Source organism: Mustela putorius, unplaced genomic scaffold (genome assembly GCF_011764305.1).
Source record: "Mustela putorius furo isolate JIRA1106 unplaced genomic scaffold, ASM1176430v1.1 tig00000580_pilon_pilon_pilon, whole genome shotgun sequence".
Classification (NCBI taxonomy): domain Eukaryota; kingdom Metazoa; phylum Chordata; class Mammalia; order Carnivora; family Mustelidae; genus Mustela; species Mustela putorius.
Window position 1 is genome coordinate 2,189,938 of NW_025421423.1, and position 276,600 is coordinate 2,466,537.

General features: G+C 43.0%; 5 protein-coding genes and 1 pseudogene across 25 annotated transcripts; 3 read left to right on the forward strand and 3 right to left on the reverse strand.

Annotated features, from left to right (window-relative positions):
* The first annotated feature begins 48,789 nt into the window (after window positions 1-48,789).
* Window positions 48,790-141,039, forward strand: FRMPD1 (FERM and PDZ domain containing 1). The gene is made up of 16 exons (XM_013053786.2): window positions 48,790-48,933; window positions 92,149-92,253; window positions 104,362-104,519; window positions 105,368-105,470; window positions 108,280-108,325; window positions 117,095-117,202; window positions 121,136-121,231; window positions 125,450-125,575; window positions 126,420-126,539; window positions 127,364-127,500; window positions 128,815-128,941; window positions 129,083-129,178; window positions 131,158-131,340; window positions 132,198-132,345; window positions 134,236-135,039; window positions 138,535-141,039. Exons 2-16 carry the CDS (start codon window positions 92,153-92,155, stop codon window positions 140,913-140,915), a joined length of 4,734 nt encoding a protein of 1,577 aa, XP_012909240.1. The 5' UTR covers window positions 48,790-48,933; window positions 92,149-92,152; the 3' UTR covers window positions 140,916-141,039.
* Window positions 141,040-145,092: 4,053 nt separating this feature from the next.
* Window positions 145,093-161,426, forward strand: TRMT10B (tRNA methyltransferase 10B). Of its 8 annotated transcripts, XM_045081594.1 has the most exons (11): window positions 145,142-145,168; window positions 145,403-145,512; window positions 151,106-151,299; window positions 151,560-151,762; window positions 152,172-152,280; window positions 153,096-153,220; window positions 155,057-155,209; window positions 156,355-156,433; window positions 157,055-157,122; window positions 160,282-160,405; window positions 160,978-161,426. In XM_045081594.1, exons 4-11 carry the CDS (start codon window positions 151,577-151,579, stop codon window positions 161,130-161,132), a joined length of 999 nt encoding a protein of 332 aa, XP_044937529.1. In that variant the 5' UTR covers window positions 145,142-145,168; window positions 145,403-145,512; window positions 151,106-151,299; window positions 151,560-151,576; the 3' UTR covers window positions 161,133-161,426. The 8 variants fall into 8 exon arrangements, with proteins under 8 accessions (XP_004747691.1, XP_004747692.1, XP_044937529.1 ...); XM_013053788.2 differs by lacking the exon at window positions 151,106-151,299; XM_045081593.1 differs by lacking the exon at window positions 145,142-145,168 and having other exon boundaries at window positions 145,175-145,512.
* Window positions 161,427-162,761: 1,335 nt separating this feature from the next.
* On the reverse strand, window positions 162,762-189,515 carry EXOSC3 (exosome component 3). The gene is made up of 5 exons (XM_004747640.3): window positions 189,445-189,515; window positions 168,629-169,277; window positions 167,523-167,672; window positions 164,323-164,474; window positions 162,762-163,203 (listed from the first exon to the last, which is right to left on the reverse strand). Exons 2-5 carry the CDS (start codon window positions 168,953-168,955, stop codon window positions 163,002-163,004), a joined length of 831 nt encoding a protein of 276 aa, XP_004747697.1. The 5' UTR covers window positions 168,956-169,277; window positions 189,445-189,515; the 3' UTR covers window positions 162,762-163,001.
* Window positions 188,885-236,485, forward strand: DCAF10 (DDB1 and CUL4 associated factor 10). Of its 2 annotated transcripts, XR_006607182.1 has the most exons (8): window positions 188,885-189,533; window positions 201,436-201,549; window positions 214,079-214,276; window positions 223,774-223,976; window positions 227,130-227,243; window positions 230,169-230,314; window positions 231,283-234,009; window positions 235,766-236,485. XR_006607182.1 is itself a non-coding variant. In XM_004747639.3 (7 exons), the coding sequence occupies exons 1-7, from the start codon at window positions 188,983-188,985 to the stop codon at window positions 231,649-231,651; spliced, it is 1,695 nt and encodes a 564-aa protein (XP_004747696.2). In that variant the 5' UTR covers window positions 188,885-188,982; the 3' UTR covers window positions 231,652-236,485. The 2 variants fall into 2 exon arrangements, 1 of the variants encoding a protein (XP_004747696.2); XM_004747639.3 differs by having other exon boundaries at window positions 231,283-236,485.
* LOC123392512 lies at window positions 195,220-195,291 on the reverse strand (annotated as a pseudogene).
* A 7,640-nt stretch (window positions 236,486-244,125) lies between the features above and the next one.
* On the reverse strand, window positions 244,126-263,331 carry SLC25A51 (solute carrier family 25 member 51). Of its 13 annotated transcripts, none has more exons than XM_013053796.2 (5): window positions 263,060-263,330; window positions 259,396-259,479; window positions 257,947-258,097; window positions 248,617-248,730; window positions 244,126-248,404 (listed from the first exon to the last, which is right to left on the reverse strand). In XM_013053796.2, the coding sequence occupies exon 5, from the start codon at window positions 248,361-248,363 to the stop codon at window positions 247,470-247,472; it is 894 nt and encodes a 297-aa protein (XP_012909250.1). In that variant the 5' UTR covers window positions 248,364-248,404; window positions 248,617-248,730; window positions 257,947-258,097; window positions 259,396-259,479; window positions 263,060-263,330; the 3' UTR covers window positions 244,126-247,469. The 13 variants fall into 13 exon arrangements, with proteins under 13 accessions (XP_012909250.1, XP_004747699.1, XP_012909245.1 ...); XM_004747642.3 differs by lacking the exon at window positions 248,617-248,730 and adding an exon at window positions 262,103-262,211 and having other exon boundaries at window positions 263,060-263,329; XM_013053791.2 differs by lacking the exon at window positions 248,617-248,730 and adding an exon at window positions 262,103-262,214 and having other exon boundaries at window positions 263,060-263,329.
* Window positions 263,332-276,600: the final 13,269 nt, after the last annotated feature.

Consider the following 276,600-nt stretch of genomic DNA (forward strand, 5'->3'; position numbering starts at 1 on the left):
TCATGCTTTCCTGTTTGTTTATTCCTGATAGCAAAATGCCTCGCAAATGGGAAATATTCACTAAGTATCTCCCGAACAAATTTTTGTTGTTAAATAAATTGTTTTGGTGGGGGGGGGGCAATACCAAGCTTTTGTTGGAGGGTGATCTGAAATTATAGGCCTAGAAAAAAGGACTTAAAAGCATCAGACATTGACCTGTAGGTTCTGCTTGTTTCTCAGCTTGACAAACTTGGCAGACATTGTTGGATACACCTGAACATCACACGTGTCCCTGCACACTGCATATGTTTCCAAGGGAGTCACATGACATTCGCTCCTCTGCAGGTAGAGAGCCTGGGGCCAGTTGGGCTGGGTTAGTTCACTCTGGGTGAGCCTCACAGGCTCCTGGCACATCCCAGGAGGGTGTGGACGTGGGGCAAATGCATGAAATCCAACTAGGGCAGAGAGCACAAGAACCAGTGGGAAGAAGAATGATACTGCAGGGAGACGGATCTCCAGTTTGGCAATTCGAGTCCCAGCTCTTTCGTTAATGAGCTGTGTGACCTCAGCCAAGTGTCTTCCTCTTTGTAGGCTCTAGTGTTTGTGTTTGTAAAATGAAGGCTTGGATTAGCTGGTCTCCAAAGTCCCTTCCAGGATTGGTGCTCTGGGGTTCTGTGATCAGCGTGTGGAGTGGACACGAGTGGAAGGAAGCAGGTGAGTGTGTACCAGGAGCATAAGGGCAACTGAACCTTTGCTTCCTGGCCAGCCGCATTCTTCAGCAAAAGGAAGGCAAGCTAGTACAAAGATTTGTTTAAATTCTCCCTTAAGTAGAGACCTCTGGGGCACAACAGCACACCATTGTGTTCTTGAGGATCTAACTCAAATCTGTCCAAAGGAAGAAATTCCAAGGATTTCTTGGAATTCACCCGGGTGAAGGTGGGTGGCAGAGCAGTGGCGATTTTCGCTTAATAATCAAATGACCACATTTGGGGAACTTTTTAAATGTTTATTGGCGAATAGTTTTGATTATTTCCTTTGCATTGAAATTACCCAAAATGTTGGGGCGCCTGAGTGGCTCAGATGGTTGAGCCTCTGCCTTCAGCTCAGGTTATGATCCCAGGATCCTGGGATTGAGCCCCACATGGGGCTCCTTGCTCAGCAGGGAGCTGGCTTCTCTCTCTGTGCCTGCTGCTCCCTCTGCGCTCTCACTCACTCTCTCTCTCTGTGTCAAATAATAAATGAAATCATTAAAAAATTTTTAAAAAAATTATCCAAAATGTAAATGTTAGAGGTGATGCAAGGAATACCACCAGGAACATGGCTGGGGCAGGCCGACATGACAGCAACATGTCTTTTTGAATGAAAACGTTAGGTGGGTGAATTGAGATTATTTGGAGTGTGAGGCTATCAAGTCAGAAATTCAGAATTGCTTTAACCAAAAAAAAAAAAAAAAAAAAATCCAGTTTATTTTGAAGTTTATTTGTCTTCAATGGATAGTAGTGGCTTCAATAACTAAAGATTTCTTGGGAAATACAAGAAAAATTATAGTATGTATCTGCCTAATTGAACAAATACTTTATAACCAACAATTAGTAGTTAAGAAGATTTAGTATTCAGTGGAAAGCTTAGGGTGAGTAGAGAAGAAAATGACATTATGATTCAGAAAAATTCCTGGGAAGATTCTTTTTTGCTGACCGTTCACTGGTATCTACATTTCTGAGGGGTGTGTGGAAACTCCTGCCTTTGGCTCTGAGAGAACTGGAAATACGTGGGTACAAGGTATGCTCAGATTCCTGGTTCAGATGACTCCTTTCAAATCTGGTTGTTCCTCTGTGTTGACCTTTCCTTCTTGGAGAAATACTTACATAATGATTCAGTTGGGTTCAGAGAAGCTAGATGGTCCCTTAACCTCTTAAAGGTTTTGGATTTGAACCCTAGTGGATAAGGCACCAGCCAAGGGTTAGTGGGGAGATGAGTCATTCTTGGCCCTCAGGATTGGGATGGGCCCAGAGCAAAGAAAAGCCCCTCCTGAGAGATGAGAAAACCTGTCAGATGCAGGCAGAATTAAGGGAAAAGGGCCAAGCTTTAGGCTTTTGGGGAAGAGGAGCCAAAAGTCACAAATAGTAATAGTTAAATTTATTAAGTATTTGTTCTGTACCAAGCATGGTTCTAAATCATAATGATCATCATCAGAATTGTAGTTATAATTCTCACACCAACCCTTTGAGGCAGGCTTATATTTCCATTTTCTAAATGAAAAACTCAGGTGCAGAGAGAGAATTCACCCAAGTATTCACCCAAGGATAATCAGGTGGTGAGTCGTAGAGTCAGAACCCAAACCCAGACAGCTCCACTGCAGCCTTTGCCTTTAACTGCTCATCCCCTGGTGCATATACAGCATTTCAATGTCATGTGTGACTCACATTCTCTGTCTCCAGCATCCATCCTGGGATGAGAAGGTAATGGGTTCTGTTGAGTGTTCCTGACCTGAAGGGAACCCAAGAGACTCAGCCTGAGCCCACACTTGGTACCTGGAGTCTGTGGGGAGACCCTGCTTGGCTCAACACAGTACTGAGAAATGCAGGATGCTAGCTGGTACCTGAGGGCCAGTGGCAGAAGCCCAGTCCAGCCAGCAGATGAAGGATTATGGGCAAGATTCTCCCTTACTGCACAGGAAGGAAAAAGAAAACCAAGGACACTCCAGAGCTTGTGGTGAAGGGATCTGAGGAAGCAGCTGGGTCATTCCGTAACATGTCTGAGAACTCGCTCTACACCAGGCCCTGCGCTGGGCAATGGCACACTCTGTGCTCTGGAGGGGCCCCATGAGAAGGGCTGCCTCTATCTGATAGGACCCCCCAAATTGCCCCCCAGATTGCCTTAAGATCCCTATCCTGTTTTGGAGGGCCAGACAAAACTAGTTCAAAATCCCACTCTTTTTTTTTTTTTTTTAAAGATTTTTATTCATTTATTTGACAGACAGAGATCACAAGTTGGCAGAGAGGCAGGCAGAGAAACAAGAGGAAGCAGGCTCCCAGCTAGGCAGAGAATCTGATGCGGGGCTCGATCCCAGGACCCTGAGACCATGACCTGAGCCGAAGGCAGAGGCTTTAATCCACTGAGCCACCCAGGTGCCCCCAAAATCCCACTCTTGGTGGGATTGTATATATTCAGCCCAGGGTCCACTAACAGAATTCAAGAGACGTATAATTTTCAGATGAACTTTCTGGATTAAGGATGTCACGGCTGGGGGCCTGCTTTCCTGTCTCTCTCTGCCTGCCTCTCTGCCTACTTGTGATCTCTGTCTGTCAAATAAATAAAAAATATTTAAGGACGTCGGGGCTAAGGTGGCAGCAAGCCTGGGTAGTCAGAACTTGTGAAAGGACTGTGCACTGAAAATGGCTGGAGAGATTGTTGAGTAAGAGGGAAGCTGGAAAGAAGAAAGAAGCCTGCTCCCAGAGTCATAAAACTCAAGGACCTACTTATCCTTGTAGGGACACAAAGGAATTGAATCTTAGTGTTAACCATGGAGACTTCTTTTGGTATCAAGACTTCTCTTGACTACAGGAGAGATATTGGTAGGCTGGGGACTCATCTGGTGATCAAAGTGATGTCTGGTTGCCTGAGCAGTCCCAGCTTATGCTTGTTATGCTGGTGTAATCATTTATGTTGCCTTGTTGTTTCATTTGGAAAAGTATCCTTGTTTGGATGATTAATTTTATGGTCAGGCCATCCATGCACAGCCGCCCCCTCCCACCCCCGTATTATTCTAGTGAGCCTGGGTTCTGAATTTTAAGCCCAATGGCTATTGGAGCATAAACACCTCTCCCTAGAAAGCTTTTTCCTCTATCACCACCATGTCTGAATATGGACAAAACGCTTTCCTTTTCCTCCTCAGCTTGGCTGGAAAAATATAAACCCAAAATTTATTTTTAAAAAATGAATTGGGAACAAAAAATATTTCCCTTAAAATAGAAAAAACACACAGGGCACAAAATTCATTATGTTCTTGTCACAGATTGACTTGACTGGCTCTGGTTAGAGTCACCAGTTCTTGGATCTTTCAACTCTCCGGCACCTAGAGCTCTGGGGCACACAGCCAGAGAGAGGCTGGGGTGGGGTTCCTGTAGGGAATGCCCACGTCCCGCTGGGCTCTGGGACCCTCAGGTATTAGTCCCTGAGGTGTCCTCTCCTGACTCCTGGGGGAAAGGAGAGAAAAGAGTTATTTTCTCCTGCCCAGCCACCCCCCCCCCCCCGAGGTCTGCTTGAAGCCTGGTCACAATGAATGTAGCAATTATTAGAAACTTGCAAAAGGATCAGGGAGAAGGAATGAAATTGGTGTTTCATGGAGTTTAATTGAGCATTACCCTGCTCATTAGCGGCAATCAACTCAGTTTATGTGGCCTCGTTTACAGATGGAAGAAAACAAGGATTCAGGGAAAGAGCCTTTCTTTTGTGTCCTTTCCTCTCTCCCCTCTCAACAGGGCATCCACCCGTCTGTGGTGGTGTGCTGCTGTTGCTAAATCCATCAAAGATCCGTGATTGTACGTGACCTTAGTCATCTATTTGTTATAGACTCATTTTTGCACTGTTTGAACCGTTTCATCACCTCTTTCCTTTGGATACAGACGGAGATTAGGCGAATTATTAATAGACAGTTATGGAGCACTAGTTCTGTCATCGATGTAGAAGAGAATTACAGGGTCAAGGATTTTACAGTTACAATTCAAAGAGATATAAAAGGAATGAGAAACCTCAGACATTGTTTAGGTTTTGACGCCAGAAGCTCATTGCTTCAAAGATCGGGAACTGTGTAATAAAAACCACACTAACTCTGTTTCCACTTTCTCAACATAAAACAGCTAAAAGATCACTGAATAAATTAACACGAGATAGCAAGGGTGTGCTTTTCTCCAAGAAGGTTCCTCTAAGAAGTTTGCTATTTCAGGAAGACAGGAGTCGTGGCCTTTGTGAATCAGTTTTAAAAGGAGCCAGATGAACTTGTGGCCAATGATTCCATCTATAGCTCCTGAAGTCAAGACATAATAGGTGGTCATTTATTATGTGTCCTTCCACTTGAACCTCCTTTGTCACAAGGGCCACATGAGTGGCCTGGGAATGTCTTCCCTCCAGGGTCCTTCTGGGTGTTCAATTTCTTCTGATAAACTGCTTCCTTCTCCACATAAGACCCTCTCTGAAACCTGAAAAATTTCTCGGTCAATGGAGTAACATACTGATTATTTAAGAAATGTGACATTAAGCTAACTAGGAAGACTGTTGAATGCAGGCAAAAGCCTTCCAGATTTTAAAATCTGAGGGCTACAGACCAATTCCAATGGCACTACCATTGCTCTAGACTCTTCTTCTATAAATCACCCAAGAACTGACACCAGAGACAGTGATCAATCTTACAAGCAACCACTTTATAATAATGATAGAAACACTGACTGAGAGAGTTTAAGTTTCTGCTAAAATAATGGCTAATATGTCTTTAGGACATATTGAGAACTTTACATGCATTGTCTTGTTTCATCTTCCCTGTAGGAACCATTATGGAGGCATTATTATATTATCATTCCAATTTCACATGGAAATATTATTACAACCCAACCTCCAGAATTCTAGACCGGATATCTCTATCTACTCAGCTTCTCTGTTTGGATGTGTAATAGGCATCTTAAGTTGAAAATAATCCAAAAGTTGGCTCCTGATATTCTGCCTCTTATTGCCCTACTTCCAACAAACTCACACCCCTTCGGTATTCCTCATCCCAGGCAATGGCAACTTTCGCCTTTGGGTTGCACAGGCTAAAATCCTTGGAGTCAGTTTTGACTCACCTCTTCTGCTCCCACATGACATCCAATCTGGTCAACAAATCCTGTAGCTTCAGCTTCACACTGTATCAGAATCTGGCCACTTCTCCCCCCTCCACTGCAACTTCCTAGGTTCGAACTACCATATTCTGGCACCTGGATGATTGCAATGACCTCCTTCTGCCTTTGACCACTTTGTGTCTCTTCTCCTTACTGTCGCCAGAGAGTTCCTGTTAAAATGAAAGTTCAAAACCCTCCAGCAGCTTCCCATCTGACTCAGAGTAGAAATCAAAGACCTTGCAATGGCCACAAAGTCTCATCAGGGGCCAACTTCTTTTTTGATCTTTACCTTGAATTTACAGACTCTGAATTTTATGAAATCTTTTGTTCATATGTGAATCTGTGTGTTCTTCTGGGGGAAGCCCATGTGGCTTGTTACCAGATTCCTGAAGGAGTCAAAATCTCCCCAAAGCTTAAGAATCACTGCTTAGAGGAAGCCTCACTCTTGAAAATCCAATTTAAAGAAGGGATTTATTAAAATTGTAACATGATTTGGAAAAGACTCTCTGTTGGATGAAAGGAGTCGCTGGAAATGTCTCGTGTGTTTGCAATATGATAAAATTGACAAAATTAAATATATGCACTTATTTTAGGAGAATCTTGGTGACCCAAGTGTATCATTTCTAAGAGGATTCAGAATAAATCCCTCTTGATAAAATCTATGTGTAACAAAAAGATGTTTGAGCCTCCAGCTAACAGATCTCTAATTTCAAATAGTCTCAAACCTACATGAAGAGCTTTGGGCCAGTTATGTGTAAGGTGATGTATTGGGAAATATTTTTTATATATTTCAGTACCCAGAAGCTAATGCAGAACATGGCACACAGTAAGCCCTTGATTTCTCTCTTCTGTATCCTCTTCTGCCTTTATGTCTCATCCTAGAATTTGTAACATTTCACAGATCTGGTTTTAATGAAGTTGAACAAAGTGATTCTGTCAGCCAAGGAGAGAGACCAGTGATGATTCGAGGTGGATCAGCCTGGATATTGGTTCTTGAGCCACTAAGACCCTAGCAATGCAATTCCCTCCTCCACGGACACCAGTATGTGTGCAAAAATATGATGAGGCCCTTGTCTTTTGCCTGATTCCTTTGACTATTTATAGGCATAGAAACCCTGACCTATATCCCAAGGGTGTCATGTAGATTAACCAGTGAGCCATATTAATTGCAAAGTAAACATTAATTGTTGTTATCACTGTCAGTTCCGGTCCGGGTTCCTGACCTTGAGGGAGAACTTGCTCATACAGTGGCTGTCTGTGGGACTGCAGAACACCTCACAGACTTATGAGGGATGAGACCTTCTTTGAAGTATGTTGGGAGTACTCCAAACTATTTTAAAGTACTTGAGTTCATGCTGGAGAAATGCCCTGTTTGTAAGTGACTGCAGGGAACCAGGTCACTGTCCCTAACATCAGAAGGGCTGCCATGGGGCAGAGGATGTGGATTTACCCTTCATGGGCCCCAAGGGTGGAGTTAGGACCAGTGGGGAGACAAAAGTTAGCCCAAGAGTGGGAGAAACTTTAATATCTAGAGAAGTTCAACTGCAGAACCAGCTGCCGGAAAAAGCAGGGAGTTCAATCCAGTCAGTCATGGAAAAAATCAAGCAAAGTTTAAGAAAATCAGTTACCTGCCATGTGCCTCGCATTGTTTTAAGTGCTGGAGGAACCCAACTGTGAACTAGGCAAGTACCATGCTCTTAGAGAGCTTCTGGTGTAAGAAGGAAGATAAATCCATCCATCCATCTGTCTGCCTGCCTGTCTATCCAACCGTCCAACCATCTTTCCATCCATCCATCCATCCATCCATCCAGTCAATGAATATATATTGAGCATCTACTATGTGGCAGACATCTTAGCACTAGGGATACAGCAGTGAACAAAACAAAGATTTTTGTTTCTTCTCATGGTAGGTGATATTGACAATAAGAACCCCTAAAGCATGAAGTTAATGTTGCCCTTTGAGAATGACTTTTGGAAAAGTTAACATGAAACAAAATCACTTGGTGAATGGGGATATAATTATAACTAAAAAAGGTTAAATACAACATATAAGATTATATTTTTGTATGGCATAAAGGGGGTGATCTGCCTGGAGCTAGAATACAGGGGTCAGAGGAAAAATATCTGTGAATTTGTTCCTAGTGTTATCTGAAGACAGATAGTTGACCAGAGACTGAAGACACTAGTCTGTCACAGGCCAGTGACATTGGCCATGGAGATTATTCAATTTATACTCTTTCAAGCATCCCCCTCCCCATCTCTTCTGGCCAAGTCCCAGCTCAGGTTTTGACTTAAATTTAACTTTCCCAGAAAGACCTCATCTGCACTCTCACAGCACTGTGTACTTCTCCTTCTCCTTCTTTTTTTTAAAAAAAGATTTTATTTATTTATTTGAGAGAGAGAGCACAAGCAGCAGGGGGAGCAGCAAAGGGAGAGGGAGAAGCAGACTCCTCCAGAGCCAGGAGCCTGACATGCAGCTTGATCCCAGAACCGTGAGATCATGACCTGAGCCAAATGCAGACACTTAACCAACGAGCCACCCAGGTGCCCTTGTACTTCTCCTTCATGGCACTTATCACAGATTTGATTTATTGTTTCTTAGTGTCCATCTTCCCCACTGGATTGGAAGCTGCAGGAGAGTAGAAGCCCTATCAGTCTTATTCACTACAATATCCCACTGCCTAACACATAGATGCACTTAGTAAACATTTGTTATGTGACTGAATAAATAAATGAAAGACTGAATGAATCTGATTTCCCAGCAAGATTTTCCTAAAAGGGAAGGATGCTTTGAGCCAAGAGAATGACATTTCTTTCTGGAATTCCTAGAGCCCTCACTCTTATGGCAGAATTCTCACATAAGACAGAAAATGCAAGTGAAGAGGAAATGAGCTATGGGACTTCAGAGATGTGATAGCAATGATGGAAATGGTTGTGGAAGAGCGGGCACCTGACCTGAGTCTTGAATCAAAGATGGGATTTGGGGGCGCCTGGGTGGCTCAGTGGGTTAAGCCGCTGCCTTCGGCTCAGGTCATGATCTCAGGGTCCTGGGATCGAGTCCCGCATCGGGCTCTCTGCTCAGCAGGGAGCCTGCTTCCTTCTCTCTCTCTCTCTGCCTGTCTCTCAGTGTACTTGTAATTTCTCTCTGTCAAATAAATAAATAAAATCTTTAAAAAAAAAAAAAAGATGGGATTTGGTCTGTGGAGCGGAGGGATGAAAGGAAAGAAGTAATTCCAGCCAGAGATAGACAGCATGAGCAAAGATATCAGGTTTGGAATTCAGAGCCTTGCACTGCATGGCAGTGGTGGTGGTGTCCGTTCCTTTTGCAGTGTTCCAGAAAGAAATGGTGTCAAGCAATGACCAGGATGGGAAGACTCCAGAAGAAGTTTACCTGGCTGTCTCCCTAATGGTCTTCAAAGTATGGTGTTACCTCAGTGAACTAGTAGGTTCCAGGTTCTGGTCCTCTGCCTCTGTTAGGCTCAGAAATCTCATTTCTCAGCATTCAAAGGTAGATCTAAGCTCACAATGCTGCTGTATATAACCTAGGATGCCAATTTAGTAATTTATAAGGAAAACTACAATTGCTGAAGGTATGGAATGTTCAAGTCCTATGACAAGACCATTCTAGCCCTGTAAGCAGGCTATATAAGAAGTCATATTATATTTACATCAGTTTATTAACTCACAATAAGAAAGAAAATTGCCAAAAGCTGCCCAAGTTCAATGGCTAGTGTATTCATTTCCTATAGGTGGATGTACATGGGAAAGCAAACTCAAATCAGATTGCTCAATAAACTTACCATTAGGACAAGGGGAAATCATTAAAAGGATCTTTAGAGACATCTGACCTAAACCTCTACAATTGGAAGATACTTCTCACCAAAATTACCTGGGTCACCTTCTTTTTTTTTTTTTTTAATAGTTTGCATTTTAAAGATTTTATGTATTTATTTGACAGAGAGAAATCACAAGTAGATGGAGAGGCAGGCAGAGAGAGAGAGGGAAGCAGGCTCCCTGCTGAGCAGAGAGCCTGATGTGGGACTTGATCCCAGGACCCTAAGATCATGACCTGAGCCGAAGGCAGTGGCTTAACCCACTGAGCCACCCAGGCGCCCCCCTGGGTCACCTTCTTAACCAGAGCCTCTAATACCTGGATGGTATTAGATTGGTAATGCCAAAGTTTGCTTTTCTGACCTCCTTTCCTTATGTTTTCAGGACTAGTCAATATCTCTTTTGACTTATGCCTTCCTTCTTCAGCAGTATTAATACTTTCAGTCAGGGACACCTGGGTGGCTCACTTGTTGAGTGTCTGCTTTCGGCTTGAATCATGATCCCAGGGTCATGGGATCAAGTCCCGCACGGAGCTCCCTGCTCAGTGGGGAGTCTACTTCTCCCTCTCCCTCTGTTTCTCCCTCTGCTTGTGCTATCTCTCTCTCTGACAAATAAATTAATAAAATCTTAAAAAAAAAATCTTTTAAATTATGTATAGCAAGAGTCGGCTGTGGCTGGAAAAAAAATACTTTAAATCAGATTTTGTCAAGTTGTCCCGGTCTTGAGAACCATTCTGTTTCTTTAAGGGGACTTAGCAGATCTCTGCTATAGTCAGTTATGTGTTGGTGTCCTCATTAAACTCTCAGAGGACAATCTCATTTCTGATTCTTTCAGGATCACTCAGGGTTGCCCCTGGTACTGACAACACTTGCCAGGGTTGAGATTCTAGGGCACCCAAGCCCCAGATAGCTTAGAAAACCTTATTTAACAATGTCAGAATCTCAACAACTAGATATAACCTCAGCGATAATAGCCCCTGCCATTCCATTCATGTGTTTCTTTGCAATCAAAACACATGTTCATATCTGTTATTTTATTCAATCATTCCAAGAATTCTTGAGGTAACTAGGGCAGGGGTTGGAGTTGTTCGTGATCACCTAGTTAATAAGAGGCAGAGACAGAGCTTAGACCCCAGATTACTTCTGTGTATATCCTGCTGCTTCACCAAGAAAGAGAAGAGAGTTTTCTTTTAAATTCCACCTGCATTGAAAAGAACAATCAAATAACACTATTGTTTAGTTTTTCCACTGGAAGGTCAGGCACAGAAGTCAGGTGTTGAGGCTTAGCGTGAAAACCGTGATTGAGGTTTTAGTATCAGAACTAGGACTTGATTAGCAGTAGACATGCCCAATCCCACCCTTACCTCAGGGAAGCAGAACAGTGGGGTTAGATGGACCCCTGCGGGCAGAGCTGGCCGGAGCAGTAGGAACAAAGACCAAGTCACAGACTGGAAGGGCAATCAGTGAGTGCAGAGCTGGAAAAGAGAAGGCCAGTGTCCCTGAAGGATATTGCTACCAAGCTGCAGGGAAGATAGAGTAAATGGCCCCTCTTAGCCTTTCTAGAATCAAAATCTTCTTTCCCCAAGCACAGCTGGGTGTACAAGGATACATTCTCACTCTTTGCTTTCTCGTCCCAGATTTCACAGAGCCCACCTTTTTTGGATAGTTACTCTTTTTTTTTTTAAAAGATTTTATTTATTTATTTGACAGAGATCACAAGCAGGCAGAGAGGCAGGCAGAGAGAGAGGAGGAAGCAGGCTCCCTGCTGAGCAGAGAGCCCGATGCGGGGCTCGATCCCAGGACCCTGGGATCATGACCTGAGCTGAAGGCAGCGGCTTAACCCACTGAGCCACCCAGGCTCCCCGATAGTTACTCTTAATGAGTACCCACACTGGGCCAGGCTGGGGACTAGGTACATTATTTTGCTCATAACAAGCTTGAAGATTCTATTGTCTCTATCCTACACCCAAGCAACTGTAAGCCTTAGAGGTTGAGTAAATTGCCTTAGGTCATTCATGAACATGTGATGGAAACGGGGTTCCAAGGTAGGTCTGTCTGGATGCAAAACTTGAACTTTTCTCATTGTGTTGTGCTGACCCTTACTTAGTACACTCGTGTCTCAGAAGGAAGTGTCACAGTTCAGGCCTCTTATGTCCTCCATTCCTGCTGGTCAGAGTAATGAGAACAAGAGACAAGAGAAAAGCAGAAAGTGTTGCAGTCAGTATGTGCTAGAGCTGGACGGATGGCCTGGGTTCAAATCCAGACTCTACCACCTGCTGGCTGCATGACCTGGGGCAAGTCTTACCCTCTCTGTGTCTGTTCCTTCACTTGTAAAATGTGGATAATAGTCCTTACTTTAGAGAGCCATTGTGAGCATTAAATATGGCATTATAACAATAGTGCTTAGAAAAGCGTTTGGCACATAGTAAATGCTCAATAAAATTAACCACTGTCTTTTGATTAAATTGAGGTCTTGGTCTCAGTCCAATCTGACCCCTTCATTGGATTTGCAAGACACCCCCCCCATTAATTCTATAATTCTAAGCCTTCTCTTGAGGTGGTTTGCTTTCTAGGTGGGTCCTCTTAACCATTTTTTTTTTTTTAAGATTTTATTTATTTATTTGTCAGAGAGAGAGAGAGAGCGAGAGCGAGCACAGGCAGACAGAGTGGAAGGCAGAGTCAGAGGGAGAAGCAGGCTCCCCGCAGAGCAAGGAGCCCGATGTGGGACTCGATCCCAGGACGCTGGGATCATGACCTGAGCCGAAGGCAGCTGCTTAACCAACTGAGCCACCCAGGCGTCCCCATTTTTTTTTTTTTTTAAGATTTTATTTATTTGACAGAGAGAGAGAAATCACAAGTAGGCAGAGAGGCAGGAAGAGAGAGAGAGGGGAGAAAGCAGGTTCCCTGTGGAGCAGAGAGCCCAATGCGAGGCTTGATCCCAGAACCCTAGGATCATGACCTGAGCAGAAGGCAGAGGCTTTAACCCACTGAGCCACCCAGGCGTCCCCTCTTAACCATTTTAATAGATCTCTACAATGTAAATATCAGACCTCATCTAGAATTCAAAGGTCACACTGTGGGTGGTCCCTACAGTTTGCCATCGCTATACCCTCCTCCTCCCTTTCCTAGAAATGCCTGACTAATGTGACTGTGGGTTTACTGGAGAGTTACTCTAGCGAGGGTCCCAGCCGCCTCTGGTCTTTTGCATTCTCCATTCTTTGGATGCATTGGAGCTCAGCAGGCTCCCTGAGTCTTCTTAGCCAGTGATGTTCCAGATGCCAGAGCTGGCAGGAAAGGGTGGGGCAGCCCCAGCTGACTCCAGGGAGGAAACCAGGCCTGTCCACCCAGACAACTGCAGACCAATTAAAATGGTGCATGAGCTAATTAAGGACCGAGAAGCAGGCATCAGGGCTCTGAGGTGCTCCCAGATTGCCAGCTTAGCAGAGCCTTGGGCAGAAGCCGTCTATGACTTGGAATTGGATGACTTAGGTGACAAGATTAAAACAAAAAGAATGAAACACCTGCAAAACATAGATTCATATATTAAAATGGAATCTTTAATACAGTTAAATTTTAGACATATTTGCAAAGCCTTATTAGGGCAGGGAACAGTGCTGGACATTGTGGGGACACAAATGGGTGACTCTTGGTCCCTGACTTGAGGGTATCAGCTCTCCATCCCCACTGCCACTTCTTGCCAGTACCTATGGGCCCGCTTGGACTATTGCATTCATCCTCTTACTGGTCCCCCATCTCTTATCTTTTCTCAACCACAATTGTACCAGATGACTTTAGTCACGTACTCCCCACTCAGAGTGGCTTCCCACTGTCTATACTTTAAGTTCAAATACCTCACCAGTAGTTAAAGCCCCACAGATTGGTCCAATTTAGTCTTCCAGGTTTTCCTCTGCTTATACGGTTCTCTTCCACCATGGATTCCCTACATGTCAGCCTTACTGGTCTACTACAACTCCCTCAAACATACTGCCTTCATTTTTTTTTTCCATTTTCCTGCTGCCGCTGAACACGTTCCAAAGCAGAGTGTGCCTTTTTTTTCGTCTGACTAGACAGAGCTTGCTAATTTTTCAAAGCTCAACTCAATGCCACTTTTTTCCATAATGTTGGCCTTCTGTACTGGGATGTTGTCCCAAGGAAGTCGGTCTGGGATGGGCTTTGTCATTTTCTTCCCCCACAGTGTAGCTAGGACAGTACTCATGTGGGGTGAGTTATACTGAATGGAATGGAGGAAATAAACCCAACCTGGAGTGACTGATGGAAGCCAAAATGCCACAGGGTTCTCTGACAGCTCTAAGGTGGGACAGAATTCAGGCTGGAAAGGAGATGAAATATATCCGAACAGGAAAGACTGGAAAACGGTTTGTTGTTTTATGTAAACCTTCCCTGATTCTCCTCCTCTGAGGCTTGCCAATCCCTCCTGTTCTGCCCCCAACTGTGGTATTCACAACCCAGTACAGTAATTGTATGCTAATTCGTCTGATTTATTTTCTAGACTATAAGATCCTTGAGGGCAGAGACCAAGCCTTGATTTTTGTGATAGCTTTGTATCAACTTCCAGGCTTGGCACTTAGTAGGTGATCAACAAAAATTTGTGAGGGGGTGGGGAGGAGGGTGGGAGGAGGGAAGGGAAGATTTATTTCTGTAGAGATGGGACAGGATGAATGCTATGGAGAATTGAAGCCAGAGGCATAATCCTAGGTGAGGATCCTGCCATGTTGTCTTTGGAGATAAGCGCAATACAAGGAAGGTGCTCACACGTTGCTTTCTGTAGGTGCTGATCCTGAGTGATAAGAGAAAAACCCTTGTATTCCCAGGTCCTTCCCCCACCCCCACCTCCACCCCCACCCCCAATCCTGGAATTGGTGCTGGTACGTTTCTCAATAGAAGAAAATGAGGAGGCTGTTGGCAGCTGCCCTCCATCCCTATTTTGTAACAGAGGGTCCTTGTGATTGCTGGAGATTTCACCAGCTCGAAGACCCATCAAATGGCCACCTAAGATAGTTCTTTAAAGAAAAAAAAAATCAAAGGCTTCTAGATGAAGATAAATTCTTTTCTCTTGCTTCTACAGAGATAGGCAGAATTAGGAGTGGAACACCCACTTTTCTCTGCCACCCCCCCACCCCGCGTCAGAACACCATAGATAGCACAAGGGAAAGAGCCAGGCGTCTGACATGCCCGAGAGCCAAGCATAACTAGCATTTTCACGCTTAAGGCACACAACTCAAGACGAGTCCCTTAATCGCTTAGGTTCGTCTTCCTCATCTATGAAATGGGAATCAATAGCATCTTTTTCACAGGGCTGTTGTGGGAATATCACATGCCATAAATAACTTAGTCCAGTGCCCAGCATAGAAAAAGCCCTAAGTAAATGATAGCTATCGATCATCACGATTATTTAAAAAAACTATTTAGGGTGAGGATTCAAGGGCTTAGTGAAGTAGACAGCTGTTACATGATATTCCAGAAATCCTGTGAGATGTTCCAGTTGTCTGATAGAGCAGTTTCCGAGTCCTTTCAATTCCTCTTTTTATTTTATCCTGTCCATATGCCTGTGTTTATATGCTAGAGGAAGTACATTTTTGTTTTTTGCTTTTTGTTTTGTTTTTAGCAATAAGTCAATTCCTTGCTGGCCCCTGTTTATCCTCCACTTGTTTCCTACTACTCCTGGCCCTTATGTTTCGGGAACACATGACAAAGCACCCCCTGTTCTAAAACATCTAAAAGACTTGTGTTGGCAATAGCTTTGCAAGAACTTTGCAAACTGAACTTCAAGGAACCCAAAGCCAAACAGACAGCATTCTATGCTTTGGGTTAAAAAAGTTACTATGCTACCGAGAGAATTTGACTCTAATATTTTCATTATTTACTATAGCTTTTTATTTTATGTTTAGTCAGTTTGCTTGTTCTTCCTTTTGGTACAGAGAAAGTAAAAACCTGGGTTTCCTGGGTGGCTCAGTTCTGTGAAGCATCTACCTTTGGCTCAGGTCATAACCAACCCACACTGGGCTACCTGCTCAGCGGGGAGTCTGCTTCTCCCTTTGCCTGCTGCTCCTCTCTGCTCTGCTACTCATCTTTGGTCTCTCTCTCTCTCTCTCTCTCAAATAAATAAATTAAAAAAGAAAAGAAAAGAAAGTGAAAACTTTTTTTTATCTCACCTGGCTCTGAGGACCACTCAGAGCTTGGGCTCTTTCCTGCAGTTGGAGGCCCAGGGGTCTAGGTCTGAATCCCACCTTGGAAATGGACAGAAAAAAGAACAGGTCTGGCTCTTGTTTTAGCAGCGAAGCAAAGGAGGTTGCTGCGGCTTGCGGACTGGCCAATACTCCCAGAATCTGTTAGATCCAAGATGGGCCCCTGCAGGGGAGGGCCTGGGTGTGATGCACCTGAGGGCTGTTTATTACCCATTCAGTTGATAGGCCTTGAGGAGAAGCCAGGGGAGGACTGCCTGATTTCTAGGGCCTGGGGCATGAGCTCCTGCTTGAAAGGATTGCTTTTGTTTTATTAAAGAATCCTCAGTGAGAGACCACCTGGGGCGGGGTGGGGCTTGGAGGAACTCCCAGTAATACCAACAAGACAAAATCCTTTCTAGAAAACTGCTACCCGGAGAGAGTGTGATACCTTTTTACTAGGCTCCCAATCAGACAAGTGCTTTCTGCCACCTTCCCTCTCCTCCTCTCTTTCTCTAGGAGGGGGTCAGCATCGCAGTTAGCAAGATGGGAGTGTAAAGAAGGGAAGAGAAGATTCCAAGCTTGGTTTCCCATCTGTCGAAGGTCCCTTGAATGAGATTAGAAGTTTCTGTTACTATGTGGATGTGTGCATTTTAATTTACTGAATCGAAACTGTGTTTATCATTGAAACGTCAAGGGAAGGAGAGACTTTGGGGCTCCTCAGGACAGATGGCCTAAGCCCAGGGGGCTGCTGGAGTTCCTGTCTATGGCAGAGGAAGCTCTCTCGCCATTCCACCCCTGATATGTTGAAAAATAGTGTTTTTGTTGTATTTCATGAGATCGGGTTGTTCAAATTACTGGCTGCAGAATGGGTATATTAGTGTTGTTTATATTGGGATGAACTGTGATTTGAAATTTAGGCCCTTAAAAAACCGAATTATTTGGGGGCCTGCATAGCATAGTCTGCCTTCCCTGGGGTCATGATCCCAGGGTCCTGTGATCAAGGCCCTCATCAGGCTCCCTGCTCAGCGGGAAGCCTGCTTCTCCCTCTCCCACTCCCCCTGCTTGTGCTCCCTCTCACTGTGTCTCTCTGTCAAATAAATAATTAAAAATCTTTGAAAAATGACCAAAAAACCACACACAAAACACAGAATTCTTGTCACATTTTATTACCTTTGGAAGGGACACAGTTGTGAGTGGCAGCTTATCCTGTAGCTCTTAGCTATGGTAAGATCCTACGTTGAAATACACCACTCTCCCTGGTTCCTGTTACCTCCAAAGCTGGAGCGAGGGGAGTGTCAGCAAAGTCTATTCGTTAGGCCCCTAAGATTTTACCCTTAGTGCTTCCATGACCTGCTTAAAACCTCGGCCAGCTGTTGGGCCGAGAAGGTGCTGAGAAAGCATTCATACTCAGGTTTGTAACTGAGTTACAGAACTGGCTGTCTGCTTATTTCCAGGGACAGTCTTGCTTTAACAGTAAAAGTGCCTGAGTTCAAAGAAGGATTTCCTTCATGGTGAAATTTGGGCATCTGCAGCAGGCCAGTGTCCTCAGAGATTTCCTTGCGAAGGGGCATCCCAGCTCCTTGGGGACCATACACGACATGTCCCTGAGCTCTGGGCACCTGGGCAGCTACCCAGGTCTGTACCGTACTCCAGCTTCCCTTGCCTGAGAGACTGAATGTAAATTTCTTTGTATCCCAAAGGGCTAGAAGCAACTGTCACACATCAGGCAGACACAGTCTAAAAATCAAAGGTCTAGCCCCTCACAGGGCATCTCTTCTTTCTTCTTGTCTACTTCCACCTGCCGAGAAGCATGTCTGCTTCAGATCCTATCGGTCCCATCTTGCAACCGAAGCAAAAACTCTCGCCTGGCCTGAGCTTTTTCTGTGGGTTCGAAATGATAAGAAACAGCTGTCCTCGGATTAATGCCATCATCCCTGTTATGATTCAGCCATTCAGCTTGTGGCAGCAATTGTGTGTTAGATGAATGTCTTTCTAAATTCAATCACCCCAAAATAAATACATTGCAGTAGCCTCATTAAACAAAATTGGATGCAAGGAAAGGATGGGGCTGACTGATAGGAAATGAAAAAGAAGTAGAATATTTCAAAGCTGCACGCATCCAAATGCCCTTCAGATACCTCTTCTAGGACCTTGTTCAGCTTTGGCATCTCTTGTTTGTTTTTCATCATTGGTGGTGGTGGTAGTGGTTTTTTTTTTTGTTGTTGTTGCTGTTTTGCTTTGTTTTTAAAACGCTTATGTACGTGGTACCACTTTCTCCAAAGAGATATTTTTTTAAAAGAGACCTATTAGGGGCGCCTGGGTGGCTCAGTGGGTTAAAGCCTTTGCCTTCGGCTCAGGTCATGATCCCAGGGTACTGGGCTTGAGCCCCGCATCGGGCTCTCTGCTCAGCAGGGAGCCTGCTTCCCTTCTCTCTCTCTGCCTGCCTCTCTGCCTACTTGTGATCTCTGTCTGTCAAATAAATAAATAAAATCTTTTTAAAAAATAAAAGAGATCTTTTAAAAAATGATATGGTATATATTCATATTAAGAAAAGGTTATACAAAATAGGCAAATATGCTGATAAGTTTATATGCAGCATCTCGTATGTGACGTTCAGCATTCGTTATCCAGCTTGTTCACCTTATTCCAATGATTTTAAGGTCTCACCACTATAGACACTGTGTTAGGTGCTGAGGGGATATTGAATCCATTCATCCAAAAGGTATTTACGGAGACCTCCTCTGTGCTATGCCCTGTGCTCATCATTTGGCGTACCACCATGAACCAAACTGCCGCTGGTTGAGAAAGGGGTGTGGGATGCTTGGAAAGGGGTGTGGGATAGGACTGACGCAGATAAGTATACTGAAAGGTCCAACTTCCTAAATGCCATAAGGAAGAGATGCAAAAAGACCCAGGAGAATTTAAGAAAAAGTGGTTCTTTATCTCTGTAAGGAAACAGAAAATCTTTAGGCAGGAGGCAACATTTGGTCTGGACCTGGAAGCCTATGGACAGTTTCAGAGTTAAGGCCTTGCTAGGCTAAGGGAATGGTGTAAATAAAATTAACTATCATATATTTTGGTGAGGGGCTGGAGAACAGAGAGCACAGATGCATGGGGGTGTTGTAGATAAGTCTGGACACACAGGTGGGAGCCCTGCGTGCTGGCTAAGGAGCATGAACTTTATGCTGTAGTCACTTGGGAGCCTTAGCAGAATGACAGGATCAAAACTGTGCACCAGGAAATTTAATCCAGTGGATGGCCGTGGATAGAATTGATTGGAGGTGGGGAGGCGTTAGGGATGGAAATTCACTCAGGAGACCATCGCGAAAGTTCAGGCCAGGGATAAACAAGGGCCCAAGGTAAGATTGTGGCAAATAAGCCCTGGAGAAACATACATTAATTATTAAAAGGGAAAAATCAATGAGTTCGTGACTGTGGATGTCTTAGGCTCACTGTGTTCCTCTGGGTATTAGATTTATTTTTACAGGTTAGCGCTATGGGGGAGAGAGATGTGCATGATTCAGGGTCCGAGTAGGGAAACAGAATCTAAGTGAGGTGGTTCAAGAGATTTTAAGGAAGGCACCATTTGCAGGGGTATGGGTGGGATTAAGGAAACACCAAAAATGGGAGGTGGGGCACCTGGACATTAACAAGAGGAGAAAATTTAGCCCCCCTGAGGGGCAAGGGGAGAAAATGGTATTACCAGCTTCCGATGAGAATAGGAGTCATGGGGGTGCCATGGTCTAGAAAGGACAGTCAGGAGGACAGGAAAGAAATACCCTTACCTCTCTCTCTGTTGTAGCCCTTCGGGGTCCTGGTTCCTCTCACTGTCCAAACTCTACTGAAAAGGAGACTAGTTTCAGGGATCGGCCTTTCAGGGTGCGGAGCGGGGGGGGGGGGAAACATGGGCAGAAATATGTACAGGGCAGAGGGGAAGGGGGAACAGTTGGAGAATAACCAAGATACAGTGTTAAGTGGTGCCATATGTTAGGTATCTTTAATGCCTTGGGGCTTCTTAAATCATAGGAATTTCAAACCAAGGGGTTTCATTATGAGATCTGATTCTAATTGATAGTTATCACACACTTGATCATAAAAACGAGTAATAAAAATATAAATAATGAAAGGTGGGGGCCAGGCTTGGGCACATAATTTCACTGCTGAATCTCAGTTTGCCTGTAAAACGATGCTATTAATTCCTGCTCTATCCGCCCTGTAAGGTACTTATGAAAAGAAAGTGATTTAAGGATTATAACAGTGTTTTTCAGATTAATTTTTGGTGTAAATCACTAGCAAGATGTGTAGGATCGTTATTGTCACCTGGGATCATTTCTTTCTATTTGTGGCGCCTCCCCCAACCACCCCAGCACAGTGTCTGGTCCAGAGGGCTGCTCAGTCCCTGTCTGTGGCATTGAATTAACTTCACTTCTGACCACATACCCTTTCTCCCATGATTCACACATGACCTCTTTCATTCAGCTTCGATCCTGTGAGGGCTTTCTACCTCTTCAATGTATCCCACCGCCCCAATAACCTGGCAGGAAAAAAACTAAGACCCCTCAGGATTAAAATCACTGGAAAATATTGAACTTCTCTTCATCGAGGGAAGGTTCCATCCCATGTTCTTGGAGGGAGGCCTTGTTATGAGTTTTGACCATGTACTCTGAATTCGAGCGTGGGCTTCATTCCCCGAATTTACCAGTTGCCTTCTCCAGCTTAAGACTGCTACGTGCACAGATTTGGAGGAGGGGGCGGTTTGAAAGATGAAAAGTCCTTGGAAGCTGTATGAAATCTTGAAATCCCATGGGTAAGAAGACTGGGTTCTTGTGCTGTAATTGCTTTTCTTAATCTGGCCTTCGGGGACAAGCCCTAAATGAAATCTCCGGCTGGTTCCATCTCCAGTACTTATGATTATGCTTTCAGATCTCTGATGCTGCTGAAGTATGTTGGAAGAAATGCAGGCAGAGACCTAGCTCCCTGCTGGGAAGTCATTTGAGGGAGTCCTGTGCTGTGCTCACTGCAGCAAGCCCAGGGAGACTCCTGTGTGGTCAAGAGGGCTCCTCATTTGGTCCCATGGCAGCATGGACACATGGGGCTCTCCAAGGGCCTCTCTCTTCTGAACTTTGACTGGTTCTTCAATGTTTTAGGAGATCTACTGGCCACAGACCTGTGTCTGTGTAATATGGAAACAGCCAATGGAACTGCAGGTGTAGGGCAGGGAGAGGCCACAACGAGGGTGGGGAGTGTGGTATGGGTTTCACCCTGCAGCCATCTTGGGGAGTGAGGGGCTGTCTCCTCCAAAGAAGGCAGCTCCTTGTTTCCATGGCTTTGCCCCTCCGTGCCCAGCATGCTCCCCCTTACTGGGTTGGCCGTGTGAGCGGTGCTACCCAAAGTGTGGTCTGCTGACTGGCAGCTTCAGCAACGCCTGGGAGCCTGCTAAAAAGGTAGATGATAAACCTCACTGCAGATCTACTGAATCAGAACCTCTGGGGGTGACAGTCTGGAAATCTGGGTTTCAGCAAGGCCCCTAGAGGATTTGTGCACACTTTGAAGTTGGAGAAGTACTGCTTTTAGGTACAGATATTGCCCTGATTTAGAGGGTGCAGATCTTGAGAGGAAAATCATATGCAGAGAGGTGACTATAAGTTTGTATTCATTCCCCTTAGAGTACTACAGATTCACACGGAATGGGCTTCTAGAACAATTGCCAATTCCCCTGTCTTCCAGGAGACCTTTGCTAATCCAGTTTTTCTTACATCTGCCCAGAGCTGTTTCTGTCAGCGCTGATGGTCTCAAACTCCAGCTTGAAACAGCAGTCTTCCCATTCCCCTGAATTCAAGCCCAGTCCCTTTACCTCAGTTCCCCGAGTTATAGAACTTCCCTTGTCTTTCTCTTTCCTGGATCAAGGGCCTTGTAAAATCCCAAAAGACCGCTTTGGTTTTTTTGTTTTGTTTTGTTTTGTTTTGTTTCCTCCCCATCTTTTCTGTTTTTCTGTTTTGTTGTCTACGTTCTTTAATTTCTGAAATAATAACTCTCCTGACAAAATTTTATTTCTTCTTCTATCCCTGGCATTTTCCCACATCACTGTCCTCTGTGGGTCCTCCCCTTTCCTCCCTGGTCATTGCTGGGTTTCCATTTTAAACAACTCAGTTTTATTTCATGATGCCTTCCTCCGAAGTGGGTTACTCGTACATAATATCTTTAGTTTGGGATGCTGGGTAGCATAGGGTACATTCCCAGGCGCTATGATAAAGTGTCCAGATTTGGGCTGGGAAAATCTATAGCCTATTCTGGCTCTAAGGTAATGGGAAGAATGGGAGATTCCTAAGAGTTCTCAGCAGGATCCAACCAGGCTTCTGTTCAGCTCAGTTCCGCTAACATTCATTGAGAAGCTACACACGGAGGAGGACGTGTATGGGGTGTTCAGGAACAGGACCTCAGGCAGGATGAGGCTCTAACAAAAAAGAAAACCTAATCCTGGAGGACCCCAGTTACAAATAAGGCATGCTCCTTTTCACATGTAGACACTTAACATCTTTGTTTAGTGAAGAAAATAATTTCTGGACTAACAGGCCTTTGATTTTGTGTATTTTTTCAGCTAATCGCTGTGCATTTGGGTTTCCACAGAAAGTTCTTTTTGGGAGTGTTTTCTGTTGTAGGGGTCTGTGCACCAGCACGTCCAGTCCTACTCGTCTTCCTTGTGCTTCTGTGATAATGGATGGGGCCGCGGCAGGATGCAGGATGGAGTCTTCCTGGAAAATGTGAAGGAGACACTTGGACTCAAGACAAAAAAGAACTTGTAAACATATTAGTCTTTGGGGAAATCTTACTGCAAATTGCTCTGAAGAATGTAGACTGAGAGAAAAAGGACAGAGACAAAGGAAGAGTGAGGAAGGAGAAATCCGGTTTTAAAAGCAAACAGAAATAATGGCTTAGATTGGGTGGATTTGTGGCACCAAGAAACCTAATGACCCAAAGAGTCTCATTTGATCGTTAGCAACTATATTTAAAATTTAAACATAAAACTTAAATTTTTAGGTGTAAAGTGCTTATTGGACCATTCACCCTTCCTCTCTGGGTTGGCAGCTCCTCTAGCTAGCCAAGAGGAGGCCACATGGTGTAGCGTCATCAGGAGAAGGGACTTAGGTCTCCTGGGTCAGCCTCACCATAATCTTAGTGTGTAATCTTTGGCAAGCTTCTTCCCTTCTCAGGGTTCTAGTTTCTTCTCCGTAAAATGAGTAGTTTAGACTAGGTCAGTGGTTCTAAATGCATGGTCCCTGAACCAGCAACAACAGCATCATGTGGGAACTTGCCAGAAGTGCAAAATTCCTACCACCTCAGAAACGCCCTCCAGGTGATTCTGGTGCATGCTCAAGCTGGCCACTCCTTGGACTAGTCATTCTGGGTTTCTATCAATGAAGTTACAGAAGCCCATGCAGAGCAGATGTGGTCAATGGAGACAGGTGTCCATGTGCTAGGCCACTGAGACACTGCTGCTTGGCCGTGGAGAGTAGTGGACCTGCTCTGCATGGAGTGGGCTGAGCCACAGTTCCCAACCTTCCCTTGTTCCATGCCATATGGCCCATAGTAGGCACACTAAGTGCGTGTCCAGGACACTAGCAAAGCAGAGCGACCCACCAATGGTATTTTTGTTTGGAAAAAGTGTGATACTTGATGTTTTCCAACAGACATTCAAGTATTCCACATGGGAAACATCAGACTGCTGTTAGACCCCTTTATGTTTCGTTTATAGCTTAGTGCTTTTAAAGTTTTTTTTTTAATTTTTACTTATTTGGCAGAGATCAGAGAGATCACAAGTAGGCAGAGAGGCAGGCAGAGAGAGAGAAGGGAAGCAGGCTCCCTGCTGAGCACAGAGCCCAATGCGGGGCTCGATCCCAGGATTATGACCCAAGCTGAAGGTAGAGGCTTAACCCACTGAGCCACCCAGGAGCTCCAGCTTAGTGCTTTTATTTATTTATTTTTAAAAAGATTTTATTTATTTATTTGAGAGAGAGACAGTGAGAGAGAGCATGAGCGAGGAGAAGGTCAGAGGGAGAAGCAGACTCCCCGTGGAGCTGGGAGCCCAATGTGGGACTCAATCCCGGAATTCCGGGATCATGACCCGAGCTGAAGGCAGTTGTCCAACCGAGCCACCCAGGTGTCCCCAGCTTAGTGCTTTTAAAATGTATTTTGAAATTCTCAGGACAGGGATAGGGACATGATGGGCATTATATAGCCTTTGCAAAGTTAGGGTATTGAACATTCTCTGTCCTGCTCTGCCTTTCTCCTTGCTCTTCCCTGAGGCATACAGTAAGTAATTCACCATATTTCATAGACTCTTAAGAAGCTCCTCTTTTTTTTTTTTTTAGCTTTATTTATTTATTTTAGCTTTATTTATTTATTTTATTTTAAAGAGAGAGTGCATGAGAGCTAGGGGAGGGGCAGAGGGAGAGGAAGAGTATCCCAAGCAGAGTCCCTGTTGAGCTCATGGTGGGACTTAATCTCAGGACCCTGAGATCACAGCCCAGGCCAAAACCAAGAGTCAGACAGATGCTCAACCCACCAAGCCACCCAGACTCCCCTAAGAAGCTCCTCTTTTTACCTCTGAGACTAGGAGGTATTTTACAATTGGTGGTGCCTTAGGTCCAATGAAATATGGTATATTGTTGACAATGTTGATGTTCCTTAGAAACCATTCTGTGTCAGGCTGTCACCCTTATCCTTTCCTGAGGTCTAAAACTCTTGTTTAATCTTTGCATCTGGAATGAAAGTTCATGGCCAAGGCAGACCATGGTTTAGGCATTGTGGCACACTCCAGCAGACTTGGTTCTTAGTAGAGCTCCCACCACTGTGGTGTCTCTTAGGTTATTCAGTGCTGGGGATCAACAATTTCCCTGAGGCAGCTTGACTCCTTTTGGGCAATGATTAACGTTGTGGAAGACAGTGTAGTGGTGGAAAACGTCTTAGATGCACACCTGTCATCAAGGAGCTCCCATTGTAGTGGGCAGGACATAAAAGTCAACAAGGAATAATAACGTAATATGCTAAATGCCATAATAGAGGTAAATAAAAACTTCTACAGGAGGGAAAAAATGGAGTCGGTGTGGGTTAGTTGGGTGTGACATCATGGAAGGGTGACAGAGCCTCACACATGGGTAGATGGCTAAGTGGAAAAGGAAGATAAGAATAGCATGCCTGAATGTACTCAGGATACACTTACAATGGGTGAATTTTGGGGTATGTAAATTAGACCTCAGTGAAGTTGTTTTTAATACCTTTTTAAAAATAATTTTATTTTATTTATTTATTTGACAGACAGGTCACAAGTAGGCAGAGAGGCCGGCAGAGAGAGGGGAAAGGAAGCAGGCTCCCTGCCGAGCAGAAAGTCCAATGTGGGGCTCGATCCCAGTACCCTGGGATCATGACCCGAGCCGAAGGCAGAGGCTTTAAACCACTGAGCCACCCAGGCGCCTCTTTAATACCTTTTTTTTTTTTTTTAAGATTTTATTTATTTATTTGACAGAGAGATATTACAAGTAGGCAGAGAGAGAGAGGAGGAAGCAGGACCCTGAGATCATGACCCGAGCCGAAGGCAGCGGCCCAACCCACTGAGCCACCCAGGCGCCCTCTTTAATACCTTTTTAAAGGAGAGAGCTTCAAGCCTCGAGTGCGAGGTCCATTTGGGAAGTCATGAGCCAAGAGGGTGCTGTGAGTGGTGAGGGATGAGGCAGGAGGGTTTGGTTGTCATCAGATGGCTCAGTTTCATCTGTCATACAAGGCGTTGAAAAAATTTAAGAGAGGGTGTTGAGTAAAAAACAGAGATTTGGAAATCAGCACGATAGACTGTGAGGCTGTGAGACTTGGCACTATCAGCCAGAAAAATTTGCTGTCGTTTAGCAATAAATGTAATTCTGATTTCCTTGGCAGCCCAGGCAAAAAGAAATGTGTGGTGAGTTAGATAGCTTTCATTAAGTGATAAAGGGAAGCTAGTCAGTTTGTCCAAAGAGACAAATTATTTTCCTAGTGCTGAATTTTAAGGAATTTCTAATGTGCACTTTCATACTGGGATCTTTGAACAGCACAGCTTCAAATAATAATTTCACATTTCTTTCTACTAACTCCGGACTCTTTCTACTAACTATTGGACTCATCTGTGTAACTCTAGAAGGCAGAGATCAGTAAGTCCAGTGGAATGACCTAGTGACTCTCAGAGGCAGTGGGAGGCTCCGTGCTCAGGACCCTCTGCTTCCTGGAGAGGAGCCTGACCCAAATTCTAGCAGCTGGTGCTGTGCTTAGTCATTAAGGACCCACACGGCAGGCAGCATGGTAGTGATAGTGTGGAAAGAGAACACCCCGCAATTAACCCATCATGGGACTTTGGATTAAGGTCAGCCACATGCAACAGAAAATCTAAAATAAGTGTGGCATTAGCACAACATGGATTAATTTTCTCTCGTGTATTTTCACAAAGTGAGCCCACGCACGTGACCAGCAACCAGAAAGAACAGAACATCAGTTAGAAGCCCTCTTGTGCCTCCTTCTGGACCCTAGCCCTTCCTAAGGGTAACTACTGTCTTAACCTCTAACACACACGGATTAGTTTTGTCTGATTTTGAACTTTGTTAAATGAAATCATTAGTATGTACGATTTTCGTTTGACTTCTGTTTTAACTTCTTTTATTGTAAAATCATATATAGGGGCACCTGGGTGACTCAGCTGGTTAAGTGTCCGACTCTTGGTTTCAGCTCAGGTCGAGATCTCATGGGTGGTGAGATCGAGCCCTGGGTTGGACTCCACACTCAGCACGGACTCTGCGTAAAATATTTTCTCTCTCCGTCTGCCCCTCCCTTGCTCATGCATTCTCTCTCAAATAAATAAATCAATCCTTTAAAAAGATAAATAAGCAAAGTCACATATAGATTTGGAAAACAACAAATAAATATGTCATGTAATGAGTTCTTACAACCTAGATCAGGTAACAGAACCCCGCAGCCAACCCAGGGCCCTCCAGGTGCCTGCTGCAAGTCTCAAGTCCATTCCAGGAAAAAGTGATCACTCTTCTGCGTTTAGAATGACACAAACTTTAGAATGAGTTTGTTTATAGTTCTATCACCTAACTCTGCCTTCCTAGACACTATATTTTAATTCTGCCACAAAAGATCTTGCCCACGGAAGTTGATTATGTCCCTTAAATCTCTTTAATTCACCGCAAGTTGCAAGATGGTGATATTCTATCATTTCTCTCTTCCTTATAAGTTGGAATACTTTTGATTAAGAGATATTTCCCTTTGCTGACTGTTTTGTTACTCTGAGATATTGTTAGCACCGTACGAGCTCCCGAGAGTCAGGTGTGCGCATCTCTTTCCAGCTCTGTGTTCATCGATGTCGCATTGGTAACTTGAAATTGACCACGGTAGGGGAATTTACACCATAGGAGTTGGCAGATGATATGAATAAGGGCTTTCCCACCCCATTCTCCCTTCAGAGAGTCAGTTGTTAGACACCCACCAGCACACAGCTGGGTATAGTTTATGTGGGAAAGACACGTTAAACACTCCATTCTTCCCCTTTATTTACCAGCTTTCAAGGCAATGAATTGTTTCCCTAACATTTTCCAAAGATGACCCAAAAGGATTTTTATATCATTATGAATTCATGGATTTAATATATTAGGCGAGTTTCAATCCAGTGCTCTTATATCCTTATTGAGGCTCAGAATGCTCCCCACTTTGGCCAGTGTGTGGCTATGATAGCTGGGGCTCCCACAGCTAGTTAGGCCTGTGATTTATTTGAGCTGATAGCCACCATCTTACTATTTCTTTTCCATTTGCCTCACATGTTCTGTATTCTTTTCCCTAGTTTCCCTCACCTTACTTTGGCTTAATCAATTATTTTTTATTATTTCTTTTTCCTCCTCTCTGAACTTCTTAATTATACATTCTTTTATTATTATTTTAGTGGTTACCCTAGAGAGTACAACGTATATCCAGGCTCCTTTTACCCTTTGCTCCCCGGTCTCTAGCACAGGTTTCCATCTTCAAGGTCACCTCATGGTCCCAGTGGCTGCTCCAGCTCCAGCTATCATAGTCACATCCCAGACAGCTGGAAGGAAGAAATGGGAAAGGGCAAAAGGGGGCACTTCATTAAAGAGCTTTCCTGGAAATCTCTTCCCATGACTTCTTAAATCCTAACAGGCCTCTTTATCTACAGTGCAGGCTAGGAAATGTCAGGTTCCAGTTGGGCACAACACCCAAAGCTATGTTACTAAGGAGGAAGTGCAGGGTGGATACGAGGTAGTCAATGCGCAGTTGCTACCTTGCTCTTTTTCTTTAGAACTCATCTAAAAAAGTAGGCAGCTAGACTGGAAAACAGAGAAGGCAATTTAAGAATCCCAAGCATAGTCAAAAATACATTTACGCCTCTGCCTCCTTAGTAATTTAACGACAAATCAGCAAACTTTTTTCCTTAGTGAAAATTCTGTGTTACCTTTCTAACCTTTCTAAACACATTTTTATGTTGTGAAGAAAATTCAGTGTCAAAATCTAATAGAGAAGTACGCAGTTGAACAAAGCTCTCCATCTGGTTTCAGGAAAACAGAGTGTCCTCTGCCCTCTCTCCCTGATTTGTACAATGATCTGTATTTTGTCATCAAACATTTTTGAGGCAAGAGACTCTTTGAATACTCTGGACAAAAGATTGACACTCCTCTAAAGATTGTTAGAGGAGTGTTGTTCAAGCATTTCAGAAATGCAGCTGAATGCGAGCAACGCAGTGATGTGTGTGTAGACGGGGATGGATGGTGTAGAGGCAAGTTTGCAGAATTATAAACTGAGAACTGTAGGGCCCAAAGGGACCTCACATGTCACCAGTTTTCCTTGTAAGGGAAGGAAAGAGAGAAGTTAGGGCTTTTTGGAGAGTCAGGTTTGAGTAGAGCTGGCTACAGATCAAGTTGTTCCTGTCTGAGGGTAATACTGAGTCACATCCCCCAACAACACCACATTTGATGGGTCCTAAGTTCGCTCTTGTTAGTTGTAAAGTCAGGCATCATCACCTTTGCCAGTGCAGGAGGGGAAGAACCCTAGCCTAACATGGACGTGTGACTTCACTCCTGAAGTCTTGTTCTGTTGCCTCCAGCTCTTTTCCCCAGCCGTCTCCAGGCCCTTTGGTTGTGGCTCTGCCCCATGAGGCCCACAGAATAAGCCCAATTTTTCTTGTACCACACGGACCTCCAGAGAATTGAAAAAAAGCCATCATCTTCCCTCATATTTCTGACTTTTCCCCCCTCTAAGAACTCCAGATCCCCATGGGGGACTTGTAACTATCAATAACATCTTTCTGTAACAGAGCGTATCTGTGGATGTTCGCCTCAGAGTGACCAGGCATCTGCAGTGTTGACTGATAGGAAGCTGTCCTGTTACACACCTGATAGGAGCTTGTGCCCAGATATGGCTGCCTTGTGTGTGTCCTAGAGCACATTCCCATGAGCTGAGGGTGCCGGTGCTGTGGCAGCTCTGCAGAGGCTGGAGGCCCAGGGATGGAGAGGCCCCATACTTTTCTGGGTTTCCTGAACAGACTGCCTTTGCTGACTTGGATCCAGATTTTAAAGTTGTGGGACAGTTTGTGAACAAACTAAGAATGCTTACCATATACTACGAAGATGGCCACCATGAGACAAGCAGAAACTTCCGTTTGTTTCCCTGGTAATGGCGAGCAGCCTGGTCCAGCCATCCAGAGGCTCGTTCCTCCAGAAACCATAACCTGTGAAGTGTCTTATCCAGACTGGGACTGGGTGTGTGTCCTAGATACAAGATAACCTTGGGGCGCCTGGATGGCTCATGACCTGAGCCAAAGGCAGAGTCCTGGGATCAAGCCCCGCATCAGGCTCTCTGCTCAGTGGGGAGCCTGCTTCCCCCGTCTCTCTGCCTGCTTGTGATCTGTCAATTCAATAAATAAAAACTTTAAAAAAAAAATAGATACAAGATAACCTCCCCATCAGTGACTCACAGAGTAACAGAGCTGGGAAGAAACCTGGGGAATTACTTAGTGGGCCCCTCTAGGGATGAGCAGATGATGCATACTTATATCCACTGTTCCCGTCCAGCATCTATTCTAACGGGTCATGCAGATCAACAGTCCATTCTTCCCCCTTTACAAAAGACCTGTTTCCATGGAAAAGAAATCCATAACCTTGGTTAAGAAACCCCCCCACCGAACTTTGTTTTTTCATCTGTAAATTGAGGGGGGGGGTGTCCTCAAACTATCCAAGACCTGTTTCAAGTTCCATGGCAGGTGAGAATAGAGTCAGAGATTTGAGCTAGGGACAGGATCCAGGTGTTCCAGGCCCCAGCCCAGGGCCAAGCCTATACCCCTTGCCTCCTAGTCTCTTCTCACCACGCACCCCCTCCCCGACACACACAATGAAACAGAAAGAATCTTTCCTTGTCTTTTCAGAACTGTGTAATACAATTATTCTGATTACTACAGAGAGCACTTACCACTAAACACAAAGATTCATTTTCTGTAATGCTGATATTTCATATCAGGATCCTTTTAGGCTCAATTAGCCTCATGGAAGATAATGGAGGGCAGTTGCAATCCGCATTTTTAAATATACATGTGGTTGTTTAGACATCTTTTGTTTGTTTCTCAGTGCTGTTCCATGGGAGAGGCACGTATAAAGGTGCTTATAAAAAACTCAGTAATGAAAATGTTGTCTGATTAGCTGAAGTACTGATTGCAAGACTATCGGGAAGGTGCTTTATATAGGACACCCCTGAAATCTGAGCAACATTCAAAGAGGACCCACGACCACAAACTTAAACTGATACATTTATCAATAAATATCGATAAACACCAGAAGGCCTATCTTGGCTTCACTTGTAATCAGACAAATGCAAATACATTTTTTAAGTAATGAGATATCATTTTGTTACCTTTAAAATTAGTAAAGAAGTTTTTTTTTTTTTTTTTCATGATGCTTAGTTTGGCAAAGGTGAGGCAGAATGGCAGCCTGTACTTGCACAGAGAATCTGAGCATCCCTCCTGGAATGCAATTGAACAGTACGTATGAAGGGCCCTTTGACTCAAGAATTCTACATCCATCTATCCATCTGTCTATCTATCTATCTATCTATCTTTTTAAAGATTTATTTATTTATTTGAGAGAGAAAGAGCGAGCTCACAGAAGTGGGGAAAGGGGCAGAGAGAGACAGGGAGAGAAGCAGACTCCATGCTGAGCAGGAAGCCGGACGCAGGGCTTGTCGTGGGGCTCGATATCATGACCCCGAGTTCAGGACCTGAGCTGAAATCAAGAGTTTGTCACTTAACTGACTGTGTCAACCAGGCACCCCAAGAATTCTACTTTTAGAAATTTACTCCAAAACCAAATCAAGGAAGCAGATGTCGATTTATGTACAAAGGTGTCAATCATAGTATTCTTTAGGGGGAAATTGGAAACAAAATGTCTAAAAATAGGTGAATGATTACATAAATTACAGTATGTCTTCATGAAAGACCATTTTGAAGCATTACCGATCATGGTTTTGGAAACAGTTAACATGGAAAATGTTAGGCTATCATGTCCAGTTAGAGGAGTAGAATACAAAATTGTATGCCAAGTAGTCAACTTTGTAAGAAACAAACTAAAGAGGGGCTCCTGGGTGGCTCAGTGGGTTAAGCCTCTGCCTTCGGCTCGGGTCATGATCTCAGGGTCCTGGGATCGAGCCCCGCATCGGGCTCTCTGCTCAGCAGGGAGCCTGCTTCCTCCTCTCTCTCTGCCTGCCTCTCTGCCTACTTGTGATCTCTCTCTGTCAAATAAATAAATAAAATCTTTGTGTATTTTCTAAATTCTCCTACGGATGTGTATTATTTTTTATAATCAGGAAAAACAAGCATTATATAAAAGAAAAGAAAGGCCCAGGGCTAAGGTAAATTCATGATGGTGTCTAGAGTAGAAGTGCTTGCTGAGGCCAGAGAGGTCCACCTTGCCCTTCGCAGAGCAGCTCAGAGACGTCATTATTCTGACAAGGAGCCTTGTCCTTGACATGGACAAGGAATTCTAGTACGCGTGAGCACAACTTCAGCTAGTTGTGGCTTCTGCCCTCTCTTCCCCAACACCACGTGGGGCTGCTTTCATGAACTCAGTCCCTCACCGCCAAACCACTTAAGCACTTCTCATTCTTCAATGTTTCACAAATGTTTCAGGAGCACTGTGTTCTAAACTGCCCCTTCCTTCAGCCCCTCTGAATCCAGACTCTGCCTCTGGGAAGAGGTAACAAAATACAGGACGACCCCTGCTCCCTCCCAGAAGAAAGAAAATGCATCAGGTTTGCCTCACCTCCATGGTCTGGAGGCAGGGGCACCTCAGGGGCTAATGTGTGCCTGCCATTCCCCACTGGCTTGACTACCCCCATCCAAGGAAGAAACCCCAGTAGGGAGCAGGTTGTAACAGCAATAGAGAGGTGAGAGCAGCTTGCTACACTGCCTGGAAAGCCACTTGCTGAGCTTTGGGTAGTGCTCTCCCCAAGAAATCCTGGGGACCAGGGAGGGTCCAAAGACAGGGACTAGGATGAGGAAGGACCTTTTCTCGAACAATCTGGTACTCTGATGGAACTTGGCCAGAGAAGTGAGGACTCCGAGTATTCAAATATCTCAAGAGCATCTAGAATGGGAGGGGTGAAACCTACTTTACCTGTGACCCTAATGATAGAAGCTGAATCAACAGGCAGAACCCACAGGGAGGCAACTTTTGGCTCAGTACACACATTTGGCACACATTTGGACATAATATGCTGAAAACATTTTTGTTGATTATATAATAATACTTGCACATGGTAAAACATTCAAAAGCCACAAAGGGATATGCAGTCAAAAGGAAGTTGTCTTCCCCTCTCTGTCTCTCAGCCACATGTCAGTCCCAAGGTCCACCCCTGCCCCCAGCCAAACTACCCACTGTCCCCTCCACTGGGCAACCAGCATTGGCAGTTTCTTATATATTTTTCCAGAAATAGTCTATGGTGTTCTTTGGTCTATATACAAGCATGCTCTAAGCACACACTACAGATTATTCTTTATATATCTTTTTAATTCAAAACTGTTTAAGATTAGTCTCTATTAACCCATAGAGTACTATCAACTTCTTTTCTTCTTCTTTTTAACAACTATATGCAACTCTTGGTGTGACTAAATTGTCATTTACTAAGCTCTCTTCTTAGTATCTAGGGTGCTTCCAATTGCTAGCCATTATAGGAAACACTGCCGTGAGTTTCTCTGTATGCATGGAACACATGTGCAAATACATTTGTAGAATTAATTCCTAGAATTGGAATTGCTGGGTTAAAAGATCTCTTCAATATGAAAATTTAAAGGCATTTAATACCATTATGCAGTTCAAAATTCAGAAGACACAAAGGGTGTATGTGAGAAGCTAACTTTCATTCCCGTCATTCGGCCTTCTGGTTCTTTTCCTCCTAGTCAACCAGTGTTATGAGTTCTGTGTATATTCTTGAATAATGATTTCCTTCCCTTTCTGAAAGTACAAATGGTAGCACATTGCAATCATGATTTTGTGCCTTGCTTTGAAAAAATTAACAACATATCATGAAAATGTTCTTAGAAGTAGTAGCCAAGAGCTGTTTTTTTCTCTTTTTTATAGGTATATGGCATTTCATCAAATGCCTGTGTCATAATTATGATGGGCATTTTGGTTGTTTGAAAATGTTTTGCTATTGGTACATGTTTAAATTTTTTTCTTTTTTTTTTAAATATTTTATTTATTTATTTGACAGATCACAAGTAGGCAGAGAGGCAGGCAGAGAGAGAGGAAGGGAAGCAGGCTCCCTGCTGAGCAGAAAGCTGGATGTGGGGCTCAATCCCAGGACCCAGGGACTATGACCTGAGCCCAAGGCAGAGGCTTTAACGCACTGAGCCACCCAGGCCCCCCTTTAAAAATTTTTCATAGCTCTTGCCAAATTGTCAGAAAATGTACCAATACCAATTTACCCTCCTGTCAACAAAATATGGATTTGTTTTCCAACATCTTCAACAACACATGTATGATGAAACTTCTAGTCTTTGCAATTGTGGTAGGTAACACATGATATCTCAGTGTTGTCTCTATTTCCATATCTCTTATGAGTGAGGTTGAGCACTTCTGTAGCTGAACGATTTATAATTGCTTTACCATAAGTTAGCTATTCCTATCTTTTGCCCATTTTACTACTGGGTTGTTGGTCTGTTAATTATTGATTTTTAGAAACTTCATATATATATATGTATACATGTATGCACACAATGATACTATTCCTTATTTGTCATCTATATCATAAATATTTTTCTTAACTTTTCATTTATCTTTTGACTATGTCTCTGTTTGTTTCCCTCATGCAGGATTTTTAAAATTTTATGTAATAATGTCTATTCATCTTCTATTTAATATTTATGACCTTCCTTGCTCCAAGATTAAATTAGTCTGTATTTTCTTGTAGCACTTTAATGGTTTCACCATGAAAATATTGGATTCATTTGGATTTTATTTTAAAATGAAAACTAAGATATAGGAATAAGATAGGGATTCAACTGCTTTATTTCTTTCAGATTGTCATATAATTTATTTAAACTTCAAGAGTGCCTGGGGGGGGGTTCAGTTGGTTGGGCATCTGCCTGGACTCAGTTAGTGGTCTCAGGGTCCTGGGATCAAGCCCCACATTGGGCTCCGCACCTGGTGGGGAGTCTGCTTCCCCTCTCCCTCTGTGATCGCTCTCATTTTCTCTCAAACAAATAAATAAAATCTTTAAAAAATACACTTCAGAGCTGTTTGAGGGTCAGGAGTATGTGTGATTCACCTGTGTTCGTCATAGCACCTCTTACTAATAATAAGTAGCAACTGATGAGAGCTTACTAGGACCAGGATGTCCATATATCTGTGTGCTGAATGACTCCAAAGTTCTTGAACCTTCCAGGGCACTACTCCCATTATAGCACAATGCCTTACCCATATTTTGCCAATGAATAAATGTAGATATATTTAATTTGGGCCACATCAGGCTAGCAAAGCACAGCAATTCATGGAACCCAGTCAGTCCAAGTAGATTCCTCTAGGCGTCCAGCATGGGGTTGGCCCATTGCTTTGGACTAAGCATAGCTCTGCCACTTAACCTCTGACCTTGAAGCCATAGTTTAAATATTGTGCACCTCTGTTTTCCTCATCTATGAAATGAGATAACAAAACCTAGCTCAGAGGAGTGTTGTGAAGGTCAAATAAGATACTGACTGCATAAAGTTTTTTTTTTTTTTTAAGATTTATTTATTTGATACAGAGAGAGAGCATGCAATTTGGGGAAAGGGCAGAGAGAGAATATCTTCAAGCAGTCTCCCCACTGAGCACGGAGCCTGACATGCGGCTTGAACTCACGACCTATGAGATCATGACCTGAGTGGTAGTCAAGAGTCAGAGACTTGACCGGCTGCACCACCAGGCACTCCCTGACTGCATAAGGTTTTGAAGGACATCAAGGTGCTGTGCCTTAAGGGATTATGGTTCAAGTGTGGATAATGCAAATACCATTAGTGGCACGTGCCTAGTTATATGTCTCTCTGGTAGGACTAAAAGAAGAGGAGGCTGGACAGAGGACAGAGTTGTTGAGAGGTGGGGGCTGTAAGTAGCTATTTCTGTTCCTCAAGTGACCATTCTCTAGGCATAGACTGAAATTCCCTCTGGAGTCCCACTAATGGACACATTAGTATCAGTTGACAAAGTACCATATGCTCTAAAATGTTCTCTCATTAAGCTTCATGGAATGAGGCAGGAATTCGTGGACCATTATAGGAAATCTTCTATGACTTTAGCCTCTAGTAAAACCATAAGCTCTGGAAGATCAGGCTGGGCCCCCAACTATATGATGATGCACAAAACAGCTCTTATTTTAAGACAGAAGTTCTATAAAATCAGATTATTCGTGTCTTGTCAATACTAGAATCAAAAAAAGCATCTTTTATTTTTGAAAAAATGTATGTTTTGGGGCATCTGCATGGCTCAGTCGTTAAGCGTCTGCCTTCAGCTCGGGTCATAATCCTGGGGTCCTGGGATCGAGCCCTGCTTCAGGATCCCTGCTCAGTGGGGGTCTGCTTCTCCCTCTCTTACCCCCTCCCGCTTGTGTTCTCTCTCTCGCTCTGTCTCTGTCAAATAAATAAAAAATCTTAAAAAAAAAAAGAAAAAAAATGTATGTTTTAATAATGGATTATTTTGTGAACACTTGCTATTTGGTTTCAAGCTAATCAGCAGGTGTAAACAGTCACTAATCAGGGTCTAGATTATAAGAATGCATCGTTTCTCCAGTGTCATTGTGGTTTTTCATAATCCATACCTTAAATTTCAGTACTTTCAGCATTCCTTCACAAAAGGTATTATCTCTTTTTATATTAATCAGTCTACATTTTTTTAAAAAGGGAAAAAAGGAAAAAAAAGAGAAGACTGAAGTTCCACAAATTGTGAAAGAAAAGGCAGATTTGAAGTCTTTTTTTTTTTTTTAAACATCTTATTTATTTATTTGACACAGACAGAGATCACAAGTAGGCAGAGAGGCAGGGGGAGAGAGGGGGAAGCAGGTTCCCCACCGAGTAGAGAGCCTAATGTGGGGCTCGGTCCCAGATCCCCGAGACCATGACCCAAGCTGAAGGCAGAGGCCTAACCCTCTGAGCCACCCAGGTGCCCTATAGATTTGAAGTCTTAAGACTTGGAAGTTTCTTTTCTCTTTCTTTCTTTCATTTTTTTTTCCCCCAGAAAGAGAGCGGGATTTGGGGATGGGCAGAAGGAGAGAGAGAATCCCAAGCAGGCTCCACACCCAGTGCAGGGCCCGTGTGGGGCTTGATCTCAGGACCCTGAGATTGTGACCTAAGCCGAAATCAAGAGTCAGATGTTTTGTTGACAGAGCCACCCAGGCACCTCAAGATCTGGGAGTTTCAAAGTGTGTAATAATAGTTGCTTTTTATCAAATGTCTACAATACCCTGATTCTCTGTTAGGTGCTTTATTTACCCTTATTTAATTTAATCCTCACAACACTTCCCAAGGTCAGTATTATCTGTTTATTATGATGTGAAAACTGAAAGATTACATTAGTTGTCCAAAGTCACAAAGCTAATAAGGGCAAGAGCTGGTATTCAAGCCACATCTGACTCGAACGCCCAGATCCCTCCCAGAACATCCCTGAACCAAAAAAAAAAAAAGACTAAGACACAATGTCTCCGTACGCAGTCCACCATAACAAAACATGAATAAAGCCTTGTTTTTAACAAAATCTAGGTCATCCCTCTCTCTCCCTATCCACTGAGGATGGGAGAGAAGCCTCCAACATGCTCCCCTGTGGCCAGGGCCTCTCCAGGTCCTATTTTCAGAATTCATGAAAAGAATTCTGAATTCTGAGTGTTTTAACTGAAGGCTAGCAGTACCCCTAGATCTCCCTTCAGTCAGTCTTTCTCTGCTTATCCCTGTCTTCTACACTGGGCTTCTGTTTAATAGGATCTGAACTGAGTAAAGGATTCCATGAGTCTGCCCTTCACCAAAGTTAGAAAAACACTAGGGGCACCTGTCAGGCTCAGCGGGTAGATTGCGCAACTCTTGATCTTGGGGGTGTAGGTTTGAACCCCATGTTGAGTAGAGACATTACTTAAAAATAAAATCTTTAAAAAAAATTCCTTCAGCTTCAGATACTTAGTAAGTCAAGGTGCCATAGGGGCATCTGGCTGGCTCAGTCATGAGACTATTGATCTCAGAGATGTGAGTTCAAGCCCCACGTTGGGCGTAGAGGTTACTTAAAATAAAATAAAATAAAATACATTTAAAAAAAGAGAAAAACTGGTGTAGCCCAATGCTTTCCTTTATAGATACTACTCAGGCCCTGTGGGCTTGAATAAAATCACCAAGAAAGGTAGAACAGATCCTTTTCTCTTTAAGGTTTTAATGGCTGGGTCACTATAGCGAAACTGTAGAATGATAAAGACAATCATGAGAAATGTGTTCCAAGAGCCCTTCTGGTTTGTTGACCCAGTAGTGGATGGTGGCTAAACTAGATTCAAATTCTGGCTATATGACCCAGTACTGGATTATTTTGAGCAAGTTACTTAACTTTGCTGAATCTCTTCATCAAAAGTGACACCCTAGGGCGCCTGGGTGGCTCAGTGGGTTGAGCCGCTGCCTTCGGCTCGGGTCATGATCTCAGAGTTCTGGGATCGAGTCCCGCATCGGGCTTTCTGCTCAGCAGGGAGCCTGCTTCCTCCTCTCTCTCTCTCTCTCTGCCTGCCTCTCTGCCTGCTTGTGATCTCTCTCTGTCAAATAAATAAATAAAATCTTAAAAAAAAAAAAAGTAACACCCTAACGCCTGCTCATTGGGGTTTTGTGGTAATTAATAGTGTATTTAAAATACTCAGCATGTCGGGTGCCTGGGTGGCTCAGTGGTTAAGCATCTGCTTTCAGCTCAGGTCCTGATCTCTGGCTCCTGGGATCAAGCCCCGCATGGAGCCCTGCATTGGGTTCCCTGCTCAGCGGGAAGCCTGCTTCTCCCTCTCCTACTCCCCCTGCTTGTATTCCCTCTCTTGCTGTGTCTCTCTCTGTCAAATAAAATAAAATAAAATCTTTAAAAACAAACAAACAAACAAAACTCAGCATGTAATAGTTTTCTTCCCCATCCTAATAACTCAGCATGTCATTCTCTGAGTTCTCTTTTCATTCTCCTATTCAGGGAGCTAACTTGTACTCACTCTAGTTTCCTTCATTTCTTTTCCTGGGTTTGAATCTAAAGTCTTAAATTCTTATTAATTAAGTGACCTCAGAAAAGTCTTCTCATGTGTAAAATGAGGATCCTAATAACATATACCCTGTAGAATTATAAAAAGTAAGATGACATGAACTGCTTAGAACAGTGACTAATAAATATTAGATCTCAATAAATTTTAACAAGGGCAGTTTGTGGGGTCCACAAAATAATTCTGGAAGACTCTCTTGCCTTCATAAGTAAGCTAGTCACATTACCTGGACGCTTAGGATCTTTATGCTTTATTCTTAGAGTTCAGGAATTTCACCAGGGCATATTTTTAAAAGCCTATCCTACCAATCTCTCACTCTCTCTCCTTTAAAAAAGATTTTAGGGGCACCTGGGTGGCTCGGTTGGTTGGGCCACTGCCTTCAGCTCAGGTCATGATCCCGGCCTGGATCGAGTCCCTCGTCGGGCTCCCAGCTCCATGGGGAGTCTGCTTCTCCCTCTGACTTCTCCCCTCTCATGCTCTCTTATTCTCTCTCTCCCTCAAATAAGTAAAATTCACTGATTTTTATCCTTTGTTACCACCATTCTACTATTGAGTTTTTCCAGCGAGTTTTTAAACTCCTTTTCTTGTAATTTCCAGTTACATAATATCCATGTGGTTATTTTTCATAACATCTATTTCTTTGTAGATATTTCCTATGTTTTCATCTGAGAACTCATGATTGCTTTTTTTTTTTTTTAAAGATTTTATTTATTTATTTGACAGACAGAGATCACAAGTAAGCAGAGAGGCAGGCAGAGAGAGAGAGGAGGAAGCAGGCTCCCTGCTGAGCAGAGAACCCGATGCGGGGCTCGATCCCAAGACCCTGAGATCATGACCTGAGCCGAAGGCAGGGGCTTAACCCACTGAGCCACCCAGGCGCCCCTCATGATTGCTTCTTGAAGCATTTTTAGGATGGCCACTTTAAAAACATTGTCAGATAATTCCAACATCTGCAACTTCTCCATTTCGGTGTCTGTTGACTGTCTTCCTCTCATCCAAGGTGACATTTTTCTGGTTCTTGGTATGATAAGTGATTTTTTTAAATTGCATCCTGAACCTTTTGGGTATGATGTTATGAGATTCTGGATCTCATTTGAATTCTGTTTTAGCAGGCCTCAACCGACACTGTACTAGTAGGGAAAGAGAACCCTGCATTGTGACCCCTGGATGGGGATGAAGTCCAAGTCCCCACTCCATCTCTGATAACACCACCTGGTATACAGCGGGAGATGTGTGTTGTGAGCTCAGGACAGGGGTGAACATCCAAGTTCTCTACTCAGCCTCCACTAAGCAGTGGTGGGAGAGTGGGAGTAGGAACGTTGTGTGAAATCTTCTACTCTGGGGTTTGGCTGGAATTGGGTACCTGTTGTCACAAAGGCTCCTGTCTTGTTAGGCTGCCCTTTCCCATTCCTTTGGCTACAGGAATCAGACTTTTCTTGAGGACTTTTTTTTTTTTTTTTTTTTAATAATCTGTGTCTGTTGGCATTTCCTAGTCGTGGGTTTCTCTAGTGCCTGGTCTGGGATATATAGCATGCAAAAAGAAAACCTAGGGAATTGTTGCCACGTTGTTCTTTGAGTCCTGAGGTGCCTAGCTGGTCTGTTTTATCTCCCCATCGTTCAGAATTTTCTTATGTTTGTTTTATACATAATGTCTAGAGGCTTTAGCTATATTTAGTAGGAAGAATAGGGAGAAATGTGTTCCTCTATCTTGTCCAGAACTGGAAGTCCTAGGTATGTGATTTTATTTTATTTTATATTATTATTAAATTTTTTTTAAATTTATTTATTTGACAGAGAAAGAGATCACAAGTAGGCAGAGAGACAGGCAGAGGAGAGGGAGAAGCAGGCTTTCCGCCGAGCAGAGAGCCCGATGTGGGGCTCGATCTCAGGACTCTGCGATCATGACCTGAGCCGAAGGCAGAGGCTTAACCCACTGAGCCACCCAGGCACCCCTATTTTATATTATTTTATTGTATTTTTAAAAATTAATCTCCACACCCAATGTGAGGCTTGAACTTACAACCCTGAGATCAAGAGTTGCATGCTCCATTGACTTAGCCAGTCAGGTGCCCCCCTCCCCATGGTATGTGTTTTTAAATTAAGACTGGGTAGCATTCAGTGAGTCTCTTCTATTTAAAATTTCCAGCTTCTTAAAGTCCCTAAAATGTTCTTCTATCACTTCTTTGGTGATTGCTTCACCCTCTTACTACTTTTGCTCCATTTGCTACTCTATCATGTGTCTATCTGAGTAATTATGTTTAATACTATGTGTAGATTATATGTATATTTCATCCACTTTTTTAACCTTTTCACTCATAATTTCCATTTATTTGTATTTTTGGTTTGGTACTGTGGGATTGTTCTCCTTTTTCATCTTTCAGGTCATTAAATCTATTTTCAGTGTTGTTCATTCTATTTTTCACTTCCACAATGAAAATGTTTAAATTAAGAAATTGACTTTTAAACTTCTCAAAACCATATGTCTTCGTTCTGATTCTGTCTCTCTAATCTCTACTTGAATATCCTTAAGATTCTTATTTTAAAAACGTACCTTTTCTTCTTTTAAATCTGTCTCAATACGAGTCCTCTTTTCTAGCTCTTTAGCTTGGTCTTCTTCCTTCAAGCTATGGAGTCTCCTTAAATAGCCTCTGATCTGCTCTGGCCACTCATGTTGGCCCCTGGGCAAATCAGGATACTGTGGCCTTTTGGGTAGCAACAGGGCAGCAGTCATGAAAGCAAAGGAAGCCGATACTTCTCTAGTGGCCTCACGTTGAATGAGGCTGGTCAACTGGGCCCACCATGCTGAGGTAAGGTGGGAGAGATCTTCAGATACCCCATATGAATAGGGAAGATTGGGCTGCTGTGTGCCATTGTATAGGTTGTCTACAATACAAGGGTACCAGTTGAGAGGATCAGCAGGACCTCAAATCCATTTGCTGAGCTGTGTACCATGGTATGGCACTCTCTCTGCCTGAAGGAAGGGAACATTCTTTTCTTATTTTCACAAAGGCATTTGAGGAGGGGATGCTTTTTTGCTAATCCACTGTATGTACTAATAGTGGCCCTGGGAGGGGTAGTTTGGCCCAACTGTGACATTCCCCTCTAGGAAGACAGACCTCAGCGGAATCAGGGATCTTCCCTCAGGGCCGTGTGCAGGAAGTGGGCAGGGGAGTTTCTACTCACCTGAGAAAGGACCCACTCCACTGGGGCCAGCTGGACCTCTCAAGTGGCCCCAGAATCCAAAGGCTTCAGTGTAGGCCCAGGCTCCTGAGAGCTCGTCCCCCCACAGTTTTAAATAGTGTGGCAGAGATGGCAGCCTTCACCAGCCCTGCACTGGTTTGGTCTCCATGGGTATGTGTGACCTTTTCTTTACGTTCCAGATCTAGGCCCTCACATCCTACCCTCTCCATTCCCCGTACGTCTCACAGCATGACTTCCCTCTGTAGGGAGCCAGCTGAGAGGAGGAGTCAGTTAGAGGATACAGACCCCCGTCTTTACAAGATTCCCCCTGGATAGTCATCCTAAAATGATCTATGAAATTTCTCCATATTATGATTCTGTTGCAGTCATCTTCCTCCCCACAGGGGGAGAGCTCTCTTACCCGGGTAAACTTGGATTTGAATCCACTTTCCAGCTATGACTTCTCTGAGCTCAGCTCAGTTTCTTCTTCTGTAAAATGGGGATAATAATGTTTGTGTTGCCTAACTCAGGAGCTATTGAGAGAATACAATGAGATGATTACTTTGTCTGGTGTTTTATAAACAGTAAAATGCTATGAAAAGTAAAGGAACTGAAGAAAATGATGATGGTGGGATTGTGGCATCTGCCTGTTGGGCTGTGGGGGAGCTGAGCGACAGATTCAGAGCAGAATGGAGCGTGTGTTAATCAGAACAGATGTAGTGGCAAGACCGAGGAGGGCCATGCTAGACCCTGCCGCAACCTCAAGGGCATGCCATTGGAACTGATCTTCCAATAGCTGAACCAACAGAGAAATAGAGAATTTTTAAAAGAATTAAAAGGAAAAAGCTGCTGAAGCCACTCCTCTATTTTCAAAGCCGAACACTGAAAGATTTATCATCTGAGGAATGAGATTAAAAGCTTGTCTGACGGGAGACATAAAGAACTCAAATATTTTTAAAAAATTGTGATAATCCTTCCCAGCTCTATCCGATCCTTTCCCTCTGTTGCCAACCCTATCATGAAGTCCATTGCCATGAACAAGAGATTAGAATATCAATTCTATCAAGAAGCAGAGACGGTGATTAGGTAGAGGGAAAGAAATGCAAGCAGACAAGGCTGACCAGGAGAGCTGAGGAAGCAGTCCAGAAAGGAGACGTGCTTGCCACATCCCCATCCCCCACCCCTCCTATAAAAAAGTAAAAATGGGTCATCTTTAGGGACATGACTGGGGTAAGTGATCAGACACAGTTTGGAGGGTACTGGGAGATGGGGCTCTCTTCACTAATACACAGAAAATGGACTGTCTCCTCTAACTCCCTATTTGCTGTATTTTACAGTGAGCTGGACAGTTTGTTTTTAAGAAGCGAGCAGTGAATGTCTGCTTCTGTGTCCTAGAATCTTGGGAGTAAGAACATGTTGTTTTTATGTCATTGTTTCTCTCTGTAGAGCAACAGTTAACTTGTTCTCAAGAGGTAATATAATCCTCGTGATAAGCGCCCAGTTTCTTTTGCAGAGAACAGCCAGACCGCTCTCTCTGACTAGGTCACGAGTTAGCTTCCTTAATCTCAAACCATCTTTTGGTTTGGAGCTCAGGGAGCTCGGTCTATAAGGTATCATTCTCTCCTTTTTCAGAAGAAGAGGCAGTAGCTCAGAGAGGTGATGTGACTGACATTCCCCAAGCCACACAGCAGGATAGGGACAGAACTGGGTTCTAGAACTCTAAAGCTCTGCTTTTCTACAAGCACCTTGCCACAAGTGTAGCCTTGGATCTCATACAGGGCTACTTCTAATGCTCTACCTGCAGTACTCCAACGTCCATGAGTCCTGGCTCACCTTGGTCTCAAAGAAACTGTCTTTGTTATAGTTCAGGATTCAGTAGGTCTTGAATAGTAAAGATATGTACTTGGTTTTTGTGGTATAATAACACTTATAACCAAACCATGCCATTCCCCATCCAGTTGAATTTGTGTTAATGCTGCGGTACATCAAAAGGCATGAGTCCACTTAATCTCACAAAACAAACTGAGGGTTGCTGGGGAGAGGGGGGTTGGGAGAAGGGGGGTGGGGTTATGGACATTGGGGAGGGTATGTGCTTTGGTGAGTGCTGTGAAGTGTGTAAACCTGGCGATTCACAGACCTGTACCCCTGGGGATAAAAATATATGTTTATAAAAAAAAAAAAGGCATGAGTCCATAGTAGGTGGTCAATGATGTTGGATGAATGGCCTTTTGGAGGCCCTTAAGGAATCGTGTCATTTTAGGTCTAAAAGAACCTTGAAGATCATTCGGTGTCATTTCTCTTCTCATCTGGAGCCTGAAGAGTGAGGGGACTTGGGGGCAAGTACCAAAATGGTATTAGACTCCTTTTTTTTTCTTTCCTGTTTCCCAGACCACTGTTCATTTTTTCACCTGCACTGCTTCTCATTAATTTGATATGAAGGCCTTAAAATGGCCAACGAACTTATGTTCTGGTATACAAAATAGAAGTTTCTAACGTCTCCTTTCAAAATGTTACTCCCTACCAAATAACAGAGACAGGTTTAAAAATTTTTTTTTTTAATTTTTATTTATTTATTTATTTTTTAGCCGTATGGAATTTGATCATTCCACAGAAGAGCAAAAACTTGTCCTAAATCACTACAGACAGTAAAGCTGAAATTTGAAGCAGTAAACGATTCTATTTTGGGAACAATAGATATAAAGTCAGGAAGAGTTAGGTATTCCAAGAAGGAAATTGTATAGAAAAGCTAACTATTAAGTCAGCTCTCAGAAGTATTTGAATGCAAAGGAGATTAATACAGATAAGGGGAAGGTATGGGCACTTAGCAGATAACAAATGGCACACTCATACCATAGAGAAAGCAAAACTTTTAGCTGAAATGGTACTTATGGGAAATAAATCCAAACCTCAGATGTTTTAGTCAGGAAGTCTCATTAGGATGCAGCACAGCTTCTCATTATGGGCTATTACATAGTGTCACTAAAAAAAGGAGAGACATCCGAGAGGGACAAGGCGTGATCAAATAGCCATATGAGAAATTGCAGTCTTGCTGTATCTTGTTCTGTGTTAATATTGGATCATTTGATGGTATCCTGTCACCAAAAATGACTTCAGAGTGACAGAAACAGAGATTAAAAGTGATCTAGATTGAAATGACAGCTTTTAGGGTAAAGTTCTTTTGAGAAACTTCTGTATATTTTATTCATCGATTTATTTTTTCATTCAACAAATATCTATAGAGTCCTAGGAAGACAAAAATAAATAAGGTAGTCGTCTTTCTCAAGAAGGCTTCGGGAAGGCAGACATGTAAATAAATTATTGTAATGCGGTGTGCTTGGTGCTTTATTTGAAAAGTAGCCCAGCCACAAAGGAGGGGCTGGGGAAGACCTCGGAGAGGATTTAGAGGAGGAAGAATTTGACAAGTTGTAGGAAAAGCCTGGAAAGGAGGAAGCCACCCTGGGTCAGGCATTAACTTCTGCAAAGCACTTAGCTGGGGGTGGGGGGGATCTAGAATCCTGGGTGCGGCCCAGCACTACTATTGTTGGGCTTCAGAATCTTAAGGTCAACGGCGTCACCCTCTGGAGCCTCAGTTTCCCTCTGTGAAAAAAACTGAGGGACTCTCTAGAACTTGCTGGAGTTGACACAGGTTAACAAGTGGCTGGCTATGCTAGGGTTTAAGGAAGGGCGGTTTGGCTGAGACCGTATTTTTTAGCACTATGCTTCATGTCTTTCATTGTGTAAACTATTATGTGTAAAGCACTTAAAACAGTGCCTGGCACATAGTATTAAGTTAATAAATTATAGTTATTTTAGGGCGCCTAGGTGGCTCAGTTGTTAAGCATCTGCCTTTGGCTCAGGTCATGATTCCGGGTCCTGGGATGGAGCCCCGCATCAGGCTCCCTGCTCAGCGGGGAGCCTTCTTCTCCCTCTCCCACTCCCCCTGCTTGTATTCCCTCTCTCGCTGTGCCTCTCTCTGTCAAGTAAATAAATAAAATCTTAAAAAAAAGTTATAACTAGTTTTACTCTTGTGAAATATGTTGTGCCCTGGGATTTGGCATGAGGTAATAGGGTGACATCTAGATGGGGCTGTGACATCTAGATGGGGTCAGATTACTGAGGGCTTCATGCCATGCCAAGCATTTAGGATTTTATCACAGGGCCAGGAAGAAACAATGCAGGTATCTTGAGCCGGAGAGTGATTTGTCAGGTTCATGTTTTGAAAAGATCCTTGGCAGCATGAGGAAGATGAATCGCAAATCAGCTAGACTAGAGGCATTTACTACGGCTTCACTGAGAAATGGTGAGGCTCCAACTATATATAAGTAAGGCCCAGGCAGCTAGCAAGATGAAGAGGAGACGTGGATAAGCGGTGTTATGGAGACAGAGTTGACTCAACTCAGTGCCCAGGAGGGTTTGAGTACCGGGAAGCAGGAAGAGTCTAGAACATTCCCTTTGGTTTTGGTTTCAGGGCCACTACCATTTGAGATACAGAAGCCATGCAGAAGCAGTAATTTAGGCAAAAGTTGTGAGATTGGTTTTGGCTCTTTGGGGACTGGGGCATCTGAAGAGGATTCACGAGATGTCCGACAGGCAATTAGGTCTCTGGGTCTGAAGCACAGAAGAAGGTCTAGGCTGAAGCCATACATCTGCTCTGCTCAGTGAGAGAGAAGAGACAAAAGAGACCAAGAAGGGACATGAGCAACGTTTGCATTTAACCAGCCAGCAGACAAGAAAGGCTGAGGGAGAAAAGTAACCAGAATGGGAACCTGGGCAGAGAGCGGCAGGAGCCAAAAGGTGAAATTGCTTATACATTAAAGCTCCTGAAGAGGCAGATGCTTCTGGTAGGGGCAGCTACGAAATGGAGAGGGACAGGGCACAATTCCGTGTGAGAAATTTGTACTCAGGACAAGAGGGGTGAGTTTTTGTTTTCCTTTCTGACAAGTGCCCTCTTCAGTCTTTGATAATCTGCATTAGGGAAAGTAATTTGGTTCTTTTTTTTTTTTAAGATATTATTTATTTATTTGACAGACAGAGATCACAAGTAGGCAGAGAGTCAGGCAGAGAGAGAGAGGGAGAAGCAGGCTCCCCGCCGAGCTCGATCCTATGATTCTGAGATCACAACCCGAGCCGAAGGCAGAGGCTTAACCCGCTGAGCCACCCAGGCACCCCTGGTTCTTAATCTTTATCTACAACACATAATCTTAAAAAATTAAACTCTATTTAGAGATAATTATAGATTTACATGGAGTTGTAAGAAATAATGTGGATAGGTACTACACTGAATTTTTTAGAAGCTTACTTTATTTCCACCATGGCTTCAGAATTTTCCATATTTTGTCGACTTTCCTGAATGATGCTTATTCTGAGGCAGAGTTTAGGACACTGTATCTACAGTGGAGGCAGGAAGCGGGAGATGGGAAGCTGACCCTCAGGAGTGAAGGGCTAACTCAGCCCATGGATCTGGGTGACAAAGGAGCTGGGGCACTGAGAGAAGACAGATCTTTGAGGCACTGAGGGAAAATAGATCTTGTAGGTAGCTAGGAGGCCTTTCAAAGACAAAGAGCCTCTGAGGAGAGAAGTTTTGAATAGAAACCTGGATTTGGAAGTAAAAGGTAGAGAGGAGGTAGGGGCCAAGTGCCTTTCTTCAGGTGGGCCAGGCATGTTACAACTCCTACAATGCTATTTTTGTTTTTTGGTTTTTTTTTTTTCGTTTTTTTGATGGACACCCTTATTACTATACATTTGTGCTCCATTCCATCACCAGAATGACCTAACATTCCAACCTGATGGGGCCCTTCCCTACTCAAAACTTCCCGCCCTGCTTCAGCTCTCAGCTCCCATCCTTCCCTCAAGGGGATCCCTCTCATCCTTGGGTCTTTGCTCCTGTGGCCTCTGCCTAGAAAGCTCTCTCCAGACTCCTCCCTTTGACCGCCAACCTCCTTGGCCTTTCCAGTTTCTGCAGAGCCGGCATGCTCTCCAAGAGGCCTTCTTCTGTCTCTCAGCCAATGCAGGTGCCCCTCCCTGGCAGCCTGGGATCACATTCTTGTTAGAAGTGTGTTGATTAATAGCCGTTTAGACAGTACATTCGAGAAGGCATTATAGTGCTTTATTTGAAGTTGTATCTCCAGTGTCGAACGTCGTGTGGAGAAGATTCTTCAGCAAGGAGAAGAGTTCTCAGGCAGAGGCATGGGTTTGGGTCCGATGTATAGAGAGGTGATAGAACAGGAGCCAGAAGAGTGGTTAAATGGCCCAGGAAGTCAGAAGGGGGCTGAGTGCACAGTTCCAGGGTACCCCAGCATTTTAGGGCTTTGGGATTTGAGGGTCCCGCAAGGGGACCAAGAAGGAGTGGTTCGAGAGGTTTAGGAAAGCTGAGGGACCTCAGCGATCAGGGATGAGGGCCGTAGTGCCCAAGTGGGTCCACCTCTTCATCCTCCCACAGCCCTTGGCTCCTTCTGCTGAGAGGAGGGCAAGTTGGGGTCATCTGCATCCCCCCCCCCACCCCCAGTCCCTCCTAGTTGGGAGTTCTTCGAGAGGCCTTGCGGTATGACAGCCAGAGGAGGGGTGGGGTGAGAAGGAGGTCTTTCGTTGGGACTCTTCTGGATTCCAGCTCCGGCCCCACCGCCTCCGGGCTGGGTGACCTTGGGGGAGCCCCTTTCCTCTCCCAGCCTCAGTCTCCCCGTGGGTACTCGGCGGACGCTGCGCGCCCAGGTGGGGAGCCGCGGGAGGCCGGCGGAGGCAGGGCCCGGGTGGGAGCGGGACCGCCCACTGCGGCGGGCCGGGACCTCGGGGCCCGCGGAGGCGGCGCGCGGGGCTCCTCCCCCGGGCCGAGGGTCGCGGCGCCGGCAGCTGGCGGCCCCGCAGCTGCAGCCTCAGCACCTGCCGCGACCAGACGGCGCGGGCGCGGCCGGGCCCTGCGCTCCCCCCTCCGGCTGCAGCCGCGGCGCGGGAGGCGGAGCCCGAGCCGAGCCCGAGCCGAGCCGCTTGCCCGAGCCTTGCCCGCGTCCGTGCCCGCCGCCGGGCGGGGCCGCCCCTCGCTGAAAGCGTCAGCTCTCCCGGTCCGCGTCCGCGCGGGCGGCGCCTCCTCTGCAGGTAAGGGTGAGGTCCCGGCGCCGCAAAGTTTTGGGGGGGACTGACGGTCTACGCCCCGGGCCTGCGCCTCCGGGAGCGGCAGGCTGCCTGTCCCTCGGCTTCCTCCGCGCCGCCCTCCGCCGTGCGCTCCGTTTGCACCGCCGGCCCCGGGTGACCCGCGCCCGCCTCCAGTCCTCGTGTTCCCATCGCTGTGGGAGGCGCGTCCGCGGGCTCGCTCAGGGCCTGCAACGGTTAAATCTCTCACAGTATCACTGTGTTGCTTAAGTTTTTGAGATCTGCATGGTGGAGTGCAAAGAGCGGCAAACCGGGAGGCGGGAGACCTGGGTTCAGGTGCGGCCAGGGCCAGCGCCAACTTTCTGAGTGACCTCGGACCAGCCAGCCCTGCCCCGTCTCGATGGCCACACCTGGACTAGGATGGGTTCCCCGGCGATGGTCATCTGAAGTGCACGCCTGTGTTGCCATTTTGTGAGTCAGGGGCAACCCTGAGTGTCTCAGCTCCAGGGTTCCTTGGGGCGGGGGAGGAACCCACAGAGATCAATCTGGGCCTGGGGCGGTGGTGCTGGGTGGAGGGGGAGGTGGATCCCGTCGCTAACCAGCTGCAGTTTTGGCTGAGTTGTAGGGGGGTTGTTGAGCCAATCTCTGGGAATAGAGGATGCTCCCAGAGCTAGGAGTCTGGGCCCTGGCTTCTGGTGACCCCTCTGCCATCCATTGATTGTGTGACCTTCGGCAAGTCCCCTGTTCTGGTTTTGCCGCCCCCACCCCCACCCCCACGAAGTGGGGAGGGAGGAATGTGCACTAGATGATGGTTGTGGCCCTTTCGCCGTAAAGTCTGGAGAAGTAGAATCTTCCAGGTCTCTCCATTTACGATTAGTTTGGGTAGAGGAACTCTTTGACTAAACATCCACCCAGCGCTTGCAAATCGGAGTTTAGAAAATAAAGGAGGCATTTGCGGTGTGCTTTGGGAGTCCCGAAATAGACATGGCAAGGATTGGTGAATGTTGGCCTTTCCTCCTTCAGTGCTTTGGACCATCATAAAATATTCAACAGCATAATGATTTGTTTTCAGAGTGGCTTATAGATCAGGAAGCATTTCTGTTTGTGAGTCGGTTATTTTTGTGAAAACCTCAAAATAGTTGTTTGGGGAAAAAAATAAATAAGGCACTGTTGTAGGGGTCCTGGCAGAGAGGCCAACATCTACTTATTTCTAAAGTGATGCTTTCCAATCAAGATGACATAGAAAATCACTCTAAATCAGGCGTTCTTTAGCGGGTGTTCAACAGGGCATAGTTGGAGAGGCCTACAGTTTGGCCAAGTCCATATTTTCCATGATGGGTACATTCTGGTGCAGCTGTGGCAGAACAAGCAGGGGGTAGTTAGCTGACCTCCTAGAAGGTGAGCTTTGTTCTTTTTGCCCAATTTGTCCCCCTTGGGCTGCAATTAGCGTTTCCTCAGTGTGTGGGTGAAATCCATTACTATGAAAGGGTTCTTATGGAAGTGATTTTATTATTTTATTTCCTTCCTTGACTTCCTGGTTTTGAGTTTCAAGCTTTATGAAATCAGAGAACTAGTAAGAGCGTGCTTTGTGACTAGGGCAGGAACACGCCAGAGTTGTGGTACATAGGTTCGCCTTTCCCCAGCCGTACTGTGTAGCTGAAGTTAATTTGTCCAGAGCCTTTGATGGGTCAGGGGCAGTAGAATATCCCTTGTCCTTTCCCTCTCCCTTCTTCAGGGGTTCAACAAGCACTGTCTCACCACTCATTCAGGAGGAAACAAATAGGAAAAATACCGGTAGGCCCTTCCCTCCAGGAGCTCAGGGTCTAGTGAGGAAGAAGGAGGAAGATACTGCAGGCATTCTGGGAGTTATTACTGGGCATCTCTGGGGACACTGAGGAGGGCACATTCAAACTGGGGACAATGGGGAAGCCTGCACCACAGAAGGTGGAAGGAAGAAGAGGATTTCAACAGGTGGTGGAAAGTGGAAAGCCCACTTTAGGTCGAGGAACTGGTGTGAGCGGAGCTACAGGATCCGGAAAGCTCAGGAGCCAGATGGAGAACACCGGGTCAGGTGGGAGCAAGGAGGAGGCAGAGCACTTCAGAGCAGAGGACAGTGGGGAGAGGCTCAGGAGGCTCCCAACTTGGGCTCGAGTCGACACTGGTTTGGGGATATTGGGCTTCTGAACTTCCTTTTTGCAATTTGTAAAGGGGGAATAATAATTCCAAATGCACACGTTTAAATGAGATCATGTGTAAAGTGCCTAACAGTGTTTGCACAACGATAGATATTTAATAATAGTTTCTTTTATTAGAGTGTTCACAGGCAAGCTCCGTAAGTGTTGCTAGTCTCCACTGAAGTAAATGAATGGTGCCTTTTGTTTTAGCATAGGTATTGACTTGGAACCTCACCATCGGACTGGATGGAGGTCCTGTGCCAGGGCAATTTGTATTCGAGGTACATCCTGATTCAGGAGCAGGGGGTTTTTGTTCTTCAGGGGTGCTCACATCAGACACTGACATCAACCACAGACAATGCCCTGTAAATACTGTTAGGTGGTAGGAGGCCACAGGGAGGTTTAATCAGAACACGCAATCCCTGCCTCCCACAGGCTTATCACTGTGTGCTCAAGGACCCAGGTGGGGGGATTTGACAGTCAGACACAGTTATAAATACATCGGCATTGTCCATGTATGCTGGGAACCATCTGCCTTAGTGTGGGTTGCTGGGGATTTATAGTACCAAGGAGGAGACTAGGATAGGAGGGTGAAGAAGGACATTGCAGTACTTTATGACCCTGTGTACACCATGAGGCCGCCGTAATACTGTCCTGCATTTGTTCATGCAACACTTACTCATAGAACACCTTCTCTGTGCCAGGCAACCATTCTAGGTGCTGCAGAAACACACTGGACCCAAAGAGAAGATGCCTGCCTGCCTGGAGTTTATATTCTAGTGGGAGAAACATGAACGAGTCAACCCATGAATAAATTGCAGGCTGGCTAAGAGCTGAGAAGGAAATGAGCAGGGTAAAGGGAGAGAAGGTGCAGGGGGTGGTCGAGGAGGGCCTGCCTGAGTCAGTGGGAGCTGAAGGAGAGAAAGAGCCAGTTGGGACGAGAGCTGGGGGGCAGGGGTGGGGCGCAGTCCAGGTCAGTAAGAAGCTGTGCGGCTTTGGCGTGAGGATGCAGACTCTGGGCCGCCGCGTCTGGATTTGAATATCGGCCCCACTGACAATTAAGTTTATTCCACTGTCAGGTTATTTAATCTCCGGGATTTCAGTTTCTTCCCCATAAACTGGGCATAATAACCCTACTTGATAGAGTTGTTTGGGAGTTAAATGAATTGATATATGTAATGTACTTGAAATAGTACCAGGTATGTAGCAAGCACCATTAAGAGGGTGGGGTGATGGTGAAGGAGGGAACAGCAAATGCAAAGGCTCAGAGGCCTGAAAGGCTTTGTGTGTTCTGTGACCAGACAGGCTGTGTGTGTGGATATTACCCCCATAGTTACTGGGAGACACCAGAGCGGGTTCTCTGCTCCTTCAGTACAAAACTAGGTTTTAGGAGTCCTGAAAAGAGGAACATGCAGCCAGCCACAGTACCCTTCCCTGCCAGGTCAGGCCCAGAGTGGCGTGGTGAGCTGCTGCCCACTTTTGGGAACATCCCACTGTAGATCCACTTCTTTAAGATCTCTTTTCCTTTCTCCCTTCATCTCTCCTTTTCTGGTCCTCCCGCTCCTTCCCCTACCTCCTTTCTTGTCTGTCCCTCTCTCCCTCACCTCTTCTCCCTTCCCCCCATCTCTTCTCACTGCAAGCCCTGAAGAGTAGTGCCCCCTGGAATGCTCACTCATGTGCAAAGTGGAAATATGCCTAGTGTCACCAAAGCCAGCCTTGCCCACCCGCTGTGTGATACCCTCTGGCGAGCATCCTCCCACTCCCACCCTGGAAATTCCATGGCACTGCGGGTGGGGTGGGGCGGTGGGTACCACATAGTGACCTACAACCTTACTCTCTCCCTTGATCCCTCTTGGCTGAAATCCAGTCACTCACCAAGTCCTGTCCTTTTTACTTGCAAAACCTCTCTCAAACATGTCCCCACATTTCCATTCTCTCTCTGAACATCAGCCCTCTGTTTTGTGTAATGTATGGCCCAGAGAACTGCAGTGGGGTCTCCTGTGGATGGATAACGAAGTCCTGAGTCCTCAGGCTTGCAGACATGACGGGCTGTCTCCATCAGTTCTCTCCACCCCCCCTCCCCTACTGTGTCCTCCACACTTAATCCCTCCAGCGTTTGCCTCTCCATCTGGCCCCTCTGCTGCATGTACCTCAGCCCTGGTGGTCATGCCCATGCCAGAGGGCCCAGCTCAAACCCTGTTTGCCCTAGCAGCTGTCTTCCGGACCCCCTCATCCCAGGATTCTCATCTTCCCCTAAGCTCCCGCTGCATTCAGTACTGCTCATAGGGAAGCCATCACCATCAACTGTGGAGGATTTTGTATGCGGTCACTTTCGCTTGTGGCCATGGCCTTGAGAAGTCCCTGGGAGGCCAGACACAATGTCCCTCTGACGTCTGCCCCACAGCCCTTCTCACAGAGCCTAGCCCCAGTGCAAGCTTGATACGTGTTTGCTGTAATGGATTGACAAAAGCCTGCGATTTCCCTGAGATCTGAAATGGTTTGAGTCATGCCAGGAACACGATGCTGATGCTCAGGGCTTGGGGTCCCCAGCTGAACTCACTTGAGACATTCTGATGCCTTGAAATGTAGGTCTTTCTTTCGATGAAGAGGTGATGTCACTTCAAACGTGAGTCTGAATTTTGAATTTAGCTTTCCGATACGGCCTATTTTTAATTGATATACTATGTAAAAAATGAACCTCCAAGCTAGATAAACTTATCAATAATTATTTATATCATAAAAGGATGTTTTACCTTACCGAAAGATCTGGAATGGCTTTCAAATACCAAACATGACCATGAACTTAACACCATTCAGTATATAAAATTTTGATTTATGCACAGCTGTTTTAGCCGTACTTCTACTATAGTGTAAGATATGTACCAAACTTAATATGCATTCATAGAAGAATAATGCTGTCTTTGGGTAACTACAAATTACATTATGCAGCCCTGCAAATATGAGGTTTTTTTTTTTTTTTTTTTTTTTTTAATAATGAACTATCTGCCTGAAGGACAATGGAAAGCCCTATTTGGTGCTTGGCCAGGTGGTGTGAGGGCAGTAACCATTAATTTCACTGAAGTGACCCAGTATTTTCAGGGACTTGATGTTTGGAGACGCTTTTGCCAGTGGTTAGAAGTGGTATGGTTAGAAGTGTTCACAAACTGGCTGATAAATGATGTGTGTACTTAACACTGGTACTTTTTTAGAAAAAGTTGGTGGGGGGGGGTGAAGACACTAATTACAAGCTAATCTAAAAATATGAAATATGGTAAATCTAAAAATATGAAAGTCTATTGCTTTGACCTCTCTTGAGGAGTGATCTGAGAAGCGCAGCCATTTCAGTGAAAGGGTAACATGGCAAATTTTCAAAATCCTGAACGGAGAGAGCTTCAGAGGAATTCATCCGGATGTAACAGTGCTTAGTTCTCTGAGATTTTGACTTAAGAGAAGACAGATGTGCAGGCAGACGAGAAATGCTGGCTTCCTGTCCTCTGAGTATCCAGAATGTAGGGTGTACGCTAGCACTTGTTACAACCAGTGATAACCATACCCCTCCTCCCCCCACAAAAACCCCCTCCAAAACTAAGTTTTGAGTGGTAACATAGGTAAGCCTCTGTGGTACGGCTTTGTTGTTTTCTTTGTTCCAAATGTAGAATTCAGAAGAATGCAAAAGGAAAAGCAGTTATGAAAATAAACATGGAGTCTCTGTTCTTTCTGATTATCCCTGGAGAAGGACATCAAGCCCAAAGCTCCCTTGGTACGGGGGGCATAAGCTTTTGGCTTCTGGTTAGGTTAAAGGGTGATGTCCATATGGACATACATGCTTTCCCTCTTTCTTCTGCTGGGTGTCAGAGACATTTGTATACAGGATCAGGAAGAATAATTTCTTTTCTGAGCTCATTTCTGGATGGTTGCAGTTATTTAGTTTTTTGTTGCCACAAAGGCTGTGTAATAAGTTCCTTAGAGCACTCCCCATCTATATGCCAAAAGCCCAGACTCATGAGAAATACTGTACAGGATATTTTAACCAACAGTCATAGACCTCCAAACAGAGTTGCCAACTCTGGAGATGATCAGCTATAGCCCTTTCTGGTGCAGGAATTATTCCCTAGCACACCCAGTCTCTTTCTGCTTGGACCTGCCAATCCCCGAGGCATTTCTCTTCCATTGTCAGTTGGCTCTGATTATTAGAAAGTTCTACATTATGTTGAACTAGACTCTCTCTCCAGGTTGTGGCTACTCCATTGGCCTCGATTCTGCCCTTTGAAGCCCCACACAAAAATCCATCACTTCTTCCCCATAATGGCCGTTTAAGCCATTTGGACAAAGACAGGTCCCCGAGGCTTCACTTCTTAAATCAGAACATCCCGTTTATCCTGTCCCCTGAAAAAGGCAGAGCAAAGAATTGGACACAATGGCCATGCAGGTGAGCCTGACCAGCGTGGAAGGGAGCAAGACCGTGACGACCTCACTTCAGAGTCTGGTTTTTTTGGCAATCAGCATGACCTGAGACCTGGTTAGGTTCCCCGTGGACACCCCCTAGAGTTTGCTGGAGAACCGCATGCACGCTGGTGGGATGTAGAGGAGAGTGTCCGGGACTAGTGGCTGAGGTGGAGTGGCTCTGGGTGAGGCGGTCCCCTCTCTGGGACCCAGATCCCTCATCAGTCATAACTTCTCAGGCACTGTATTAGTCTCCCGTGGCTGCAGTCACAGATGACAGCAGCCTCAGCTGAAAACAACAGATGTGTGTTCTCTCACAGTCCTGGAGTTCAGAAATCTGAAGTCAAGGGGTCATCAGGGTTGCACCCCCTTGGAAGGCTCTAAGGAAGGAATTTTTTCTCTGCCTCTTCCAGCTTCTGGTGGCTGCCCGCGTTCCTTGACTTGTGGCCACCACTGCCAGCCCTGTCTCCCTAGTCCCATGGCTTCCTTCTGTCTGTGTCAAATCTTTCCCTGCCTCACTCTTATAAGGACCCTTGTCATTGCATTTAAGGCCCACCTGGATAAACCAGGCTAAGCTCCTCACCAAGACCCTCCACTTACTTTTATCTGCAAAGATCCTTTTGCCAGTTAAGGTAACATTTATAGATTCTGGGATTGGGGTGTGGACATGGTTCTCAGGGGGCCACCATTCAGCCTTTGGCTTTCTACTTTCTCTCCTTATGTGACTGTCTTCTCTGGCCTGTATTTGAACCCAGCTGTCCAGGATCCCCAGCCTCAGGTTTTCATTCTGCAGGTTTCACATGTCTTCCTTTCTTCAGGATGGTGGCTACTGCTCTGTGGGGCTGTGTCCTGCAGATGTGGCTGGTCTTTCTGGTCCTTCGGTCCTCACTGCCAGGCCCTGGCCGGTCAGTGGAGTTTTTATCAATGGGAAGGAGAAGCTGTGGCTATTAAAATATTCATCACCAGTTCTTAGGCTTAGGGGAGATCCCATAGTGAACGTGCTCTGGATAGAGAAGGGACTCAGAGCGGAAGAGCCAATGTCCTTCCATCTTCCCTCCAATTCAGTCTGAGATTGGCTCATTGAACTTGAAGCAAATTATTTACATTCTCAGCCCCCAAGTACATCTCTCTTTCTGCGAAAGACCAGGAAATGTGTCTTCGCAGCTTTTGGAGTGTGTTGGAGCATGATCTTTTTTAGGTAGCCTGTCTCGGAAGGTCACGGCCCTTTACCTGGAGTCTTAAGTCACTGTGGGCTGATGGGGCATCCAAATGCAATGCCAGTAAAATAGACTTTTCTCCAAATAGGATCACTTTGTTTGCATTCAACATGCCAGAGGGCAAAAAAGGCCTAGGGCAGGTGGGAGTGTTGGGTCTGGAGAAGCTGGTGCTGGAGCTGAGGAGAAGCCACAGGAGGATGGCAGCCCGAGGGGGGGTCTAGCCCTGAGCACCTCCAGCCTCTGCTCGGGGTTCATACCTGCCCAGAGTGTCCTCCTTCACGCTGCTCCTCTCAGGTCTGTGTGCTTTGCTGAGAAAGGTGTGTGCAGGGATGGGGGCAGGAAGGAGTGGGGAGGAGGGAGGAGATGGATGACTCAAACAGCCCTGACCCGCCTGCAGCCAGCAGCAAGTCAGTGGAGGGCAGGGTGCTGTGTGGTGCAGAGACTCATGGGAGCCCTGGTGAGGGCTAGCCATGCCTTGGGTGAGATCCAGGAAGGTTTCCAGGAGGGACTGGCATAGAGCAGTGCATCGAAAGTACCCTCAATCATGTCCCCCCTCCCCTAGGACTCCAGATTGCCCCCCCTCCTGGGTCATCCAACCAGACCTCACCTGGAAGAATTACCAGTTTGAAAAGGTCCTTCAGGATCGTCTAGTGGGGCAGCTGTTCCAACTTCAGTGCTTGGAGCTCTAGGGCAGAGGTCGGAGAACAGTTCAGAGAACTCGGCTTCTTATTTTGCTTGCTGTGTTTAAAGAACAGTGATTTCCCATTTTGACAAGGCTGGAGCTAGCCACCTAGAAATATCCTCACATCAAAATGCCCTGCTTGGTCTTGGGAGTCTTTTCTAGGCTGGAGGGGCCCCTCCCCCGAGGTGCTGAGGAGTGGTTCCCTGTAACCTGCCTCACTTAACTGTGAGCCTCTACTAGGCAGGGATTGAGCCTGGTTCAGTCCAGAGCCCAGCAGACGGCCCGGTCCTGGGCGCAGGCTCGGTAAATGGTGCTGACCGATGAAATGAGAGACGTGGTTATGATGGCTGTCTGCCTTGCCTCTGGCTCCAGCTGCCCTCAGTGCTCTTTCGAGGCACCGGTGGTACCCTGCCTATGGCCCGGCTTCTGGGGTTCTCTGTCTCATACCTGCTTCTGCCTGTCAGCCGGGTACTAGCGAGGGCTGGTGCCTGTTTTCTGTGCTTTCAGGGGTCAGGGAGGCTGCAGACCTAAACTTCCAGCTCCAAAGGTGCTGTCTGGGGTCCTGGGTCATGGGTAAGGCCACCTGTAAACTTGGTCACTCGGTTTACCTGGCTCTTCCTTGGTACCCTATAGCCTCAGGACCAGAATCAAAGAGGCAGTGGGAGCAGAGGCAAAGTCCTGGGGCTTTTGACTCATCAGACCTGGGCTTGCTAGCTGTGTGAACTGAGGCACATAACTTACTTGCTTATTCCATTGATGATCTGTGAGTGGTTAAACTAAGAGAAGACACGAGGAAGATACAACCCCTGTCTTCTACCTATCTGTGGCAAATATTCAATAAAGGTTAATTTCCTTTTTATGTTATCTGAAGGGCTATCAAGAAGAGAGACAATTTTTGTGGGTTAGAAGCTGTCTGAAGCCAAACTTTGTTTTCCCCCATCTTTTCCAAATTCCGTCAAGCCCTCAGCAGCCTCCTAATTCCTCAAGCAGTGCTAACATCTTTGATTTCTTTCTCTCTGCTTTCTACTAATTATTATCAGCTCTCTGTGTATATTTGAAGAGGTTGCTTTCCCTGTCTGGGCCTCTGTTTTTTTTTTTTTTTTATCTGTAGACTGGGTTATATCTAAGACCTTTAATAGCCCCTGCACTGCATTTAATTCCACAACACAACTCAATTTCACATAGAGCAACCACTATGTGAAGGGTGAATGTTCTAGGCCCCAGGGCACATAGGAATGGAGAAAGTCATCAGTCTTGTTGTAGAGGTCACAGCCCAGTGTGGGGACAAACAAACGAAGCTGTGTGATAAAAACTCTGGAAGGGGATGAACCCAGAGCTGGGGGATTCCAAACCAGAACAGGGAGAGACTAGTCACTTGAGGAATGTGTGGGCTCTTTGCCCTCAGGGAAGAATTATCTAGAAATGTTTGCTGCTGGCATGAAAGCATTAATGATGGAGACGGGTGGCATTAGAATTTTCGCTTTGAATTGGAATTATCAGATGGAAAATCCCAGCACAGATAGCATGGATTAGGGGCCTTATTTCCTCTCTTCCTCTGGCTTTCCTGCAAAGGAAAAGAAACCCAAATCTCCAGAATATATTGACCTTTATGCACAGAAGCTCTTGGGATATGCAGCGTCGTTTAACAAGTACCGTTTTTGTGTGCCTGAGAAATGTCTAAGCAGATGCAGAATTACGTGCCTAAAGAGAATTAATCTATTTTTTGTCATGATTGTGTTCAGAAGCTAATTTTCAAGGACAGTTTCAATTTTCCCAGCCGTCTGGATGATGTGAGAAACACACAATCAGTGCACTCCCATCCCTTCTCCTATATTTATTCTGCCCCAATTAATCTGATTAGATTCTATAAGCTTTTATTGATTGCCTATTATAAGTTAAGCCCAGTGTTGAAAGGCTATGGGTATGACAGACTATATCACTATCCAGAAGTTTCTTTCCTAGCTGGACTGATACGACTTATGCCCAGGAGTCAGCAAACAGAACCATCTATTCATTGCGGATTGCTGAGTACATTGGTGTGAGTGCCAAGATTTGGCTCCAGGCAGAGAGGTCTGGGAGAAGGATGATGAGGATGGTTCTCAAGAAGGTTTTTGGAGGCGTCTGCATTGGAGATGGGCCAATGATTGCAAGCTGAGTCAAGGTGCAGGGGAATGAACAGGTTGGCAGGTGAATTAAGCAAGAGCCAACTTTTCATTCTCATCCTCAGCCTCTCATTCTCATGTCATAAGAATGGAAATAATACCCAGGTGGCCAACAGACATATGAAAAGATGCTCCACATCATTCATCATCAGGGAAATGCAAATCAAAACTACAGTGAGCTATCACCTCACACCTGCCAGAATGGCTAAAATTAAGAACACAAGAAACACGTGTTGTTGAGGATGAGAGAAAGAGAGAGGAACCCTCTTGCACTGTTGATGGGAATGCGAACTGGTGCAGCCACTGTGGAAAACAGCATGGAGGGTCCTCAAAAAGTTAAAAATAGAATTATCCTGTGATCCAGCAATTATGCCCCTGGGTATTTATCCCCCAGAATGCAAAAACACTAATTCAGAGGGACACATGCACCCCTATGTTTATAGTAACATTATTTACAATAACCAAGATATGGAAGCAGCCCAAGTGTCCATCTGTAGATGAATGGATAAAAGATGTATATATACACAAGGGAATATTACTCAGCCATAAAAAGAATGAAATCTTGCCATTTGCAATTACACGTTTGGAGCTAGAGAGTATAATGCTAGGCAAAATAGGTCAGTTGGAGAAAGATGAATATCATATAATTTCATTCATATGTGGAATTTAAGAAACAAAACAGGAGAGCCTGGATTGCTCAGTCAGTTAAGCAACTGCCTTTTGCTCAGGTCATGATCCCAGGGTCCTGGGACTGAGCCCTGAGTTGGACTCCCTGCTCAGCTGGGAGGCTGCTTCTCCCTCTGCCCCTTTCCCCACCCCACTCATGCTCTCTCTCAAATAAGTAAATAAAATCTAAAAACAAAACAAAACAAAACAAATGAACAAAGGAAAAAAGAGAGAGAGGGAGGAACCAAGAAACTGACACATAACTATAGAGAACAAATGAATGGTTATCAGAGGGGAGGTGGGTGGGGGGATGGGTGAAATAGGTGATGGGGACTAAGGAGTGCACTAGTGATGAGCACTGGGTGATGTATAGAAGTGTTGAGTCACTGTATCGTGCACCTGAAACTACTGTGTTATAATAGTATGTTAACTCTACCAGGATTTTTAAAAAACGCATGAAAGTATTCCTTTTTCATACATGATGCTTCAGCAGGCCTCAGGTCCTTTGCTCATGCTATTCCCTTTGCCAAGCCTGCTTTTTCCCTTCATCTACCAGGAGAACTGTGATTTATCTTCCAGTTTATGTGCACTTCTGTTCAGGCCTCATTGACTCTCCCTCTCCTGGCTTCTCATAGTGTTTTATCTATAGTTCTTTCTTAGTATGGTTCCTGGAACATTCCAGATCCCCAAGAGATATCAAGTGAATAAACTGATGACTGAATAACTGATTATTAGGTTTTGTGGCTGGCTTAACTGCTGGAAATGTGAAATGTTTGCTGAGAAAGAAGTGGAGGGCCCCAAGGTGAAAATGTGGGTGGTGAGTACTGAGCCAGAAGACCACTAAGGTGGGGTAGGGGAAACAACCTAACAGCCTTTGGAGAGGGAATAGGATATTGGGTTTCTAATGAGTACAGTACACACAGGAAAAAAAAAAAACACAAAAGAAAACAACTCTGGGGAAAAAAAACACTGTAGACACAGAACATTTGAGGAAAAAAATCTGCCTCCAGAGTGATCAAAGAGGACAACAACCCAAATAATTAGCGGCTTATATGTGATGATGTATCTCAACATTGTGATGCGGACTTCGCTAAAACAGACTAAATGCCCTACAATAAGGGGTTAGCTTTAAGGATGGCATTCCTATCAATAGGATATCTGAATTAATGTCGTACAATCATAAAGACATAGGTAAATGTTTAAGTGGTATTGTTCCAGGAAAAAAAAAATCAGGCTATAAACCGGCATATATGGAAAGTTCCTAATCATGTTGAAAATGTGTATTTTCACACACAGAGGCTAGAAAGGTAATTAACGTGTAGAAGGTAGCAGATAGTTTCTATTTCCTTCTTTCCAAAAAAGAAGAATATCAAAATTTTCTACCAGTCACATGTATTACTTTTATAATGGTGGGGGGGATGAGGAGTATTTGGGAAGAAGAGAGAAGCTACTGGAGGGTATTGTTGGAGCGTCAGGGTATTGAGAGCAAGATGGGTGCATCGTTTATCTTGCAAATACCAGACAGGTAGTGTTTTCATAAGGAAGAGTGGTCTTGGGTCCATTTGTGTGAGTGTATTTATAGACGTGAAAGCTTTGGGGGAAGGAAATTGATTGATTTTTTTTCCCCTTGAACTTTTGAAATTATTCTTTCCACTCCATTTGTAATTGAGCCTGTGGAGGTATTCTTACTTCTTCCTCTCTCGGGCACTGCGTCAGACCTAAAAATGTCAGCTGGCGTAGGATGTGGGTTTTGCCAAAGTGACCCCCCTTGAAGTCTTCATGAGACTCTCTCAAGTGCTTAAAATTGGGGTCCCGAGGAAGACCACCTTCCGAAATCTGTCTTGCTCTTTTGCCTGGTTTCGCCCCTGCGCTCTGGCAACCCCAGATGATGGGTCAGAAACTGGCCCGGCATCACTGGGATCGAGGTCCCCGGAAGCCCCCAGGTAAGGGGCTCAGGGAGAGGCACGTGCATTGGGCGCTGTCTGTTGGAAAGGTTTATGTGGAGGCCAATCTGGCATCACCTTATCCTGGGGACGTAACATTAGTCTGCAGAAAAAGAGATCAGAGCTGGGTAGAGTCTCTTTAAATATTAATAATAGTGATGCCTTTTGCCACACATCTCCAAAGAGCTCGGAGTAGTGCAGACATTACCTCATCATTAATTTTCAGTGTTCTTGGGTGAGAAGCTGATGGCAAGTATTATGGTCTCCATTCGGGGCAGAATGTAGCAAACGCTTCAGATAGTGGAGCTGAAGTCAGGAGTGGTTCTGACCAGACACTGACTGACAAAAAGATTCGAGACATTTTGGGGCATATTCTCCTACAGTTGTTGTACATTTCGCACACATGAACTTGCCTTCACGCATTTTGTTCCACGGCATTAATGAGGATCTACTGTGAGCAAGGTGCAGTGCTGAGCACTGTGATTGGAGGTGAGGTTTAATCTCCTTATTCCCATGGTTTAGGCCTTTGGTGATAGGGCTTCTACCTGCCGGTCCCACCCTAAGTCCCTCAGCCCTTGGTCTCCCACATTCCTCTTCCTGGTCTTCAGGGTCTCCTGATGCCTTCTCTACTTCCATCCCCTTATCTGGGCCCTTTTGCCCAGCCCTGCTGGTGTCCCTGTCCTATCCTTCATGGCCTGCCCCACAAAGCTTGCCCTGACACCACCCCACTGTATCCACAGCCGGACGTGAGCTCCAACACCAAACATGGCCAGCCCCTCTGCTGTGGCCCTTACTAATCTCTCCTTGGTATTTTAGTGATTTCCTGCTCATCATGGAAATTCATGACGACCAGAGATGGTCTGGTCCATCCTTGTGTCTCTCTCAGTGACTTGCCCCCATTAGATATGCAAGTATTCATTGGGCAAAGGAGTGAAATTGGTGGGGTGGGGGAGGTGCAGAGGACCAGGGGCAACGAAGGAACCCAGCTAGGCCTGCCCCCTCCTCTGGTGCTGATCCCTGAGGCTCCTGGTGGCCTACAGGCCTGGTCTGTCCTCTCAGCACCCACATCCTGTTCCAACCCATCCTTATGGTTGAAGGTCATTCTCTCCACGGCATCTGGAGAAACAGGGGGAAAGAGGAACGTTAGGTGGTCTTGAGCAGGTGACCTCTCTGCTTCCATTTTCGTGGACCTCTGTTGTGCGAATTTCCTCCTGCTGGGAGGGCTCTCTCCAGAGCAGCCTCGCCTCCGTTCCTGAGCCAGCTCCAGGCTGGGACTGCTCCACCTGCGGCAGGTTGTGCGAGGTTGGGCAGGTCATTTAATCTTCCCGTGGTGTCATTCCCCCATCTGTTGAGGGGGGATAATGTGTTTGAGGGTGACCTACCTCCGAGGGAGACTTATCGACTTAATGCCGAGCTGTTCACTTTAACCCGAGGCAGCGGGGCAGACCAGGCAGGCCAGGCCAGCCGGTGTAGACTCAGCGCTGCAGCCTCGCAGTAGCCCGTGGCCGCCTCGGGACACCTCGGGTGTCACGTTCTCTGTGGTCCGTGGCCCAGTGGCAGCCAGGTTGCTGTCAGCGACGTGTAGGCTCTCCTCCCTGGGCCGGTTCAGGTGGCCGAGGTGGGGAGATGAGAGTGGCATCTGGAGGGCTTCTGGAGCTGTGCTGCTGAAGGGGGAGAAGCCAGACCCCCGTGGGGGGCATGGTTGGGGCTGCCCAGGATCTGCGGGAGCGTAGGTGCCGGGCCACTGGGGGACCATCCGACTTGGCCTTGTGGCCCAGTGATCCGCTTTACTGGCTTATTCACAGGGGATGGGAAGGTCATTGGATACTCACCTTGTGGCTATGATCTCCCCGAAGGGGCCTTTTCTCTTTAAAAAGGGCGCCTGGGTGGCTTAGTCGCTTAGTCGCTTAGTCGTTAAGCTTCTGCCTTCAGCTCGGGTTAGGGATCCTGGGATCGAAGGGCTCCGTGCTCAGCAGGAGGTCTGCTTCTTCCTCTCCCACTCCCCTGCTTGTGTTCCCTTTCTCACCGTCTCTCTCTCTGTGTCAAATAAATAAAATATTTTTTAAAAATTAAAAATGAAAATAAAAATAGCTGTGCGTTGGGAGTCCCAGGAGCAGCGTGGGGAAGAGGGGAAGTGCCAGTGCGGGGAAGAGCGGCCGATTTCTCTCCTTGGACGACTCCCTTCAGCTCTGCTCCACTGGTGAGTTGTGTTCTCCTTCTGGAACACGTCCAGCTTTCTCTAGATGGTTTATAGAAAGGGAGCTTGTTGTTTTATTTGAATTGTATTTTTTTAACTGAATAGTTTAAAATCTATTTCTATGGTATATTCTTGAGCATTTATTATTCTTTGTGAAACCTGTTTAAGTGAAGGTTCTGTCAGTCTTCATAATTGCAATTTATTATGGGTTCTTCTCCAGTTTAACTGTTAAGTTTTTTCTCATGTTTTCAGTTTCCAAATTGCAGTGTTTTTCCAGCATTTTCTATAGAGATGGCATAATATTTGGTTTTGAAACTAAATTGTCAACAGGTTTTCAAATTTGTGAGATCATGGGATGTAAGACCTGACCGTGGACATTGTTCAGGCTGAGCCTCTCTGAGGTTCTTCTGATGGTGCAGTGAAGTTCTGAGAGGGTAGCGAGCGCTCTTTGCTACCCAGTTAACCAATGACTAAGTCAGGACTCGAATCCAGGTCTCCTAACTCCCTTGTCCCTAACTCTCCAGTCTACCTTATAGGATTTAGTGTTTGAATTACAAGTGAGAAGGAAAAAAAAAATCACTGTATGATTTTGTTTTTCCGTGCGCTTTAATCTGATTAAAAATTAATTTTCTAACTTCAGAAAAGCCTGTGTTGAGGGGCACCTGGGTGGCTCAGTTGGTTTAAGCATCTGCCTTTGGCTCCGGTCATAAATGATACCAGGGTTCTGGGATTGGAACGCCCTCCCCACCCCCAGCTTCGGACTCCCTGCTCAGTGGAGAGGCTGCTTCTCCATCTACTCCTCCTCTTTCTTTCTCTTCCCCTCACCCCCATGCACTCTCTCTCAAATAAAATCTTAAAAAAAAAAAAATGGGTTACCTGTGTCATATACCACAGTTAACCCTCCTACCTGGATTCATTGGCCTGTCTGCAGGGAGGATCGTTAAAGTGTGGTCCCGATCAGCATTACCTGGAGCTTGTTAGATATGCAAAAGCTGAGCCCCACCCCAACCTACAGACAAAGAAACTCCAGGCCTGGGGCCCATCTGTGTTGTAACAAGTCCGCAGCTACTGGGGAAAGTCAGAACCCCAGCCTGGCGGACTTAAACCCGCCCCCTCCTCTGCAAGAACGTGCTGGGCTCTTGTGGATTTCGCGATGTCCTCATTGAAGAAGGAGCTTCTCTCTTGCTGTTGCCAATTTTTGATGATCATTCCCCCTCCTCCCCTCTGCTTCCTTCCTTCTGCACAACCTACAAGCACATGCTCACCCACACACACCCCACAGGAGCGAAAGATCTGTGGGTAAATAATGATAGTAAATAGGAGATTTCAGTAGAAACGGTTTGTTGACCAAATGTCCCAAACACTGGATGGAGTTTGTACATTTCCAGACTTGCTAGCTCTCTAAGCGCCCTGATAAATTCGGCCGTGGCTGACCATATTGTACTGTTTTCTTCTATTTGTTACTTTAGTCATTCAAAAATCTTAGTGCCTTCTGCTTGCATGACATATGTTTGGTGTGAGGGGAAAATGTATTTGGGTTTAGAGTTTATCAGGAGGTAGAGAATATATTCAGAAATAGCGGTAAGACAAGCCAGCTGGGGATAAATACATGAGAATCATCTGTAGTGAAAAGTGGAAGCCTAGAGATGGTGGGCAGGTGTGGTGGAGGAGGGCATCATGGAAGACTTCATGGAGGAGGTAGCATTGGCGTGAGTCTCACAGGGAGGTGGGGGTTTGATGTGGGGAGTTTGGGGGTGGGTAAAGGGCATTCTGGGCAGAGGTGGGAAAAGATAAAGGCATGGCAGGGGCTCTCAGTACATTTTGTTGGGGCCAGGGGTTATTTGAAGGTGATTCGAAGGAAATGAGGCTATTCAAGTAGGTCAGTGCCAAAAGGAGAAGGATCTTCAAACACGCACTTAGGAGTTTGTTCTTTATCCTGAAGGCAATGGGGAGCCATTGAAGGGTTTTGAATGAGGGCAAGGCATGAGCAGACCTATGCTTTTAGTAACATTAATCTGCCATCAGAGTATGAGTTAGGAGGTGAAGGGGAAGTGGGGAGGCTTTGTTTTTATTTTGTAACTGTTTTGCGGCAGTATGTTGATACATTGAACCATCATCTTAATGTTTAATTAGGAGGTAATTGCTTTTCTTATGGTGATCATTGGATTTTGATATAAACTTCCAGGGCCTAGATTATTGTCCAGGGGAACACAGTTCTAATTCCATAATGAGGAATCTGCAAGAAAATAGAAATGGCTTAATGGAAGGGCTTTATAGAAACTTCCAGAACTAACTCCTTGTTCCTTGCTTTTCGTTTCTAACATTTCTTTCAAACAAAAAGTGTTTGTATTCATTTTACTCAGTAATGGCCTGGTAATGTCAGGTCACATAAAATCTAAATAGCAAGCACCTGCAATGTAGCTCGCTCTTGCTCCTTCCTCCTCTGCCTCCAAAGCTGTTTTCCCTCTCAGTCGTGGACTGATTTTGTCAAAGAACCTGAGCCTCGCTCATTTCCCAAGGATCTGCCTTCTTCTGGTGGCGACTCCAGTGGGAATAGCTGTAGCAGACTGGGAAGTCGTGAAGTTACAGACGTGCCATGATTTCTAGTATTTGTCGTGTAGAGAAGACTGTTGCCAGTTTCAGAAGGGCGGTATTTCTGGGGCCTGGGCTTTGGTTGGCCTGCTCGGTTGGTTTTAGTTAGTCATTGAGCCAGTATTCATGAAACATCGATTAAATACTGAAGACTCCTGGTGACTCAGACCCCCCAGGCCCTGCTTGCAAGGATGTTCCATTCCCGCAAGCGACATACATAAATAGTCGAAGATAGTATTGAGAGAGGGAAGCTATGGACAAGCAGACAAGCCGTGGAGGCAAGAGCTTCCTGGCAATGAGAGCGACATGAGCAAAGCCTCGGTGGCAAGAACAAGAGGGAAGAGGGTCCATGGGGCTGGAGCTCCCTGGAGGTGGAGCTCAGGGAACTGGAGGATAGTAAAGAGGCTGGAGAGCCGAGTGGGGCAGCCTTGAAGGTCTCTAAAAAGCACCAATCTGTGAAAATAGTTGCTACCGTTTAGAGAATCCTTCTCACCAGGCACTGTTGTAAGTGGTTTCCACGCATTAACTCAGTCCTCACAACAAGCTTGTTCCCCACTGGGAAGACTGAGGTACCAAGAGGTGGAGGAATAGGTCTAGTAAGTGAGAGATTGGCGATCTGAGCCAGCGGGACTGGCTCCAGAGTTGCACTGCAGACCCTAATCAGTTATCCTAAACGTTACAGGGTGACATCATAGGGTTTGAGGCAGCAGTGGAATTGCATCTTAGAAAAATTGTGTGGGACACCTGGGTGGCTCATTGGTTAAAGTAGCTACCTCTTGGTTTAGGCTCATGTCATAATCTCAGGATCCTGGGATCTAGCCCTGAGTCAGGCTTTCCGCTCAGAGGGGAGTCTGCCAGAGGATTCTCTCTGCCTCTGCCCCTCCCCCATTCGCGCTTGCTCAAACTCTCTCTCTCTCTATCTCTTTCTCTCTGAAATAAATAAATCTTAAAAAGAGATTGCGCTGTGGTGTGGAAATGGCTTGGCAGGAGAGCAAGACGGAAGCAGGGAGAGCAGGTGCTCCGTGACCCATGTAAGAGACACGTAAGAGACCACATAAGAGCCTGAATGCGTGTGATGGCATCCGAGGTGGCAGAAGTGGAAATGCAGGAGATGTGGGGGCAGTCGCAGCAGCAGGGCCTGGAGCGTGGTTGGGTTTGGAGGGACAGTACAAAGGCTCTCAGACCAAAAATGCTCTGGTTCCGGGCTGGAGAAATGGGGTGTTCGTGGTGCTCCTGATGTCAGAGTCACAGATGTGCCCCAAGATGGACCTGTTTGTGGAGAACTGTCTGACCTCTGAGCTCTCTGCCAGTCGGAGCAGGGAGCGGGGTCCAGACCTTCGACCCCTTCCAGGTCTGCAAGGGGGGAGGGAGGGAGTGGAGAGGGAAGGAGCAGGGCTGCTGGCAGGCACCGCCATTCCCCTGGGAGTCTGTGCTCTGTCCTTGGGGCTTTGATTCTCACACACTCTCTGATCCTAAGACAGGTGTCATTGCGCACAAACAGTAATATTGAAGATTTTTAAGAAAATGCGTCGTTACTGCCCATAGCAAGCATCCAGATCAAAGTTGCTTTGCGCCTCCTGCCTGTCTCTGCCCAGTGTCACTTTACAGTTGTGTCCAGAGCATAGATGTGGCTTTATCATCTGTGGTTCACACCTGACATTAAATCAACTGCTTTTTCTGGAATGTTCTAAGTTGCTTGGCATTTTTTAACCAGTCATCCCAGAGGATGAGCAGTGACTTACCCATTCTCTGTAGTCAGTGTTTAGTTTCTCGTCCTTCGAGATGGTGCCTCACTGAGCTCCTGTGGCCTCGGCTTTTCCTCCCTTCCTTCGGCAGAATTCTAGCCACAGCAGTTTCCCTGTCCTTTCAGAAGGGGGACCCCAACTGTGCATTTCCATGTGCAGACAGGGCCAGAAGGCAGAAGGCCTCCTGAGGGCTGCTCTCTGGCTTCTGGGCTCTGTGGTTTCAGTGACCCCCTCTGAGCCGGGGTGGCACTCACTGACCGTCGTCGGCACCGCTGCCAATGGCTGCCGTCCCCCAACAGCTGATGTGGTTTCCTCCATGGTTTGCTTTAAGGTGGGCGGTTGTACAGGAGAGAAGAGGGTTTTGGGAGAATGCTTAATTAGGGCTTAATTAAGCCCACCAGAGTGGCCTATTGAAACCTCGCACAGGGTCCCCAGGGGCAGGCGGCACCTGGTGTTCTGGGCTGTGTGACAGACATCAGCCATTCCCAGGCCCTGGGTGGTGCTGGGCAAGGCACACACTGTCCTACTGGTAGGTAAGAGCCATTCTCTAGGCTCCCGGAACATTCTAGATGTCCCTGTCTCGTGGGCTCTACCCCCTGCCTGGTCCTGGCTAGGAGTTACTTATCTGGGAGTCTCATGGGCTCTGTCACAGTGGGGACTATCTGATGAACCTGTCTCCTCAACTGCGGCCAGCATAAGCCGCAGGTGGTGCTGGATGAGTCGAAGGAAAGGTGTAGATTTGGGACCCGATCCCTTGACTGGCTGTGCAGATGCTGCAGACAGAATCTGAAGACTCAGGACTAGACTTGCAGAGCCTGGGGCCCCCGTCCACAATCAGAGTCAGCTCTGTGGGAGGATGAGGGACCTCTCCAGCCAGGACAGAGCCCCATGTCGCAGGTCGCAGAGGCTGGAGAGCTCTGTGGATCGGGTGGGGCCCAGCTCTGGAAGCAGTTCTGTTTCTGGGCTGCACTGTGTGTCAGCTGATGGATTTGGGATCCTGCCTTCCTTGGAGCAGCAGTGGGTGCCCTGGGTCTGAATTTCCCGGGCAGTGTACTCGCTATGGGTTTTGATTTGGGGACCTGCGCTCTCAAACGTGCCCAGAAGCTACTCAGCATTGGTTGGCGTATAAGGATGTTTGATGACTCGGTGGATAGTGAAAAACAAGTCTGGGCTTGGAGTTTACGCTCCACCTTTTTGTGAATTACATCCAGGTGGTTGTCAAGAGAATTTTTCTGAACCAGAAGAGGGCATTTGCAAAAACCGACAAGTCTACGGGGAGGGAAAGAACTTCATACTGAATGTCGAGGGCGCAACAAAGACTATGGGATCTGCTGGTGTCTGAGCTGGAAAGGCCCTCCCTGGGATTGAGCCTTCCCCGATCCTCTGTGGCTGTGCAGCAGCAGGGGACAGCTGTTATCACTAGAGTCCCAGTTGCCATGTGTGTGGCCCCTTTCAGGGTGGATCTTTTGGCTATCTTGGCTGTATTTGGCATGGGTTGGTCATGTATTCTTTTGGTAAAATAGATACATATAAACTTTACCTTTAAAAAACCATTTAAGGGGCGCCTGGGTGGCTCAGTGGGTTAAGCCACTGCCTTCGGCTCGGGTCATGATCCCGGGGTCCTGGGATCAAGTCCCGCATGGGGCTCTCTGCTCAGCAGGGGGCCTGCTTCCCTTCATCTCTCTCTGCCTGCCTCTCTGCCTGCTTGTGATCTCTCTCTGTCAAATAAATAAATAAAAAATCTTAAAATAAATAAATAAATAAATAACCATTTAAGAATGTGCCATTCAGGGGCATGAAGTTCGTTCACAACGTTGTGCCACCATCACTGCGATCTGGTTCCTGAACGTTCTCATCACCCCAAAGCAAACCCTGTACCTGTCAAGCAGAAACACCCTGTTCCGACCTCCCCTGAGTCCCTGGAGGCCAGTCATCTGCGTTCTGTCCCTGTGGACTTGCCTAGATGTTTCATGTGAACAGAATCATACAGCCTGTCGCCCTCTATGTGGCTTCTTCCACTTAGCCTATGTGTTTGAGGTTCATCAATGTTGTAGCATGTGTCAGTATTGTCAGTATTTCCTTACTTTTTATGACTGAACAATACTCCCTTGTATGGACCTATCACAGTTTGTTTATTCATTCATCCACTGATGAACCTTTTGGTCGTTTCTATCTTTTGGCTCTTGTGTGAATATTCATGTAGAAGTTACTGTTTGAACATCTGCTTTCAACTCTTAGGCGCAAATACCTAGCAGTGGAATTGCTGGCCCAATGACAGTTATGTGTTTAACTTATTGAAGAGCTACCAGACTTTTCTCCTTCCCCCTTTGAACCTTTCTTCTCTCCAGACTCCTCTGATTGCTCTTGAGCCTCCTTGACCATTTCTTCTCAGTTTTCCTCATGACTTCTTTGTGTCTTCAGTCCCTCAAATGACAGTTCCACACTGGGCTCCTTTAGTCCTTCCTTGGCTCCATCAGTTATCCTACCAGTGCTCAACTCTAGCTGCAGATTTCCATTCCAGGGGCTACTTTAACAAACCCTGCCCAGGCCCCTTTCCAGACCAGTTAAATCAGCATCTTTGGGCAGGTGGAGGAGCCTGGGCATTGGTGTTACTGAAAGGACCTCAGGGATTTTGATATGCAGCTCCTTTCAGGATATTTATTTATTTGCGTGGTTTCAACCTGATGTCTGTCCAACTTTTTTTTAAAAAAGGTTTTATTTATTTATTTGACGGGGTGGGGGCGGGGAGAGCAGCAGGCAGAGAGGCAGAGGGAGAAGCAGGCTTCTGGCTGAGCAGGGAGCCTGACGTGGATCTCAGTTCCAGGACCCTGAGATCATGACCTGAGCCGAAGGCAGAGACTTAACGCACTGAACCACCCAGGCGCCCCATGATTTTCCTTTTTTTTTTTTTTTTTTTTTCAGTTCCAGCTATCTACTGAACATATCTATGAACATTCCTAAGTACCTCAAATTCAGCATCTCTCAACCAAACTCATCGTTCCTCCCCAAACTGTCCTTTTCCCAGTGCTTCCCCTTTTGGTGAAAGGGACCACCTTATCCGGCCATCCAAACCAGAAACTAGAGTAATTTGTGCCTTTTTTTCCTCTCTGATAACCCAATTTTCACTCATTGATTCATTTATTTAATAATTCATTAGCTAGTAGTTAGGAATAAGGGCCATTGGAGAGAAATGCAGTATAGGATTTTATGTTAACATATAAAAGAAACAGATGATACAGTTAAATAACAATATAGATAAGACGGTAACCTGAAATTAACATTATTATAACTGCTGTTATGAAGCACTTTCTGCATGCCATGGGTTCTGGTAGTACTTCATATATATTATCTGATACGCTGGCATATAGGTGAAGTCAGCCCACTTCACAGATGTCAGTACGGGTTCAGGGAGGCTGTGGTATTTTTCCAAGGATGTGTGGTTAGCACATGGCTGGCGAGAGTTGGAATTAGCATCCAGGCCATGCCAGGGCCCATGCTCTTGGCTTGAGAGGTCACTGGGGAAGAGCCTTGAGCCCAGCAGCACTGTCAAAGCATGGAAGAAGGATCAGGATGTGACCACCAAATGAGATCATTGGCGCCCATGACAGTGTTTTGAAAACTGTAGAGGATGGTGCAAAAGCCTCGCAGCCTTTGCTCCATAAACAGCTTCTTCCATTCTGCTCTGAACTACAACTAGGTGTTTCTACTTCTGACTTCCTTGGTGAGTTGCAGATCCCATGCAGGCGAGAACTGTGCTGGCTGTTGTCCGTGTCTCCCTCTGCCCCTGTGCCCAGCTGAATGAATGCGTGGTTGTGAGAGTGGACTCAGAGGTAGAAAGGCAAGCAAGACAGACCCATGGCGCTGTCTGTCCAGGTGTGTCACAGCCAAGAGATTCAACTTAGAGAATTTGGAAAGAAAGAGAGAGGAACTCTGTGGCCCTCTGGAGATAGGAGTGGAAAAACCCATAATGAGATCTCCAAGTCAATGAACTTCAGCTTGACCCCAGACTTGTAGCCCCATGGCACGGATAATCTGATTCTTTTTTCTCCCAGCACTTACACTTTCTAACATTCTTAATCAGTTCCCTTTGTTATGTTTATTGTTTCTTACTTCCTGAAAGCCTCAACTGGAATGTAAGCTTCTTGAGTGTGTCAATATTGTCTATTTTGTTATGGGCCTTTGTTCCCCACTTCCCCCAGGCTAAGCAAACACTAATTACTGTCTGCTGCTGTAGATTTGCCGAGTCTGGACTTTCTTATGACTGGAATCCTATGAGCGGTGGCTTCTGGTGATGGGCTCCTTTCATTTTAGCACAGTGTTGTCAAGGTTCATCCATTCCTTAGGCCCTTAAGTTTACTGGTAGGAAAATCGGGACCCAGAGAAGGAAGGGACATGAATTGGGTCCTAAGTCCTGCTGGTAGTAGAGCAGGAACCCGACTGCAGAGCTTCTGTGACCCTACCCAGTGCTCTGTTCCTGTCCAGAGTGGAGACAAGGGGCTCGGCGCCACAGCTGACCCCGCACTGTTATTTGCCATCCCCCTTCCAGGCGGCTTATAGGGCTCCTTTAAGCATAGCCGTGGTGAGGAGACACCTTGCAGATAGCCTTACTGTACTCCCTGTAATGTCCTTTCCCACATCTGTTCCAGGGCCCACTGTCCATCCCATAAAGTGGATAACTTGTGTGACTAGCTTGCAGTCTTCTGCGTGGAGTGGCCCGGGAGTCCGTGCCCTCCGATCACTGCATGAGAAAGGCACAGCCTGGGTCCCTACAACTACTGGCTGTTCCTGTTGTCACTCTGCAGCTCTCAGAGGACCATGCGGAGGCCGTCTGCATTGAGCTAGAGAGGAGGCTACGCCCTCCGCCAGAGATGCCTAATCCTGTTGGGCACACGTGAAATCTGAGTGGCATGACAGTGCCCCGAAATCACGTTTCCCAAAGACTTGTCTTTGTGCCACATGGCACGCAAGATGGTTTAGGGCGACACGTGGATGAACATTTTTAAGGAGTGGCATATTTATTTTAATGCGTACCATGAAAAAAGCTATCTGGCATGATCAGACCTGTGATCTCATGAATAATATTGTTTGGGCTACAGAGGGGAGTACCACACCACAGTTTCTTCTTGACACAAATCGTGTATGCTACAGGTGTGATGGTCCGGCTATTTGCTGACATGGCCCGAGCCGTGAGGACAGCCTGAGGTCAAGTGTCATTTGGGGACTGCCACTCAGGGGTGATGGTGATCCATGGGACTTTCCCATGGGCCTCCTGCTGCATCTCCTTTATACCTGCTGCCAGGTGAGATGGCAGAGGCTCCTGGTGACCAGAGCTCCTTTATAGGGCTGATGGATTGAGAAACCTAGGAGAGCCTGCCCAGAGACACTGGTTCATTTACTTGTTTCTTTCCTTAGGTCTATGATCGTTTTTTGTTCGTTTCTTTTTTGTTTTTTGTTTGTTTGTTTGTTTAGGCATTCAGAGCCCTTTCTATTAAAAAAAAAAAAGGATTACTGCTGAAAACAGAGACTGAAAGAGGGGTAAGAAGGGAAGATGGAGGAGGAACAGGAGTGATGTGTGGTGTTATTGCAAAATAGATAAAAATTTAACTTCTGACTCTTTTCATGACCACAAATGAAATGACTTGTGAAGTCAGACTGTTGGAGGCTGTGTTGCAGTGAGCAACTTGAGTCGGATTCCTACGTAGGGAAGAGAGTTCCCGCTCCTTCCTAGAGCCCTAGTTGCAATTACACTTGAGGACTAATAACGTGGCATGATGGGTTCCCCTTCCTTTCTCACATTTTTCTTAATTCTTCTTAGAATATTAATGCAGACGTGAGACCCCAACCTATTATCTCTTCCTAAACTGGGATCACTGAACTGAACCAAAGGCAACATCAAATGATTGACATTAGAAATGTAAATAGGAGTTTCCTGAAGTATCTATAAATAACTTTTTCTTTTGCCTTAGAACATTCAAGAATTAAACTTGCCTCTTCTGGTGTTCTGATCTTGCCATAACATTTCAGACATCCATAAACTGCCATTATTCAACAAATGTTGGTGAGCTCAAGGCATTCTGCTAGATCCTTACAAAGAAACAGGATACCTTTTTCCTACTGTTAAGGAGCTTACAATCTAGGGTGCAAAAAACAAGACCTAAATCCATAGGAAGTGAGGAAACATACAACAAGAGCATAGATGAGTAGGTCACAGGTTGGACAGAGGAGTAAGACATAATTGGGGAACTAGGAAGGACATGGTAGACCAGTAGGCAGAAACCCATCCTGGATGTAGTGGAGCTTGAACTGGGTTTTGGAGTTTAGATAGGATTTTAATAAGTCTCAGAGAATGAGGAGATCATGAACAAAGGCACAAGGAGGGGCCATCTAGGGCCATTTTAAGGGACCAAGAGGCATCGGAATGGAGAATTACATGGTAGGAGGAGGATGGGGCCTTGGATCCCTTTAGCCACTTTGAAGTTCCTTAACTTTGACAAGTCCAAGTTCCTTGTCCTCAAAAGGAGTCGTTACAGTTTCCTACCATATGGGGTTGTCATGAGTAGTAAATGATTTACTATAGGTTACATACATGATAGTTTTCCAAACTGGTCAGAAGACCCAGTAGTGCGAGATTGAGTAGAAGAGTTGGGCAGCAGTTTGATTTTGGGGATGGGGAGCCTTGAAGTACCTAAGGAGGGAAATGAGGAGATAATATAGTTTTAGAATTGTCAGATACTTAGAGAAATTCACTGCTAGGATAAAAGAGATTGGCAGAGGTTTGGTAACTTGTATAACCCCAGGCTTAATTAGAGACAAAGCCAGGAAGAGAAGGCAGGTCTCCGGACTTTTAGTTCAGCACACTTCTCAACATTCCCTAGGTTTGATCTCGAGAGATATTAGAAATGCAGATTCCTGGGCCCCACTCCAGACCTACTGAATCAGAAACTCTGGGCCCCAGCAATTTGTGTTTCTAATATTTTAAAAACATTTTATTTTAGGGGCAGCTGGGTGACTGAGGTGGTTAAGCATCTGCCTTCAGCTCAGGTCATGATCTCAGGGTCCTGGAATTGAGCCCCACATTGGGCTCTCTGCTCAGGGAGAGTCTGCTTCTCCCTCTCTACCTTCCCCTGCTCCTGGTCTCTTTCTCTTACTTATTCTCTCTTTCTCAAATAAAAATAAAATCTTTAAAAATTTTTATTTATTTGAGAGAGAGAGAGCCCACATGAGCTGGGGAAGGGGCAGAGGGAGAGAGAGAAAGACAGAATCTCAAGCAGACTCCCTGCTAAGTGTAGAGCCTAATACAGGGCTTCATCCCAGGACCCTGAGATCATGACCTGAACCAAAATCAAGAGTCAGGCACCCAACTGACTGAGCCACCCAGGCACCCTGCAGTTTGCATTTTAACCAGCCCTCCAGATGCTTTAATGCTTTTAGGGAACCAGTGTTCTTGGTTTTCCTAAGAAGGAATGATGCAGGAAGGAGAATATGAGAAAAACACGTTCCTTATTGGAGTTAGGGCATCACTTAGCAGCACAGGAAAAGGTGAAACTCAATGCCAGAGGTAAATTTCTTTTTTAAAAACTGAGAAAAAGTTTCACATACCATAAAATTCACTCTTTTAAAGTGTGGAACTCTGTGGTTTTTAGTATTTCACAAGTTTGTGCAACGACCACAGTCTAATTCTAAAACATTTTCATCGTCCCCCAAAGGCACCCCTTACTCATTATTGGTCCATTCTCCTTCCCCCTTCCACATAGCCCCTTGCAACCACTGATCGGTTTTCTAGATGTATGGATTTGCCTATTCTGGAAATTTCATATAAATGAAATCATTTAATACGTGACCTTTTGTAACTGGCTTCTTTCACTTTGCATGTTCTCAGGGTTCCATGTTATAGCACATGTCAGCAATTCCCTCCTTTTTAAGGCAAAGGTAAACTTATACTTTCAACTTTTGCCTCAGACAAATTTGGTGATACAACTAAGCTCACACTACCTCAGAAAAGGAGATTTCTCTTGGTAACATTTGCCTAGAACTTTATAGCTCTCAAAGAATTGGCACAAGTAATATAATATAAGCCTTAAACCAACCCTGGAACATAGCTGGGCAGTCATCATTGTAATTGGTTTTACAGATGAGAAAACCAGCTGAGAGGGAGGTGTTCTGTGGTGGTCTGCTGTACACCCATGGCCATTCATTGATGGGTGAGTAGGAATCTGGTGGGTGACAGGCAGGGCATGTGGACGAAGCGGGAGAAGCAGCATCTGCAGGGGCATGAGGATGTGAGAAATCAGGACCTATTAGGAGAACAAAGAGTAATTCAGTTCTGCTAGAGGGTCCTGTGGGAGGAAGATGAGAGAGACAGGTGGGCAGGGGCCAGATTACAGAAGGCTTATCTGCATCCTGAGGCCAGGAGGGAAGAATTGGGCTGGAATGGTTGACTCCAGTCCCAGAAACAAGCAATATAATAGGATTTGGAATTTCAGTTCTTGCCACTTCTTTACCATGTGCTTTTGGCCAGATTACTTTAACTTCTTCATGCCTCGGTTTCCTTTTTATAATGAAGGTTGCCGGAAGCATTAAATGAGATAAGGCTATAAATTGCTTAGCCCAGTGCCTGGTTCATAGCAAATGTTAGTATTATTAACATAGTTGTGTTTTTAATATTATTGTATTTCCTGAGCTCAGAGTTTATCCTTAAGATGAAGAGGGAACCATCTAAAGAGAAAGAGGGAAAAGGAGTCACATGGTTAGAATGACATGCTATACCACTTTGGTAGCCATACGGAGGGCAGATTGATGGAGAGTAAAACTAGAAGCAAGGGCTGGCTAGAGGGTTGTTATAAGAAAGGGAAGAAAGTGAAAAATTAGGGTAACTGGAGGCAAAGTCCATAGAACTTGGGGACTGGAATGATATGGGGCATGAAACAGGGTGAGTCAAGAATGATTCTCAAATTTTGGCATAGGCAGTTAGGAAAATTCAACAGTAGTCTCCTCAACAAGATGTTCCATTTGGAGGAGGGGATTTGAGGAATGGAGCAAAGAAAGATGGTGGATTCTGTTCTAGATATAGCTGGCTCAAGTGCTTATGGGACATCTTGTAGAGATCCTAGAGAAGCTTGGTTTTCAAAGCAGCTAAACTGTGGGAGTAAATGGCATTGCTTATGCAGAGTGTTTGGAGTGAGTCTCAAACTTTGCTGTACCCTGGAATCACAGGGGTGGGGGAATTGTCATTAAAAACCACCAGTGTCTGGCTCACACCCTCAAACATTTTGATTTAATTGCTCTAGGGTATGATCTGGGATTGTTAACAGTTCCCTAGGTGATTTTAATATGTGGTAAAGTTTGGGAGCCACTGACTGAGAAATAGTAGGTACCATTTATTTAGATGATATCAGAGCTGAAAACCAAAACCAAGAATTTGATAATGGGGGAAGAGGAGTTTGCGGAGAAGGCTGAATATGATGTATGTAGTGTGAGATGCTGATGTCACAGGAGCCAAGGGAGGAAGATCAAGAAGTTTTACTACTTTTTGTATATCAGTTTAAGAGAAAATGGTAGTCTGGTCATTTATTTCTGTTCTTATTCAAAAGGTTGGATATTTGCCAGGCATCTTGGTTTCTTGTATGTGTGTGTGTGTGTGTTTCCTTGCATCAACAGTTAGTTTATATCATTGGTCTTTATGTATGTTGGGTATTAAGTATTGTAAGAAGGCTTATATTTTATTTTTTTTCTATTTATTATTGGCGTGTAGAAGTTCCACCATCCCATTTTGTGTTCCATTCATTCATTTGTCATTTATTTATCTAACAAAAATTTATTGAATTTACTGAGTATCTATTTATGTTGGGAGCTGGAGATACTAAGATGACTAAAAGAAAAACCTCTGTTTTAAAAATTTGGAGGGGAGAGGTGGAGACGCCTGGGTGGCTCTGTCTGTTAAGTGTCTGCCTTCAGCTCAGGTCCTGATCTCAGGGTTTTGGGATCGAGTCCTGAGTTAGGCTTCCTGCTCAGTGGGGATCTTGCTTTTCCCTCTCTCTGCCACTCCTGCTTGTGCTCTTTGACAAATTAATAAATAAAAACCTTAAAAAGAAATTGAGGGGGCGCCTGGGTGGCTCAGTGGGTTAAGCCACTGCCTTCGGCTCAGGTCATGATCTCAGGGTCCTGGGATCAAGTCCCGCATCGGGCTCTCTGCTCAACAGGGAGCCTGCTTCCCTTCCTCTCTCTCTGCCTTCCTCTCTGCCTACTTGTTTTCTCTCTCTCTCTCTCTCTCTGTCAAATAAATAAATAAATAAATCTTTAAAAAAATAAAATAAAATTAGGAATAATTATAAACAACTATTAGACAGTTGTGTGCATTTAAAAAATTGGGGGATATGTAATTATCTTTTTTATGTTCCAAGTTTTAGTTATTTAAATTATAGTTAGTTAACATATAGTGTAATAATAGTTTCAGGAGTTAAATTGTCTATAATCTGCCCAAGACCGATTTACAATCTGGATTATTTCACCTCCTAAATCATAGACTCCTAGAAGGCACATACAGATTTAGTCTCCACCCAATTTTGAGTGTCCCCTCTAGGATCCCTGGCCTGCTAATATCTTTTGTAGTTTTGTATACCTTGGTTATGAAAAGCTGTTTCTCCTTCAAGGCAGTGTGGTGCCCTTTTGATAGCTCTGATTATGAAAATGCTTTACAAGATGGACAAAATAAATAAAACTGAAAGCTGATTCCACAATTTCATGCAGATTGATGACACTATTTTGTGTACTGTTGTGTATGTTTTAAAAAATAGAAAGGTTCTTTTTTTAAAAAAGATTTTATTTATATATTTGACAGACAGAGAGAGACAGTGAGAGTAGGAACATAAGCAGGGGGGAGTGGGAAGGGGAAAGCAGGCTTCCTGCAGAGCAGGGAGCCCGATGTGGGTCTCGATCCCAGGACCTTGGGGTCATGACCTGAGCTGAAGGCAGATGCTTAATGACTGAGCCACCCAGGTGCTCCCCCAAATAGAAAAATTTTTTATGTTGAGTTGAAATTTGTCTTCCTTCAACTTTGATGATTTGTTACTTTAGGGCTGTTCAGAACCAGTCCGGATTCCTTCTACAGATATAGTCCATTCCAATATTTGTGATTTTTCATAAATTCTCTTAAGTCTTCACAACTGAACAATTTTGCCTAGGTTATTTTTCTCCAATATTTTGAAATTGGGTCCCATATGCAATCATGCCACCTGTTGCCACTGATGGTTTAAGTGCCTTTGCTGTATTTATCTCTCACTTGTCTTTCATGTTGCACTGGCTGGCAACTCCAGTATTGCAGTGAACATTGTAATTTCATTTTCTCTTTTAAATGGAATGCTTCTCTTTTTCTTTCTAAAATAATATTGAATGGCCTGCTTTTTTTTTAATCAAACAAGATTCGTGTCCAGTATCTGTGATCATTTTACTTTATTATTTTTTGTGAGATAAAAATATATTAATAGTTTTCCTTAATTTGAGATATTCTTTCTCAGGATAACCAGCTTTACTCTAGTATGTTATCTTTATAATGTGTATTTTGCTGGATGTAATTTCTTAAAATTAGGAAACCAAGTGGATTAAGAATTCCCTATGTAGAAGTAGAGAGAACAGTAAAATGAACTTTTACATACCCATGTCCCAGCTTCAAGAATAATTCACATTTTCTGGCTATGATCTTATTTAGGAATTTTTTGAGTATTTCATGAGTGAGATTGACCTATATCCCTTTTAAGTGAAGTTTGTCAGATTTTTAAATGCAAGGCTATAGGGGCGCCTGGGTGGCTCAGTGGGTTAAGCATCTGTCTTCAGTTCAGGTCATGATCTCAGTGTCCTGGGATCAAGCACTGTGTTAGGCTCCCTGCTCAGTGGGGAGTCTGCTTGTCCCTCTGCCTCTTCCCTGACTTGTGTGAACTCACTCTGTCTCTCAAATAAGTAAATAAAATCCTAAAAAAAAAAAAAAGAAAAGATACAGGGCTATCTTTTCATTATTAGAAGAATTTGGTAGCATGCTATCATTTTCTCTGTTAAAGAATATACACAATAACACAACATATTCTATGTAGGGCCCTTTTCCCCCACAGAGTTGTTTTTTTTTTTTTTTTTTAATTCACTTTCTAAATTTCTTCTGCAGATATAGATTTACTCAGAATCTTTATTTCACATTTTCAGTCCTGGTTCTTTGCTTTTGGAGATGAAGGTGGTGAACTGCCTCAGTTTCCTGGAGTTGGTCAGCCTTGTGGAAACCACAGAATAAATGAGCTACATATGCTGTCCACTTTGCCAGATACCTCTCAGTACCAGGCACCTCCCACCACCGGTCAGAGAAAATGAAAAGGAGCCTAAAGGAACCTTTCCTTCCATGAAGGCAGGGCCGCATTTCACTCATCTGTCATTCTTGGTCATCTGCACTGAGTGTGTTTTCAGTAAATGTGTGTTTCCTGAATTGGATTTTCTTTTTTAAAACAAATAATATCTTTGGCACATCCAGGAAAAACCAACATCAACCCCTTAGTTTCTTGGGTTCCCAGAGGCTCCCAGGGGATTTCACTACTGAGCTTCCTATTTTTATCTTCCTGTATGGGTCAGATAGTCTTCTCCTGTTAAGACTGTATATGGAAAGTATACATCTTCCACTATGCCCAAGGAACTGGTCTAGGAAAATCCCTTGATAGGTAAGAATGATAGGTAAGGTTGATGTGGAAATCTTGGAAGACACCATTCTGTGAGGCTGACCTTGTTACCCAGGAATCTGCCCCTCAGGAAAATTGAAGGACTCACCAGGAAGATTTTAGAAAGATGCATTCCTAATATATCTTCCAAAGCCACCCGTATTTACTTAACTTATTTAAATTCCCTGTGCATAACATGTATAGCACTCCCTAGTATTTTTTTCTCTTATGTTTGTCTGTCTTTGATCATTTCTCATTTTGTTAATAATAACTTGTACCCTTGGTTTATTGGCTTTGTCAGTCTTTGTAGTTTTTAACTCACATTAACTTCATCTCTATTAAGTGAGATTTTATACTAACTTTCCAGTTTATTCCTGCTTTTGCTTTAATTTTGTTCATTCACTCATTCAACAAACATTTGTTGAGTCTAGGTGACAGATTCTGGGAGAATAGAGATAAGACATTGTCTCTATGCTCAAGTTGCTGACATTGTAATAAAAGGAAAGAAGAAATCGTGAAAGAAAAAAGAAAACACTAAGTTGACAAAAGACCTTCATTAGCATGTTAAAAAAAAAATCACATAAGGGGGCACCTGGGTTGCTCAGTGGGTTAAGCCTCTGCTTTCGGCCCAGGTCAAGATCCCAGGGTGCTGGGATCTAGTCCTGCATTGTGCTCTCGGCTCAGCAGGGAGCCTGCTTCCTCCCCTCTCTATGCCTGCCTCTCTGCCTACTTGTGATCTCTGTCTGTCAAATAAATTAAAAAAAAAAAAAAAAAAGAACAGAGTTTGAAGTATCACTTGTAAAGCATTTATATTCTCCAAAGAGAAAAAGAGCAAACTTGAGTCTATAGGTAAAAAGTTTACTGCAAAACATGGGCCTAATCCTTTCTTTTCCAAGTGATCATATTCGTTTGCTCTTTTAAAACAGGTTTGAAGGATGATTCTTCAATCTTTGAAGTTTAAGAACTTCACTTGCTGTATAAAGAACCTTACTCAAGGCATATATTGGAGAGTTGCTTTTTGTGCTCTTTATATTTGAAACATATTTTTCAGCTCAAGAAATTTAAATTTGTCTCTTTGATTTCAATTTCATGCATTGCTTTTATCTTTTCTCTGCTAGCCCCTATTATTTGTAAGTTGAATATCCCCACTCTGTTCTATGTCTGATAGCTTCACTTGAATTGCAAGTTTTTTTTTTTTTTTTTTTTTTTTTTAAAGATTTTATTTATTTATTTGACAGAGAGAAATTACAAGTACACTGAGAGGCAGGCAGAGAGAGAGAGAGAGAAGGAAGCAGGCTCCCTGCTGAGCAGAGAGCCCGATGCGGGACTCGATCCCAGGACCCTGAGATCATGACCTGAGCCGAAGGCAGCGGCTTAACCCACTGAGCCACCCAGGCGCCCTGAATTGCAAGTTTTATTTTAAAATTTCAATTTAGTGTTAAGTGATTTTGGGTTCTTCAGTTTTTCTTCTATCCTTAGCACTTATTATTTTCATTTCTTAATAACCAGTATTAGTTGCTTGAAGTCCTTTACTATAACCTCTTATATCCCTTTTGAAGGATTTCTATCCTTGATTGTAAATGTGCTTTTAAGATAACGTCTCCCTGGTGTCTTCTTCTCCATTTGCAAAATGTTTTGAGCGAGTTTGCCTTTTCATATTACTTTGTTCCAGACAACCAGAAGTGTGTTCCATTTGGGGTTTCATGCCCCTTATAGGATTTTGCCAAATTGACGTGTGCCCAGAGGAAGGTGATCTAAATTGATCTTGTCATACAAAGAATGCTAGAAGGAACTCTGTTTATTCTGGGACAGAGGAGACTTGAAGACAACAGGATTGCTGTGTTCAAATCCAGAAAGGCTGATGTATGGAATAAAAAGCTGATTTCTTTTAGATGGTGGTGAGGGGTGGGGAGAAGTGGCGAGGGCAGCTCTACTGGTGAGGACTGAAGCTGCATAGATGTAGAATTTAGCTTTACGTAAAGAAACTTTTTAGCCATCAGGTGGGTCCAGCAGTGAATGACAGAACATTTAGAGGCTAGATGACTTCTTGGCAGTGGGATTGCAGAAAAGAGTCTAGTGTTTGGAGATTATCTGGGCTCTTATTTTCTTCCATTAGCCTGGCAATCCAGAGGCTAATATTAAAACCATTACCAGGTCGTTTGCTTGGCTTTAAACTCTCCTGCTCAGACCTTGCTGAGTCAGGGAGCACTTTAATGGCTTGGTTGATATAGTCATTTGTTTGTCTTCAGGGATCCCTGGATGAAGGCATGTGCCTACCCACAGTCCAGATATTAATGCAAATTAATTCTTATCATTAAAACCATATATGTTTCTATGAATCAATTAGCTAAATTGTATTTGGCAGCAGTTTTGTAACAACTCCTTGTAAGTAATCATTGAAGTTTGATGACCTTCAAAAGGAATGGAAAATGGTGCCTGGGTGGCTCAGTCCATTAAGCGTCTGCCTTCAGCTCAGGTCATGGTCCCAGGGTCCTGGGATGGCGTCCCATATGGGTCTCCCTGCTCAGCAGGGAGTTTGCTTCTCCCTCTGCCCCTCCTACCACTCATGTTTTCTCTTCTCTCTCTCAAAATAATTCTTAATTATCTTAAAATCTTAAAATAAATAAAATCTAAGAAAAGTGGGGGGGGGTGGGAAAAGCTGTTGGATATGTCTTTTTGGCTATATTTGAGATCCTTGACATCTCTACAGTCATTTGGAGACTAAAACAACAGAGGTGGGAGATTTTGTACCTTCTGGTGCTGTGGCTGCTTCAGGATTTCCAGCTGTCCAGGTGATGTGGGTCTTCAAATTTCAAGACAGAGCATAACAAATATCATCTTGGTGGGTTTCTAGATCTAGTTAGAGACCTCAGGCTGCCATGGAAGGAGCCATGGAAGTCATCTAGTCCCTGTATTACATTGCAGTGTCCCTCCTACATCCAAGCAGCTAATTAGTCTCTACTTGATTACATTCCCAGACCAGGATCTCGCTAATTCTGCAGCAAACTCTTTCCATCCTCGGATCATTAGGAAAATTAGAGATGTCTAGACTTAGCTTAAGCTAGGGTCTCCTGCTCTGGGGCATTCCCCCATTAATCTGTGGGGGAAATAGGAAAGTAACAAAAAAAGAAACGAAAGTGACCACAGCTTGTGAAAAACGTTCAAATGTACTTAGTAATCAAAAAACTTCAAATAAAAACTATAATGAGCTCTGATATGGATGTCCATGATATATTCGCATGTTAAAAAATGGGCACTACTGAGTTTAGAATGATTCTATTTTTGTGGACTGGATATTTTACTATGTGTAATACAGATGGGTATAAATTCAGAAAAAGTTGGCATGAATACTTACCAAATACTTTATGTAATTTTTAACCTGGATAGAATTATGCATACATTTACTTTTTTTCTATATTTTTCAAGAAATACATATTTCAACCAATAATTAGATGCTACTTCCCATCCTAGTAGCAAATATTTTTTAAAATGAAAATATTCAGGGCGCCTTTGTGGCTCAGTCATTAAGGGTCTCCCTTCTGCTTAGGTCATGATCCTAGGGTCCTGGGATCGAACCCCACATTGGGTTCCCTGCTCAGTGGGAAACCTTCTCCCTCTCCCACTTCCCCTGCTTATATTCCCTCCTTCACTGTCTCTCTTTCTCTGTCAAATAATAAGTAAAATCTTTTTTAAAAAATGGCAATATTCAGTGTTCACAAAGTCTGACAGGGAGTGAAAACTGCTACCTTCTTGGAAGCAGTTTGACAGTACACATCCAAATTCTTAAAAATGACACATGCTTAAATTCATTAATTTCAGTTTGAGGAATTTTTCCCAAGAAAATATCTGGAAAGTAGCCATTTACCATGAATAAGGATGTTCACTGTGAAGCTTTTATAATACTGAAAAATTGGAAATAGCACATATGTCCAAGGATAGATTTTCTAAATAAATTATGACATGGCCAAAGAAAATAACACTATATAGCAATTTCAAATGATGATGTAAATGCTTAAATATTAATGTGGAATGAAATTCATGAACTATTAAATGGGAAAATTATATCTCATTTGAATAAAAATATGTAGCATCTATGAGCATGGAAAAATGAAAAATTAACCATTGATAACTCGGGGGGGTACACTTTTAGGTGATTTTATTTTCATATTTTTCTCTGTGTTTTTACTATAAGCATATGCTAATTTTTAAAAATTTAGCTAAAATAATTAACTATAACTAAATAGTTAAAAAAGATAAAATAGTACTAAGGGCTTCTAATAGAAATTGACAGTTCCTGCCCCAGTCCCCCTTAGCATCTAACTTCTTTTCTTAGAGGCAACCTCTTTCTGCTCATTTAGCCGTATCCTCTGATTTTTCCCTCCATAATTCTGAGAAATGTGCTGTATTACTATTTCCTAGTTTATTAATTTTAGACATTATTTATTATGGTGGATGAGGTCTTAGCTCTTATACCACTACACCAGCTTCTCTCCATCATATCCTCCCCAAATCATATCAGCTCTTTTTGAGAAATCATTTTCAGTGTTTACATTTTATGACAATGTAAATATTGTTCATTTCTGAGACAAGTGATGAGCTAAAATTTGGTTTCCTTGGGCACCTGGGTGAGTTAGTTGAGTGTCCAACTCTTGATTTTGGTTCCGTTCACGATCTCTGTCTGAGTCATGAGATCGAGCACCATGTCAGGCTCCGTACGCAGTGGGGAGTTTGCTTGCGATTCTCTTTCTCCCTCTCCCTCTCCCTCTGCCCCTCCCCTGCTCATGCATGCTCTTTCTCTCTCTCAAAATACATAAATAAATCTTTAAAAAAATAAATAAAATTTGGTTTCCTTTATCGTACATTTTGTTTTTATAATTCCTTGTTTTTGATTTGCTTAGTTTTCCATGTGCTTATTGCTAATTCTTTTCATATACTGTCTGACAGCCTCTCAGTGAATTTTTCTGCAGAAACCCTTTAGATAATCTATATTCATTTTTTTCCCCTAAGACCTCGGTCTTCATGTACCAGTCTATAAAGTTGCTATCTAGGTCTCATGTACAGGTGTTACTGTAGTACATCCCTTCATAGTCATCCTGAATGTTCCCTTTGCCTCTTGTCTGTATTTCATCCCTAATTTCCTGGGTCCCATTGTTCTTTATTTATTTACTTCCTTGTTTTGCTGAGCATCCTGAGAAAGAGCTTATGAAAGGTAAATTTTTTGAGACATAAACATCTGAAAACCTCTCTAATATTTGACTGATAGCTTGGATGGGTAAAGAATTCTAAATTGAACTGATTGTTTTTATTTTAAAAGGATTTTATTAATTTGACAGAGAGAGAGAGAGAGAGACAAGCATGGGGGGCATCAGGCAGAAGGAGAAGTAGGCTCCCTGCTGAGCAGAGAGCCCAACATGGGGCTCAATCCCAGAACCCTGGCATCATGACCTGAGCTGAAGGCAGATGCTTAACTGACTGAGCCACCCAAGAGCCCCTAAATTGAAGTAATTTTTGAAGGCATGGCTTCGGTGTCTTTAAGCTTCCTTTGTTACTGAGAAGTCTAATGCTGTTTTTATTCTCAATTGTTTGTATGCAATCTATTTTTTCTTCTGGAAGTTTTTAAGATATTCACTGCTTTTAGTTTCTGAAAATTTACAGTGTTATTTCTTTTTCTTTTTTTAAATTTTTTTAAAAGATTTTTTTAAAATTTATTTATTTGACAGACAGAGATCACAAGTAGGCAGAGAGGCAGGCAGAGAGTGAGGAGGAAGCAGGCTCCCTGCTGAGCAGAGAGCCTGATGTGGACTCGATCCCAGGACCCTGAGATCATGACCTGAGCCAAAGGCAGAGGCTTTAACCCACTGAGCCACCCAGGCGCCCCTACAGTGTTCTTTCTTTTTTTTTTTTTTTATTTTAAGATTTATTTATTTATTTGACAGAGAGAGATTACAAGTAGGCAGAGGCAGGCAGAGAGAGAGAGAGGAGGAAGCAGGCTCCCTGCTGAGCAGAGAGCCCGATGCGGGATTCAATCCCAGAACCCTGAGATCATGACCTGAGCCGAAGACAGCGGCTTAACCCACTGAGCCACCCACGCGCCCCCTACAGTGTTATTTCTTGATGTGGGTCTTTTTTCACGTGTTCTGCTGGGCAGTTAGTAGGTGTTCTTAATCTGAAAACAGGTTTTTCAGGGAAATTTTATTGAATTATTTTATAATTTTCTCTCTCCATTTCCTTTGTTCTCTCCTTCTGGGATTCCTATTAGATGACTATTGGACTAACTGGATTGATGCTATACATTTCTAAGCTTCTTCCCTTTCCCTGTCTTTGGCTTTTGGTTGTTCTTTCGCCAATATTTCACTGACTTCACTCACACTCTCAACTTTTTAACTGAACTTTTATTTATTTTTTTTTTTAAAGATTTTATTTATTTATTTGACAGACAGATCACGAGTAGGCAGAGAGGCAGGCAGAGAGAGAGAGAGGAGGAAGCAGGCTCCCTGCTGAGCAGGGAGCCCGATGCGGGACTCGATCCCAGGACCCTGAGATCATGACCTGAGCCGAAGGCAGCGGCTTAACCCACTGAGCCACCCAGGCGCCCTTAACTGAACTTTTAAATTCTAGCTAATTTATTGTTAATGTTCAAGTGTTCTTATTCTCTGCTCTCTTTTTCAAAGAAAATACTCTTCTTGTTTCATGGATATCTTAATATCCATAATATCTTTTCAAGGATCTATAATTTTTCTTCTGTTTCCTGCCTTGCCTCTTTTTCTTCTGAGTTCTTCTGTTTGTTTATTTTACAGAGAGAGATCATAAGTAGACAGAGAGGCAAGCAGAGAGAGAGAGGGAAGCAGGCTTTCTGCTGAGCAGAGAGCCCGATGCGGGCCTCGATCTCAGGACCCTGAGATCATGACCTGAGCCAAAGGCAGCAGCTTAACCCACTGAGCCACCCAGTCACCCTGAGTTCTTCTGTTTGATGTGTTTTTCATAATGTCAGCTTTTCTCAACTGTCCATTCCTATGTAAGAAACTTTGTATGATATGTGGGGCTCACTGAATAACAGATTTCAATGCATGATGATCAGGCAGCAAGTTGCCATAAGTTATCCATATCTGAAGATTTTTTCTGTGGTTCTTTTCAGTTCTCCAGAAAAGGATTCTCTAGTCTTTTGCTTGGGATAAGGAGTCCTAGCTGCCAGTATTTTCAGAACTGGGCGAAGGAAGAGACTGAAGCCTTTGTCATTCAATAAAAAAGAGTTTTACTTAATCCTTTTATTTTTCAATCCTGTAGTCTCTGTTATACTTGGTCTTCCTAAGTCTGGAGATTTTCTGGTTTGATTTCTCCAGAGAATAAGCCTCTTGTCTCTAGTAGGGTAGAGAAGTGGTAGTTGTCTAGGTGGCCAAGTGGTGTCGACTGGGACCTGTGAGTAAAATTGCTGCCTGTTTATAGAAATCCATTTCCATATTTCGAGTCCTAGGCTTCGTTCCTGCTTTCTCCCATATCTGTTGCCTCTAATTCTTGAGCCATCTTGGTGAAAATCAGCTCATTTTTCATCAGAATCCCTCTCTGAAAGCACTTAGGTTTCCATTTCCTTCGTTCTGCTCTCCTCCAAATAGTTTCCATCTTTCCAACATTGTCAACCTCTCTCATCTATTGTCTTCTCTCTTGTTTCTTGTATTCTATGTGCTTAATCCCTTTTCTAGTCCCTTGCTGTGATTTATAAGGTTTGGGAAGAAGAGATTAAGACACAGTTTGAATTCACCATGTTTAACCAGAAATTTACTGTCTCTTTTATAATGTAAAAAAAGGGAGTTGCCTAAAACTGAAGGCAGCATTCAGGTCTGATGTCCTTACTGTAGAAGAATGCTAGACGGAGGATCCCTTGATCTAAATGGAATTTACTTTTGGTTACAGCCTGTGTTTGTCCATTAATTTGCATTTGGCTGCCATTTAACTGAGAAGTATAAATCTCCCACTTGCAAAGTGCTCAGGTTGGGTGTCCTGCTTTCATTTTTTTATGCCCTGACTAGTGCACTCCTGGGTAGATCTCACTATTACTCTGTTGATTGCTGATAGATTCTATTAGCTAACATTTTATTTATTTACTTTGCTATTCACAGATTGAGAGATTGTATTTTTACTTTCTGGCACTGTTTTTATCAGAATTGATATCAGTGTTACCCTGGCTGCTTAAAAAGATTTTGGGAGACTTCCTTCTTTATATTCTAGAACAACTAAAGAAGTATTTGGTGGAAATTTGTAGAAAAATACACTAAGCTGGTTAAAAGTAACATGGTATCCGGGATTGGATCCTGGAATAGTAGTGGGAAAACTGGTGATTTCTGAATACAGTTGAGAGTTTAGTTAATATTAGCATACCAGGGTTAATTTTGAAGAAGATACAATGACTAGGTAAGATGTTAACATTATGGAAAGCTGAATAGAGGCTATATGGGAACTCCCTGTATTATTTCTGAAACCGCTTTATACATCTAAAATTAATCTCAAATAAGGGTGCCTGTGGCTCAGTCGCTTAAGTGGGTACCGTCGGCTCAGGTCATGGTCCCAGGGTCCTGGGATCGAGCCCTGCATTGGTCTCCCTGCTTGACGGAGAGCCTGCTTCCCCCTCTCCCTCTGCCTGCTGTTCTGCCTCCTTGTGCTCACTATCTCTCTCAGATAAATAAAAATTTTTTTAAAAATTCCAAAATAAAAAGTTTATACTTAAAACAAAAATATGACCAGAGTGAATTATATCTTTAGATTTTTTTAAAAGGTTTTGTTTATTTATTTGACAGAGAGAGAGGGAACACAAGCAGAGGGAGTGGGAGACGGAGAAGCAGGCTTCCCCCTGGGCAGGGAGCCCAGTGTGGGGCTCAATCAAGGACCCTGGGATCATGACCTGAGCTGAAGGCAGATGCTTAAGGACTGAGCCACCCAGGTGTCCCTCATCTTAGAGATTTGTAAGAATTCACCTTTGTCCATGTCCTCTGTCCATGCCTGGAACTTTTTTGTAGGGGTGACTCTTTATCAACTTTATCTTCTATGGTAATTGCCTTTTTAGATTTTCTGTGTATTATAGGGTCATCTTATATCATTTATATTTTCCTTGAAAACCATTTGTGTCATCAAGGTTTTAAAATGTATTTGTGTAGTGTTAAGCAATATAATCTCTGATAATTCATTTTTATTTTTTCTGTATCCATAGTTATTTCCCAATGTCATATCTTATGTCGTGTGGTTATTTATTGGATTGTGAAATTAATTTGGTGAATTGAGACCAGTATTTTAAAAAGTGAAATAAACTAGAACAGAGAAAAAGAACATATACTGTTTAATGAAACTTTTTGTTTGTTTGTTTGTTTAATGAAACTTTAATCTCAAGCACATGTATTGTTTTCTTGGTAACCTGACAATATCTATCAAAGCAGAAATGCATATAACTTTTGACCTAGCAATTCGATTTGGGAACTTATCCAGATATGTAATTGCATACATGCAGAAATGATGTATGTACAACATAATTCACTGCAGCATTATTTATAACGGTGAAAGATTGGCAGTAATCCAAATGTCTACCAAGAGAGGATTACTTTTTAAATCACAGTGCATTCTTACAGTATAATACTCAGGGGTTGTCAAAAAGAATGAAGAAGCATTCTATGTATTGATGTGGAAAGATACCAAGGACATATATTTTAAGGAGAAGAAAGCACAGTGCAGAACAAGGTATATGATGTCCTATCCTTTGTGTTAAGAGGAGGACATATAAAATCTTTATTTATATTTGCTTATATAGACATAAAGAAACTCTGGAAAGAAAAGGAGAGCAGTGAATATGAGTGAGTGTGGGAACTGGCTCTATGGAGGCAGCATAGAAGGGAGTCTTTTGACTACCTTTTAAAAATTACTATTTTGGGGATGCCTGGGTGGCTCAGTTGGTTAAGCAGCTGCCTTCCGCTCAGGTCATGATCCCAGCGTCCTGGGATCGAGTCCCACATCAGGCTCCTTGCTCCGCAGGGAGCCTGCTTCTCCCTCTGACTCTGCCTGCCACTCTGTCTGCCTGTGCTCGCTCTCTCTGACAAATAAATAAATAAATAATCTTAAAAAAAATTATTTTGGCAAGAACACACTTAACACGAGATCTGCCCTCTTAATAAATTTTTAAGTGTGTATATACAGTCATATATATCTTTTTTGTATAGTCTAGTGGGTGGTTGAATTATACCAATGAATTATCTATTTAAAACTTCAAAATATTAAGCAATAGAAGCAGCAATCAGAACAGGCATAGTGTGATTAGAATGGTTCTGTGTCCATGCAACTCCCAGTGTAGGCAGAACTGAGCTCTGGGGTCCAGGGATGCACACATGGTTGGGGGTAGCAAGTAGTGTCATATGGTAAGGGGCATCTTTTAGAATGGGTCACAGTCACAATTTGAGAAACCTTCTCTACTTGATTCCCTTACCCGTATGTTTAACTCTTAAAGATTGCTAATCTGTTTCCCTCAAGACCGTGGACCCCTTAGGCAGTGAGCTGCTATCAAGTTGTTCACTCCAGGAGCACTGAAGACCTGTTTATGTTAATGTCAAAGAAAGAGAGCCCTAGCTATTTGATCAGCATGTCATTAAATGGGCAAATACAGGAAACATCACGCTGATTTGTCAGAATCCTCTTCCAAATATTTTGGTTAGCTTAAGAAAACTCTCCTTCCTTCTAGGTAAATGGAAGAGGTGGAGACCAGTTTATTCCAGACACGGAAAGCCCACAGAATAGAACAAATGGTGGCGAGATGGCTCCGGCGTTCGCGGGACAGCTCAGCCCGGTAAGGCTCCTGGGCTGGCAGAGACTTCTGCGCCTCAAGATGTGGTGTCCCTGCAGGAGGAGGGTTGGGCAGTCTCGGCGGCATCCGGGGATCCTGTCTCCAGTTTGCTCTGTTCTTGCACCATACGGCGGGGGAGGCATCGGCAGATCAGCGATTTTGCTGGAGTGCCTTGCTGTCTGTTCCCCTTCCAACTCCTCCCTCTGTGTCTCTCCACATACACCCACAACGTATGCTCCCACCAGACTCAGACACACACTTACAGAGACAAACACTCTCACACAGATGGACTTACACACACAGGCACACTCATCCATGCTCCTTTGGAGTGTGCACTCCTATACTTGTGAACACACACTTGCACATGCTCTCTGTGTCTCCCTGTGTCTCACACACATCCCTTGCCTTAGTATTTGCTGTGAGGGTCAGGTGACCTGCTGTTTATACTCTTTCCCCGTCTTTGTTTCCAGCAGCTGTTCTTCCTTGCGGTCCCTGTTTCATTCCAAACAAAATAAAATGAAATCAAATACAGATCTGATTTGACTGCTACAGGAGAACTTAAAATATGTTCTGTTTCAAAGCGTTCATTTTCCATCTCAGATTTCCCATCTGGCCCTGCCGCAGAGATGAAATACTATGGGTCAGGTGGTTTCTGAGACACACATTCTTCCAAAGGAGCTGGAAACAGCTGTTGTGCTGCTGACCAGTAAACCTTGCTCAGATCGGGCTGCCCTGCAGCCAAGGGCTGGGATCTGCACCCGCCCCTGGGGAAGCAAGGCTGGTAGTTAGCCTTGTGTTACAGTGAAAACACCTGAGGCTTACATGATGACCTATTTAAGATCATCCCTACCCCCTGTTCAGAAATTGTTGATGGGTCCCTAGTTCTTAGAGATTAAGCATTTTTGGTTTGGCATTCAAGGCTTTCCATGATTGACCTACAGTCCTTTACAGGTATTTGCCTTACTGTTGTTTCCTTTGTATCACACTCCAGCGAAAGGAACTATCATTGTTCCTCTACTCCAGGCACAGCCTCTTCTTTCACTCATCAAACCAGGGTTCCTGTCTGAGCCCAACTCCATGCATACAGAACCCACCCGAAGCTCAAGTCTGGTTGAAATACTCCGTCCTCCAGGAAGCGTTCCCCAGCCCATAGTTAGACTTAACCACCCCCATGGGACCCACAGCACTGGATTGCCATTGGCAGTGTGCTCCTCCTGGTGTGTTCAACTTATTTGAGCACATTTCTATGTTTCCTTCTGGATGGTAAGCTCTGAGCACAGGGAAAGCACTGGCCTCATCTCTATAACCCAGGGCTGACTGAGTCCCAGGAGACTGATTGCAAGTGGTCAAGAAGTACTTGCTCATAAGTGGGGAAATGGCTAGGTACATTGTTTCCTAAAGTGGATTCTGCAAGACCTAGTCCTGTGTTATGCTGCTCCACTAAAGGTTTGGAAGTGCCATAGCCCATGCCCTACTCCCGTCCATCTCTGTTTGCATTTTGCACACAGTGCATTTTAGCACATTAAAGGCTCTGTGAATTCCTGTGGAAAAGAGACTTTAAGGGTGCCAGCATATCTCAGTGGGTGAAAGCCTCTGCCTTCAGCTCAGGTCATGATCTTGGGGTCCTGGGATCGAGCCCCACATCGGGTTTTCTGCTCAGCAGGGAACCTGCTTCCCCCTCTCTCTGTCTACCTCTCTGCCTACCTCTCTGCCTACTTGTGATCTCTCTCTCTGTCAAATAAATAAATAAAAATCTTAAAAAAGAGAGAGAGACTTTAGCTTAATGGTGCCTAAATATTTGATGCTGATACTCTGTAATATCCTGCTTTTCTCTTAATGTAAATAAAAGGTGACACTGCCCTATAGGAATTTTTTTTAAAGATTTTTTTATTTGAGAGAGAGCATGAGCAGAGGGAGAGTCAAGGGGGAGGGACAGAAGGAGAAGCAGATTCCCTACTGAGCAGGGAGCCCAGATATGGGGCTCGATCCCAGGAGGCTGGGATCCTGCACTACCTGAGCCAAAGCCAGATACCCCAGGAAGTTGTTTTGTCCAAAATATTTTTTGAGATATATTTTTCATTTCATGAAATTTACCCACTAAGAGTATATAGTTCAGTGATTTTTCATATATATTTAGTAAATGTGCAAGACTGTGCAACAATCACCGCAATCCAATTTTAGAACATTTTCAATGCCATGAAAAGAAACCTCACACCCATTAGCAGTCAGTCACTCTCCGTTTGCCTCTGCCCCAGCCCCAGGCAGCCACTCATGCACTTACTGTCTCCACAGATTTGCCTATTCTGGGTACTTCACATAAATGAATCATGTACTACGTGGTCTTTTGTGCCTGGCTTCTTTCACTTAAGGCTTATATGAACAAGGTTCATCCATGGTATAGCATGTATCAGTGTTTCATTTTTATTACCAAATAATATTCCATTGTGGAATATTTTCTTTGTCCATTCATCAGCTAATGTGCACAGGGGTGGTTTCCACTTCGGGGCGATTGTGAAGAACGCTGCTATGAACATGTGTGTGCAAGTTTTCGTTTGACCGTATGTTCTCATTTCTCTTGGGTTTATCCTTGGGAGTGGGTCACATGGTAACTTGGTATTTAGCCTCTCGAGGAGCTGTTAGACTGTTTACCAAAGTGACTGTACCATTTTACATTTGCACCAGCAGTGTGCGAGTGTGCCATGTTTCCACGTGCTTGCCCATTCTTGTTATTATCTCTCTTTTCTGTTGTGGCCCTCCTAGTGTAGGTGAGGGGCAATCTCACTGCGGTTTTGATTTGCATTTTCCGGTTGGCTAATGATGTTGAGCATCTTTCCATGTGTCTCGGCAGTCTTGGTTTCCAAGTGCAAGAGAAAGAGAAGCAAAAGAGGGGAAGGTTCCTGGTAATATGCATGAAGACATCATTCCTGTGTTTCTAGGACATGTGTGACCTTGGTTCAATTGCTTCTCGTCTCTAGTCTCACAACCTTGATACAGCCTGGGTTCCTGGGGTCCTCAGATTACCTGAAAATGATCAAGAACTGAAAAGCTGAGTTTGGGGGAAATAATTGCAATTTCCCCAGAGTGGAGTAAATGGTACCACTGACCACCAGCTGCTTAAGAAACCTGAGAGTGATCCTGACTTGGTCTCTTTTGCTCACACTCTGCACACACCCCATCAGCAGCTCCTGTCCGTCTGCCTTCGGGCGTTATCTCAGATCCCCTCTCTGTCCCTGAGGGAACTGCCATGATCACTTTACTCTTTCTCTGATCCAGCCTATTCTCCCTCTTGAAGCCATAGTGGACTTTCAAAATACACACCACACCTGCCCCATGTACTCACCCCTCTGTGGCCCCGAATGGTCAGGGGTTCGCCTGCCATTGTTCCACGGCCTGTGAGCCCTTTACAATCTGGCCCCAACCAAATTCTCCAACCTCATCTTGTTCTTCCTGCTTCCTTGGCATAGCTTACCTGCCACATATGAGACCAAGGACCATGGCTGTCTTGTTTCACAAAGTGTCTTCAGCCCTGGGAGAGTGCGTGGTATGTGATAGATGTTCAGTAGATTTTTATTGATTAAGGGCTTTCATAATGAGGAATTAACTTATTTATTAAAATATATGTAGGGATTCCTGGGTGGCTCAGTTGGTTAAGCATCTGCCTTCAGCTCAGGTCATGATCCCAGGGTCCTAGGGTTAGGCTCCTTGCTCAGTTCGGAGCCTGCTTCTCCTCTCTCTGCCTGCCGCTCCCCCTGCTGTGCTCTCTTTTTCACTATCTCTCTTTCAAATAAACAAAATCTTTAGAGGCCCCTGGATGGCTCAGTCCATTAAGCGGCTTCCTTCTGCTCAGGTTATGATCCCAGCGTCCTGGGATCGAGCCCAGCATCAGGCATCAGGCTCCCGGCTCAGAGGAAGGCATGCTTCTTCTCCCTCTCTCACTCCCCCTGCTTGTGCTCCCTCTCTCACTGTGTCTCTCTCAAATAAATAAATAAATAAATAAATAAAATAAAATATTTTAAAAAGAGAGAAAGAAATAACTAACCCCACAAATGGTCACTGTGACATGTTTTGAAATTCTGTATAAGCAATACAATCTACTTAATTAGAGGTACAACACAAGAATATTACATCATAACCTAACTTTTAACCATTTTGCTTTGAACTAAATTGTCATCTTTTTAGTCACTTTGTATAGCTATAGACATGATGACATGAGAAAGACTAAGGTTTGGAAGAATGGGGGATGTATTTGAGAAGGGACATCCTAAAATAAGTAACATGAAATGTTCTCTGCTTTAAGTTAGGTAGTGTTTACACAAGTGTATGTTTTATAATTCCTATTTTAAGTGCACACATATGTTTTATATCATATATTACAGTTTACTGATACATATTTAATATTACTCTTAAGTTAGAAAGGAAGACAGACTTAGTGAGTGGGAAAGGAACACAGAAAGTATCTGGGAGGCTGTAATGTTCTTTATTTTTTTTAAGATTTTATTTATTTATTTGACAGAGATCACAAGTAGGCAGAGCAGCAGGCAGAGAGAGAGAGGGAAGCAGGCTCCCTGTTGAGCAGAGAGCCCAATGCGGGGCTCTATATCAGGACCCCGAGATCATGACCTGAGCCGAAGGCAGCTTTAACCCACTGAGCCACCCAGGTGCCCAAGTAATGTTCTATTTATTGACATATACCCATGTGCACATATATATAGTATAATATTTTTCATAATAAAAATCATCTTGTATCCAAAAGAGATAGCATACTTTTCAACTTAATTATGCCATTTTTTCCTCCTACAAAATGTTCAGCTTTTATGTAGTTAAATGTTATTCTCTTAACAATTTGATTGCTTCTAAGCTTAGATAATCCTCAGCCCATCATTAATTCAGTTAATTACCTATTTAATTTAATAGCTTAAACATCTTTAATTCTTTAATTTAGAGTTTATTTTAGGCTTTGAAATAAAGATCTAACTTGATTTTTCCCCAAACAGTAAGTAGTTATTTGCCTCACCATTGACTATGAGTGATCTTTCCTTTCTTTGATGATTTATGGCCCTTCTTTTTATCATCTGTGAAATTTCTCTTTCTGTGAGTTGGAAATTGGATCTCTTTCTAACACTAACTATTCAGTAGCATTGATCTGCTTATTTTCACACCCTTGTGTTAAATTTTCCATTTTTTTTTTACCCTTAACTACAATTCCTGCACATAAACTTTAGAACACTGTTACTGTATTATTGAAACAACCCAGCATAAGATTTACTGAATTCTCTTATGCTTCTTCTAGAAGTATTCATTTTATAGAACCAGATTAAAGAAACATGAAGGGCCTGACACAGCTTGGTGCTTGGTGCTGGGTTTTATCCTCAGGACTTAAAGATTTCTTTCAACTTACCTTGAATCTTAATACTAATGAACACACACGCCCGTGTTACACCTGCACATGCGCACACACATCCACACAGGCACACATGGACATACCTACCTGTGTGCCTGTGCACCCGCGTTGTGCTGTCTTCGTGTCAGGAGCCCTCCTTGTTGGTTTTGCGTGTTTTCCAAATGTACTTCTTCACTACAACCATGAGAGGACTATTTACCCATTATAGACATGGCCTTCCTTGGCCTTTCTAATATTCCTAATGATGTAGAAAGGCCACTTCAGGTGTCAACTTTTGCTTCTTGACCTATGGGCAAAAGGGGGAATGTCGAGAACAGGCTGGAAGGCCCTGGCACTGCACTTTCAGAGCTGCCCTCATCTTCTGAATCTCCTTTTTGAAGTAATAATAGAATAATTGCTTCTCTCAATGGTAGGCCTTGGCCCTATAGCATATACTCCCAGTCCTTCATTGGATGGTCCCTGGAAACTGTCATAAGCAAAGTCCTATGATTAGGACTCCATGCTACCTTTCTTTCTGGGGGGACTCCTCCCTCTATTTCTGCTTTCTTTGAATCAACCTTAGATTAAAAATCCAGCTTAAACCACACTTTAGCTTTTGAACTCATTCAAGCTCAACGTCTAATACAGTGTTAAACATAGATTCAAAATAGTTTCTCCACATCCTGCTGGAACTCGGAGGTGAATTCTTTGTTGTTACAGGATAGAAGTAAAATATATTTTCTGATATACCAGAGAATAGATAAAAAGCCAGAGAATATCAGAGGCATAAGCTATTTCCATGTGGTATTTTTTTCCTTTTCCAGTGTTGGTCAATTTGGTATGAATGAATGACCCATAAAATACAGAATTTGTGTCCATGAAGCTACTTTCATGATGAAAGTAACATGTTGTTGTTTTCCCCTAGTCTTGCTGTGGGCTAGATCCATTCCACAGCGGAGCCACAGGTCTTCTGCTGTCCCAATGTAAAAGCATCAGAATGACCCCAGATGTGTGGTTTGAAGCCATTACAAAGGGAACCAGAAATAGGTTTCTGGATTATCAGTGCTCAATCTGCTATTTGTAAGATGCCTCAGAGGAGGAAATTTAGCTGCAGAGAGCATTTCCTTCAGCTCCCTGTCCAATATTAAACAGTCTTTGTGAGGAGAAGCCACAGTTTGGTCATGTTCTCAAGCAATCCCTTTCCAAACAAAAGCTGAAACGTGGCCTTCGGGAAAAATGTCAAACGCAGACTTTGGACCAAAGCCACTGACACCATGCAGGGATAAGTCAACACAGTGGGGCCTTGTTTGTCTACCATTGTTGAGGAACGCACCCTTCTCAAGGGAAAAAAATCAGATAACTGAAGACTACCCATTTGAAAAGCATCCAAATGGATTCTGTTTTAACCCTGTGGTATGGTTTGCTTTTCTTTTATTGGTCATATGTTAGTAAGCCTTATTCTATGCCTAGCTTTGAGTTTGGCACATGGGACAAAAAAAGACATGGTTTTTGCCTCACAAATTGTAGTCTAGAGAGGACAAGAGACTTCACCTTGGTCATTGCAAATATTATGTATATTTCTAGAAGAGATGTGCATGTTCTGTGGGTGCATTCAACCGAAGGAGATAGTTCTGCCCAAAGCAGAAGATAGAGTAGGGGTTGAGCATGTTGGGTAAATTTCTGGAGAGTGTGTGCTGTAAGGGGTTATGGCGCTCAGGGGAGGATTCTAGGTAAAGGGAAGAGCTTGTGCAAAGGCCAGTGTATCTGAGGAACTCAAAGGAGACTAATTTGGCTAGAACAAGAATATCAGGAGAATGAATGACTTGGTTGTTGAGGTTAGAGTGGAGGGCCAGAGCTGTATTAAGCCATATCAAGGATTTTGGATGAGGCAGTCCAGTCAAGGGAGACATCCGATCAGGGTTACATTTGTAAAATCAGTCTGGGTACTGGATGGAGAGGTTTTTGGGAGAGACAAAAGTGAAAAGTGAAGAGACCAGTTTGGAGACTACTGGAGAAATCTATGGCCTGAAATGGAAGGGTGACTGAGGAGACAGAAATGGACAACCTTAGAGATCTTTTGGTGTTGTGACTGATCAGATGGTAGGGATAAGAGCAGGATTATTTCCAAGAGTCCTCGTGATACCATTTACTGAGCTCTGGGACGTGGAGAAGATGCGTCCTAGTTAGTCATAGGGCTGAGCTGTATTGCCAATTAAGCAAACAAAGGAAAATGACAAATATTGAATTCTATTACTTACATTCAAGTTGTCTGCTATTTATTAATGGTTATGTATACATTTTCATTTTTGCCAGTCATTTCAAGTACTGCTTTCTGTGTACAGTATTTTGCTCACATATTTACCTAGTAAGCACAAATGCTTCCTGTGGGCAAAAGATCTTTCCTCAGCACTCAGAGAATTTAGGTCTAGAATAATTCAAGCTCTCCCGTAGGAAGAGGATCTGAACTATAGTTTAGAGGATGCCCTGCCCTGAAAGGGTATGCTCTAAGCTGTGTTTCCATGTCTGTCTAAAGTTCTGAGGCTTGTGATACTTCACTGATGAAGAGTCTTGGAGTAATTCTTTGTTATGCTTGGTTTATCCTCTGTTGAGTTACTTTGTATTTTTCCACTATTCTAAATGTAGCTATGATAAATATATTTGAATATTTAAGAAGCACTCTATTCTGGGACTTTACTAGGCCTGGGGAACACAGAATAAATAGATACTACCCTTGTCTTTTAGGAGCTCATGTTCTAATACAAATAATAATTCTTTTTGAGGTTATTACTTTGAGGAATGGCAGTCAAAATGGTAACAGAAGGTTGAAGAAAATGACCAAATTTTACATTCATGTTACAATTTCCCTAATTATTTTCTAGAGAGGTTGAATAGCTAATTTATATGGTCAGCTTTAAATCCCAAGGCCACACATGTTGGGCTTTATTATTTTTATTTATATTTGGTGCTTTAGTTGACATGTAATAGTACTCTGTAACTCTTTCGATTGTGCTTTAATTAATAAGGTTATACATTTTCCATGTTATTTACTGACTTTATTTCTTTATGTGTAAGTTGTCATTTCACTTGCTTTGAGCATGTGAAATCTGGGTATTTTACTTTATATACTTATGCCCATTTTTCATATATTTGTATTGTAACCAGTTTCCCCCCAGAATCTTTTTTAACTTTTTAAAAAAGATTTAATTTATTTATTTGACAGAGAGAGAAAGAGAGATCACAAATAGGCAGAGAGGCAGGCAGAGGGTGGGGGAAGCAGGTTCCCTGCTGAGCAGAGAGCCCGTTGCAGGGCTGGATTCCAAGACTCTAGGATCATGACCTAAGCCCAAGGCAGAGGCTTTAACCCATGGAGCCACCCAGGTGCCCCATAGAATCTTATTTTTTTTAACTGACTTACCTTGGGGTGCCTGGGTGGCTCAGTTGGTTAAGCTTTGGACTTCTGCTCTGGTCATGATCTCGGGGTCCTAGGATCAAACTCAGTGTCTGGCTCTGCACTCAGCAGGGAGTCTGATTGTCTCTCTCTTTCCCTTTGCCCCTCCCTCCCCCACTCGTGGTCTCTTTCTTTCTCTCAAATAAATAAATAGAATATTTTTAAAAAATAAACTGATTTACCTTATTTTAAACAGCTTTATTGAGCTACAATGTTCTTACCAAACAATTCACCCACTTAAAGCATACAATTCATTGTTTTTTGGTGCATACACAGAGATGTACAACCATTACCACAATCCATTTTGGAAGATTTTTTTTCACCTTAAAAAGAAACCTCATATATTGGCAATCGCTCCCCATTCCCTCCCAGAATTCTCCTTCTCTCAGCCGGCAACCACTACTTGTCTCTATAGATTTGCCTATTCTGAACATATTCCCTAAGTGAAGTCACACAGTGTATGTTTTTCTGTGTTTCGCTTCTTTCACGTATTAGAATGTGTCCCAAGTGGATCCCAGTTATAGCATGTATTTGCATTTCATTCCTTTTTGTTGCCAAATAATATTCTGCCGTGGAATATTTTCTTGGTCATTTCATCAGTTGATGTACATTTGAGCTGTTTCCACTTTGGGGCTATTATCAATATTGTTGCTATGAACATTTGTGTGCGAGTTTGTGTGGACATATGTTTTCATTTCTCTTAGGGATATACAAAGGAGTGGCATCGCTGGGTCATATAGTGTTCAACGTTTAGTCTTTTGAGGAACTGCTAGACGATGTCAGGGTTCCATTTTCTCCACATCTTCGTCAACACTTGACCTGTCTTTCTGATTATGGGCATCCTAGTGGGTATAAAGTGGTATCGCATTGCAGTTTTGATTTGCCATTCTTCTCACAGTTGTTGGTATGTCTTCTTTGGAGAAATGTCCACATAAATCGTTTGCTCACTTTTTAATTGATTCACTCTTCTTTTGTGTTCTAAGAATTCTTTATATAGTCTAACTGCAAGGTCCCTATCAAATATATGATTTGCAAATGTTTTCTCCCATTCTGTGGATTTTTTTCACTTTCTTTATTATGTCCTTTTTTTTTTTTTAAGATTTATTTAATTTACTTGAGAGAGAGAAAGAACACATGTGAGCATGAGCCGGGAGCGGGGCAAAAGGAAAGGGAAAGAGACAATCTCAAGCAGACTTGCACTAAGCTAAGTGAAGAGATGGGTGTGGGGACTTGATCTCGTGACCCTGAGATCATGACCTGAGCCGAAACAAGAGTGAGATGCTCAAACGACTGAGCCACCCAGCCCGTCCCTTAATTGCACCCTTTGGAGCACAAAAGTTTTTAATTGTGATGAAGTCAGTTTATCTGTGTTTTCATTGTTGCTTGTGTTTTTGGTATGTATTTGTTTAGGTATGGAGCCTGGCTCCTAATACACATTCAACTAATCTATTTCAATGAGTTAGTGATGGCTTTTTGAGGCTGTTTGGTGCTTTTATCCTGTAACTGCTAATCTTTTTTACACCAGCAATCCTCTTTATTGATCATTTTCTAGTGTACTGTCATCGTCTGTTTAAAAACAAGTGGGACTTCTCCATTTCCTGTGTTTATTATGCCTCTTACTGTTTTTCCTTCTCTGATAACTATCATGTGCATTTTGCCCCCCCCATTTAAATTCTAGAAATGTCTAGAGTATCCTTCCTGTTGCTCTTTGTAAAAAGAACATAAATGTGATTTTTGGTACCCAGTATACTATATTATTATTTAGAAAGGCCCTTTCGTAGCTTTAAGGTTTTGTTTTGTGTTGTTTTTTAATCAGGGATGCCTACTGGCTTTATTCACTCTACATGTTCAGTTTTCAGTTTCTTCCCTCTCATTAGATCCCTCTGCAGATGCTTCTCTGTGTGACCCCTGTGCTTGTGTAGGAGAAATCCTCTCTTTGTCTCTAAGCCGGCTGGGTCAGGTCATCATCCGGTCAGACAGTTTAAATCAACTCTAAGCTGGGGTATGAGGCGCTCCTTGATGGATAATGGGCATGAGGTCTTGTACTTGGGTTTGTCTCATACATTTTGGCTCCCTGAAGCAGTTTTTGGGTTCCCCGATCCTTGTTAAAATTTGAGATCCATTATCACTGACATGTGATTTTCAGATAAGTGAGGTCCTGTTGCATTAAGCAGAGCTCCTGACAGTATTTGGTAAATGGATGAGAATAAATGATAGGGCTTAACTCCCCTGGGGAGCTGTTACTCCTCCACATTCTGTCGTTTATTATGGGGAGCTGTTACTCCTCCACATTCTGTCGTTTATTATGACAGTAAATGCCTCATCTCGTCCCCATTTGACCCTTCTCAGAAAGGACCACTCGCAGGGGGGAAAAGTCATTTGCCACAGACAAATGAGAAATAGCTCCCGACTTGTGGTTTTGAAAGAAAGAAAATACAAACTTTCAACTTACCTGCTCTTAGATTTATAGAGAACATATATGTTTTTAAAGATCACTCTAGGGGGAATCTTCACTCTCTAGGATTTCCTGTTGGAATCCTCACAGTTATCTAGTTGAAAGGGAAGTGGAATTCATCCGAAAGCACAAAAGAAAAAACAAAATCACCAAAGGAACTATCCATCTGTGGAATTAGTCAGCCTCAGACACCCAAACGGAACAATACCTCCTTCCTGTTCACAGTCCCTGTTTTTCCTCTTCTGTACTTCTACTGATGCACTGCCTCCTGCCTGATGCCTGGCCATGTGTACCTGCATCCCTGCTTCCTTGTGTCTCTGCATCACACCCCCACGCCCTCCCTCCACCCCATCCCCGCCCCCCTGCATCCCCGGCCCCGCCCCCCTGCAACCCCGGCCCCGCCCCCCTGCATCGCCGCATCCCTGCATCCATCCACTCTGCCGCAGCTACTGAATGTCTTCTGTGCCAGGACCTGGGATGCATAGATATACCCTCGACATCTCTCAAGGTGCAGCTCGAATGTCCCGTCTTCCAGGCAGCAAATGCTTTCCTGATTCTTTATCCCACACCCCTCAAAGTTAGAACTGCTCGCCCCCCTTCTCTGAGTGCCCAGAGCACTTCACGACTTCTGTTCTAGAGACTGGTGCTGTGTTCAACCAGATGTTCCATGCAGCGGTGTCTGTGCCTTACTTAGCTCTGTCAAGAGGAATGTTGGGGGTGTTCTCCGTGCTGCATCTCCCTCCTCCAGGATGCCTAGGGCTGTCCCAGTTTTGACCACTACCTACAGTCCTCTCTCTCTCTTTTTTTATAATACTCCTTCTCTTCCAGGGCTAAAGTTGCTGCAGCTGATGGGACCCCCGGGATCCCAATCCAGACCCTCACGCCTGTGAAACACACAGTAAAAATAGACAAAGATGCCCTCCTCCAGGACTACGGATTTCACATTTCTGAGAGCCTTCCCCTCACGGTGGTGGCTGTCACAGCAGGTAGGGGTGGACTGGGAAGCAAGAAAGGAGTTTGGTTTTTCAGGAGGGGGAGAAATAGCCCCGGATTTCTTCCCATCTCTCTGTCCTAGAACGTAATTTCAAAAATGCTACCCCAGGGAGTTAGAAAGGGCATGTCTAATTCTGACCTAATTCTGGTTAGAGCTTTGTACCTTTCTTTGGTGCTGGGGGTGGGGGAGCCCAAGTTCACCTGCTGATTGGAACCCCAGGTTCCTGCTGGCCTGGAGCAGGGCTTTACCCACCCGTGGCTCCCTAGCCAGTCTCGGGGTAGTGACAGTATTTGAATCAGCTGGCCCTCTTCCCTGAAACACTGCATGCTCCGAGCTGGGGAGAGTTGCTGGCCAGAGAGTAATAGAAATTATTGATTTGTTTTCACTTGAGTCTTTGTAAGATATAGGCTCTATCAAGGCGAAGAAGAGCAGGCTGGAAATGTCTAGCATTTGTTTCCATACATTAACTGTGTATTGATGTTAGATCTGGACTTAGTTAAAATCTACCGATTTCAGTTTATACACACACACACACCCAGAGTTCTTTAGAGATGAATGCAATAAATGGCTAGCTCTGTTGATTCTGGGGGTTTCTGCTAGTTTTCTTTTTCAAGACAGTCTCCTACTATCCCTTGAAGGTGATGGATGATAGATACATTATTCACGTTTTATAAACAGGAAAATAGATCCCTGTGAGCCCAAAGCTGGGGGGCGGGCAGGAAGGGGGGTGAGCTGGTGCCCAGGGCACTGGAGCAGCCACCCATTCAGTTATACCACAGTGACACAAAGGGCCTGGGCCCTCCTGGCGTGAACACCAATTACTTCTTCTCTGTCCAACAGGAGGCTCTGCTCATGGCAAGCTTTTCCCCGGTGATCAGATCCTCCAAATGAACAACGAGCCTGCTGAAAGCCTTTCCTGTGAACGAGCAGTCAATATACTGAGGTACTAAATTGCCTCCGTTACCCGCAGAGTCACACAGATGATCACAGCAGAAAGACGGGTGACAGGAATGACATAATTGATCTCCCCCAGGGCTTTAGTAGGGTCCTCTTCTCCTTGAAGTGGAGGCAGCAGCCTTGTTTGAGAATTTGGTCTCGGTCACTGTGTGTCATCTGTCCAGAGAAGGGATGGAGTGGGGGACAGCCCCCTGCTATGCTAGGCACTGCACGAGGCACAGCAGGCGGTGGGGTTAAGAATAATACACAGGCTCTACCCAGTGAGGATTTCCAGCGTTGTTGTAGTGTATGCCAAAGATTGGACTAAAGTGATGCTAAATCTGTCAGTTCTTCTTGAACCCTTCCGATAGCTCTTCTTAAATGCCTGGTTGGTAAATTGTAGTTTCACTGATATGGCAGAGGTCACCTTCTGTCCAGTGGCATCGTGACTTGTGTCGACGCCTCACTTTCTGTCTAGACCGTGATCTCCCTCAGAGCCAGCACACAGTGAGTGCTCAGTTGAATGAGTCAGTGATTGCTGACCCTGGTTTTAAGACAGAAGAAGGTCAGCGATAGGCGTGAAGAGGGCTGACAGACATCTCGTAGGCCCCTACAGCCTCCGCCATCTTTCAGTTGGTCACTCAACACTCTTTTGATGACTTTAAATTAAGAGACATGAGAAATGGAGTTACATGAAAGCCAACTTAAAGATACTTATTATGCCTTTTTTTGGTGAGTGGTGTTGGGTGGTTTTCATTTCTGGGAGCCTATTGTGGACAACACATACTGAACGATGAGTAAGAGGGACAAAGTCAGAGTGAGACAAAATGAAAAGGCAGGATACGGTCTCTGCCTTCTGGAGGCACACAGTCTTTCTGTGGAGAGACACAGAGACACAGCTTACAGTTTACAGAGAATCCATCAAAGTGTAGAAAATAGTGTCCTTTCAAACAAGCCTGATATTGCTTCCAGATTGCCAGAGGATAAGTTGTGTGGGTGGGACAGCCCCCTGATGGGATTTGATGATTTTGTTTCTACAAAATGAAGCATGGTGATAGAAATCATGATGTTTGGTTTCTCAATTATCGGGTGATTTCTCTCAAAGATGATCAGTGCTCGCAAATTAAGTTTAGATTTTCAGTGAAGCTAATATTTCTGCCAGGCTAAATCAAACTCTGACTAACAAGCAAAATTATTCTCAGTTTAAAGCTGTAGGCCAGAATGTCGCTGTGCAGGTAACATTGAACTGGGCCTGTTTCCTGAGCACCTGAGCAAGGAGCCCTGTGGGGCCAGGGGACGGCACTCCCCTCACGCCACAGACTGAGAGTACGGACTCGGACTCTCGGGTGCACCTGTGTGAGGCTGAGGGCAGACACTGCTTCAAGAGCAGCAGAGGAAAGGGGCTGTAATGGCTACAGATTCCTCCAGCCTTTGGGGAAACTGGGTTTGACAAAACAGAGGAGTCCAGAAGGATTTCAGCTGTACCTTTAGTGCGGGGTAGAATTTGGCCCACAAGAGTGGAGGTGAAGGGTGATCCAAGCATAGAAGTGATAAGCAGGAATTACCAGGTGGGGTCAGTTGGCCTAAGGCACCAGGTGCCTACTAGAGGAAAGTTCTGGGAAGTGAGGCTCACATGGTGAAGGGTCTGGAGTGCTGACACAGCAAGTTCAGGTGACAGTCTCTGGGTAGAATAAGGAGGCATTGAGGACTCCTCAGCAGGGCTGTGACTTGATGGGTGCCATAAATCTGTGCTCTCTGTCATACACTGCAGGAATCCCATTTTTTTTTTAAGCTTATTTCCCAGGGCCATTGCCACATATAAAGAGAAAAAATCAAGGAAAACATGGCACAACAGCACCTCTCTACTCCCTCCAGATATCTGGGAGACCTGAATGTCCTTTTGAGAGCACTTGGACCTTGGTTTGTTGTGGATTGTCTTGGGAAAGGCCTGTTTTTGTATAAAATGGAAAAGAGGCAATCCCTAGACACTTCGAAACCGCAAGTTGATTTTACCCATTTGAGGAAGCAACATACCAGCAGCAATTGTCCTAAATGTTCATATTGCAAGAAGTCAAATGAAATTATTTGCAAACAGCTTCTCTATGTAGCAGTGGCAAAGGAAAAGGAAAGATGGATTGATTTTTCAGTTCTGTTCTCTAATACAAAATGGAAGTTGGGCCAGCGTCTAGTTGACTTTTCTCACTTTGAGAATATATAAGAGATGATGACAAGACAGAAACGTCTAGTATCTTGATGTATGATTCGACTCATCGCACTGATTTTGTGTGCCCCAACACCACAAGCTGGCTGGCTTTTAGCTGATAAATGTGATCCACATTCATTTATTCAATTTAGTGAAATGTTTAGTCTAAGTTGGCTGAATAGCAAACTAAGTTTTCTGTGTTATTGCTCTGTTTTCCCATAAAAAATTTTTTTTGGACATAAATCTAGCCGAGTGGTCATACCAACTGCATGAGTTCCCCATCATAAAGACTAAATTAAATCTAAGTGACTTAACTAAGTGGCTGTAGGTATAGACTAGATGGTAGAGGCAGGTGTCTGAAGAGTCCCTCGCGGTCAGGGGTGGGCTCTCTGAGACTGCTTCAGCTCCTCTGCGGACCCTTGCTTCCCTCTCATCTTTCTCAATGTTGCTGAGCCAAAGAAGCTGAAGCAAATTAGGCTGCTTTGTAATTCTGCCAGTCTTTTTGACCCTGACATACACACACACACACATCATTATTATTATTATTATTATCATCATCATCATCTAAAGTCATGAAATGGTTTTATTTTTATTCTTTTTTTTTTTTTTTCAGGGAAGCTGAAGACTCTCTTTCAATCACAGTTGTTCGCTGCACGTCGGTAAATCTCTTTCTATGTCTGTTAGTTTTACCTTTCTCAGCCCCAGGGCCCCAAATCCCCAGTAGGATATCACTCAGAGCATAAACAGGAAAGGCAAGTGGCAGAAGGGACAGCAGCCAGGCAGCAAGTGGGTGGGCAGTCACTGTTGCCTGAAGATAGCTGATGTGTCGGTGCTATGGAGGAGAGACAGGTATGGGTCAGCCCAGGCTTTCAGAACTTTTGGTGCAGCCAAGGAGACAGATCTAGACTTATGCAGAGTGGGACAATGACAAGGGCACTGTACTGCAAGCATTAAGATAAGTTTGTGTTATGACTTTGGGCAAGTCATTAACTTTCAGTTTTCATTTCTATAAGATAGTGATGATGGCAATAATTGTCTTGTCTCTCTAATGGGTTATTTTGAGGACCAAGTGAGTTGTTGGATGTGAGTGTCTTATCAGCCCTGAGTTCATCACAAGGCAAGGTGTGGCATGGATGGTGTGCTGGGAGGAAATGGCAATCCTAAAATCCACAGGCAAAGGAGCCCTTTCTCTGTGATACAGGAAAAGTATATAATCAAGTCCTAAGAGAAAGAACTACCAAGGAGAAAGCGTTGACAGAAAATTCTCATTCTGAGAGACTTTTTAATTCATACCTCTTAGCCTTGGCCAAGTAAAGATAAAAAAAAATAAATAGGGGCATGGAGAATTTTAGTAATGCATTTAATAATCTAATGTAATTGACTACCTACCAGTCTATCAAGAAAACTCAATAAATTCCCCAAATAAGAAACTATGTAAGTCACTTTTCCAGAATATAGTGAAATAGAAATTAACAACTACCAAAAACTTAATTAAAACTGTCCAGCCTTCAAGAAGATGTGGTATATATACACAATGGAATACTATGCAGCCATCAAAAGAAATGAAATCTTGCCATTTGCGACAACATGGATGGAACTAGAGCGTATCATGCTTAGCGAAATAAGTCAAGCAGAGAAAGACAACTATCATATGATCTCCCTGATATGAGGAAGTGGTGATGCAACATGGGGGCTTAAGTGGGTAGAAGAAGAATCAATGAAACAAGATGGAATTGGGAGGGAGACAAACCATAAGTGACTCTTAATCTCACAAAACAAACTGAGGGTTGCTGGGGGGAGGGGGGTTGGGAGAAGGGGGTGGGATTATGAACATTGGGGAGGGTATGTGCTTTGGTGAGTGCTGTGAAGTGTGTAAACCTGGTGATTCACAGACCTGTACCCCTGGGGATAAAAATATATGTTTATAAAAAATTAAAAATTAAAAAAACTGTCCAGCCTTTTGGAAATAAAAATGCAATCTCCCAAGCAAAGATGGGGTCAGACAGAAAAGCAAAACTGCCATTATAGACTAGTTAGAAGAAAATTTAAAATTAGAAGTGTGCTCTTTAAAAATTATGTGCAGTCAATGCTATACTCGAGAGTAAAATGTATAGCCTTAGGTGATTTTATTATTGAATAAGGAAGTAGATCAGGTGAATATTTAGTGCAAGAAGTTGGAAGAAAAGACTATAAAACAAACATAAGGCAGAATAAGGAAAATGAGAGAAATCAAAATCTAAATGATACTTTGGAAAACAAAAATTATAAATTTGATAAATAAATCCTAATCGGTTCATTAAGGGAAAAAATAAGAAAAAAGGAAATCTGCAAGGAAAAGAAATAGGTGGACCATATGTGAAAGAAAGTAGAATATTATGAAGGATGTAAACATTTTTTAAAAATATAGAAAGAGAAACATACCATGTTCTTTGGTGGGAAGACTGTTATGAATACATTGGTTATTCTCATATTAATGTATATTCTTACTGCAAATTCAAACTCCCAATGGAACTTGTATTTGGACTTTGGCAAAGTTTATTGAAGTGAGAATTATCAAGAAAATATTTTTTTAAAAGATTTTATTTATTTATTTGACAGAGAGAGAGAGCGAGAGAGCACAAGCAGGGGGAATAGCAGGGAGAGGGAGAGGGAGAAGCAGGCTCCCTCCTGAGCAGAGAGTCTGACTCCGGGCTGGTTCCCAGGACCCCAGGATCATGACCCAAGCTGAAGGCAGATGTTTAACCAACTGAACCACCCAGACATCCCTTATCAAGGGAAAAAAAGGGGGGTAATGGGGTGCCTGGGTGGTTCAGTCAGTTAAGTGGTTGACTCTTGATTTCAGTTCAGGTCGTGATCTCAGGGTGGTAGGCTCAAGGCCCTGTGTTCAGTGGGAGAGTCTGCCTGAGGATTCTCTCTTTCCCTCTCCCCCTCCCCCCTCACTCTCTTTATCAAACGAATAAATCTTTATAAAATAAAAAGATTTAAATTTAAAAATTTTTAAAAAGAATAATGAGGATGGCCCTGGTATAACCCTTTTAAAAACTAAAATGGTTGGACATGTCAGTGTAATCAAATAGAAAGTCCTAGAATAGGTACATATATAAGAATATAGTATGTGAGGGGCATCAGGGTGGCTCCATTAGTTAAGTGGTTAAGCATCTGCCTTGGGCTCAGGTTATGATCCCTGGGTCCTGAGATCAAGCCCTGCATTGGGCTCCCTTCCCTCCGCCCCTGCTGTTCCCCCTGGTTTTACTCCCTCTTTCTCTATCAAATAAATAAATTTAAAAAAAAAGAATTTAGTTTGTGAAAAATATGGCATCCCAAATCACTGGAAGAAAAGATAATTATTCACAAAATCATTCTAGGATATTTCTTTAAATATTTGAAAAAAATAGTCTCATCACACCATTTGATGTAATAATAATTACCTATATAAAAAAAAAAACATTAAAATGGGGCCCCTGGGTGGCTAGTGGGTTAAACCTCTGCCTTCAGCTCAGGTCATGGTCTCAGGGTCTAGGAATCAAGCCCCACATTGGGCTCTCTGCTCAGCGGGGAGCCTGCTTCCCCCCTCCCTCTGCCTGCCTCTCTGCCTACTTGTAATCTCTCTCTCTTTCTGTCAAATAAATAAATCTTAAAAAAAATTTGTTGAAAAAACATTAAAACGTAAGCAATATGGATGAGTGTCTATCTGACCATTGGTTATGGAAAGAATTCCTAACTATTGAGGGAGTGGGAAGAAGCACAATGAACAGCTATTTGACTATGTGAAAAATTACATTTCTCTGGTCTAAAAAGTTCAAAACACTAAAAAAGCAAGGAAACTGCGGTCTCTTCTCATTGTTGACAAGTACCGTTTTTTGTTTTTATTTCTTGGAAATAAAATAGGGGAAAAACCCACCTAAGTAGGATTAAGATGTTTGACATAAATATGACAGACCAAATGTTTTATGGACAAATAAATGGAGATTCTTCTGAACAGCATTTGTCTATGAAATAATGTGAAACCAGTGTATAAAAAACAGTATACTGAAAGCTAATTAGTATAAATGGTGGTGCAGGTGGTAAGAGTTTTTTTATTAAAAAAACTGGTGGTAAGAGTTTTTTTTTTTTTAAATAGAGATTCTTTTTATATAGTTGATCAGTATCTCTATGGAGAACATCTTACTTAATTAGGTGGGTTTTTTCCCCTGCTGTTTTCAAGAAATGAAAGCAAAACACTTGTTAAGTAAATAAGAGGGAAACAACTTAGGGTTGCATCCTTTTAAAAATGAAAAGCGTAGAGAGAGGACAATTAACATGTTCCAGAAGGACTCTGGAGATTCCTCCGAGGTTCCCAAGCAGAGGATGGTATGAATGTTGTGCTCCAGGGGATCCTGGGAGGGAAGCTGATATTGGCCCATGGCCTGAGAAATGGCCTGAGTGTTGTCCAGCCCACTCAGGCCTCTCATCAGGAGTTACATGATCATAAAGCGAGTGATCATTTATGTCTTACGTCAACAAGGATGCCCATCTTTGCCATCACAGGTTCTTAGAGTTCTCAAATGGCTTCAAATTGATTAGGAAATCTAAAATCCAAAATTGGGGGGATGGGGCTTGGCTGACTCACTCAGTAGAGTGTGAGACTCTTGATCTCAGGGTTGTGAGTTTGAACTCCATGCTGGGAATAGAGATTACTTTAAAAAATCTTCAAAAAGTTGGGGTGCCTGGGGCACCTGGGTGGCTCAGTGGGTTAAAGCTTCTGCCTTCAGCTCAGGTCATAATCCCAGTGTCCTGGGATTGAGCCCCACATCAGGCTTTGTGCTCAGCAGGGAGCCTGCTTCCCTTCCTTTCTCTCTGCCTGCCTCTCTGCCTACTTGTCATCTCTGACTGTCAAATAAATAAATAAAATCTTTAAAAAAAAAAAGTTGGGGTTCCTGGATGCCTCAGTCTGTTAATTGTCTTTGTTAATTGCCTTTGGCTCAGGTCTTGATCCCAGGGTCCTGGGATCAAGCCCCGCATCAGTCTCCTTGCTCAGTGTGGAGCCCACTTCTCCCTCTGTCTGCCACTCCACCTGCTTGCGCACTCTTTCTTTCAAATAAATAAATAAAATCTTTAAAAAATAAAACGAAATCCAAAGTTGGAATAGTAATTACTGTTTCTGTAGGACTTAGAATTTTATGGGGAAAAATATATGTTTAATTGTAGAGAGCTGTATTTATATTCATGATTTATAATGTGTTATTTGTTATATTAATACCAATATCTAATTTCTTTTTTTTTTAAAGATTTCATTTATTTATTTGACAGACAGAGATCACAAGTAGGCAGAGAGGCAGGCAGAGAGAGAGAAAGGGAAGCAGGCTCCCCACTGAGCAGAGAGCCCGATGTGGGGCTTGATTCCAGGACCCTGGGATCATGACCCAAGCCAAAGGCAGAGGCTTTACCCCATTGAGTCACCCAGCACCCCCATATCTAATTTCTTATTAAATCTTCACTGAAAGAAAATCCTAGAAGATAGACATATTTGTTATCCCCTTCTTACAAATAAGGACTCTGTGGCCTCACATGCCCATGGTCACACTTGCTGAAATCAGTGGAACTGGGTTATTTTCCAGGTAGTTAGATTTTGGAACCTATGGTCAATAGCGTTATGCTAGTCCACCTCCTTGATTCTGTTGTCTTTATTTTTTTATTTGTTTTTTAAGGGTGGGGGGGCAGAGAGTGGGCGAGAGAGAGAATCTTAAGCAGACTCTGTACCCAGGAGCACGGAGCCCAACATGGGGCTCAGTCTCATGACCCTGAGATCACAACCTGAGCCAAAACCAAGAGTCTGAGGCTTAGCTGACTGAGCCACCCAGGCACCCCGATCCTGCTGTCTTTATGAATTGACATTGGCTAGTCTACGGCAGAGAATGGTAAAAAAGATACAGAACTTTTCAGCTTGTCCCTTTCGGTGTCCTTTTAAGCATTAACTCTTAGTTCAGCAAAAACATGCACAGAGAAAGTCTTTATCAGCTCAGGTATTCTACTCTCTGACGGATTAATTTAAAACCCAGGGAGCATCTAAATATCCTAGAATAATGAGGACCTCATATTCTTTAAAGTGTCTCTTTTTAATATTCAGTGGCCCAAGCAAGTGGTTTGCAGTGTCTTTTAGATGCCTACATACACAGCGAGCAGAGCTCCTATTTGGGTATACAAGTAGAGGACCCGCGGCGGGGCCTGTGGATTGGGCATTTCTGTGACAGAGTGTGTGTTCTTTCTCAAAGCAGCTAGTTTCTTGGTTGGGTAGTTCCAGATATGAGAGAGACCCTTCTTCCCTGTGATTCCCACCAATTAATGCTCGTCAGGGCAAGTGCACATTGTATGAAATAGATTAGCAAAGGTTTGAAAGAAAGCAGGCTGTGGCCTTCTCTCCAGACTCACTACTGTTCCATCAGCTCTCTTCATCTGTGATGCCTTCTCGGAGTTCTCACTTCTCTGATAGCTCTCTGCATAGATCCTGGCTGCATGGTGGCCTTCCCAAATGGTGGCACCCAGAAAGGAATACAGTTCCACCTAAGGTCAACTGATGAGAGTCCCCAGGGAACAGAGAGAGCACGTTTGATATGCATCGAAAATGCTAGCGAGGTCCAAGATGGGGTTAAGATTTTAAGAGGCCCAGTCATGCTGTTGGCTTGGGTGAAATTTGTGGTTGACCGAAAACTGAGGTTTTGGTTCCAAATGAATCACTTCCAAGCCCCCATCCCATGCTGTGCTATTGATTTTTTTTTTCCTCAGTGCCACACTTCACAGTAATCCCTGTCAAATCATGTTGCTTTGGCCCAGTGTTGTGGCATGCTGAGATTTGACAGTCGGGGAATTACAGAACTGAAGGGTATATTTGTACAGTCATCAGCTGTACTCATTCTCCCTTCCTGTCAGGATCCACCTCTTCCCACGCCTCCCCTACTTCCTCCATTACCCGGCCAATTGATTTTCTATAGTCTGATCCAGCTCTGGGTCTCACTCTTGCAGGATTGCTGTCCCCCCCGCCATGGATTCTTTTTCTCTCTGCATCTCTCCCTGTTCTGCCCCTGGTTTCTCATTCCTTTGAGTCTTTCTCCATCTCTCCCTGTTCTGCCCCTGGTTTCTCTTTACTTTGAATGACAGTTGTACCTGTCACTTTGACCCCTCACTTTACTCTCTTCCCTTCAGCTCTTGACAGCCCTGCTCTCTTATACCCTCTCGATGCTTGTTGTTAGTGATATTTTGGCCTCTGGCCCTTAGCAGCCCCTGGCCCTCAATTTTTCCACACACCTGTTTTAAATATCTAGTTCATTTATTTTGCCTCCCAAATTTCTGCTGCCTGAGATCTGATGATACCCTGTAGCTCTGTATCATTCACTGGTTTGGTAAATACACGTTCTCTGACCTCATCCAAGCCATTGCTAACCATCATTGTTGGACACTGAGCCAAAGGGAGCCTGAGTTCCTGAGTTAAATCAGGACAATTTTGAGCATAGTTCAACTAGTTTTGAATCCTCCTAATGGCTCTGCATCTGGCCTTCTCCACAGGGGGATTATAGGAGACCTTATCAAATACTTTGCAAGAATGAAGGAATACTACTATATCCCCAGGACCCTGCCTTACCAATCTGGAATCCCATCTTCAAAAGAAAAATGAACTCGGTTGCCTCTGACTTATTCTGGGTAACTCCATATTGGTTATTAGTGATCAATGACTAAAAGCTCTCTGACCACCTTTTATCTTGAATTCTGCCAAGTAATAATGACAAGCTTACTAATATGTGTTTTCCTTAATCTTCCATGTTCATTTTTTGGGAAACTTGATACTTAATCATCTTTAGTCTCCTGACATTTCTTCCATTTTCTTTTCTGTGGATGATACCAACTGTTGTGTGTGATAGTCTAGGGGTCCCTAGATTCACTGGCATAGATGTCTTGAACTCATTCAAAGAATTTGATAATTTTATCACCAATTTTTGGTTGTAAATTTCTTTTTCCCCTTATTGCTTCTATTTCTTCTAACTGGAAAATCATTCTGCTGGAAGAAGAAAGCAAGCTGATGTTAAGTAATTTTTGAAGTTGAGAGATTACCATACCTCTTCCCTGGGAACATTGTTATTTCCCCTTCTCTTTTTACTAAATTTTTAAAAAGCAAACTATGTATTTGAGATACTGAATCATAGTCGTGAACCCTGTTACACCAAGGCTCTAGTTACCTGTGAGATCAAATTTATCTTGCATTAAGAATTCAAGGTCACTTCTGGGGCGCCTGGGTGGCTCAGTGGGTTAAGGCCTCTGCCTTCTGCTCAGGTCATGATCCTGGGATCAAGCCCCGCGTTGGGCTCTTTGCTCAATGGGGAGCATGCTTCCTCTTCTCTCTCTCTCTGCCTGCCTCTCTGCCTACTTGTGATCTCTGTTTGTTAAATAAATAAATAAAATCTTTAAAAAAAAAAAAAGAATTCAAGGCCACTTCTTTTCTTCAGGTGCTTAATGGCATTGGTCTGTTGATATATGAGGCCATGAGCATGGTTTCCTATAGTTTCTCTGACTGTTGTTATATCTCTCTTTTATGTCAGCTACATAAAATGTGGTCCAGCGCTCCATCTTGAGACTCTTAACACATGTCCCTTTCTAGAGCCTGGCCTAAAGGACTACCCAGACCAAGAAATGGAGCATGCCAGGCTGGGAATAACATCAGGATTCATATCATAACATATCAGGATCCAGGAAGATCACATGGATGGTCTAGATCATGCAAGCTGCTGTTCACTGTGTCACAATGTAACCTCCTACGGTCTAGGCTAGGGGCTTCATCACATACTCATACCAACCTGTGATGACTCTTTCTACCTCTGGGGAAAGAGGGTACCACCGAAAAGAAGAAAAGGGCAAAGAGCAGCCAAGGATAAATCACAGGGGCCAGAGCTTCGGGGAGCCCTGGAGTTATTTGGATCCAACTCTCCCATGGTACATTGGAAAACTAAAGGCTGGAGAGGAGCAATGACTTGGCCAAAGTCACACAGAGTTATTTTGTTTTGTTTCATACACACACAAACACACACACACATACACACACACCTGGTTTACCTCTCTAAGAATTTGTGTTTGAGGTAGTTCTCACAACTGCTGAGTTGTTTGAGGTAGTTCTCACAACTGCAGAACTCGGGTCTTCTTGTCCATAAGCCAGTTTTTGTCTTTGTCGTACACAACCATGTTGCTACCGTACCGAGTCCTTGACTGTTCTCAGACACATCAGAACATTGTCTGGGTTGGGATCATCTAGGGGATGATTAGTGGGATGCTGTCCTTCTCTGTCGGTTTTAACGGAGGCCTCAAAAGCTGTCAAGGTTGGTGCTTTCGTTTTTAAGAGGTGAGAAGGTGTGTCATGGCTTTTACAGAAGTCCGGTTCTAAAATGTGTCATGGTAATGTTTTGCAGGGAGTCCCCAAGTCATCCTTCCTGACTGAGGAGAAGAGAGCCAGGCTAAAGACCAACCCCGTGAAGGTGCACTTCGCGGAAGAAGTACTTGTCAGTGGACACAGCCAGGTGCGTCTCTAGTCAGGGCCTTGAAATCACTCTCCATGAAGCTGGTGAGCCACCTCTTGGCACCAACCTCTTTGAGACTCTGGATTCTTGCAGCACAGAGGGGATACCGAGGGAGTGTGGTAGGTTTGCTAGAGGCTCTGAGCGCTCTCGGTAAGGTGCCTACAGACTGTGGACAGGGAGAGCCAGGGAGAGAAGCATGGGGTGTGGCTGTCTGTTATTCTGGGACTCCATTCTCTTGCCCATGAAATGCCAACAAGTTCTAAATGCTAATTTCTCATTTTGAACCTTCAAACCTAGTATTCCCACTGTATCAATAGTAGTGGTGGGAGTGGTGCAGACTGGCTTTTTTCTCCAGATGAACTCAGTATGTGTTGAACTTCTGTTATATGAACCTGAACTTTTGGGGCATATAATCCTTAGCCATCACGATACCCAGCAAGGGAGGTATTTTAATACACGAGGAAGCAGAGGTTTAAGAGAATTAGCCTCTGAGATCATACACAAGAGAATCTGTAAGCCAAGTCTGTGTGACTTCAGTTTTTTTAGTTTTCATTGGAACACACTGTCTAGTCCTTTTTGATATGGAGACATCCAAGATTGGGGGTTCAGAGGACAAATTTGTAAAGGAAAAGTATTGGCAGGAGTTTGATATTTTTAATGTGGACTGTTGGATTAAAGACTCACTTATTCATAGTTTATACATTTTCTTCCCAATGGTCTGAAGCTATTGCCATTCAGCACTGAACAATCAATGCTAGACTTTGAAGCTCTCAAGTCAGAGCTTGTCCTTATCTGGTCTTCTCACTATAGACACCAGCAGATGGGGCATTGTGGCCATTTTAACAAAGGGCCCAGAGTTCTTATTTTCTACCTTGCCTGCTACTTAACACACCTGACCTTCATTAGACCTGAGAGTGGAAGGTGAATTTGTTCATGAAGGGGCCAGTGGGATGCCTAATGTGGGTTGGGATCCCAAGACCCTGTCACCCAGCCATGTTTGTTTCTGTGTGTCCATGTTTGTGGAAATGTGTTGAACCTCTATAGCAAATTAAATTTAGATGCCATGTGTGTTTTTCGGAGTAATACACAGTGACGAGAAGTGGGGCTAGAACCAAATCACAGGACAGGTAGAGAATAAGAGTTCTGCAAACATGAACCCCATCACTAGGATCCTCTCTTAAAATGGCTGCCATCCCCCACTCACTGGTATTGTGAGAAGACCAGGTGAGGACAGGCTTTGACCTGAACTGGCTACAAAATCTGTTTCAGAGTTTTTGTAGGGGTGAGAGTTTAGAGAAAGAGGCTTCTAAAAAGGTATCTCTGGGGAGACTTGTGGGTCAGAGCACCAAGTCTCTGTATCAGCCACATAAGGCAGAGACAACAAAACCAGTGAGATACCTATTGAAAAGTGATATACCTATTAAAAAGTGATAATATTGGGGCGCCTGGGTGGCTCAGTGGGTTAAGCCACTGCTTTCGGCTCAGGTCATGATCTCAGGGTCCTGGGATCGAGTCCCGCATCGGGCTCTCTGCTCAGCGGGGAGCCTGCTTCCTCCTCTCTCTCTCTCTCTCACTGCCTGCCTCTCTGCCTACTTGTGATCTCTCTCTGTCAAATTTAAAAAAAAAAAAAAAAAAAAAAAAAAAAAAAAAGTGATAATATTGAGGCAACTCGGTGGCTCAGTTGGTTAAGTGTCCAACTCTTGGTTTCAGCTCAGGTCATGATCTCAGGGCCGTGGGATCAGTCCGCCTTAGGTTCTGTCCACAGTCAGCGGGGAGCCTGTTGGAGACTGTCTCTCTCCCTCTGCCCTGCCCACATGTACTCTCTTTCTCTCTCTGAAATAAATAAATAATCTTTTAAAAAAATAAATAGCAGAAGATAAAATCTGTTGCTAACCTTTTCCCCTGAAAGCAGGATAAGGCCCCAGAAGAATTTAAAATAATAAGCTAACATTTGCAAAATGCTTGACTTTGCTAACAGTTAAAGAAATGCGAAGGGAGACATGAAAGGTGCCGCTTTACACTTAGTAGATGAGCACAAATAAAGAAAACAAATGGAAGGCCTGATGCTGACCAAGTAGCCACAGTCATGTACTAGTTGGCGACTTTGTCAGTTGGTTTCATATCGGAGGGAAAAGGCAAACATAATGAATGCCATAAAGATGTGGCCCAAGGATCACATTCCTATTAATTTAGTCTATAAAATAATTTAAATGCGAAAATTCCTGAGCTCAAAGATATCTATGGTACTGCTATGTAGAAAAGAGAAAAATTTTTTTTGAAAAGAATGCTCGAGGTCTAGGGCCAAAGAAGGCTTAAATCCATTCTGATATTTCAAACCGATAGAACATTAGAAGTCCATTAAAATCACAAACATGAAACCCCCAGGAAAAAGTGGAAGAAATACGTATCGAGTAAAAAATGAAGATAGAGGGCGCCTGGGTGGCTCAGTGGATTAAGCCGCTGCCTTCGGCTCAGGTCATGATCTCAGGGTTCTGGGATCGAGTCCCGCATCGGGCTCTCTGCTCAGCAGGGAGCCTGCTTCCCTCTCTCTCTCTCTCTCTCTCTGTCTACTTGTGATTTCTCTCTGTCAAATAAATAAATCTTAAAAAAAAAAAAATGAAGATAGAAATCATGTGTGCTCTATTATGGCCACTCTCTAAAAATGATTTACGGGTACAGATAAAAATTGGAAGAAGCCTTAGAGAAAAGTAAATAGTGGTAGTTATGTGATGCTGCTGTGGTTGTATTATTTTTGGAAGCCCCAAATTGTGAAGTCCCGTGGAAGAAGTTTTGCCCTTGGGAAATCCAAAGATGAAGGTCATTCTAAACACTGGAAAGTGGATAAGCGAGAGGAGAGCAGAGAGCAAGCAGTTTGCGGTCCCCCATCCCGGATGGCCAAGCCACACTGCAATCCGAACATACCCCCCTTTCTGCCAAAAAACTACTGTGTTTTTTCTTAAGTTATAGAGTGATGAGTGTGAATCTTACCAAAAGGATACGAGTCACCTTGCAGTTAGAAGATACAAAATTCTCATCCGAGGCGGATTGTCATATTTTTTACAAAAATCTGATAGGCTTCTCTACCCAGGTGGGCTTTATACCCAAAGTCTTTGCAGAGATTAAAGCTGGAGTTAGTTTTAGCTCAAATCTTGGGACTCTAGAATGGCTTTCTCACTGATTCTGGAGGACACCAACCCCAGGGCCCTCTTGATTTGCAGCTAAATACGAAGGGGTCACTTTTATGAGGCCCAGCCTTGGGGGGATTCTCTAATCCCAAAGGGAGCATTCTCTTGCCTTGCCCAAGAATTCTGGCTGGCCTGGGGTTACCTATCACAGATCAGTCCTGTGCCCACTTTCCAAAAAACCCCCCAAAGAGTGGCAGAATCCCTTAGGAGAATCCACAAGTCTGGGGTGATGGTGGGGACACATGAAGGTGGGAGTGGTCCCCTGCTCTTTGGTGATGCTTCACTACAGGGGTACAGCAGGAAAATGGGGATGGCTGTGAAGGAGCTTCCCACCCCGCTCAGCCCCCTGCCCAGCCCCACTAGGAAAGGTGCTCTGGGGAGAGCATGTGTGCTTGTCATCTGACTTACTAAATTATATCCCATGAGGGTAGACACCAGAGGAATTGAAGTGGCTGCCTATGGTTGTGAGACCTCATAAGGGCTCATGCGGTGCCATCAGCATGCTTGTGACGGGGCTCACATCTCTTTTCTGACACTTGGATATCCCTGGAATGTAGCATTCCTGCCTCTGTGTGGTATCAACTGGGTCCATTGGAAAAGTCTCCAGATGGCAAGAATGAAGCCACGACATGGTGAGGAGGTTAGGGAGGATCCTGCTCCCCACCTTGGACGGGGCCAGAGGAGCAGAGGACTTGGCACACCCCAGGAAAGGAAGGGCCAGTTTCAACCCTCCTCTTGTGTTTTCCAGGGTAGTTCTCTGCTGTGCATGCCCAACGTGCTCAAGCTGTACTTGGAGAATGGACAGACCAAAGCTTTCAAGTTTGAAGCGAACACAACGGTGAAGGTATTAAGAGTGAACTGGAGTCTCTTTTCTGGGGCGAATTTGGCTCCCAAGACCCCCAGGCACCTTGCCCTGCAGCTGCCTTGGGGTTCCTACAACCATTAAGGTCTGAGTACCTGTAATAAGCCAAGCACTGTGTTATCTCATGAGTCATACAACTCCCCAGCAAGATGTGTTTTTATCACCGTCTTCCCGGGGCGGAAATCAGGGCTCAGAAAGATGAAGTAGGCAAGGCCTATGACAACTTGTAAGCCTTCATTCTGCCTTAACCACTGGGCTCATTGCCTCTTGTATGTGACTCCACCTACTACTGAAAAGACTAGTACAGCTAAACACTCAAGCAACACGTCCGAGCAGGCCCGAGCACCTGCATATTCCGTTCTGGGTTGAAGACTCTTCAGCTTATGTGTAACAGGCTCCTACATGTGAGGAGATGGTCCGGGCTGAGGGTACAGACTAGGTGAAATGTGGTCTTGTCTTCCAGAAGCTTGCCGTCTAGTTGAGGGAGGTTGGACACTCAAGGAGCTCCTGAGAGTCCAAGGCAGGATGAAATAAGGGCTGCGAAATAGTAATCCGTCTAGGAGGACTGGAGCCCAGGCCATTTTCTCATAGGAGGAGCAGGAGATGGTGCAGGTTTGCTGGCAAGGGTGCTGAGTGACAGAATACAGAGTTTGGATTTTATTCACAGAGAGTCAGGAGTTGCACAACTTCTGAACAAGTTAGAAGGTGTTAGAGCGAGGTTCCGGTGAAGAGGCAGATAAAGGGGGTTCAGCTAGGCCAGTGCAGCTGTAAGTAATGGACAGTAGCTGAGACACACATTCTCACACACACTCACACACGTATCCCATATGCACACATAAATGCACACAGCCAGTGTCACTCTCTGTCACTTTCCTTTGGCGATTCCCAGAGCTGCTCCAAATACCCCATCCCGTTCTTGGCTCACTGTGACTTAGGAGAAGCCAGAGAAAGCCTCTGTGAACTCTGGAAGCCTTTGTTCAGAGAAGAAAGAGGAGGGAGGAATGGATTTACTAAGTGTTTACTACAGGCCTGCTGTCCAGGTGTCCAAGTGCCCAGGCCTCCTGGGCACTTCCTCGTGGACTATCTAATCTAATGCCCCCAGTAACCTTTTGAAGAGACCAGTGTTAGCTACCATTCTGTAGATGAGAACACAGGCCCAAGAGACCCTTCACATTGTCAAGGTCAGCTAGCTCATAACTGGCTTCAAACTTAGTCTGTTTCTGAACCCTGCACTGGAGCTTGCCAAACTACCATTCTGCACCAAAATTTTGCAAATGAATTAGACAAGGTTTCTACCTCTGCCATCTTTGATCCAAGTGCGTTGGAATGGAAGGCATGACTTATCGAAAGTGAGTCCCACTTTGGTGGCCAAGAAGACTTTGAGAGGGTTTACAATAAAAGCACACACACAGGGGAATTAGATCCCAGGTGATAGAGTTGGGGAAATGAGCAAGGTTTTAGCTAGTATAATACTGGTTAATTGTACTTATCTGTAGTAACCAAATTTTTATAAATCTTTTAGTTCCTTAAGACAGAGAGGGGTGAGGGAGGATATAAACAAATCCTGTGAGTCAAAAAAAGGAAAAATCACTGCCTGTTCATGATCAACTTCTCTTCCCTGTCTCCCCTCCATGGGGAGCAAAGTTCTTACAGAGAAAACCCCCTTTGTCTAAGTCAAGAAAAATAATATGCCATTCCACCAACGAACAGTTCTGTTCAGCTGCAAAGCTGACAGTTGCAAAGCTGTCAGGGACACAGCAATATATTATCCAGGTCATTCCCAAAGGGAGCCCAGAGACTCGGGCTGGGATGGGGGGAAGGCAGGGGACCTGGGGATAGCTCATAGTGCACTGAGATATGTGCAGTGTGCTCAGAGTCATGAATGTGGGACATGAAATTGGTGTGCTGAGGCCTCAGGGCAGAGAGACCTGCCAGTTGGAGACTAAGGAGAAGCCTTCAGGTAGGCCATCTTGGAAAGATGGACAGACTGTTGACAGGAATAGGCATAGCATGGTGTGTGAATACAGCACTCCAGGCATGAGGAATGGCACCAACAGAGACCCAAAGATGGGAACATTTGACAGGAGTAGAGGGCTTGTCCTCTCTGGAAAACAGCATGGAGGTTCTCAAAAAGTTGAAAATAGAGCTACCCTATAACCCAGCAATTGCACTACTGGTTATTTACCCCAAAGATAGAAAGGTGGTGATCTGAGGGGTACGTGTACCCCAGTGTTTAGAGCAGCAATGTCCACAATAGCCAAACTATAGAAAGAGCCCAGATGTCCATTGACAGATGAATGGATAAAATATATATATATATATATATTCTTTATATATTATATATATGTATATATCTTATAAACATATAACATGTTATATGTATATGTTTATATATATTTATAATATACAAGTGTGCACGCCCAGTGGAATACTACTCAGCCATCAAAAGGGTGAATACTTAACATTTACATTGATGTGGATGGACCTAGAGGGTTTTATGCCAAGTGAAATAAGTCAATCAGAGAAAGACAGTTATCATATAATCTCACTTTTATGTGGAATTCAAGAAACAAAACAGAGGATCATAGAGCAATAAAAGAAAAAAATTAAGACGAAATCAGAGAGAGAGACAAACCATAAGAGACCCTTAATCATAGAAGACAGACTGAAGGTTGCTGGAGGGAATGGGGGGTGAAGGGATGGGGTCACTGGGTGATGGACATCAAGGAGGGCATGTGATATAATGAGCACTGGGTATTATATAAGACTGATGAGTCACAGACCTGTACCTCTGAAACTAATAATACATTATACATTAATTAATTGAATTTAAACTTTAAAAAAGGGAAGGGTGCCTGGGTGGCTCAGTTGTTTGAGCGACTGCCTTGGGCTCAGGTTGTGATCCCGGACTTCCGGGATCGAGTCCTGCATCGGGCTCCCAACTCCTTGGGGAATCTGCTTCTCTCTCTGACCTTCTCCTCTCTCATGCTCTCTCTCACTGATTCTCTCTCAAGTGAATGAATAAAATCTTTTTTTAAAAAAAGTAATTTTAAAAAGGGGAAAAAAGAGTAGAGGGCTTGTGAGCACAGTGCATTGGAAGAGGCAGGAGCAGATCAAATGGGAGAAGTTAATTGGCACCTGGTATCAGAGAGCTTTGGGTATTAAGCTGAGGAGTTTGGATTTGGGTTAGCAGACCATGGGGGTCCCCTATTCTTGAGCAAGGGAGCGCAATTAGTACATAAGCAGTCCTAGGCTTAGCAAGTTCCTGTAGATCAGGAGTCAGCATTCTTTTTCTGTAAAGGGTTTGATAGTAAATATTTCAGGGTCTCTGTCACAATTACTCAACTCTGCCACTGTAGCAAATGGACATGCTGTGTTCCCATATGACTTTAATTATAGAAGCAAGCAGTGGGCTGGATCTGACCTGTGGGCTGTGGTGTTCTAACCTCTGCCCTAGATGCAAGGTGGAAGTCAGATGGGTGGCAGTGGTCATTAGGATACCACCCTGCAAAGTGGAGAATTGGGTGAGCTCACACTACAGTAGACATGGGAGCATGGCGAGTGGGACAGAGTCAGGAGATGGGTCTCCATCAAGGCCAGTGCAAAGCAGGCATTCAATAATGTTGAGTTACGGAAGCAGAGAGATTCTTCAGGACATAGTCACTGGTGAGTTATGGAGGATAATAGAACAAGTGGAAAGAGAGGGTTTTGAGAAGCAGGTCACACCTGAAAGTTTGCCATTTACAAAAGCTGTGCTTCTGGCAGGACATCTCTGGTGAGTCTGTGATGATTATTTATTTGAGTGAAAATTTCCTGAACGCCATCAAATGCCGGGCTCTAGAGCACAAGACAGGCAAGATTCATGGTCTCTTCCAGGACCCTGAAGAGAGGCATAAGCCCCCAGGGGGTTGCTTCACCCTTCTAATAACACAAAACAGGATGGCTTTTCTGGTGGTGCTGGAGCCCCGAGGAGAGGAGAGCCATGGGTGGAGGGCCACAAGGGGCGATGAGAAGTCCCACATGTTGCCTATGAAGTTTCGGCTGCCTGCGTTGGCAGTGGACCCGTCAGCACAGGCTTTTTTCTCCCTGGCGGCACTGAGGAGCAGAGAGCAGGTCAAGGAGGTCCTCCCCTGTTCTGTGCCTGAGCTTGAGGGCCAGCGTGGCCCTCAGGTGACCCTTGTGCCTCTCTGTGCCTGGCAGGACATCATCCTCACCGTGAAGGAGAAGCTCTCCATCCGCAGCATGGAGTACTTTGCCCTGGCCCTGGAGGAGCAGTACAACATCTCACGGCTGCACCTGCTACACGAGGAGGAACTCATCCAGCAGGTACACCTGTTCCTCGTGCAGAGATCTGGGCCGGGCCAGAACCCTCGGGGATAGGGCTCAGCACATGCACAGGGTTGACGCACTTTCTCATTCCCTCACTCAGCCTGGGGATGTCAGGGCGAGAATCAGGACTGATTTTCATCTGAGGTATAGGGGATCGCATTTTGCAGATGTGGAGACAGTGACTTAGAAAGAGAAGGCGGCTTACTGAGGTAACAAAGCCAGTGGCTCCCCATCTTTCTCTTCCAGCTCTGATGGTCTTTGAGAAGTCAGGGAACCATCTGTTGCTGGGTCTGAGTCATTTTTGGAGACTCACCCCCTGAGCAGGACCCTAGCAGACAGACAGGGCACAGTCTGTCTGTAGCACTCAGTCTTTCAAACATTGAGTGATTCCTTGTACCAGCTTTTTAACCCTTCTATTCCATTAGCATTAAAAAAGAAAGTCAAATGAAATCCCCAAGACAGTTGAAGTAGAGGAAAAAAAAAAGGTGTGGTGCATAATATAATACCAATGTATACTAGACTATTATTTGTGGAAAAGAAAACGGTACATGCATGTAGAAGCCTATAAACACAGAGACTGAAAGGGCAGCTAAGAAACTGCAAGCAGATTTCTTTTGGAAAGGGGAGCAGTTTGATGGGGTCAGTGGGAAACTTTACCCTTTTGAGCCTTTTACATTTTATACCCATGGGAAAGTCAGCGGCAAAATTCTGCAGCTGTCTTTGGAGGCACTGAGATTGAAATCTCTGGGGACTTTCATTTTTTTTTTTTTAAGTTGCTTTGTGGAGTAGCTGTGAGAACAAAGGCGATTAGAAGATTAACTGTATGGCCCTTATCTTGCAGGTGGTGGAAAGGGAGGAGTCACATGACTACCGCTGCCTCTTCAGGGTGTGTTTTGTTCCCAAGGACCCCCTGGACCTCTTGAAGGAAGACCCTGTGGCCTTTGAATACCTCTATCTGCAGGTGACTGGACCAGCCCTTCCTAAAATAACAGTCGTTGTTCTCAAAGCTGGCACACTGGGTTATTTTGAACATGAGTTTAAGGCAGTGAAGCAATTCCCTGGTAGGGATTATCTGAAGGAGAAGAGGCCTGATCATCCCTCACAAATTTCTCTTTCCCTCACTGAGTTGCTATGTTAGGAGACTTGCTCTGTATTAATGAAATTTAGGCTCAGTCCTCACTGTGGAGGATACATTTTCTACTACTATTTAGAATTATGGTTTTTATGGCTACAAGGGGACTTAGTGCTTCAAAGTCTTATTTTAGGAATGATGAAACTGAGTCTTGGGAAGGTCACATGATCTGCCTGGGTCATGCGTTTGGTGGCGGAGCCAAAAATTGGTTCCTTGACCCCCAGCTTGGTGTTCCCCCTACTTTGCCTGCTCAGGTGAGATTTATCATGTCGTTTTCATCTTGATGAAGAAGAATCATTTGGGAGGCATTACCGTTTTACAGATGAGGCAACTTACACTAGGTGAATTACCTTGCCCAAAACTTACAGATATGGGGGCAGCAAATAGCATCACTGCGTTATAGTTGTATAGTTGTATACTTATACTGCTGTGTCCTGGTGCCTGCCTTCATATGTTACCTAATTTAAAACTCACAAGACTGCAGAAGATCGATTTGAGTATCCTCGTTTAGCAATGGGAAGACACCGATGTTCAGAGTCTTAGTAAGTTAGCCAAGGTCACACAGCCAGGTCTCAAAGCCTTTCCCTGGAAAGAACTAGGAACACAAACCATCTGTTGTTGTATCCTAATTCCTCTGATGTCATCTCTTCTAGAGCTGCAGCGATGTGCTCCAGGAGCGCTTTGCTGTAGAAATGAAATGTAGCTCTGCACTCCGTCTCGCAGCCCTGCACATCCAGGAGCGGATCTACGCATGCGCTCAGCCACAGAAGATCTCTTTGAAGTACATAGAGTGAGTGGCAGGGGACTTCTAGGTCCCATCAACAGCAGCTGTGTTGCATTTATAACTTGGCTGGCCCCCGGCCAGGATGGCCAGATTCCACAGAAAGCTGATACTCACCTACCTACCCATCTGTCCATTGCCTTTTCATCCATTTCCCACCCCACTGTCTCCGACCCAACCCAGCTTCCCCCCCGGTGTCAGAATCTGGCTGCTCCCTCTGGGGCAGAAGGCAACGGCAGATGGAATGACACAGGATCCCTTTGTAAATTCCCACTTCCTGAGAGAATGTCTTGGGAAATCAGTCGACAGTGTCAGTGTAAAGCTCTTCTGAGGGCAGAAATGCTTTGGAAATTAATTTTGTGTGAGCCTCTTGTGTTGCGTTATATTCCTATTAGGGCAGTTTCAAGTCCTGGGATTCCAACACCTCCTGAGTCTTAGCCTAAATGTTCATTTTGCTCTGGGCATCATCACACAGGTTTGTTAACCCACTCACCTAGTCTCAGCTCCGTCCTGTCTGGACATCAAAATCAATGGGGAATCGTATTTTAAAAATGAAACGGATCCTTGGCCCTGTTCCTGAAATACTGGATCATATCTGTAGGGAGTGGGACCTGAGAATCTATACTTTTAACCAGTTTGTTGGGAATTTTGAGGCTGTTAGCCTGGTGCCATTCTAAAGCATGACCTCAGGGATTCACAGGTGCTTTGTGTTGCCCCGTGAGAGTGCATGAAACATGTGTGATCATTATTTCTCACACATATTGTAGGAAAAAAAAGACCGAGATCTGTTCTAACAGAATATCTTACCACATTGGGGCACCTGGGTGGCTTAGTTGGATAAACGTCTGCTTTCAGCTCAGCTCATGATCCTGGGGTCCTGGGATCGAGTCCCGCATCAGGCTCCTTGCTCAGCCAGGGAGCCTGTTTCTCCCTCACCCTCTGCCCCTCCTGTTGTGCTCACTCACTTGCTCTTGCTTTCTTTCTCTCTCTTAAATAAATAAATAAAATCTTTAAAAAAAAAACTATCGTACCACACCAAAAGTAATCAGCTCCCAGAAAGATAGGTGGGGTTTAATTCCTGAATAGCTGTGGTTTTTGTGGAGAGAGAGTATGTGTATTAAATATATATAAATACAAATATATGACATTTATAAATTTTATGTATATTTATACACATATGTATATTCATAGTCTCTATCTTCTGTTGAGAAAGCTCATGATTGCAGTATTCTGGGAACATTCAGTTCCTGAATCAAATGTAATTATGCTTTTACTTAGAGCCAAGTATACTGTAAAAATGGTGTTTCCAATATCTCATGGCAGGAAGGACTGGGGAATAGAGAACTTTATATCTCCAACTCTACTCCGAAACATGAAAGGCAAGGACATCAAGAAAGCCATTAGCTTCCACATGAAGAGGAACCAGAATTTGCTGGAACCCCGACAGAAGGTAATATCGTGGCCTCTGTCGACACCAACCCTACCCCCACCCCCAGCTGTCTGTTGTGAAACCTCAAGGAATGCATTTTCAGTTTGTGTGGATTTTAGGCAAGCGAATAACTCTAACTTAAGTCTTTTTCCCCTATTTAAGCAACTTATTTCTGCTGCCCAGCTACGTTTAAATTATCTACAGATCCTTGGAGAACTCAAGACATATGGTGGAAAAATCTTTAATGCTACTCTAATGGTACGTATTCTAGAAATGTGGACCCCCTACTCCCATGAGAGACTGTAGAGGTCCTCGATCAGTGTATCTTTTAGCCTAAAACTCCTAAGCACTGTGTTATGTACTAGAGTTTGGGAAGCGAAATACTATGCCATCAGGGAGTGTTTATCGTGCTTGGTGCCAGCCCTGTGACAGATGCTGGGGGAGGCAGAACTCAATAGGACATGATTTCCACCCTCAAACAATGAAACAAAGTACCCAGGCCAAGCAAGGCCATGAGAAAGGCACAGGACAGGTGCTGTGGAGTTTGAAGACAAAGGACAACCCTGCCAGCTTTGGGTTGAGTATGGTGGGGAGAAAGGATTAGGGAAAAGCAGGAATGTTGGCTTTGGCCAGATTTCAGTCTGGTGGAAAGGCATTCTGAGGGACGGGAAACGTATGCAGCTTACTCTGGAGCTTTGGGTATGTGAAGGTGGAGAGGAGGAATGGGAAATTGTGAAAGAAAGACGAGAATGTTGGATGGACTGGCGGGCTGGGGTCCTGATTGTTCAGAAGGGAAGAATGGAGGGTAGGTCTGAGAAGGGAAAAGAGAAGAAAAAGAGTCCTCCCCTCGGTGCTCCTGCCTCCCCCGGCTTGCTTTTTGGAGCCCCAAAAGCAAGGTCTAGAGTTCTGTGCTTTCCAGTAGTCAGTGACTGGCGGGCTGTGGCTTACCGGGACTCTCCCCCAAGGCATGATCCAGACTGCCCCATAACCCTCCAGCACAAAACCAGAGCAGTTGCCCATTGAAGGGTTTTTTAATGTATTAACAAAACTTTTTTTCAGGGTGTATTTGGTATGCTTCTCTGTCATTTACAGTGGTGGGTCAGTTTAATCTGATTGCTGACCTACCACTGTAGACAGAAAAAGAGAATCAATGTTTGGAAAGAAAGGAAGAGCATTAGATAGGGGAGGGGAAAAATAGTTGAGTCTTTGTACAAGTAGGTGATGAAAAGGGGGATAAAAGACTAGATCACAGAAAGCAAGGCTTGAAGGTACAAGAAAAACTTCCATAGATAAATACCGACTCTGTTGTCAGGGAACTTAACATGAACATGACATTCAGATACGAATACTTAGAGTGAGAAGTGGCAGCTCAGTGCTGTCAGACCAGTACAGAGGCTGTGGTGTGGGAACAACACAGAGGAAAGGGGCTCTTCTGGCTTGAGGAGACAGATCAAGTGGATGTGTTTCAGAGGCAGTAGATTTTGATGGAGTAGCATCCATTTGATGGAGTAGTTTTTTTTTTTTTTAAGATTTTATTTATTTATTTGACAGACGGAGATCACAAGCAGGCAGAGAGGCAGGCAGAGAGAGAGGAGGAAGCAGGCTCCCTGTTGAGCAGAAAGCCCGATGCGGGGCTCGATCCCAGGACTCTGAGATCATGACCCGAGCCGAAGGCAGCGGCTTAACCCACCGAGCCACCCAGGCGCCCCGATGGAGTAGTTTTTGTTTTTTAATATTTCTTATATATTTAACTGAGAGAGAGAGAGCAAGAAGGAGCGGGGGAGAGAGAGAAGCAGACTCCCCACCAAGCAGGGAACCCCAAGTGGGATGTGATCCAAGGACCCTGGGATCATGATCTGAGCTGAAGGGAGACGAATGAACCACCCAGGCCCTTGATAGAAGCTTATAAAGAGGAGTCAGGATTTCAGTAGGGCACAGCATGAACATGGGCACATAGGTGTGAAAGCACAGGTTATGTTTATGAAACAGGTAACAGTCCCGTGGTTGGGCTTTCTGCTGTGAAGCATCTCTTAGGAGATACACTTAAACTTAATTTAGCTCTAGATGGGGCCCAGATTGGGCCGTTGCTTAGTTTGGTAGTCTAGGGAAGAGGTGGTGAGGGAGGATCCAAAATCAGAATCATGGAGTTTTGCAGAGAGAGGTATCCTGTCTTGCATGTGCAATGTATTTTCACTCACTCGCGAATGCAAACTAATTCCTCTTCCACCTGGATGCAGTTACAGGACAGAGAATCGTACATTGCCCTTCTAGTTGGAGCCAAATACGGGATTAGCCAAATTATCAGTAGCAAACTCAACATCATGTCCACGTTGGCAGAGTTTGCAAACATCAGCCGTGTAGAGCTGACGGAAGAGTCCGAGAAAGTGAGCATGGTCAAAGTCTATCTTCAGGATGTCAAGGTAATGCACGGGGAAGAGATTTTGAATCCAACTTCTGGAATTTGGGGCTCAATTATCCTAGGGTTGTTTATGAGAATATGGATATTAACAAAATCTAATATCCAACATTTGCTGAAGAGGATGAATCATCCGTCCTCTATCATCAAACGGAAAGTAATGAACAGGGCGCATTTTCCTGGGAAGGTCCTTTAAGGATTTTTTTGGTTTTTGGTTTGGTTTGGTTTGGTTTTGGTGTAAACTGAGCTTGGAACATATACTTTCCTGATGGGCTTAGAAACTTAGATGGGCGCAGCAGATGATTTTATCACATGCATGGGATCAACATGGCCGTCCAAGAGTTTTGAGTGGCAGCAGTGAAAATGGGCAAATGACAGGTCCTACATTGTCCCTCCTTTGCTTTAATTCTGACGCGCTCAAGGCTTTGTTATTGTGTTATTATTTTTTTAATCACCCTCTTCTTCCTTCTCCATTTGCTTTCCCTTTCTTTTTCCAGGTCAGGTCTTGAAGGGACTTGACTGCATGAAAGAACATGGTGGGGTGGGCGTTTGGGACGGGGAGGCTGGACTCGCGGGCGAAGAGGCAGGAGACATTGTAGAGATTCAAAGGGAGGAATCCACAGTGTGTCTGTGAGTGTGTGAGTACATGCACGTGTGGTGGTGTGTATGTGTGCACGTGTGCATGTATGCTTATTTCGAGCCTTGCCAGTGAGAATAGGAGATCCCAGGAGGCCTGCCTATGGGCCATGGCTGGACTGACTTGGACTCTCTCATTGGCCCCATGTGGCCTTGTTGTCAGTCTTTGGACTTTAAGTCCAAGTCCCTTCGCCCTTTACATAAAAGCTCTCATTACCTTCAAAGGTTCTGACATTGCTACTGGAATCCAACAGTGCAAAAGACCTGGCCTGCCTCATTGCTGGGTACTACAGGCTGTTTGTCGACCCAGACACCCCCATTTTCCTCTGGCCAGGAAACAAGCAACAGGTGCACCGAGTATCTGCTGAAGAAGGTGAGGTGCTGAGTTTTGCTTGTAAGGATAGGCAGGCCCTTTTCACAGCTGAAAGGGAGGGAGTGAACTGAGTTGAGCTGAGACTTCCACCCAAGTGGATGAAAGCTTTTTTTCCCATTTATTTCCTGGTAAACAGTTGATCTTTCTAAAATCCTAAATAGAGAGGCTTTCTTTGTAGCTGAGAGTCCCCTAAAGCCACAAAATGCTGTTGAATGTCTCTGATTCCCTGTGGTATCTCCTAAAAACAAACAAACAAAAAGATATTATTCATTTATTCAGAAAGTACAGATGACCTAGCTTTTTATTCCACATCTAGATGCTCTGTTGCATTCTCTTGAATTATAATAGAAATTCTCACCTTTGCATGTTTAGAAGAAGGGGGTATCGGAGATAGAAGGAAATCGAAATCATATATAAGGAATGAAGTAGTGGAGGCCAGATGAAATGAACAGTCTCGCAGGCCAGCTCCCAGTTTCTCGCAGGCTTTGCTTCAGCAGTGTTGGTGCAGCATTTTCCCACTGCTTTGCTGATAAATGTTGAAACACTCCCACTACAGCTAATTTCAGGCTACCAACGTGATGTCACTGAATGTGGAGATGGGAAGAGATGCCCAGTCGTACAACATTATTGAGCATTTCCTCCATTTGGATCAAATAGGCATAAAAAATCTTAAGAGATTAGATGATAGTAAGATAAAACAAAATAATGAGGAAGTGATGAGTTCGGGGTATTTGTTTTGGTTTTAACATGGTTTGTGAACAGGGGATGGTATCTTAGAGTCTAATCAAACAATGCAGAGTGGGAACAGTTGGGAAGGTCTGGTGGTGGGAGGGACTCCTCCTGCTGGGGCAGGTGGCAGTGGGAGGGAAGGCACTCTAGGGGTGGGATGTTTGAAGTAGATCTTGAAAGACTGATGGAGTTAACTGGCAAAGGAGAGAGATCATTTGAAGCAGAGGAGACAACATGGGGGCATGACACCAAGGGCAAGGTCATGATCTATGAGAAGCTCTCTCTGGTGGGTAGAATATGTGAAACCTACAGGGGTGACCAGGCTGCTGAGGAGGGCTGGGGCTGTACCATGAGGGGGTAACTAGTCTGCTAAGAAGGAGTTAGGGATTACACTGTGAGGGGATAACCAAGAAGGTTGGGGCCACACTATGAGAGGCCTTGGAGAGTTTAGGCTCTTCTCTATAGGCAGGGGAAGCCATCACAGGGTTTAAGTAAAGTATGATGTGATCAGAGAGATGTTTTTAGAAATATCACACTGCAGGCTATGGCAGAAGGGAAACTGGAGACCTGGTTCAGTTCCTTCAACTTTCCTGCCATGAATCCTTCCTGAGGACCAGCAGCTAGATGAGTTTTGACTATCCTAAAAGCCCTGTAGCACCAGTGGGTCCCCAAGGCCAGGCTTCAAAATGGTGCCAACCTAGTGGCCTCAGAATCCCACATAAAGTTGCTAAGAATACAGATTCTCAGCCCACATTCCCTAGATAGTTGACTTAGTACGTCAGGGTTAGGGCTGAGGATATGTTTGATTTTTTTAAAAAATATGATTCCGCATCTGGGAACAGGACAGAGCTGGGGAGGGACCTAGCAGACCTGGGTGACACTGTCCCTAGCAGAGTGAAATCCAGCCACATAACCTCCAGGTTTCCATGAACACACAGCTATCCTTGGAGGCAGTCCGGTCTCCATTATGCAGCTCAGCTCCATGTGTGGGGAGAACATGGACTCTGGGAATCCCGTGGGCCCTGAGTCAACCAGTACAGTGTGATCGGGGCTGGCCACCCTGGCGAATGGGAGGGCAGGCAGAATGAGACGTGGGAGGACATACCCCCCTGCCAGTCCCTGAACGCTGTCGCATAACCCCCGGGGTCCCTTGTGTTCCAGGCTATGAGTCCAGGGCATGCAGCGACTCTGAGGAGTCCTCTGAAGTGGACTGCATGCCCGAGCCCCTCTGCGATGGACACCTGCCGAAGCTGGACCCTGGCAGACCGCATGTCAAAGAGGAGCTGCCTCCTGGGGACAGTCCCAGGCCTGAGGTGGCTAGGAGGGGCCCGAGCATCTCTGGGGCCAGCATGACAGACAGCGCCGAGTCCGAGGCATCCGACTCGGCCAACACGGAGAGCCGAGGCTGCAGGACCAGTGGTTCCAGTGAGTCCATGGAGGCCCTGGAGGAGGATGACCTGGACGCTTGCTCTTCCAGCAGGTCTGGCTTCTTCCGCTCTAGCGCACCGGGCTTCCCAGAGACTCCTAGTTCCAACAGCCAAGACGAGAGAAGCAGGATTGAAACCAGGGGCTTCCTCTGTCTCCTGGACTTGGCCCAGAGAGCCAGTCCTCTGTGCCCAAAGACAGAGTTTCCTGAGAGTCCCGCTCCTGACACTTTCAGCTGGGGACCAGAACTGAGTGCAGCCAGGCTGGACCCCAGGCTCTATGAGGGCAGCCGGCCCGACTACTACAGCCTGTGCTCCAGTGTCTCCCTGGCCAGCCACCTCAGCGACAGCTCAGAGAGCACAGCTTCCCGCCAGGGTGGGGGTCTGCCAGCCTGGGCTCAGCAGGGCTGGACTGAGGCCCAGCCCTGCTCGGCTCTGGAAGCCCTGGCCCCACACCTGCCGCTGGCCTTAGAGGATGGCAGCTCGGATGAGGAATACTATGACGCCGCTGACAAGCTCACACCCCCAGATGCCCTCGCAGGTGAGCCCTCCCGAGCAGGTCTCCAGACTGGGGCAGGCAGCTCCTGAACATCCAGCGGGAGTGGGGACCCAGCTGGAAGGGAAAACACAAGTAAAGCAGAGTCCTTGTCCTTGTTTGAGAAGGCCCAAGGCTGTTTGGGGGCAGGGGGGAAATTATAAGTGTCATAACTTCAAGTCAGTGCTACAAGGGAGGTTCAGAGAAGTGTAGGCGAGCAGAGATGGGAGGCAGTAATCAGCAATGGGAATCAAGGAGGGCTTCCCAGAAGAGGTGGCAAATGGACTGGGCCTTGTGAGATGGACAGAATTTACACAGAAAAAGGTCTGACAGAGCGCTCAGCAGAGGGAAGTGGCTTCGTCATTGAGAATGATGCTACATTAAATGAGGCTTTGAAGCAAGAAGAACCCGATAGGCCACTGGAGGCCCTGAAGAGACTCAGACATAAGAAAAGGCAGGGGATCTGTTGGTCCTGTTTCTTTCTGGTTCCTTATCCTTTCCTCCACAAAGAGTGTGGGGTGTCTTTCCACATAGAGTGACTTCCCGAGTTGACTTGAGATCCTCGAAGGACTATCTCTCTCTCTCTCTCTCTCTCCATGCTGAAGGAAAAAAATTGGAAAATAACACACAGACATTGATGATGACCCAGCAGGGGCTGGAGAAGTCCTTTCCTGTTGTTCCCTCCCCTCCAGAGGTTTCCTGTTGTTGGTGGGAGAGAGGCCATCCTGAGAAGCTCCCATGAGGCCCCTCGAGGTCCTCTGTGACATGGCCTCTTTCTCTCTCTCTCTCTCTCTCCTTCCTCCCGAGCCCTCTTTCAGCATACCTACTACACAGACCTCCTTGCTGTTTTTGAAGAGTGCCATGCTCTTTCCTACTTCTGGCCTTTGCCATGCTGCCCTTTCCACCTCACCCAGATCTTTGACTGCTAATGCCCAGTCCTCTATCAGGCCCCACCTGGAAATTCACTTCCTCTGAAACATGACCGAGACTGCCAAGACTAGGACTATGTTTTCATAGCCTCCTGGGCACTTCCTGCCTAGTCCTTAGCACTGTCTATAATTGTCTATTTGTGTGATTTTTATGTTGATGTTTCTCTTCCTTGCTAAAAAAACAATTCCTTAGAGTACAGAAACTGTATGTTTCACACTCAGCCCTGTGTGCCCAACACATAGTGTCTGGCAGTTTTGCTCAATGAATGAATGAACACTCCGCCATCTACCCTGAGTTCATTAATTGACCGGACCCCTAGAGAAGGAGACACTGATGAACAGGTTTCCACTGTTCTCCAAAGAACCCAGCCAACTGCCATCCACGCCCTCAGCTTTGCCTTGCTGGGCTGGCCATTGTGCAGGGGTCAAGATAGGGGCATAACAGAGACCATCGGTCAAGATTTTCCTTATAGGAATCCAGCTGGACATAATGTCCATACTGGACACTCCCCTTTCTCACAAGCAGTCAGTGAGGGGCTGGGGAGAGAGCCCAGAATTGGAACCTTTGAGCCTGAGTTTTGGTCTGGCCTCTGACTCCCCATGGGAGCCTTTCCCTTTTTCAGCCTCAGAAACACCCTTGGTGAGTGGCTGTAGGTGGCCTAGGGTAGCAGTTCCAAAACATGGGTGGGCATCAAAATCACCCAAGGGGGGCGCCTGGGTGGCTCGGTGGGTTGAGCCGCTGCCTTCGGCTCGGGTCATGATCTCAGGGTCCTGGGATCGAGTCCCGCATCGGGCTTTCTGCTCAGCAGGGAGTCTGCTTCCCTCTCTCTCTCTCTGCCTGCCTCTCAGTCTACTTGTGATTTCTCTCTGTCAAATAAATAAATAAATAAATAAATCTTTAAAAAAAAAAAAATCACCCAAGGGACCAGGTTTAACTACTACACCTTTCTGGTGGTAGCCCCCAAGATTCTGACTGAGGAGGTGCAAGGAGCAGCCTAGGAGTTGATAAGGTTTTTTTTTTTTTTTTAAAGATTTTATTTATCTATTTGACAGAGAAAGAGATATCACAAGTAGACAGAGCGGCAGATGGTGTAGGAGTGGGGGGAAAGTAGGCTCCTCACTGAGCAGAGCGCCTGATGCGGGGCTCAATCCCAGGACCCTGAGATCATGACCTGTGCCGAAGGCAGAGACTTAACCCACTGAGCCACCCAGGCACCCCTTGATAAGGTTTTTAATGAGGTGCAGCCAGATTGGAAACTACTGGTCTAAGAACCCTCAGATTCTCAAGGGCTGGGATATGATCCTGATTCCCTCCGGCCGATTCCTTGGACTTCTTCACAAAGGGCTTCTCAATTCAGAAAAGTCCATCCTGGTATTCACAAAAACCCTCACACCTGTGAAGCTGTGATTTTTTTAAAAAGATTTTATTTATTTGAGAGAGAGAAAGAGCCTGTAAGTGGGGGGAATAGCAGAAGGAGATGGACAAGATGACTCTGTGCTGAGTGCGGAGCCCAACACAGGGCTCGATCCCACAACCCTGAGATCACGGCCCAAGCTGAAACCAAGAGTTAGACGCCTAACTGACTGAGCCACCCGGGTGGCTGGAACTGTGACACTCTTTGTGAAGAGAAAGCTCCCTCAGAATCCTCACACATAGTAGCCATGAGAGTAGGGGTGGTGGCAGCTTGTGTCACTGACCTGTTGTTAGACACAGACCTTGTTCTGGGAGCTTGATGTGCACTGTTTCGCTGAACCTGTGTGGGAGTGCAGTGCTGCCTGTTACCACAGGCACTGACTGACTTGGGTCGATGTAAGCACAAAGAAAGAGTGTTAGATGTCAGAGAGCTTATAAAATTGCTAGCGAAGATGAAGAGCTGGCAGTTACCACGCCCAGAGACTGTGTGACAGGATTCCTCATTGTTATCAGGAGTCTGAGGCTGCAAAGGATGGGCTCTGTTTATTATTATTATTTTATTTTTTAAATGTTTATTGACTTATTCTGCAGAGAGAGAGAGGGAGAGAGAGAGAGGGCGAGAGCCTGATGTGGGGCTCAATCTCATGATCTCAAGGTCACAACTTGAGCCAAAACTACGAGTCGGACACTTAACCGACTGTGCCACACAGGTGCCCCTTATTATTATTATTATTATTTTAAATCTATGTGTTCAAGTGCAAGAATCTAGGAAATTTGTGGCTGACTTTCTAGGTTCTAAATCTGGCTACTTGGCTGATTGTGGATAGGGAGCTGTCATGAAGGGTTTCAACAGACTGTAACCACTGGGGAGATTTCATTCATCTCATTTTCATTTTGGTACTGATTTTTATTTCATTTGCTACTGTGACCAAAAGACAATAAAATGGGTCATGGGCAACCAAGAATCAAAAAATGTTTCCCACAATTATTATCCCCATTTATTAGATGAGTACACTGAGGAGGTCAAGATTTAGCATGCCTAAGGTTACCCAGCCCAGCCAGGATTTGAACCCAGGCAACCCTGAGTCCTAAGCCCAAGTTCTCTAAGTCTCTTTGTTTTTCTTTGTTTCATGTACTCTTTCCTTTCTTGATTCTTAGGGCCCAGAGCTGTTCCTGCTGCAGAACCCAGTGCCACAAGCTTAAAGAATAAAGCTAGCACTTATGCCCCTGAGGACAGCCTGAATCCTGGGCCAGATGGAAGAGAACCTTGCAGAAGGGGAGGGGCGAAGAAGTATGCCAAGACACTGAGGAAAAGAAGGTCTTTCCTGCAGACAGACTACACCTGTCAGGTCTCATTTCCCCTGGTGCCCTCAGCCTCCCTGGAGAGTGTGGACGACGTGTGCTACTACAACAGGGAGCCCTATCTGGCCCTCAGCGCACCATCCCCAACTGTGTCCTCTCTACAGGACATGCAAGGTGAGCCTGGACTCCTAGAGACAAAGGCTCTGGGACTGCTGGGCCCCTTGAGGAAGACCAAGAGCAAAAACCCAGCCTCCCGGGTCATGGAGATGGAGCCCGAGACCATGGAAACCAAGTCAGTCATCGACTCCCGAGTATCTTCTATTTCTGCCATTCGCCTCCGGATTGACCCCAACCATAAAGAGAGTTCTGGGGATGCCCCCCCGACTGCCACTGTTGCCAATTCCCCAGCAAATACCCTTCCCTGTTCTAACCCAGGCTCATCTGGTGCAGATAATGTTCAGGCAGAGCCTTCCCAAACCTTGTCTTCATTTCAACAGTCGGATGGGAATGCCCCCAAAGAACTCACCCTGGAGCTTGGGGACGGCACCTCCTCCCTCTCCAGTGCTGACCCAGACACAGATAGAGGCTGCCTGCCCATTAGCCCAGGACCACGTGATGCCTCTCAAGCAGACACTCTAGAGCCGGGGGGAGTCCGGCTGGAAACAGGACTGGGTTCTCTGTTTACAAATCCTATGCAAGAAACTGCCCCCAAATGCACAGAGCCTCCGTTGTCTCCTCCAGTCACGCCTGGAAGTGAATGTACAATAAATTCAGGAGAGAAGACGGCTTCTTTCCCTATGGAGGAGGAACAACCAGAACAGCTACCCCTGGGACATGATGGAGAAGTTACAAACAAAAATGGCACCAGCTTATTTCATGATGGGTCTGGGCAAGATTCCGGTGACGCCAAGGGTGACCTGTCGAATGCTGTGCCACAGACTACTGGTGTCAGTGCCCCAGCTGGTAGAATAGTAGCATCCCTCTCCTTGAAGTCTCTTATAACAGAAACTGAGCAGATCCTGCCACATTCCCCCATGGATCCCAAAGGACAAAGCAGAGAAACCCTCAGCCAAGCCTGCCAGGCTCAAGACCAAAAGCTATTGGAAGAGCTGGATTTAGACCCTGACTTCTTGCTTGGGGACCAGACCATTCCATCAGTCTTCCCTCTGGAGGGGGTCAAGACCAAGCCACTTAACCATGTGACAGGGGAAGATACAACTCCTAGGGACCCTGTGCAGCAGATCTCTTTTAATCCAGGCCCTTCTCTGCCAAAGGCACTAGCATGTCCCCAAAAGGAGCCCCACTTAGAAGGTTCAAACCATTGTTCCCTGTCAGAAAACAAAAGCAAAATCCCTAGCGTCAGCCTTCCCACTGAGAAGTCTTTCCTGTGTTTTGCCCCAGAAAGCCATCCTAAAGTTCCTGCCCGCCTCAGGATGGCCACATCTTTGGGGTTTGTGGGTGCGAATGAAACGGTGGCCCCCAGGATTGGGATGGAGCAGTGTAGCTGCCAGTTCTCATATGCTACGTGCTTCCGGGGCCTGCAGCCAGATGCAGAGGAAGAAGACAGGGACTTGGAAGTGCACCCCACAGCCCCCCTCACCTCACCGCCCTCTGCAGGCAGCCGGCTGGCCTTGCCCTGGAGGCCTGCCAGGGCCCACAGCTGCAGCACTGAGCCCCTGTCGAGGAGGAGCCACATCTGGCCAGAGTACTGCTCCAGGGCTCTGAGACAGCTGAAAGCTGTCCCTGCCAGCAGCCCAGAGGGCTTCATGCAACTCACAGAGAGCTTACTGGAATTACAAGATATTCTAGAAGCTTCCTGGGGGAATGGGAACAGACATCCCCCCGAGAAGTGCAGCTGGCACTTTTTAGAAAGCCGGAGCCGCCTCTGCATGGGTTCCCAGAAGCTCCTGTCGAGCTGTCAACATGTGATCCGAATGGACCAGTCCCCCGAAGAGATGCAGGGCGCTGTGCGGGACACCTTCCAGCACCTGGTCCAGCTGGCCAGCCTGTGCTTCCAGTTCACAGACTGCGGCCGCTGCTCCAGCCGCCACCGAGAGGCGGCAGGAAACCTGAGGGATGTGGTGTACACGTACCATCAGTTCGTGGAGGCGGCTAAGCTGACCTGCGAGAGAGGCTACCACGACCTGAGTGTGAAACTCTTGGCCCGTCAGTGCACGGCCCTCACGGCTGCCGTGTTCTGTTTGACCCAGAAGTTCCGGGCATCTGCTGCCCTATGAGCGGGCTGCTGGCCCAGGCCTCTGCCCTACCCTGGACACTTTCCTGAGAAGCCCCTCCATTCCTCCTCCCAGCCCTCCAAAATGTTTACTAGAGTATTTGAATAAACTGCTGCTTCATTCCTGGCCTGGATCATGCAGAGTGATGACAAGTTTGGGTCAAATCATTCACTTGTATTCATTCAACCAACATTCATTGGAGACCTCCTCTGGGTCAGGCCATGTATAGGCACTTAGGGTATAAAGATGAATAAGACAAGTCCCTGCCCCTAGTCAGGATGCTCACAGACCCTCAGGGGAATACAGATAAGGAGACTGGCCTCAGGAAATTGTACCCTACTAGGAGTTCACCCTGGGGGTATAGTTGCAAGAGGAACTCACAAATTCTCCCAAGGGATGAGGGAGGAAGGTTGGGGGTGTAGTCACTGAAAAATGGTCTTGACTGCTCAGATCACATTGATTTGACAATAACCTTCACAAATAGGAGTGAATACATGTATTTGATGGATTCTACCTTCATAAGGTTTGGTTTGTAGCACGGACCTGCGCCCCCGCAGGCCCGGTATTCTTGGCCGCCTCGCTAGGACAGGCACAGGTTGCCACTAGGTGGCAGTAAGTCCCTTAGTTGCCTGGTGACCCCCACCCACCAGTGTGTGCTCTGGGCTTCCTCAGAAATTGACCGCACACTTAAATACCGCACCCTTTTTCTGTTGTAAACATCTAAAACGGCAAACATGAAAACCCTGAGTTAGATTTGCCTTTTTTAAAGAGTAATATTCAAGCAAAAGAAATATAGTTAGTACCTTTCTCACTGATCCCAGTTGAGCCAGTTAATCCCACTTAATCTTAGTGGGACATTGGACAAGCTACTTAACCCCACTGTGCTTTGGTTTTCTCTTTATGTATTAAGAACTCCTGCTTTGCAGCGTAGAAATCTAGCAATCTAGTGAATACTCGGTAAAAGTCAGAAATAACCCCCAGACTCCATGGATGCCTCTCTTAGGGTGAAACCATTTCCTACATTTCATTTTCAGACTCCAGGAAAACTGATTTCAAGATACCCATGGGATGTCTTTTTCCTTTGGCTTCTCTGTCCAGGCCAAAGCTGGCTTAGATGTTCACCTGTGGCTACTAGAGCCCATTCAAAGGGTCCTTTTGTCCCTCTGGTACTCCTGATCAGCTGTGGGTCTGCACGGGGGTCCCCCTAATTCCTCTCCTTTACCCAGAAGCATCGGGGGGGCAGAATGAAGAGTGTTAGGTACCTAAGATCTTGGCAATCAGAGGAAAGCAATTTTGGGGAGAAGAGAAGATATTCTCTTCCTCCTTGTTACCAGTTACTTGTTAACTAATCAGTTAACCAGTTTGAATAACATTTAAATAAGGCTCTCAAACATAGATTTGAAGTGTTTTTGTGGCCATGAAAAGTAGGAACCATAGGACACCAAAATAATAAACATTATATGATGTTAAACAGGACTTGAACACTCTTATCAGAAGAAAGCTCTGTGAAGAGCTGCATAATCTTTAGGTTTGCAAGTTAAAGGAAGGAGCTCAGGACTTCAGCTCAACCAGGGATTGAATCCTAGCCGTGTTCTTATAGGCACTGCTCTGGGCCTCAGTTTCCCCAACTGACAAAAGGAATTATTACTAGCCTCATTTAGTGAGGGCCTCCAGTGTGCCATACCTTAAATACCTTGAATACATTTTGTTATCAATGGAACAACACCCTAAACTAGAGATTGCTATGTGATACACATTCAGCATTATTGTAAAAAATAATCACAAAGGCAGGAAGAAGACTGTGAAGCCTCTGACACAGGCACTCAAATGTTTATTTCTGTCTTTCCTTGCTCCCTCCCCCTTCAAATCCATTAACTTTCTTGGGCTGCTACTGTATGGAGTTAGGAGTTTACTCTGCAGTTCCCATAAGGAGTACTAAGTTCCAGAAGTTCCAGGAAATCCCTCATTGTTGAGAAGCTACAAGGAGGGGGTAGTGTGGGGGGTGGTCCCGTTCAGCACTTTCTTTGAGATACACAGCCTCCTACATGAAATGGCCAGAATGAGATGCAATGCAAGAGTCCATTGATCCATGACTAAGAAATTAGCAGACATTTACACTTCGCCATCCTTTTCCCACTCACCATCACATTCACTGATTCCTTTCTTTATACAGCATTTGTTACACCCATTACAGGTGATGCCTGATGCAAGATTCTGGGTGTAGATAATTGGGTAAGAATCCTGTCTTCAAGAGCTCCTGGTCTAAGAGATAAGATGACATGTAGAGATAGACCTACAGTATAAGGCATTGTCTGCTCAGGGTGGCCAAAGAGGACAGATAAGGTGGTCTGAGAACTCAAAGGAGAGAACTTATTTTGGAGTGGGGGACAGAGTAGTGATCATGGAAGGATCCTAATGCTGTAGGAGGCAGCATTAATTAGAACTATGTCAAGAAGTATTTACTGAGTAGCTACTGAGCATCCTGTCCCGGATTTGGTAGATAGGAAGGTAAGTTTTGGATGTGTTAAGAAAGGAGAAAAAAAAATCACTCGTTTGCTGATTCTGTTAACAAATCTTTACTGTGCAGTGACACTGGGAGTCAAATCATCAACATAACAGATGTTTCCTCAGGAACTTAAAATTAGTAGGAAAGACACAGAGAAAAGATGACTGACTGATAGGTGATAGAAAGAAATGAAGAGTGCCAAGATGGGGATGGGATGAGATAATCTTACCTGGGTGATCAGTAAAGGCCTCTCTGAAGAGCAAAGGTTTAAGCTGAAGCCTTAAGGATAAGAAGGACCCAGTCATGGAAAAAGTGAGAGGAAAGGCAAAAGTATCTGCAAAGGTTTTTGGTATATTTCAAGCAATTCAAGAAGACAGGTGTAACTGGAACACAGCAAGCCAGAGGCAGAGTGATAGCTGAGGTTGGTGGGGCAGCCAGGAGCCAGGCCAGGAAGGCCTGGGAAGGTTAGAATTTATATTCAAGTACAATGGGAGACACCACTAGGGTTTGGAATAGGGGAGACACATAATCATCTGGCAAACGGATGTCCGCTGCGTTGTGGGAGTTGGGGAATGGGAGTGCAGGGTAGGAGCAGGTGGAAGGAGCAGTGAGACCAGTTCTCAGGACTTTTCTAGGGGGATGGCTATGAGCTCATTCAAAGGTGAAGAGGCAAAAGAGCAGTGGCTGGGCGAGAGGAAAGGTACCCAGTTTGAGTGCAAAGTGCAGGGACTGGTAGGTGTGGTGGGAGCCACTGAAGACGGTTTGAGCCACTTTGCGAACCCTGCTGAGTGGGAAGCCAGGACCAGCTTCTGAGCTGAGAAGAGAGGGTGGCACTGCATTTTAGGAAAAGCCCTCTGAGAGACGAAGAATGTTTACTTTTAGCATTTAAAAATTGTTCCAGTAGCGGATATAGAATGGGACTGAAGGATTAGGGCAGGGTCGGGGTGCTGCAGGCACTGTTCAAAGAAAGAGTCCAGAGAGGGAAACAGTGTGGGGTCAAGCAGAGATCCAACCGGGCTATGGTTTCTTGGGCTGGAGGTATTTCCGGTTCATTCATGCTAGAGTCTGTCTGAAAGTGTGAGACCCCTAGGATTGCAGGAATAAATGGAAGAGTGGAGAGTGGCTGATTTTATCAGGCCAAAGCTTGGACAAGTCTCCTCAGGTCTTTGAGCCCCGCTTTCTCCGTGGATCTGTAAGATGAGTTGGATAAAGGGAAATGGTCAGAGGTTAGACTCATTCATTAAAGGTCCAAGCCCAGAAGCCCCTGTTGTCTGCTTGGACAGCCAGGTGGTGGTGAGGGCAGCTGTGTGCTCAGGGAAGGCTATGTCGGCTCGTGGGCTCTGCTGCTTATAGGGGAGCCCAGGGGAGGGCAAAGCGCCCAGCCCGTGAGATGAGGGGTGGTTCGAGACTGGTCCAGTTTCACAACATCCAGCCCCTGACAGCCATCAAAGCCCCCGGTTACCTGCCACAGCCCTGTGAGGTCGGCGAGCGGCTGCGATTGTAACCCCCATCTGACAACAGGGGAAACAGGCTCAGACCCGCGAGGCAATACCTGGGCAGTACGCAACTCCCTAGTACCAGCGTGGGTGGCGTGGACGGCAAAGCCTTCCAATGGCCCCTGCTCGCCGGGATGCCAGGCTAAGAACTACAACTCCCAGAATGCCGTTCGGAAAGGGGGCAGGAACCGGAAGTTGTGCCGGAGGCGCGGCCTGATGTGCGCCGCTGAGTCTGTGTGAGTTGAGGGGTTCAGGTACGCTCGGGGCTCGTTGTGGGACCGGCCTGGGGCTGGAGGGGTCTGGCTTGGGACTGCGGTATCGTTCGTGGGCGGGGCAGACGCCGGGAAGTGGCCCTCAACCGTCTTGTCGCCTCGTGTCCTCCGCCTTCTTGGTGCTTTGCCTTGCTGCCTCTCCTCACACTAGCAGCCTGTGGGCCAGGCGGGGCTCACAGGAGGGGTACCCTCGGGCCGGGGGTCTGGGTGTTCTAGTGCTGAAGGTACCAGAGGACTGGAGCTGGCTTCGCTGGACTAAATTTTAGAAAACGAGAGAAGCGTGCAAAAGAGGCCCATCACTTAGCGCCCAAGGATATGCTCATCAGGTGGGATTTGGGTTAGAAAACATCTGAGGCCCCTGTCAACTCAGAAGTGGGGGCGGGGAGGGGTGGAGAACTGATTAGGTTAGGAAGTATTTATTGAGCCTCTGTTATGTACCAAGCCCTTTTCTAGGCATTTAGGGTAGTGTACAAAGCAGGCAGAACACCTGCATTTAACCAGGTGGGATATAGGAATATAGGAATGGGGAAGTTTAGATAAAAAGTAAACATGTGCCATGTTAGATAGTGAAAATCAGAATAGAATGAGACAGGTAGTCATATAATTATTTGGGGGAAGAGCATTGGAGGTAGAAATGACAGGAAGGGCAAAGACCCGAAGTGGGAATATCCTTGGTATGTTAGGAGCAGCGAGTAAACCAGAAAGTGCAGAGGACACTTGATGGGGGAGGTAGAGCTTAATGATCAGTATAGAATTGTAAGGATTTCAGTTATGTGCTGTAAGTGAAATGGAGAATACTGCATAGTTCTGAGTAGAAGGGTAACATAATTATCAAACATTTAAGATGCTTTTATTCTGCAGGGCTCAGTACAGGGTATTGGGGTTGGGCACCTGAATTCTTTTTCTTCTCTTCCCTGGAAGGGCTTATGATGTAGTGGGAAAACAGGCAGACCAGCTGTCGTGCAAGGCTGAGTCCAATAATTGAAGCCCTGTGAAGGCAGGGTGAACATCAGTCTATAATCCTCAGCATGTACTATTATATGGGGTGCTTAGTAACTGTTTGTATATGATTAGTAATTAATTGACTAACCCTAGTACTCAGTACTGGACCTGTAACAGAGGCTCAGAAAATATTATTTTTTCTTTAAGATTTATTTATGTGTTTGAGAGAGAGAGTACACACATTCAAGCAGGGGGGAATGGGCAGAGGGAGAGAAGCCAGGGCTCAGTCCCAGGACCCTAAGATCATGACCTGAGCTGAAATCAAGAGTTAGATACTTAACCAAGATCCATCAAGGAGTGCCCAGAAAACACTTTTTAATGAAGAAATGCTAAATCTGGCCATAGATAATGTCTCACACTGATTAAAAACATTTGTTCCTCTGTGATGCCTCATTTCATGGTTGCTTTCTGAGGATCAGTAGATGGCAAGCTGCTATTCAATATTTACTGAGCTTCTGTTTCATGTCAGCCCTTGTGCTGGCCTCTGACAATTCGGAGATGAAAAAGGTGTGATCCCTGCCCAATCTGCTATATTGTAGACTCTTCTGGTAGTGGTTGGAATATCCTTCACTTGATTTTCAATATTGCTGTACCCTGGGTTTCTAAAAAACACCCTCAGGGACTATAGGGACTTGGAGAGAGGAGATACAGTGAGGGAACTAGGAAGAAAGGAATGGGGGTGGTAGTGGTAAAATTCAGTTTAGTTCAACAAACATTTATTAAACACTCCTATTTGCAAGTTCTGTATTGTGAGCAGTTACAGTGTTCACAGTGTTCACAGTCCCTCCTGCAAAGGAATTCAGTTTGGTGGAAGAGAAGACATGAGCACAGACCTTCTAGTTTTCTAAACAACAGTGGAAAACTCTACAGCCCTTCCAGCTATTCCAACCCTAGCTCTCTTCTCCTCCCAAGCCAGACTTCTCCAATGAGACTTCCCAGTCATTCCCCAAAAGGGTCTGACAAAGAGGAGGAGCTCAATGAATATTTATTGACTGAATGAATGGACAAACAGAATATAAAAATGCTACTGAGTTCAGAGGAGGGAAAGCACATGCCTGTTAACAAACTGGCATTCATTTAACAAATTGGTGTGTTTTCTTACCCTAACAAAATGAGGCTGTTAGGTATTGGGCCAATTTGTCTTAAAGTTTTCATTTGTTCTTTTTCTGAATGCCTAAATTTAGAAAAATGCAGATGACTGATGGTTGGCACAGTAAGATTTGGTCAGTCACCTAAAGGAATGGTCATAACCATAACAGGTCTCACTGTCTTTTCTTTTAAAAAAGTATTTATAGTCAACATCACTGTTCATATGTGAATAGCACAGCACTTCAGAAATGTCTAAGAATAACTTTGTATTTTCCTCATTTCTCTAGAAATAATACACACTGCTAAATTTCATGTATGCCATAAGTTCATAGTGATACAGTCAATGGTATAAATAAATATATTAAAATTTGTACTGAGTATTAAAGCATTTCTGAGCAAAAGAAAACTTTAGCTTATATAAGAAAATGAACACAATTTCTAATCTGTAACTTTGAAAATCTAGAATGAAATTTACTTGGCTCTCTTCAGAAATATATCTGGGGGTCATATGTTGTTTACATGATGTGTGATAAATACCCAAAACTGCTCAGCAGCTTACCTTTTTAGAAAAACTAAAAAAAAAAAAAACAACACTGGAGGGGTTTGAACCATCTGTATTTCATGAGCAGTTGTTCCATGTCAGGTAAATGACCTATGTCTAGTTCTTGCAATAGTCCTGGGATGTAGTAATATCCAATCTAGTAGAATCTGTGACAAAGAGTTAATAGTTTAGGCTATTATCCTACTACTTAGAGGTAGAAAGCTGAGAAGGCTAAATCCTAAGACTGTTGTTTCTACTACAACAGCCTGTTATGTCTAAATGAAAAACGAAACTAAAATTTGGCCTGATTTTGAAAATTTGATGGGAGTACAAAAAAACAGTACGAGCTCAACACTAAAAATGTTTGCTATGAACATCGGTCAAAACATTAGAGAACCGGGCGCCTGGGTGGCTATCGGTTAAGTGTCCAACTCTTGGTTTCAGCTCAGGTCGTGATCTCAAGGTCCTGAGGCCAAGTTCCTCGGTCATTGAAGAATCTTTTCCTCTCACTGTCCCTCTGCCTTCCTCCCTGTGCACATGTGTGTGCACATGCTCGCTCGCTCTCAAATAAGATAAATACCCAAAACCACAATATAATCCTCAGATACTGCTCGGCCCTGTAGTGAGTAACATTTATATAGTTAATATAAATGCAGTTTATTGGTTTACAAATTTTAGAAACAACCAAGGGGATAGACAAAGCCCAAAAGGATTAGTTTTGATGACACAAGGTAGACTCTGTTTTGAACATGTAAATTAAAGCTTCAGCTTGCCGAAATTGAAATATTGAAGGAAGAAGAGAGATAGAGGGAAAGATAAGGGTGTTTATGTTCAGAGCCTAACCTTGAGATTGTTGAACAAGAAGTAGTAGTTTAAAGATGTTCTTAAACATGGTAAAGATGTCTCCTAATAGTTGTCACGCCAGAGATAGATATTGGACTTACCTTCCTAGGATTAAAAAGAGGTGTAGAATTGGACAGATTATATGAAGAAACTGTTTTCAGGCATTGGACAATAGGCAGGACAAGACTGTTACCCTTGAGAGAAATGAATTTAAGGTGGACTATAGGCCTAAATGTAAAAGCCAAAATTATAAAGGTTCTAGAAAGGAACATAGAATATCTCTGTGCTTTTAGGGTAGGCAAAGATTTCTTGGAGGACACAGAAAGCATTAACTGTAAAAGAAGAGAATGATAACTTAGACTTGATTAAAATTTAAAATTTCTGCTCAACAAAAAGCAATGTTAAGAAACTAAATAGACAGAAAAAAGGAAGAAAATAAATAAGCCACAGACTGGGAGAAAATATTCTCAATACACATGTCTGATAAAGGACTTGGATCTAGAAATATGTTAAACTTCCACAGCTCATTAATAAAAAGATGACTTAAAATTGAGCAAAAGACTTGGTCAGAAATCTTAACAAATGAATGGCCAATAAATTGCCTGAAAAAGTGCTCAATATCATTATCAAAATAATGCAAATTGAAACACAACTAGGTTCTACTGCACAAGAATGGCATGTATTAAGAACTCTAACAACAGCAAATGTGTGATGTTGCAGAGCATCTGGAAGTCTCCGTTGCTGACAGCACTGTGAAATGGTGCAGTTACCTTGGGAAACTGATGGCAGTCTTTTATGAGTTAAATAGGCAACTATCCTATGCCCCATCAACTTTACCTACTTACCCAATGGATACGAGAACATACATCCACAAAAACACTTGTAAGAGAATGTTTATAGCAGCTTTATTCATAGTAGTTCCCAAATTGGAAAAATCTCCAATCTCCATCAACAGGAGAATAAATAAATTGTGATACAGTTATACAGTGGAATTCTGCTCCGTAATTAAAAGCAATAAACTTACTAATATATGAAGCAACATGTATGAATCTCAAAACATGTTGAGGGGGAAAATGTCAACATCACTGGTTGAATCAATTTGTATGTTTTTTTTTTTTTAAGATTTTATTTATTTATTTGACAGAGAGAAATCACAAGTAGATGGAGAGGCAGGCAGAGAGAGAGAGAGGGAAGCAGGCTCTCCGCTGAGCAGAGAGCCCGATGCGGGACTCAATCCCAGGACTCTGAGATCATGACCTGAGCCGAAGGCAGCGGCTTAACCCACTGAGCCACCCAGGCGCCCCAATTTGTATGTTTTATAATAGGTACAGTTAATCTATGGTTATAGAAAAAACAATGGTTGCTTTTGATTGGTTGTGGGAATGGAATGGAGTTTGACTTGGAAAGTGCAGAAGGCAAGGAACTTTTTAGAGTGATGGAAATGTTCCATATTTTGTGAGGGTGTGAGTAAGACAGGCCCTAAGTTTTTGTCAAAAATTCATCAAACTGGTATATTCCCCCCCCACCACACACATTACTGAGTTATACCCTGAGAATCTTTGCATTTTACTATATGTAAATTATACCTCAAAAACATTTTAAAAGTCAGTGTAACTAACAGAAAAATAAAAAATAAGAGGTGCTTTGAATTCTAGTGTTTCATAGGGAGTTGATAAAATTCAAAGTTGATGATTCACGCAGTAACAGAAAGTATATGATTTCAGGTTAAGGAGTCAATTACCAAATGAACTAAAAACATCTGGTTAACAGGTTGCCACTAGAGATGGGAAGGGTTGGAGCAAGGATCATTACTTTGCATTATAACTAGGTCTTTTTTTTATATGCATGGATCGTATTACACAGATTTGCTTTTGCAAATATAGAGTTTTCCAAAGATGGTGGTAGCACACTGAACTCAGAGGAGCAGCCAGAAGAAAAGGACAGTATGTTCTTTGTGACACTTAGCTATAGACTAGAGCATTTTATACTCACAACCTTCCCAGGGACTTTGAACAGCACTTTGAAATTATGGCATTGCTTAAGTGTGCCATAGCAGTGGTTCTCCATATTTTCCCATTTTAGCATTTCTGGTGGATATTAATATTCTCAAGATGACTGTGGCTTTCAGCTACAGGGATACTTAACTGAGTTGGGATAGGGAATACATCGTTTGGAAAAACAAATTGTGAAACATCACCAGCAACCTGGAAGAATTCTTGGTTGATTTTGGGTAACTCTTTACCATAGTTTTTGGCTAGCTCTTATTCTAGGATATTTCTAGTATTGGACTCATATAGTACGTGCGCAGTAAATGTTTGCTAGATGAATAGTTTTGAGTAGAAACGGAAACATAATGGAGGAGATGGCTTTTGTCATTTCTGCCCTACCCTCAATATTGAATGCGTCTAAAAAAATTTTTTTAATATTTTATTTATTTGACACAGAGAGATACAGTGAAAAAGGAAACACAAGCAGGGGAAGTGGGAGAGGGAGAAGCAGGCTTCCCACAGAACAGGGAGCCCGACGTGGGGCTTGATGACCTGAGCTGAAAGCAGACGCTTAATGACCCAAACGCATACATTTTGAAGAGCAGAATAAATGACTTAATTACCTGGGTCTCTGCAGCAGTGAATAATTGGTGAGTGCTTAGAGTTGTCAGGAACTGCGTTTGTCCGAGAAGTGGATTTAGCTTCCTTAGTACTGAAACATTTCTTTGCTGACCTATTTCTCTGGAAGACACGGATACTTTTCTCCATTCAGTAAATCTGTATAAATACTTTCCACACTTTTTCAGCAACACAGTAATACTATTTGACATTTGCACATAGGGAAATACCTCTGTAAGGGAAGTAATGTAACATCTCCCATCATTGTGCCTTTCTCTGACCTGGGTGAAAGGGACAGAAGACAAACACATGGACTGGAAGTTGGAAGGGAGTGCTCAGAAAACAGACTCACACGTGCTGCAGGAGCAAGAAGTCATCCTAGAGGACACAGGCGAAGATAGCATCTCTGAAAGCTTCCGGCTTCTACAGATCGATGTGGAATGCGAGCATCGGGAGGGAGATATGCTGCCCACAGGCGGTACAGTGTGGTGTTCAGTAAGTGTAGCCTGGCCCTGGGCTCTGGGATCATGCTTTGTCCCAGAGACCCCTGTATAAGGGTAGGTCCTAGTAACAAAAAGGCTAGGAATGAGTTTGGTATGTTCCAAAATTGGATGAATTTCCCACTAACTGGTTTAAGGTTTCAGTTCCACTTGAGTCCTAAGAAGAGTAAATCAAGTTCAAGAGGAATTTTTGATACATTTACTTAGGGCACATCATATCTCTTTCTTGGGTCTCCGCTTTCTCTGAACATAATCCAGTCTATTTTTTTTTTCTTTTTTTGACACTAACCTCCTTTTTCTCTCCTAACTTTAAATCTGATTTAAAAAAATAAATAACTTTCGAGTATTCATTTTCCATTTTGGTGCTTACAAAGTTCTCAATTTTGTTTTCTGGATAACATAAGAAAAATGTCCAAAGAAAACAGAGACACTGGGAAAAGATAGTTGCAGCAAAGAAGAGCAAAAGAAAGCAAGAAAAAGAAAGAAGAAAGGCCAATCGTGTAGAAAATTCAGGTAACAATAAATCAGATTGCTGGCATAATCATTTCTTTCTTAGCAGACTGGTATCTGCGTGTTCCTAGGACAGTAGGAATTGTGGTTTTAAGTAAAAACAAACATCTTAGAGGTAGAATCTATTGTTCTATTTTATTGGAAATCAAAGTATCAACGAAAGCAAAATTTAAGGCTGCCTTTTGCATAGCTAGTGCACATGTGTGTTTATAAGGAGTGATAAAATTAGCAGCTAACGTTTATTCAGTGTTACATGCTAGGTTCATTGCTAAGAATTTTGCATGCATTACCCTAAGGGATAGGTGCTTTATTATCCCCATTTTGTAGGTAAAGAAACTGAGGCTCAGAAATTGAATAACATGCCCAAGATCATATAGTAATAATTGAATGGACTGAACTCTGATTTAGACCCAGGAGCATGCTCCAGAGCCCACACTCCATACCACTCTGCTGTCCCCAAATGAATACCTTGCATGAGTTTCAAGCTTCTCTTAATATACAAAAAGTATTCACTTGGCTGGGAAGATTTGTTTCTTACTGAATATATTCCTGTTTTCCCACTTTTATTTCTTCTTTTTTTTTTAAAGATTTTATTTATTTATTTGAGAGAGAGTGAGAATGAGAAAGAGAGCAAGCGAGAGCATGAGAAGGGAGAGGCTCAGAGGGAGAGGCTGACTCCCTGCCAAGCAGGGAGCGTGATGTGGGATTTGATCCCGGGACTCCAGGATCATGACCCAAGCCAAAGGCAGTCGCTTAACCAACTGAGCCACCCAAGCACCCTGCCCCACTTTTATTTCTTTCTGATATTTCTATTCTAGGCATCTGCCCCCAACACAGCAAACGTTTTCTGAGATCCTTAACCAAGGAGAGACTTTTGGAAGCCAAACACTCAGGACCAAGACTCTGTATTGATCTGAGTATGACCCACCACATGTCTAAGAAGGTAGGATATCCATTAAGCTTCAAATTCCTGCTTACATGAGTGAAGTCCAGAAGAGAGCAGCTTTGACAAAGAGTATGACCAGTTCCAGCCTCTGTAATTTCATAGCAAACCAGCAAAAAGAGTTTGGTTTTTTGACACATGGCTACTCTGTTCCAAGATGGCTGTTGTTAAGAATCAGGAAGAGAATAGAAATCCTCTGGTTTAGTTTGCAAAGTTTTATCTTATCTTCTCTTTTGAGCCCCACACCATTGCCTCTGTGTTTATGGTATCCACAATCTAGTTGGGGTCTTTTCATGTTCAGTCCTCCAGAGATGAAATCTGGCTTTCTGCTGGGAAAAGGAATACTTGCCTGGTTGCATGTGGGGAGGAGATGACCTGGTGGGACACTTTCCTGCAACATATGTGTTTTAATCATTTTCCATTCACCCTATTGTGAAGGAGGGATTCACCCTAGGGTTCTAGGGATGGCTGAAGAATACACACTTGACATTGGACAGGTAAGAGTGATAGCGGTTTATTAGTCACTTGTACTCAGCGCAGGGGGGATGACACTGCATGCTAGGCAGGGCCATGTGGGGTTCCACTTGGGAACAGAATGAAAACCAGGGGCTGTGGAAGGCAGGCTTTGTAGTGTTGTGAGGGTGGAGTATCCCCTTGGTTCCTACAGGAAGATGTGATTGATTTGCTGGGAATAACTCTGTGGGCTAGCAGGGAATCGAAACCTGGTACTTGGGGATAAGTAGGAACTATGTTTGGACCTTTGATAGAAAGGATTGTTTAGCTAGGGGACCCTATCCAAGGGAGCAGAATTGGGAGAAGAACTTGCAGCTAGGTGTTTCAGGGCCCATCTGGTTTTACCAGATGTGTAGGCAACATACGGTAGTGGGCCTTCATTTTAGGCCTTACACCACAAAATGGATTTTTCTGTTTGCCAACATCTCTATTATATGTGCTCCTGATCGCATGTTTTTCAGAGGAATCAGTAAGACTGAAGATCTGGGGTTCTAACATGGAACCCCAGCCTTCTGAAAAGGTCAACAAAGAATTTTGTACTGTTTTTATTAATTGAGATATCAGATTAAATCAAACCCAAAGTGTTTTTTCTCTCCTTAGGCCAGACTGTGAAACTACCTTTCCTTAGGGTTTTATCTCTGAATCAGGATGGAAAGTTAAAACTTCTGACCCTAGGGGCGCCTGGGTGGCTCAGTGGGTTAAGGCCTCTGCCTTTGGCTCAGGTCATGATCCCAGGGTCCTGGGATCGAGCCCCGCATCGGGCTCTCTGCTCTGCGGGGCGCCTGCTTCCTCCTCCTCTCTCTCTCTCTCTTTGCCTGCCTCTCTGCCTACTTGTGATCTCTGTCTGTCAAATAAATAAATAAAATCTTAAAAAAAAAAACAAAACTTCTGACCCTAGTATATCACCAAGAGTTGGAGAGAAGGTGCTAAGTTTATCTGATGAGTATAAAAAAATGTATAGTAACCTTTTTAAAGTGAATAGTAAATATCACATGGTAAGATTTTAGTAATGAGCTGAAAGCACAATTCCATATACCTTATTAGATATATAACACCAGGTCCAGAAGGAGGGAGAGTTCCCAGTCTTTCCATTAACTCACTATTTCTGGGCTAGTATCATTACCTTCACTTTGATCTGTAAGGTGTGTGGCATGCATTTTACTTGCATGAACACACATAACACATACTAGCTCCTAGAATAAAAGGGGCCATTCTGATTCATGAGATTTCCTAGAGTAGCATTCAGTGAACTTCCGTTTGTTGATAGTGAATTTAGAAAGAGTGGGCATGTTTCCAATCTAAGCTGTCCTAATTTCTTTGAAGGAATTAAGTAGACTGGCTGGACAGATCCGAAGGTTGTATGGTTCAAATAAAAAAGCTAGCAGGCCATTCTGGATCTACCTCACTGGATTCACAGCTGACAGTCCCCTGTACGAAGAGTGTTTGAGGATGAATGATGGATTTTCTAGTTACCTGGTAAGCTTCATTGGGTATATTACTTGAAGTATCCTTTGAGAAGTAGGTTGTGTGGTAATAGTAAACTTTTTAAACTGTTTCATATTTTGGTATAAAAATGTGTGAATTATTTTCACTGTTGTAATTTTAAAAACTTTTAGAACCTCTCATCAGTTCTTAAATTTCCGAACTTTCATCCTTGCACTGCATTGGCAAGCTAATATTACCAGTCTCTAGGACTATATTTTGTGTCTTGTGTATCGTATGCTGGACTGTATACTCCAGGAATGTTTTGGGGAAATGCCAAACCTTTCATAGTAGTGCAGGAATTGGGAACATGAGTTGTAGGGGAAGAGAAAATCCTCATGGTAGGAGCGTGGATTCGAGATGAGTTTTAGGGAATACTCAGTTACTTTTTACCTCTTGCCCTAGGGGCTCATGAAGGTAGTGATTATAACAGAGACAGCAGTCCAGATCACTTCCTAAGAAGTGCCATGAAAAATGTCTCGTGTGTTTGTGTGGCATAACTGGGCCTGGTGGTGTGAACTTTCCTAAGGAGGTCTGCAGAGGCAGGAGCGTGAGAGGTACACTGCAGACCCCTGCACAGTTAGTTGTGGTCACTGTTACCATCTGAACAGTCCGTCCTATAATAAAACCATTTCCAGCTTTTCTTCTCTCTGCGTGTTTTATGCTTCTTGTTTGTGAGCCCAACAGACCCACTCTTAGGGCTACGGAGTTCCCTTGCTTTCCCGTCTTCATGCCTTTCTTTGGTGATTCTCCCCATTTTCAGTGCTTCTTCCTTTTTGTATGTGTCAGTCATTCTCACCTCTCTTTAGAAACCAAGCTCCAGCATTCCCTTTGGTAGAAGGCTGTCCCTGGTATTGTCACTCCCTCATCTGTCGTCCTGGGGCAGCCTTCCTGTACATCTGTTAGGGTCTCTTGTTACTCTCTGTCTCATTTTGTAGGATTGGGTGTCATCCTTTCTACTTCCCTCCTCAGCTGAGCACTTTCTGAGAACGGATTGTCAGACATGTGTCCCGTGGATGCACATCAGACATGTGTCCTGTGGATGCCTAATAAAGAATAGGTGCCTGGTAACTAGTTGCTGCAGTGTGGGCTGTGTCGTAACCTAGTTCACACTACATTGGATTATTTACATTTTTCAGCTAGACATAACAGAGGAAGACTGCTTTAGTTTATTTCCTCTGGATACCCTTGTGTACCTGACTCCTGACTCAGAACATGGTATGTACTTTACTGCATGGATTCATGTAGCACTTTGTTCTTAGGCCTGTGTTTGATTATTCCTTGTGTCAGAACTTGTTAAAGCCACCCAAAGTGTATCCAAAAAAAAAAAAGAATGAACATTAATTGCACACGTCTTGGGGTGGATACATTGCTATGCTTTCAGTATGTGCTGCTGTGTGTGCACAGCTGTACAGATAGATGTAGGGTCTCCGGCCTTGGCTGGGCCTTGTGAGCTACCTGGCAATCTTTCCCAATTTCTCCAGTCAGCTAGCTCCCTTCCTTGGCCTCTTGGATCAATGTTAGATACCTGTTTTTTCCAGAAAATCAACCATTTCACATAATTTTCAAATTGATTGGTAGCAAGTTAATCTTAGTATTCTTTTCTGATTATTTCAAATTCCTCTGTCATTTTAATTTTTCTCCTTTCTGAATCCTAACATTGATTTGAATCAACTACCTTTTTTTTGTCTTTTCAGAGAATGAGCAAATCTGTTACCTTTTGGTTTTCTATTTCATTAAGTTTCTACTTTTATCATTAATAATTCTTTCCTTTTACTTTCTTTGGATTTAGAAACTATAAAACCAATTTGATCTCAATGGCCTTCATTTTTTCATTAGCTCTTGAAGATATTGATCTAAACAAAGTTTACATCCTTGGTGGACTTGTGGACGAAAGCATTCAGAAGGTAAATGTACATTTTAGACCTAACAACTATATTTTGAAAAGCGGGGCTTACTTTCATAGGCAGCTGCCCTATCGTAATCTTACACAAAAGGCCTAAAAACGCAGAGAATAGGAAGAAGGACCCCATCCTGCCTAGGTTGGCCCTTCTACTTGTGAGGCTCCCTGTCATTGTCAGTGTTAGCCATCCCCTGATGTGACAGTCCTGTTGCGACCCAGAATGGGGAGTGTTTGGTAATTATGTAAATAGCCATGTTGAACACCTTTCTTCTCTCCTCTTTCAGTTCTGCAAGGGTAACTCTGATCTTGACCAGCAAAGCATTGACTCACAATTCTTACCAACTATTTTGTTCTTTGTGAGAAAGGAGTTTGCTCCATCTTAGGCCATCTTTTCTCCTGACATAAGACTTATCTCATAATCTCAATGTCAATAGGACTGTCCAGATTTCTTTTGGTCAGTTGAAATTTTATTGAAATAATTAGAGTTTTGAAATATGTTTCTGTTATATACATACTGAGATAATTTTTAGTTTATATTACTAATTAACATGTTGCCTATACAATAAATAATGATATAATAAAGTGTATAAAAAGAACTATAGCAATGAGTAAGTCTCCCTCCCATCCTTGTCCTGCAATGCCCCCCCGCCTTGAGGCAACAACTGTTTCTTTTTTTTTTAAATTTTGTTTAATATATATATACATATATATTAAGATTTTACTTATTTATTTGAGAGAGAGAGATAGAGCATGAACAGGGGTCGGGGAGAGAGAGAAGCAGGCTCCCTGCCAGGGAGTCTGATGCAGGACTCAGTTCCAGGACTCGGAGATCATGACCTGAGCCGAAGGCAGACGCTTAACTGACTGAGCCACCCAGGCACCCCAATCACTGTTTTCTTATGTATCCTTCTTGATACAGTCTGTGATAACACAAGTGTTTGTGGGTGTATTATATATATATATTTTTTTCATATACATAAGTGTATTTTATATATTTTTTCATATCCATATGAGATATATACACATGTTTAATACAGATGATACTTAACTGAATTACATGCATTCTAGAAAGGTCAGTGTTCCATGATGCAATAGTGATAATCTAAAAAACAGGTGCAGGGTGGAGGTGGAATTCTGAGAATGCCAGCTATTAAATGAGAAATACATATTAGAATTTGAGAAATTATTTTGTCACTCTGAATGCAAGACATTCTGCAAGACAATTGGGCCACACTTTCAAAAAAGCCAACAGTATGAAAACTAAAATAGTTAGGGGGGCTGTTATAGGTTAAAAGACATTGAAAAGACCTAACAGCCAAATGCAGTCTCCCACAGCAGAGTGACATCCCCTTTTTTGAGGCAAAGTCTAGCAGGTCAGTGAGCAATGTATGATCAGTAGATGTGCAGTTTCAACACACTGTCTTATCTTTCCGGCAATATTTAAATTGAAAAATAATTGGCAAAATGATTTGCCAGAGGTATAGAATTTTTTGATTATTACTAGAGAATTTGACTTCCTCATAGAAAGTATGCTGAGCACATTTCTTCAAGGGGAATCGTTTTATCTTTAAATGTTCAGAGAACAGAAACTGGACAGTGAGCTCCTTCAGGGTAGCATCCAACAGTCTCCTACTAACTTGGAATTCTTGTACTCCAGTTCAAAGTGATTGTAAAAGAATAGACTTAAAAAAAAAAAAATCATAGACCAAAAAATAAATAAATAAAATCATAGACCTTGTAGGTAAAGGAGTGTTATCCTTCAAGGAAGTCTTTTGAGCAGTTGTACGTTTATTTTCTCTGACTTGCATTACGTAACACATTTTGGAAGTTCTCTCTTGAAATTGTGTCTCATGTGAGTCCGAGAAGCAACTAGTCCAGTGTTAGGACCTGCTGCTCCAGTTGGTTAGATCTCGCTCGAAGTGGCCAGTCAGTTACAGTTACAGCCCTGTAGGAAAGGATAGCAGCGAGCACAAATTCAGAAACATTTGGCCTGAATATTGAAGAGACTCAAGACACAAGTCGTGGTCAAGGGAGAGGCGACAGAACTGAGACTACTGGAAGGGTACAGAGGGGCGTGATCACTGCTGTTGACAACCTGAACCGTCTTCTTGTGGAAAAGCCATTTTACTTGCTTGTTGTGGCCCCAGGGGGATGGAACCAGGACAAATGAGGGGAATGCTCAGGGAGAACACAATTTGGCTATCAAGAATTTCCTTTTAACCTGTACTATGAAAATTGGAATAGGTTTCCCCAGGATGCATGGAACTCCCTGTCAAAAGGATTGTCCACTTAAGGACAGAGCCCACTTGGGAAGGAGGCCACAGGGGATAGACAAAGATTGGATGGATGTTTGGAGTGGGATAATTAACTATTGCGGCCCCTTCTAAACCCAAGGATGTTAATTATCCCAATAATCTAAACCTTTCTCTTCAATCCTGAAATTATAAGTAGGTAGATCTTTCCAGAGCCACTTACAAGATAGCAAATATAATCTGAACTTCAGTTCACGATTCAGGGACATCTTTAAAGGGTTATTAGTTACTCTACTCTGATCCTAAATGGCCTCAGATTTGGGGGGTTTGGTGAGTTCTTATGATTCCTTTCTGCAGTTTTCAGAGCCCTTCCTTTTAATTGGACTGTGTCCTCTCACACCTTAATGCTGTCTTGTTGCTTGTGGTGTTTCTGACTTGAATCCTCTCTCATCTCTAATTTGCTGCTGCATTCTGAATGGCTATAAGCTGAAAACTCCAGATATCCAGAATTGTGTCTTACTGAATTAGAGCCTGGAGTGTTCTCCTCTGATTGATTAGACTGCTTCAACTTCTGGATGCAGATTGTGGCTGCAGATATATGCCTCTCTTGACTTACTTCCTTCTTGGTTGATAGTAGTAGTAAATGGAAACTAGTGGATAGACGAGTCCCAAATGAGATATTTGCTGCACAAGCCGTTTCTTATGTGGAACAAGTAAATACTCTTCATTATCTGAAGTTTCTTCCATCTTGCCATAGGCCACTGATTTTTAATATACTTACCATTTAATTCTGATTACAGATGGAAATTAGAGTGGTGGTAAATGGGTTTCTCACAATTTGTTATGCATATTACAATGAGAATACCTTTGTCATTTTTAAAAGAAAAATAAAATTTAACTGTGATTCACAGAAGGTGACATTTCAGAAAGCCCGAGAACATTCTGTCAAGACAGCCCGCTTGCCAATCCAGGAATACATGGTCAGACACCAGAATGGGAAAAACTATCATTCAGAGATACTGGCCATCAATCAAGGTACTGCTGACATGGCCCACACTTAATGTGTGTTAGTGCTGGTGCTACTTCTTTGCATTGTGTGGAAGTATAAATGGCATTTGAAGCAGGCACCCCTGCCCTGCCACCGGGACTGGTACACTCAGATTTTATTGCATGCACTTTGTGACAGGTACTCTGGCCTTTCCGAGGTATTTTTCATTTTCTTCTTAGATCCCAACTATGTTAAAGATGGTTGAAATTTGTCCTGTGGCCTAAAATGCCCTGGATTCAACCTGTCATTGAACAGTGAATTCCTATTTGTCCTTCTTCAGTCCAGGGGCATCTTGGCTGCTCCCTTCCCCCTCTCAGCCATGTCAGGGGCTCTCCTTTGTGTTCCCCTTATACTGTTTCCCTCTCAGTGTCGCAGCACTGTCTGTTCACAGGCCCATCTCTCTCCGTGTGGGGTGAGGTCCTTGTGGGGAAGTGGGTCCACATGTAGTGCAGAAAACTTGTTGAATGAAATAGTCCAGAACACCCTTTTCCTCACTCATCCTTTACCAGTTCTTTTTCCTCCATGTGGTCACTATGTTTTCTTTTTACCCTTCTCACAGTGTTTGATATCCTGTCCACATACTTTGAGACGCAAAACTGGCCTGAAGCACTGAAGAAAGGAGTTTCTTCCAGAAAAGGCTATGTTCTTCAGAACTCCATGGATGATGGACCGCCTGAGAAGCTGCCAGAGGCAAAGTTGCTGGAGGTGTCTTGACTTAAAAGCAGAGCAGAGGCTGGCGATGGCACACACTTGCCTTTACTTGTCATCTTGGATCGCCACTAGAATTTAAGTTACTCAAGAACAGGGACTACATTTTATGCTCTTTTCTATCTCCCATAGTGCCTAGCTCACAGGAAGAGCCCAGATATGTTGACTAAGTAAAAAGTTTACATAACAAGGAATCAGCCCTCAGCTACATGGCTTTGGATGTATTAATTCATCTTTTATATACCTATTTGTGAAATACCTACTCTTTAGAAGTATTTAACAATTAAATAATTATTGTTATATTTAGAGTTTTTATTTTCACTCAACTGGCATCATAATGTAGCACTTCGTCCGGCCTCCTCTTACCATGTGGATTTTCCCCAACTCAGTAGTACACTCTGTGTGTTTCGAGGATCAGCCTGTCCTAACCTACTCTGCTTTAAACCCCCATAACACTTTGTTCCCACTTGTGACTCCTACCCCGTCTCTTCTGCTCTGAGTATGGGAGTGGAGGGTTTCTCTCTTCCTTAGGGTAGCCTCCTAACAGGACATTTCATGGGAGTATCTTCGTATCCTTCTGATCCTTGTACAAATTAGATTCTTCATATATATTTGTAACTAACAGGTCAAATTGAAAAGTAAAAACACAGTGGTAAGTCTAACTTAAAAATAACCAGAAAATATATTGCCTCTGATACAAGCATGGTGGATAAACTTTCATTACACAAATCTCAGTGATACCTTTCCTCATTTCTTAGTTACATGCAATTGCTTTAGTTACGCCAAAAACTCTTCAGTTTACTAACCAGTTTGGGTTAGTAAACTTGAAAGCTAAGCTGTTAGCAAATTCAGAGAATGTATTTTGGATCTCAACCAAAACGTTACTGTGCTGCTCTGTCCCCTCCCCTTCAGAATTGAATCCTTCAGGAGCTATTATCTTTACAAATTGTATCAGTGTCTTTTTTATTAAAAACAGCTCAGTCTTCAGGAAACATCAGGAATATATAATGCTCCTTGGTTTTCATCACCATATTGAATGAGTTCTATAATCTCTGTCATCCAAGAAGGGACCTCCTCTGGCTAGGCTTCAGGGGTAATTCATACTCTCAGGGAGGTCTCTGCCACCCCCAGAACACTGACCTGGATCATCTGCCAGGCTTCATTTTCACCTCTAAAGGCTTTGCTTAAAACTCCAAAAAGCATGGAAGAATTTCCTCTCCAACTCTATCACCTCTACCATTTTTTCAAAACCTAGACATGTAGTTTTGGACTTGGCTTCAAGATCCTCATCAGTGTTATTTATAGAACAGAAAACTGGATATACCCAAAATATCCTGTAACATGAAAATGAAATACAACTATTGCATTTTTCAATAGCACTCATGAAAAATTAAATGTTGTTTGAAGTGGACAGAGTACATTACAAAGTAGCATATAAAGTAGAATCCTGTAATATCTATTTGAAAAATACATAGACTATCTATAGTCTATTTGCTTCTTTATGTATCCTACATTTTCTTTGGTGAACATACTTCACTATTATCAGAAAATAATTACTTTAATGCTTACTTCCAGTGTATTATAAAAGCTGCACTTTAGCAAACCTAAAGGAATTAACAGCAAAAAAACCGATAATATTTTTAGTAAACTTTATTGTAAAGAAAAAAATACATCATTATTATATAATGATTTTTCTCACCCACAAGAACATGGGTGGCAAATAGTAACATTTTTATAAAAATAAGGACTCTGATAAGACAATATGTACATTCACATTTTGTCTTCTGAACATTTAATGAGGAGAGGTTCCCCTGAAAAAATTTTCGCCAGGAAACCCATAGTCTCTTGGGTCAACTGACCCATAAAAAATTCCATCTAACTTTCTGCCAATCTGGAGAAGATCTGTTTTCTTTGATCTGCTGTCATGTGTTCACAAGCTTCTAAAATGTTTGCCAAAATTAAGGTCTGCTGAATGGTTTTTGCCTTAACCCATATTCTTCCATTCATCCCAAATACTATTTCCAGTGGGTAGAGTTTTCCCACTTCCTGTAGGATTTCACAGTCTGGAGCCAGGAGCCTGGTGAGGAGATGGAAAGAAAACTAAATTTAAGAAAGTGGTAGGATGTGACCCAACTCTCCTTTAAAAGAAGACTCCTAGTTTCTGGACAGTTCTCCACAGTTATTCAAAATCCCACCCTCATCCAAAAACAAGGCACATGACTTTGCTGCCCCCTTTCATCCAATCACACTTTGGATGTATTAATTCATCTTTTATATACCTATTTGTGAAATACTGTAAGTCACAACAATGGGTTCTATCCTCTACAAAGAAATCAAACTCCCTGTGTCACCAACTTGACAAAAAATGTATAAAATTCTTTCCATATACTGTCAGAGCATCTTTTTTTCTAGGCTTAAGAATCACAGCTTTATTATCATCTTTGGTTCTAAAAGAACAGTTTAAGCTTCTTTTCCTGACCATGTAAGTTATTCCCTGGTATTAAATTCAGTACTTGGGAGAGAAGCATTGACTTTCAAACTACAAGGGTGCTGCTTGGCTAATAACATGCTTCTCTGTCTTAAATTAATTGTCCAAATCAGAATAAGTAAGAAAGAGAGGATCCAACACTGAGCTCTGAGGCTCAGGGGCTCTAGGAGTAAAGTTCTTTCATAGGGCACAGCTTTTGGTAGGTAAAGGTCTAACTACCTAACAGAATCTACCTCTGGGAACTATTAAATCTAACAGGACAGAATAGCAGGAGCCTTATGTGAATGTATACATAAGCTTTTAGAGCACATCAGCCCACCTGCATTTGACCCCCATTACTAGAAAAACCTGGTCATTTTGTCCAATTGTAAATTGCATCTGTATGTAAATAACTTAAGAGGAGGAAATGCCAGTTTTCATATTTGGATTGAGTATAACAGCTATACGGAACAGCAGACTTTCTGAGAGAGAAGCCCAGACTCCATACATATCAACACAAAAACTATACCACCAGATGCATGTGAATTTAATGTATTCACATGAAGAGAGAATGGGACTAAATGCATGCGTTTGTAACTGTGCTAAGAATGGACACTGATTTTTAACTTTGAGGATGTTCAGACATTTTTACAAAGAATCTCCAAAGATGAGTCAACTTTCCAAGAAGGTGTAATTATAAAAGAAGATAGGCGAACCAGAAGGACTTACTTTCTAATTAAGCCCAAAGTCACTTTAAAAAGCAGACCATCCTGTCCAATCACACCCATTCCACTGGCTCGTCCACAGCTGTCAATACAGACCATCTCAGGTTCCATATCTTTATTAGCAACCACAAATTGGCCATAGATGAGATCTCCAACCTAAAATGATAATTTGAAAACAGTTCATTTCCTCTCAGCAAATCACAACCCCCCTCCCTTTTTGGGTAAGATTTTATTTATTTGAGAGAGTGCATGAGCGGGGGTGGGGGTGGGGTGGAGAAGCAGACTCCCCACTGAACAGGGAGCCCGACTTGGGGTTCCATCCCAGGACCCTGAGATCATGACCTGAGCCAAAGGCAGATGCTTAACTGACTGAGCCACCTAGGCGCCTCTCCGTAAATCATTCTATGGTGCTGCTACGGTTCCTTCTCATAGGCAGCAATGCCAACCCTTGATATTTCTGCAGCTAACTGACCAACTATCCTCCAGAATACCCACACTCTGGAGTTGAGTCTTTAAAAAACGCAACATGAAGGGATGCCTGGGTGGTTCAATAGATTAAGCATCCGACTTTCGCTTGGGTCATGATCATGGTGTCCTGGGATTGAGTTCCACATCTGGCTCCTTGCTCAGCAGGGAAACTGCTTCTCTGGCCTGCCGCTCTTCCCACTTGTGCTCAGGCTCTCTCTCACAAATAAAATCTGTTTAAAAAAATAATAAGGCAACATTAAGAGGTGTACCCTCTTCAAACTGGGAGCTATCTCAAAGATAACATCCTCTAGGGTTATACCATCTGATATAGTAAACATTACCCACATGTAGTTATTTAAACTTATATTTTAATTAATTAAAGTTAGATATTTGAAATTCAGTTCCTCAATTGCATTAGCCATATTTCAAGAGCGCAACAGCTACATGTGGCTAGTGACTACCATAACCAGTGAGTGTGGATGCAAAACACCAGCATTACGAAAGTTCTAGAAGACAGCACTATCCTAGGGAATTACAGAAGATTGGAAACTCTTGGCATACAAATTTTTCAAAGTAAAATGAACAATGGTAATTCACTGATACTTCATGCAAAACTTAAAAAACTCAGATGGGGTGCCAGTGGCTCAGTCAGTTAAGCACCCAACTCTTGATTTTGGTTCAAGTTATGATCTCAGGGTTGTGAGATCGAGTCCCAGAGGACTCTTGCCCTCAGTGTAAGATCTGCTTGAGAGTCTCCCTCTCCCCACTTTCTCTTGCTCTCAAAGAAATAAACACTTAAGAGCTGAACTTCAAAATGATGAAACAAAAGGAAGAGAGGAGAGAGAACTTGTTCTGTTCTGTATCTATTATTCCTCGATGACTAGCAACTAAAGAGAAACAAAAACATTCTTTGTATTTCAGAAGCATTTGGTCTTGGAGGACACTGGGGATATACATATAAATAACAAAGTTCAGGGGCACCTGGGTGGCTCGGTGTGTTAAAGCCTCTGCCTTTTGGCTCAGGTCATGATCCCAGGTTCCTGGCTCTCTGCTCAGTGCGGAGCCTGCTTTCCCCCCCACCCCTGCCCGTTTCTCTGCCTACTTGTGATCTCTGTCAAATAAATAAATAAAATCTTTAAGAATAAATATATATATATGGATGCCTGGGTGGCTCAGTGGGTTAAGCTGCTGCCTTCGGCTCAGGTCACGATCTCAGGGTCCTGGGATCGAGTCCCGCATCGGGCTCTCTGCTCAGCAGGGAGCCTGCTTCCTTCTCTCTCTCTCTGCCTGCCTCTCAGTGTACTTGTAATTTCTCTCTGTCAAATAAATAAATAAAATCTTTGAAAAAAAAAAAGAATAAATAAATATATATATATATATATATATATATATATATACACACATATATATAAGAAAGTTCATTTAAGACTTTGTAAGCGCTAAAGTTATAAGAAAGGTGACTGTAGATGAAGAATGGTTTTACAATGGTGGTGGTGTTTACCCTTGTTATCAAAAAATGAGCATGTGTTCCAAAGGCTAAGGGGAAAAAGCAATCCAGATAGAGGCAACAGCATAAGGAAAGGTACAAGAGCAGGGACTTAGGAATTCAGTAGTGCTACTGAATAGTTCAGGAAGGGGGACAGTTCAAGCATGGCTACATAGAAGATATAATTACAGATGGGGGAAAGACTTCTGGAGTATAATGCCAATAAAATCTGTAGGCTTCAAAGAAACTTAACTTTTCTCTTTTTTTGAGAAAGGGAATTGTTTGAGACTGTTAGCTCTCAAAAGCCTGGATGGAAGAACAAAAGTGTACAAGCAAGGATGTTAATGAGGTCACTGACCAAGTCTGGTCAAGAAGTAGCTAAGGTCTGGGGGTGCCTGCGTGGCTCAGTAGGTTAAGCTGATGCCTTCAGCTCAGGTCATTATCTTAGGGTCCTAGGATCGAGCCTCAAATCAGGTTTCCTGCTCGGCAGAAATTCCGCTTCTCCCTCTCCCTCTGACTGTCCCCCTGCTCGTGCTCATGCTTTCTTTCTCTCTCAAATAAATGAAATCTTGAAAAAAGCAAAAGTAGCTAAGGTCTAAACTTGCAAAATGGGATATACATGGATGAACTGGATGAATGAATAGAACATCAGAGATAGAAACAAAGAGGATCAGTAAAGATTAAGCAACTAAAGACAAATGAAATGTTAGTGAGAAGGGGCAAAGAAACCATCAAATTTCTGGATGGACAAAGTGTGGCTATGCTACCTGAAAATTCCAAATAGGAAAACCTGAGGTATCAAGACTGCCCCTTTGTCAGCTCCAAGAAGAGATTATTGGGAAACAGGGATGTGACTTAAGTTGTGAGATGCCAGTCCCAGGACTTAACATTCAGGCTGCATGGCTGGCTGATATGGTGATCTGCACTGCTTACCCCTCCTACCTCCCCAAGCCTATGGCTTACTTGTCCAGTGAATATGGACATAACAGATAACAACAGAGTGAAGAAATATAACCTTTCAACTCAGTAGACATGAAACCACCCCCAGGATAGCCAATGTAAAGTAAGTATGTGACTCTGGACCCAGGGCTAGAACACTGGAAGGAACTTGTGGAGCCTGAAGTGATTACACAGATGTTCAGAGATCACACCAACTGGGAAAATAGGTCATGCTTAGGAGACAATTCAGGCAGGCTTCTGGATATTGTTCTATTTTTCCTATTTTTGAAACCAAAGGCTCCCATCATTACCTGCACATTGGGTCTGTTTCTTTTAGTTGCACCTTCAAATGCCAAGTAAGACAAAGATGCTGGTTCACTCCCTCCAACATCCACTTTGAATATATCTCCAGATTTAGCTGTCACTATGCCAATCACATGGTCTCCTTTCACTGGGACATACTACAGAAGAAAACAGAATGAAGAAACAGCCATAAATGGTAATCATTTCCAAGATATCTTGGAAGGTATCTTCAGGAAGTTCTTAGTGGTTACTTTACTGTCATTAGAGTTATTTAGAATATTTTTAAATTTAAGCTTACAAATTAATACAAATCAACAACAAATCTGATCATATGTTACTCTCAGTAAAACAATCACATCATTAACTCTCTTTACAGCTTTAATACTCTGTTCATTTCAGCCAGTATTCCCATACGTCTTGCATTCTTATCAGAAAGTCCCTAGGGGGGCGCGTGGGTGGCTCAGTGGGTTAAGCCGCTGCCTTCGGCTCAGGTCATGATCTCAGGGTCCTGGGATCGAGTCCCGCATCAGGGTCTCTGCTCAGCAGGGAGCCTGCTTCCTCCTCTCTCTCTCTGCCTCTCTGCCTACTTGTGATCTCTGTCAAATAAATAAATAAAATCTTAAAAAAAGAAAGAAAGAAAGTCCCTAGGGCTTCTGTTGGCGTAGTAAGTCCAGTCGTACAGGGGATCCTACAACCGAAGAAGCTTATTTCACTGTTACACAGTTTTTCCCATATTAAAGTCCTTATTCTAAGAGAAATTTAACTCCCTGGAACATCCACTCACTGAGTCTGGATTTCTGCCGTTTGGGACTCCAAAAAATAGGTCTGGTGCTCCCTGGCCTTTGAGATTTTGAATGAATGACCGTATTTTACAATCCTTAAACTCTTACACGCCAAGATTTCTAGTCTCCTTTCTCTCCTGGTCGCCCTTCTCAGGCTACGTTTGTTTCATTTGTTCACAGTGCTCTAAAGGGGATGCAGAGGAGGGCACCGTGGCTCTAGACTAGCATTAACAAAGAGGTCCACGCCCCACCCCACCCCCCCGCGCCCGCCGCTTCCCAGAGCGAGGATATCACTCCAACGGCCATACCACCTCTCCAGAGTCCCAACTCACCCGTTTCTGCTGTGAGTCCACCCAGTAAACGCCACCGCCACTGCTGCCGCCGCCGGGCTCCTTGTGACGGAGGCGGCCGCACTTGGTGACCAGCAGGCGGTCGCCACTGCGCCGCAAGCCGGGGCCGCACACAACGCGTCCCCGGGAGCGCGTCCCCGCATTCAGGCGCAGCGGTCGCTCCCCAGCACCTCCTGGGCCTTCAGCGTCCTCCTGCTCGGGCAACAGCAGTTCCTCACCCGGGAGTACCACCTGATCTAGCATGGTGCGCGCCGCCCGCGCCCGGTCTCCCGCAACGGATTCGGTCGTAATACCCCCCGCCTCAGCCATATCGGGAGCCACCAAACGCAATTTTCAGCTTCCGCTTCCGGCCCCACGTCCAATCGCCAGCCTGTTCACGGCTTTCCGTTTCCGGTAGTAGCGACCTATCGGTGTGGAACCCACGTCTGTGAAACCTGCTCGGTGTGCGCTAGGGTCCGATCGAGGTGGTTGTGATTATGACTCTCGCCCGTCTCCCGTCTCGCAGCCTTTCTGCAGAACAATACGAGAACCACGGCTTAAGGCGGTGGCAGATCCCTCACTTCTGCTGTCTCGGATTGCATCGCAGGATTCTAAGACGCTCCTACGTATGATTCCGTGGGAACTCTGAAAACTGAGCAGAGGGGTTTGGGGATTGAGCCTTTCCTTCCGACTGCGCCCTAAGAAGGAAAAGTATTTTCTTTTCTCAAAATAAAACCTTTTTTTTTTGGTGTTTGCTAGAGAAGATATCTATTCACATTGTGTAAAACAAAGAGAAGAATACAAAGAAAATAAAAGGTGTTAGTCTTGCCCCCCATTTGTCTCCTACTAGGCTATGAGCTAGTTCACTTTTTACCCCAGGGTCTAACACCTAAATAGGTAGTACCTGATGAATGAATGCATATTAACATTTTGCTGTGTATTTCTCTGCAGACTTCCCCCCCTGAAAATATACACATACACATGAGCATTTCCACATAATTGAGCTACCCCTACATTGCCTGGGGAAATCAGTAACTGCAATTAAAGCCTTGCGGCTACATTCCCTGAGCTGCATTCCCCGAACCACGCTAGTTGCCCAATTCCAATGGAATTCTATGAATTCCAGATTCACAGCACATCAGGGCTGCTCTTACTTGAAATCCCTGTTTTCCTTTGTACACTAGCATCTCCAGTTAGGGCTTGGTCAAATTCCGCAGGAGAGTTGACTGTTTCTGGGGACTGGGAGGCCCTGGCTTTGCCTATCTCTTTGACGCTCTGGCTTTCCAACATGAATTTTTAGATTTGAGGGACGTTTAAGACAGATCATCTCTAACTTACCTTACAAATTGGGGAAAATGCTGGCGAGCCAACTGAGTAAGACAGTATTAAGAGAACAACTGAAACGTAGCTTTTGCTCTTTTGCAGTCAGATTGTTGTAGGAGACTATCTTGATCGGTTACCCTGACAGGAGGGATGATGCAGATTTTTTTCCCTCCTCCCTACTTCGACCCAGCTCTATAGGACCTACAAACAGTAGGTATCCGATGACCAACAACGCCTGAATCGTGGCTGGTCCAAGGCCATGCCCAAAGTCGGCTCAGTGGCCTCCGGTCTGGCCCAAGCGGAGAGAGGGGTCAGGAAATGATCCCAGGATTGTCCCTTGCACACACCATGCTGATAGAGAAATCTTTGGGAAAAAGTTGGCCCAAAGCTGGCAAAGGAGGCCTTTAAAGCCCACCACCTTTTGGGGGCGGCACGTGAATACCACCTGGTTCATTCCCAAGTAAACAAAAGAAACCTGAGGTCCAGAGGTGGGCAGTCGCTGGGAGACCGGAAGCTGGGGCCGGAAGGGGCAGGCCTCAGCTCCAAGGGGCGGGTGCAGACAGCTGGGCGCGCGGGAACGTCGCCTTTCCTTTGAGCCGCGTGACTGTGCTTCGCTGTTTCGGTGCCCTGCGGCAGCTGGTGAGTAAAAGTGCATGGCAGGGCTTGGCGTGGCCGTCAGGGCCTGGGGATTGCGGAGGTCAGCCAGCGTGCGGGGGAGTGGAGAGCCGCGGCCTTCGGCGAGTGTGGGAAGGCCTTAACGCTCCTTGCAGTCACTTTCGCGACTTGAGGTTCAACCCCGGGGTCTGGTTGGGTCGCGGTTACGAAGTTCACATTTCCCAACGGCGCGTGCTGCTGTTTCTGGATGCAGAAGCGGTGGTGGGGCTGGGGAATGCAGAGGAGGCTGGGCTATGCAGTTAATGCAGGCCCTTTCGGGTGGAGAGCAAGCTTAGCTGTGGGCCCCAGCGTCAGGGCTTCCCATAAGATGGGCCCAGGTGGATTAGGCCCATTCCCTGTTTGGAGACGGCCCTCATAGAGCCGAGCTCTAAGGGTGGTGGTGCCCTCAATTGCTTGTGGCGCACACCTCCCCACCTTCAGGATTTTCTAACGCAAAATTACCAGATTGATATTTGGAAAGGTTGGGCTGGACCGGAGCCTTCAAGACGATTTCCCAAAACTTCCTCTTTAGAAATCTTTGCACATTGAGAAGTGTTGCTTTTCTTTGTCGACGGGTGAAATTAGGTGGTTTTGTTTAGTTTTTTTTAAGTAGGGTCCAAGCTGGGTGGTGGCTTGGACTAGACCCTAAGATCAAGACCTGAGGCGAGGGTGCCTGGGTGGTTCAGTCAGTTAAAACTCCAACACTTAATTGTGGCTCAAGTCATGATTTTAGGATCCTGTAATCCAACCCTGCCTGGGACTCCCTGCTTGATGGAGGAGGGGGGGCGTGGTCTGCTTCTCCCTCTGCCTCTCCCCCAACCCCAACTAGTGTGCTCTCTCTCAGTCTCATACATACATACGTACCAAAAACAAAAACAAAACTAAACTAAACTAAAACTAAAAAAAAAAAAAAAGACCTGAGATTAATAGTTGGACACCCAACCCATTGAACCACCCAGGCACCAGGCGGGGGCTGGGGGAGGGGTTGTTTTTTCCTCTCAATCAGTAACACTAGTCAGGAAATGAGCTGAGGAGGCACCTGAATCATGGCCCCTGCCGTGGAGGAGTTTGCTCTCTCCATATGAAAATATCAAGGGTTATCGTGGCTGTGACAACCTGATTAGGGAGTCAGTCCCAAGGGTAGAGAGGATGAAATGGTTACCACTCTGTGGGAAGGAGGATGTCCCAAAGAATGTGTTATTTGAGTGAACCATTAAGATTTTTTTAGTCTTAGGGCACCTGGGTGACTCAGTGGGTTAAAGCCTCTGCCTTCAGCTCAGGTCCTGATCTCAGGGTCCTGGGATCAAGCCCCACATCAGGCTCTCTGCTCAGCAGGGAACCCGCTTCCCCCTCTCTCTCTGCCTGCCTCTCTGCCTACTCGTGATCTCTGTCAAATAAATAAAATCTTTTTAAAAAAAGATTTTTTTTAGTCTTTTTCAAATTAAAAATGAACTACATGCTGATTTAATACAGAAATTGAGAATCCATGTAAGTAGTGTTAGTGTCTTTTTTCAAGTAAAGAATTTAATTGTATTTATAACTTACAAGTGAATCTTCTTGCTACCAGTGTTTTTTTTTTAAAGATTTTATTTATTTATTTGACAGAGAGAGAGATCACAAATAGGCAGAGAGACAGACAGAGAGAGAGAGATGAGGAGATTCAGGGTCCCTGCTGAGCAGAGAGCCCTATGCGGGACTCGATCCCAGACCCCTGGGATCATGACCTGAGCCGAAGGTAGAGGCTTAACCCACTGAGCCACCCAGGCGCCCCGCTACCAGTGTTTTTAATCACAAATAATCGTGGCAAGCAAAAACTAAGGAGAGCTTTAAAGAGTATGAGAATTGTTGATGTAAGGAACAGCCATTATGCGTAGTAATGAGATAGCACATCTGAATAAGTCTCTTCCTGCTCCTGACTGAGATCTTGTTGGAGAGGACATGGTCATGTCTCCTTAAATAGTAAGAAGTCACTGGGAACCTGTGCCAGTGGAACTTACTTAGAAATCCACCCTCCAGGGGTGCTTGGGTGTCTCGGTTAAGTATGCAGCTCAGGTCAAGATCTTAGGGTCCTGGGATCAGCCCCAAGTCAGGTTCTGTGCTCAGCAGAAAATGTGCTTCTCTTTCTCTCTCCCCCTGCACGCCTCCCCCAGCTCCTGTGCTCACACACTCTCTCTGTCTCTCTCTAAAATAAATCTTGAAAAGAAATCCATCCTCCAGAACTTGCTGGAACTACTAGGGTTCTGTTGAAAGCTATTCATGGGGGACTATCTCTTGGAAGTCTCTGTTACAAAACTGCCTGTTAGGGTGCTAGGGAAAACTGCTGGCTGCTGGGTGCTTCTGGCCACCAAGAGAAGCAGGAGCGAATGCTGGAGAAGCTGCCATGCTGCAGGAATATACCAGAATAAATACTGGAGCCAGTAAGCAAACCCTGTTCCTCCTGAAATGCTTCTTCAGGGCCATCTACCTACAAAACTTGTCTTTATGTTAGATAGCAAAGAAATAATGTTTTAAAGACTCAGATCCATTTCTCAGTGCAGTAAGGGTGAGTTTAGAGCACTGTGGCAGTACACTGATAACTGGCTCGTCGACTCATGAAGCTGTATGATCAGCAGACTTGTCAGTAACAGCAGTAAGGTAGACTCCGCCCAGATTCAGATGGCTTCCTTGACAAATTCTACCAAACATTTAAAGAATACCCATTCTTCACAAATTCTTTCCAAAAAAAAGAAGAGGAAGGAATGCATATCAACTCATTCTGTATGAGGTCAAGATTATCCTGGTATCAAAACCAAAGATACACTGGTAAAGAAGACTACAGATCAATATCTCTTATGCATATAGACACAAAATCCTCAACAAAATACAAGCAAACTGAATCCAGCATTATATAAAAAGGATTATACACTATAATCAAATGGGAATTATCTGAAGAATGTAAACATTTGAAATCAATTAGCATACCATACCAAAGGACAAAACCACATTATCATCTGAAAAGATAAAAGTATTTTTAAAAGTTCAACATCCTATCATGATGGAAACACTCAATAAACTAGGATTAGAAGGGAACCCCTTCAGCCTAATACAGGGCATCTACAAAAACCCACAGCTAACATCCTACTTAGTAGTGAAAGGCTGAAAGCTTTCTCCCTAAGATCAGGAAGAAAAGGATGTCTGCTCTCTGCACTTCCGTTCAACATTGTACTGGAGGTTCTATCTGAAACAGTTCAGCAAGAAAAAAAATAAAAGGTATCCAGACTGGAAGGAAGGAAGAAGTAAAACTATTTCTTTTTGCAGGTGAGATGATCTGATATGTAGAAAACCCTAAGGAATCCATTAAAAAAAGCTGTTAGAACTAACAAATGAGGGCACCTAGGTGGCTCAGTGGGTTAAAGCCTCTGCCTTCAGCTTGGGTCATGATCCCAGAGTCCTGGGATGGAGCCTCACATTGGGTTCTCTGCTCAGCAAGGAGCCTGCTTCCTCCTCTCTCTGCCTGCTTGTGATCTCTGTCAAATAAATAAAGTCTTAAAAAAAAAAAAAAGATTAAAAAAAAGAACTAACAAATGAGTTCAGCAAGGTTGCTACATTCAAGAACAATATATAAAAATCAGTTGCATTTCTATATACTTGGAAAACTGAAGTAAGCCAGTAATTCCATTTATAGTAGCATCAAGGAAAATAAAGCATTTGGGAATAAATTTAACAAAAATACTAACCTTAAACTCTGGAAATTACAAAACATTATTGAAAGAAATTAAATATCTTAATAATTGGAAAGGTACCTCTTATTCATGGGTCAGAAGATTTAATATTGTTAAGATAATAGTACTCCCTAAATTAATAAACAGATTCAAAGTAATCCCTGTCAAAATCCCTACTATCTTCATTGCAGAAATTGACGAACTGATCTTAAAATTAATATGGGGGACGCCTGGGTGGCTCAGTTGGTTAAGCAGCTGCCTTCGGCTCAGGTCATGATCCCGGCGTCCTGGGATCGAGTCCCACATCGGGCTCCTTGCTCCACGGGGAGCCTGCTTCTCCCTCTGACTCTGCCTGCCACTCTGTCTGCCTGTGCTCGCTCTCGCTCTCTCTCTCTGACTAAATAAATTAAAAAAAAAAAATTTAAAAATTAATATGGAAATTCAAGAGATCCAGAATAGCAAAAACAAGTAAGCAGACAAAAAATACATGAGAATCAGAACAAAGTTGGAGAACTTATACTTGTGGTTTTAAATCCTACTACAAGGCATTTTAAGTCTTACTATAAGGCAGTCATAAGGATAGACACAGATCAAGGAAAAATATTTGGAACATAGAAGTAAACCTTCACATTTGTGAGCAACTGATTTTCGATAAGGGTGCTGAGATAATTCATTTGAGGAAAGAAAAGTATTTCAATAAATGGTGTTGAGACAGCTGGATATCCACACACAAGATGATGAATAAACTCTTAGAAGAAAACATGTAAGTTTTTGTGACCTTGGATTTGGCAGTGGTTTCTTAGATATGTTACCACCAAAAGCACAAATACCCGAAGGGGAAAATAAAATCAGACATTATCAAAATTAGAAGCTCTTCTGCTTCAAAGTCACCATTAAGAAAGTGAACACAGGGGCACTTGGGTGGCGCAGTTGGTTAAGGGTCCAACTCTTGATTTTGCCTGAGGTCATGATCTCAGGGTTGTGAGCTCAAGCCCCATGTCCAGCTCCACACTGAGGGTAGAACCTGCTTAAGATTGTCTTTCTCCATGATTGCCTGGGTAGCTCAATCAGTTAAGTGTCTGCCTTTGGCTCGGGTCATGATCCCAGAGTCCTGGGATGGAGCCCCACATCGGGCTGCCTGCTCAGTTGGAGGCCTGCTTCTCCCTCTCCCATTCCCCCTGCTTGTTGTGTTCCCTCTCTTGCTGGCTGTCTCTGTCAAATAAATAAAATCTTTAGGAAAGCCTATGTCTCCACAAAATCTGCATGTGAATGTTCATAGAAGGATTTTTCTTAATAGTCAAAAAGCCCAAACAGGGGCGCCTTGGTGGCTCAGTGGGTTAAGCCGCTGCCTTCAGCTCAGGTCATGGTCTCGGGGTCCTGGGATCGAGTCCCGCATCGGGCTCTCTGCTCAGCGGGGAGCCTGCTTCCTCCTCTCTCTCTCTGCCTGCCTCTCTGCCTACTTGTGATCTCTCTCTGTCAAATAAATTTAAAAAGAAAAAAAAAAAGCTCAAACAATGTAAATAACCATCAGCTGATGAATGGATAAACAAAATGTGGCATAGCTATATAATGGAATAGTATTCAATTCCTTAAAAAAAGAACAAAAGATATTGAGAAGTGCTACAGTATGTTTGAACCTAGAAAACAGTATGCTAATGAAAGAAACCAGATATAAAAGGTCACATATTATATGATTTAGTTTATATGAAATATCCAGCATAGAGACAGAAAGTTACCAGGCGCTGGGAGAGGGGAAAATGAAAGTTATTGTCTAATGAGAACAGTTTCAGTTTGGGAAGATAAAAAGTGTTCTGGAGATAGACAGTGGTGGCAGTTGCATAGTGATAGTGTACTGAATGCCATGGAACTGTATGGCTAAAAATGGTTAAAATGGTAAATTTTATGTTTACCACAATAAAAGGAATATTTCCACAGAAGAAGTAGAGGGGTATATGAATCAAATGTGACAGACATCTAGTAGTTGTTGCATCTGAATGATGGGCATAGGGTTGGTTTTTTAATTCTCTCTTGTTTTATATTTTTCATAATTGAAAAAGTAGTGTGAGATAGGCAAAATGGATACCTTCTTGGTGACAGTTCAGCATGGTGAAGAAAATAATGAAAAAAGTTATTACAAAATAAAAAACACAGCTTTCACCATTCCTTTCTTCTGCCTAAACTCTCCAGGGGGCATCATGTCAACTATAAGAAAAAAACCACGAGACTTTCTGTGACAGCTGGCCTCACCTGTCCCTCTCACCCTCCTCCCGCTTCTCTTTGACTTTCATTTCTTCTGAGTAACACCAAGTCACTTGTAATTATAAATATCTCACATATGTGCCCTGATTTGTACCATCCTTCAAGCCATGTATGCCCTCTGCTTAAAATGCTTAATTTAACAAACCGATCTCCCTTTCCCTTCTTAACCTCACCTTCAAATCTGGGCTGGCTCTTGAGCTCCTCCAGGCAATATCTTCTGATCCTCATTTGGAGCTAACTGTCCCTTGTCTGTGTTTCCACAGCCCACTACCCATAATCTGTCACAGCAGGAAACATGATATTGAAACTGCCAAATGTAAATACATGCACACACACTTACCTAGAATGTAGTATATCAAAAGGCATTGCATGAAAGTCTGATGGAGTTTCAGAACCAGAACTTTTTTTTAAATTTTTTTTTAAAGATTTTATTTATTTATCTGACAGACAGAGATCACAAGTAGGCAGAGAGGCAGGCAGAGAGAGAGGAGGAAGCAGGCTCCCTGCTGAGCAGAGAACCCGATGCGGGGCTCCATCCCAGGACCCTGAGATCATGACCTGAGCGGAAGGCAGGGGCTTAACCCACTGAGCCACCCAGATGCCCCCCAGAAAGAACTTTTAACTTAAACTTGCTAAATATTTCTTCAGCTTTATGAATATTTTATGTCACAGAGTCTTTCAGGGATTACTTAACAGGCTTTTTCTCTAGGCTAAAAACAGTATGAGGAGGGGTGCCTGGATGGCTCAGTGGGTTAAGCCATCCCAGGTCATGATCTCAGGGCCCTGGGATCGAGTCCCGCATCGGGCTCTCTGCTCAGCGGGGAGCCTGCTTCCTCCTCTCTCTCTCTGCCTGCCTCTCTGCCTACTTGTGATCTCTCTCTGTCAAATAGATAAAATAAAATAAAAAATCTTAGAGGAAAAACAGTAATATGAACCCCCCCTCCAAGAATTCATTCCTAATTTTCATTTAAATAATGTAGATAAATGGTTCTAAAAGTCTGCAAGCTTTCTTAAAAAGAATTTTTTTGAGTGTAGTTGACCCACAATGTTATGATAGTTTGAGATTACAACAAAGGGATGCAATCCCAAGCTTATAGCTGTTTTTCAAAAAGCCTTGTGGAGGTAAAAGTCTACAAGGCCTTTGGAAAAACAGCTGTGGTTGCCAGGACCTGGGGGAGGAGGGAAGTAGGAAAACTGTTGAATGGGTACAAAGTGGGAAGATGAAAAAAGTTCCTGTGGTTCCTCTCCAGAAGCAGCCACCCTCACCTGCAGTTAATTGCATCAGAAAATAACTAGCCATTGTTTTGGGGGTGGAGGTGGGGATAGCAGCCTGGCGACTGGGTTGGGGGGCCAAGTGTGTACAGACATGGAGCTGTTCTGTGAGCCATCAGCCTTTTACAGTGGATAGCGACTGCTTTGAAGGGCTGAGCCTCCCACGGAGTCCTGTGGAGCAAACAGGCTCACCTGTCTTCCGAAGGCCACCTGCGGCTCGTTCAGGTGGAGATTTACCTCCTCTCTACTAGTTACCACTTCTCTTTGCATTTTCTGTCTTAAAAACATTTGTTGAAAACATTCATCTGCTGTTGTCTGCTCTTCTGTTCTTACTGTCCGATGGACTATACCTTTTAAAAAAACTCCTTTACGGTCTAAGTGTATGACCAGTTCAGCATTGCGCAGGCCATTTGTCTTTATATTAAGACAAGTCTGCTAGCACCAAATTCGTTGTCATTCAAGTTGAGGAACTCAAAATCTCCTGTACACCTGGGCCAGGCTCTAGGCATTACTTGGTTGTCAGAGCCTTTGAACAGCTATAGAAAGGCACAGACATTAGCTCTTCTACTATGCTTGTGAAACTTTCCCCAAATCTCTAAAACCAAATGTGGTATTTCAGCTCCCCACCCTGCCAGTTACATGCAGCACTTTTAAAACTGCTTTAATGAGGTGTAATTTAGATGCTATAAATTTCACCCACTGTAAATGCACAATTCATTGATTTTTAGTAGATTCATGAGCTGTGCAGCTATCACCAAAATTCAACATTTCGGTCACCCTAAAAAGGTCCCTTACGCCTGTTTGTAATTAGTTCCCATTCCTACAGTAGCCCCATGGCTAATTTACTTTTTCTCTCTGGTGTGCCATTTCTGGATATTTTGTGGGAGTGGAATCATACAATATGGAGATTTTTTTGTGTGTGGTTTCTTTCATTCAACATGACGTTTCTGAGGTCCATCTATGTTTGTAGCATGTATTACTAGTAAATCATTCTTTTTTCTGCATAGTATTCTGTTGTATGTATACATCACATTTTGTTTATCCATTTACAAGTTGTTGGCCGTTTGGGTTGTTTTCACTTTTCGGCTCTTATGACTAATGCTATTAACATTTGCATACAAGTCTTTCTGTGGATGTATGTGTTCATTTTTCTTGGGTGGGGTACTTAGGAGTGGAATTACTTGGGCATTTCCGTAATGACTAATGATGTTGAGGATCTTTTCATATGCTTAATGGGCTTTGTTTATCTTATTTGATGCAATAATCTATTTCAGATCTTCTGCCCATTTTTAAATTGTGCTGCCTGTCTTATTGAGTTATAAGATACTGTTAAATATATTCTAAATAGGGGCACTTCCGTGGCTCAGTTGAGCATCTGACTCTTGGTTTCAGCTCAGGTGGTGTTCTGCGGTCCTGAGATGACGCCCCATATCAAACTCCAGACTCAGCATGGAGTCTGCTTGAGATTATCTCTTCCCTCTGTCTCTCCTCCCACTCCTCTGCACAGTCTCTCTCAAGTAAATAAATAAATAAAATCTTTAAAAACATACATATATTCTGGATATAAGCCCTGTATCAGATACATGATTTACAATTTTTTTCCTTCCAGTATGTGGCTTGTTTTTCATTTCTGTAACAGTATCTTTTGAAACATGTTTTTAATTTTGATGACATCAGTATTTTTTTTTTTAAAGATTTTTTCTTTATTTATCTGACAGAGATCACAAGTAGGCAGAGAGGCAGGCAGAGAGAGAGGGGGAAGCAGGCTACCTGCAGAGCAGAAAGCCCGATGTGGGACTCGATCCCAGGACCCTGGGATCATGACCTGAGCCGAAGGCAGAGGCTTAACCCACTGAGCCACCCAGGTGCCCCTGATGACATCAGTATTTTTACTAATTTTTATTCCTGGGATGTGCTATACTGTGAAGACTGGTAGTGGAACCCAGCCTCTTTATTTTATTTTTTTTTTCCAGTCTCTGTATTTTAGAATCATGAAGTTTCTGATTTTTTACAAAGCAAAGTTTTAAACTGTAATTCACCAGTAAAAAGAACTGTCATTTATTCACTCACCTAAGAATGTCAAGTACTGTGCCCGTGTTCATACCTCAGATGCTTTCATAGTTGGCTTTTTTTTTTTTTAAAGATTTTATTTATTTATTTGACAGAGAGATCACAAGTAGGCAGAGAGGCAGGCAGAGAGAGAGAAGGAAGCAGGCTCCCCGCCGAGCAGAGAGCCCGATGCGGGGCTCAATCCCAGGACCCTGGGATCATGACCTGAGCCGAAAGCAGAGGCTTTAACCCACTGAGCCACCCAGGCGCCCCATAGTTGGCTTTTTTATCTTAAAGATTTTATTTATTTATTTGACACAGAGAGACATAGTGAGAGAGGGAACACATGCAAGTGGAGAGGGAAAGGGAGAAGCAGACCTTCTTCGGAGCAGGGAGCCCGACATGGGGCTCCATCCCAGGACCCTGGGATTATGACCTGAGCCCAGGGCTGACGCTTAATGACTGAACCATCCAGGCGCCCCTGTAGTTAGCTTTTTAAGCTAACATTTGTAAATTGACAGCTTGCAGACTTTCGTATGTGTGTATATTTGTTCTACCGGTTTTTAAAAAATAATTTTAAGTATAGCTTTTTATTTGTTATTATGGATGATTCCAAACACATAAAAGTTGTCACATTCCTATAATGAACTTAAATGTAGACAACTGCGTAGCCTTTGTGGCCACCACTGTGCCCCATGTACACCCATGGGAAAAACAATTGAGTTAACACCCACTAATCAGATTTCACTTGAAAATTTTAGTTTCTGGTGAGTTAATCCAGAACCTCCAGTATGGGTTCAAAGATTGGCACGAATAATCTCTCTTTTGGGTTGTTTTTATTTCAGTTTACTATCAAACCAGCAAATAAGCCATGCAGAGTGCCCAGAATCAAGGATAAGCCTGTCTTTCCACTGTCTCAGAGGTGTCTGATGTTCAGGGATGATTGTCAGAGCTTAGTGCCCAGTATAACTGTAAGGGGGCAGAGTGGCTCTTTTCTCAAAGTTCACCCATGGTCACATGAAGCACCTCCTTACTGTGGTAGTACATAGTCCTGTTTCTTGCTGCTTCATTAGGCTAACAGCAGGCCTTGTTTTAAACTTCCACATTCATCTTCTTTTGAAGAGCAAATGGCATTACTGAGCTGACTTTCCCTCATGGTAGCTGAACCCGGCTGCCCCAGTGGAGAGAGATACAGTGGTTAATACTAAGTTAAGGTTCCAAGACAATGCCTACAAAACTACCAGTAAGCCCGGTATGGTGCTTTCCTCAAAGGGAAGTTGTTCTTTTTAATAGTATTCTGGTTTTTCAGAGGTTCACAATGAAAATGTTTATAGGTGTTTAGGGGAAAAGGAGGACTAGACCTGAGATTGTAGAGTGACTTGGAGTTTAAGGGTTTTATTTTTTTAATTTATTTTAAAGATTATTGATTCAGAAGGGCACCTGGGTGGCTCAGTGGTTTAAGCCTCTGCCTTTGGCTCGGGTCATGATCTCAGGGTCCTGGGATGGAGCCCTGCATTGGGCTTTCTGCTCAGCACGGAGCCTGCTTTCCGCCCACCCCCCCCCACCGGCGCCTGCATCTCTGCCTACTTGTGATCTCTCTCTGTCAAATAAATAAATAAAATCTTTAAAAAAAAAGTCAGGGTTTGGATCCAGGGACCCAGGCTATCTGATTACACTCTTTCATAGGTAACCTGACCACACTGACCTTTCAGAAAAGTACCCGTCTTAGAGCTTTGAGTGGCAAAAGACACAAATGGGCTCCCCATTCAAATTTATGTGTTTGTGTCCTGTTCTTTAGAATATTGTTAGTTTTTGACATTTAAAAAAATTTTTATTTAATTATTTGACAGACAGAGATCACAAGTAGGCAGAGAGGCAGGCAGAGAGGAGGAAGCAGGCTCCCTGCCAAGCAGAGAACCCGATGGGGGGCTTGATCCCAGGACCCTGGGATCATAACCTGAGCCGAAGGCAGAGGCTTTAACCCACTGAGCCACGCAGGCGCCCCGTTTTTGACATTTTTTAAGTTAGACTTTTTTTTCAAGAGACAGGACTACAAAGCAGGAAGAACATAGACTTCGAGTCAGTTCTGTACTTGAACCCAGGATCAAACATTTATCTAACCTATGCAAATAATGTTACTTGGGCAACTATGCCCTCATATTGCCTACCTATGTCTGACACTAGTAACCGATTACAGGATTGTCTCTTATTGAGCCCAGAATCCTTTTCATGATCGGTCAAGTTAGGGGATTATTTAGAATCAGTGGAAGTTGTAAAACCTATTTGCCCTCTTTCCTTTAGGCCCAAGTATACAGATTAGCCACCCACCAAACCTGTCTTTCTCTTCCAGTCTCATCTTCACCTTGTGACAGATAGCTTTTCGGAAAAGTCGCCTGTGGTGATCCTGAACTTGGGCCTTTATGAGAGCAGGAAGAGAAGTCCAAACCCATCAGCCATTACCCCACTCCCTATAAAAAGGACCTGCCTTTTGGACATGTAGAGTTTATAGAGGAGGTGGAAAAGGTGAGATCCTCCCCTCTACAGAGAGTCGGCCAGTGCAGACTGTCAGCTGCAGTGGAAGCCCTGGAACTGGCTGCCTGGTCTGCTCAAGTTTTCCTGTGGACAGAGAACCTTCCTTTGGGCTCTAGTTGTATTCCAGTCAGGACACGGTTTTTTCCCTCTTAAGAATAGGCTTTTAGTTTGGGAACTCTTCTTTGTTACTCAGTCTTATGCCCACTTGTGAGGTTTGTTATACTTTCCTTTAGCACTATAATATGGTGTGGAGATAGACCCACTGAGATACATCCTAGCTGCTTAAACTAAGTGTGAGAGGTGCCTTTTTTCTTCCTATAATTATATGTTGAAAAAATAAGAAAAATTAAGTGAGCAGAAAATTCAAAATTAATAAAAATTATCTGCTTCTACCCAGCTCAGCCACTGTTGGCATTTTTGATGTGTTTTCTTCCTCATTTTTTTTGTGTATATCTATGTATGTAACTCTTTTTTTTTTTAGTTTATTTCCTTGTTTAAGTAATCTCTACACCCAACATGGGGTTTGAACTCACAATCCCAAAATCAAGAGTCACACACTCTGCTGACTGAGCCAGCCAGGCGCCCCATACATGTAACTTTTTTTTTTAATATATATTTTTTAAAGATTTTATTTGTTTGACAGACAGAGATCACAAGTAGGCAGAGAGGCAGGCAGAGAGAGAGAGGAGGAAGCAGGCTCCCTGCAAAGCACAGAGCCCGATGTGGGGCTCGATCCCAGGACCCTGGGATCATGATCTGAGCCGAAGGCAGAGGCTTTAACCCACTGAGCCACCCAGGCGCCCCCATGTAACTTTTTTTAAATGAGATCATGTTAGCATGGACATGCTCTAGGTCAAAGCATCATTATAATTAGTGGCTACATAATATAGTATTATATAATAGAGCTGTTTTAATTTATTTCAGCAATCTCTCAGTCTTGGACATTTAGAACTTGTAACAGGTATTTATACATTTATATTTTTGAACATCCCTGAATTATTTCCTTAGGGTGCTTTTTAAAGCTGGTGCTCTATGTTGCCAAATTATAAGACCATTCTTCAGCATAGACATTTGCTATAAGCTTCAATTTTTCAAACTTGGTGGTAGAACTTAGAGGATTTTTTCCCAAACAAAATCTTGTATAGAAATCCTTTATATAAAAAGAATAAAAACCTACCTGCTGTGGTGGGAAACATTTAGAGCCCTCAGCCTCTCCCTCAGTACCATTCTCACTTGTCCATACCTCTCTACTTCCCTACCATTTCCCCAATTCCTTCCCCAGGCTGATAGATATGGTTCTTTATACTATGTCCTCTGGCCCAGTAATGAACTGTTAGCATCTGTTATCAGAGTGCTTTCAACTACCGGTAACGGAAAATCCAATCCAGTTGTTAACTGTAAGGACTGTTCAGTGTCTCACAGAATAAGAGATCCAGAGATAGGGTGATTTCTGGGTTGTTTAATCCACTGGCTAAGTGATATAACAGAATGAGGTTCTTAGCATTTTTTTTGGTTCTGTCTTCCTTGGTGTGATGACTCTGGGCTCATATTTGTCGCTTCTGCTCACTAGATGGCCATAGCAGCAGGAAACATCACATCTTTCCACAACCCTGAAAGGGGTTAGGAGAGTGTACCTCTTCCTTATATTCTCTTTGCAAGAGAAGAAAGCTCCCAGCTGATTTCCCCTTGCTTCTTATTGGGCAGGATGGTGTCACATGGCCATTCCTAGATCAGTCACTGAGAATTGGAAAAGAATAACCATAAGTGGTTTAGACCAATTAGGATTCACCCACTAGGGCTGGAGAAGGACTTAACCTTGCTGGGAACTGGTGGCAATTTGATATCTGAACAATATCCAGGTTCTGTTGTCAAGGGAGGAGGGAACAAATGGCTGTTGGGTAGCAGCCAATTGTTGCCTGCCATAACATCCCATTAGGAAATATATTGAAAACCCAAGTATAAATTCCAAGGCTGCCTCTTTTGGTATGGCCTTGGCCAAGTCACTCAACCTCTCTGGGCCTTCGTTTCCTTACTTGTAAATTGGAGATAGTGATATCTGCCTTACCTACCTTACAGAGTTGTGGAGAAGGTATATGAAAGAACTTAATAAAGTACTTTACTAGTATCAAGGCTTCTTATTAATTTAATTCTTAGAAATGAGCACCAGGCACCTGGGTGGCTTAGTTGGTTAAGTTAAGACTCTTAGACTCTTAATCTCACAAAAAAACCCTGAGGGTTACTGGGGTAAGGGGGTTAGGGAGAGGGTGGTTGGATTATGGACATTGGGGAGGGTGTGTGCTGTGGTGAGTGCTGTGAAGTGTGTAAACATTTCAGCTTCACAGACCTGTACCCCTGGGGCTAATAATACATTATATGTTAATTTAAAAAATTAAAAATTAAAAATAAGTAAACAAATAAACTTCTGGGGCGCCTGAGTGGCTCAGTGGGTTAAGCCTCTGCCTTTGGCTCAGGTCATGATCTCAGGGTGCTGGGATGAAGCCCTGCTCTGGCTCTCTGCTCAATGGGGAACCTGCTCCCTGCCCACCCACCCGCCTCTGCCTGCCTCTCTGCCTACTGTGATCTCTGCCTGTCAAATAAATAAATAATCTTTAAAAATAATAAAAATAAATAAACTTATAAAAAAAAAGTTTCTGATTCTTAATCTCAACTCAGTTCTTGATCTCAGGGTCATGAGTTCAAGCCCCATGTTGGGCTTCATGCTGGGTGTGGAGCCTACTTTAAAAAAAAAAAAGAAAAGAAAAATGAGCATCACCAGGCCTTCTGTGTAAAGGTAGGAAATCAGTAAAACCTAAATTCTAAGAAATGTCTTTTGGTTTAGTTATTCTCTGAGCTTTGATTTCTTTGCCAATAAAATGGGGACAATAATAAAAATAGTGCTTCCTAGGATTTTTATAAGAAGATAAAATATGAAGAGATATAAATAAGAATATGAAACATTGAGCACATTCTTAGTACATGGTAGTTGCTTAGTGTCAGCTATTAATTTTGCAAATATTGTGTCTTATTTGGATTAATTGGGGACAAAGGGATAATTATCTAAGCTTCTCTTGACGCATAAGAACAAGTATGGACTTGGGGTCCTTATGTACTTAAGAGTGTTTGAGTCTTGGATCTGAGATTTTTGGTGCTTTAAGTATTTAGAGGAGTAAGACATGCTTGTAATTGGAGTGAGCAAAGAAGACTTATTGGCAGAGGTGGGGCTGAGCCAGAGTTTCAGATTTATATTCCATTGGAAAGTTTATTTTGTCCTGACTTTGCCTCTTTATTCTAACTTTGGGTTTTCTCATTTTGTTAGACCTTTTGTTTTATTGGCTGTATTATGATGAACAGAGATTCTGCTTTTGACAGTATTCTCTTGCAGGTCCATGTGAACTGGAGAAAGTCTGACCTCCCTGCTCGGGAGAAGGCAGTGCTGGAGTTGGCACTTGCTATTTCCCAAGCTGATGACATAACAGATGACCATTTCAAAAAGCTAGAGATGCATGGATTCAGTCAAGAAGATGCTTGGGATTATCACTGCCATTTCAGCTTTATTTGCCATGTCCAGCTGCCTTGCTCATTTTGTTGATCTTGTTCACAGCAAAGAATTGTGTTTGATGGGCAGAAACAATGATGTCAAAGATACCAAGAGTAAATCAGCTGCTGCTCCCAAAGTATAAAAGCTTAAACAGAAAGGTTTATGTTTGTATTTCAGGCATACTACGTTACTGGGGAAGTAATTGCTTAATAAACACCTAGTCAGGGGTGCCTGGGTGGCTCAGTGGGTTAAAGCCTGTGCCTTTGGCTCAGGTCATGATCCCAGGGTCCTGGAATCGAGCCCCGAATCGGGCTCTCTGCTTAGCAGGGAGCCTGCTTCCTCCTATCTGCCTGCCTCTCTGCCTACTTGTGATCTCTGTCAAATAAAACAACAACAACAACAACAACAACAAAAAAAAAAACATCTAGTCAGTGGATAGGGAAGAAAGTAAATGAATTTGCTCCCTGCCTGCTCAGTGAGATAGATCCTAAAGTGTTGGGAGTATCCAGGGACATGTGATACCTGGGCCTACGGGAAATGTTTGGCAGTTGTTTCCTTGTGTTGTGATCTAAAAGGAACATTAGAGCAAAGATGTTTAGAGGATGCTTTCCTGATGAACTGATATCTATGAAGTTGAGCTGTTGAAGTTGAGAATTTTTTAACATTTGAAAATAGTGTTACATAGAAATTGGTCTATATGGACTGTAATTTGCAGTCAGTTCCTTGTATTTAAAGGCTCTCAAGGGGCGCCTGGGTGGCTCAGTGGGTTAGGCCTCTGCCTTCGGCCCAGGTCATGATTTCAGGGTCCTGGGATCAAGCCCCACATCAGGCTCTCTGCTCAGCGGGGAGCCCGCTTCCTCCTCTCTCTCTGCCTGTTGCTCTACTTGTGATTTCTTTCCCTCTGTCACATAAATAAATAAAATCTTTAAAAAAAATAAAGGCTCTCAAAGACAGTGGGTAAATAGGAGCAGTCAGAGTTAATCCATCTTTAGTGCTTCTCAGTTAACTTCCAGTAAATTTTTATTTTATTTGTTTATTTTGCTGATGGGTTGGTTGTAAAGTCATGATCATCTCAATAGAATTTTAGTCCTTATGGTAATTTATTATTTTAGCTTTTAGCTCAAATTTTGAATAGAAGCATAAGAAAAAAAAAAACCTTATTTAACAAAAAACCTTACTGAATGTCTCATTCTGTGTTACAGCTGCGACTGTCTTTTTTTGTTATTTTCTTAAGAATAATTCTCATTATCTGATAGAGGTACATGCAAACCTACAAAATGTTTTGTCCCATTTGGCTTCCAGATTCTCTAAATTGTTAGTGAACATTCCTTAATCAGTTTTGGAACTATACTATGTTAATTTCAAATTGCCTCAACCGTGAAGTCTGATTTTCTTGAGGCAACACAAAATTTCATTGCAGAGCTTGTGTTTTTCTGTTGGAATTACATCTTAAATACCTTGGAATATGTAACCTTTAAAAATTTTTATTTTACCTATTAAAAATTAATAATATTGGTGAATGGTCAGTGTTTTATAGAGCATAAAATTTCAGCTACTGGCCATAACTTCGGGGTCAAGCAGAGGACCTCTATTAAGTTTTTGTGGGGGCAACATGGAGAATATCTCCAGAGGAATGGCTGCTATTCTGAACTCAAGATGCTTGGTTCTTGCCCTTTTTTCATTCAGCTCATGGACTAGAGAGCCGAAGAACTATTAACTTTCCTGATGGGAAGACCTGCTGAATGTTCAGCCCTCTGAATCTCATTCCTTTACTGTAGAGATCCTTCAGATCTGCGCTCACGGGATAGCTCTTCTGCAAAGATCCTCCAGGTTTATCCTCAGTCATCAGATGTGAGCTTTCTACAACACAGCTCTTGATCAAGGCCTAGAAGAATTTTCAGTTCTTCTATCTACCTTTCCTTGTATCTCAAGCTTTCCTTTACTGAAGACTCCTTCCCTTCCCAAGAACCACCCCAGATCCTGTTAACTCTTTTTTTTTTTTTTTTTTAAACAAGTTCTGTATACTGATCTTTACCAGCAGTGGTGAAGGGCCTTGCATCTCTCATGCCCTCTGTGCCCTGTCAGGTACGTATAAGCAGGATTTGCCCTTGGGCTCTGTTGTTCGTAAGGTTGATTTGATTTAGGTCTCCAGCTCCACTCAGTGACTCCTGCTGGATATATGCTCTTTCCTGAGGAAAGAAAGGAGCCTTATAAAATCTTGACCTACTGGCCAGGAGCTGGGAGTTGGATAGATACTTAGGGGGCACCAATAGACCCCATTTTCCAGGCCCTGTATAGACTTGGTGTTTTTTTTTCCTTTATTTATTTATTTTTTTAAAGATTTTTTTATTTGCGAGAGAGCGAGCAGGGGGTAAGGGCAGAGAGAGAAACTAAAACCCACTCCCTGCTGAGCCCAGGGCCCAGGGAGGGGCTTGATCCCACCACCCTGAGATCACGACAGCTGAAATAGAGAGCCCCACACCTAACTGATTGAATCACCCAGGTGTCCCAGGCCTAGGCTTTTAGCACAGTAGTGAACCTGAGTCCTTAGACTTCCAGCCGGAGTAGGCAGTACACCTTGCCACTTACTTTGTGGGCCCGCACATAGTATGGTAACTTCTAACCCCTTTTGACCTTAGTCTTAGTTGGGGATAACATTATCATAGTTCACCCCTTTAACTCTTCAGGCCCACTCGTCCCCAGGCACGCAGTTACGATGACTCACAACTACCGACTGTCCCAGGAGTGCCCGAATGGTGCCACCGCCCCGTGCAGCTCGAGCCCTGGGCATTCTCCAGGGCGCTCAAATACAGCTGGTCATTGCCGGTCAAGGTCCCTCTGGGATAAAGCCTCCGCGGTGGGCGGTGTCCCTGCTTTCGCGGTCCCCAACGGATGGTAGCCAAGGGCGGCGCGTGTTTCCCAGCCGGCGGGGTTAGCCGGTCGCACGCCGGAAGTGGTGGCTGGAGCGGGAGAGCTGAGGTGTCGGCCGGCGGGGCTGCGGCCGGGAGCGGGGGGCGGGTGCGTTGGTCATGTTTACCTTCGGGCCCGGTAGTCCCGAAGGGGATGGGACGGCCGGAACGGGGGATGAGGAGCCGGCACCCCGTGCGGGGCAGGTGGCAGCCACCCGGCCGCTCCCCTCCCCGCCCGCGCCGCCGCAGCCCGGGGCTGACGCAGCCCCTCCCCCGTCGCCCTCCCGGAGCCCTCGCCGCCCCGTAGCACCCTCCCTGCCCCAGCCCGCGCGCTCTGGGGAGCTCGGTCCGCCTGGAGCTCTAGACTCCTCAGCTGCTTCCGCCCAGGGAGAGCTGTCACCACCCTCCCCGCCGCGCCGGCGACCCGGGCCAGACTGCAGGGCCGGGAGCCGGGGCCGCCACGGCCTCGGCGCCGGCCTTGGTGGCCCCGGAGCCCGGCTGTTCGGGTGGCTGAGAGAGCGCAGCCTGGGCCGCGGACTGTTCGTGGACCCGGCGCGGGACAATTTCCGCACCATGACTAACCTCTATGGTTCCATCCATCCCGCGGACTCGGTGTACCTCAGCACCCGCACCCACGGCGCGGTCTTCAACCTCGAGTACTCGCCCGACGGGTAAGCGCGGCCCCTCGGAGGGCGGGGACCCGCCTCCGCCTGCCTCTGCTGCCGGTGGGCGGCGGCCCGGGTTGGGGGCAGCCGGCCTGCAGGCCCCCCAGCACTTTTCTGGAGCGCTCTGTGGCTGTTGGAGGTCCCGGCCCGGCCCTTGGAGGTAGGCAGGCCCGGCACTCACTTGTGCGCCTCTGTGAAGCAGAAATGCCTAGGGCCTGCCACCCAGCAGGTCTTCCAGAGCCAAGCCAGAGCTAGGCTTCTCTGGTACACAACACATATCCAGCAAATACATTTTGAGTAATTAATTATTCTTTCCCTGTCATCCCGGGATTGCGTTTTTCTCAGCGAAGCTGCTGGCAAGCGTAGGAAGCCTGCAGGTTCCATGTACTCTGTGCCTGACTTACCTTGAGGGTTGACAAGTGTGCGTTCCTCTGCCCCCGAAGGATACTGAGAGGTGTTTTATGATGTGGTTAAACTACAAGCTTCTGTTAGGGTGTCCAATGTTTTCCTGGCTGATTAAATAGTTATGTTTGGTCTCGGTTTACTTTGTGTTATGGGGAATTCCAGAATAATGTGTATTTTTAAAACTTTGCTGAGTACACGAACAACAACAACAAAGGAAAAAAATTATGCACAGTGCTACCCTGAGAAGACAGTATAACTCTTACCTGATCAAGGACTTGGGATTCTAGTCATTTGCTTAGTTCATTTATTCATTCCCTCATTCAGCAAATATGTGTTGAGTACTTGCTGTGTTAAAGATGCGGAGGTTGCAATGGTGAGCAAAACCAATCAATGGCACCACTTTTATTAAGCTTGGGATTTATTGGTTCAACAAGATATTAATAACCATACTAAATATTTCATAATGTGTATTTATAAACTGAGATAAAGGCTTGAAGGAACCGGTTGTACACTAGGGTGTTTGAGGTTTCCCTGAAGAAATGGGATTTAACCAAAAACAGAAAAAATGAGTAGAAGGTGAATTAACCAAGATCGGGTGGAGGAGGGGATAGAAGTATTTCAGATGGAGGAAATAGTGTGTCAAAGAACCTGTGGTTGAAGGGCCACTATGTCATGTTAGAGAAGCTGAAAAATGATGGCTTAACAAAGCAATATATTTTGCTAAAGAAAAACCTGAAATATGCTGAAAAAGGAGAAAAGTAGCAGAATATGAAATCACGGTGAGAAGTTGTATCATATTCCATCTCACTTATGCATATGCATCTTCGTAATTACACTTGGTGCTGGGGTTTCTACTTGCAGCAGTTGTGTGGAACCTGTAGCAATGAATGTGCATCTGAATACAGATCAGGGAGGAGAAACTACTGCAGTTTATTCATGTAACATCCCCTCTCCAGTTCTCTCTCCCAACAACACCCTGTTCCTAAAGCTCCTCAAAGTACCAAGAATCTGTTCCTGATAAACATTTGGTTCCTGTCTTCTCCATCCCCCAACTCCTCTCCTCCCATCCTACTACCTGTTCTGTCAGGCTTTCAGAAGTAGCTAGCTGTTTCTCCCCTCTGGAAGTGAGATTTTCGGTACATGATGAGAGGAGTAGAATGAGTTCTAAAGAAAGAATTTTCATCGCCAGTGCTATTAGAATGAGGAATATATTACTGATAGTTCTGTTTGAATCTGGACAATTACTATCCCCTACAGACAGTTTTGTAAAAAGTAGTTAGGTACTCTGGTACTTAAAATAGTTAGTAATGTAAATAATAATAATAATTCAATATTGTTTAATTTGCAATTGATACATACTCTAGAAAACCTAGGCAATAAATGAGCAAAAAGGACCTAAACATCACTTATAATCCCGGAGATTAAATGGCTATCCAAGGAATTTTTTGTGTGTATATGTTTTTTCTTTATTTCTTTATATTTTAAAGGTTTTATTCATTTACTTAAGTAATCTCTACACACAGTGTAGGGCTCATGACCCTGAGGTCCAGTAAAATGCTCTTGCAATTGAGCCAGCCAGGCACCCCTGCGTGTGTGAGTTTTTTTGTTTGTTTGTTTTGTTTTTTTTAAGATTTTATGTATTTGACAGACAGAGATCACAAGTAGGCGGGGGGGGGGGGGGGTGTGCAAGCAGGCTTCCCACTGAGCAGAGAACCCAATGCGGGTCTGGATCCCAGGACCCTGGGATCGTGACCTGAGCCGAAGGCAGAGGCTTTAACCCACTGAGCCACTGAGGCACCCCGCATATGTTTATTTTAATGTATTGTGGAATCATATTATTTTGTTGCCTGCTTTTTTTAGACAATATATTGTAAATTACCTACGTTACTGTATTTTTACATTATTTAACATTTTTCATTAGTTTAAATAAAACCTCTATAAACAAAATTTTTAGATTTATGTCCTCAATGATAATTCTCTAGAATGAGTGAAAAGTTATGAAGATTTTGGATACCTATTATTAAATTGCCCTCTGTGAAGATTTTACTAGTTCTCATTCTTATCACACACATACGAAAGTGCTTATTTCTCCATACTTTTGCCAACATTGCACATTGCCATTCTTTTCCATTTATGCCAAGGTGATACGTGAAAATAGTTGTGTTACAATTTTTTATTATTCTTACTACATCTACTGATATGCTCTAGATTTTTATGGGACTTAATTGTATGGAAAGAAAGACATCTGTGTTAAATGAGATAATTTCTTACATCCTTCAGTTATATAGGTTATATCAGCTTACTGGGTACCATTATCACTGTGATTTATAAGGATTTCTCAGTACAGGGAAAGAAAAGTGACATAGAAGGTAAGAATTAAAAATATGAATTTAGTAAAGACCAGACTAGAAAAAAATTGGCACTAAAAAAGAAATGAAAGGATACAAGAAGTAGAGGTAATTTCTAAGAATTCAAAAAATATTTTACAGAAACAGTTTTATCAAAATAAGTGTATCACCTCAAGATAACATTTTGAAAAATGAAATTTGATGTTAATAGATTAGTTAATAATATATGGGACTTTGTCGAGGTATCCTTTATGAAAACACATTAGGCACTGCTATAGAGGGAAGTAGTGTACTGGAAAATAGAAATGAAGAAATTACCTAGAATGGAGATAAAAAAGATACATAGGTTGAAAATATAAAGGAGGTTTAGTGACATGGAGCATGGAGAGAAAAGGCATACTATATGTTTGGTCACCTCCTGAAGAAAATGAGATAGATAATGGGTAGAAAAAATTTTGAAGAGATAATAGCTGAGAACTTGACCTCCTGAAGAAAATGAGATAGATAATGGGTAGAAAAAACTTTGAAGAGATAATAGCTGAGAACTTGACGAACTGAAGAAAGTCACCACACCATGATTTAAAAGGCCCAACAGATCTTAAGCAGGAGTCCTTTCTAGACATATACAGTGACTCCAGAACAACCAGTATTAAAATCTTAAAAGCTAGCCAAAAAAGACCTCAAAGGTATAATTATGAGAAACAATAATCAGTTAGTCACCAATAATAGTGCAAATCAGAAGTGATTATTTTTAGTATGCTGGGAGGAGCACTGCTAATCTAGATGTCTATACCCATCAAAGATGGGTTCTTCATTTTTGTCAAAATTGAAGATTAAATAAATACATACACAAACACAGCCCAGTGGGTTTGCCACCAGACCTTCAATAATGGAATTCTACATTTATAGGGAAGAGTTTTCAACTGGAAGGTCTGAGATGGTAGAAAGAATGAAGAACAAAGAAAGTGGGAAATAAGTATGTGAAAATAAATCTTATTTCAGTTTTGTCTTTTGCAATTAACAAAGAGAAAATAATTATGAAGGGATGTTCTAAATTTCTCACTTTCTTCAGGGAGTATCTAACATATTAACTGTAGGTTTTATTTATTTATTTTTAACGATTTTATTTATTTATTTGACAGAGATCCACAAGTAGGCAGAGAGAGGAGGACGCAGGCTCCATGCTGAGCAGAGAGCCCGTGTGGGGCTCCATCCCAGGATGCTGGGATCATGACCTGAGCCGAAGGCAGAGGCTTTAACCCACTGAGCCACCCAGGTGCCCCTAATTGTAGGTTTTAATGTTTACATGTTAAAATTTGCAAGATTAAAAGACAAGAAAGAATATATTATCTCCAGCCTACTAGAGGAAAAAATAATGGAATGAGAAGAAAATATTCCAAGAGAAAGCAAGAAAGGAAAAGAAAAAAGAAAAGGTATAATTTTTTTTAAAGCACAAAGAATGGCTGAAAATAAGTCCAAATGTTACTAATTATAATAAATATAATAGTACTCAATGTTTAGTAGCATAGACAAAAATATATCAAATACATTCTAAACAAAAGCTGGTGAGCTATATTAATGTACAAACTAGGCTTTAAGGCAAAAAATTTTACTAGAGGTAGGAGGTCACTGTATGCTGATAAAAGTTCAATTCACATGGAAGATAAAACTGTTTTTAACTTGAATGAGTCTTTTAGATCTAAATATATGTATCAAAAACTGGTAACTTCAAGGAGAAAACAAACAAATTTATCATAGAAGAAGAATTTGAGGTACATTATAGTAGAACTCAGGCAGACACAAAACAAAATTAAGAACAGCATCACTTAGAATCTTGCTCTGAAGGGCAGTATGCTGCATTCAGGCCTGATTCACGGCTAATACACATTGGTTCAGCTGTACCAGTTGTTAAAATATTGATATATGTCCATACTGGATGAATAGTTACTGCCCCAAGCACATTGAGTGTCTTCCATGGAACCTCCCAGAGTAACCCATTACATAGCAGCTGTAGAGTTAAGAGCTGGCACTGCAAGTTGCGAAAAATACATCTTACTTGAGGGCTACAGCATCGGTGCTAATTGTTCCTTATCCCTCCCCACAACAAAAAAAAATCTATAGGCAAATGCCCAGTGACCATTTGGGTACCCTCAGTGTGGGGCTGTCTGCCTTTCACAAGCACCCTCCTGGTCATTCTTACATAGTCATTTGTGAGAACTGCAGCCTCTGGGGAGATCCAGACAGATGAACAGGGCAGTCAGATGAAAGTAATAACACTACTGCTGGCACAAATGAACTCTCTTGGCATAATGTGCACTTCCATGACTGAAAAGAATCCACAGCAAATGAATGGGGCCTATAGGGATGGTGTATGGATGTCATCACTTCTGGGATGGAGATCCATAATTTTATCATTATTAATGAATTTCACCATTATTTAGTGGAATAAGTTTGCTAAAACCCACTAAATATCTGCCCATCATAGGTGTCAGTAACACTCATTTTATTTTAAGGATTTTGTTTGTCAGAGAAAGAGAGTACAAAGAGGGGAAGCAGCAGGCAGAGGGAGAGGCAGGCTCCCCACTGAGCAAGGAAACCAATGCAGGACTCATTCCCAGGACCCTGGGATCATGACCTGAGCCAAAGGCAGATGCTTAACTGATTGAGCCACCCAGGTGTCCTAACACTAATTTTGTTAATAAAAATGACCACCAACATAAATCTCAGTACCCAGCACATTTAGTTGAGGAAATAGAAGCAGAAAGGTCATTAAACATGAAGGATTTGTATCCTGGCTTGCTCTTAACTTTTGTATTATATTACATCTCATCTGGGCTGAAAGATTAGGTCTGATATAATAAAACATGATATATCAACAGATTATTTTTGTGGCTTAGTTATTAATATAATTGAATACATGTTTCATATATAAAATTAACCACAAGCATTATAAGTTCAGAGAAACTTCGCTAGTAACAAACTATAGAAACGATCCCTGAAAGTATAGTCTTAACCGCAAGCATTATAAATGCTAAAAAATTTTAATTCCACTTGAGCAAAACCTTAAAAGAAGAGGATTTAGTGGGGCGCCTGGGTGGCTCAGTGGGTTAAGCCTCTGCCTTCAGCTCCAGTCATGATCTCAGGGTCCTGGGATCGAGCCCTACATCACGCTCTCTGCTCAGCAGGGAGCCTGCTTCCCCATCTCTCTCTGCCTGCCTCTCTGCCTACTTGTGATCTCTGTCAAATAAATAAAATCTTTAAAAAAAAAAAAGAAAAAAAAGAAGAGGATTTAGTTCCATGAACAATTCTGTTGATGCTGAATAATTTTTTTACTAACGAAGACTCCAAGTTACTTACTGACTACCAATTAATGTGGACATTCTTGGAAGCGCTTTATGCCATTACCTATGTCTCTTCTTGGTGCAGACATGGGCATCTGGGTCAAAGAAAAGATTATGGCTACAGTTTCTAAAAATTAATAAATAATGGAAATTAGTTGATGAGCAACTTAATTAGAACTATCACTTGGCATATATAATCTATAGGTTAGTTTACTTTGAAAATGTTTTAAAGTTTTTATTCATAATGTTAATTTTTATTACTATTGAATATTAAACTTTTTTAAAAATACCATACTTCACTGTAACAGCTATCTCCTGCTTGCTTTTTTTTTTTTTCCAAACAAAATGGAAGATTTATAGCTTTTCACTTAAAAGGACACATTTCAAAATGTTATCATGGAAGTACAGTTTCTTAGTACAATGTGACCATTTGAAATGAATAACAAAAAGATAACTTATTCAAGTTGAGAAACATTTATAAATAACATATGGGCCAAATAAGAAATGATAGCAGAGGTTAGAAATATTTAACATTAAATGATAATGAAAGTACCATATGTCTCAAAACTTGTAGGATGTAAATAAAAAAATACTTACCAGGAAAATTATAGTTATTAATAAACTGGAAAAGGAAAACTAATGAGCTAAGTATCCATCTCAAGATATTGAGAATAGTGAAGTTATCTATAATAGCAAAGTAAGTCTGAAGAAAGCAGAAGGAAGGAAATATAGTAACAAAGAGTAAAATTTCAATACAAATACTCAACAGAGGAAATTTTGTCTTTGAAAAGACAAAAATGAAAAACATACCGATCAAGAGAATCCCCAGGGTACCTGGGTGGCTTAGTCAGTTGAGTGTCCAGACTTGATTTCCGCTTGGCTTGGGTTGTGGTTGGGTTGTGGTCTCCGGGTTGTGGGGAATCAAGTCCCACCTCTGGCTCTCAGTGCTGAATCTGCTTGTCCCTCCCCCTGTGCACTGCTCCCCACTCACTTGTGCTATTTCTCTCAATACATAAAGTCTTAAAAAAAAAAGAAAATCCCCCAAGTAAACAATATTCAGAATTACCATTCTGAACAACATTCAGATAAATCCAACAATATTCAGATGCAAGAGGCAGAGATTGTAGCTTTCTAGAAGTTATAAAGTAGACGGTTTGGGCCAACCCTTCAACAGAGAATAATTAGAAAAGCTAGAAAACATATAAAATATTTAATGTAAGATATAAAAAGCTTATGTTTGAAGGGATTGGAGAATTATGACAGTTAGTAAATTGCAGGGCCAACATCTGCAAAAGAAGGGAAGCCAGAAATGTGAGCCCACGATTTTAGCCAACTGAATTAAGCAATATGGTAGAAATGAAAAGTGTAGAATATAAAACAATGTAAGTAGCTACATTAACATACTGAAGGGAAAATATAGGGTAATCTTAATAAATGCTGGAAAACTGTTTTATGCAATTGAAAATACATTACTGAAAAAAACCAGCAAATTTGAAGTAGAACTTCCTTAATCCAATAATGGGAATCTACCTCCCCCAAAAAAGAAAAACAAACTGCACAGCAAACATTGTACTTAATGATGAAATGGTGAATGTATTCTTGAAAATCAGGCATGACAGGAGTGCCTGCTAATATTAACATTTCTATTTAACATTATACTGAAAGTTCTAACCCAGTGTAATAACAAAAAAAGTATTAAAAAAGAAAAAAGCATTTGTTTGTAGATAATATGATCATCGATAGAGAAAATCTAAAATAGTGGTGCTTGGGTGGCTCGGTTGTTGGACATCCACCTTCAACTGGGGTCATGATTCTAGAGTCCTGGGGTTGAGCCCCTCCTTAGGCTCCCTGCTCTTCGAGCCTGCTTCTCCCTCTCCTGCCTGCTGTGCTTGTGCTTACCGTCTCTGTCAAATGAATGAATAAAATCTTAAAAAAAAAAAAAAGACCTAAAATAACCTACTGATAAGGTATTAGAATAGCAAGATTGATGGATAAATAATTTTAAAACCAGTTTGCATTTTTGCACACCAACAACAAAGAAAGCAAAAATTTAAAAAGAACATTAATAAAAGCATTAAAAAAGTGTCAGATACCCAGGAATAAATCTAAGAAGATAGGCGTGACCCATATGGAGAAAATCTCCATGATATATAAAAACACACCATGTGCGTAAACTGAAAGACTTTTTATTGTAATGATCTCAATTCTATGCAAACGTTTTTTTTTATTTAAAAAAATAAAAAATAAAAAATCTTTTATTTAAGATTTTGTTTATTTGAGAGAGAGAGACCAGAGGAGCACAAGCAGGGGTATGGGCGGAGGGAAGAAGGAGAAGGACAGGGACAAACAGACTCCCCAGTGAGCAGGGAGCCTCAGTTGGGCTTGATCTCAGGGTCCTGGGATCACCACTTGAGCCAGAGTCAAGACACTTAACCCACTATTCCACCTAGGTGCTCTCTATGCAAACTCTTCTATAGATTTATCATAGTCTCAAAATCATAGCTGGATTTGTATGTGAGTGTGTGTACATAACTTGATAAGTTGATTTGAAATGTATAAGGATGTTTAAAGGTCCAAGAATTGATAAGATACTCATGCTATGAAAATCTCAAATATGTGGGAAGGTAGACATGTTACTGGTGGGATGATTCAATATTAAATTATATAAATTCTACCAAATTTATAAAGTCGGTGCATCCCAGTAAAAATAAGAACAGGGTTTTTTTTTTAAGATTTTATTTATTTATTTGAGAGAGAGAGTGTGAGAGAGAGAGTGAGAGGGGAGAAGGTCAGAGGGCGAAGCAGACTCCCCGTGGAGCTGGGAGCCCGATGTGGGATTGATCCCGGGACTCTAGGATCATGACCTGAGCTGAAGGTAGTTGCTTAACCAACTGAGTCACTGAGGCAGCCCCTGAACAAGATTTTTTGGTAGGATCTGACATGCTGTATCTAAAATTCATTTAGATGACAAAGCATACTATTAGCCCCCCACCCACCCCCAATGTTCAGAAAACATTAAGAAAGTATAATATTAGCCATCCGAAAAAATGTTCATAAAGCAAAGTTCATCTTGCTTTACATATATAAAACCTTCTAGAAATTAAAATAGTATGGTGGTATTGCATAGAATAGGATATAGCATCCCCCAAAAAACCAGTATATGTGATCAAGGTCACATTTCTAACCAATGAGAAAAGTATAGGCTTGATTTTGGGACAAATGATACTCATTTTAAAAAGTTACAAATCAGGCCATGTACAAAAATAGATTGTATTAAAACAAAGAAATGACTGGTTTTTATACATCTCTTAATTAACAAGACTCTCCCAGAATCACTAATTCATTTACTTTGTTTGTTTGTTTGTTTGATTGTTTTAGAAAGGGAGAGAGTAGAGGATGGTGAGGAGGAGGGAGAGAGAAAGAGAATCTTAAGCAGGCTCCATGCCCAGCACAGAGGACCCTGCTCCTCCTGCTGTGGGACTTAAATTTCACAACCCTGAGATTATGACCTGAGCCGAAAACAAGAGTTGGACACTTAACCGACTGAGCCAGTGGCACCCCTGATTCACTTTTATGCACAAAAAGGAGTAAAGTTCATTCCATAACCCTTGTGAGGAACAACAAGAGATGGCTGTTTATTATCTTCTAAAATTAATGGATACTAATTTTTATTCATGCTGGTCAACTAGCACAAAAGTCCTTCAGATTCTCAAGTTTTGAAGTCCAGATATTTCTAAAAAGGGTTTATGCAGAGCAGACACCTTTTAAAGGACAATTTCATGACTACTAAATATGGAAAATACTTTAATTTAGATTTTCCCCCTCACACTTTATCTAAAAAGTTTATTCTGAATAGAAACTTTTGGCTTTTTAGAATTCTGTCTTGCGGGGGGTGGGGGCGCTGGGTGGCTCAGTTGTTAGTGTCTGCCTTTGGCTCAGGTCATGATTCTGGGGTACTGGGATCGAGCCCTGCATCGGACTCCCTGCTCTGTGGGGAACTTGCTTTTCCCTTTCCCACTCCCTCTGCTGTGTTTCCTGTCTCACTATCTCTCTCTGTCAAATAAATAAATAACACCTTTTAAAAAAAGAAAAAAAAATCTATTTGGGGGCACCCGACTGGCTCAGTTGGTAGAGCATGTAACTTGATCTTGGGGTTGTGAATTCGAGCCACACACTGGGTATAGAGATAAGTTAAAAAAAATTGTTTTTTAAATCCTGTCTCACTATTTTCATCTTAAATATACAAATTCCATTTGTTATTGGAACTGTAAATTGGGAAGGCCTACAGTTTTAAGACTCAGGATTTCATTTGCTAGATCTGAATCCGAAAGACCAGTGTCTACAAAAAACTAAGACTTAAAAATAAATTAAAAACAGTTGATTTTCAGAAATCAAAATGTGGCTTATAAAACGTTTATAATAATATAACTTTGTAATGGGAAAGTGCTGAACCAAGAGATAATACTAAAAAGCATGAAGGATAAAATATATAAGTTTGATTGTATCTAACTGGTTTGGTAGGATATATGCCAAACCCTTTTCAGTACATTATAATAGATACTGATAAAGAAATATATAATTTGTCAAAAATATATATATATATAATTTGTCATATATGACTTTTTCTCCTAAGTTGCCTCATCTGTGCAACCAGCTTTCCTCATTTAAAAATGTGTTTTGGGGGGCGCCTGGGTGGCTCAGTGGGTTAAGCCGCTGCCTTCGGCTCAGGTCATGATCTCGGGTCCTGGGATCGAGTCCCGCATCGGGCTCTCTGCTCGGCAGGGAGCCTGCTTCCCTCTCTCTCTCTCTCTCTGCCTGCCTCTCCATCTACTTGTGATTTCTCTCTGTCAAATAAATAAATAAAATCTTAAAAAAAAAGAAAAAAAATGTGTTTTGGGGGTGCCAGGGTGGCTCAGTTGGTTAGGCATCTGACTCTTGCTTTTGCTTTCTTATGAGATCAAGCCCTGTATTGGGCTTCACGTTGAGCATGGAGCCCGCTTGGGACTCTCTGTCTCCCTCTTCCTCTGCTCCTCTCCACCTCCACCTCCCAGCTTTCTCTCACACATGCACTCTATTTCTCTCTCTCTCTCTCCAAAAAATAAAAAAATTTAAAAACGTCTTGGAGTTCTTTCATATCCACATGAAACTATCCCTATCTTTTTAAACATTGCATGATATTGCAGAGTATTACATACCATGGCTTAAATGATCAATCATTCCTTCTTTCACATACATTTAGGTCACTTTCAGTTTCTCATTATGGTGAGGTATATCTTTATATATGCTTCTTTGTATTTATAAATGATTATTTCTTTAGATTAAATTCCCAGAAAAAAATTGCTGAGTCAAAAGATACACATATCAAAAGGTACACACATGATAGATACGGGTACTCTCCAAACCTGAGCTGTATCAGTTTTTGCTCCACCATAATTTTGAGAGTCCATTTCCTACTGTTGTCAAGAACAGATAGCTTCGGGGCACCTGGGTGGCTTAGTCGGTTAAGTGATTGCCTTGGGCTCAGGTCATGATCCCAGGGTCCTGGGATCAAGTCCCACATCAGGCTCCCTGCTCAGTGGAGAGCCTGCCTTTCCCTCTCAATCTGTGTGCTGCCTCTGCCTACTTGTGCTTTCTCTCTGTCAAATAAATGAATGAAATCTTAAAAAAAAAAAAAAAAAAGGATAGTTTCAGTCTTACAAATACTTGCTTTTAACATGGGCAAAAAGAAGTTATGCATTATAGTTTGTGTAATTATAAGTGTGCATATCAATAATAAGAGAATGCTAGAAAACTAAATGTGTCCTTTGCTTTCAGGTCGGTGCTGACTGTTGCTTGTGAACAGACCGAAGTTCTGCTTTTTGACCCTATATCTTCAAAGCACATAAAAACACTTTCTGAAGCTCATGAAGACTGTGTAAATAATATCAGGTTAGTATTTTAGTTAAATAATAAAGCTTATTAGTATGACACAAAATACTCTAATTTGGAAGTTAATGAAAATTTGTAATTTCTTGCCCAGCAGTGCTAGATATGAATTTATGATTTGTGAATTTTATCCCTTATGAATTTTATCCCTTTAATTACAGAACTTGCTATATTAACCATTTTGATTAGAATCTTTCCGAAATGCCTTTTTTTACTTACATATGATTTTACCTTTTCTCTTCATATATCAGGGTCATCATTATGAACCTCAGCCATGTATTATGATAGTCTTGCAATGTCTTTGGGCTAATGATCTGTGTAGAATTATGGCAGTCCCATTGCTAAGCCTCTTTCACCTTCATCCCTCAAATCCAAACTGTTGAGGGGAAAGAATACATTTGCACAGAGAACTTTCTAAAAGCATGTTGGAAGTACCTTAAATTCTCAATAATGTGGGAAGTAAATAACAGTTGAACAGCTTGGTGGATTAATATGCAGTCATTAAAATGATGGTCACAGGGACTACATATCAACATGGACAAATGCTTGGAACAATATATGTTAAAATCATGATAAAAATTGTTACAAATATGACATGCAGAAAATAAGGAAATATTTTTCAGTGCTAACATGGGGTGGATTAGAATGAATGGATAATGAGTAATTTTGTTTTCTAAACATTTTTTAGTAAGATTATATTCCTTTTATACTAATTACTTCTAATGTTTAAAAAAAAAAAGATACTGGGAAATTACTTCTAGTTACAGCAATATACTGAATTTTGATGTAACCTCTATGCTCTAAACACACAGGACAATAGAATAAATAGCACAAAAGATATAGCCAGGCTTTGAAACAATATATATGTTTTTGTGGGCTAGAAATGGAACACAGACACAAGCTGTTATAGGGCTGAAACCAAAGCCCACTGGGTTTTGAGTCTGGTACAGATGTGTAGTAATTTTAATTCCTGTCGAGAATCAAAAGTACTAAAGTGCTTCATAAGAGGCAGGAACCAGAGTCAGAATTACTACACAGTGCACTAGCTAGAATGCCTGTCCCATTTGTGAAAGGCTGAAAAAAGGAAAAAGTTATTCACTACCTGAGGCCGTGGTTTTTGGCTGATTAAGACACAACCCCATGGCCAGGAATTGAATGAAGCCATTACTGAGTCAGTGATTGAATGTTTATGTCTGATACCTCCAGTATCATCATGAAACTGAAGGCCTTAATGTCATTTTAAGGCCTAACTATGGATTAGGGGTTCAGAAATCCAAGTTGGGGCAATGATAAAACCATTAAATAGGAAAGAGGAAAAAAAGGATTAAAAACCTTTCTTAAAATAAGCTTATAACCAAAATTCTAAAACTCATGAAGACATCTAATATTCATATCATAACAAATTCAGCAACTAAAACAAGCATATTTTCTGGATGAAATTAATTTTATGGAGTAGTCCAACAAAGACTATTTTTAAAAATAAATTATTTATTTTTTTTTGACTAGGTAATACATGCACGTGATACAAAATTCAAAGGTACAAAAGGGTAAACAGTGAAAAGTAAGTCTATCTCCCACCTCTGTCCCCTAGCCACCCAGTTCCCCTCCCCAGAGGCAACCACTATTACCAGTTTCTTGCTATCCTTTTTGAGATAGTCTATGCATGTACAAGCATATACACACACACATACATACACTTTTATATAAATGGTAGCATTCTCTACACACAATTATATACTTTGGCTTTTCCATTTAATAACATTTAGAGATCATTCCATATTAGTACCCATGGGATGATCTTATTCTTTTTAACGGCTGCATAGTATTCCATTGATTGGAAGAAACTTTAAAGCATTTTTAGGATGTTGAAAGAAATAAGTTAACTGATACTTTCCATTTAAAGAGAACTTATGAAACAAAATTATGAAACAAAAGAGTTGAAACAAGAGCAGATTACTGTGGAAAAGAACCAACTACAACTCTTAGAAATTAAAAATATGCTAGTATATAAAAAAAACTTTAAGATGGGATCAGTTTTATCCTTTACACCATTGATGAGAGAATTAATGGGTTCAAAAATACTAAGAGTACTTAAAATACATAGAGGATTGATTGAAGACTCCAGTGTGTATATAATAAGAATTACAGAAAAAGAAGATGCAAAGGTTGGTGGAGAACTACTTTTTGAAGACACAAAGGTAGAGAATTTTTAGCATTAAAGAAGGTCCTGAATCCTTGAACCAAAGTAAACTCTAGAATGCCAAGTAGGTTAAATAAAGATAAATCTACATTTTGACAGGTTGTAGTAAAACTAGAATATCAAAGGTAAAGAGAAAATCTTAAAAGCCACCAGAGTTAGAAGCCAGATTACCTACAAAGGTATAATTCAGCATTATAACAGAAGATTTCTCATCAGCAACAATTGATGCTAGGAGATTCTGAAGTAGTATCTTAAATACTAAGGGAAAATAATGTCCAATGCCATATCATATCCAGGTAAACTATTATTTCATAATTAAGAATTTAATTAGGTGAAATGATAAATGTTATTGATTATTACTAGCAGAAAGATAATAATTTAGGTTTTGGGGGAATACATTTAAAACAAAGTTAAAACTAAAGTCTTGATTTATTTTCAGGTAGTAACATTAAAAAGGAAAAAACATGAAATTAATTTTTAGTAATGTTTTATTTATCCCAATAGGACTGAAATATTATCATTTTTAACATGTCATCATTAAAAAAATTATTGAGATATTTTAGTTTCATTTTCTAATGTTAAATTTTCAAAATCCAGTGTTTTACACTTAGAGAACAACCCAGTTCAGACTGGCCACATACCAAGGATTGGAAAGCCACATGTAGCTAATGGCTACCAAACTGGACTGTGTAGCTTTAGATAGTAACAACAAATAGGTTGTGTGTAATATGGTAAGATTCATGTCATATTCAGGAAGAAGATAGAAATATGAAATAGTTTCAGACTCTTTCAGAACAATATATAATTAAATATTTACAATGAAAAAGTACTAAATTAAAGGTCCCTAAAATAGTAGACATTCAGTGTATAGCTAGCTTCCAAAGCAGTACAAGAGGGGAGAGGGAATACTGAAAACATGATCAGTTCAGTGGAAGATGGGACAGCTATAAATAAATAAAACAAAGGAAAGGAATGCTAAGTAGAAAACAAGAAGTAGAAATCGACCCAGTATATAAGTAGTTCACAGTAAGTATAAATGAATTGATACTCTTCATTAAAAGACACAGAGACAGCAATTGGAATAAAAACCAAAATCATCTATATATTCATTCTAGAGATACCAAAACTGAAACTGCCCAAAAATTGGAAAAGAAAACTAATGTAGATTATCATCATTGGACAGATGGAAGACTAAAGGCTTTAATAAGGATAAAGTGCAACAGTATATATTAATGAAAGGAAAAAATCAACTAAGAATATATAATAATGAAGAACTTTTGTATATATTTTGAAATTTGTATATTTAAAAGAACAACAACAGCAACAAAAACAAGCACAAAACAGATACGGAATTACAAGTCTATAATTATAGTGAGAGATTTTAATACACTTCCGTCCCAAACTAGTAAATCAAGTAGATACAAATTAAGCTACAGAAGATTTTAAACTATATTGGACAATCTTTCACCTGAAAATAGAAATGCAGGATAAGATTTTTAAAATATTTTTTAAAATATATAATTGAACTGATAAGAAAGAAAGAAATCCTAGGGCCACAAATGAAGTAGATGCTAGAATGCAAAGTAGTAAATAGGTATTCAGCTAGCTTTTACCCTGGAGGCATCAGCCAAGTGCAGGTGACCTTGAGCTTATGTGTCAGTATGTATAAGGAGTTCTGGTGGACAGGAGACTTAATTTTATGGCCAGTTGAAAATGAGGAGTCTAGTAGAAAACTCAAGGTATGTCTCCAAAAGCAAAGGAAACAAAAGCGAAGATGAACTTTTGGGACTTCATCAAGATCAAAAGCTTCTGCACAGCAAAGGAAACAGTCAACAAAACAAAGAGGCAACCCACGGAATGGGAGAAGATATTTGCAAATGACAGTACAGACAAAAGGTTGATATCCAGGATCTATAAAGAACTCCTCAAACTCAACACACACAAAACAGACAATCATATTAAAAAATGGGCAGAAGATAGGAACAGACTCTTCTCCAATGAAGACCTACAAATGGCTATCAGACAAATGAAAAAATGTTCATCATCACTAACCATCAGGGAGATTCAAATTAAAACCACATTGAGATACCACCTGACACCAGTTAGAATGGCCAAAATTAGCAAGACAGGAAACAACATGTGTTGGAGAGGATGTGGAGAAAGGGGAACCCTCTTATACTGTTGGTGGGAATGCAAGTTGGTGCAGCCACTTTGGAAAACAGTGTGGAGATTCCTCAAGAAATTAAAAATAGAGCTTCTCTATGACCCTGCAATTGCACTACTGGATATTTACCCCAAAGATACAGATGTAGTGAAAAGAAGGGCCATCTGTACCAATGTTTATAGCAGCAACGGCCACGGTCACCAAACTGTGGAAAGAACCAAGATGCCCTTCAACGGACGAATGGATAAGGAAGATGTGGTCCATATACACTATGGAGTATTATGCCTCCATCAGAAAGGATGAATACCCAACTTTTGTAACAATATGGATGGGACTGGAAGAGATTATACTGAGTGAAATTAAGTCAAGCAGAGAGAGTCAATTATCATATGGTTTCAGTTATTTGTGGAGCATAACAAATAGCATGGAGGACAAGGGGAGATGGAGAGGAGAAGGGAGTTGAGGGAAATTGGAAGGGGAGGTAAACCATGAGAGACTATGGACTCTGAAAAACAATCTGAGGGTTTTGAAGGGGTGGGGGGGGGTCTGAGGTTGGGGGAACCAGGTGGTGGGTATTAGAGAGGGCAGGGATTTCATAGAGCACTGGGTGTGGTACAAAAATAATGAATACTGTTAAACTGAAAAGAAATTAAAAAAAGAAGAAGAAGAAAACTCTGCATAAGGCTGGGACTCCAAAGAGCTATCCTTACAGCATAAAGGTGATCTGGAAATATACCACCTTGTTCATGTAGACTGACATTGGTAGAGGGGCATCAGAAAATCTCCTCAGTGAGTGTCTAACTGCAAGTCAGTCTTCATGCATGTGTGGTGCCCAAGTTCACACATTCAAAACCATGTAACCAACAGTTTTAAATTGGATCCAGGTTGATAGTACTGCCAGGTACCCGCAAAAACAAATGCAAATCTTCTCTGGGGGAGAAAACTTGGTATCATAAGTCAATTCTTTCCAAATTAGTCTATAAATTTAATTCAGTTTTAATCAAAATACCAACCGTGTTTTTTTTTTAACTTAAAAATTCATATGTAATAGCAAAGTGCCAGGAATATCAGACAATTTTGAAGGAGGCTAAGATGGTAGTCTTCAGATATCAAACACAATCTTAGGACAGGAATAGATTAAGTGCCTAATGAAATGGAGTAGAACTTCCTGAAACAGACCCATGCATATATGGAAATGTGATCTATCTCTGCAGGGACATTACAGAGCAGTGGTGGGGAAAATGGAAAAGAGAGAATTGATTATATATATGAAATAACTGCAAGTTAGAGACCTAATTAGGAAAGCAAACCATTAAAGCTCTTGGAGAAATATAGAATATATTTATGTTCTAAGTATGAGAATGGATTTTTTAAGATACAAAAAGCACAGATCATTAAAGGATTGCTAAGTTGAACTGCATTAAAATTGAAAACTTCATTCTAACCACAGATATAACAGTGTGAGAAGATAAGCTATTGGCAGGTGGAAGAAGATGTTTTCAATGCACGTAGCCAAAGAAAGATTAGTATTCAGAATATATAAAACAATTACCCTGGAGCAAAATAGGTAGAGAATTATATAAGAGAAGCTAAAATGAACAATAAATATGGAAAATTTTTCAAGCTTTCTAGTTATGAAAATGCAAATAAAAATAAACAAGAAATACTAAGTATTGGCAAAGATGTTGAGAAGTAGAAACTCTTGGACATTGATGGAGTATAATTGATGAAATTATTTTGAAGAACATCTCAGCAATATCTGGTAAAATTGAAGATCAAACAATTTTAAAGAAATTAAAGTACATGTAAATAAGGAGATGTATAAAGAAGGTTTGTAATAGAATCATTATTAATTCAAGCTGTAAATAAATCTTCCATCAAGAGGAAGATAAATTCCAGAATACTCATACAATGGAATACTATACATCAGTTAAAATAAATGAACTAGAAGCATCTGAGATACGTCTCAGCAATTCAAGATTGAGCCAGAAAAGCAAATTGTAGAATGAGCTATACAGTGTGATACCATTTATATAAAGTCTGAAAATATGCAAACATAAGTTTGATAAGGGCATGTATTTGTCTGTTTGTTCTCTGTTCTATTCCTAGCACCTAGAACTGTGCCTAGCACATAGTGGGTGCTAATTAAATATTTATGGAATAAATTGAATGCAAAACAAAACTATACATTGTTATGGATACATACTTAAGATCTCACGGTATTAAAAACTTGCATGGGGAGTGACAAACAAATTTTGGATAGTGGTTCCCTCTGGAGAGGGAGGGAGGGGAATGGGATTGGGGAGGGATATTCAGGGTGCTTCAGTTGTGTTTGTAATGTTCAAAAGAATCTGAAAGATAACAAAGTGTTAAAATTTTATAAAGTTGGGTGGTGGGTATCACAGGTTTTTGTTATATTCTTCATAGTTTTCTTTGTGTTTTTAATATTTTATGATCTAAAATGTTCTTACCTTAAAAAGAAAAGATGTGCTGTTTTCCCCTATTCAGAATGATCTCTGACTAATCTGCTGTTAGAATTTTTTCTTTATCAATGTCAGCTCTCATTTACTGTTATCAATGTGTCTGCTTTAGTACCCCACACCTACAGATTTGAATTTGCTTATCTGTTGGTTAGAAAACCAGGTTTTGAAGCTTTTTAGAAGTACATATCACTTAAGAGTTTTGAATGAGGAGCTGAGGGGTCCTCTGGCATGAGCTTAAGTGTGCATTACTTATTAATAATATTAGCTACCATTTTTTTGACTGCCTGCCAGTCAAAAAACTTTTTGTGCCAAACCTTTTGTGAAGCACTTTTCATACAGTATTAATTCTCACAGTATCCTGATGTGAAGCAGATATTGTACCCACTTTAAGGAATAAAGAAATTGCAGCTCAGATAAAGAGATTTGCCCAGTATCTTTAATATGTACCAAGTGGTAGAGCTAGAATTCATGCTCAGTTCAATTAGACCACCTCACTCTCTTTTTCAGAGATGTGGGCATGCATTTCCTAGATAATGATTTTACACATACTTAGTAATGTCTTCTAGTTCATTTCTTAGTTTTTTAAGGTTTGCTTATCTTGTAAAATAAAAATATTGATAGTTGGGAAGAGTATTTTCTATTGTTTCATATTTTGGAAAAGTAAGGGGAAAATATGACATAATTTAAATTCTTAAACCCATTATACAGGTTTACTTCTCATTCATGAGGGTCCTGTATGTGGATTTAAGAGTCCATTTAATAATCAGGGTCCCCCCAGGTTAGAAATTACAAGGACATTTGAGATTATCATAAGAATATTTACTTAGTGATATGGCAGTTAAAAAATCAGTGGCTATTTAAATATTCCAGGATCTACTTTTCCCTCCCACTGTCTTTGTTGGTCTTTTCCTGACTGATATACTTCGAACACTGTGATGTAAATGCAGTGCTTGCATCACTAGGAACATGAAATTTCTTACCTTGCAAAGGATGTAGAATTTCACAAAACCCTGAGAGTAATAATAGAAAACTGGTCGATTACATATAAAATCATTGCCAAATAAGGATCTGATAGAATTAGACTAGTTATCAGTTAAAGAAAAGGAAATGACAGAAACGGGGACATGATAGATAGTTCAGAGAATTACGTGAATATTTCATGGGACTAAGGAAAGGCCCTTGGGAAAATGAATAAAGCCCTTGAAGTTTATATAGAAATGACTCTCTAATTATAGTACAAAGCTCAAATATGAAGTAAGGGTGCTGTATTTTGCTGTCATAATTTCAATGGAGAGATGATATAGGAAAACCTAAACACTTAATTTAGTCTTATTCTAAGAATTTGCATATAGTTATATAAATGTAAAATAAATGTTAAAAATTTTTATGACTTCCGGTTTTTAGATAAAGACAACACTTTCCATATACAATGAAATGTTGGTACCCATTTTAAGGAAATTCTATTTCAGTTGCTGTTATCTTTCACCAATTATCCTCTGGTAATGAAGACTTCAATTTATCCAGGTGTCCACTTTCCAGAACTGTTAAGAGTCATATGTTGGGATTTGATGGAAACATATGGAACAGTTTTATAATTCATAAACTCATAGATTTCAGTATGGATGGAGTGTCTCCTGTTTATTAGACTATGGAGTTAAAAACATTTTACAGTTATTAACTTATTAGGCTAGACTGAGTTTTAATTTGAGAAGATTGAGCCAGATCTCAAAGGATTTGTCTAATACTTTACATTCTCTGCATCTGCTTGCTTTAGGATAACAGTTGTGGGTGCTTTAACTGATCTCCTAATCAGCATTCTTAGTTTTCTATAATTTTCCATTCTCTTCACCAATGATTCTTCAATACCAAGATTTTTAACAGGTAAACTTGGAGGCAAAATAAGAAAACTAAAGTCAAAGCGTTAAATTTTTCATTAAGGTAATTTATTCAATTCAAATTACTAGCTTTTATTCCAAGATTATATTCTTTGTACATTATTGACATTAAAATGGTAATTTTTCTGTTTTCATGCAACAGTGGTAATTTTTCAATGGCCTTACTGACAAAAATTTTAAAACTGATACCCCATTTCATTTTATTTTTTATGAAAATCCAAAAGTTTTAGAAACTAGCTACCTCAGAGATCTTTTTGAAACTCTTAATCTAATCATACCATTTTCTTGCCTAAAACCTCAGGGTTGACCACTGTGGGTTAAGGTGGTATAATGCCACTGAGGTTTTGAATCCATATGTGCATTAAGTATTTTCTGTAAACTAAATAAAATATCTTACTTTTCCCTAAATTTTTTAAGTGTAAGAAGATGCTCTACGATGATGATCAGTTTATTTTAAAAGTTTGACTTTCCGGGCGCCTGGGTGGCTCAGTGGGTTAAGCCGCTGCCTTCGGCTCAGGTCATGATCTCAGGGTCCTGGGATCGAGGCCTGCATCGGGCTCTCTGCTCAGCAGGGAGCCTGCTTCCCTCTCTCTCTCTCTGCCTGCCTCTCCATCTACTTGTGATCTCTCTCTGTCAAATAAATAAATAAAATATTTAAAAAAAAAAAAGTTTGACTTTCCAATAGCCTTTGTCATTGTGTATTGTTTTTTTCAGTCATTTAATTCCTGTCAGGAAGTCATTAAAATATTTTTACTTTAAAAACCTAATCAGTGGGAGCCGGGGTGGCTCAGTGGGTTAAGCCTCTGCCTTCAGCTCGGGTTGTGATCTCAGGGTCCTGGGATCAAGCCTCTCATGGGGTTCTCTGCTCAGCAGGGAGCCCGTTTCCTCCTCTCTCTCTCTCTCTCTGCCTGCCTCTCTGTCTGCTGGTGATCTCTCTGTCAAATAAAGAAATTAAATAAATAATAAATAAAAATAAATAAAAACCCAGTCAGTAAAGATAAAATCATAGGGGGCAAAATGGACTTGACAATTTTGATTTGTAAAGATTTTGATATAGTAAAAAAATATGTAAACCACATAATATAAATAAAAGTGTGTATGGAAAATATATTCAACATACTGTCTTTGAAAAACTGAAGTATATTACCTTTAATATAAAGAGAATAACTGTAATAAAAATATAACAGTAGGAAAATCAACAAGGAACATGAATAGCAATTCACAAGAGAAAATAATCTAATTAATATGAAAAACGTTCAACTTGATTAAAAATAGAAGTTTCAACTTATGATTTTTTTTCTTCTGGGTACTTAGTAGAATTAAAAAATATCTGTGTGACAGGGCTTGGAGAAGTGGTACTACATATCGGTATATTCTTTTGAGGGTAGTTTGGCTGTATATATCAAAAGCCTTACATTTTTAAAAATCCCTGTTTACTTAGCAATACATTTTTTTGGGAATGTACTTAGAAAAGTAAAAAGGGATGTGATAAATAGTTAGCTGTTAGGTTGTTCATCATAGTGTTTTTTAGTGTAAACTTTTTTATACTACATAAATTTTTACACTAAATAAAACCATTTTGTGGTTTTAGTATATGCCATAAAAAATTGGAAGCAATATAAACTGCCAGCAGTTGCTTATTAGTTTAAAACAGAAAAAAGATATAGTTCATTCATACAGTGGCTAGCTATTAAGAATGATTTTGTTGAAAATCTTTAATAACATAGCAAAATATTTATGACATGACATTATTGAAATAAAAGAATTAGGCTAACTATCAATAACAGGTTTTTTTTTTTTTTTTTAAGATTTACTTATTTGACAGAGAGAGACACAGCGAGAAATGGAACACAAGCAGGGGGAGTGGGAGAGGGAGAAGCAGGCTTCCCGCTGAGCGGGGAGGCTGATGTGGGGCTTGATCCCGGGACCCTGGGATCATGACCTGAGCTGAAGGCAGACGCTTAATGACTGAGCTACCCAGGCGCCCAACAGTGGTTATTTTTATGGTAGACTTCCTTCCATTTGAAAAATATTTTCAGGGTTGCCTGGGTTGCTCAGTTGGTTAAGTGGCTGCCTTCGGCTCAGGTCATGATCCCAGGGTTCTTGCATCAAGTCCCCACGTCGGGCTCTTTGCCAAGTGGGGAGTCTGCTTCACTCTCTCTCTCTCTGACTCTCCCCCAACTTGTGCTCTCTCTTTCTCAAATAAACTCTTTATTTAAAAATGCAAAGATGTTAAAAGAATTAAAAAAAGATACTGGGACTTAAAGTAGAATAAATCCATGATATGTTCTCCTCTTATTTCTGCTTTTCAGTATACAGTACTCCTAACTACTGTTGCCTCTCAGAGTATACCATCCCCTTACTTGCCTTTGTACCTTTGCTTATCCCTTGGTCACTTAGGGAATGCCTGCCTCATCTTTTAAAATCCATTCAAACGACCACCATAAAGTATTTCCTGACCACCCTTTTCTTTGCTTATTCCATGCAATTATTGTGTACAATTATGTATTTATAATTTCTTCTCCACTAGACAGTGAACTCCTATCTCATTCACACGTAATAAATATTTGTGAGTACTTATTATATGCCTGGCACTGTGTATGTTGTGAACTACAAATCTAACAATGAACTATGCATACTATTTCCCCTGTCTTAAGGAGTTTATAGCCTTATGAAGATATTCCTTACAGTGTACATTAAGTGTTATGACAGAAGTATAGAGTACCTTGGGTAAATCTACCCCAGGCTGGATAGGGAAGGAAGTCTTCGTGGAGCAGATGGTAGCTGAATAATAATAAAAAGAAGTGTGTCAGGTCAAGGGGTAGGGGAAAAGTGGTTTCAAGTAGTAGAAACCGCTTGTACAACAGCCTGGAATTTTAAAACTGTTAAGTTTAAAGAAGGTTGTTACGGTATTTATGGATATTGAGGTTGATTTCTGATAAAAAATAATTCAGTATAATTTTACCTTGGAAGAAGTTCCAGAATTTCTTCTCTCTGCCAGAGATTAGGAAGTAATATATAATAGCATATGTTAGAGAAAGCATCCTAAGGTTGAATTAGGCAGAAATTCAAGTGTGGGAAAAGAAATAAAAGAAATTCAAGAGTGATTGGTAGGTCTGTTATCTTTTAATTATTTGTATAAAATATATTCTCACTAAGGATTGAAAATTAGTGTAAAATAATTAAAAGTCTGAATTAGAGAGTATTTTATTTGTGTATTTTATAATCTTAACTGGTCCTAATAAAATATTGCTAAGTATGACTTTTTGAGGAAATGTCTTTGAATTAATAGATTAAAAATATGGCATTTTATTAGCAATTTTATATGTAAATGTGTTCTAAATTGAAAGACATTACTTGTAGCAGAGTAACTAGTTCTCATAATTACGAACCCTTTATGCTTAACATATCTCCCTCTGCAATTAGGTCTTCAGAATCTCCTGTCTCCTATTAAATTGTTTCTTACCATTTATGTTTCCTATACAGATTCTAAAGTTTTTCTTTCTCTCTAGCACTGTTCTTCAAACATCCACCACATATCCAGTTCCAAATAAAAATCAGTAACACAAAGCGAATGGATAAAATTACATTGTGGTCCTCATTGAATCATACTGTCCTTCCCTGTGATTATGTGAATTATGCTTACTTCTTATTGATATCCATATCACTGGGTTTATACAGGCAGTTTGTAGTTCTTTTTTGTTTTCTTAATTAGGTAAAACAGAGATTGTTTCTTAAGTTTTCTTTAACAAGAGATGAAATAAACCAATTTTTCTTTTCTGCTTTGTAGATTTCTTGATAACCGGCTGTTTGCTACCTGCTCTGATGACACTACAATAGCACTATGGGATCTGAGAAAACTGAACACCAAAGTATGCACTTTACATGGTCACACTAGCTGGGTGAAGAACATCGAATATGATACTAATACAAGACTCTTAGTAACATCAGGATTTGATGGAAATGTCATTATTTGGGACACCAACAGGTTTGTGAATAGGAGACCATGTTAGGATTGTAAACAACAAAAAAAATTTTTAAGATTTCTTTATGTGACAGAGAGAGGGAGAGACAGCAAGCATGTGGGGTGGGGGAGTGGCAGAGGGAGAGGGAGAGAGAGAATCTCAAGCAGACTCCCTGTTGAGCATAGAACCTGGTGTGCGTCTCTGTCTTACAACCCTGAGATCATGACCTAAGAAATCAGGAGTTGGGTGCTTAACTGACTGAGCCACCCAGATGCCCCCACAAAATATTTGTTAAAATGGTAAACAAATTCTGTGTTCTATCTTAGCTTTCATATCTCTTTAGGAGAAAAACCTGACTTTGGGAAAAATAAAAAATGATTACATCTTTTGTTACTTCCTCTTAGTCATATCCTGCAACTAAAAAATTTGGAGAAAATTAAATGGAAAGGAAACAAAGCAATATAGTTAATGATGAAAACTGGTTTGTAAGATGAGTTTCCTAAACTTAAAGAATTTAAGGAAAGGTATTTTTGTTATTTCCTCTGTGGAACAAGTGTTTTTCATCCTTCAGTCCTTCAATTCTAAACCCATTTATTTTGTAATTTTTATATATTTTTTCATGCATTAGGATAGTTTCCCACTGGGAATGTTTCCCAGTGGGAATGTATGGTACAGTTTTAATTGTCACTATGGGAGGAGAAGAGAGGATTTCTACTGGCATTTAGTCAACAGGGATCAGAGTTTCTAAACATCCTGCATGGAACATTTTGCACAGTAGACTAGTCCCATCTAAAATGTAAGTGATGACTCTGTTGTAAAACACTTCAGTGAAATGTCTCCTTCTAGAGAAATTAATTATTTAAAGAGTTGGAGTTTGGGGCACCTGAATGGTTCAGTTGGTTAAGCATCTCTTGATCTCAGCTCAGGTCTTGATCTCAGGGTCGTTAATTAAACCCTGCATTAGGCTGCATGCTGGGTATGCATGCATTTAAAAAAAATAGTTTAAAAAAATTAAGAAATAGTTAAGAAAAGGAGTTGAAGTTTGAAAAATAATTAAAATATATCTGTTGTTAGCTATGGGGAAGTGACAATACAGTAATACATCAGGACCATTTCTGAAATATTCTTTTCAGAGGTCATATATAAAAAGAGAAGAAGGGGATATCTTAAAGATTTCTAACTATGCATATTGCTTGAGCAGAGGATATACATATTTCTTTAGATTAAGACAAGCATACCTGTTAAAATTTAGGGGTTTTTTAAAATTTAGAAATAAAATTAGAATAGGAATATGAATGGTAAGTTCTAAATTAGTGGACAAAAGCTAGGAAAACATGATCAGTCCAATATAGGCAGAGAAGGGGGAAAATCATTTTTTAAAAAGAGGTAAATTGGGAAACAGAAAAATATGGTAGGCAGAAAAACCAAATATCAATAATTGCAATAAATAATATATGGACTGAAGTAGCCAGTAAAAAAATAGATAAGGTTAGATCGAATTAAAAAAGAAAACCAAACTATGTTCTTTGTAAGGAACACACACAAAACATGCAAACGAGAAAGTCAAAGTAAAACCATGGGGAAGAAATAACAGGCAAATTGAAATCAAAGAAAAACTGTTATATCTACATTAATAGCAGAATTAGAATTTAGGCATAAAGCATTATATAGAATTTAGGCATAAAGCATTATTAGTAGCAAACAAGAAAGTCAAAGTAAAACCATGGGGAAGAAATAACAGGCAAATTGAAATCAAAGAAAAACTGTTATATCTACATTAATAGCAGAATTAGAATTTAGGTATAAAGCATTATTAGTGGTAAAAAAAAAAGGTACTAAAAGGTTTATTTCACTAGAACATAAAAGAAATCTTAAATGAACCTACACATTAAATGAAACTAACACAGCTTCAAACCATAAAAAGCAAAACTGGACAGAATTATAAGAAAAAGGTAAGAATCCCCATCTCAGTAGAAAATATTAACACTATACTCTCGTTTACTAGTAGATAAAATAGACTAAAATGTTAGTAAGACCATAGGAGATCTTACTTTAATATACCTGATTTATTAGGCATACTTAGGATTCTCCCAACAAATAGTGATTACATCCTCTGAAGCAGACTTAGAATATGTACAAAAGTAGAGCATGTACTAGATTACAAAGTAAGTTTCAACCAATATCAAAGATTTGTTGTCACACAAATTTTTCCTGTCCTCAGTATGGTTTAATTAACACAGGTAACTAAAAGTTCCCATGTTTGGAGATTAAACTCACTTCCTAAATAATTCATGGATTAAAGAAGTCATGGAGAAATCTATGACTGAAAATTAGTGAACTAAGCATTTTACTCAGAAAAACTGGAAAAAGATAAGAGTAAACCCAATGAAAGATTATGGAAATAATAACAATAAAAGCAGAAATTAGTGAAATTGAAAATAAAGTTTTTTTTAAAGCCTGCTCTTTGAAAGGCAATTGAATATGCAATTTTCTGGTAAGATTCATCCGGAGAAATAAGACAAAAGACTAATCTTAACAATAAAGAGACAACAAAAATATATATAGTATGATACCACTTTTATGCCAGTATACTTGAAAACTTTGATGAAATAGTTTATTCAAAAAATACACTTTAGCAAAACTGATCAAGAAAGAAATAGAAAACCTAAAATACACCTGTGGCCTTTACTGATACTTAACTAATATGCAGTGATTTAGCTGAAATAGTTGCTAAGATATTAAATTACTTCTGTAGTTAATACAGAAGTTAAATGTTGTAACTGTAGTTAAATGATAAATAGCCACTATCCTGAATCACCCCTGGGTGGGTCATATCTTGGCACCCTCTGGTTATCCAGACCCTTCTTTTAGGGATACCTGCCTGAAGATCTTCCTATGATCTAGTAGCTAAAGTCCCCCATAAACTACACCTTCACCCCCCCCCCTTTTTTGGTTGTTCAGCATCTCATTTAATTCTGAGAACAGCCTCATGAGTTAGATTACTATTATTATCCCATTTGAAAGCTAAAGAAACCAAGTTCAGAAATGTTGGGTAATTTGCCCACATGACTATGAATAAGATAGTAAGATACGAGCCAAGAGTCAAACCCCTGGTTTATAGACTCCTGAGGGGCACCCTTTGCTGATAGGAGTTTAAAGATCTTCTAGTAGAATAATTCCAGGACTCAGTTCCAACACTGCCAACTGCATCAATTTTGACTGGATCGTTTTCATGCATGCTGATTATTTAAATATTCTAAACATTGCTTCTGACATAGCCATTAAAGAAATGGAAAATATCAGTTAAAATTTATTTACTAATAAAACAGCAGGCCTAGGGTGCCTGGGTGGCTCAGTGGGTTAAAGCCACTGCCTTCGGCTCGGGTCATGATCCCAGGGTCCTGGGATCGAGCCCCATGTCAGGCTCCCTGCTCTGCCTGCTCTCTCTGCCTACTTGTCTCTCTGCCTACTTGTGATCTCTTCCTGTCAAATAAATGAATAAAATCTTTTAAAAAAACAAAACAAAACACAGCAGGCCTGTCAGTTTTACAGGTGACTTCTGTAAGATAGTACAAGAAACAGAACATTCCAATTTTATTAAGGTCACAATCCAGGAAAAAGGGGAATTCTCCTTACCTCATGTATGAAGCTAGTATAACCTTAATATATAAACTCAATAAAGATTATATTAGAAGAGAAAAATTGGAAGGTCAATCTGTAATGTGAATGTAGATAAAAATATTCTAAATAGAAGGAAACTGAAACTTGTAAGATATTAATTAAAATATCATGACCAAGTTGGGTTTCTTCAAGGAATGAAAAGATGATATATCTGGAGTGCCTGGCTGGCACTAGCATGCAGAAGAGTCTCAGCGTTGGTCTCAGCGTTGTGAGTTCAAGCCCTATGTTGGTTGTAGAGGTCACTTAAAATCTTAAAATAGAAATTCTTTTTTTTTTTTAATCTATTTTATTTGACAGAAAGAGAGAGAGTGTGCACAAGCTGAAAGAGCAGCAGGCAGAGAGAAAGGGAAAAGCAGGCCCCTTTCTGAGTGGGGAGCCCAATGTGGGGCTCTATCCCAGGACCCTGGGATCATGACCTGACCTGAAGGCAAACACTTAACCGACTGAGCCACCCAGGCACACCTGTCAGTAGAAATTCTATTAATATAACTCATCACATTGACAGATTAAACAGAAAGTCTATATGATTGTTTTAATCGAGGAATAAAATTCAACATTCAATCATAATTAAAAACAAAAGGGGATATTATCAGTCTTACAGAGATTAAAAGGATTATAGAGGGATACAATGAGCAACTTTATGACAACAAATGAGACAACTTAGATAACAGATACCTGGAGAGTCACAAATTACTTAAACTGATTCCAGAACGAATAGAAAATCTATAGACCTACAGACCTAAAGCAAGTAAAAAAATCGAACTGGTAATTTAAAAATCTTTCCACAGTGAAAAACCCAGTCCCAAAAGTCTTCACTGATAAATTTTACCAAACATTTATAGAATAAATAATCCAATCTTTTACAAACTCTTCCAAAAAATAGAGCTCATTTTATGAGGCTGGTATTATTACTCTGATACCAAAACAGACAAATGTCATAAGAATAGAAAACTGCAGGGGCGCCTGGGTGGCTCAGTGGGTTAAAGCTTCTGCCTTCAGCTCAGGTCATGATCTTAGGGTCCTGGGATCGAGCCCCACATTGGGCTCTCTGCTCAGCAGGGAGCCTGCTTCCCCCCTGTCTCTCTGCCTGCCTCTCTGCCTACTTGTGATCTCTATCTGTCAAATAAATAAATAAAATCTTTTAAAAAAAAAAAGCTACAGACCAATATTTCTCAAAAACAAAAAGAGGAAGAAAAATAGATACAAAAATCCTCAACAAAATATTAGCAGATCAAACCTAGCATCATGTATAAGGGATTATATGTCACAATAGAATTTACCTCAGGTGTAGAGGATTGGTTTAAAATCCAAAAATCAATTAATGTAATACGTTGTATTAATAAAGGTCAGAATGCATAAACAGGATCATCTCAAGAAAGGCAGAAAAGCACTTGACAGAAATCCAATGCCCATTTGTAATAAAACTGGGAATAATAGGGAACTTTTATTCCCTAGACATCTGATAAGGGACACCTATGAGAAATTAATGGCTAAAATCATTTTTGTAAATATTTTTTTTAATTAGAGCACACTAGCGAGGGGGGTAGGGGTAGAGAGAGAGGAACAATTAGACTTCCCACTGAGGTGGGAGCCCAAAGATGCAGGGCTTGATCCCAAGACCCTGAGATCATGACCTGAGCTGAAGGCTGATGCTTTTAACCAACTGAGCCACCCAGGCACCCCTGGCTAAAATCATGTCAATGCTGAAAGACTGAATACATTCACCCTAAGATTGGGAACAAGGCAAGGATGTCTGCTCCCAACACTTTTATTCAATATTGTATTGGAGGTACAATTGCACTGGAAGTACAGTCAGACAAGAAAAAATAACGGGCATCCAGATTGAAAAGAAAGAAGTAATGTTCTTGTACAAGTATGATCTTATAGAAAATCTTAAGGATTCCACAAAAATACTAGAACTAATAAACAAGTTCATCAAGGTCACAAGATACACAAGATTAATATATACAAATCAATTGTATTTCTACTTACAAGCAATGAACAATCTAAAAATGAAGAAAATTCCATTCATAATAGCATCTAAAGAAATGACACTTAGGAATGTATTTAACAGAAGAAGTATAAGATTTGTAGACTGAAAACTATAAAAACATTTCTGAAAGAAATGTAAGAAGATGTAAATGAATGGAGAGGCATTCCATCTTCATGGATTGGAAGACTTTAGCATCATTAAGATGGGTGACCAGGCTGGTTCAGGAGAGCATGTGACTCTTGATCTTGGGGTTATGAGTTCAAGCCCCACATTGGGTGTAGAGCTTACTTAAAAAATAAATAAAATAAGATTACAGAGGACAAACAAATTTTTTTTAAAGATGGCAACTTTCTACAAATTCATCTATAGGTTTGGTGCAATCTCTATCAAGATTCCAGCTGCCTTTTTTGGACCAATTGGCAAGCCGATTCTAAAATTTATATGGAAATACAAAGGCCCCAGAATAGCCAAAACAATCTTTGAAGAACAAAGTTGAAATTTTAGAACTTACTGCAAAGCCATAGTAATGAAGACAGTGTTTACTGGCATAGGATAGGCATATAAATCAAAGGAACAGAATTTTTAGAGTCCAGAAATAAACTATTGCATGTATGATCAGTTGATTTTCAACAGAGGTGCCAAGGTAATTCAGTGGTTCAGAAAAGGATAGTCTTGGGACGCCTGGGTGGCTCAGTTGGTTAAGCAGCTGCCTTCGGCTCAGGTCATGATCCCAGCATCCTGGGATCAAGTCCCACATGGGGCTCCTTGCTCCGCAGGGAGTCTGCTTCTGACTCTGCCTTCCACTCTGTCTGCTTGTGCTCACTCTCTCTTTGACAAATAAATAAATAAAATCTTAAAAAAAAAAAGGATAGTCTTTTCAATAAATGATACCTGAGCAACTGGGTATCCACATGCAAAAAGATTAATTTAGACCCTTATATATATAAAAAAAAAAAGGAACTAAAAATGGATTTAAACCTGTAGGTAAGAGACAAAATTATGTAATTCATAGAAGAAAACGTGGGACTTAATCTTCATGCAAACCAATTACAAGTGATTCCAAAAAATAGATAAAATGGACTTCATTAAAATTAAAAATTTTTGTGTATCAGATGATACCATTACGAAAGTGAAAAGAAAAACTACAGCATGGGAGAAAATATTTGTAGATTATACCTGATAAAGGATTTGTGCCCAAAATATATAAAGAATTCTTGCAATTCACTTCATATATACACAAATAACCCAATTTAAAAATGGGCAAAATATCTGCATAGACATTTCACCAAGGAAGGTAATACAAATGATTAATAGACACGTGAAAAGATGTTCAACGTCATGAGTCATAAGGAAAAGGCAAGCCAAAACCAAAATGAGGAAAATTTTCATATCCACTAAGAAGGCTTTAATTTAAAAAAGACAAATATTGGCAAGAATGTGGAGAAACTGCATCCTCATACATTGCTGGTAGGGATGTAAATTGAAGCCACTTTTTGGTAGTTTTTAAAATGTTAAGCATAGAGTTACCATCTGACTAGCCATTCTACTCCTAGGAATCTATCCAAGAGAAATGAGAACACCTGTCACCACACAAAGATTTGTGCATGGATGCTTATAACAGTATTCATAATATCCCCAAAAGGGAACCAGTACAAATACCTATTCATTGGTAAATGAATAAACAAAATGTGGTATATCTATACAGAATAGTATTTGCTAATGAAAAGGAACAGAGTACTAATACGTGTCTACAGTACGGATGAAGCTCAAAAAACAGTATGCTAAGTGAAAAAAGCCAAACCAAAAGACCACTTGCTGTATAATTCTTAAATGTCCACAATAAGCAGATCTATAGAAACAGAAATAGATTAGTGGCTGCCTGTGACTGGGAGTAGAAACAGAGAGAGACAGTTAGTGGGCAGGAGGGTCTTTTTAGGATGATGAAAATGTTCTAAAATTGAGTTGATGATTTCACAACTCCTTAAATTTATGAAAATCACTTGTTAACTTAAAATGAGTGAATTTATGATATGTAAGTTATATCTCAGTAAAGCTATTAGACTTCATTAAAAATGGAAACTCATCGGGCGCCTGGGTGGCTCAGTGGGTTAAGCCGCTGCCTTCGGCTCAGGTCATGATCTCAGAGTCCTGGGATCGAGTCCCGCATCGGGCTCTCTGCTCAGCGGAGAGCCTGCTTCCCTCTCTCTCTCTGTCTGCCTCTCCATCTACTTGTGATTTCTCTCTGTCAAATAAATAAATAAAATCTTATAAAAAAAATGGAAACTCATCAAAAGTGTACACTAAAACAGGATATTTTTAAATAGTGAAACTTTTAGAAGTTTCCTTTATAGGAGTACCTGGCTGGCTCAGTCAGTAGAGCACGTGACTCTTGATCTCAAGGTTGTGAGTTCAAGCCCCACATTGAGTAAAGAGCTTACTCTAAAAAAAAAATTTTTTTTTTCTATAAAATCAGGAAGGGAAGGGGTGCCTGGGTGGCTCACTGGGTTAAAGCCTCTGTCTTCAGCTCAGGTCATGGTCCCAGGGTCCTGGCATTGAGCCCCGCTTCGGGCTCTCTGCTCTCTTCCTCTCTGCCTACTTGTGATCTCTCTCTCTCTCTGTGTTAAATAAATAAATAAAATTTAAAAAATCAGGAAGTGAGAGAACATGGCTGCTGTTACTACTACTGTATACCACTGTTTTGGGGTGGAAGAAGATAGGGTCCTAGTTGGTGCAGGAAAATGAGTATATAAGGATTGTAAGGGGAAAAAAATGAAAAAAATCGCATTCACAGATGATAGGATTGTCTTTATGAAGGGTTGGCAAATTTTCTGTAAAGGACTGTGTAATAAATATTTTCAGCTTTGTGTGCTGTATAGTCTCTGAGCAGCCATCAACAATACATAAATGGACATTGCTATGTCCCAACCAACTTTCTATATAAAAACAGACCAGACTTGGCCCATAGACCAGTGTTTTGACTGGTCTATGTGAAAAATCTTAGAAATTCTGCTGACAAATTATCAGAATTAATAAGAGTTAACCAAGATTGCTAGACATAAGATCAAAATGTAAAAATCAGTAGTGTTCCTATTTATCACAACAAACAATTAAAAAAATTTAAAGTATGTAGTTTTTAGTGATTAAAAATTTTTTTTAAAAACCCAGGGTGGGTCAAGTAGCAGATTAGATACAACTTTAAAAAACAGCTTGGAAGCTAGATATTAAAAATTATCCAGAATGTAACAAAAGTGAGGAGATAAAATATAAGACAAGGAGAATCAAATGTGAATGGTTCAAACATCTATTTGGAGCTCCAAAAGAATAGAGAAAATAAGTGACAGGCAATATTGGAGTAATGATGGAGAATTTCCCAGAATATATGAATAATATGAATCTTGTGATTTAGAAAGTCAAAGACAAAGAGACCAAAGGGAAAAAAAAGATAAAATTGTCCAAAGTAACAATTGCCTAATAGTAGACTTAAAAATAGCAACAGTAGAAGCCAGGACTCAGTGGAATATTATCCCCAGTATTCAGAAAGACACAACTATTAACCTGAAGTTTACCTGCTCAGCTAAATCTTTAATCAGAGTGGAATATTTTCAGAACAGTATAAAGTGACAGTTTACCTCAACAAAATCTTACTCTAAAATATATATTTCAGAAAGAAAGAATAAAATGGAAAATTGGAGATGAAAGAAGGAATGGTGAGCCAAAAAAAAGTTTGTCATGTGTATAAGGCTAAGCATACACTGTAAATTCTAGTTTCAAGATTGAAAATATGACTGCTAACCAAATCCATATATTTATGATAATTCTAGGTTTTGTTTTGATTTCTTCTGTTAGGTGTACAGAAGATGGGTGTCCACATAAGAAATTCTTTCACACACGTTTTCTCATGCGAATGAGATTAACTCCAGATTGTTCCAAAATGTTGATCTCAACGTCCTCTGGATATCTCTTGATTTTGCATGATCTTGACTTAACTAAGTCTTTAGAAGTAGGCAGCTATCCCATTTTGAGAGCAAGAAGAACTACATCAAGTTCAGGTAAGCTTTTCCTTTTTGATTTCAGAAAATTTTCCATAGAGTTTCACACAAAGGGATGGTATATGTTTCCATCTTGAGAATGATACCAGGAAGGAGGGAAGGAAATTTGAAGACATTTTTGGAAAACTCATTGAAAGCTTTTTTTCCCAAGGAAGTATGACCTATATGAATTTCTGACATAGCATTAATTTGTGCTTCTGTATCACCAATGGAATAGGAAGGACTACTAACTATAAAAATATTTTCTTTTATCGCTTTCTGCTATCCAGAAAATCTTTTATTTATTTTTTATAACATATAATCTATTATTTGCCCCAGGGGTACAGGTCTGTGAATCATCAGGCTTACACATTTCATAGCACTCACCATAGTGCATACCCTTCCAAGTGTCCATAACCCAGCCACCCTGTCCCCACCCCTCCATTCCCCAGCAACCCTCAGTTTGTTTCCTGAGATTAAGAGTTTCATGGTTTGTTTCCCTCTCGATTCCATTTTGGTTTTTTTCCCCCTCCCTAGCCCTCAATATCCCCCGCCCTGCCTCTCAAATTCCTCATATCAGAGAGATCATATGATAATTGTCTTTCTCTGATTGACTTACTTCGCTTAGCATAATACCCTCTAGTTCCATCCATGTCATTGCAAATGGCAAGATTTCATTTCTTTTGATGACTGCATGGTATTCCTGTGTGTGTGTGTGTGTGTGTGTGTGTGTGTGTGTGTACACCACATCTTTATCCATTCATCTGTTGATGGACATCTAGGTTCTTTCCATAGTTTGGCTATTGTGGACATTGCTGCTATAAACATTCCAGGGCATGTGCCCCTTCAGATCACTATATTTGTATCTTTAGGGTAAATACCCAGTAGTGCGATTTGCTGGGTGGTAGGGTAGCTCTATTTTCAACTTTCTGAGGAAACTCCATACTGTTTCCCAGAGTGGCTGCACCAGCTTGTATTCCTACCAATAGTGTAAGAGGGTTGCCCATTCTCTGCATCCTCTCCAACATCTGTCATTTCCTGACTTGTTAATCTTGGCCATTCTGACTGGTGTGAGATGGTATCTCACTGTGGTTTTGATTTGTATTTCCCTGAAATACAAATTTCATAGCATTTCATAGCCAAGTGATATTGAGCATTTTTTCATGTATCTGTTGGCCATTTGGGTATCTTCCACAAAATCTTTTTTTTTTTTTTTTAATTTATTTGACACAGAGAGAGAGAGCACAAGTAGTCAGAGAGGCAGGCAAAGAGAAAGGGGGAAGCAGGCTCCCTGCTGAGCAGAGAGCCCGATGCAGGACTCGATCCCAGGACCCTAAGATCATGACCTGAACCGAACCAGCAGCTCAACCCACTGAGCTACCCAGACACCCATTCCAGAAAATCTTTTATCAGTATTTCTAAATCATCACTATCTCAAAAAGTTAATGGTGGCCCAAGGTAGGATCTATCTTTTTAAGTGCTTCTGAAGCCCAACAGAGCTTTATTACTATTTTTATTTTATTTCATTTCATTTTTATTTCACAACCCTGAGATCAAGACCTGAGCTGAGATCAAGAGCTAGACACTGAACTCACTGAGCCACCCTGGTGCCCCACCTAGCAGAGCTTTTAAGATACATTCAGTATAGAGCTTTACTTTTAAGTCTGTATTACATCCCAGACTTTCAGAAGTCTATACCCAGGTAGCTGGTGCCATCCTCTTTCACAACCCCTAAATATCCTCTTGCTAAAGCTGTATTCTGGTTTGTTTGTTTGTTTTAGGATTTATTTATTTATTTTTGAGCGTGGCGGAGGTTGCAGAGGAAGAGAGAAGCCTGACGCATACTCCCCACCAAGCAGGGAACACACTGGAGGGGGGAACCTCAATCCCAGGACCCCGAGATTATGACCCAAGTTGAAACAAAGAATCAGCTGCTTAACCAACTGAGCCACCTACATGCCCCTAAAACTGTATTATTTTTCCTGTTGCTGATTCCATTAGAATGCTTCAGTGAAATTGGGGGTCAGAAAAACTTATGCACTGTAATTTATCTACATTATGTGATAGAGTCTGTATTTCATCACCTTTGGGGAAAAGAGGGCTATTCCAGGAACATACCTATTTATAATTTTATGTTTATGAACAAAAACCCAGAAAAAAAGACTTAAGCATTTGAAACGCAATGTTTATAAATACCTATTTAAAATCAGCTTCAAAAGAGTAAATAAATAAAAATCAGCTTCAGATAGTTGGACTCTTTCTCCTGTATGCATAGGGCCACATCTGAAGACTCCTTTGGGAAAGTACGGGCCCCATTGTAATTGCATTTGTCCAAATTCACTCCTAAAAGTAGAAATTTAAGTTTTATCAATTTATTTGCAAAACAAGGGATTTCATGAGTATGTGAGTATAATCCTTTTACATTCAGAAATTTATTTTTAGGTTAAACATTAATAAGCAACTTTAGCTTAGTAAGAGGTAGTAACTTAGAAGGTCTGGTTGGTATTTTTTTATTCAAAAACCAAGAACATTTTCTGTCTTCTAAGAGTAACTCTGATAATAACATCAAAAGGAATTAGATGAAGAAATCCTCATAAAAGTGTGGGGCCACCGAAGAGTGATGAAACAGAGATTGCTATTTGGAGTAATACATTAGATCCAACTATCTGATACTCAGTGTTTGTTTTTCAACAGATTTCAGTATGAAGTTTATATTGCATTTCAAAGATAGTTTTCACATAATTCCATGAATGATAACAATTGTTTGGCATGCTTAAGAAGGCTCATTTACTGTTCTCAGTAATGAACCTGGTATTTGGACCCTATTCTAAGAGTAAATGGGCTGATGAACAGCTCAGTTTTCATGTTTATTGAATTTTCTTATTCCATCTTACTATAGAAGTGATGGGGAACCCAGAGATGCTCCTGTGCTTATTGGGTTTGTCATTTTTATTTTACTTAAGCAAATCTTGGTATAAGAGATTTTAGAAAGGGCCCAGGCCTTAGAGCTGTCCTACCTACCTTGGTCTTAGTTATAGGCCTGCTTTAAGTGGGCATGTACTTGCCATGTTTCAGATGGATTTTCACAGTATGCTTCAACTAGATGATTAAGAAGTTAAGAGACGCTATTAAAGTTCTGCTAAGTTTACTGTCAGAACTTTTTGTATTTTCAAGATCTGACTACTTCATCAAGTTCTTCTGGTCCTCGAGTTTCTAGTTCACCTTGTCATCATAGTGATTCTAATTCATCTTCTGAGAAACACTTGTCACGAGCCTCACAAAGAGAAGGTAGGTTAAAAGTGGAATTTTATAGTCTTGCAACAACAGATTCTACCAAATAGCTTTCTTTGGTTTAGTTTTAATCCAGACAAAAGCCAGTAAAGAAGAGGATATTCTTTGACCGTCAGTCATTTTCAAAAGCTAACCAGTCTCTAGGGTTGGATATCTTGGGCTTACATCATTGTTGGAATTTGAGCTTTGGTTTTATTTACTGAATTTCGTTTGGTCTAGATTAGAGAAAAAGTAGTTTGGAAATGTAGATTCCAATCGAGGTTGTTAGGGAAATTAAATGAGATATGCATGTGAGGGTGCAGTATAAGGTAATGAGTTTGTCAAGTGCTTGTGAAGTCGCCTAGTTCCAGCCTGGTAGGCATTTTGCTCTCCCATTTCTTTATCCAAGCAATGACTGACCGCCTGAGAGGGATTGTGGGATAAAGTGGGCTACGACCTGACCCCACTGTGCTTTTGCCTGTTTCCCCCCCACTGCTCTGGGAGAACTAGCTATTTACCCTATTCTTTTCCACCCCCTAAATGAGATGCTTTTTACCTATGCAAATTTCATCTACTTCTCCAAACCAGCTCACATCTAAGCACTTTTTGTTTGTTCTCATCTTTGTGGACTGATGGCCAGATGTGGTTCTTTTTGTAATTTCGGGTCACCTTTTGGAGATGAGCATGGCTCCTACTTAGATCTTTAGGGGAGGGACTATCCGTTAGACTTCTAATTTGTTTCTCCTAGGTGGTATCACCTGGTTAAGTGCTTAGTAATTGCATACTTGATTATTTTGCATGACTACTTATGTTTGTAGAGTGGTTTGAGAGCCCTTCCTAAACCTACAGCCTATCTACTTTCCTTTGGGTATTCAGGACTATGACATTTAAGATTAAAAATTCCTCCTACTAAATTTAGAGATTTATGCCCAGATGTGTAACATTTTTTTCTTTGATACTTTGTTCTACTGTACTACTTTGGCTACAGTACAGAAGACAAGGCTCTTAATAATATACATTGAGAAAAATCTTTATTGAGCTAAACCATCCATGAGGAAAAAAACTACACAAAACTTAAGAGTAGTTAGCTGTTTGTTGCAGTGGTAAACCCAAAAACCAAACTGCACAGCAGTTTCATGATGTAGAGAGTTGGGAATGAGAGAAGAGACAATGTATGGAGAGCCTCGGCAGAGTATAGAGAAGAGGTGGGGCTCATACATCAGCTCGTTCTGAATGTTGGCACTCCTGGGTCTTCAGGATATCAGAATGTTAGCACCATACTTTGATAGATACAGTAGCTGTATAGAGCTGAGGCTATCAATCCCATTTCAGGATTAGAACTTTTTTTTTTTTTAAGTGATCTCTACACCCAGTACAGGGCTCAAACTCCAGACCCTGAGATCAAGAGTCAGATGCCCCTAGAACTCTTTTTGACATGAAGTCTGCTGTGGATTGTAGCACAGATAAAGTGCAAAAACTGGTTCAAGTGAAATTAGTGAGTTTGTTGACCAGTCTTCCCTATCCCATCCCCATGTGGTTCCCTCTCTGGAGGAACCTCCAAGGAGCAGAACTCAAAAGCCACTACTTACTTATTTAGATGGGTTTCTTTTCTGCTTTTGTTCAATTTTCAGAATTCTTGAAATAGTGGTTTTTCTCTAAAATTGTTATTAAGGTTCAGTCACATGTGAAATCATTATTTAGGTATAGTTTGGTTATAACAATGTAATTGAGAGCTTCACAGGTTTCCATCAATGCTGTAGTAATCTAAAGGGAATCTTTTAAAGAAGATAACACATCTATTTGAGAAACAGTTCACAAAGGGTCTGACAGAGGGAGCTCATAATCTTCAAAGCAACTCCTTCCGTGGGTAGAGAAGTGTTAAAATATTTCTCTTGATATTAAAGTTCTAAACTGCTTTTTTATGATGTCTGTGAAAGTGGTTCTCCACATTCCTGAGGGATAGGATGTAACTCCCAGCAGTAACGGCTAGCTGTAGCAATTACTTCCGTGAGGCCTAGGAAGGAGGACAGGATGGGCCCTAACAGAGTACCAGGCGTGTGTATGATTGGCAGTGTCTCCCAACCCCTCGTTTTGATACACTGATATGTGAACTATCCTGCCTTGCCTCCAAAATGATAGATGCTTATCATTTATAGTACTGTCCTTGGGGGGCCATAAGTCCTGCTCCTTGCACACATAATAGCCTTTTATTGATAATAAAGGCGGTCTCCATGGCTTCCAAGTATTTCCTTCTCAGGGATAGAGAGCACCAGGGTCCTCTGAGATGAGAATTCTCTTTTACTTCTTTTCCAGATTCCTTTCATGTCCTAGAATTTGATTTTTAGAGTTTTCTGAGATACAAATCCTAATCAAAAGGATCCCTAGTCTACTTTAACGCCTTAGTCTTAGGTTATGGGTTCCTGCTGCAGGACTTGGATCCTTTAGTTCTGGTCATAACCTTTCCCCATAATCCCACGCCAAAAACATGTACACCGTATATCAAGGGGCACCATAGGTTTTTTTCTATATATGGTTTTTGGTGTTTAGTTGTTTTTTTGTTTGTGAAGGTGGTTGTTGTTGTTGTTGTTGGCTTTTTTGGAGGGGGGAGATTTATTTTAGAGAGAGCAAGCATGAGTGGGAGGTGCAGAGGAAGAGAGAGAATCTGAAGCGGACTCCATGCTGAGCATGGAGCCCGCTGCAGGGCTTGATCTCACAACCCTGAGATCATGACCTGAGCCAAAACCAAGAGTTGGCTGCTTAACTGATGGTGCCCCCACAGCTGTGCCCAGTTTTTCTTTTTACATGTGGTAGCATGTAAAAAAAGGAGGGGGGCTGACGAAGGAATGAAGCCTAGAGGTGGGGGTGACTGCCAGAAATCAAAGCTTTGATGAGCTGCCTTAATCCTTTGATAATACAAATCTCACATCCTAATTTTCGTATCAGGAGTTTCACCACGAAATAGTCTTGAAGTCTTAACCCCTGAAGTTCCTGGTGAGAGAGACCGTGGAAACTGCATCACGTCCTTACAGCTGCACCCAAAGGGCTGGGCCACTCTCCTTCGGTGCTCAAGCAACACTGATGATCAGGAGGTAGGAGCGGCGGCAGTCCACCTCAGCAGGGCTGACGGAACAGCCGCTGCCGGGCGTGCTCCTGGCCCCTTTATCCCTTGAACCCCTCCTTCCTATCCAGCCTCCTCTACAGGTTTAAATACTTTAAACCAGTATCAGCTCAGATTGTGTCCAGCTTCTTCATCCTTGCCCCCTTCATCTGCCACATGCCCTTTACATAGTGAACTTCAGAGGGGAGATGCTGCAGCCAAGCTGGCTAAATGTAAGGTTTTGCTAAGCCAATTGAGTTTTAGAATTTGCTCTTTTTAAAAACCAAGGGAGGGGTGTCTGGGTGTCTGGTCGGTTCAGTGTCTGCCTTCAGCTCAGGTCATGATTCCAGGATCCTGGGGTCGAGTCCCAGTCAGGCTCCCTTCTCAGCAGGGAATCTGCTTTTCCCTCTCGCTCTGCTCCTCCCCACTGCTCATGCTGACTCCCTCAAATAAATAAAACTAATCAGTTAATTAGTAAAACTACCAGCGGAACCTGGGGAAAGACTAAACTGATGACTGGGGAAAGGGCCTTATATCACCTCATGACCCGTCACTCTGGAAAGCAGGAGTCTTTTGAGGATCTCACTGGCTCTAGAAGTCACAACTGAAAAGAGACAAGGACCAATTGTGTAGGAGGAGAGCTATTTTAGGTTAGATGTCTAAACTTTGGAATATTTTAAGTATCAGAATTGTTATTTTCACAAAAGGGAATTATTACCACAGAAGTCACAGCAGCCTGAGGGAATAAAAGGCATTAGTCATAGTATGTCAAAGCACACAGAATAACCTTGGCCTCTGAAGATAAGGTGTGGGGCCTACACATTTTAATAGATGGGAGATGGGTAGCAGTCATCTGATTTCTTGCAACAATTCTGTGGCTTTGACAGTCGGTTGAGCTTTTTACAAAAAGAAATATTTGGGGCTCTGTAATTTTGGTTTCTCTCTCTTCTCTCCCCTTAGTGGACTTGTGTCTATGAATTCCAAGAAGGAGCTCCTGTGCGACCTGTCTCACCCCGCTGTTCTCTACGACTAACTCATTACATTGAAGAAGCCAATGTAGGCAGGGGTTATATCAAAGAACTTTGCTTCAGTCCTGATGGGCGAATGGTCTCTTCCCCACATGGCTACGGGATTCGCTTGTTGGGATTTGACAAACAGTGCAGTGAACTTATAGACTGTTTGCCCAAAGAAGCCAGTCCCCTGCGGGTGATCCGTTCTCTGTACTCTCATAATGACGTGGTACTGACGACGAAGTTCTCTCCAACACATTGTCAGATTGCCTCAGGGTGCCTTAGCGGACGGGTTTCTTTGTATCAGCCAAAGTTTTAGGCACAACTTATATCAAATAAGGAACTCTTCTGGTGTTTGACTCACAAATTACTTCAATTTAGGTGAAGTATTTACTTTTTAGAAGATCTTAAAAGTTTGGGTCAAGATGCCGGTTATTATGGGTCCACGAACACACCTGTGACCTGAGGACTTGGCTGTCCGGTATCGTAGGGGCCTCGCCAAGTTAGACTCTACGCAGCAGCAGCTTTTGCCGCATTCCTCTGCTCCTGTGCCACCTAAACTTCAGTTCTTCTGGTTATTTTGCATGGTAGCTCTTGTCAAATTTCTTCATTTCTTTCCTTGTTTTTTTTAGTTCGGTGTGAATTTCGTGGGTGTCTGGCAGGAGTTATGGCGGGGTTAGGAGAAACCCGTGACGCTATATTGAATAAACCCAGAAGTCCCATGTCAGCATACTGGTCATTAAAAAAGAAATTCCATCTTATCAGTATACTTGGCCTTTTAAAGTTGCTGTTATGTTTCTCTATAATGAGCACAGATAATGGCATTATTCTCGTAACTGTTAGTCTTACAACAAAAATGTCTTTTGAGTTTCCTGTTAAAATTATACATATTTTTTCACCGTGAAGGGAATTTTGTTGTAAAACTCTAGAAAAAATAACTGCCACCTCTCTTTGTAATTTACTTGTATGAATTTAAAAATCTCTAGCATGTGTCCTTACTTGGTATTTTGTTCCTCTGAACAGCATTTAGAAAGGAAAACAGGAGAAGGAGTGGGCTTTGGTCATTTCTGTTGTATACAGGAGGACTCATTGAGTTAGTACACTATCTGGTCAGAGAGAGGAGAACCACGTGGCTTAGAATTTGTTTTCTCTGCCAGACTATTTGACTCACACAGGGTGACTTGTTATGGTATTAGGGTGGAGGGGAGATTGAGAGGAAAGAGGTGGTATTTTCTTCATCTTTACTCCTTGAGCCAGGGGGCACAAGCTTGACCCTTAGCATTAGGGAGGGGTGAGCTGCAGTCCTCTGCAAGCCGTGACCTAACTACAGTAGTCAGTGACTTGGATATCAGGACAAAGAGCTGACGTGAAGACCTCTTACATTCTGTTATGGAACACAGCAAGCGGGGTCAGTCACAGGGCTGACTGGCCTGCTGAAGTAAGCAGCTTTCTTCTAGTCTGCACTTGGACGGATATTCTATTTAGAAAGGATCCACCAGAGGCTCGAGTAATTTAAGCCACATGTTAGCTCGTTCCCTCTCAGATCATATTCTCTTAGGCCAGTGGTTTTCAGATAATAGGGTGCGTTACAGTTATTTAGGAGCTTGTGGAAAACAGAAACCTGGCCCTCACTGTAGGAGGTTCTGATTCAGTCAGGGAGATGACAGGAATCTGTTTTTTGGTTTTTTGTTTTTAGGAATCTGTTTTTAATAGGAACCTCTAGTAACCTTATTCAGGTGGTTCCTAGATCAGAGTTTGAAAAACACTACCTTAAACATCAGTAAGTACTTCCGTACCTTTCAGGTGGTTAACTCCCAGAAGGTGTTTTAATTATTTAAAAAAATAGTAAGTAAATCCATTTTAGAGGTAGAAAATGTAATCAGTCTCATCATCAAATGAATGAGAAAAGTTAAGTGACTTGCCTAAAGTCGTCTTACAAAATTAGTGGCAGAGCCAGAACTTTAATTCAAGTCTCCTAATTCCTTGCTCAGGGCAATTTCTACTGTATTGTGCTGGCTGTTAAAACAATGATTTATGAACACTTTATCTTGTCTTTAAGTTGTATTATTGTGACTACCCTTAAACTGGCTGATAGATTTAAAAACGCATGGGAGTAGATGCTGAGAATTCCGGCCCTAAGAAAAGAATCGCAAATCTTATAGAATTATTAAGCAACCCAAACACATGAATAAAAATGACAATTTTTTTTTTTGCAGGACCTACCAGACAGCCATTCACACACGTGTGCAGAGGTTACATACATCTCCCTTGGAACAATCTTGGCTCTAGGACAAATTTTAACAATTACATCATTTTAGCATGGATGTTAAAAAGAATTTGAAATTTTTTAGCCATCAAGAAAATTACTACAAAGTATAATGTAAACATTGGTTTGCCATAAATTTTTTTAAACGTCCACATATGTAAAGGAAGATAAAGTTTTGGAGGCAGAAGTACCCAATCTTAACATTCAAAACAAGCTACCGAGTACAGCACTTCTATTGATGAAACAAAGATTCCGTGTATTGCAACCCCTCTGGAGAGAGTTGCATGTCGGATGCTAGACCCACGTGTTGCCCAACTCAGTTTCAGTCCATGATTCTTCAACCATTATAGTGTCTATGGTGTCAGCCTACACACTTTACTACTCACCCTCTCTCACCTACTCTCTCACAAGGTAGGTGACATGAGCACCGAATTACTTTGGGAGAAATGGAGGGTCTGAAAGGTCGAGTCAGAGCTGGCACTGGGCGGCGGGGGCGAAGAGCAACACTGGGATTGAAACCCAGCTGCTTCAGTCCGGAGCCTGGGTGCTTACCGCTCTACCACTTTGCCCTTTTGTTTATAAAGATGGGAAAATGGCCTGTGAATTTGTTTAGCATCCTCTGTAAATTCTTTATTACAGAGCTGACTTACCTTCTGCACCATGCAAGATTCATAAGAATGAAAATTTCCATTAGAATTAGTACCATAAACTGCAGGGCATACATACAGTCCACTCCTAACTGAAAGACTTCGAGCAGGATACATAGCTGTAAAGAAAAATGTGGAATAAACTGCCTTGTATAAAAATAGAGCCACATAGATGAGAATTAAAAATTAGCAAACTCAACAAAACCACCTTTGTCCTCTTTTTGAGGTCGGCTGTGATCAAAACATCATGAGGGGGATATTAATCCAGGAATCATAGGGCATCAGGAATGCTAGACTCTTGGAGGAAACTGCATCTTAAAATTTCAAGGTCTCATTTCACTTAAGAGCATAAAAGCTAGTCTGGGGTTTTTTTACTCTAAATTTTATTTAGTCATTTTTATTCATGATAACTGGTGAATGTATTATAAATGGTAATGTGGTATAGTTGTTGGTAAATGTAGAATAAATTATACTTGTTTTAAAAACCTTTCTACAGGGGCGCCTGACTGGCTCAGTAGAGCATGCAACTCTTGATCTTGGGGTCATGAGTTTGAGCCCCATCTTGAGGGGCAAACTGTATCTTTAAAAAAACCTCAAAAATAAGCTTTCTACAGAAATGCTATGTTAACTAAGTTTAGGAACATCAAATATTTAGTAGTTCCTTATCTTTAGTTGTGAAAATGAAGTCGCTAAAGCAGACAAGACCTCTCTCGATCTTTCGAAAATAGATCTGATTTTTTTCCTCAGAAGCCCAAAGTACATGTATATTTTGTTATTTCTCCTTGTTACATCCAAGATAAGGCTTTACCAAAAATTTTAGGCAAACAAGCAAGGATAAGGTTCCCAACTCCTATCCAGAACCAAGATCACATTATGTCATAGTTAAAGTTTGCTTTTCCAGGAAGTGCAATACAGGAAGAACACTCTGAGAATCTGTTAGAAGCCTAGTGTTTCCCATATCAGTCCGAATATGGTACTGGCATCCACAAGCATCTGTTAAATCTTCTGTTTAGCAGGAAAAATAGCCTGATAACACTGATGACAATCATCCCCATTTAAAGTGACCAGCAGCCACGGACAGCTGTGAAAATTCACTCAGTAATAGCCAATGCTGGTCATGAAAGAAAGCATATATATGAAATTTTGGATAACTAATGTATATATCATAAGTGCCAAAATTTAAAACTTGTAAATTATTTTTGATGCAAGTCTTTCAGCTATGTTAGTATACCTCCCTGCCTTCTTAAACAGCATGCTCAGTATAATTCACTTTTTCATAACAAAAAGTAAAAGTTATATTCATGTGTTATTATAAATACCCAAGGAGTTCTGATATATATAAAATACTTCATAAAATGTAAAGGGCTATAGCAAATATGAGTTAATATCAATTATTAAAAAGGGATTCCCTTGGCCCTGAGGTATATATAATCATTCGCTTCAGGTTGCTTAGATTTGGGGATTTTTTTATTTAAAAATTTTTCTGTGTGCTAAGTGGTTTGTTCTGTCTCCTACCACAGTCTCCACATGCCTGCCTCTAATAGGCTGGCATTTGCGCTGTGTTCATCTGTTCCGAGCTGGGACAGGAGATCACCAGGCCTGCTTAGCGTCTAAAGAGCTGCATGAGCCCTGCGTGCACAGTCTCTGGGACCACTAGCTCTCTGACAGGTTCACCATAACCTGGGGAAAGCCTAGGCTAGTGATTGTTTCAGCTGCCGCCAAGGAAAATACTATGGACAAAGGATGCTGCTAGATGAAGGAATGAATGGCAATGCACCAAAGAACAGCCAAGTAACAACAAAGGCTCTGTATTTGCACAAGGATCCTTCATATTTGTTTTTTTAAAAAGAAGAATGGGGGGTGGAGGGGAAACAAAATAAATCCAGATAGACTTGAGTATTTTTGATGCCATTAAACTTGGTCAAGAGCCATTAAAATACATGTTTAAATTACCACACATTGTTACAAAGGCAATATTCATCTCATTACAGAATAAGATCATACCAAATTTATACCCCAAGAATTACTCCTGTTCAAATGACAACAGAAATAATCAAAAGGGAAATCTCAAATTTACCTGTATGCTGCTTTAGTTTTAAATGAATAATGGAAATACCAGTTTTATCAAAAGCTCCAAGGAACACATCTCACATATGCACAACTTGTATATGTATGTGTATATAAATGTTACTATAAGTGAAATGTCATCCAGAGACAATAAAATAATTTTAAATTTTAAATCTTGTTCATAGTATTTAAAATAGAATTTTTTCAGCTTTCCTAAGTTTCTTCCTTATTTCAGTTTCATGTTTTCTACATTAAAGGTTGGCCATTAGATTTTCACTGCATCTTCCATTTTTAAAACATGTTTTCTGGGAAAGTCTAGATTCATATTTTTAGGAAAGTTGGCAGTGTTCCAGATAATATCCTAGACACCAGGAAGTTTTCTCACTAGGTTCTGAGGTACTGTTAAGTTCTTCCATTAGACTGTAAGCTCTTTGCGGGCAGGGACTGACTTTTCTTGCATCCCCAGTGCCCAGTACAGGAGCCGACAGAGTAGTTCAATAAATTTCTTGTTGCAGGAATCAAATGAACCTTAGCCATATGTGGCCTTGAATTTCCATGAAGCCAGAATGTGATGTGCAAATAGAGAAATCTTCATCAGAGTAAGATTTTCTTCTGTCCACAGGTCAGAAAAACTAAGCATTTCTTATGGATTTGGAAAACTGCAAAACTCAATTTTTCATTCACCGAACATTGAATCCCTACTATATGCCTTGTCCAGTCTAACGAGGGACTCAAGGGACAAGGATAACTAAGATTGTAGCGCTGGCTTCACTGTGTGACCAGTACAGGCATACAAGGCCCTACAGTGAGAAAAGCCTCATGCTTGGTGTAAGGTTCTGTTCAATCCATCTTAAAATTCTTAATTTTTTGAGCAAGGAGCCCACATTTCTATTTTGCACCAGGCTTCCAAATTAGATAGCTGGTCCTGCTTTGATATTACCATGCTGACATGGTGGGAATAAGAATTATAGTATCGTCTCCAGTCCAGTAAAGATACATTCATTGAAAACTAGCCATAAAGTGAATGTTTTAGTAAAATAAAGTCTAAAATCTAAACCTAAAACTCCGTCCCTCCCACAGATTTTTTCCACAGATCTTCATCACAATTAGGAAAGCTTTATAAACTGTACTAGGCTTTTACTGTTTCAGTTGAATTCTTTTGAGGTTTTCATGTGGATGAATGTAGAGCTGTAGGTCATTTTAGCTACATACATACATACCTACATACAAGGTTTCAGTAAAACTTCTATTAATATATGCACTGAATGTCTTGTTGTAAGTCTACCTCATAATATGCTTAAAAAAAATTAATGCTACTTTAAAACATTTGACACATTTTTTTCTGTAGTTAACCTGTTTGAAAGGTTGACGGCAAGTTTGCACTTAGCAGTAGTTTGAAATTTTTTATTTATTTGACAGACAGAGATCACAAGTAGGCAGAGAGCCAGGCAGAGAGAGGGGGAAGCAGACTCCCCACCGAGCAGAGAGCCCGATGTGGGGCTCGATCCCAGGACCCCGAGATCATGACCCAAGCGGAAGGCAGAGGCTTTAACCCACTGAGCCACCCAGGCGCCCCAGTAGTTTGAAATTTTTATTTAAATTGCCTAGGTGTTTATTTTTAGACCAGAATCAAACATAATGCTGTAACAGAGGCAGTGGCTTGGTGATTCTTGTTTAGGTTATTCTAAACTTTTATTTTTTTTTTTTAAGATTTTATTTATTTGACAGAGAGAGATCACAAGTAGGCAGAGAAGCAGGCAGAGAGAGAGAGGAGGAAGCAGGCTCCCTGCTGAGCAGAGAGCCCGATTCGGGGCTTGATCCCAGGACCCTGAGATCATGACCTGAGCCGAAGGCAGCGTCTTAACCTACTGAGCCACCCAGGCGCCCCTATTCTAAACTTTTAAATCCTAGAACCCCTATCCGAAAAAACTGAAGAGCATGTGCTCCAGATTTTCATGTCCTCTACTTATTTATATATATATATATATACACACATACATAGATATGTATGATGTATATATTTCTACATAAAATATTGTACTGTTCTACTACTGTAAATTATAAAACACATACATAGAGGAAGTAAATTTTAAAAGGTTAGAGGCTGTAACAAAGTTCTACATTACCTCCTTCACTTCCACGGGTATGTTCCCACGGGTATATGCACATTTCGTTTTGTGAAGGCCACTGTTATAAAACACAGAATGGGCATTTTTTTTTTAAGATTTTATTTTTATTTATTTGACAGACAAAGATCACAAGTAGGCAGAGAGGCAGGCAGAGAGAGAGGGGGAAGCAGGCTCCCTGGCTGAGCAGAGAGCCTGATGCGGGGCTCGATCCCAGGACCCCAGGATCATGACCTGAGCCGAAGGCAGAGGCCCTAACCCACTGAGCCACCCAGGCGCCCCCAGAATTGGCATTTTACACTGAAAACACAATTACTAAGATCTGATTCATTCACGTCTGTTTACTAATGTTCTGGACATCTACAAGAGTAATGTTTATATTAGAGAATTTCATAAATTCTTTATTCAGTGAAAATTATATTCATATCAAGCATAGTGGATAAATTTTTGTCAAGCTGCACACAGATTTGTTTTCATATAGGTACACTTAGAACATGCTATTTTTCACAGTATTCCCCTGAATGACATTTTCTTGTTCTATTATTTAATAGTGTGATGGTTCATTTTACTGTTTTAATTCACTTAGAAAAATGACAATCATATTTGGGACACTTACTTTTTAAAATAAGTCACTGATGAGAAAAACAGAGCGACTCCCTTTCAATTCAGATCATTTTGTGAATTATTTAGATAAATTGATTTAGCTAACCATAGCATTAATTACCACTGTTTCAGTTACTCCTCTGACAGACTTATTTTGGGCTACTTAAAAAGTAGGTTTTTTAAGGAAACAATTATTTGGCATGGTTTAATGCTAATAAATTAATGATTTATATTAGTTTCCTATGATGTAACAAATTACCTACCACAAATTCAGTGGTTAAAAGACAGATTTGGGACGCCTGGGTGGCTCAGTCAGTTAAGCCTCTGCCTTCGGCTTAAGTCATGATCTCAGGGTCCTGGGATCGAGCCCTGCATCAGGCTCTCTGCTCAGCAGGGAGCCTGCTTCCCACCCCCTCTCTCTGCCTACTTGCGATCTCTGTCGAATAAATAAAATCTTTTTTAAAAACCCGCAAATTTCAAACAAAACAACACAAATTTGGGCTATCTGGCTTAGTTCGTACAGCATGGGACTCTCCATCTCTGAGTCCTAAGTCTCAAACCCCATGTTGGGCAGAGAGTTTACTTAAAAAATAAGACACACACACATACACACACAAATTCGTATCCACTGAGTTTCCCTCCAGGCCTTTCCCTTCTGGCACAATGCATGAAAAGTGGTGCTTTGATTCCAGCCCATGCCAGAGGCCTTGTTAAAACACAGATTGCTGGTTCTATACTGAGTTTCTGATTTCAAAGGTCTGGGGTGGGAGGCCCCCATTTTGCACTTCTAACCAGTTCCTAGTTGATGCTGGATGTCTGGACACCATGATTTGAGACCTACGAATATAGAAAATGTAGTTAGGGGGCACCTGGGTGGCTCAGTCGGTTGAGCGGCCGACTCTTGGTTTCTGCTCAGGTCAGTATCTCATGGTGGTGGGATCGAGCCTGGCTTGGGCTCCCACACGAAACGAGGAGCTCACTAGGGATTCTCTCTCTGCCCCTGCCCCTGCCCCTTCCCTGCCCCCACCTGTGCGTGCACACACACACTTCAAGAAAAAAAAAAAAAGAAAGAAAAGAAAACGCAGTTAGGGTTTAATTTTTCATGGATGACAGATCCTAGGATCTCTGTGTAGATAAAGGAAGCCCATTTAGAGAACTTTTTTTTTTAAGAGAACATCTTAATTTTGGAGGCTATGATAGACGGACAACTGTCTGTCTGTCGGTACGCCGTTCTCAGTACACCGTCGGGGGCACTGCATCAGTGAGAGCTAAGACTCCCCCAGTGTAAGGCGATGCGTAAGTCAGCGGGCAGGAGGTTAAGTAAGACCATCAGACCTTCTCGGGGACAGACCTGGTGCTGTGTGGCTTCTCTTCTAACTCCGAAAGAGGAGCGCTGCCACAGAACACACGTGCTGCTGTGAGCTGTCGAGAGCTGCAACCGTTGCTCACAACAAATCCGGAAAACAAACACCTGCAACTTACCAGGGCGCACACACCTCAGAACAGCTTTTACAACCTTTTCTGGGGACACAGTGGTCTTCACTGAAAGCATCTGAACCATGGGTACGCTGGACTGCTGCGCTGCCATGAATTCACAAAAGCCCTTCACTATAATAAAAGATCACTTTTCAGGTAAAATGAAGACTTTTCATTGTGATAGGATTATTTTTTTTTTAATAAACTATCTGATTTGAAAACGCTGTATTTACTCTGAAGTAGTCGTTACCTAGTCTTCTATGTGTGCGCACACGCATGCAAGCACTTAATAAGTGTGTGTAATGAAAAGAAGGATTTCCTGCCATTTATTGAAATGTGTAGTTCACCGGCAGGAACATCAGGACCGCTGCCCTTGTCCCTGCAAGGGGCAGGGAGCCAGGCCCCTTGCCTCTGGGGCAGTCTTAAGCAGGAAGCTGGTAAGCCTGTGGCAGTCTGCGTGTGGAGGAGGGCGCGGCAGTACTTGCTCATCGGCAGGAAACGCTGCCGTCTGGCATCCTCTTCCAGCGTGGATTGCGGTAGCATCGGTGATTGTGTTTAGCCTAAGAAGAACACACTAAAAGAATTAAACTGGGGGTACCTGGGTGGCTCAGTCAGTTAAGATTTTGGTTTGGGTCATGATCCTGGGGTCCTCAGATCGAGCCCCACATCAGGCTCCATGCTCAGTGGGGAGTCTGCTTATTCCTCTCCCTCTGCCGGCAGCTCCCCCTGCTTTTCCTGTCAAATACAAAAAATCTTAAAAAAAAATTAAAAATAAAAGAATTAAACTGAATCAATACAATGCAGACAACAGATAATGTGATAAAGTCCCTAATGATTTTTCTCAGCATTTTATTATGAAAATGTTCAATATACAGCAAAGTTGAAAGGATTTTACGGTGAACACCTATTGCCCAGGATTCTACCATTATCATTTTCCTGTGTTATCACATATCCAATACTCTATCCATCCATCAATCCACCTTAATTTGTGATATATTTTGAATAAGTTGCAGATAGCTATAGCCATCCTCCTAAAAATCCTCAGCAATACAAATCATTAAAGTTCAGTATTTTTTTTTTTAAAGATTATTTATTTATTTATTTGACAGGCAGAGATCACAAGTAGGCTGAGAGGCAGGCAGAGAGAGAGGAGGAAGCAGGATCCCAGCTGAGCAGAGAGCCGGATGCGGGGATCAATCCCAGGACGCGGGGATCGATCCCAGGACCCTGGGATTATCACCTGAGCCGAAGGCAGAGGCCTTAACCCACTGAGCCACCCGGGCGCCCCTAAAGTTCAGTATCTTTTTGTTTTAAATTTTCCACATGATGAAGTATACCAGTATTAATGGTACCTTTGCTGAGTTAAGACAAATGTCTGCACCTGTGTTACCCAAACCCCTATCGAGATGTAAATTACACCATTACCCAGAAGTTCCTTCATAGCTCTCCCAGAGGCAACCGTTTTTTTTCCCCCCAGCATAGATTTGCCTCTTCTGGAAATTCACATAAATGGAATCCCACAGTATGTATTCACCATGAAGATTTTTAAAAGACACTCCTAAGAAATTCAAAGCGTCTCTGAAACAGCGAGAGCAAGTGATAAAGACAGCATCTGAGATCAGATTACGATTCCCTCACTGATAGATACCCCTTAGGAGAACCTCTGGAATAAGGAGTCAAGGGTCAGAGTCAGTCCTCCAGTGACTTCACGGTGTCCTGAAGGCTCCAGAAGGAACAGCACGGAGCTCGCGCAAGGCCTGAAACAGCCATCACATGCCACAGAAGTGGGCCTCATCCAGCCTGGGAGCCAGCAGGGAATCGAGGGAGGTTTACATTTTCACTTTGGCATTTGTCTCAGGCAGCCAGTGCTCTGTATTTTCTACGAACCTAGAGTCTTCTAATTTAAAACTACTGTCCTTAAATGGGCGGCCTGCCAGTACTGAGCAGCGGGATGTATGGCAAATTCGCTGAACAAAATAAACCAGGAAAAAAACTATAAAAGGCACGAACTGAAATAAATTATTAGCCATTCTGTTTTTCTCTGGCCGGAATTCAGACAAACTCAGATGCAGGCAGTACTGCCCTGAAACACACCGACATGTGTTTGTGTTCCTGGCCCACAGGCAGCAGCTTTGAAGTGCTCCCAACACAGCCAGCAAACCTCTGACCTTGGGCTTCCCCTGGGCTTTCTCAAGGCCCAGGGAACCGAGGCCCCCGCCAGCTCTTTACCCTTCACCCTCATCACTGACACACAAATTACAAACGGAACGTACTTGGTTTCCTTACATTTTCCTACTCTCTGCCCTTCTCAAAAACTCCATGCCTATTTTTTTAGCAGGAAGTGAGGAACCCAAGGAAACCTGGAAATTTCCTGTTCAATTCCTCTCTTCCCAGAAGAGGATGAGAGGATTAAGAAAGTTCCAAAGCGGCTCTTCGCCCACAGGAAGGGAGGAAGCTGTCAGGAGCCAAATTTGAGCTGGGATTCGAAAGTGGCAGGAAACACTGAATACTCACAGTTCGGTGCAAACAGGGAAGCGCTCTGAAGAACAGGAATGTGGAGGCCCGAGAACGTCCAAAGGTGGGGGGACCTGACTTAGTCCCTTAAAGTGTGAGCCGGCTTCCCTGAGGTGACACTCACGACCTCCACAGAGGTGACTGAATGCAGGGCAGTGCTGTGCTTGGGCAGGGGTGGGAGACGGCGAGAGGTGGAGGGCAGAGGGCGGAGACCGAGCAGGCGCCGAGTGGGGGCTACAGAGTACTCTTACAGCCATTCCCACAATGGATCCAAGGGAGAGAATTTGGAAAATTCTATTTTATCCTCAATTTCGATTTCAAAATCAGCTCTGCTCACTGGAAAAAAGTTCCCCCTTGGCAACTTCTGAAACTAAATGAGGTTGGGCACCCGCCTCCGAGACGCTCCCCCGCACCACCCGGGGAGAAACCCCGCCCACACTCTCCCCACCCACCCACCCCCGCCCCCATCCCTTGGCGCTCCAGCGGTGGGCTACACGGACACCGCAACAGAGGACACGTACAACACGACACTTTCATCTGTTCTAAAGTTCAGGATATTCACGTTTATGACTAATTCCAACCCCAAACTGTTGTTTTACAAGCCTGAAGCCAATCGCTCCCTTACCTGCTGGTCCTCATCAGACAGCCTCAACAGTCCCTTGAGTCCAGGGGCACCTTAAAATTTAACGTGTAAACAGCAGGCTTACATAATGTCAGCCTTCTAACAAAAAGGAGCAGTTATTAAGTTAAAAGTAGGGGGAAAAAACCCTCAAAAAGCACAACATCCAGATCATTTAGCTTGGGGGTAAACATGACCTGAAGGTACACTATACCACGGAAGTTATTAATAAACTGAATATACTAATTAAGTTTACAGTCAGTAGAGAAAAGTTTACTTCATTTGAGAAAAATCTGGAACTCCTCCTGACCCAGTAAGATGGATCAATGAGGGGCTATTCTACCCGCAAAGTTACCAGAGGAAGGTGCTGAAGAGTTGGAAGTAGTATGCTAAATGTTTTCTCAACAAAAAGACAAACCACAAAAAAGTGCTAGTAACCCTAACCCAACCATAAGAGAAGACCAAATAGAATGGATTGAAAATAAAAACAACTTTATTCCAAACAGAATTACCAAAAGAATGTTAACTGACACTTTTAACAGGTTTCATTTAAAGTCAGTCACAAAACTCAAAAAATATTAAACATAAACAGCTTTGTGTGCTTAACCACTTTTAATAATGAAACTTAAAAAAAAAACCCAAAAAACAAAGTGGAGACTCCCCCACAATCTGGGAGCCATTTAGGCAAGCAAATACTATCAAGCAAAAAGACGGCATTAAAAATATTAAAAATGAAAAATCCTCAAACTTAAGGTGAACGCCTGTTAGATCTTGGATACGCATTTATACATACAAGAAAACAAAAGAGTATTTTAATTGACAGGAGATCAAGTCTGAGCGCTCACCCCTCCTTCCCACGTGATCTCCTGCCTTGCCTTCACTTGGACCGCACATGCCTCTCGAACTTCAACTGCTCAGACCTGCCATTTCCCCACACGGCACTATCAGCGGCCCCAGAAAGGCCTCCAGGTCCCATTCTGCACATGCGGTCTGCCGCCCATGATTCTATGTTCGCACAGCGTGAGAACAGTGCACAACCAATGTCATCGAGCTAGGAAATGTCACGTCTCCAAAGGTGATTCCAGATACACAATTCTGTTTTATTGCACAGCTTACAATATATAGCAGGCAATTACATAATCAACCATAAGGTAAGATGAATATTGACTACTGAGACAAAAACATTGACTGTCTCTAGCCACAAATGAAACAAAGACACACAAATCTGCCACCTCGGAGAGGTTGTGTTTACTCTGTGATGCAGTCCTGAGGGCTCTCACCACCCTAAGCATGTTAGATACAGAATCCGTTAAGACATCTCTGGTGGCGTCAGAGATGAAGTATGGGAGGCAGGGCCGAGGGCCCCGAGCTCATAAGCCGTCTGTGCCACATATGTAACAGAAAGGCCACTTTTAAAGCTCTTCAGGTAAAGTTATTCAGTCACGTTCGCCTTTTCAAAATTACTACTAATTCACACCGAAGGTAAAAACAAGTGGTTAGGATCTCATTATATAATACATTTTGACTTCAAGATTCAGACAAAGCTGTTGGCTACCACAAGCAAGTTCTGTTCAAATTTTTTGTCAAATTTAAGAAGTCTATAGGACAACACAAAACCATCCCTGGTAATATATTTACAGTTTGGTCTCCAAAAGCTGTAAAAAGTGACAAAGAAATCCAAGTATGAGTTAAAAACATTAAAAATATTTGTTGTTTTTAAACGCCACAAGTTTGAGATTGCAGAAACCAAAGCATCCCCTTTTCAAATTCTCACTTGTATTTCACAGAAGTGCTTTAGAACTTGGGTTACCTGTCACCTCACAGGAGTGTATTAATAGACAAAAGGAAGCACATCCCCAGGGAATGACCCCAGGCTAACTCACCTGCCACAAGCTGTGGTGGGCCAGAGGCCAAGCACCACCAGACCTCACGTGCCTTGGTCATTCATTTCCCATACCGCGCCCCCCCCTCCAACTCAACCCGCTTCAAAGCCAGACTATTCAACAAGCCAAAGGATGCTACTCATGTTACTCACGTTTATTTGGTGTCAAATCCTTGCTTTCTGAAATCCTCACCTCTGCATCTTGGTTTCCAAAGTAAACTGCCATTTCCAACACATTTTCAAAAGGGCTGTTGTAAAGCTACTGAGCCTCATTAGTGCCTGACAAGTGCTTGATGCTGCTTCCCAGTCCTTTATGGTTGGAAGGATGCTTATTTGACCAGCCATATTGCATTTAGAGGTAAACATTGCTTTTGGACTATCTGCCCAGAAACTGAGTAAACTACCGAGACCCTGATTTTATTTTGGTCATTGTGTGCACATATTCATATGCAATTACCCAGAATGATGAAAAACTGGTAATAAGAAACCAAACTACTCTGCCATGTCAGATGCTGGCAAGCAATCATAACTACATATTTACAGATGTGGATTTTTAAAAGACTGATAAACTACTTTTCTAGAATGTTTCAAGTTTTATTAATTATTCAGTTGGTAAAACAGGGATTTTGCTTCATCGATCTGGAAAAAATATTTTAAAATCTGATTCCTTTGACAAGTTTTTCTCTATCAAGTAAGGGATGAGTATGCTATCCAGCTATTACGAACTAGTAGCATTTAAAATTAACCCAACAAATATCTTTATTTTGATCTTATCTCAAACTGTCTTACTGTTTTAATGATAAAATGATAAAACTGGGCTCCCAAATGTAAAAATCTTAATAGACGTCTCTATTTCAAGACTCAAATAAAACAGCTAATACTGGGGGGAAAGCTATCCTGAGATTTGTTTTCTCCCCTTCTGTAATGCTTAAAAACCAGGAGAGAGAAATCTAGAATCCCATTAATAGACTTCCAAAATACAATCTTATAGAAGTGTGTTTTTTTTTTAAAGAGGGTTTTAAGAAAACAGGATACTTCCATATGACAAACTACAGCTCAAAGAAAAAACACTCCCCAATCTCCCAAATCTCTTCATGAAGTTGGCAACAATTAATCAAAGAAACTCAATTAACCAGAGTTTGCAATTAATATGAAATTTCTTCACAGGAAGAAATGCCTGTAACGAAAGGTAAGTCTCCCCATGTTTTGGCAATTAAATAAGTGAAATTAACATAAGGGGATTTGGGAAGGGTTTAAGGTCACACTCAGAACTAAACACAAAACCTTCCAAGCTAGACAGGAAAATGGGAGCTTGGACTAGCTGCTTGGTTCTGCCACACCATGTCTGAGTAGTCTAGATAAGGACTATCCAAACAGGTACTTAGTTTCAAAATATAAGCAATTTATCATAAAAAAGACTACACCTATTAAGCTGTTCTCTTCTGTTGTCTGTCCTACATGTATATGCTTATGTTTAACGAAGACTATCCTTTGTAACTCCTCCTAAAAGCAGAGAAGCAAGAAATGGAGTTAAGAGAAGGAAGCCTGAGAATTCACATGGCTCTAAGAGCCTTTACTCTGGCTGCTCATGGCCACTGACATTTCAATACGGAAGATTTTAAAGACTTTTGGGAAAAAGAATCATACCGTGGCTGTTTTCCTTGTCAAAAGCAGTCAGGGAAACAGCTCTTAACCAGGCAATTAGCCTAAAGTTCTCGGATAATAATGAAAAAACAAAACCAAGAACCCCTTAAATTTTCCTATTAGAACCTTTTATTCTGAATTTGTTGGTGCTTCAAGAAAACAGCTTTGCCCATAATTCATTGTGCCCTGAACTTATGACACCAACTTGTATTTGGCCAACTAGAAACCAGGCCAAAACTGCATTCTTCTTAGGTCTATTCAGTTAACAAATGGCACTTAACTGATGGTTTCTTTCATATAATCTTTAACAAGAACTCATAAGTTGCATTGATTATGCCCCAAGAGATGAGGGAGCGATGGTAATTCAGGTGAGCACCTCTGAAAAGATTCGTCAGCTTCCTGTCCCGCTCTAGCCAGATTTTCTGGAAAACCTTGGGAAAAGACTGAAACTCCCCACCAATCTGAGACTGCATGCGAGTCTTCACGACATTAACTGGGAAAAACAAGATTCCCAACATGGCACCCAACAGACCTCCACAGATAAAATCATTGACCAGATGAGCACTGTGAGTCGTGGCAGTAGGCAGATGCTCCTTAATGGGACCTCGAAGGCCAAAGAAAAGGACATTGCTGAATCCATTACGGAAAAGAACAGGTACCAAGCCTCGATAATACTCTCTAATTCCATGGCATCTGAGTGCCTTGAAAGCATGGTAAGTGTTTGTAAATTTGTCATGATGCTTGTGGTCTTGAAGTAATGTCTGAACTCTTTCCAATGGAGTGAAAATTGCTTCTGTCGTCCCTGCAAGCACTGCGGCCACACTGCGGGTCGCAAACTCGGGGGTACGGACGTGCTTGCGGAGAAGACAAGATAAGTCCTCATAGAGCCCAAACATGAGCGCCAGCGTCGTCGTCTTCTGCATCAGTGGGGGCAGGATGCCCCGGTACAAGTTTCGGAAGCCATCCCTCCGCAACTGGAGCACCGCGTCCCGGGTTTTGATCCCATACAGCTGCTGCCGGAAGAGCACCTTCTGAATGGGAAATGTGATGGCTACATTGTTGAAAGCTGCACAGCAGCCACACAAGTAATGCTTCATCTCCCCGACATTTGCGATATGAGGTGACAGGTCTTGTTTTGAAGATGTCAGGATGGGCGGCCTTTTTTCATGAGCTTCTGAATCCACCATGTTGCTTAAGATCTTTCTTCTTCATGAAGGGTATTTTTGACCTACAAATAAGAAAACGACAGCAGGTCAGCCATCACGGACAGGGCTACACATGTGGAATGTTTCCTTATTCCTTAAACCTTTAATTACTGGGCACTATTACATTTTCCCTGTTAGACTACGTCAGTAATTGTGACAGTATTTTCAGAGGCCCCTCGAGATCCCTGATACCCTTGCAGGGGTCCAGCAGGTCTTTCCTTTTCTAGCCACGTACCTGTGTGAAGCTGGATTTTCTGCATCTACTTTAACCAGAACAACTTCGCACCACACACAATGCAGAAGCAAATACGGGACCCCACCTATCTTTTACACCAGACATCACACAGACCTGCAAAATGGGAAAACACACTCTTCTCATTAATTTTTTGGAAAATAATTATTTTTCATGAAAATGTGTTGTCTATGTTAACATGTTATTTTAAAGCAAATTAGGAGCGCCTGGTGGCTCAGTCAGTTGAGCAGGTTGAGTGTCCAACTCTTCATTCTGACTCATATCGCAATGTCAGGGTCACAGAATCAGGCCCTGCATCTAGCTCTGCATTCAGGGTGGAATCTGCTTGACCCTCTCCTTCTCTCTCTCCCTCTGCCCCTCCCCTCTCCCCTGACCCATGCAGGAGTTAATACATATACAAATTTTAAATAAATGCATATAAATTTATAAATTATAATTTATAATAATTTTATAAAATTTAAAAAATTATAATTTCTAATTTAAATAATTATAAATTATAAATAAATATTTTAAAATAAATACATAAAGTGAATTATCTTTTAAAATTTAGATTTCTAAGACCATAAATACTAATCCAGATAAATAAAGGCTCTTTAGGGTCCACAATAATTTTTAAGTGTAAAGGGGTCCTGATACCAAAAAATTTGAGAACTACTAGACTAATTCATACATACTACACTACATAATGGTCTACACCATTATCTTTCTGAAAAAGATTCAGTCTTCCCTTGAGAAATAAACTAACAAAATATGCATTCATTCATTCATTCTGTTCACTGACACTCACTTAGTGTCAACTCTGGACTAGGCCCTTTGCCAAGTGCTAGAGATTTAAAAGCAAGGAACTCACAGGGGACCTGGGTGGCTCGCCAGTTAAGCGCCTGCCTTCAGCTCAGGTCATGATCCTGGCAACCCAGGATCGAGCCCCATATTGGCCTCCCTGGTCATTGAGGAGAAGCAGACTCCCTGCCATCCCTCACCCCTGTTCATACTCTCTCTCAAATAAGTAAGAATCTTAAAAAAAAAAAAAAAAAGGTAAGGAACTCACAATGTAACAGGAGACTGGCAAGGTAAACGAGTACCGCACAGTGTACATACCTTGTAGGACAGATACATGCTGTGCATAAGGGACATTGAACATGCACCTTGGAAGGCAGACTGGAAGAACAGGTTAAGGGAGGCTTGCAGGAATGTACTATCCACTGTATTTTCCCAGTGTTACCAATGAAAACACCAATATTCTCTTTTGTCTGAGGTATAGAAAGTAAGTGGAGCCGGCACTGTAAGTTTGACTACAGGGGTGCATGTTCCCACGACGTTCCCACGACTGCACCAAAGGAAGGCAGTGACTCTGGAAGGCTGCCCTGACAAAGCGGCTCTATCAGATGCTGAAGATCTGAAGCTTACATCCTCGGGCTTATCTCACTGAGTAAAACGAAGGTTAAAGTCCTCCCCCAGAACACACCAGCATCCTTAAAATGGCAAGGCTATCCTGTTGCCACACATCTAAGTCTGATTTTCTCCAAAGGATCTAAACAGCTGGATCATCCAGAACAATCCTACAGCCCAGAAATAAGCTTTACTGGGGGACTACATGGCAATTTTATTGTATCTTAGAACAAGCTATGTATTTTTTTTTTAAGGGATCTCTAAATCCAACATGGCACTCAAACTCACTACCCCAAGATCAAGAGTCCATGTTCCACCAACTGAGCCACTTAGGGCCCCCAAGAGGCTAAATATTTTTAAGCTGCTTTTACTTCCTCAACAGTATACCACATTTATGAGACCACTCAATAAAAAAATATCCTGACTAAAAAATGAGCAAAGGACTGGAATAGCCATTTCTCCAAAGGAGAGATACAAGAAAAACAGAACTCCACCCATCTTTTAAGCCAGACATGAAAGAAATCTACAAAACTGTAAAACAGGGGTGCCTGGGTGGCTTAGTTGCCTTCAGCTCAGGTCACAGAGGACATGATCTCGGGGTCCTGGGATCAAGCTCTGCATCATGCTGAGCTTCCCCATCACTTTGGGCTCCCTGCTCAGTAGGGAGTCTGCTTCTCCCTCCCCCCCCATGACCCCTCCCCCATTCATGCTTTTTCTCCCTTTCTCTCTCAAATAAATGAAATCTAAAAAACAAAAACAGAAACAAAAAACACCTTGGGGCAACTGGGTGGCTCAGTCGTTAAGTGGCTGCCTTCGGCCCAGGTCAAGATCCCAGGGTCCTGGAATTGAGCCCCCGCATCAGGTTCCCTGCTCAGTGGGGAGCCTGCTTCTCCCTCACTTCCTGTGATTGTGTTCCCTCTCTCTCTCTGTCTCTCTGTCAAATAAATAAAATCTTAAAACAAACAAACAAACAAAAACACTACCAAAAAACTGTTAAACACACTCAGATGCCAACAGCCACATGAAAAGATCCTCGACATCAATCAACAGAAATGCAAATCAAAAGCACAATGAGATCATTAGGACAGTTACTATTTAAAACAAACAAACAGAAAATAACAAGCGTAGGCAGAGCTGTGGAGAAGCTCAGTGTCCCTGTGCACTGTTGGTGAGAATGTAAAATGGTGCAGCCACTAAACTAGAGCGGCAGTTCTACAGAAACTTCCAACAGTACTAACAGGATTCAGCAGTCTCATTTGCAGGAATGTTTTCGTTAAGAACTGAAAGCAGGGTCTCACGAGGCACACAGGCACTCCACAGCAGTGCAACTCACAACAGCCAAGAGGTGGCAGCACCACAAGCACCCACTGCCGCATGATACGTTCAACAAGACATGGTATATACACAGACAGTGGAAAACTATGTGGATAAGGAAGTCCTGTTATATGCTAGGACAGGGGTGAACCCTGAGGACATTAAGTAAAATAAAGCAGTTATAAAAGGACAAGTACTGTATGATTTCACTTACATGAAGTACCTAGAACAGTCCCATTCATACAGAAAGTAGAATGGTAGTTGCCAAGAGCCTGGGGAAGGGGGAACAGGGAGTTTTGGCTTAATGGGTATAGTTTCATACATCAACTATTGAGCATTCAGGACAAAAGATGTTAAAATGTAAACACTATGAAGTGCAGGCCAGGGGTGCCTGGGTGGCTCAGTGGGTTAAGTGTCTGCCTTTGTCTCAGGTCATGATCCCAGAGTCCTGCAATCGAGCCCCACATCCGGGTTCTTGTTCAGCAGGAACCTGCCTCTCCATCTCCGTGTCGCTCTCCCTGCTTATTTGTGCACTCGCACTATCTAAAAAAAAAAAAGTGCAGTGCACAGCTGAAGCAGAGAAAGAATCAGAGAAATCAGTTCCTGGGGAGCTTATATCTACAGGAGCCACAGATACATAAGAGCAAATACGAAACACACATCTGCAACTCCATTCTAGGAGTACAGCCTATGGAAATAGTTACTCATACAAGATGTACACAAAGATTCAACTAGGTGACAGTCACAAAAACGCTCTTAAGAAGTACTGAATAAGAACTAAATGCTCAACAGTAAGAGGCCCACTAAATAAATGAAGATGTAGCCACCTGATGGGATGTCATATAGATATTAAAAGAGTACTGGGGCACCTGGGTGGCTCAGTCGTTCAGCATCTGCCTTCGGTTCAGGTGAGGATCCCAGGGTCCTGGGATCAAGCCCCGCCATCAGGAAGCCTGCTTCCCCCCTCCCTCTACCTGCCGCTCCCCCACTTGTGCTTTCTCTCTGTCAAATAAATAAATAAAATCTTCATAAAATAATTTTTTTTCTGTTTCATTCAGACTTACAGGATAACACCGTCAAGACGACCTTCATTTGCTTTTTTGTTGGGGACTTCTTCCTCTTTGTCTGCTTTTACACTGGCTTCTTAGCATACTAAGAAAATTAAATTCAAAACACTGCCCTGTCAGATTAGAGATAAATGAGAACCCGGCCTCAGGGGAGACAGGACATGCAAACGATAGACTACAGAACAGTAAATGTGAGCACGGAAATATGCACCAGGTGTATAATGGCTCCCACAGAGAAAGGGGTCATTAACTAGCTGTCTGGAGACAGGGACAGGGCGGGATAGGGCGTGTGGGCAGAAGCACATTTAGCTAACGGTGGCAGCGCAGGCTGAAGTGTCAGTCCTGAGTCAGAGGCGCAGCAGATCGAGTTCTCGAGGAATTACTCAAATATGTTCTGTAGAGCAGAATGTGGGTGGAAGATGGGTGGGTGGCAGAGGACAACAGGGAAGCAGGCTTGAACCGGCATTACGAGACCCTCAGGAAGATCCCAAGACCCTCTGACACTGCTCCATACTGTTTTTTTTTTCTTTCTCATGAGAAGCAAATGGAAACAAGCTATTTTCCTTAAGTATGTCACACCAGGGTCTGTGTGTCCTCTTCCCACAAGATAGACCACACTAAGAAGAAAATGTATCACTGAACACTCTGGCTCAAAGTTTCTTTTTTCCGTTGGAGTTCCAGCTGGCTTGGTCCATGTTTCTATTAGAAATGATAAACTTGGGACGCCTGGGTGGCTCAGCTGGTTGAGCAGCTGCCTTCGGCTCAGGTCATGATCCCAGCGTCCTGGGATCGAGTCCCACATCGGGCTCCTTGCTCAGCAGGGAGCCTGCTTCTCCCTCAGCCTCTGCCTGCCATTCTGTCTGCCTGTGCTTGCCCTCTCTCCCTCTCTTTCTGATAAATAAATAAAATCTTAAAAAAAAAAAAAAAAGAAATGATAAACTTGCTGAGAAAAACTATGACTAGAAAACCACTGCTGGCCCAAACCCTGTCAGAAGGAAGGTCCTGAAAGGGGTCAGCAAACGTTCCTTGCCACTAAGTCGCCTGGCTACACCAACACAACTTGACAGTGCCGGGGTGCAAAGTTTCACTGTCCACCCCCACAATTTGGGGGAGCCACATCACCTCCGGGCACCACTCTGTTCACAGGGAACACGCTCTCCCCTTGGGCAAAGCACTGGGAGCAGCAGGACTTAGGGCTGAAAGCTGCTCAGCACTACTGTGAATCAGTTTAAAGGGGCAGGAAAAATTGTTCCCTGGTGTTCTGAAAATGTGTTCCTCTGCAGTATAAATGATCAAAGTAAAGCCTAGCTCAGAGACAAGAATTCTTTCTCATCTTGGCAGGTATTAGAACAATGAGGGGCGCCTGGGTGGCTCAGTTTGTTAAGAGACTGCCTTCGGCTCAGGTCATGATCCCGGAGTCCTGGGACTGAGTCCCACTTCAGGCTCCCTGCTCAGAGGGGAGTCTGCTTCTCCCTTTAACCCTCCCCTTCTCATGCTCCTTCTCTCTCTCAAATGCATTAAAAAAAAAAAAGATTATGATGTCACCAAGATGCTCAACTCAGCTAGATTCCTTGGAGTTGGGCTGCTTATGAATCCAATAAACAAATGAGTCATTTCAATGAAAATTCACAAAAGAGGGGCACCTGGGTGGCTCAGTGGGTTGGGCCTCTGCCTTAGGCTCAGGTCAGATCCCAGGGCACTGCTCAGCGGGGAGCCTGCTTCCTCCTCTCTCTCTGACTGCCTCTCTGCCTACTTGTGATCTCTCTGTCCAATAAATAAATAAAAATCTTAAAAAAAAAAATTCACAAAAGAAACTTTTTTTTTAGGAAAAAATGACACATTAATAATAAACATTTTAAAAAGATTTTAAGAGAAAATAAAGTTGTAAATCAATTAAATACACACATCTCCCCACTCCAGGCTCACTACCCTCAGGGTTCTCCATGTCTAGACTCACTGTGGGAAAGCCTCTTTACCAGTCAGCCTGCCACCAGTGACACTCCCAATGCATTGTTATCTTCTAATAACAGCATGGAGATACCCCAGTATTTGGAATGACTGTGTAATACTCTACCAAATGGACATACTATATGCAATTTATTCTATCTCCTATTTTGGTCCCTGTTTTTTTGTTTGGGTTTGGCTTTTCCTTTTTTTTTTTTTAAAGAATGCTGCTTTGGGCAACCTTATACCTACCTATACCTTGCTTGGGTGAACTCTTCCAAGTTTATCTGTAGGATAAATCCTCAGAATGGCACTGCTGGCTCAAAGAGTAATACATTTAAATTTGATAGCTACTCCAAGCTACCCCAGAACTTACGAGGATGTATACTTCCATTATACCTATGCCAGTACCAGGGCCCCCACCGTTTCCAGCATCATCTGATTAGAATTTGTCATTTAAACTTTCTGATTAAGATACAGAGTTTTGAGGTGTCTGGGTGGCTCAGTCAATTTTAAGCATCTGCCTTCAGCTCAGGTCATGATCCCAGCATCCTCGGATCAGCCCAGTGCTGGGCTCCCTGCTCAGCAGAGGGGCCTGCTTAAAAAAATAAACTACAGCATTTTTTCATTTTTGATCATTTGAACTTATTTTACTATAAATTTTCATGTTATCCATATTTCTAATAGGCAGAAAAAACTTTTCTGAATTGTAAAATTTCTTTATATATGAAGAAAATCATTCCTGGTTCTAGTAATCAAATTTTGGCAAATACTTTTCCTACTTTATCATTTTTGTGATACTGAAGTTCTTAATTTGGATATTAAGTCTACGATCTTGGCTTCTAGGCTTTATAATGTCCTCCGAAGGCCCTCATTACTCTAAAAGTATGAAGGAGTAACCCACGCTTCCCTCTACAAGCTTCACGGTTTCATTTACCAGCCATACGGGAATCTCTCTGGAAATTTCAGTGTAAGGAGTGAGGCAAAGAGAAGAGCCTGCCTCTGGAAATGACAGGTGAGCATATGCCCGTGGGTGCATGCACGTGTGTCTGCACCGGCTCTGCTCCGCCAGCAGCCCAGCGCTTCTGGAGCACCAACCTGCTCGGACCTGCTACAGGGCTAGGACGCGTGTCACCATGTTGTAGCGCTTCCCCACACTCTTCTCAGAACTAGCAATTTTCTTGGATCGCAGACTTATCCTGATAAACTTTAGTGTATCTCTGTCATATTCCTCCCAAAATTCTTGGTATCTTACAGAGAAAGTGACTTCACAGATAAATGAAAAGACCTGTCAGTTTTCCAACATCAAACCATATTTCATAGGAATATGTCTTGAATTTCTTTTTTAAGATTTGAAAGAGGGGCGCCTGGGTGGCTCAGTGGGTTAAAGCCCCTGCCTTCAGCTCAGGTCATGATTCCAGGGTCCTGGGATAGAGCCCCGCATCGGGCTATGCTCAGCAGGAAGCCTGCTTCCTCCTCTGTCTGCCTCTCTGCCTACTTGTAATCTCTGTCAAATAAACAAATAAAATCTTAAAAAAAAAAAATTTGAGGGGCGCCTGGGTGGCTCAGTGGGTTAAGCCTCTGCCTTCGGCTCAGGTCATGATCTCAGGGTCCTGGGATCGAGCCCTGCATCGGGCTCTGCTCGGCAGGGAGCCTGCTTCCTCCTCTCTCTCTCTGCCTGCCTCTCTGTCTACTGTGATCTCTGTCTGTCAAATAAGTAAATAAAATCTTAAAAAAAAAAAAAATTTGGAAGAGCGCGTGTAGTACTGACAGCGGGTGAGGCAGGAGGAGGAGAGCAGCAGACTCCACTGAGCACAGAGCCCTATTGAATATCTCAGGACTCTGAGATCATGATCTAAGCAGAAATCAAGAAACAGTGGCTCAACTGACTGAGCCACCCAGGTGCCCCCCAGATCTTGAATATTTCCTACCTCTAGGTATTTTATCTTTTCAGTTGCTATTATGAACGGGCCTTTTCCTTCCTATTCACTTTCGAACTGTTTATTGTCTGCATATGACAAAGCTACCAATTCTTATGTATTAAGGTTAGAATTAGCCAACTTACCAAATCCTCTTGCAATTTCTCATTTTTGGACTGGTTTGCTTTAGCTTCTACTACATAAAATACCACAAATAATTCTGACTTCTCCACTATAAATAAATCTTACTAGATTTGCAAATATTTCCTGGACAAAATTAAATAATAGTAATAGTGAGTATCCTTTTATTTTTGACGTGTATGGGAACTTTGCTAGGAATTACTATGAGGCATAACACTGGCCTTTGGGGTGAGAAACAGAAAGTTGTCATCAGAGGATTAATAATTGAAGTTCTAGCAGTTTCAAGTTTACATAGGGAAATAGATCATCATGACACAACAATGTTTACTGAACTTGTCCCTACAAAATCTGTACCCACTCAAGTAACCTTCCCTGTTCACCATCTAAGCCTACCCATATTTAGGATTGTGCTACAAATACGAAGTAAAGCATGTCTTTCCAGTGCTATCACTAATTTCATTGGATAAGCTACCTTAAAACCCCCAAAACTTCATTCTGCATTTATCCTAAGAATTAGTATATCTTCTATTATAATGTTAGCCCCTTCCCCCTGCTATTTACCAGGAAATTATGTTTCCCATTAAAATTACATTCCAGGGCGCCTGGGTGGCTCAGTGGGTTAAGCCGCTGCCTTCGGCTCGGGTCACGATCTCAGGGTCCTGGGATCGAGTCCCGCATCGGGCTCTCTGCTCAGCAGGGAGCCTGCTTCCCTTCCTCTCTCTCTGCCTGCCTATCTGCCTACTTGTGATCTTGCTCTGTCAAATAAATAAATCAAATCTTTAAAAAAAAAAAAAAAAAATTACATTCCATTTTTCTAATACCAATGATCACCTGGTAAGGGCTTAGAGAGTTTTCAAACATGGGAAGGGCAAACACATTTATTCCTGTTTTACTGAAATTCAACCACCTTCAACCCCTCCCACCACCACTCAATCAGGAACTTTGGTCAAATGCTTTTAGGAAGCTACTGAGATGACCATATGAATACTAGAGACAGAACCAGCATAACATTTTTGAGATGCAGCTAACAGCCTCAATTCAAATGCTGGCTCCAGCATGGATCCACTGTGTGACCTTCTTCAAGTTTCTCAATGTCTCTATGGCTTAATTTCCTCATTTATAAAATAAAGATGCTACCTACCTCATAGGTTGGCCCAGTCATTTGTGTTACTATTTGTACAATATCCAGAATACTCTAGAGCACTAGAGGTGCTCAACAAGGATGGCCTATTATTATTAGTAGTCTCTAATGCATTTATTTGGTGTATATGTTAGCATTATTTCTTGTTAATTACTTGCTCTCATAACATGGTTATGAATACTCCTTGGCCATGGTGAAATATTTTTTTAATATATTACTAGATACCATTTGCTCATATTTTATTTTAAAGTTTCATATCACTAGAACATACCAAATTTTTAATTTTATTACTATCTCACACCAAGTTCAGGCATCCATGTTCCATTAGCTCTATAAAAACGATCTGTCACTTTTCCTTCCCAAGGCTGGTCTAAAATTTAAATCTTATCAAAATTACCTTTTCCTTCAAGTTAAAGGAATTCACCTGTAACACCATCTGGGCCTGGTGTTTTGGGGGATGGTAGCTTTTTGATAACTTTCTCAATTTCTTCCATTGTTACTGATCTGTTAGGTTCTTTCCTCCACAGTCAATTTTTATACTGCAGTTCCTTAAAAAAAAAAAAAAAAGTTCTGGTTTATTTATATAGTCTTACAAAGTACTTGTTGTTTTTATTTTTTTATTTTTTAAAAGATTTTATTTATTTGACAGACAGCGATCACAAGTAGGCAGAGAGGCAGGCAGAGAGAGAGAGGAGGAAGCAAGCTCCCTGTAGAGCAGAGAGTCCAATGTGGGGCTTGATCCCAGGACCCTGGGATCATGACCTGAGCCGAAGGCAGAGGCTTTAACCCACTGAGCCACCCAGGTGCCCCAGTACTTGTTTTAAAAAAAAAAGTACTTCTAGGGGCACCTTGGTGGCTCAGATGGTTAAGCAACTGCCTTTGGCTCAGGTCATGATTCCAGGGTCCTGAGATCAAGTCCCTCATCAGGCTCTCTGCTCAGTGGGGAGCCTGCATCTCCCCCTGCCTCTCTCCCTGTCCCTAATGAACAAATAAATAAAATCTTAAAAAAAAAAAAAAAAAACCTTCTAGTCTTTCTACTTATGTTCCCTTTTTTCTTGAGCAGCCAGTTTGTCAAATTTATATTCCTCCCATGCCAGACAGAAAAAACAGCTCTTGAAGTTACCAGTTTTACTATTTTCGGTTTTTAAATTTGTTTTCCTCTTTATCTCTTTTTTCCTGTTTTGTCTAGGTTTATTACATTCTAATTTCTTAAGTTGGGTGCGTATTTTTATTTTTTTTCTTAATTTTTGAGTGTTTAAGGTGATGTATTTTCCTTTGAGCGAAACTTTTTAATATTACTTTTTAAGGGGTGCCTGGGTGGCTCAGTGGGTTAAAGCCTCTGCTTTCAGCTCAGGTCATGATCTCAGGGTCCTGTGATGGAGCCCCGCAGAGAGCCTACTTCATCCCCTCTTTGCCTGCCTCTCTGCCTATTTGTGATCTCTATCAAATAAATAAAATATAAAATATATATATATTACTTTTTAAGATACTCAAAGAATTTTGGTCTGATGGTTGCTTCATCATCTCCTGTTTCTTTGACATAGTGGCGTCGATTTGGGATTATATATGCTCAGCTCCAGAACCAGAACCTGTTTTGGCTTTGTGTGTCTTATCATATCTTTTATTTATGCTCAGGAGAAGAGCATCTTTCTGGTGGCCCACAGGAAGATCATACAAGGATAGATCCTAAAATTTGGCAACTGTGCTCTAGCCTCAAAAGATGTGAGATAAAAACATCCTTGGGCGGGAGAATAAAGCAGCAGCAGCAGCAGCAAGCCAGTTACATTAAGTCCATTACTAAGTGTTTTTGCCAACAACAGGACAATGGTAAGAGAAGCATACAAACCTGAAATATCCAGGCACCATGACAGTCTTGCCATGGAAAGAAAACTAAAATAGCCAATGGCAGCCATCTTTCTGCTAGAACAATCTGAAATGCAGGGGGGCGGGGGAGGAGAAGAAGAGAACTTAAAATGGATAAAGAAATTTATTTTTTTAAAGATTTTACTTATTTATTTGACAGAGATCACAAGTAGGCAGAGAGGCAGGCAGAGAGAGAGGAGGAAGCAGCTCCCCGCTGAGCAGAGAGCTCGATGTGGGGCTCGATCCCAGGACCCTGGGATCATGACCTGAGCCGAAGGCAGAGGCTTAACCCACTGAGCCACCCAGGCGCCCCAAAGAAATGTTTTTTAAAAGTCCCTGTTTCGTCCTGCAATTTTAGTGCATTTTGGATAAATAGGATCTCCTGGCACAGATATGAGAAGCCGTAGTTCTGATATCTAGCTATAGCTTCCTTGATCTGCTGACTGCATCGTTTTGATTTGCTTTTCTGGAAAAGCATTTTTGCTAAAAGCCATACAGACTGCCTCCTTCCTACACAGCAGTCTCTCAGTAGTTTATACAGTATGGTATTGTGCCATGTGGCATTTGAAGACACAATTATTTTTAAGATTTTTTTTAAGTAATCACTACACCCAACATGAAGCTTAAATTCACAACCCCAAGATCAAGAGTTGCACGATCCACTGAGTCAGCCAGGCACCCTAAAGAATCAGTTTTTAAAACTGTTAACCCATTGCTGACTTTATTATGTTAATTCCCGTTTCAACAGCAGTTTTCCTTACTCAGGATACACTTCTCGTGTATGACAGCTTTCCCTCACACACCATTTCTGTGGGTATGTATTTATCTAACTTGGGAGAGAATTGGGGGGAAAAAACCACCCACAGCTTTTCGATTTAAAACACACCTGCCTGTTACATTTTTTGCTCTAAACCAGTTAAAGAAACCAATGGCATTTTAATTTTTTCTTTTTTTCGCCAATAGCATTTCTAGTTAAAAAAAAAAAAGGAACTCTGAAGATGCTTAAAAAGAAGTCTGCCAGGGTAGAGCTGGGTTATTATTAATCACTTAGTCTTCTACATCCTTACTTCTTGCTATTTCAGCTGACAGACATGAATTTAAGAACTCTTATTAGAACCAGACTTGCCAATCTAAGATTAACCAACATTTAAAACAGCTTAGCATACAAATGCTTTATATCTATGTAATGCTTTGCTTTCCTTCAATCTCAGGACTACAGAATGATAAAATCAACAATACTCTGGTTAATGTATATATGATTATATAATACCACATTGTGACAACTTATGAATGTAAGATATGGCATTTACATACTGAATAAATACAATTTTAAATTCTAAAGGTACCACCTGCAAACCATTCAAACTAAGTTATTTGTATACACGACCTACAAAATTTTGTCCATGTTCACTTTTAATTTTTATTGGAATGACTTACTTCCCAAAATTTTACAAATTAAAGTTACTTCAGCTAGCTTGTCATGGCTGTTTGTAATAATGGAGACTGTTATTAAACAGAAAACTATGGCTAGCAGAAGATAGCCATTTACTGACCCATATATTCAATTATTTTAAGATATTTTGACATCACCGTATAGGTGCCTGGGTAGCTCAGCCAGTTTGGCATCTGCCTTTAGGTCCTGGGATAGAACCCCAGATTTGGCTCCCTGCTCAGCAGGGAGCATTCTTCTCCCTCTCCCTCTGCCACACCCCTCTACCCAACCACAAACCTTGTGTACTCTCGCCTCTTGCTCTTAAAAAAAAAAAAAAAAGAAAAAAGAAAAAAAAATCGCTGTACATTTAAAGTCTCAAATTTTTAAAAATTGGCCTGGGCATAGAAAAAGGAAAGTAACAAAACCCTCTTAGACTTCACAGATTTACAACTTTCCCTCTACATTTTAACCTCCTGAGACTTGTGAGGTCTTCAAAGAAACCACATGTGGAAAGAAAATAAATAAATAAAGCTTTCCCTCTAGTTTCATCCCACACACCAGGATGGTATGAATAGATTCTTAATTTGGCAACAGAAGCAAGGACAGTGTGCATAGTATTCTGTGGCAATGGAGTTTAGAATTCTACATGTTTATCTATACTGTGAACAGAGCTAAATTTCTTTACTAAACTGATCTCTGTATTTAAATTCCTTAACATGGATAAATCTTTGTCACTGTAAAACTTATTTACCGTAATTTTAAACTGTTTGTTACCTGAAACACTCAAGCTCTGTGAACAGTAAGAAGCACAGTTAATAAGTTGACTTTCAAGCAACTGCAAGTATCAAACTTTTGTGGCATAATTAAACAGTGTAAAGTCTAAATACTCACTGTAATTTACAGCCCAGGTGGATAAGCAAGACCTAGATGTGATCCCAGCACAAAGGTCTTTGTGCAAGAACCGGGGGGAAGGCAAATGTAATTCTCAAAGGATATGAACTCCCACAACTCAGCAGGTCTGAGTCAGCAATGAGAACAAGATCAGTCTGGGTTCCAGTCCTAGTTATGACACTATCTTGCTACTATACTCAAAGCAACGTCCCTAATTTAAAAAGTCAATTCTCTGGGCTTAATCTGTTAAAGGACAAACCAAATACCTCCACTCAGGGGTAACAACTTGTGATTTTTTTCTTTAGATGAAAGGTGACTCCAGATCCAAAGTGCCTAACCTGTGCTCTGGAACCGTTGGGATACCCACCTGACCCGCTCCAGCACCTTTTGATTTTATTGAATCCTTTCCAAGCAAGGGTGGAGAAGGCTCTAACTGGCAAGGGCACTACCCATATACTTCCAGGACTTCTGTTTCACTGCTTACATGTAGAGAAAGAGGATGGGAATTAAGACCAGCTGAGTATAGCTGACGGGGCAAAATAAAGGTTATGCCCAAAGGGTAAATAGAGCTAAGGCATCGACAAACTCTATCTAGCTACGCTCAGTGGTAAATAATCAGTACAGAGATTAACGAAGAACACCACCGCCCGCCTGCCCGCCCCCAGAAAGCCTTGTACAATTGAGTTTCCCACAACGCGATGCAACATGGTGTCGCAGAATAAGCACCGCCCGGCAGTGACTAGACTTACCGCCCTCCGGGCGTCCATTTCCCCAGTCTGGGATAAGAGGGGCGGGGGTTGGGTGGGATCTCCGAGGCCCCTTCCGTCTCCGACAGGGAACTGGCTCAGGGGGCCCGGAATCCCAAACCCGCGGGAGGGCAGGGGCCTTCCGCCGTCCCAGCGCCGCCCGCCCCCGGGCGCAGGCAAAGCCCAGCCCTGCCCGCCCTCCGGTTCGTGCGCGGCGCGAGGCACCTCCCCAGCAGGGGCGCGTCCGATGAACGCACAACCTTCTTCGCCGGGAAGGCCCGCTCCGGCAGCCAGACGGAGCCCCGCGGAGCCCCGCGGAGCCCCGCGAAGCCAGGCGGCTGGCGGGGAAGCCGGGAGCCGCGGGGGCGTAGAACCCACCCGGTGCGGGAGCACCGCCCTCTGCGGCTCCTGCGGCTGTGAGCCCCACCCGGGAGGGCGCGCGCGGGAGCGCCCGGGAGCGCGGAGAGGAGTGGGCCCCATTGGCTGCGCCAGGGGGCCGGGGCCGGGCGGCCTCCTCAGACCCTCCTTCAGCGTACAGGCCGGGGGGAAGGCCCATGCCGCCAGCCCGCCGCACTCACCCATAGCAGCGGGCACCCGGCTGCGCGCCCGGGTCCGCGCCCGGTAGCCGCCAGCCCGCAGGTCTGCGAGCCGGCGAGCAGCGGCCGCGCAGGCGCAGACCTTGACCGAGCGAGTGCGCGGGGCGTAGGGTGACGCGCTCGACGCTGCCCGACTCGGATCACGTGAGGCAGAGGCCGCCGCGCCGCCTCTGCCTAAACCCGCAGAATCAGGTGACCCCGACCCAGTGCCCTTGGCACCCACGGGGCAGGTGTAGCGTAACCCAGCACACCTGTCGGAAGGCACCGGGGCTCCGCTAACCAGAGCACAGGTCTCTTGGCGCCATACGGTGGCCTCGCCTTGCCACAACTAGTCAACGCGTTCTCCAGCGTGCAGCCTGGGGGAGTGCCAGCCGGAGTTAACAGTTGTGGGTGGCAAACGCTAAAAACCTTTTCTGGCTCCCCTTTGTAGCCGTGGTTAGATTTTATCAAACCCTCAGAGTGGCCTTTTTCCGCTACCGGTACCGCAGGCCGCAGAGGAACACTTGTGTATGATTTAGGACATACAAATAACTTAAAAATTATTTTTTAAAGATTTTATTTGACAGAGAGAGTTAGAAAGCGAGTGAGCACAAGCAGGCAGAGCAGCAGGCAGGGGGAGAAGCAGCTCCCCGCTGAGCCGGGGGAGCCTGATGCAGGACTTGATCCCAGGACCTAGGTTGAAAGTAGCCGCTTAACAGACTGAACCACCCAGGTGCACCCATACAACCACTTTTAAAGTGTCTTTCCTTTCAACCTCAGACAGTTTGTAGGTGTTGGACTCTATTGCACTAGGAAATGGAAGGGTTAGGTGAACTAATAGCGCTGACACTTCTGGGAGTGACCTTGGACAAGTCACTGGTTCCTAAGCCCCAAGTACCTGTCTGAAATACAATGCCGGCTTTGCATGCATCCTTTGGCCCTTGTCAGCATCACATCACATCCTTGTCAGGAATAATGACCTGACTCTAACTCCTAAACTGAAAGGCACACAGCAGGTGTGAGGAGTTGAAGGAAACAGAAAGGTCAGCCTGGAGAGGAGAAGCCTTCAGGAGGCTGGTGAAATGCGTGTGAAGGAAATGCACTTCATTGGGGTTAGTGCAAGAGGCATGTGTCAGAGATTCGCTCTAGGGGAGTGGCTTTCCCTGCCCACTTGTCCAGACAGCACTTTAGAGATATCGACTCCAAAATTTGGTGTGCTTGAGCTGGCCTGTTTAACTGCTGTTTGGGATGTGGGAGAACATGCCACCTCATTTAAGCTAAGTCCCCCGAGGCACCTGCTGTGTGCCGATGTTCATGTCCAAGCTCCCCTGGGGAATCTTAGAGTCTAATGAGGTATATAAAAACAGAAGACTGTGGAAATTTGGACAAGTGAAGGGCCTTTCGAGGGGAACCAGGGATGGCTTCATAGGGTAGGAAGTGTTTGAACTGGGCTTTGGTTCGAGTGACTGGAATTTGGACGAGTGGAGAAAGTCACAGTAGCAGGAGATAAGATTGTAAAGGTCAGGTGGTAGGGTCTGATAGAGAAAATCTTGACTGTCAAGACGGAGGCACTTGTCATCTAATTAGTGTGCAGGGATAGATTCGGGGCTCCACAGGATGATGACAAGGTCACACGATGGTTTGGAATGATAAATGGGGCAACAGTTGGGGAAGGGCGTTCACCTCAAAATTATGTTTGCCCTGTCTTGTGTGAATTCCTGTTCAGATGTATTATTTGAAAACCAAATAAATCAGGCAGGCATCCAGAGTGTTCAGATGCATAAATCATTCATTCCAGTTTAGAGCAGACTTAATCTCCTGTGGTAAAACCTGAAGAGGAGGCAAAAATTGAAACTGAATATACACTTGGGGCACAGCAGACTCGAACGAGTGAGGAACTCCCAGGCCAACAGGAACACATGTGTTTGGAGCTGCATCAGTCTGTTTCTGTCATGCTGCAGGCCACCGTGGAGGCCTCTGCCCCTCCAGCTCTTAGTTCTTTTTTTTTTTTTAAAGATTTTATTTATTTATTTATTTATTTGACAGACAGAGATCACAAGTAGGCAGAGAGGCAGGCAGAGAGAGAGAGGAAGGGAAGCAGGCTCCCTGCTGAGCAGAGAGTCCGATGCGAGGCTCGATCCCAGGACACTGGGATCATGACCCGAGCTGAAGGCAGAGGCTTTAACCCACTGAGCCACCCAGGTGCCCCATCCAGCTCTTAGTTCTTAGTCAGAAACCCACAGGCCCTTAACTGGCTCTTCTTGGACATATAAAGGTTGGAACTCATCATCAGCTTCCAGTCTGATCAGATCCTAGAGGATATTAGAACCTACCTTTGACCACCTCTCTCCTCAAGTTAAAAACCTTGTGGGGGGATGGCTGGGTGGCTCAGTGGGTTAGGCCTCTGCCTTCGGCTGGGGTCCATGATCCTAGGGTCCTGGGATGGAGCCCTGCATCGGGCTCTCTGTTTGTCGGGGGGCCTGCTCCCCGCCCCCCTGCCTGGCTCTCTGCCTACTTGTGATCTATCTCTGTGTCAAATAAATAAATAAAATCTTTAAAAAAACCAAACCGGGCACCTGGGTGGCTCAGTGGGTTAAGCCGCTGCCTTCGGCTCAGGTCATGATCTCAGGGTCCTGGGATCGAGGCCCGCATCGGGCTCCCTGCTCAGCGGGGGGTCTGCTTCTCCCTCTGCCTGCGACTCCCCCTGCTTGTGCTATCTCTCTCTCTCTCTGACAAAAAAATAAAGTCTTTAAATTTTTTAAAAAAATAAAATAATACAGATTTATTTATTAATTTGAGAGAGAGGCAGAGAGGGTAGGGAGGGGCAGAGAGAGACAGAGAGGGAGAATCTTAAGCAGCCTCCACACCCAGCGCAGAGTTCAACACAGGGCTCCATTTCACAACCCTGAGATCATGACTTGAGCCAAAATCATGAGTTGGATGCTTAACCGACGAAGCCACCCAGGTGCCTCAGCTCTTCACCAATTAAACAAATTAACCTTTCAAGGCTCTTCACCTTCTCAGAAGAGCCTTCTCTGACCCAAGAAAAATCAATGGCTTTTGCTTCTGTCTTCCCATAGCACAAATTTTGGGGCATCTCCAAGCCCCTGCCCTATGTTATAGTCATTTGTGAGGGTGAATCCTTTCCCCACCGCCAGCTCACTAGGGTAGAGCTGTTTGCCTTGTTTCTGGCCCTCCAACTCAGTGCTTGGAAAAAAGGGTGTTTGCCCAAGAGGGTCTGGAGTCCCAGGAAAAGGGACATAGGATGGACCTTTGCTTAAGCACCCCCTACTCTCCTTCTGCCCAGCAACACCCCCCCCCCAACTCCGTTTCTGCCAAATGCTTTCTAGAAAGTTGTCTAGTGCCCTCAGGCTCCATGGGCCCTTATGTCCACAAAAAAAGCTTTACACAATCTGCCAGGGGCGTCTTGGCTACTGTGAGCCAAGAGAAAGTCACCTGCAGTCATTCCCTAGCAAGAGGTCAGTGACCTTCCTTTCTCTTCAGCTCCCATTCCCCAGGCCCCTGCAATGATCTGGGCCTATCTCTCCTGCTCCCCTTCACACCCCCAGGCCCCAGACACAAGGCCGACTGCTGCCAGCTCCCTTCCCCGAACCTGCTGTGTTCTTTCACACACCTCCAAACTGCGTACTTTCCGTCCTCTGTGCTCCGAAGGCCCTGCCCACTTTGTGACAAAGTCCTGTTCACTTTTCATAGCTCAGCGATCCACAGGCTTGTTGCTGCTTTCCCTGACCATGACCTCATGGCCTGATGCTGCAGAGCTCCCCCACGGTGCTGTCAGTCCCAGAGTGGTGGTGGTGGGTGGGGGGGAGCCAGGGTGTCCTCAAATTCCCTCAGTCTGTCTGTCCCCATGGCTGCTCTGTGAACTCCAGGACGTCCTTGCTTCTGCACTCATTTTCAGACCCGCATTGGTTTAGCAACTCACATGAGCTGCACAGAATCGAGTCAAAGGTTGTAGCCCACAAGTCCATGGGATGCTCTATTCCATTAATTTATTTCCGTGCTGGTAGGGACTAAATCAGGGAGCCTCAGCACCTGATCATTCGAAACTTTAAAAACCAAACCAAAAACCTGAGTGATTCTGATTTAAATCGGTCTGTAGAGGGATCTGGACCTTAAGTATAGTTTGTGGGTTTTTTTGTTTGTTTGTTGCGATCTTAGTAGATTTCAAAAGCTACCCAGGTGTGCTGAGGTTGTGGTTGAGAACAGCCCCAAATCCTGGCTTCTCCAGCAGGCCTAAAGATAAGAATAACCTGGGGTCCTGGACCTGCAGCCCCCCCCATCCCCCCACCCCAGGGGGCAGGTTTGAAATTATTCTTCCTGGCCTGCCCCAGACCTAGGACACGAGGATCTGTATTACTGAGCTCAAGTGATCTGTACGATTGAAAAACTAGATTCTAGGTTGTGGAAGGTTGGTGAATACATCCCCAGTCCCAAGGCAGGCCTATGAGGAAACCAGAACCTCGAGGGGAGAGGCCAGTTGGCCTGTGTACATTTAAAACAAGTCCCAGGCGATTCTTCTCAGGCAGTTTTGGGGAACAACAGCTCTGCATGGATATCCTGACCCATAACAGTGACCTAAAGTTCAAAACGCAGGGGCCTGCAGAGCCCAAGAAGGTGTGAGTGAAAGAGCATGTGCCCAGAGGGGAAACTGGGGTCTGGCCCTAAGGAGAAACACTCAGCACTTGAGACAGGCACATACCAAGTTCTATGAGTGTCCATAGGAGAATGAAAATGCACTGGCTGCAATCAGGGAAAGCTACCTGGAAGAGGTGACCTACAAATCATGACTAAAATTTATTTATTTATTTATTTTTAAGATTTTATTTGTTTATTTGACAGACAGAGATCACAAGTAGGCAGAGAGCCAGGCAGAGAGAGAGAGAGAGAGGAGGAAGCAGGCTCCCTGCTGAGCAGAGAGCTGGATTCGGGGCTCGATCCCAGGACCCTGGGATCATGACCTGAGCCGAAGGCAGAGGCTTTAACCCACTGAGCCACCCAGGCGCCCTATGACTAAAATTTAAATAAAGTGGCCTCCAGAATAAACATAGGATAGGAAGGAGTGTGTAAGAAAAGAGACACCAGGCTTCTCATGCTCCCCGACCTTGTTCCTGTCCCCCAACTTTGCTTTGTCCCAGGCACATCTCTAGTAGCTCTCCGGGCTCAGAACGGTTGCTGACCTCTGGGTGGGATCATGGAACACCTTACTTGGTATTTAAGTGACACATACTTGTGAAATACAAACACATTTTTATCTAGCAAGGTCTAAGTCAATAAAATAACATCAAACATTTGCACAACACTCTGTGGGCCTTCCAAGCAGTTACGTGATAGTTTATTCCTCTGGTTTTTACGTAATTTGTGTGCTCACAGAAGCCCGGTGACCTGCCTGAGTTTAGTACCTAGTGAAAGGTGAGGCAGGGACCCTACCACCTCCCCCATTTTCGAGAACAGAAGCACAGTTGAGCAGTTGGTGCTTAGAACTTGTGGAATAGATCTGTGGATGGTGACTGACAGACTGACTGGCCCTTTACCCAGGACTCCCTGATCATATGACTACCCTGAGGAACTTGTTACAAATATAGGTTTCTGGCGCTCACCCAAGACCTACTAAATTAAGATTTCCAAGAGGAAGGACTTAGGAATCGCATTTTACAAGAGATGCAACACGTTGCAAGGTCAGCATACTGTGTTTGAATCCTAGACCCACCACTTCCTGATTGGGCCCCTGGGGCAAAGCTGTCCCCCTCTCTGAGCCTTAATATCCCCATCTTCAAAACGAAGGTCCTTGCTCGTTCTCTTCTGAGTCCCCGGGAAGGGACTTCCCAGGACGGCTGATCCAGCAGGACCGAGGCTCATTCTCCTTCATGGAGTGGGCGTGGAGCTCAGGGACTGGGACCCCTAAAGCTCTCAATGTCCCCTTTCTCTCTTGCTCCTGAGGAGGGACTATGTAGTTCCCTCTACCTCCTGCTCACTGTGAATCGCGACCCTCTGCTGGGGTGTGAGTTACACAGCTTGGGCTCTGGGCAGCAACTGCTAAATCTAATTACTGCTTTTTCTTGTAGTCCCTTTACCTTCTGAGCCTCTGTTTCTCATCTGTCCAGCCGGATTTTCATCGGGGGAAACCTACCTGTGCACAATGGGAAGGCACACAGAGTAAGCTTACCATCGGTGGGGAATGCTATCGTCATTTTTTAAAATTTAAAGGTTTTATTTAATTATTTGACAGAGAGAGCTCACAAGTAGGCAGAGAGGCAGGGTGGGGAAGCAGGCTCCCCAATGAACAGAGAGCCCGATGTGGGGCTCGATCCCAGGACCCTGGGACCATGACCCAAGCCGAAGGCAGAGGCTTTAATCCACTGAGTCTCCCAGGTGCCCCTCTATCATCATTATATCACTTAACACATACTTACTGAGCACCTACTATGTGCCAGAAGCTCTCCTAGACCCCTAGAGTCTACTTTCTAGTTACAGTCTGGTAGGTGCAGAGCAAAGATCATGAACATGATACAAGTTAAATATTTAAGCAGCGAAGACCCTGCCTAGATTTTATATTTAAATAACAAAGACAGGGGCACCTGGGTGGCTCAGTGGGTTAAAGCCTCTGCCTTCGGTTCAGGTCATGATCTTAGGGTCCTGGGATCAAGCTGCCTCGGTCTCTCTGCTCAACAGGGAGCCTGCTTCCCCCTCTCTCTCTGCCTGCCTTTCTGCCTACTTGTGATCTCTGCCTGCCAAATAAATAAATAAAATCTTAAAAAAAAATAAATAACAAAGACAATACATAGATTTAATACTGAAGCAAACAACAAACATGGTGGTTATTTAAATAGCTAACACAATAAATGCTTTTTATTTGTATTGCACTTAGTCTGTTAGCAGGAGTGTAAATCAAAAAGATGGAATGTTGGAAGACACCCAGGTAGGGGAATGGGGAGAACCACCCGGGACCTCAAGCTGGAGAGGAAAAGGACCTTAAACTCTGCCCCTTACTTCACACATGTTTAGTAGAACTACGGCATTTTTAATTTCTAAAACAGACTCCCCTCACACCTCGTAAAGGAGGTCCCTCCCAAAACGCCAGACCCTCTTTCCTTTGAAATTCTGTGGCTGTATATAAAACGATATAAAACTCACCTGCTCTAGCTGACATTATCTGAAGTTGACGAAGCTAATGCCTGCTGAGGGCTTTCATCCAACACTGTAATCTTGGCTATAGCTGCAGGAGGTCACTTCTCCTGCCATTGTGCAGCGGAGGAAATGGAAGCTTTTTGCACCTTGCCCAGCTCACACAGCTGGATAGGAGGCAGGTAGGATGTGAGTCTGTCCTCCCCCCACCCCATGCTCCCCTACGTTGACAGCTTTCCGGCTTTTCATCTGCCTCCCAGACTCCAGGAGAGTGGGTCTCCTTCTCAGCCTGGGGTGAGGGGGCGGGAGGGGGGCGGGGTTGGGGGGGTGTACCTCCCGCCCCCAGCCCAGGACAGCACCATCACAGGGATAGAGATTTTGGGGCTTGCTGAGGGTTATGCCAGGAGCTGGTAATGAGGGTGACCAATTGTTTTGGTCTGCCTGAGACCATCCCAGTTCCGCCCCAGAGGTCTGCCTCCTGAAGAGCTCTGCAACCCTGGACAGATGCGGGTGATGGGTCACCTCTGAGCCGACCCCACACAGCCTCCTGTCCTGTCCCTATGGCCCCATGCCCAAACTCAGGAAGTCTTTGATGAAAGGAAACTGCTTAGCTCATGCCTCACATTTTAGGCAAAGTCTAAGTTGCTGAAAGTTCTCTAATGTAGCCAAACGGCTTTACTCTGGGGGTTCTCCCAGACATAGCAGTGGAATATAAACTTGTCTGTCTGGAAGTTGAGAAGCCTTAAAGATGGACCTATCCTCTGACCAGGAATACTACTTCTAGGAGTTTCTCGTAAGGAAAAAAAACAGAAATATGGACGGTGATTTCTTTTTCTTTCTTTCCTTTTTTCGACAGTGATTTCTGAACAAAGATATTCTCAGCAGAGTTGGTTATACAAAAACTTGAATGAGTTGAAGTAGAATATCATGGAGCTAAGAAAAAAAAATGGTATCGCAGATTTAATAACATAAAGATACTATTTTAAATAGAAAATGAAATATAAAACTAAATAAACACAGCATGAGCCTAATTTATTTATGAGACACTTGGCTGGCTCAGTTGGAAGAACATACCAGTTTTGATCTCAGGGTCATGAGTTCAGGCCCCACACTGGATGTAAATGGTACTTAAATGAGCAACAACAACTTAAAAAATAAAACAAGTCGGGGTGCCTGGGTGGCTCAGTCAGTTGGGCATCTGCCTTCAGCTCAGGTCATGATCCCAGGGTCCTAGGATTGAGTTCTGTATCGGGCTCCTTCCTCAGTGGGGAGTCTGTTCCCTCTCCCTCTGCCACTCCTCCTTGCTTGTGTTTTCTCTCTCTCTCTCTCAAATAAACAAATAAAATCTTAAAAAACAAACAAACAAACAAAAAAAAAAAACCAAAGCAATGTTACAGCCTAAGTTTAGGTTTATACTTTGATGGATGAATAAAGAAAATGTGGTATACAAATATAATGGAAGATTATTCAGTCATAAAAAGAAAAATTCTGGGCGCCTGGGTGGCTCAGTGAGTTAAGCCTCTGCCTTCAGCTCAGGTCATGATCCCAGGGTCCTGGGATCGAGCCCTGCATCGGGCTCTCTGCTCAGCGAGGAGCCTGCTTCCCCCTCTGTCTCTGTGTGCCTCGCTGCCCACTAGCAATCTCTGTCTGTCAAATAAATAAATATATATTTTTTAAAAACTGTCAAAAAAATAAAAAGAAAAAAAAGAAAAATTCTGCCATTTCCACCACATGGATGGACCTTGAAGACATTATGTTAAGTGAAAGAGAAAGACAAATACCGTACGGCTTCACTTATATTTGGAAACTAAAGCAGTGATCTCAGAAACAGAGTAGAGGCGGTTGCCAGGGACTGGGAAATAAAGCAAAATGTGGAGGTATTGGTCAAAGGGTATAAACTTGCAGTTATAAAATGAGTAAGTTCTGGGAATGTAATATTCAGAATAGTGACTATAGTTAACAATACTGTATTATATACTTGAAAGTAGCTAAGAGGGATACCTGGGTGGCTCAGTCGGTTAAGCATCTGCCTTTGGCTCAGGTCATGATCTCAGGGTCCTGGGATCGAGCCCTGCGTAAGTCTGCCTGCTGCACGGGGAGCCTGTTTCTCTTTCTCCTCCCTGCTTGTGCTCTTTGTCACTATCTCCGTCTCTCTCTCTCAAATAAATAAAATCTTTTTAAAAAAAAGTGGCTAAGAGAGATTTTAAATGTTCTTTTTTTAAAAAAAAATATTTTATTTATTTATTTGACAGACAGAGATCACAAGTGGGCAGAGAGAGAGGAGGAAGCAGGTTCCCTGCTGAATAGAGACCCTGATGTGGGACCTGATCCCAGGACCCTGGGATCATGACCTGAGCCAAAGGCAGAGGCTTTAACCCACTGAGCCACCCAGGCGCCCCTGAGATCTTAAACGTTCTTATGACACACAAAAATTTTGTCATTATGTGAGGTGACGGATTTGTTAACTAATCTTTTTTTTTCCATAGATGGCAGTTTATTATTTTATTTTATTTTTAAAATATTTTATTTCTTCCTTAGAGCACAAGCAGGGGGAGTGGCAGGCAGAGAGAGAGGGAGAAGCAGACTCCCTGCTGAGCAGGGAGCCCGATGTGGGACTCGATCCCAGGACCCTGGGATCATGACCTGAGCTGAAGGTAAACGCTAACTGACTGAGCCACCCAGGCACCCTGTGTTAACTAATCTTATATGTGTGTGTGTGTATATATGTGTATATATATATATATATATATATATATATATACATATACATATATGTATGTATATATATATATTTTTAAGATCTAACTTTTTTTGAAAATTTATTTGAGAGAGCGCAAGCAGGAGGAGGGGGAGGGGGGAGAAGGAAGGGCAGAGGCAGAAGCAGATTCCCTGCTGAGCAGGGAGCCTGATGCAGGGCTCTATACCAGGACCCTGAGATCATGACCTGAGCCAAAGACGGATTCTTAACTGAGCCACCCAGGTACCCTGACGTGTTGACTAATCTCACTGGGGCAATCACTTCCCAGTATATAGATGTATCAGATCATCACATTTGTATACTTCAATTTTACACGATGTTATATGTCAACAGCACATCGATAAAGCTGGAAAAAAATTGCACGTATGCACAGAAAAAAAGATTGAGAAGGTACCTCAGAATGTTAACAGTGCTTTTCTTTGCGTTCAGGGTAACTTTCATTTTCCTGAAATACAAGCCTAGTTCCATGAATAAATGTTAATTTTATCATCAGAGAGTCAGTAATTTAAAAAAATGCTGCATAAAAGTGTTCTGTGCTGAGCTGTTCTTTTTTTTTTTTTTTTTTTTTTTTTTTTTTTTTTTTTTTTTTTTTTTTTGTGCTGAGCTGTTCTAACTCTGCCTGACCTTCTTTCTCAGGTGGCATGAATTACTGCGCTTTAGAGTAGAAGGCAGTTGAGAGAGCACTGGGTTAGGAGTCCGAGGGAGCCTCCTGTCTAGCTCTTGCTCACTCCCCCCGTTCCTCTCCTTGCGATGTCTCTACCCCTACATGTAATGCCTGGTTCAGTTGTCACTTCTTCTACTGGCTGTACCTATGCTACAGCTCCTGCAGCCATCACCCACCTGTTTATCAATTCACATACCTGCCTATTCCTTTCCTGGGCCTCTTTTCTTTTCTTTTAAGATTTATTTATTTATTTGACAGAGAGAGATCACAAGTAGGCAAAGAGGCAGGCAGAAAGAGAGGAGGAAGCAAGCTCCCTGCTGAACAGAGAGCCCGATTCGGGGCTCGATTCCAGGACGCTGAGATTATGACCTGAGCCAACGGCAGAGGCCCAACCGCTGAGCCACCCAGGAGCCTCTCTAGGCCCCTTTCTTTCTCTAACAGGCCAGGGAACTTGGAGCAGCCTTCCCCTTCCCCTGGGCCTGGATGCAATGCCAAAGAGAACCACATGAGGGCGCCAGAGCCTCACTGGTGACAAGACTGCCACCCAGTTACACCAAGGTCCCTTTGAAACTACCCTAGGGGACGGCAATCCCTGTAAGCCTGGGATGCTTCCATTGAGGAGGGAACCAGCAAGAAAGAACTGGATTATCAACTCGGTCCTAGAAGAATCCCCACCCCTACCCCAGTCTTCCCAGAGCTACGCTGGCCAAGGTGACCCTCTGAACTGCACCCCTCCCCCTCCCCCCCGCCCAGCCCCTGTGGTGTGTTAAGACAGAGTTGCTGTGTGTCCTTGCCCAAGTCCCTGTCCCTCTCTGGGCCTCAGTTTCCAGCCTGCACTGCTGGGTTTCTGTGCAGAGATGCCTTAGGGCAGGCATCTGGCTGCTCGCTGGCTTCCTGTGAACGAAGGTTGAGGATGTTTCCTCTGCCCAGCTTCCTGCTCCAGGTCATAGTTTGTCACTGGCTCTGCTGCATGCTCAGTGTTTGTTAAATTGAACTGGCAGAAATAAAATCCTTCCTAGAACGTAAAACGGAGTTTGGAAGTGACCACCAAAGACATTTTCTCCTTGCCCTTCAGGAAATTCCTGGTTGCAGAGCACTGGCATTGCCCTTGGCTGGGCCCTGGGGGTGTGTGTGTGTGTGTGTGTGTGTGTGTGGTGTGGTTATGGTGTGGGGTGTGCTCTGAGGGGCTTGGGCTTGGGAGTTGGAGGAGTGGATTCGGGATCATTGGAAAATGGGAGGGAGAAGAGAACCAAAGCCTAAGTCCTGGGGACCATGGGGGAGGAAGGGGCCTGCTGGGGGGCAGAAGGCCGTGTCCTTGGGAGAGAGGGGCAGGACAGGCATGAATTCCTACACCGGGAGGTGGGGGTCAGGGGCCACCCCACAGGTGCCGATCTGTGTTGAGTGCGTTTGGGCCACAGACCCTCCCCCACCCTTCCTACCTCGGGCTGCATGATGCCGTCATAACGATGCTAGTCTGAGGACAAATGATGGGAGACCCTGCACCTCTCCTTTAGGAATCACTTCCTCCAGAAAACAGGCCCAGAAAACAGGAGGCCAGCACCTCCCAAGTCTTCAGGGAATTGCTTCCTGACTGGAGAAGATCAGTGCACGTCCCCTTGCCCTGCTTTGTTTTTTCTCACCTCCCCAGGATGAAGCCCTAGGAGACCCAGCAGGCTTGTCACTTCCTGCTGCGGCAGGTTGCACTATGCTGGGCAGTTCCACTCTCCCTGGTGATCTCCGCACCTGTTCCTCTGCCTGGAACACTCAGCCCTCATCCTTCAAGGCCCTTTCCCTGACCAAGGCGGGCAGATTCAATCCCCTGCATCTGGGCCCCCTCGGCTCTTGGCCCCACCCTGTTAGACCATGTGTAGCTCCCTGTTTTCCCCCCACTATAGAAACTTCCACAGGGTAGGGTCTGGGTCTCATTCTCCTGTGTATCCACCAGGTCCGAGTACCAGGAAGTACTCAACAAATGTTTGCTGAACAAATTAATTTGTTTTCATTTAACGAGCTCATTAGGGCTCTATCTTTCTCTTAATTAGGAAGCAGGAGGTTCTGTTTTTCCTGTAACAATTCACCTTTGGGGGATGATGGCAGAGCCTCAGCCCCTGTGAGCAGAAGGCAATCAAACTAGATTTCTGGGGCACACGGTTGCATCACAAAGAAGTAACACGTGTGCTCAATGAGGTCCAGGTAAACAAGACAACTGGATGTTAAAAGCTTCACATTAAATATACATTATCATACAGCTTATCACACAGAATTAGAGTTTATGGGATGCTTTTTTAGCAGTAGGTGGCTGGCACAGGTTCTTGGCAGTGACCCACAGCCCCAAAGAGAGGGGATGGCTAGGCTGAAGGCAGCTACCCATGTCCCGGTGGCACCCGAGTGGGTCTCTGTGGGGTTCTGGAAGGTGCTCTGACAGCTAAGGCTCTGGGCTGTGCTGGCTCCTTCTGGACATCTTGATCCATTTGGTCTGTGCTGGTAAGTGAATCTGGAAGGGGGAGGAGACAGACGTGGCAGCTTGCTGGACGGCTGCCCGATCCAGCCGGATGCCTCATGGGCGCCCATGGGCCAACTCCAAATGCCAGCCTGTCCCGTCTGCCGGGTTTCTGCGCGCACCGTCCCTAGGGTCCGTGAGAGCAAATGGCAAGTCTGGCTGTCTGTCCCTGCTAGACCCTTGGACGAGGGACATCAACCGCTTTTGCAGTGTCCTGGAGAACTGGCCAGAGCTTGGCGTTAAAGTCTTACAAAGAGAATCTCCAGGTCCCGTGACCACAGTAGAAGCAGAATGCTCGCCAAGGGCTTTACCTGTTGACATGAGGCCTTTGCTGGAAGCAGGATAACGAGTCCCCTCTGCTCACTCACTGGCCACAGAGGGGCACCAGCCCTAAGCCACCCTGGGAGGGGACCCATAGCTCAGCTCCAATGGGCCCCACCTTCCTGAAACCCCAGAGCCTTTTCACCATTTTCCTTAGA

Coding starts and splice junctions, on each gene's coding strand:
- FRMPD1 (XM_013053786.2), top strand. CDS start 92,153: ATGGAAGAGGTGGAGACCAGTTTATTCCAGACACGGAAAGCCCACAGA. Junction 92,254..104,361: donor TCGCGGGACAGCTCAGCCCG/GTAAGGCTCCTG, acceptor CTTCTCTTCCAG/GGCTAAAGTTGCTGCAGCTG. Junction 117,203..121,135: donor TTGTCAGTGGACACAGCCAG/GTGCGTCTCTAG, acceptor TGTGTTTTCCAG/GGTAGTTCTCTGCTGTGCAT.
- EXOSC3 (XM_004747640.3), bottom strand. CDS start 168,955: ATGGCTGAGGCGGGGGGTATTACGACCGAATCCGTTGCGGGAGACCGG. Junction 167,673..168,628: donor TGGACTCACAGCAGAAACGG/GTGAGTTGGGAC, acceptor TTTCTTCTGTAG/TATGTCCCAGTGAAAGGAGA. Junction 163,204..164,322: donor ACTTTGGGCTTAATTAGAAA/GTAAGTCCTTCT, acceptor TCTCCTCACCAG/GCTCCTGGCTCCAGACTGTG.
- DCAF10 (XM_004747639.3), top strand. CDS start 188,983: ATGTTTACCTTCGGGCCCGGTAGTCCCGAAGGGGATGGGACGGCCGGA. Junction 189,534..201,435: donor CTCGAGTACTCGCCCGACGG/GTAAGCGCGGCC, acceptor CTTTGCTTTCAG/GTCGGTGCTGACTGTTGCTT. Junction 201,550..214,078: donor GACTGTGTAAATAATATCAG/GTTAGTATTTTA, acceptor TCTGCTTTGTAG/ATTTCTTGATAACCGGCTGT.
- TRMT10B (XM_004747634.3), top strand. CDS start 151,577: ATGGACTGGAAGTTGGAAGGGAGTGCTCAGAAAACAGACTCACACGTG. Junction 153,221..155,056: donor CCCACCACATGTCTAAGAAG/GTAGGATATCCA, acceptor ATTTCTTTGAAG/GAATTAAGTAGACTGGCTGG. Junction 155,210..156,354: donor ATGGATTTTCTAGTTACCTG/GTAAGCTTCATT, acceptor TACATTTTTCAG/CTAGACATAACAGAGGAAGA.
- SLC25A51 (XM_013053798.2), bottom strand. CDS start 248,363: ATGGTGGATTCAGAAGCTCATGAAAAAAGGCCGCCCATCCTGACATCT.